This window comes from Oncorhynchus kisutch, linkage group LG20 (assembly GCF_002021735.2).
Source record: "Oncorhynchus kisutch isolate 150728-3 linkage group LG20, Okis_V2, whole genome shotgun sequence".
NCBI classification, from domain to species: domain Eukaryota; kingdom Metazoa; phylum Chordata; class Actinopteri; order Salmoniformes; family Salmonidae; genus Oncorhynchus; species Oncorhynchus kisutch.
In genome coordinates, this window is record NC_034193.2 from 24,035,671 (window position 1) to 24,268,274 (window position 232,604).

Sequence of the window (232,604 nt, forward strand, 5' to 3'; positions counted from 1 at the left end):
CCAGGTAGGCTAGTTGAGAACAAGTTCTCATTTGCAACTGCGACCTGGCCAAGATTAAAGCATAGCAGTGTGAACAGACAACACAGAGTTACACATGGAGTAAACAATTAACAAGTCAATAACACAGTAGAAAAAAACAAAAACATGTGGAACGCAAACACATTCGGACTGTTCTGATTGGTCCAAGAAACCAATGGGTTGGGCCAGAGCTTTGATACTCTGATTGGTTCGATTTATTAGAGACCATTCAATCGCTAATTCCAATGTTTTCTACAATGCCCTCATTTTGAAGTCACACAATCGACATCTAGGATGGCAGTTTCACACTGGATGTATGTAGCGATTGATAGAGGGAAAGGGAAAGGGGATATCTAGTCAGTTGCACAACTGAATGCATTCAACCTAAATTTAACCCAACCCCTCTGAATCAGAGCAGTGGAAATAAATTCAGGGTGAGCAGTCAGGCAAGACGACCGCAGGGAGGATGAGAAAAGGGAGGATGGTGGTACAAACAGAAGAGGAACTGAAAACAGAAGGTAGAGGAGAGTAGACAGTGAAACAAAAACAGTGTAACAGTATAGCTTCCATCCCTCTCCTCGCCCCTACCTGGGCTCGAACCAGGAACACATCGACAACAGCCACCCTTGAAGCATTGTTACCCATCAATCCACAAAAGCCACAGCCCTTGCAGAGCAAGGGGAACAACTACTTCAAGGTCTCAGAGCGAGTGACATCACCGATTGAAACGCTATTAGCGCACACCCCGCTAACTAGCTAGCCATCTCACATCGGTTACCTTATCTCGGGAGTTGATAAGCTTGAAGTCAACAGCTCAATGCTTGAAGCACAGCGAAGAGCTGCTGGCAAACGCACAAAAGTGCTGTTTGAATGAGTGCTTACGAGCCTGCTGCTGCCTACCAATGCTCAGTCAGACTGCTCAAATATCAAATCACAACCTGCTGCATATACCCTGCTTGCACGGAACGCAAGAAAAGTGAATCAATTTCCCTAGTTAAAATAAATTAATGTTAGCAGGCAATATTAACTAAATATGCAGGTATAAAAATATATACTTGTTTATTGATTCTAAAGAAAGGCATTGATGTTTATGGTTAGGTACACTCATTAAATCATCACCGTTTGGTGAAGTAGGCTGTGATTTGATGAGTAATTAACAGGCACCGCATTGATTATATGCAACGCAGGAGAAGCTAGATAAATTCGTAATATCATCAACCATGTGTAGTTAACTAGTGATTATGTTAAGATTGATTGTTTTTATAAGATAAGTTTAAGGCTAGCTAGCAACCTACCTTGGCGTCTTGCTGCACTCGCGTAACAGGTAGTCAGCCTGCCACGCAGTCTCCTCATGGAGTGCAATGTAATCGGCCACAATCGGTGTCCAAAAATGCCGATTACTGATTGTTATGAAAACTTTAAATCGGCCCTAATTAATCGGTCATTCCGATGAATCAGTCGACATCTACTGGAGACCAATATTCCCTCTAAGCTGCGCGCCTCCGTGGGCATGCAGTAGCTCAGAGACTGCCTCCAGCTCCACTGGGACTGCCATACAGAAGAAATATCAGCCCACGGAGAGAAGCAAGAGACTGAACTTCACTCAACTTTCTTGAGCATTGGTCACCAACCGGTCAATCATGATCGACTGGTCGATCTACAAGACATTCCTAGTCAATCGGCAAACATTTCTGTTAAACATCCAACGATAAACCCTTGTGTTCCTATATTTTTTTATTCGTCTCGGGCTGTTGCCGGTAGGTGCACCCGATTCAGCTGCTCTGCTCCCCGGGTAGGCAAAATGTTGCCATTTTCAACCATTTTATTTATCTGAAGGTACAAACTCTGCCTTCCCAGCAGGCCGGGAGAGCAAATCAAGTGCGCTATAGGCCTACTGCTGGCCAATCGGATGGCTCAGATTATCATGTCTGCAGTAAAGTAGCAGGCATAAAAGAAAGCTACAGCAAAGTTGAAACTGCGAGATTTCAAAACGTTTAAAACCATAGCTGTGTTCGAATACTCATACTTACCGCACTAACTATACTATTTGTGACATTAATTAAGTATGTAGTATGCTTATTGGCAGTGGTGGGAAAAGTACCCAATTGTCATACTTGAGTAAAAGTAAAGATACCTTAATAAAAAGTTACTCAAGTAAAAGTGAAAGTCAGTAAAAATCTAAAAGTATTTGGTTTTAAATATACTTACGTATCAAAAGTACATTAAATTGCTAACATGTATCAAAAGTAAAAATAAAAGTATAAATCATTTCAAATTTCTTATATTAAGCAAAGCCGATGGCACCAAGTTCCTGTTTTTAAAATGTACGGATAGCCAGGGGCACACTCCAACACTCAGATATTATTTATAAAAGATGCATTTGTGCTTAGTGAGTCCGCCAGACCATAGGCAGTAGGGATGACCACGTGTTCTCTTAATAAGTGCGTGAATTTCACAATTTTCCTGTTCTGCTAAGAATTCAGAATGTAACGAGTACTTTGGTTTGTCAGTTGAAAATGTATGGAGTAAAAAGTTAAATATTTTATTTCGGAATGTAGTGAAGTAAAAGACGAACGTCTATGCAACCCTTAGCCCCGCCCATGTGCATGTATGGCTTTTAAGTTTTATGTGTGCTTGTTTTTTTAAATGGTCGAATGAATAAACTAAACTAAAGCCTCCTTTGTCTCGCTCACACTCACACACACATTGACACTGACAGAGACAGCTCGAAAACTAGCTACAATAGAAAATGGAAAAGCAGAGTAAAAAACGTAAGGGGGGGCTGAAAAGTTCATAGACAAAAGAGTCAAAAGTCTTCACTCAAATGCAAGTAAATGTAAAAAACTAAACAACTTATTCGGTAGTAGTAGTACTAGTACCAGTGCTAGAGCGGCAAGAGGAAGATACCACAACCCGGTTCACGGGAAAAAGAGTAGACGTAGAGGACAGCGAAGCCAAAGATAGTGCAGCCGAAGCGGTAGATACAGTGGGGAGAACAAGTATTTGATACACTGCCGATTTAGCAGGTTTTCCTACTTACAAAGCATGTAGAGGTCTGTATTTTTTTTATCATAGGTACACTTCAACTGTGAGAGACGGAATCTAAAACAAAAATCCAGAAAAGCACATTGTATGATTTTTAAGTAATTCATTTGCATTTTATTGCATGACATTAGTATTTGATCACCTATCAACCAGTAAGAATTCCGGCTCTCACAGACCTGTTCGTTTTTCTTTAAGAAGTCCTCCTGTTCTCCACTCATTACCTGTACTAACTGCACCTGTTTGAACTCATTACCTGTATAAAAGACACCTGTACACACACTCAATAAAACAGACTCCAACCTCTCCACAATGGCCAAGACCAGAGAGCTGTGTAAGGACATCAGGGATAAAATTGTAGACCTGCACAAGGCTGGGATGGGCTACAGGACAATAGGCAAGCAGCTTGGTGAGAAGGCAACAACTGTTGGCACAATTATTAGAAAATGGAAGAAGTTCAAGATGATGGTCAATCACCCTCTGTCTGGGGCTCCATGCAAGATCTCACCTCGTGGGACATCAATGATCATGAGGAAGGTGAGGGATCAGCCCAGAACTACACGGCAGGACCTGGTCAATGACCTGAAGAGAGCTGGGACCACAGTCTCAAAGAAAACCATTAGTAACACACTACTCCGTCATGGATTAAAATCCTGCAGCACACGCAAGGTCCCCCTGCTCAAGCCAGCGCATGTCCAGGCCAGAATTGAGGTAAAGACGTACAGTAACTGGGTGTTCAAACCGGCTTGCGGAAAAACTCAAATTTGACGCCTAGCAAAGCTCTGAATGCCTAGATTTCACCGTCCTGTGGGGATTTTGTGGGAAATGGCAATCACTTGAGTATCAGTGATTTCCTGTCGTATAATTTTACTTAGCTAAAATAAGCATTTTCATTTTTTCATTTTCTAATTGCTTTTTCCTTTTTGCAGTAGACATATACAAACGTTAATTAGCTAATTTTATTTCATGTCTATACAGCCATTGGTTGCAAATAGTATACATATTGTAAAACCAATCAAGTCCTTTCCCTCTCAAATTCATATTTTGTGCGGGAGAATATGGCTACAGTGATTTGCTAGCTATGATCCTCATCGCCACGGTTCCTACCATTTCGCCTCTTACTAGACAATGCATTAAAAATCATCATTATGCCAACAGTCCGGTGAGAATGGCGAGTACAGCCATACAAAAAGACGTTGTCAAACGTTGTCATTCATTCACTTGATATGAAACAGTGGGGCTGTTGCCGTGGTTTGTCTCGTTTTTTCAAAATTGGGCCTTTAGTACAGTAGTTAATTTATATATTTGATTCATATCTAGGTTGATGATAGGTCCAGTCCAGTGTCAGTGGAAGAAAGTCAGGGAAGGCCAGGATGCCAGACCAACTTTTGACTATTTCAAGAGACCCAAGTCAGATGACCTAAAAACATTTTTTTTGTTTCCACCCTTTGTAGAAATGGTACAGAAGGTTTTCGGTTTTAAAGGCGGCACCAATTGGAAATGGCTGTCATACAATGAAGAAAGCCATGCGTTACACTGTTCAATTTGTATGGCATTTTGCGAAGCCCACCGACAGCCGTATTTTTAGGAGTGGAATGACGGGATTGGAAACATGTTCCCCAAAGGGTAGAGGAGCACGAGAAGAGCAACCTGCACAGAAGTAGTGCTGAGGCCTGCTTTTTTATGGTCCTCCAGTGCAGACATTCAAAGTCTGCTCAGTGGCAAGTCAGGTGTCTGCCCACAGAGAGCAGGTACGCAGGAGAAGGCAGGTGCTGGAACGTGTCGTAGACAGAGTGAAAGTCATTGGCAAAGAGGGGGCTCTCAATTACAGGGGGATGCAGTCTGAGGCTGCGTATACATTAGAGGACACCAGTATCCATCTCGGTCATTTCTTGGAGATGATAAAAATAATGCTGGGAAAGTATGACGTCTGCTTGAAAAAAAAACATACCTCATTAGCACACACTGTATATAGACTTTTTTTTCTATTGTGTTATTGACCGTATGTTTGTTTATTCCATGGGTAACTCTGCGTTGTTGTTTGTGTCGTACTGCTTTGCTTTATCTTGGCCAGGCCACAGTTGTAAATGAGAACTTGTTCTCAACTAGCCTACCTGGTTAAATAAAGGTGAGAAGAAAAAAAAACATCTCGCGGAATGCATTGAGAAGAGCAAGAACCTACATCAGTCTGGGGCAAGATGCAGAGGTTCTCTAATCACACTCCTCCCTCTCAAAAAAATACTGTCAACACCGTCATTCACACAATTCAGAGCATTATCCAAGAGAATATTGTCAAGTGAAATTGAGCCAGCTGGAATGCTCTCTGGTCCAGATCGACACAACGCAGGACATAACTTCTCAAGACCAGTGCTCTGTCATTGTGAGATATGTGACAGAGAGGCTTGTGGCTGTTGTGAAAAGTGTAAGGAATCCACTGGACAGTAATTTGCCCAGTTGTAGACAGACGTCGTGGATAATCTAAAATTCGACATGGAGCATCCAAAATACAGGGCAAATATAAGGGCTCCTCTACTCTGTTATCCTCAAAGTCCCCCAATCAAGTGCATTATTGGTACTATGCACATGTCCTTAATCTGGTTTTGACACAACTGAAATTGTCTTGGCAAGTGGGTCACTGTTTGCTCTCCTTGACGACATTGCTGTGTTACTCCGTGAATCATACCAAAGGATGGATGTGTGGGAGAAGAAGAGCCAGGACACGCGACGCAGACGCCTATCTTCAATCGGAGAAACACACTGGTGGGCTAAGGATAGTGCTTTGAAGAAGGTCTTTGGATCCTTTGGAAAAACCAGACCAGGGTCTCTATGTTGAAGTACTCCTCACACCATCAGCCATACAAGGACAGGCCAACATGAAGACAACTGTTCGGGTGAAGGCAAGAGGATTTACTGAAGCTCTTCTCCGGCATGAGACGATACTGACAGTGCAAATATTTCTTCTGATATTTGAGAACACGTCACCACTGTCCAAATACCTGCAGACAAGTGGGAGGGACATCCTGTCTGTCCATCGAATGCTTGTGGCTAAACAGGAAACCCTGAAAGGCACGTCAAGAGACGTTGACACCATTAAGGCAATTACAGACACAATTGTTCAGTTTGCAAATAAGAAGATCAACGAACAGGATGAGGATACAGAGTTGGAGGAGGTGGAAGCCACTCTGCCACAGAAAAGGGCAAGAAAAAGAAGGAAATAATGTCTCGAGAGATGGCTCAAGATGAAGCTTTGACAGAGGCAGAGAGTGCCTATAAAGTTCAAGTCCACATTCAAAGTATGTTTACAGTTACAGATAGTATCTACAGGCGATTTCTGTCTCATGGCACTCTATATGCTGACCTAGCCCTTCTGGACCCTAGAAACGTCTCCCAAATAACATACAATAAATAGGCCAGATTGGTGAAGTATTTACAATTTAGCAATTAACACTGGAGTGATAGATGTGCAGATGAGGATGTGCAAGTAGAAATACTAGTGTGCAAAAGAGCAGAAAACAAAAGCAAATATGGGGATGAGGTAGGTAGTTGGTCGGATGGGCTATTTACAGCTGCAGCCGTCGGTAAGCTGCTCTGATAGCTGATGCTTAGTGAGGGAGATATACAGTAAGTCTCCAACTTCAGTGATTTTTGCAATTCGTTCCAGTCATTGGCAGCAGAGAACTGGAAGGAAAGGCGGACAAAATTAGGTGTTGGCTTTGGGGATGACCAGTGAAATATACCTGCTGGAGCGCGTGCTACGTGTGGGTGTTGCTATGGTGAGCTTTACCTAGCAAAGACTTATAGATGACCTGGAGCCAGTGGGTTTGGCGACGAATATGTAGCAAGGACCAGCCAACGAGAGCATACAGGTCGCAGTGGTGGGGCTTTGGTGACAAAATGGATGGCACTGTGATAGACAGCATCTAATTTGCTGAGTAGAGTGTTGGAGGCTATTTTGTAAATTACATCGCCAAAGTCAAGGATCGGTAGGATAGTCAGTTTTACGAGGGTATGTTTGGCAGCATGAGTGAAGGAGGCTTTGTTGTGAAATAGGAAGCTGATTCTAGATTTAATTTTGGATTGGAGATGCTTAATATGAGTCTGGAAGGAGAGTTTACAGCCTAGCCAGACACCTAGGTATTTATAGTTGTCCACATATTCAAAGCCGTCCAGAATAGTGATGCTAGTCGGGCAGGCGGGTGCGGGGAGTGATCGGTTAAGAGCATGTATTTCGTTCTACTAGCATTAAGAGCAGTTGGAGGCCACGGAAGGAGTTTGTATGGCATTGAAGCTCGTTTGGAGGTTAGTTAACACAGTGTCCAAAGAATGGCCAGAAGTATACAGAATGGTGTCGTCTGCGTAGAGGTGGATCAAAGAATCACCAGCAGCAAGAGCGACATCATTGATATATACAGAGAAAACCCTGTAGAGGGCACCCCCATAGAGACTGCCAGAGGTCCGGACAACAGGCCCTCCGATGTGACACACTGAACTCTATCTGTGAAGTAGTTAGTGAACCAGGCGAGGCAGTCATTAGAGAAACCAAGGCTGTTGAGTCTGCCAATAAGAATAGGGTGATTGACAAGAGTCGAAAGTCTTGACCAGGTTGATGGAGACGGCTGCACAGTGCTGTGGATATTATAGCATCTCTTTATTACTCTAGGCTTCAGGTGAAGTAGATGAATCATGACTCATGATGGCTTGTGCTGCTCTAAATCACAGGTTACGTTCTATTTTTGGAGAGGTGTTCAACCATTGTTTTTTAGAAGGTGTACTCCCGGCAGTGTAGCCTAGTGGTTAGAGCATTGGACTAGTAACCGAAAGGTTACAAGTTCAAATCCCCAAGCTGACAAGTTACAAAATCTGTCGTTCTGCCCTTGAACAGGCAGTTAACCCACTGTTCCTAGGCCGTCATTGAAAATAAGAATTTGTTCTTAACTGACTTGCCTAGTAAAATAAAGGTAAAATAAACTCGAAGCCAGCCAGCTGACCCTGAGCAGCAGTTAGACAGTTCTGTGTCTCAGCGAGAATTGTGGGTATTTAATCATCTTTTTTTCCCCACTCTAGGCTTCAGGTGATATGAGGTAGTTCAATCATGACATATTCAGTGTGTGTTCTGTATATGTTTTATAATAATGTGCAGTGTTTGTGTGTTTGTTCTGCAGCCTTGTTAAAGTAGTACTGCAATAGTGATCAATGGTTGTGATGCAGCTAGCTGGTTGTATTAGGGGCTGGTCGTGTGTGTACGTGTGTGTACGTGCGTGCTTTAGCAGGGGGCCGTGGTGGATTATTCAGGGGCCGGTTCTGGTGGGCCGGTCTGGATTAAAGTCCAGGGCCGTTTTTTACTCCCTGTCCGTCCCTGCACAGCATTACAACACGCACTGCAGCAGTAATGAATGAGTAGCAAAGTGTATCGATAGGCTTGCGTTGTTGTTATTATTAGCAGCTTGGGTCCTTTTTAATATCGAGGCATATTTCACTTTCTCTGTTCATAGGAGTAACAACACAAATTTGTGCATGAGGCAGAAATAGTGCGGTGCGACTCGAGTTTCGCCATCAACTGGAAGACGGTGTCCCTTTTTGGTCAGTGTCAGTGGAGGAAAGGTCGAGAGGAAGGATGTTGAGAGGCGGACCCTCACTCTGCTGATCTCTCCCTCAGCTAAGACTGACCATCAGATGCAGGCACCATCAGCCCAGTAAAATAAGAAGTAAATTATTGAAATGTATGCTCTCTCAATAATACAACAATGGACCTATTACCGGTGTGATCATATAGCCAACCTCAAATGTTAACACTCTCAACGTTTCTCTTTACTATGGCAATTCGGATCGAATCAATGTAATATTAGTTACTTTCAATGCAACATACCGAAACAAAACTAATTATGCAAGAGATTTTGTTGTAGGCAGAACGCATCGGAGTATGATTTTATTGAATTGACATGTAAGACTCAGCCTGTACAACTCAGCCCGTACTTTACACAGACCGGTGTGGCATAACCAATCAGTGCTGCAGTAGGCCAATCGGCAAATAGACCATTGCCATATATGGATCTGTGCCATTTACTTGGAACTGGACTGTGTTTATAGCATGAGCGGTCGTGAGAAGATGTGCTTGTTTTCAGATCAAAGTAAAAACTGTATGTAGCCACGTGTGCACATTTATTTCATATCCTTTGCTAGGTAGTGAGTTATTAACCCAGTTATAGATAGTTTGTAGTCAGCAATAGGGAAGAGATTGCTGCCTACGAGAGCATAATATGTGCATTCCTAGACATCTTTGAAAAGCGAGTCAGGTAAAGAGCTTTTTTTTTCCTTAAAGGGGCAGTGTTGTATTTTGAGACAGGCGTGAATAAGCTAAGTAGCCAGTAGGCAGAGGGTAGCATAACTTGTCTGATTCTCTGTAATAATGCTATGGAAATAATGCATTTTGTTTTGTAAAATGGTTTCTTGCATCGAACAACACAACAAAATGTTCAGTCATCATGTCTGAAGGACAAGTGGACAATGTCAAGCCCTGCATGTTTTTTTCAAAAGTCTTATGGAATGTAGGCCTACATTGAACACCACACATTGGCTGCTAATGTAGGCTGACTGATAAAACAGCTATTTCCATGTTAAAATGTTATGGGATGCATTGTTTTTTTATGGTAGGCCACTCTGGTAGGCCCACATTATAATCAAATACTTGGCCACTGTAAAAACTGTAACATAAAGTGGGTACAAGCCTCAGTGTTCAAAGTAAACGAAGCGCTGGAAGTTGCACAGAATTTTCACAACATTCAAATGTACACTCAGCAGACATGAAATTTGCTCAGTGCCTACATTTTTGGGATGGAACATTGCTGGCGACAATTCAAATGTAACATAGAAGAGTTAGGTAGGAGCAACATCCTCACATGCAAAACAAACCCCATAATGTCCTTCCTCTCAGAATGTAACACTACACAATGCATGACTCATAAACAAAATTGGTTTTGTGGGCATAGCTTGGCCCGTTTTGCATACATCTAGAGAAGAAAATGGAGTGACAGAACAATGAGAGGGTGATAAATAATACACAACACAAAGGCTGACATAACACAAAGGGGTCCATCACAAGAGCATATTTTTGTTGGTCTACTGAAAGGTAGGTTATGTTCGAGTTTGACATTCCTGTATGTGACAGGGCCGTGTCCCAATTAGACTTTTTATACCAAGTTATTTATCAGAGGACTTTACCTCTTAAAACAAGTTGGCTACATGTAATGTTTACTTCCATCAAACATGACCATGTAATGATTTGTATTCCTGTGTTGTTGATTTCACTTGTTACAACTAAATGTTTAATGGAATCAAGGGTGCTTTTTCACAGGATTAGTCATATATTTTGGATATGATAAAAAGGTTGGATAATTGTTCAAGGAGAAGGGGCAATCAATGATTAATTTCAAGTTCTTGTCAATTACAACTTAAGTACATTCATCAATTGCTTTCCCATAAAGATAATTTACCACAAACACAAAGCTAATTTCCACCAAAATCCTTGTCCATAGACTTCCACATGGTTCCAAATACTTATCCAAAATGTCTGTGTTTTACAGGGTTATTTCTCAATGCTCCCTGGTTGTGCTCAATGCCAGTATTATCTGGTGAACCTGGAGAAGAACTGGACTAAAGCACATAGTTACTGTAAAAATAATTTCATTGACCTGGCCACAGATAGCATGGAGGAGATGCCAAGGCTAATGAACACTGTGGTCAAGCCCAGTGGAGAGTTGGATAGGACTGTATAAAGACAGTAAGATCTAGATGTGGTCAGACCAGAGTTACTCCTCCTTCAGATATTGGGAAGCATCATTTTTATTTTTTATTTGAACCTTTATTTAACTAGGCAAAGTCAGTTAAGAACTTATTCTTATTTACACCGGCCAAACCCGGACGACGCTGGGCCAATTGTGCATTGCCCATATGGGACTCCCAATCACAGTCGGTTGTGATACCGCCTGGATTCAAACTAGGGTGTCTGAAGTGACACCTCAAGCACTGAGATGCAGTGCCTTAGACCGCTGAGCCACTCAGAAGCCCAGTAACCAAACAACGATGGGGACTGTCAACTGTCGCGGCCAGAATATTTAAAATGATTAGATAGGGGTGTAATCATAAATACCTGTTCTATTGTTATAATGATGAGTTCTCTTCCACCAGATGAAAGAATCACCCCTTATCAACCAGAATCTGCAGAATCACCCCTTATCAATTATGTGATTCATTGGGATTGGGGCGGGGGGGGGGGGGGGGGGGGGGGGGGGGGTACGGTAAGATACAGATTACACAGATTAGCTTTGGAACCCCTGAAACGTTTGTTGTTTTCTCCAAGCCCATAGCAGGATGGTGTACCCGTCTGTGTTGTCTGTAGACACAGATCCAAAAAAGTGTTACAGCTCCTCCCCCCCACCCCTAAGATTCCCGTTGAGAAGAAACAGATGGATGAGATTGGAGCTGACCCCTGATTCACCTATGAACTTCAGTGATCCTGCTGTGAGGGAGGCCATCTTGAAGCAGGTGAATGTCACCGTATGTATATTGGACTTTCTCGACTGGCGCTCTCCGGTCCGGATGCAAATGAGACTTGGCTCAGACCCAGCAGCAACGGACCCTAAAGTCCACTTCCATTATTTTTCTTTACAAACATATTTCAGTTATATAATGCAGTCCTAGAGATCAATTAAGAGTAGTACTAAGAGTATATTATGCAACCCTACGATATAATATATTCAGTAAATGGCTGTCTCTGCTTTTCAGATAAAAGCCAAACTGAGAGGTCAGTGGATGTTTGACGACGTCAAACTGAGTTGGAAAGTACAGCTGAACGAATAGATTATCCACCAGAAGAGGGGAAAGCGTATATTTCCACATGCAAAGTATCTCACGATACCTTCATTTGTGAAAAGGAAACAGATGTCGAATTTAACCAGTTGTGGCCATAGCTTTGCACAACACTTTGCATAAAAGATGTAGAATTTTCCCAGTTGCGGCCATATCTTTGCACAACACATTGTATAATTCTCCAGGACATATTGGGAGAGGAAAATAAATAGAGAAAACAAGAAAACTGGGTCAGAGTTCGACACTGTCAAGTGTGTTCATCACGAGAGCATCACTATTCATCTGCACTGACAGGTAAAGTGCATTTGATTCTTATATATTGCTGAACAATTGCTGTAATTTCATCAGACATTACTACCATGTTATTCTTTCCTAAAATTGTTTACCTACATGAAATTCTAATTGAATATATGGAACCAATGGGGAGAGTCAATTCCATGAATTCGTTAAATTCATGATTTTGGTATTTCTATGACAGTATAATTTTGATATCAATGCGGATGACACCAACATCACCCAAGAGTACAGTAACCGTTTTGTTGAGGATGTTCTTTTCAAACAGGTTTCTAATCTTAAAGATTCAATTCAATATGGATCCAACAACTTTGACTTATCTCCAGTTTATATTTATATTTGCTCAGTCACTAATATAGAGTGTATCAGTTATTTTCTAAATTACTCACAATTTCAGATTTAAATTAAACTAGACCTGTAAAATGTAAATTGTCCAGTATTGACCCAGACTAAGTCCCAGGTTAAGGTTGATGATTAGGTATTGCATCATATCATGTCTTATTTTCTTTAACCGTCTTTGTGTGTGTGTGTGTGTGTGTGTGTGTGTGTGTGTGTGTGTGTGTGTGTGTGTGTGTGTGTGTGTGTGTGTGTGTGTGTGTGTGTGTGTGTGTGTGTGTGTGTGTGTGTGTGTGTGTGTGTGCGCGTGTGTGCGCGTGTGTGCATGCATGCCTGCTGTTATAGTGCCTAGTGAAGGTATTCACATGCCTTTGCTACATTCAATTACATTTCTTTTTACTGTTCTACAGAACCTACTCTGAAGTAAATAAAAAACAAAGATGTCTTGATTCCGATGGTTTTCACACCCCAGGGTGAATACTGAAGCAACTTTGGTGGCAATTACAGCTGTGAAGAATTTTGAATAATATTCCAACGTCTTTGCTCAACTTTTGGGGGCGACATAAATCCATTGTTTTTGGCAAAATTGCTCAAGATCAGTCAATTTGGTTGGGGAACATTGATGGACAGCAATATTCAAGTGTTGTCTCTCAAGTGGACTTAAGTCCAGACTGAGACTGAACCACGCAGGAACACGCAACACCTCTTCGAAAGCCATTTTGATGCGTCTTTGATTTAATAGCCTGCTGAAAAATACAACAATCCCAGTGTTAGGATTCCCTCTAAGTTTGTACCTTGTCAATGCCCCTTTCATATTTATTTTGGTCCTGAGAAAACTCCTCAGTCCTTAGCAGTGACAACAAGCATAACCATAACATGATGCTGCCACCACAATACATGTGATGGGTTTCACTCCGAGATTTTTTATTTTTTATTTTATTTTACCTTTATTTAACCAGGTAGGCAAGTTGAGAACAAGTTCTCATTTACAATTGCGACCTGCGAGATGGGTTCCCAAACCTTACGTTTTTCATTTAGGCCAAAAAGTTACATTCGTGCTATTTATTAGCAGACACTGTTTTCCAGAGCGACTCACAGGAGCAATTAGGGTTAAGTGCCTTGCTCAAGGACACAGCTACAGATTTTTCACCTAGTCGGCTCAGGGATTTGAACCAGCGACCTTTCGGTTACTGGCCCAATGCTCTTAACCTGCCGCCCCACTGCCTTGTAGTATTACTTAATGTCCTTGAGTCAAACAGGAAGGATGATTTTGATTCTTCTTCTTTTTGAACAGGCTTCCTTCTTCTTATTCTGTCATAGGGGATATTGGGGTAAATTAAGAAATGTTTAACATTCAGCATCACTCTGTCAAGGGAAAAATTGTTTTCTTTCTAACATATACTGAACAAAAATAATAAACGCAACATGCCACCTCCACATTTCTGTACTGAGTGAACTATTCCCTCTAACCTTTAAAACCACGTCTATCTTTATTTCCCAAACACAGTTCAACATAATCACAATTACTTTTTGAATCATTTTAACACAGGCTTAACACTTAACAAACACTTTGTACTTTTTGTAACACTAGACTTCTAACATGCAGTGCTGTGAAAAAGTATTCGTCCCCTTTCTGATTTTCTCTATTTCTGCTCTTTTCTGACACTGAATGTTTTCAGATCTTCAACCAAAACCTAATATTATATGAAGGGAACCTAAGTGAACAAATGAAACACAATGTTAATACTTACACTATTTCATGTATTCAATTAACAAACTTATGCAACACCCAATGCCCCTGTGTGAAAAAAGTCATTGCCACCTCACACTCAACAACTGGTTGTGTCACCTTTAGCTGCAATGACTGCAACCAAACACTTCATATGGTTGTTAATCAGTCTCACATCCCTATGGAGGAATTCTGTCCCAGTCTTCCATGCAGAACTGCTTTAACTCAGTGACATTGGTGGGTTTTCGAACATGCCTTGCCACAGCATATCAATTGGGATTAGGTCTGAACTTTGACTAGGCCACTTCAAATGTGTTGCTTTTTAACCATTTACATGTAGACTTAATTGTGTGTTTTGGATCACTGTCTTTGCTGCATGGCCCAGCTGCACTTCAGCTTCAGCTCATGGACAGTTGGCCTGACATTCTCCGTTAGAATTCTCTGATACAGAGCAGAATTCATAGTTCCTTCAATGATGGCAAGTTGTCCAGGTCCTGAGGCAGCAAAGCATCCCCAAACCATCACACTACCGCCACCATTCTTGACCGTTGGTATCAAATCAAATTGTATTAGTCACATGAGCCGAATACAACCTTACAGTGAAATGCTTACATACGAGCCCCAAACCAACAATTCAGTTTAAAAAAAATATGAATAAGAAATAAAAGTAACAAGTAATTAAAGAGCAGCAGTAAAATAACAATAACGAGACTAATATACAGGGGGTACCGGTACAGAGTCAATGTGCGGGGGCACCGGTTATTTGAGGTAATATGTACATGTAGGTAGATGACAACAACAGAGAGTAGCAGGGGTGTAAACGAGGGAGGTGGGGGGGCACAATGCAAATAGTCTGGGTGACCATTTGATCAGATGTTCAGGAGTCTAACAGCTTGGGGGTAGTAGCTGTTAAGAAGTCTCTTGGACCTAGACTTGGTGCTCCAGTACCGCTGCCGTGCGGTAGCAGAGAGAACCATCTATGACTAGGGTAGCTGGAATCTTTGACACCGCCTGGTATAGAGGTCATGGATGGCAGGAAGCTTGGCCCCAGTGATGTACTGGGCCTTACACTAAACTCTGTAGTGCCTTGCTGAGCAGCTGCCATACCAGGCAGTGATGCAACCAGTCAGGATGCTCTCAATGGTGCAGCTGTAGAACCTTTTGAGAATCTTTTCAGTCTCCTGAGGGGGAATAGGTTTTGTCGTGCCCTCTTCACGACTGTCTTGGTGTGCTTGGACCATGTGTCATCGGCAAACTTAATAATGGTGTTGGAGTCGTGCCTGGCCGTGCAGTCATGAGTGAACAGGGAATACAGGACGGGACTGAGCACGCACCCTTGAGCGGCCCCTGTGTTGAGGATCAGCGTGGCGGATGTGTTGTTACCTACCCTTAGTGTACTTTAGTGTTCTGGGGCACAGGGACTATGGTGGTCTGCTTAAAACATGTTGGTATTACAGACTAGGACAGGGAGAGGCTGAAAATGTCAGTGAAGACACTTGCCAGTTGGTCAGCGCATGTTCGCAGTACATGTCCTGGTAATCCGTCTGGCCCTACAGCCTTATGAATGTTGACCTGTTTTAAGGTCTTACTCACATCGGCTACGGAGAGCGTGATCACACAGTCTTCTGGAACAGCTGGTGCTCTCATGCATGTTTCAGTGTTATTTGCCTCGATGCGAGCATAGAAGTAGTTTAGCTTGTCTGGTAGGCTCGCGTCACTGGGCAGCTCTCGGCTGTGCTTCCCTTTGTAGTCTGTAGTAGTTTCAAGCCCTGCCACATCTGACGAGTGTCAGAGCCGGTGTAGTGTGATTTGATCTTAGTCCTGTATTGATGCTTTGCCTGTTTGATGGTTCGTCGCAGGGCACAGCGGGATTTCTTATAAGTTTCAGGGTTAGAGTCCCACTCCTTGAATATGGCAGCGCTAGCCTTTAGCTCAGTGCGGATGTTGCCTGTAATCCATGGCTTCTTCTTGTGGTATGTACGTACGGTCACTGTGGGGATGACATCATCGATGCACTTATTGATGAAGCCAATGACTGATATTGTGTACTCCTCACCGCTATCGGAGGAATCCCGGAACATATTCCTGTAGCTTAGCACCTGCTTCATCTGACAACTTTTTTATTGATCGAATCACTGGTGCTTCCTGCTTAAATTTTTGCTTGTAAGCAGTAATCAAGAGGATAGAATTATGGTCAGATTTGCCAAATGGAGGGCGAGGGAGAGCTTTGTATGCATTTCTGTGTGTGGAGTAAAGGTGTTCCAGAGTTTTTCCCTCTGGTCCGCCGCCCCTTGTCTTACCAGACGTGACTGTTCTATTCTGCCGATACAGCGTATAACCAGCAAGATGTATGTTGATAATGACGTCATTCAGCCACGACTCCGTGAAGCATAAGATATTACAGTTTTGAAGTTTAATCTTCCACATAGGTCATCGATTTTATTTCCCAAAGATCACAGGTTTGCTAGCAGAATGGAAGGAAGTGGGGGAAGTCTTCCAAATGGACAATGACCCCAAGCATACTTCCAAAGTTGTGGCAAAATGACATAAGGACAACAAAGTCAAGGTATTAGAGTGGCCATCACAAAGCCCTGACCTCAATCCCACAGAAAATGTGTGGGCAGAACTGAAAACGCGTGTGCGAGCGAGCAAGGAGGCCTACAAACCAGACTCAGTTACACCAGCACTGTCACGAGGAATGGGCCAAAATTCACCAAACTTATTGTGGGAAGCTTGTGGAAGGCTACCCGAAACGTTTGACCCAAGTTAAACAATTTAAAGGCAACGCTACCAAATACTAATTGAGTGTATGTAAACTTCTGAGCCACTGGGAATGTGATGGAAAAAATAAAAGCTGAAATAAATCACTCTCTCTAGTATTATTCTGACATTTCACATTCTTAAAATAAAGTGGTGATCCTAACTGACCTAAGACAAGGAATTGTTCCTAGGGTTAAATGTCAGGAATTGTGAAAAACTGAGTTTAAATGCATTTGCTATTTTTATTTGCTCCATGGCTCAAAGGCTGTTTGGCTCATCTCAGTCACAAGGAGGAATAAAGGAGGAATAACTTTGCAGGTGTTTCTGATTAATAAACAATGCCATGCATATATCCTTATGTACATATTCTTTATCCCCTTACACTGTGTATAAGACAGTAGTTTTTTGGAATTGTTAGTTAGATTACTTGTTCGTTATTAATGCATTGTCGGAACTAGAAGCACAAGCATTTCGCTACACTCGCATTAACATCTGCTAACCATGTGTATGTGACAAATAAAATTTGATTTGATTTGATTTGGTAACCAAGGGGCCAGGGTTCCTTTCTTGAAGCATGGTTTTGACTGCTCCTACAGTTATGCTTCAGGACTGCAGTTTAATTGACTCCCAGCCCAGATAGACAATTTCCATGTAGAGAATTTCCACATAGAGAAGTCAGATTTGAACATTCCTTATAAGACACTTCAGTCATCACCTTTGTGCACAAATCATCTATTGAATTATTCAAATAATTGTCGCTGAGGCAAAAAATTATAATTATCACTCAATAGCCAAAGATACACTACATGACCAAAAGTATATGGAGGCCTGCTTGTTGAACATCTCATTCCAAAATCATGGGCATTAATATGGAGTTGGACCCCCCTTTGCTGCTAGAATAGCTTCCACTCTTCTTGGAAAACTTTCCACTAAATGTTGAAATTGCAGCGGGGACTTGCTTCCATTCAGCCACAAGAGCATTAGTGAGGTCGGTCAATGATGTTGGCCAATTAGGCCTGGCTTGCAGTCGGCGTTCCAATTCATCCCAAAGTTCGATGGGGTTCAGGTCAGCTCTGTGCAGGCCAGTCAAGTTCTTCCACACCGCTCTCGACAAACCATTTCTGTATGGACCTCGCTTTGTGCACAGGGGAGTTGTCATGCTGAAACAGGAAAGGGCCTTCCCCAAACTGTTGCCACAAAGTTTGAACCTTTCTGGTGCAGGCCTTCCGCTAGTGACCCACCTCGACAACATCCGATGAAATTGCAGATCGCCAAATTCAAAATACAGAAATAGTCATAATAAACATTCATAAAAATACAAGTGTTATACATCGGCTTAAAGATTAACTTCTTTTTAATCCAGCAGCTTTGTCAGATTTCAAAAAGACTTACGGCGAAAGCATACCATGCGATTATCTGAGGACAGCGCCCCGCTTACAAAAGCATACAAACATTTTCCAACCAAGTAGAGGAGTCACGAAAGTCAGAAATAGCAATAAAATGAATCACTTACCTTTGAAGATCTTCATCTGGTTGCATTCACAAGAGTCCCAGCTACACAATAAATGTTTGTTTTGTTCGATAACATCCCTCTTTATATCCCAAAAACTCAGTTTGTTGGCGCGTTTTGTTCAGTAATCCACTGGCTCAAAGGTGGTCAAAACATGCAGATGAATACATCCTAATAGTACCGGTAAAGTTCGTCGAAACATGTCGAACAATGTTTATAATTAATCCTCAGGTAGTCAATTGTCTAAATAATCGATAATATTTCAACCGGACAATAGCGTATTCAATAGAAAGGAAAAACAACGAAGGGCACGCACTCGTTCACACGCGCAAACCAGCACTGCATGATTCCTCAGTCCACTGACAGAAAGGTCTCATTCTTCTTAATTTTTCAGAAAACAAGCCTGAAACAATGGCTAAAGACTGTTGACATCTAGTGAAGGCCATAGGAACTGCAATATGGGTCCCAACCCATTAGATACTCTATAGGCATTCAATTGAAAACTACCCACATCGAAAAAATCTGATTTTCGCCTGCCATATCAGTTCTGTTATACTCACAGACATGATTTTAACAGTTTTGGAAACTTTAGAGTGTTTTCTATTCACGTCTACCAATTATATGCATATCCTAGCTTCTGGGCCTGAGTAACAGGCAGTTTACTTTGGGCACGCTTCTCATCCAGACGTCAAAATACTGCCCCCAAGCCATAAGAAGTTTTAAGCACAAAATCGTCTAGAATGTCATTGTATGCTGTAGCGTTAATATTTCCCTTCACTGGAACTAAGGGGCCTAGCCCAAACCATGAAAAACAGCCCCAGACCCTTATTCCTCCTCCACCAATCTTTACAGTTAGCACTATGCATTGGGGCAGGTAGCGTTCTTCTGGCATCCGCCAAACCCAGATTCTTCCATCGGACTGCCAGGTGGTGAAGCGTGACTCATTACTCCAGAGACCAATGGCGGCAAGTTTTACAGCACTCCAGCCTATGCTTGGAATTGCGCATGGTGATCTTAGGCTTGTGTGCGGCTGCTCGGACATGGACTAACAGTTATTTTGTTGACGTTGCTTCCAGAGAAGTTTGGAACTCGGTTGTGAGTGTTACAACCGAAGACAGACAATTTGTACGTGCTAAGCACTTCAGCACTCGGCAGTCCCATTCTGTGATCTTGTGTGGCCTACCACTTTGCGGCTGATCCGTTGTTGCTCCTAGACATTTCCACTTCACAATAACAGCACTTACAGTTGACCGGGGCAGCTCTAGCAGAGCAGAAATTTGACAAACTGACTTGTTGGAAAGGTGGCATCCTATGATGGTGCCATGTTGAAAGTCACTGAGCTCTTCAGTAAGGCCATTCTACTGCCAATGTTTGTCTATGGAGATTGTATGGCTGTGTGCTCAATTTTATACATCTGTCTGCAATGGGTATGGCTGAAATAGCCGAATCCACAAATGTTTTTAATTGATTTTATTGAACCTTTATTTAACTAGGCAATTTGAAGGGGTGTCCACATACTTGTATATATATATCGTGTATGTAAATTCAACCAACCAATAGGAATATATAAACATCAAATACATATTTCTGCAGTGTCAAGTGGAAACATAACCAACACTGTTACGGCAACTGCAGGGATCTCCAGAGGGTGTTGCGGTCTGCCCAACGCATCACCGGGGGCAAGCTACCTGCCCTCCAGGACACCTACAGCACCCGATGTCACAGGAAGGCCAAAATGCTCATCAAAGGACATCAACCACCTGAGCCACTGCCTGTTCACCCCGTTATCATCCAGAAGGTCAGTACAGGTGCATCAAAGCTGGGACCGAGAGACTGAAAAACAGCTTCGATCTCAAGGCCATCAGAAGGTTAAATAGCCATCAGTAGTCACATTAGAGGCTGCTGCCCTATATACATACACTTGAAATCACTGGCCACTTTAATAATGTTTACATATTTTGCATTACTCATCTCATATGTATATAATGTATTCTATCCTATTCTACTGTATCTTAGTCTATGCCGCTCTGACATTGCTCATCCAAATATTTATATATTATTAATTCCATTCCTTTACTTTAGATTGCGTCTATTGTTAGATATTACTTGTTAGATATTACTGCACTGTTGGAGATAGAAAAACAAGCATTTTGCTACCACCACAATAACATCTGTGAAGCATGTGTATGTAACAAATACAATTTGATTTGATTTACATGGGCATTTAAGACTTTGAAAATATGAAATATGGTATGCAATCCCTTTTTATATTTAAATAAAAGGCAGTAAAACTGTGTAAAGGGAATCAAGACTTTCACAAGCAGGGCTGAGCAATTAACCAACAATGTTACTAAACAACTAATTGACAGACGTTGGTTCAAGTACTTGAATTCCATTTAGTTATTTTTGTGAGCCCAAAGCGCTGTTATTGTAGAGAAAAATCCTAATAATTTAGGAGAGAAATCAAGTCAAGAACTATGTGGGACACTAGGCTGAAGGGAGTGGTAGTTTTCATTAAACAAATATGCAACCTCGGTTAGCGCAGACACGTGGTAATTTACTACAATGACCATAATCCATTGCACCATTTTTTTATTCTCAAACATAGACAAATCAGAAAGGAAATGGCTGACCTCTCACCAAAATCTGTCCAAAATAAGCCTAATGCGCTTCTATAGGCTTATTTTGGACGTAAGCTTGTTGCCTGCCTTCCCTCCTTTGGGACAACTACTCCCATTGTTATTGTTGGGGTCGGAGACATGAGCATCTCCTCATTGTCTTTTTTTATGAAAATTCTAGAACTGTTTATTGTTCGATCTTGGCCCCTGACCACTTCCTGTTGCAATTTTTTGTTGTTTTGATTGCGTTACCACTTTGTCGCTATATTTTGCGAGTTTTCAGACCCCTCCAGCGGCTTTTATTTGCCAAAGAGTACTGCGTCAAATTTAGCCTATTTGTAAGGCTGCCCCCAGCGACTTTCCTGTTTGTGTGTGTGTGTGTGTGTGTGTGTGTGTGTGTGTGTGTGTGTGTGTGTGTGTGTGTGTGTGTGTGTGTGTGTGTGTGTGTGTGTGTGTGTGTGTGTGTGTGTGTGTGTGTGTGTGTGTGTGTGTGTGTGTGTGTGCCTGCTCGGTTGAGCTCAGCTGTGCTACTCTGCAGTCTGCTCCCTCTCCGCCTCGTATGTGCACCAAGCAACCTTAAAAGAAACTAGTCTGCACCTTATTAAACATTTTCCTTGTTGTTAAATGACACCACAGCTCTCCAAGACAAAATTAATAATTATACAAAATAGAATACCAAATTATTTGTAGTATTTTCAAAAAATGTTATCTGCCTTACTCTGTTTTTTTCTATGCTGTTTATTTAAATAGGTTGCTTTTTGTTCTACTTCAAATATGATATTTAGGTTTTGCTTTGGAGAATTTCTCATTGCATGAAAGACTGAGGTAGAGCTCTATAGAGCAAATAAATTCATTAAAAAATCCTACAATGTGATTTTCTGGAATTTTTTTTTCTCATTTTGTCTGTCATAGTTGAAGTGTACCTATGATGAAAATTACAGGCCTCATCTTTTTACGTGGGAGAACTTGCACAATTGGTGGCTGACTAAATACTTTTTGCCCCACTTTACATTTCCTTGGAAAGATAACTGCCCGGTGGTTCTCTGTCCATAGGCTATAGACTCCTCTATTTAATTACATGTGCACCTGATCTCACATGTAGACTAGAGCTATTTTCCTTTTCAATATTAGGATCTTTTTTTATTGCACATCGACTCACATTGGTTGATTTCACATTATCAATATTTCCTCCCTATAAGCTGTCTCATCGTCGTTGGTGATCAGGTCTACAGTACCACCGTCGTGTCGTCTGCAAACTTGATGGTGTTGGAGTCGAGCGCTGTCGTGGGTGAACAGGGAGTACAGGAAGAGACTAAACACGCACCCCTGAGGGGACCCCATGTTGATGGTCAGCGTGGCAGATGTGTTGTTGCTTACCCTTACCACTTTTTGTCACACCTGGACTACTGCCCAGTCAAATGATCAAAATATATAAAAATCTTTCTCATCAGTAACGTTTTTGTTTATGATTATTGTATTTATTGTTATTTTAGATTTTCTGTCTCCCTGATATCACTTTCCACCCTGTGTCATAGCTGCGGGAAGGATGTTTTAGATAGGGAGTGCTGTCAACAGGGTGAGTTTATCAGGGGGTACTGCAGCACCCCAACCTCCCGTGACTATGGCCTGTATGCAGAGGGGCATCAGAATTCAAATAAAAACATGTCTTAACCTTTTTGTAGTTAACAAATCCAATATTGAAACGTTAGAACTAGAGTAACATTAACAAGCATTGAAAAGATGAATCCATTCTTCTCGAATAAAAAAAAATCTCTCCGTTTTAGAATCACGATTGTAATGTCAGTCAGCTAATAGGCTATGCTTCAGACGGGGAGGGGCCTACACACACACACACACACACACAAACTGGCAAAGATTTTCAGCTGGCAGACAGACACTGGAATAAGTTTGACTGACAAGAGTGAGGGCTTTAAATAGGTGCTTTGTTGCATTTTTTTGTGGGACTGGAAAAAAATGCTGGAATGTAAAATAACGTCATTAACTGGTTCCCATGCTTTTAAAATGCCGGGTCCATTCATGATTCTGTTCCTCAAAAAAAATATTTTCAATTTTCGATTGTTCCCTGAACCGGTTCCAACCCCTGCTTTACAAACTCACTTCAATCTACCTTTTCCACAGCCTCAGGTCAAAGCAATTATTTCTGAAATAACTCTGTGCTTCAGTCCATGTCTTCCGCAGGTTCACCAGATGATACTGACACTGCTAATTGTTTGGACAAGGATGTTTTTGTGGAAGGAAGGATTGTGGTTGTAAAAAGTAAATGGTTTGGTTCGGTGAGATTTAGAAAAAAAAAACTCTAACCTTGTAAAAGGGCAATGAATAACTCTCCACTGAATGACTATAGAAAGTCTTCCTCCTATACACATACAGTGCCCAGTGAATAGTGCTGAGCGATTAGAGTTTCTTGAGGTTGGTTTCAGTTAGATTATCAAAATAATCACGGTTTTAGATTTTGGTATCGATCATTTACTTTAAAATTAAACACATTATGAAATATTGACATTACAATGATTTTTAGGAAATTCCAAAGACAAAAATAGTGAACATTCAATTGCCAAAACATTGAAAATATTACATTGTCTCTGTCAGGTCCACATTGGTAGAAATCAATCGAAAAATAGAATATATAATAAAATATATCAGAAATAGTCAAATATATCAGTTGTGTATATTACTTTGATTACTTTATTATTTTTCATTCCTTAAAGTACTCTTCTCATCTCTGCTCAAGCAGGTAGCAGACAGACCATCTACGTCACGTGCTCCCAATACTGTACTGTCTTTAGTCATCCTATTTACCTAGCCTGACTAAGTATGCTGCAGAGCTGTCTGACAAAATCATTTTACTAGTTCTTCCAAGTAGTGTTAGAGTTGCGTAAATTCAAATCTGGTATCAGGATAAATATAACAATGAGTCACCGATTTTATACTATGTATTTTTTATTAGCTAAGTAATAAATGGCAAATGCAACTTTCGTATATACGGGCTCACTGTAATATCACGCAGGGCAGAACAGAGAACTGACAAGATGTATGTAAAACAGTATTCTTTATACTGTGATAGACAGTTCCAACCCGTCTGTTGGCCTATCACAGTAGAGACTGGGCGTGGTTTAAACTTGCTCAGCCTATTGCAGGTGCTCAGGCGGGTCCCCGCCTCTTGGCGCTTCTGTTGATAGATGTAAATGTTGCTTGTGAAGAACATCCAGGCTCTCATGCTCCATACCGTTATCTCGCACCTGGCTCCTGTTATCTAACAAAAGACCGCTTGTTCTCGCAACACCCCGCTCTGAATGTGCTCCCCTCCCAACTAATTTGAACAGTCCCTGTCTTCATGCTTCTCTGTATTTTTCCATCATGAGAAAGTCCCATGGCCCTGATACTTTTAACAATGTTTCAAGTCAGCTATGTTGCATAACACATACATACATCCACACAAGCCAACAGCAGATAATATTCAATCATATATATGTTAATGGCTATAATGTAAAATACAGGATCCAACAGTAGATAAGGAATACTTTCACGAACTGTATGTCCCTCTTGTTGTTGTGCTGTACATTCCTCTCCCATGTGGTCTATGTGGTCTGTCCTTCTGTGTATCTAACCAACCTTAACCTGCATGAAAGTGTATCCATCCAGAGGACTGTATAGACTTCTTTGGAAAGTAAACCATAACAAAACGAATTTAGAACACGAGGCTCCACTCTTACATCCGGCTAGTTAGCCCCCTGCCCCAAGAGAACTCAACATGTGCAGGGCATGTTACAAGCAGAAAAGTAAATAAAGTCTACTTATAAAGACAGAAAACTGGGGTTACATGTAGCCTAGTCAGCGTATGGAAAAGTCAGAGGCAAGCTAGCCAGCCAGACACTTCAGAGGACGTCGGCTACTTCATTAGGTTACCTGGATAGTGGTGAGAAACAACAGGCCATACAGAGGTTTGCAGCGGACACTGTAGCCTCCATAGAAATACGAATGAATATGTCTATGGTAGCCTCTTTGTTTGACAGGCAGATGGTGGGATATCCTTTTTCACAGGGGTGTAGGAAAAATACAGTTTAAGCCAAATTGGTACATTTACCTGCTTATGATTTCTGAAATTTGATAGGCTATTTTAGTCAACCTGTCTAGTCAGTCCTGGCTTACCTGCAGCTTCTTTTCAGTCATAACTTGTTGCCCTATAAGACAAATAAATTATAATGCATAGGCTAATAAATAAATCAGCACTGAAGAACAAATGTCTTAAATCATAAATCGGTGTTCCAGTTGTGTATTTGATCTGCGAGTGTGCTAGCACCAGCCGAGCAAGCCTCCCTCTTTGGGTGCGTTCGTAAATTCACTCTGGCTATCTACTCCGATTTCAGAGCACTCTGTCTGAGTGTGCCAGAGCGCAGAATAACTGCATTTACGAACGTGCATGAATATGACCGGTGTCAGTAAATTTCGGCATAAAAACATAATTATTTATGACAACAGCACAGTCACCAACGCTCTAGATATCATGAAAACAGCCAAACCAGATCTGCTAGGGCATGTAAAATGGTCAGAGTGAGGTGTTCTCTCATTTGCTTCTTGCAGTAGCTAGCAAGCTAGCCAATGTCAGCAAATTGGCCAGGTCGCAATTGTAAATGAGAACTTGTTCTCAACTTGCCTACCTGGTTAAATAAAGGTAAAATAAATAAATAAATAAATAAAAATTAGCTTGGGTGCTTGACTGATTTTATGAACGCCCTTTGGCATTCCAGATTTAATTTCCGAACACACCCTTTAGTGTCAGTAATGTACGTTCCGAAAACGGAATATATGAGTCTAAGACGTAGTTTTCAAATATAAAGTTTGTATGTCCGAACTCAGAATCAAATATGCTTTCAAAAAATAACATGGTCGCTGTGGTAGAACGTTTAGGCACAAGCTTGATGTAGTCATTCATTGCGTGCTATAAATATGGGACCACATACCGAACTACTTTAATACACACATAAGTGAATTTGGGGGGGGGGGGGGGGGGGTCTTGGTACAAAAAGTGCTGAAATTCCTAAACGGTTCATCCCGATATGGATGAAAATACCCTCAAATTAAAGCTGACATATTGTACCTTAACGTCATAGTCATTGTTCGATTTCAAATTCAAACCTTTTGGAATATTGAGCAAAAAGAAGAAAAACTGCCCGCAAAATTACAGAGGGCACTGTACTATTCAATAGGAGGAAAGGTGTTTTTGATTGAAGAATTAAATCAAACATTTCAGAACAAAGATTTGACTACACAATAACAAGAAGGTTTAGATATTAACTTTGTGATTGTGCTTTTCATTGGGACAATTTTGTATTAACTAACTGACAACTGTAGTTACCCAGATGAAGAAATACTATAGTACACTATGGCATAAATACTGTAGTATTACTATATTTATATATTATAGTATTCACTGTCGTGTTCTTGCAGACTTTACTGTAGTATTCACTACAGTGTTTTTGAGGACATGACTGTAGTATTTACAGTACTATAGTAATTACTGTAATGGAGGAATACTATAGCGTGTAGTATAGTATTCTACAACATTCTATAGTAAGTACTTCACATGATCGAGGGACACTAGTGTGGAATACAGTATATTATAGTTTACTAATGTTTACTACAGAATTCTATAGTAAGTACTATATTATTCTATAGTAAACTGTAGTATTTTTTCACGTAGGTATCGTTCAAATCTCAAATGATTTCTAAATAAAAGCATTGGGTATCACTCAAACATTAAATGGCAAAGACGTAACCAATATTCAGCATTTGTCTGGACACTCCAATCAGATAACAGATATTAAAACCTACAGATTATTGTTCCTTGTTATGGAAGTCATTATCATAGTGTGTGTTCTCTCTTTGTGTCATAGGGTAAACAGTCTACCATCATGCAGTGGATGTTATTCCTAGTGCTGTTCTCAGGTCAGTGTCTTTATTCAATGTCTACTCACTATCATCAAGTGTGAAGCGCAAAACCAGGGGTTATGGGCAGTCAAAAAAACATTTTTTTCCTGTGTTTATTTAAATCATTGTACAACAGCTGAATGAAAGTAACACTACCAAGGTCTGACATAAATGGATCAGTGTAATTTCCTGATAGTTGCTGGTTGAAAATACAATCTACACAGGACCTTCTAAATCAGCAGGTTTTGCATGGGTGGAGTTTCGGCTTGCCTGGTGAAATCACTATTGAAATAAATGTTTTAGGTTGTAATCTTTCACATGACTGGGAATACATATATGCATCTGTTGGTCACAAATATATTTTATAAAAAAGTTAGGGGTGTGGTTAAAAAAAAAAGTCAGTATCTAGTGTGACCACCATTTGCCTCATGCAGGGTGACATCTCCTTCGAATAGAGTTGATCAGGCTGTTGATTGTGGCCTGTGGAATGTTGTCCCACTCCTCTTCAATGGCTGTGCGAAGATGCTGGATATTGGCGGGAACTGGAACACGCTGTCGTACACGTCGACCCAGAGCATCCCAAACATGCTCAATGGGTGACATGTTTGGTGAGTATGCAGGCCATGGAAGAACTGGGACATTTTCAGCTCCCAGGAATTGTCTACAGATCCTTGCATCATGGGGCCGTGCATTATCATGCTGAAACATGAGGGGATGGCGGCGGATGAATGGCACAGCAATGGGCCTCAGGATCTTGTCACGGTATCTCTGTGCATTCAAATTGCCATTGATAAAATGTAATTGTATTCATTGTCCGTAGCTTATGCCTGCCTATACCATAACCCCACTGCCACCATGGGGCACACTATTCACAACGTTGACATCAGCAAACCACTCGCCTACACAACGCTATCTGCCCGATACAGTTGAAACCGGGATTAATCCGTGAAGAGCACATTTCTCCAGCGTGCCAGTGGCCATTGAAGGTGAGCATTTGCCCACAGAATTCGGTTAACACACCGAACTGCAGTCAGGTCAAGACCCTGGTGAGGACGATGAGCACGCAGATGAGCACAGAGACATCTGTGGCATTGTGTTGTGTGACAACTGCACATTTTACAGTGGCCTTTTATTGTCCCCAGCACAAGGTGCACCTGTGTAATGATCATGCTGTTTAATCTTGATATGCCATACATGTCAGGTGGATGGATTATTTTGGCTAAGGATAAATGTTCACCAACAGATGTAAACAAATTTGTGCACAAAATTTGAGCGAAATAAGCGTTTTGTGCATATTGAACATTTCTGGGATCTTTTATTTCAGCTCATGAAACATGGGACCAACACTTTACATGTTGTGTTAATATTTCAGTTCAGTATACTTGCTTGAATTTTGGGGGGGGTTGCAAAAATGCTGTTTTTCTTTCTTTTATCATTTTTTTATGGAAAACTATTACAGTAAGGCAGTGGTGGTAAAAGTACCCAATTGTCATACTTGAGTAAAAGCAGTGGTGTAAAGTACTTAAGTAAAAATACTTTAAAGCACTGCTTAAGTCGTTTTGGGGGGTATCTGTACTTTACTATTTATATTTTTGCCAACTTTTACTTCACTTCACTACATACAGATAATAATGTACTTTTTACTCCATACATTTTCCCTGTCACCCAAAAGTACTTGTTATATTTTGACAGGAAAATTGTCAGATTCACACAGTTATCAAGAGAACATTCCGGGTCATCCCTACTGCCTCTGATCTGGTGGACTCACTAAATACAAATGCTTTGTTTGTAAATTAGTGTTGGAGTGTGCCCTTGGCAATCCGTCAATAAAAAAATATATATATATTTTGCTGTCTGGTTTGCTGAATATAAGGAATTTGAAATGGTTTGTACTTTTACTTTGGATACTTAAGTACATTTGAGCAATTCTATTTCCTTTTACTTAATACTTAAGTATATTTCAAACCAAATACTTTTAGACTTTTACTCAAGTGGTATTTTACTGGGTGACTTTCTCTTTTACTTGAGTCATTTTCTAATAAGGTATCTTTACTTTTACTCAAGCATGACAATTTAGTACTTTTTCAACCACTGAGTAAAAGTAAAGGTACCTTAATAGATTAATAGAAAATGACTCAAGTAAAAGTGAAAATCACCCAGTAAAATACTACTTGAGTAAAAGTCTAAAAGGTATTTGGTTTTAAATTTACTTAAGTATTAAAAGGAAATGTAACTGAAATTATTTATACTTTTACTTCTGATAGTTAAGTATATTTGAGCAAATTCCTTATATTAAGCAAACCAGATCTTTTCAAACTAAGCATTTGTTTTTAGTGAGTCCGCCATATCAGAGGCAGTAGGAATGACCTGGGATTTTCTCTTGATAAGTGCATGAATTTGATCATTTTCCTGTCCTGCTAGGCATTCAAAGTGTAACGAGTATTTTTGGCTACCAAGGAACATGTTTGGATTCAAAAGTACATTTTGTTTTATTTAGGAGCGTAGTGAAGTAAAAGTTATCAAAAAATAAATAGTATAGATACCCCAAAAAACTACTTAAGTAGTAGTTTAAAGTATTTTTACTTAAGTACTTTACACCACTGCAGTAAGATACTTATTTGTTACCCAGAAATGGTTTGATACCGAGATAAAAACAGCTGCCCTGGGTCTTTAAAGAGAATTGTTCAAGACAATTTGCCACCATGTGATTTCGGCTGTGGATTGTCTTGTTCAAAAAGCAGGAACCACAATTATTTTCCTATTATTTCCCTATATGAACAGAGAGGATATTTTTTCTATTCCCGAAGCCTAAAAATGTCCAGACCAGAGTAGTAACTCCCCCTGCCAGCATCACAACCAAAGTGTTAGGGGGAAACAGTGAAATGTAAAAAAAAAATTGTGAAGAAAAATCTCCTTTAAATAACATCAACCTCAGTTGCCCCTATCACTCCCATAGATGTTTAGCTAGTGGTGGATGAACTTAGCTTAAGTTTGTAGTGGCTGTTTACAGAAAACCAAACCATACGGTTTCTCCTGGCCCATAGACTCCTTTCAGGGTGAGGAACCATGGAACAATAAGTTTGCCCTTTAAAGGTCATTGTAGAATTGAAGATGAACACAGGCAGATAGTTTAGTAGACTCCAGATTTTCTTTAGTGGACTACACAAAATTGGGTAGTACAAGAACTAATGTTTCGAGAGGTTGCTTAAAAACTGCAGTCTGTGATCAGTATAAGCACAAAGATCAAAATCGCAGATTTTCTTAAATTATATATCTAGCAATGCAATGTTTATGATGTTGAAGAGATCCCATTAAAAGCAGATGGAGAGTTTTTCAGAGCACAACATTTTTTAATAGTTCAAGCAACAGAGACCATCTTCCTGAATGTTGAAAATAAAATGTGTGTCCTTGCTACAGCAGTCTTCATTTTTATTGGCAGTGGAAGCAGTAGTTATAGTTTATTTTATTCCCGTAACCATAAACTCTTAGCACCTTTTTTTCTATCTAGAACCAAAAGGGTTTCTTCTGCTGTCCCATAGGAGAACCATTTGAAGAACCAGTTTTGGTTCCAGGTATAACTCTTTCGGGTTCCATGTAGAACCCTCTGTGGAAAGGGTTCTACATGAACCCAAAAGAGTTATACCTGGAACCAAAACTGGTTCTCCTATAGGGACAGCCGCAGAACCCTTTTTTCTGTGTAGTGGTGACTGTAGAAATAGTACTATTGAGTGTAGTAGTACAGCATCAGTAATGTACTGTAATGGTAGTAGTAGTGACTTATGGAAGTAGAGGCGTTACTGACTGAAGTACAGTAATATTGACTTTCTAATGTTTTATTGAGCCCCCCCTCCAGTTCGAACAGTCGGAAGATGTGGTTTGAACAGTGGATTCACTCCACAGAAACCCCAGCGTTGAGCTGAGCACAACTGCAGATCCGAGTCACATGGCATCATTGTAAATGACATCACACTGCTTGCTTACCAAGTACCGCTTCCCCCTAATTTGGCTATTAACAAGGCTCGAACTCGGGACCTCTGCCTCGCAAACATTCGTGACCACCCTCCTGAAGCGTCTCTACCCGTTGCTATATTGATTGCGTAAGGGACGAGTGAGTTTCACAGATCCCAATCTGCTTCACATGCTTATGTAGAGGGATAAATTATGAAAAGGGTATTCTGATTTTGATTAACTTTTTTCTACTCTAGTGAAAGACTTAACAGAACCAGTAAACGGAACTATGACGGCTGCCTCTACACCTGTTATGACAACAAGAGGTAATAATGCTGCATCCCATGTGATATGATAAATAGACCTACAGTACACTACCTTATAGGGGATAGTGGGGAATTAGGATCATTACGTCAAGGAAATATAGTATTCTTTCTAACAAATATATCAACAGATACTGTGCCCTATGTAATTATAGGGAGAGTGAAGCATGTAAAAAAAAATGTTTGTCTCTATACTTCAAAACTTTGGATTTGAAATCAAACAATGATTATGATGTTAAAGTGCAGACTGTCAACTTTAATTTTGGGGTATATTCATCCTATCGGGTGAACCGTTTAGAAATGACAACACTTTTTGTACGTGGTCCCTTCATTTTAGGAGAACAAAGGTATTGGGACAAATTCACTTATATTGTAATAAAGTAGTAAAAAGTTCAGTATTTGGTCCCATATACATAGCGGTTCACACGATACGGATGAAAATACCCTCAAATTAAAGCTGAAAATCTTCACTTTAACCTCAATCATTGTTTAATTTCAAATCTAAACTTTTGGAGTATAGAGCCAAAAGAAGAAAACAATTGTTCCCTGTCCCATACCAAGTTCATATGCATGACATTTTTCTAAAATACTATGCAATTACTGACAAAATGTAATCATCATTTGTATTGGGTATGTTCAGCCTTTGGCTCAACTTGCCCTGGCCAAATGGCACAATTTACCCCAAAGCAAAACATGTATTATATTAGCCCACAGCTACAAGGATTAGGGTTGCATAGTTTCCAGATAATTTACCAAAGTTACCTGAATCTTCAGTAATATTGGTAATTAACAGAAAATCTAAGGCAATCTATCATAACTTTGGTAATTTAATTTTTTTAATGTATTCATATATAGTATTAATTTATTATATATGTGTCCACATTGTCCATGAGTTTCTAGTGGATAAACCTTATGGTTCAAGAGAAAATAGCCTAATTAACAATAAATGATTACCTAAAATTCTTGAAAGATACCAAAATTCTGGTAGTTTACTAGTCAACTTTGGAAGTTTCCAGTATTATACCCTCCCTTAGCAACCCTAACAAGGATGCACTTTCATGCTAGGCTTAGGACCTCGTATTGTAGCTTATAGAGAATCCAACTAATGTATAAAAGTCTTAAAACTATCTATTTAGGTTTTGATACACACATCATGAAACCTCAAACACAAATTCACCTGACATTGGGGAAATCTGTTTTTTGGACCAAACTTCCTACATTTTTTCATGTGGTTTCTTCCTTCACAGACTCAATGAAATGATGATGGCCTCTATCTAAATATTTGGTCACATGATTCATTTTGTGTATAGTTTCCTAGAAACAAGGGTTGGCTCAACTAACCCTTTGGCACAATTTATCCCACGCTCCCCTACTGCTTGCAGCTGAATCAGAGCCCTCTCCCCTACTTTTAGTTGGTGATGGGAAGTTTGGGTCTTTATACTGATTCTGATCTTTTAAATTCTTCAAAAGAATGAATCTATAGACTCTTTAGATTCGTTCCTTTGATTCAATAATGCCCAGAGGCCAATGCATACAGGACCTCTACCAGCGAACAATGAAAACAAAACTCAAAAGAATCATGATTCTACAAGACTCTTGTTCTCTCTGTCATTTGTGACTGAGATTAATAAAAGTGGGCTTGAAAATAATGTACATTTCGGTTTGCTAGGCATACAAATAAGATTATTTCTTGATACCTTTAAAAAAAACAAGGTTTAGTTGCAGCCGCAACCGTACTAGATTGTGAACGACTCGTCTTGGCGGATTGCAATTGCTTGGCTACCGTCGGGAGATTAGCACATTATCATTAATATTAACTGCAGCGACCCCCCGAAACAATTCGTTCTCGAGTTTGTTGAGCAGAAGCAGGCTGTGTAATGTTTGGTTCTACACAGCAGTGTTCATCGATAACCTTCATTCTCAATTCATTGAGTACATTTTTACACCATGCAATCAATTATCAGTTCAAAACTGTTTGCATTATCTATTTTCCTGTGCGCACATACTGCATGATAGACAGTTGGTGGTCGGAGCATGTCTTCGGAGCCGCCGAGGCAGAGGAGCGCATATCAATCCTGCTGAATAATATATAAACCTGCTGAAGAATATATCCATCCTGCTGAAGAATTCATTGCGGCCATCAGGTCAAATTTAACGACTAAAAGGAATGAGTTACTCGTAAAAACTAACCCTGACTCGAGTCATTAAAAAGAGTTGTGCAGTTTGAGAACAATTTGTTCTTTTTGAACGTCACTACTTTCAGTGAACGTGAAATAAACACTCCAGAAGCTAATTGGTAGACCAACAGCTTTAATAGACATTGGAATACTTACTATTCATAATGATGTACTACTTTATTTTCTATTTATAGATTGTGCAACGACACCTTTTTGTCATCAAGCAAACCATGAAGACTTTCTTCTCCTCTATTTTGACATGTACCCATCTGTCAATCTCTCGGTCTTCTCCAGAGATGCCCACCATCCGCATGGTGAACGGCAACAACCGCTGCCAGGGCCGTGTGGAGGTGTTCCATATCAATCAGTGGGGCACGGTGTGTGATGACCTTTGGGACCTTCAAGATGCCCAGGTGGTGTGTGGGCAGCTGGGCTGTGGCACCGCCATCTCAGCCAATTCGCAGGCCTACTTCGGCACCGGCTTGGACCCTATCCTCTTAGATGATGTAGACTGCAATGGAAGCGAGATAGATCTCACAAACTGCTCACACTTAGGCTGGGGAATGCACAACTGTAACCATAATGAGGACGCTGGAGTCATCTGCACGGGTAAGGGATTCGATTCTAAGGAGTTGTGTGCTTTTACTTATCAATGGGAACGTGTATAAAGATTTCGGAATTCAGATATGACGTCATTGTTTTAGCAGCGCTAACAAACCGTGCAAATACATCCGCCAAACACTGGCTTCGAGGGCATTAGCACTTTTACACAAGGGGTTACCAACATTCAAATAACGATTGACACATTTTCATTAAAAAACATTCTTTTTATTCATACTATTTCATCCTTCCACAAGATATAGTCCCGACACAAATGCTATATTGGGTGGAAACGTTATTGCTACAGCAGCTAGCCAACTACGGCTAATTTACACTCATTTCAAAAAGTGCAGCCAGAATATCAGCAAAGTAGCTACATTTGTTTAAGCTGTTTTCTAGTAACATTAATTTGGATGCATCCATAACAATGAGCTAATGAGGCGCGATTTCGCCTGGTATAGAACATGTGCTCACTCCAGGACACTGCTGTTCAGAGGAGCTACCAACCACACAGCTACAGCAAAACAATCCCTTCAAACTGAAGCTGTAAAGACTGTAAATGAGCTACGTTTCGTTTGACTTTTTTCAATAGATTTCTTTTTTAAAATACCATAAAAATGATGCAAGCTGATTCATGATTTCGACTGACTGAGAAACGCTGCCTGCCAGCAAGGTTTATACAGATATCCGCTGTTGAAAACAAAATTTCAGTCTAAAAGAAATGTGAGGTAATGTCAGTGGATTGCGCAGATGGAACAGAGTAAATAGGAATTTTGACGTCATAGATTTAGACAAAGGTACATTTGTGCAATAGACACGTGCTGGAATGCTGTTTTCACCAATCAGCATTCAGGATTAGACCCAGGCGTTGTATAATATGTCAATAAATCAGCACTTTTTTTTGTTTTTCAAAATGCTGGAGTATTTGAGATAGAATTGGGATCATGTATGATGTACTAATGATGATTTAAAAAAAGAGTAATTGAGTGCAATGTACAATAGGCGAACTTCACAAACTAGGAATTTGTGGTAAGTGATGGAGGCCACCATCTTTATGCACCTCCGCTATTGTGTGATAATGATTGTTTGTGCATGTGAAGCAACCAAGACAGACTGTAACGGGAGAGATTGCTCTAAAATTGCTGTATATTTTGATTGGTAGAATATACACTATATACACAAAAGTATGTGGACACCCCTTCAGATTAGTGGATTCGGCTATTTCATGTGGCTGAAATAGCCAAATCTACTCATTTGAAAGGGTGTCCACATACATTTTTGTATATAGTGTATGTGGACCACTCTTGCTTTGGTTACCACTGCTAAATTCAGCCTTTTCCCCAGATATAGTGTGATGTTCTACCATCTGTGCTGTCTATTGATAGAGTCCCCCACTAAGACGATACAGATGGTGAGAGTGGAGCTGACCCCTGATTCACCTACGAACTTAAGTGATCCTGCCGTGAGTGAGGCCATTTTGCAGCAGGTGAGTCTCACCCTCTACTCAACTGTATATTGGGCTTTCTCAACCGGCAGACTCCCAGGAGGAACAGACCCAAAGTCCAATGCAATTCTTTACTAACATATTTCAGTTATAAAACACAGTCATGGATATCAACTAAGAGTACATTATGGAACCCTACAATATTACAAAATATATTCAGTAAATGACTTATTTTCAGATAAAAGCCAAACTGAGAGCTCGGGGGATGTCTGACACCGTTAAACTGAGTTGGAAAGTGCAGCCCGATGAAGAAATTTTCCACAAGAAGGAGATGGGAAAGAGTCCGAAAATGAGGAGGAAGAGGTCAGAACTTTAAATACACATAGGCAAATATACAGTGTACAAACCATTAAAAACACCTTCCCAATATTAAAGGTACTATGCACTATCTTCATTGATTAAAATGTTTTTTTATTACCTATAGTAACTGCTATAATGCTTGATATTGAACGATAATGCTTCCTTTATATAACCATAAGATCATTTTTGATTTAATACAGAAAAAACTAGTTTTATTGTAAATGTGTGATATACAGTTCAATGTTTAAAGGACAAAGGACTATTTTTTTAATCTACCCTATAATGAATAACTTTAATTAGCATGGAGCCTTACTTTAAGGGAGGCAGGTAGCCTAGTGGTTAGAGCATTGGGCCAGTAACTGAAAAGGTTGGTGGATCGAATCCCCAATCTGACAAGGTAAAAATCTGAAACAGGCAGTTAACCCACTGTTCCAAGGCCGTCATTGAAAAATAAGAATGTTCTTAACTGAATTGCCTAGCTAAATAAAGGTTACATTTTTTATTTAATTACTTGAAATATGGGTATACGGTTGGAAGTCGGAAGTTTACATACACTTAGGTTGGAGTCATTAAAACTTGTTTTTCAACCACTCCACACACATTTCTTGTTAACAAACTATAGTTTTGGCAAGTCGGTTAGGACATCTACTTTGTGCGTGACAAGTCATTTTTCCAACAATTGTTTACAGACATTATTTCACTTAAAATTCACTGTATCACAATTCCAGTGGGTCAAAAGTTTACATACACCAAGTTGACTGTGCCTTTAAACAGCTTGGAAAATGATGTCGTGGCTTTAGAAGCTTCCAATAGGCTAATTGACATAATTGGAGGTGTACCTGTGGATGTACACTGCTCAAAAAAATAAAGGGAACACTAAAATAACACATCCTAGATCTGAATGAATGAAATATTCTTATTAAATCCTTTTTTCTTTACATAGTTGAATGTGCTGACAACAAAATCACACAAAAATTATCAATAGAAATCAAATTTATCAACCCATGGAGATCTGCATTTGGAGTCACACTCAAAATTTAAGTGGAAACCCACATTACAGGGCTTATCCAACTTTGATGTCCTTAAAACAAGTCAAAATGAGGCTCAGTAGTGTGTGTGTGGCCTCCACGTGCCTGTATGACCTCCCTACAACGCCTGGGCATGCTCCTGATGAGGTGGCGGATGGTCTCCTGAGGGATCTCCTCCCAGACCTGGACTAAAGCATCCGCCAACTCCTGGACAGTCTGCGGTGCAACGTGGCGTTGGTGGATGGAGCGAGACATGATGTCCCAGATGTGCTCAATTGGATTCAGGTCTGGGGAACGGGCAGGCCAGTCCATAGCATCAATGCCTTCCTATTGCAGGAACTGCTGACACACTCCAGCCACATGAGGTCTAGCATTGTCTTGAATTAGGAGAAACCCAGGGCCAACCGCACCAGCATATGGCCTCACAAGGGGTCTGAGGATCTCATCTCGGTACCTAATGGCAGTCAGGCTACCTCTGGCGAACACATGGAGGGCTGTGCGGCCCCCCCAAAGAAATGCCACCCCACACCATGACTGACCCACCGCCAAACCGGTCATGCTGGAGGATGTTGCAGGCAGCAGAACGTTCTCCACGGCGTCTCCAGACTGTCACATGTGCCCAGTGTGAACCTGCTTTCATCTGTGAAGAGCACAGGGCGCCAGTGGCGAATTTGCCAATCTTGGTGTTCTCTGGAAAATGCCAAACGTCCTGCACGGTGTTGGGCTGTAATCACAACCCCCACTTGTGGACATCGGGCCCTCATACCACCCTCATGGAGTCTGTTTCTGACCGTTTGAGCAGACACATACACATTTGTGGCCTGCTGGAGGTCATTTTGCAGGGCTCTGGCAGTGTTCCTCCTGCTCCTCCTTGCGGAGGTAGCGGGTTGTTGCCCTCCTACGGCCTCCTCCACGTCTCCTGATGTACTGGCCTGTCTCCTGGTAGCGCATCCATGCTCTGGACACTACGCTGACAGACACAGCAAACCTCCTTGCCACAGCTCGCATTGATGTGCCATCCTGGATGAGCTGCACTACCTGAGCCACTTGTGTGGGTTGTAGACTCCGTCTCATGATACCACTAGAGTGAAAGCACCGCCAGCATTCAAAAGTGACCAAAACATTAGCCAGGAAGCATAGGAACTGAGAAGTGTGGTGTGGTCACCACCTGCAGAACCACTCCTTTATTGGGGGTGTCTTGCTAATTGCCTATAATTTCCACCTGTTGTCTATTCCATTTGCACAACAGCATGTGAAATTGATTGTCAATCAGTGTTGCTTCCTAAGTGGACAGTTTGATTTCACAGAAGTGTGATTGACTTGGAGTTACATTGTGTTGTTTAAGTGTTCCCTTTATTTTTTTGAGCAGTGAATTTCAAGGCCTACCTTCAAACTCAGTGCCTCTTTGCTTGACATCATGGGAAAATCAAAAGAAATCAGCCAAGACCTCAGAATTTTTTTGTTGTTGACCTCCACAAGTCTGGTTCATCCTTGGGAGCAATTTCCAAATGCCTGAAGGTACTGCGTTCATCTGTACAAACAAGTACACAAGTGTAAACACCATGGGACCACGCAGCCGTCATACCTCTCAGGAAGGAGACGTGTTCTCCTAGAGATTAACGTACTTTGGTGCGAAAAGTGCAAATAATCCCAGAACAACAGCAAAGGACCTTGTGAAGATGCTGGAGGAAACGGGTACAAAAGTATCTATATCCACAGTAAAACAAGTCCTATATTGACATAACCTGAAAGGCTGCTCAGCAAGGAAGAAGCCACTGCTCCAAAACCTCCATAAAAAGCAAGACCGGTTTGCAACTTGGAGAAATATCCTCTGATCGGATGAAACAAAAATTGTGTTTTTGCTTTCAGCAAGCAAACTAATAAGTCACAAGTATGTCGGATAATAGCCCACTGATAGCATGACGGTTTACCCGTTTGTGTCGCCAATAGCTAAAGAGAAAGTGTTACAGCTCCTTCCCCCACTAAGACTCCTGTGGATGGGAAAGAGATTGTAATTCTCCTTGTGCATGCCTTCTCGTTTCCCATTGTCTAGGAAGTCTATTGGTGGTGGGGTAGGTTTCTCAAAAGCAACTGAAATCACAAAAACTGTCTGGATGCTTCTATAACATACCATTTACATGGAAAATAGAAATGTTACATTTTTCACACAAATCCATTAATGTTAATATGAGAGAAAAGCGCCAGATCTCAAATTAGGATTCAGCCCTTCATAAATAGCCACTAATATATATGTATATACAGCAGTGATGAACACCAATGAAATACTAATCATAACCCAATAGGAAGAGGAAGGAACACATGCATAACTGTGACAGAAACTGACACAAAAAGTGTGACTGAATCTCTTTTTAATAAAATAGAAAATTCATACGTTTTTGTTTTTCCATTACATTTAAGAAAGAAAAAAAATGCTTAAGAATATTGTGACACGCTCAGCTGTTCAGTGGTTGATCTGGAGTGAGAAAAGAGCCAGCAAACACAAGGAAAACGAGTACATACATGTATATGTACATACACATACATTATGAATGCAACAAAAAAAAATACAATTTTGTACACAAATTGTGCCACTGGTAAAATGTACTGGCCGTTGAATCATTCTATTTAAATCAGGCCGATGGACAGAAAGAGAAAGACGCACTAACGCAAATCTCCAAAAGAAATATGAAATCGGCTTGCTGAAACATAACTTAAATGTACAAAGAAAAAGCGTCATTACCCAGCAGAGGTTTACATTTGGTAGTGAAATGACTTGGTGAATTCAGAAAAGAGCCCAGCTACTGTAATACACCCACCCTAGTCATGGAAAGTAAACTGTCAAATATTTGAATATATAAAAACAACATTAGGTTCTGCCAAACAAATCCAACATTGCATGGACCGTATCATTCATATGGATACTCCGAACAAAACTAGTTTTATTTCTTAGAGGATAAGAATTCCTACTGTTAAAAGAAAGATAACAGGGGTCGAAGTGGACTTATTGCTTTTATAAATGGCTTTATAAAGGGTTAGAATCATTGGGGGAAGAGAGCAGAATAAACCTAGGTCATTTCACCACCGTGTGAAAGTAAAAAGCCTCCTGGACAGTGCAGTAACGATCGAGCAACATACACCATAATACAATCATGTGTTACTCTGCAAACCAGAGTTAAATATGAAGAAGATTTAGCTAGGAGACCCTGGTGTTTCCGGGTCCACAGAGTTTGTTTGTTTGTTTAGTTCAAAATTGTTGAATTTTCTACGAGCAGTTGCTTCACAGCCCAAAGACCGTAGCGAGAAGCAACGTCCCACTAAAAACAATACTTGCCATGATGATTCCAATTAAACTGTGCTGTGCGTTAATAGCGCCAGTCCGGTAGCGTTGCAGGACTTGCATTTCCACCCTTTTTTACATATTGACATTTTGTAACCTGAGGAGAAAACCTCTACCATCAACATGGATGAGAAAAATTGTATAAAACAAATGCCATGTTATTTGCATTGTTGTGCCTTTTGAACCAATTGGAGCAGAATTTTTTTATTTTTATCCAAAGTGAACTTTGCACTGTGTACTAGGAAACATAATATTGCAATTAAAATGACACATTGCACAAATAGTTAACTCAACTTCGAATGCCAAATGTTTTTGTTTGTATTATATATTTTCTTTTACAATGGACCATAGTCACGTCATAATGAGAGCTTATTTGAAAGGCCCTGTGTTTTGCAAAAATGTGACACGCTTGGATTTTTAGCCTTTTATTTGAAGCTTTAACATCAAACTGTCCACTTTTTCTTTTTATATATCAGATGATCCAGCATCATCCTCAGACAATAGCTTTCATTTTTGGTGCAATTCTCATTTCTGGATAAGGCTTCAAATACAGGTTCAAATCTCGCTATGACACATGAGTGCGCAAAACATAGGGCCTTATCATTTGGTCAATGTGGTTCTAACTTGTGTTCCAAAGTAATGGTCAAGGTTCGGGGCACTGCATTCAAGTAAAACATTAGAAATGCTTTAGAAGTTAGGTCCCACTTTACAATAAGTGTCCCCAATGACCATCCATGGTAGTTACATAGGCAGGTACAATGTTATTGCAGTGCAGGCCTATGTACTGTATTGTTTGAGTACTTCCAAAAGTCAGGCTTGTTTGCGGTTGTTTAAAAAAATCGTAATATTTGTAATTACACAAACGCAAATAAATTGTGGCTAAACCTCTCGTGCAAATTATTTGAGAGATACTTGTAAATACTTTGAAATTGAGAACGTCACTAACCATGTGTACCCACAGTAATTTATTACACTGTTTTTGTAAGTGCTATACTATTAGGGACACTTATTGTAAAGTTAGACCAGAAATAATATACAATCGAAAATACAAATAAAAAGGTTTAAGGATTTAACTATATATCCATATCCCTCCTTCACTATTTTATAAATTCATGATAAAAAAAAAAAAAGGTTAGGTTTTCATCCAATTTGTTTTTTTCATAGATACTGATCCTTCAATCACCTAACCCATCCACCTTAAACCACAAACACAGACTAAAAACGGCAGTCTCCCCCTATAACGCTCATTGACATCATCCCAACGTTCTTCCGACACACACCATCAAATTATCACAACCACCTTCTCTTCTCCTCTCCTCCTCCCCCCCTGGTTCTGATTCTCCTCTCCAGATCTACAGGTCCTTCTTGGTCTGGCTCTGGTCTGTTCTAGAGGGTTCTCTTTGGTCTGGGCAGAGTAGCTGAAGCATGTCCCGCAGGGCCTGCCTGATCTGACCTCCATACTTGTGGGAACTCTAAAAGAGACAGAATAAATCAGCAAGAGAAAGACTAGTCCCAAGAATTGTTTGCTTAGCCAAAATATGTATCCCGTTAATCAACCTCAAAACAAATATTCTCAATTAGCTTAGGAAATTAATAAACGAGGGCATCGTTTAGGTTTGGACATGTGGTGCGAAGATCCTCCCTGTGGACCGATCAGTGGTACTCACAGTCTGTGAGCAGGAGTGCTTGCAGGAGATGTGAAAGTTCATCATGTTCTCTCCCATGATGGTGTAGGACACCCCGTAACCATCGTCTGCCACCTAGGAAAGACAAGTACATAGTTCGCTCTCTTGAAGCACAGCTCTGCACCACAACACAGCTACAGTATACCGGTCTACATGCCTTGCGCATGGAGGCTTCTGCACAGAACACAATCTTTCTCCAAGTTGAGATGATATGCTCGTTGACAAATAATGTTCTTATGTTGGAAGCATTCTGTTATTCCACCAAGTTATGCAATTAAAAGGTGTTTGGAGACGAAGATAGAGACCGAGAGGTACTGACCGGGCCAAAGCCTCCGCCACAGGAGACGTACTCTGGGTGGTTGACCATGTCAAACAGCTCCACCTGCTGGACAGGAGTCTGACTGGTGGAGAGATGCCATGGCTCGGACAGCACCTGGAACAACACAGGCAGGGACAGTGTTGTTACTCCACTAAGCTAGACACGTCACCACAGAGATGATCAAACATGGCTGATGTTATAATTAAGTAATAAGGCTTGAGGAGGCGTGGTATATACCACGGCTAAGGGCTGTTCTTAGGCACAACGCAAACCCTGAGGTGCCTTATTGCTATTATAAAACTGGTTGGTTTCCAACATAAATATAACAGGTAACAAGTATTTTTGGGTCATACCTGTGGTATATTGTCCGTTATACACACTGCTGAAATGCTGTTTAAGCCTATCAGCATCCAGGAGCCACACTACCCGGTTTATAATACTGTACATAAAACAACGTTGTTGTAATGAAGGCGGTTGCACAAAAGGTGCAAGACGCCAAAAAAACACACCTCTTTCAGGAAGGGAGAGTCCACCCCAAGGTATTTGGAGACCACATAGAGACAGAAGAGGTGCCTGTCGATGCCGGCGCCAGTCATGGCATGTTTGTACAGGTTCTGGTGCTTCTCTGAGGCTTGGCGGAGAAGTCTCCTGCACACCTCTACCCCCTGGTGGACATTAGAGGGGGGAGAGCGAGCGGGACAGAGAGAGAAAAGGGTAAAGAGAGCGAGAGAGATGAGGGAGTGCAATAGGGTACGTTTTATGAGAAAGTATTCCGAGTAAGATCCCATGCTCCCTACCTCTCCTCCCTCCAGGGCTTTGATGAAGGCACAGCTTTCATTAGAGCAGGAGCGCACAGTCTCTGTCCGGCCCTCCCTAAACAGACGGGTCATGGAGGCCTCGTAGGTCAGACAGAACATGCCCCTGTCCTGAGAGGGGAGTGGGGGAGAAGTATGGGGTTAGAGACTGTAAGGAGGCAACAGAATTGATAATGTTTGAGCAATGATCCTGACGTTTTGGGGGGTTTTGTTTTGTGCTCATTTACTTTGGTTTACATCCAATGTTAAATTTGATTGACCGATTGTTGCTATACATTGAAGCTGTACTAAGCTACATAGTGCATGGGTCAACCCCCCCCCCACACAAAAAAGTAAACAAGTGTGTGTGTAGGTGTATAAATGTTCCTGTCTGCTTTGAGCTGTCCCCCTCACCCTGTAGTAGGCCAGCTGAAGGGCCAGCTGGATGTAGGCGTCAGGACTGATGCGGCACTTCTTGATCATGCCCTTGCCAAAGTCCCGGAAAGAGAAGACGTGGAAGTCCACATCGTCGGCCAGCGCCTGGGCCACCGCCAGAGACTGGGAGATCTGCTCCTGACACTGGGACAGAGAGAGGAGGGGAAAAGGCAACACTGGATCTTAAGACCACTGGGTGTCAAAATAAGAGTTTAGCGCATGGCCATTGAGATGTACATGTATATACACTGATGGGAAGATCACTTGTGTTCTCATTGGAATTACACATTCGTCTTATGCATGCTTGACGCATTATGAAATGAACGATTAAAAACATGGGTATTACAATGTCCAGAGAATATTCCTATAGGCAATGAGAGATTTTCAAATGAGGTGAATGGATAATTAAATGAAGAGAACAGATAACTCAAATAATAGACAGATAAATGGATGGATGAATAAATGAAAGGAAGGATGGATGGGTGGGTTCACCTCTGGGGTGATGTCCCAGCTCAGTCTCTGAGGTCGGGGTAGAGAGGCATCCACCTCTCCCTTACAATGGCCCTCTTCATTGTACCCCAGCTGGAAACTGTCTGTGGCCAACACATACTGAAAACAGACAGACAATTAGCTGAGAAAAATACATGAATTAACTTATTTACTCAGTACAGGTTATTTATATATATATCCCTTAAAATCAACTCTGGACCTCGAAGCCAGTTCCACTGCATTTTTTAAAATAGTTTCCCTCTAATCAGGGACAGATTTAGACCTGGGACACCAGGTGTGTGCAATTAATTATCAAGTAAAACAGAAAACCAGCAGGCTCTGGACCTCGTAGAGTAAGACTTGAGTACCCCTGGTATATACATTGTACATACATTTGGAATATATTTATACATACTTTTAAAAAATTAAAAAATCTTACCCTAAGAGGTCTGCTAATTTTTCTGTATATTCATATATTTATAGTTATACAGTGCCATCGGAAAGTATTCAGATCCCTTAACTTTTTCCACGTTGTCACATTACAGCCTTATTCTGAAATTGATTAAATCAAGTTTTTCCTGAGCAATCTACACACAATATCCAATAATGACAAAGCAATAACTGGTTAAACATTTTTTGCAAATGTATATATATTTTTTTAAACATACCTTATTTACTTAAGTATTCAGACCCTTTGCTATGAGACTCGACATTGACCTCAGGTGCATCCTGTTTCCATTGATCATCCTTGAGATGTTTCTACAAGTTAATTGGAGTCCACCTGTGGTAAATTCAATTGAATGAACATGATTTGGAAAGGCACACACCTGTCTAGATAAGGTCCCACAGTTGACAGTGCATGTCAGAGCAACAACAAGCCATGAGGTCGAAGGAAATGTCTGTAGAGCACCGAGACAGGATTGTGTTGAGGCACAAATCTGGTGAAGGGTACCAAAACATTTCTGCAACATTGAAGGTCCCAAGAACATCACTCTTAAATGGAAGAAGTTTGGAACCACTAAGACGCCTCCTAGAGCTGGTCGCCCTGCCAAAATGAGCAATCGGGGAAGGGCCTTGGTCAGTGAGGTGACCAAGAATTCGATGGTCACTCTGACAGAGCTCCAGAGTTCCTCTGTGGAGATGGGAGAAACATCCAAAAGGACAACCAGCACTCCACCAATCAGGTCTATATGGTAGAGCGGCAAGACGGAAGCCACTCCTCAGTAAAAGGCACATGACAGCCCGCTTGGAGTTTGCCAAAAGGCGCCTAAAGACTCTCAGACCATGAGAAACAAGATTCTCTGGTCTGATGAAACCAAGATTGAACTCTTTGGCCTGAATGCCAAGCACCATGTTTGGAGGAAACCTGGCACCATCCGCACGGTGAAGCATGGTGGTGGCGTCATCATGCTGTGAGGATGTTTTTCAGCAGCAGGGACTGGGAGACTAATCAGGTTTGAGGCAAAGAAGAACTGAGCAAAGGCACAGAGAGATCCTTGATAAAAAAAATCTGCTCCAGAGCGCTCAGGACCTCAGACTGGGTCGAAGGTTCATCTTCCAACAGGACAATGAACCTAAGCACACAACCAAGACAACGCAGGAGTGGCTTCGGGACAAGTCTCTGAATGTCCTTGAATGGTCCAGCCAGAGCCCGGACTTGAAACCGATCGAACATCTCTGGAGAGACTTTAAAATAGCTGTGCAGCAACGCTCCCCATTCAACCTGACAGAGCTTGAGAGGATCTGCAGAGAAGAATGAGAGAAACTCCCCAAATACAGGTATGACAAGCTTGTAGAGTCCCACCCAAAAAGACTCGAGGCTGTAATTGCTGCCAAAGGAGCTTCAACAAAGTACTGAGTAAAGGGTCTGAATACTAATGTAAATGTGATATTTTACTTTTTTATGTGTAATAAATTGGCAACATTTTCTAAAAACCTGTTTTTGCTTTGTCGTTATGGGGTATTTCATGTACATTGCGGACGGGAAAAAAAATATTGAATACATTTTAGAATAAGGCTATAACGTAACAAAATGTGGGGGTCTGAATACTTTCCAAAGGCACTGTATGTTATGTCTTACCTCCCATAAGTGTGCTACCACCGGTGCATCGGCCCATGAGTGCTCAGCATTCAGACCGATCTTCCCGTTTTTATAGATCACAACGGAGAATGACTTGTCAAACCACCTGGCGAAAAGAAACGACAGTGTGCACAACTTTGATAACCGGCGCCAACTCCGACAAGGGTAGAACCATGGGAGTGAATGAGGAGGATAGACCTTATTTCATTGGGGTATTAAAGGAAAAGAATGAATGAAACAGGCTGTGGCAAGTGTGCCCTCTATCCATCTCTATGGTTGGAAATAAGCTTTATTTTTTTAAAAGGTAACCATGTCGTAATGTCGTGACAACCATTAGTCTGGATGACTTACCTGTCGTAACACTTCCCGTGGAGCAGGGACTTCGCGTAACGGTCCAGACTAGCAGCTGGGTCTTCTCCCATCATGCCTTGCTTGTCATCGTCCAAGGTCACAAAGAACGCTGCTTTCTCGATGCAGTCGAGTGACCGCTTGTTCACGCCCAAGCTGAAGTATTCCTTCCTGGCCTTGGCCCAGGGAATTCTGAGAAACAAAATGTATTGCTTAGGAGGACAGGTACAGCCAGGCACAAAGACCTGAGTCATGTTCAGTAGGTGGAAAACATTTCTAGACTGAGTGAAACGGAGAGGTACTACCAGAACACAGATTTGTCATTTTCCGGTTTTGCTACGGTGTTCCCAACTGAACACAGCCCAGATATTTTCCATTGGGGATTATTTTGAGCCCCTGCTATCAATCAGATGACTGTATATTTTTACCAAAACATCCATGACTCACCTGTCTCCAGCTGTCAGGGCCCCGAGCTTCTCCTCTCCCGGGGAGGGGGGCGACGGGTCATCCAGGATCCTCTGGAGCTGCGACTCGATCTCGCGTGGTGACAGCGGCCGGCTAGACGAGTACATCCTCAGACGGAAGTAGCGCCCCCGGTGGTACACTGCCACATAGTCACTGTCCTGCCAGTGCTGCACCGTGTCTACACAACAGAAAGAGGGAGAGAGAGAGAGAAGGGAGAGAGTTAAATATGGTACAGATGCCTTGGAGCAGATGGACAGGGGCAGAGGGTACAGAAAGGGAGGGAGACTGACAGCCTACAGAGGAAGGAGAGTGACTGACTAGAAACTACAGGACCAGCTGCAGACAAGAGAGTTTTCAACATTACCACCATGTAACCATAATACAGGACCTATATTGATATCAGTAATGCCAATGTCAAAAGCGCCACTTGCCCACAGTGTTTGCTGGCTGGAAAATAAGATTGACGACATGGGGAACAAAATTGCCAGAGTAGGGGACATGTCAATATTTTATAGTCATGACAAAGCAATGATACAGGCCTCAAATGCTGGTCATTGGAGGGCGCTTACATCTGCAAGTTCTTAAAGTAGTTTCAGCTCAATAGAAAGATTTGGTTTGAGAGTGTGTATTTAGCGAAGGGAAATTAAGTGGTACCAAACCGTCCAGTAGCAAATAATTCCCACCATGAATTAAAGTCTTTAAAGTACAGTACCAGTCAAAACTTGACACACCTACTCATTCAAGGGTTTTTATTTATTTTTACTATTTTCTACATTGTAGGATAATAGTGAAGACATCAAAACTCTGAAATAACACATATGAAATCATGTAGTAATCAACAAAGTGTGAAACAAATCAAAATATAATTTAGATTTTAGATTCTTCAAAGTAGCCACCTTAATGACAAATTGCATTCTCTCAACCAGCTTCATGAGGTAGTCACCTGGAATGCATTTCAATTAACAGTTAAAAGTTTATTTGTAGAATTTCTTTCCTTCTTAATGGGTTTGTGCCAATCGGTTGTGTTGTGACAGGGTAGGGGTGGTATACAGAAGACAGCCCTATTTAGTAAAAGACAAAAGTCCATGGTCTATGATGAAACTGGCTCTCATGAAGACCGCCACAGGAAAGGAAGACCCAGAGTTACCTCTGCTGCAGAGGACAAGTTCATTAGAGTTACCCGCCTCAGCGAATCGGCAATTAACTGCACCTCAGATTGAAGCCCAAATAAATGCTTCAGAGTTCAAGTAAAAGACACATTTCAACATCAACTGAGTGAATCAGGCCTTCATGGTCGAATTGCTGCAAAGAAACCACTACTAAAGGACATCAATAATAAGAAGAGACTTGCTTGGGCCAAGAAACACAAGCAATAGACATTAGATTGGTGGAAATCTGTCCTTTGGACTGATGAGTCCAAATTTGAGATTGTTGGTTACACAGCTATGTCTTTGTGAGACGCAGAGTAGGTGAACGGATGATCTCCGCAGGAGGAGGTGTGATGGTGCTTTGCTGGTGACAATTTTAGTGATTTATTTAGAATTAAAGGCACACTTAACCAGCATGGCCACCACAGCATTCTGCAGCGATACACCAACCCATCTGGTTTGCACTTAGTGGGACTATCATTTGTTTTTCAACAGGACAATGACCTAAAATACACCTCCAGCCTATGTAACGGCTATTTGACCAAGAAGACGAGTGATGAAGTGCTGCATCAGATGACCTGGCCTCCACAATCACCCGACCTCAAACCATTTGAGATGGCTTGGGATGAGTTGGACCACAGAGTGAAGGAAAAGCAGCCAACAAGTGCTCAGCATATATGGGAACTCCTTCAAGACTGTTGGAAAAGCATTCCAGGTGACTACCTCATGAAGCTGGTTGAGAGAATGCCAAGAGTGTGCAAAGCTGTCATCAAGGCAAAGGGTGGCTACTTTGAAGAATCTAAAAATCTAAACTATATTATGATTTGTTTAACACTTTTTTGGTTACTACATGATTCCATATGTGTTATTTCATAGTTTTGATGTCTTCACTTCTATTCTACAATGTAGAAAAGAGTAAAAATAAAGAAAAACCATTGAATGAGTAGGTGTGTCCAAACTTTTGACTGGTACTGTATATCCAAGTGATTTGTTGATAACTTTTAAAATGTTTCACTACAACAAATTGGGGAGTAATTCCTAGTCAAGTGCTGCAACACCTAGTGAAGAACACTATAAAAACAGGCTATATATTGTAATTGTCAACATAAACCAAGCAGGTGGGGAATTATAAAATACTGGACCGATTTATAAAACAAAGGGCTCCTGTTTGTAATCGGGCAAGGGTGTGGTGGTCACCGTGGGGACTTTGCAGAGGGATGTCACAACACATGGGAGATACAAGGACAGGGATACTACGTGTGTCCCAAATGGCACCTTGTTCCCCGTGGACCCTGGTCAAAAGTGGCGCACTATATAGGGAAAAGGGTGCCATAGGAGACGCATCCTACATGTATTGAGGAAGTGTTAATACCTGTGATCGTCCCGGGGATTCGACAAGAGTCAAACATCCTCTCAAACTGATAGGAACAGCAAGGGACCGAAGACATCAACAACCACTGAGCGATAGAGGAACCGGGGGGAAAAAAACAAAGAAATATGGGGGAGGATAGAGGAGAGGACACAATGGGACGACAGACGAAAAAAAAAAGGGACCAAGTGAAAGGGAAAAGAGGAGGAACAGAACAGAACAGGTGGGAATAGTGAAAAGTAAAGAGGTGAACGAAAACAAATATAAAGTGGATAGATACAAGAGAAGTCCGTTAGAGGCAAGCCCTTTCCAGAGTGACGGCACAGACAACAGACTAGGAAACAGGACGGATGAGAGACAGTGAAAGATGACAGAGCAGTTGTGTGGCGGACATTTTGTGACTGTGTGAAGTACAAACACCCCTCTCTTCACGAAATGGACAGTGAGACCATACACACATTACTGCAAATGTCCAGTCAGTTATGGTACAGTATGGCAACCCTCTCCAAATAACCGTTCCTCCATGACGAAAGGGGGGCTTTAGTAAAAAAGTTTGGAAAGCACCGTCTTATTTGAATGGCTACTGATATTTACTGCACATTTGTACGGTAAAACCTATAGATCTGTGTTAATGTGTGCTTTGAACGCGAGGCATGTATTGTATTTTCCTTTGTACATATAGGTACTGTGTTCAGAAGTGTGTATTGATGTAGATGACTCTACATGTGTGTTTACCGGTCTCCTCTCCAGGAGTGCGTGTGGTGTTGAACATCCTCTCACACTGAGCTGCACACAGAGGAATGACAGTGCCTGGAACACGACTCTGGGGAGGAACAGGAGGAGAGGGAGAGAGGGGGGGAGAGCAAGAGAGAGTTCAGAGAGCGAGAGTGCAGACCAGAGAGCGGGCGGGCGAGAGTGCAGACCAGAGAGCGAGCGGGCGAGAGTGCAGACCAGAGAGCGGGCGGGCGAGAGTGCAGACCAGAGAGCGGGCAAGAGTGCAGACCAGAGAGCGAGCGGGCGAGAGTGCAGACCAGAGAGCGAGCGGGCGAGAGTGCAGACCAGAGAGCGGGCGGGCGAGAGTGCAGACCAGAGAGCGGGCGGGCGAGAGTTCAGACCAGAGAGCGGGCGGGCGAGAGTTCAGACAAGGGAGCGAGCGGGCGAGAGTTCAGACCAGGGAGCGAGCGGGCGAGAGTTCAGACCAGGGAGGGAGCGAGCGAGAGTTCAGACCAGGGAGGGAGCGAGCGTTCAGACCAGGGAGCGAGCGAGCGAGAGTTCAGACCAGGGAGCGAGCGAGCGAGAGTTCAGACCAGGGAGCGAGCGAGCGAGAGTTCAGAGCAGGGAGCGAGCGAGCGAGAGTTCAGACCAGGTAGCGAGCGAGCGAGAGTTCAGACCAGGGAGCGAGCGAGAGTTCAGACCAGGGAGCGAGCGAGCGAGAGTTCAGAGCAGGGAGCGAGCGAGCGAGAGTTCAGACCAGGGAGCGAGCGAGCGAGAGTTCAGACCAGGGAGCGAGCGAGCGAGAGTTCAGACCAGGGAGCGAGCGAGCGAGAGTTCAGACCAGGGAGCGAGCGAGTGAGAGTTCAGACCAGGGAGCGAGCGAGTGAGAGTTCAGACCAGGGAGCGAGAGAGAATTCAGACCAGGGAGCGAGAGAGTTCAGACCAGGGAGCGAGAGAGAGTTCAGACCAGAGAGTGAGCTCAGACCAGAGGGAGAAGGACAGGAAAAGAAAAGAGAGAGAAAGGCCAAGGGAAGGTACAGAGTGTGGGGGTAGGGAGGAGAGATGGGGATGGTATGAGACCATGAGAGGGAATGGGTTTCAAACAAACTGGAAAATTAAACCAAAGGACACTTCAAACCTCTACACACAGAAGGAGCTAAAAAAACTGGATGGATGGATTGATGCAGCTTACACACATGATCATGGTCAGTCCACACCAGCACACACTCAACATGTACACAGACAAACACACACAGAATGAGTTCATACTCAACACATCTCTCCTATTTCGGTACGTATTTGAAAGGAAATCGCAATAAAAACACCTCATTATGAAAACATGTCAACACCTTGGTATGGGCCCCTGCGCATATGTAAAATGAGTTCAGAGGACTTGTTGATTAGGGGTGTGCCGACATGGCCGTACTCGCATTCGTAATCTAATCCAGAAGTTGTCAGTTGATAGTCAGAACGGAAGAAACTGAAGTGTTTTAATATGCATAAATAGATGTTGGCAAAATACCTCCCTGCACGTTCTCACTGCAAAAAAAACCCTGCAGATTAGGAGCAGGTGTGCGCGTGTCCTCAAGCTTGCGGCCACTCAGTCGGAATGGGCACTAACGTTTCATATTTCCCCTACCCTTGCCCATCTGGTTAGATATTATGTACATTGATAGCTTGATAGCGAGTGTCCTTCGCCATGGGATTTATCATAGTAGCGGGCCGCAGCAATCTAAATGATCAGACCGAAAACATGCGAGGAAAAGTGATCGGGTGAAATTATGAAGCGAGTGGGCGGAGGAATACAGCTTCATTCTATCCAATCAGAGCAGCAGGATCAACATACAGCCGGCCCTTATCTTTACAGACAGGGAAACTAGCCCGTTGTTATTAAGACCACGCACGTGACTGACTCAAAGACAGTACAGTATGATTTAGAATCTCTGACTGACTGACATGAGAAATATGCTTGCGGGTACTCCAAAAACATATATATTCTGATTACGGATATTTAAAAATATATATATATATAAAAATACTTGGGATCATAATCGTAACCAGAAAATTGCCCATATCTGTTACGATACCTCTTTTGTCCGACTACTCGGCACACCCCTAGTTTTGATGTCAAATAAAGCTTTCTGATTGGTGCACCAAACGTATCGTGATCACACAGCAGCCATCGAGGCAGTACTTTCATGAATTGTACATGGTATTCACTGAACAACGCATGATGTTCAAAGGCCAATGGTATTTTCATGCATAGGGCTCAGAGTTTGTCATTGGGCATCAAAATGGATGAAAACAGACAGAAATAATGAGGGCTATCTGGACCCCCCCCCCCCCCCCCCAAAAATATATATATTAGAAAACGGTTTAAAACTTTTTTCATTGCGTGCCCTAATGAATATGGCCCAGGTTACTTCAGCCTCTATCACACGCTAATGGTGGAGGTTGACCGGTTGTTGAACTCACAGGCTTGAGCTCCTCTCTGTTGAGTTTCCTGCGGTACATGAGGAAGGCATGAAGGGTGTTGCCTGCTCTGGCAGCCTGGATGGGGGTGGGCGTCACATACAAGAAGTCCTGGGGAGAGAGAGTGTGTATGAGAGAGGGAGGAGTTGCCATTTTGACAACGCAGATCAGCATTGCTAAGTGGCAAACCAGAGAATACTATTAGTATGTGAAACGCCTTCCCCTTTTCCACGAAAGGTAGGCAATGATTTATTTGAGAGCATTTCGAGTTTATCAAGTGCTTTTGGACTGTTGGGCCGCTGTTATGCTTCCAAAATGTCACCCATAGAGAAATAGATATGTTGTTTAACCTTTCCATACGCAAGTTTCAAATATCTCTAACGGTCACCCCCAGCGCGAGTTGTTTTATGCACGTGATGTCAGAACGCACACTCTGTTCCAAAATGGGATTGTTACGCAACAGGACAGTTAACGCGCTGCCTGCTAATTATCTATAGGCTGTGTTTCAACTTGTCAATTTCTAATTATTTTCTAACAAGTTGTATTTTCTAACGACAGTTTGAATTTTGAGGGTTGTTTCGCCTCATTAATTCACATAGAAATAGCCCAGTTCAGTGTTGCAGACAATTTATGATAGAGGCTTTACGGAGCCAGACAAAACTTCCCTCGTCGAGGAGAGCCCTTCCCCATTTCTTCCGCACATCAAGTATGCAGACATTTGCGAAGTCTTGCACGAACTGGCACATTTTCTGGCTGGCGCTCGCATTGCCTCCATTGTTGTTTTCCTTGTAAATAAAAACTTTGGACATGTGTGTGTTCCTATCAAAGTAAGTGCCTTATTTTCTGTATATCATGTTGTCGTGTCTACTGTAGCATGAAGTATGTAAGTATGGAGCATAATGTTTTACAGTTTTATTCACATGTTTTCAAGTACTGGTGACAAATAATGCATTACGATAATTGCATAGATTGTAATGGACACCATTGATGTTGTACTGAAGGTAGTACTGATTATATTGAGCTAATGCCAAGCTATTTGCCAGCTATGTGTGGCGCCATGTTTGTTGACATTATACAATGCATTCTGGGTGTCACTTAAACTTCTGTCAGACCAAAGATGTTATAATGAGGTGAAGGAATGGTTCACTCATCTTTCGGGAACACTTCCGGAACTGAATGAAGGGAAGTGAATGATCGTAAACTACACACCCCTTCAACATGCATACTGCAAACAGACCAAACTCATCTAGTCTCCTCTTATCATCTTTGGTTGACGGGGAAAACAAACATGGCGGCACACACAAACTACCCATCGCCGGATTACTTTTGATTTCTAGAAAGTGTTTTACTAAAATTTTTCAATCGATGTTAAGCTCAGCCGTGATGTGATGAAGTATAAATAGTAATCGCTATTAGCTCATTCATATTGTGGTTTCCCGTCAGCTGAGAGTTCTCTAAATATGACCGCTTGTGTTACGTCAACATTTCCTCAGTTAGCGCTAGGACAAATGTAGCTTACATTTTCCAGTTTGGATGATTGTGTTATGCTGTTGCTACTTCTGTGAATGTCTGATCATTGCATCCAAAAATAAACTTGGCACATTCAGGACATAACTTTGCAAAAAATAATTCAGTGAAAAATCAGCGTGGCTAGCTCAAATGCTGACTGTTGCATCAATCGAAACGGGACGTTCTAAATAAACGTTCTAATCAAACCGGTTTGAGCGTACGATCCAGGGACCCCTGTAGAACGATCACACCCATTTGTTGGGTTGAAGGTTAAATGGACCAAACCACGGTCATCGTTCAAGTAGAATAGGGAATCGTGTTTGCTCTATTTGTTACATTTCTACCTGCAACGTTGTGAACGTTTCACCTCACTGAACACACCTCCGCTATTAGGAGACAGAACATGGGGAGTAGTCAATGATTTGTTGATACGTACCATGCCGTAGTAGTTGCTGTTGACCATGATAGGGCTCCGTCCTCTCAGGTAGATGTACTCCTCCCACCAGTCGCTCACCTAAAAGGGAACACACCCCCAGGGTCGTGTTCAGTCGACACAAAATGGACAACGGTAAGGTTGTCCCATCTGAAGTTGTCCCAATAAAAAATGGTTGTTTTCTTGATCCGTGACAAAATGTTTTGTTACAAAGTGCCCTAATGAATACACCCCATAGAAATCCTCTGTGGCACAACCACGCAACATCCTGGCCAGAGGGCCACAGCCCTCACACACCCTCAGCACATCCATTACAATGAATAATTCAAAATGGCCTGCGACAAAGATCTACATTGTTCATGAGCATTCGACTATTAAAATAGGTCATTTCTACGTGTGCATAGCGCCTTTCTTTGTCTCACCTCCTGCTCTCTTAAAGCTCATTGGAGGAGAGGATCCAAGAATCCTCCAATAAGGAAGGCCAGAGGAAGCAAGGATTTGACGGCTCGTTACATTTTTGGACACAGCCACAGCCAACATATAAGGGGTTACTTACGTAGTTGGAAGCCCAGAGGGCCTTGAGTTTGAGGTACCACTGTAGCCGGTTCCCCAGGCTGCTCTCAAACTGGGTGGCCAGCGACGCCATGCGTTCAAACTCATCAGGGGTCGTCAGCGGCCGCACCGACTCCAGATACTGCAGAGAAACAGAGAGAGAAGAACAAACACACAGAACAATATTCTATTATATACATCATTGTGCAGTAGACACAGAACATAGACACAGAACATCATTACAAAACAGAATACACAGAGGGAATCGAGCTAACGTGTGATGGAGGTACAATGGAGTGTTAGAGGTTCAGTAATACTGAGGGAGAGGTAGAGAGAGAGAGAGATGTAGAGAGAGATGTAGAGAGAAAGAGATGTAGAGAGAGAAGAGGTGTAGAGAGAGAAGAGGTGTAGAGAGAGAAGAGGTGTAGAGAGGTTTAGAGAGGTGTAGAGAGAGGTGTAGAGAGAGAGGTGTAGAGAAAGAGAGATGGCGTGAAAGCAAGCGAGCGTAAGGAGAGATGACGGCAACTTCCAACCTGCGTTTGTCTTTGTCTAGCCTCTGCAGAGTCCCCAACAACCGAAAGTTCCGGTTTTCAGGGGAAATGGAAAGAGAGCCTGTGATGCAACTTCCCGCTTTTGGACGTTAACAAAGCGACACTCCATCTTAACTCCTCCTCCACATTTACTGGATTGGTTGAACAGTGCAAAAGAGAACCTCCCCTTTTCTCCTCGTCCAGACCAGTACATAGTGGAGATCGCTTCAGGCCGTTGGGTTAGTCTTTGTCAAGCGTGAATATCTGGTGAGCGGATATGCTGCATCTTCTGGCTAAATGTATTTCCCTGTTGGGACAATAAAGATTGAATTGAAGAGCGTCTCACCCTCTTGACCGTGTCTTTGACGGCCGGCACGGGCTGGTTTGGCAGAGAGCCCTGGTAGCTGTAGAGGAGAGGCTGTCTGCCCGAGAAGATCCGCACCAGCGCCTGTAACACACAAACAAAGTCAGCCCGTGTCCCGGGTGGGGGCTAAATGCAGCTCTCCTACAACCACCTTGAAATACTACAGCTTTTAAATCTAACTAGCAGGGTGATTTCTTCCCAATCTATCCAATCACTTTTTACACTGATTGCAATGGAGGTAGAAAGATCATTTACACTACACCGTATTCTGTGCATATGACAAATTCAATGATGTAATGTTCAATTGTTGACGACTCCCCAGGAGTGGGTACGCGGCAGGAGTCTCTACAGATGCACGGTGTACACACACACACACAGGAGAAGGTAATGAACAAGGGGCGGGGGGGGATACTGACCACCCAGACTTTGGTGGTGTTGGACATCTTGCCGCGCTGCTCGAACATCCAGCGGTGGTAGGAGAGGAGCTGCTTCAGGCACATGCGCATGGTGAAGATGAGGGAGAACCAGAGCAGCGTGCTGAACAGCACCGCCGACACCACCGTCTGACACTGGGCACTCAGAGACTGACTGGGAGGGGTTCATTCCATTAGAGAATGAAAGAGTGTTAAAGGAGGGGGGGGGGAGAAAGAGAGAGAAGGATTTCAATGATTTGGTGAGAACATCTGAGAAAAGGGGGAAATATTTTACTTCAATACCCGTCTTTAAGCAATATTCGTAGACTTTGAAGACAGCGGAGTGTCTGTGCACGGTTGGTGACTGGTGCTAGCTACCTGACCGGTAGGTGCTCCTGGATCTTGGCGATGAGACCCATGGAGGGGTCAGAGCGCATGTACATGGTGGCCAGGATGGCGATGACCACAAACAGCCAGGAGGAGGGACTGGCCGGGTACACCCCCGTTATCACACCATTCTGTTGGGGAATTAGGGGGAAAAGAGATTGATCATTAAGGCACCCAACAGGAAGAAAACAAACTGAAAAGGGGAGGGACTTCATGGATAAGAAAGAAGGCTAAAAAAAACACTTGAATCATTTTGGTTTTACGTGCCCTAATAAACGGCATACGTCACCCATTCAAAACCCAATCACCTTCCCAGCCATGTCAACACGGCATATAATCCAACGAGAGTGTTGGATAATGCTCTTCACAGCTACTATCATGTACCTTGGCCTGGTTTTAAAAGCAAAAGCCCATAATCTCCCCAAGCGTATCTCCTGCACGAGTGACGGGACAGACAGAGATACAGCCAAAGTTAAGACTGGGGGAGAACAGAACAGGGATGAATGCGTCCCGGCATCGAGTTGGGACAAACACAGCGTAGGTGTGTGTTTACTAAGGAGGTCACCCGGAGGGCATGTTTACCGCAAACAGATTAGAGAAAGGTGACGCTGCTGGCTGTTCATATTCCAGCTCTCTACTGTTCAGCAGTACTGTGACGTTAAATGACACTGTTCAGCAGCACCGTGACGTTAAATGACATACTGTTCAGCAGCACCATGACATTAAATGACATACTGTTCAGCAGCACCGTGACGTTAAATGACCTACTGTTCAGCAGTACTGTGACGTTAAATGACACTGTTCAGCAGCACCGTGACGTTAAATGACATACTGTTCAGCAGCACCGTGACGTTAAATGACATACTGTTCAGCAGCACCGTGACGTTAAATGACATACTGTTCAGCAGCGCCGTGACGTTAAATGACATACTGTTCAGCAGCACCGTGACGTTAAATGACATACTGTTCAGCAGCACCGTGACGTTAAATGACATACTGTTCAGCAGCACCGTGACGTTAAATGACATACTGTTCAGCAGCACCGTGACGTTAAATGACATACTGTTCAGCAGCACTGTGACGTTAAATGACATACTGTTCAGCAGCACTGTGACGTTAAATGTCATACTGTTCAGCAGCACTGTGACGTTAAATGACACTGTTCAGCAGCACTGACGATAAATGACACTGTTCAGCAGCACTGTGACGTTGAATGACATACTGTTCAGCAGTACTGTGGCGTTAAATGACATACTGTAGAGCAGCACTGTGACGTTAAATGACATACTGTAGAGCAGCACTGTGACGTTAAATGACATACTGTTCAGCAGAGGTCAGGTTTAAGTGTGTCAGAGCAGTATGTCCCCCTCTGCTGTTTGTGCTGATATGATTATTATACACAGCTGGGGCATGTCACAGTAGATCACAGTAGAATGACGTATGGACACCGTTGTGCAGAAACCATGTGATGTAATTCTAACCGACAGAGAGAAAAGCAGACAGGGAGGCATAGAGAGGAAGACAGGGAGGCATAGAGAGGAAGACAGGGAGGCATAGAGAGGCAGACAGGGAGGCATAGAGAGGCAGACAGGGAGGCATAGAGAGGAAGACATGGAGGCATAGAGAGGAAGACAGGGAGGCATAGAGAGGAAGACAGGGAGGCATAGAGAGGAAGACAGGGAGGCATAGAGAGGAAGACAGGGAGGCATAGAGAGGAAGACAGGGAGGCATAGAGAGGAAGACAGGGAGGCATAGAGAGGAAGACAGGGAGGCATAGAGAGGAAGACAGGGAGGCATAGAGAGGAAGACAGGGAGGCATAGAGAGGAAGACAAAGACAGACCAATCTTAAGACATGCAAACAAAAGAAAAAAGGTAGTCAAGTAGCAGTGCAGTAGAACAGACAGGCTTACAGACACATAGATGGACAAGGGAGGCAGACAGACAGGTGTACAGAAATGCAATTAAGATAGACAGCGATAACCCGGAGAGATAGTCTGAGGGGATAGCCTGGGGTCTACCCTTAGCGGAGGTCAGGTCTAAGCGAGTCAGAGCAATTTGTCCCCCTTATAGACAGATAAGCAGGCGATAAAGACCAACAGCTATGACCCAGAAAGCTCGTCTAGGAGTATGTACACTCGGGCTAGCCAGAGAGACACACACACCAACGAAAGAGAAAGCCAGACAGATCAAAGACAGACAGACCAGGCCCTCAGACATGTCCAGTACCTTGAGGCGGATTAACTTCTTTTTCCAGGAGCGCAGGCCCGAGAGGTAGATCTCCGTGAGGGCCTGGTGGGACAGCTGCAGGTCGATGCCTTCCGGAGTCACCGTGAACTGGAAGGCCACCGCCTGGTGGGCTTCAGCCATGCCTAGAAAAAGGGATGGAGAGAGAGAGAGAGAGAGAATAGGGGCAGATAGAGACAGGGGGAAAAAAATATATATATATATTAAGTGACCATCTTCCATACCAACTACAACTCTTTCGCCTTAACCTACACGTGAACGCACAATTATCAATAAAACTACACCGAGTTTAAAATCGAGGAGAGGAAAAAAAATGGGTGAGTTTAGCCTGATTTGTTCACGTCGCTAAAATAGTCTACAGCAGTGGTTCTCAAACCTCTCCTCGGGGGGGGGGGGGGGGGGGGCTCCCAAACATTTCACAATGCTGATGTCGTCCTTAACTAGCTCAGCTGATCACCCGATCGAGAGCTTGATAATTAGTTGACAAGTATAAATAATCAGACGTGCTAGCTCTTAAATAGTTCAATTACATGGAATGTTACTTCGCAGCCTTATTCTAAAATTGATTTTATTTTTAAAAATCTATCAATCAATCTCCACACAATACCCCATAATGACAAAGCAAAAACAGGTTTTTAGAAATGTGTGCAAACTTAAATTTAAAAAACTAAATATTACATAAGTATTTAGGCCCTTTACTCAGTACTTTGGCAGCGATTACAACCTCGAGTCTTCTTGGGTATGACGTTACAAGCTTGGCACACTTGTATTTGGGGGGGGGTTTCTCCCATTCTTCTCTGCAGATCCTCTCAAGCTCTGTCAAGTTGGATGGGGAGCGTTGCTGCACAGCTATTTTCAGGTCTCTCCAGAGATTTTTGGGCTCTGGCTAGGCCATTCAAGGACATTCAGAGACTTGTCTCAAAGCCACTCCTGCGTTGTCTTGGCTGTCTGCTTAAGGTCATTGACCTGTTGGAAGATGAAGCTTCACCTTAGTCGGAGGTCCTGAAAGCTCTGGTGCAGGTTTTCATCACGGATCTCTCGGTGCTTTGCGCTGTTCACCTTTCCCTCGATCCAGACTACTCTTGCAGTCCCTGCTGCTGAAAAACATCCCAATAGCATGATGCTGCCACCACCATGCTTCACAGTAGGTTTCCTTAAGAAACTCAGGCCAAACAGTTCAATTCTGGTTTCATCAGACCAGAGAATCTTGTTTCTCATAGTCTGAGAGTCCTTTATGTGCCTTTTGGCAAACTCCAAGAGGGCTGTCATGTGCCTTCTCCTGAGGAGTGGCTTCCATCTGGCCACTCAACCATAAAGGCCTGATTGGTGGACTGCTGCAGAGATGGTTGTCCTTCTGGAAGGTTCTCATCTTCACAGAGGAACTCTGTTTATAAATCAGAAACACCTGCAAAGAGTTGCAACGGAGCTGAACAATATAATAGATCATCTTGGCCTACAGCAAAGATGGTGGCTAAATGAAGAGAGTTCACTCAGGCTGTTTACTGTTGAAAAACATTGTCAGTTTCAGTCTACTTAACGGGGTGGGACTCCCGTAGACACCAATGTAATAGCAGCTGGGTCTGGGTTACTTAGTTCATTGACTTTCATTAAAAACCCCCCTCGCTACCTCTTCAGTCTCTGGCTACAGCGACACTTGGCTGCCTGAGCCATGGAGCAAACTAAAATAGGGGGTGACAACTAATGTTTCTTTTTCACCTCCCCTTTATCAGTAAATTAATATAATCCATTGGATAATATGTCAAATGAAAAAAAATTGTCTGCATTAAAATGGGGCCATTTTATAAATTATAAAATTGCATTTTAGAGCCCCGCTCCCCCCAAGAAGAATGGTTTAGACCACTAAGGTTTTAGGAAAATTCGTTTTGCATGGCCCGGAGCAAAATAAACTTGCCCATTACTTCAATAGTCAGGCTACACATATATATAACCGTAGCTTATATTCCTTCTACAATATTTCTATCCTGGATTCGCAGCAGCAATTTAAATAATGCATTGATATATAGCTAGCTAGCTAAAATGATAACAGAGCGAATATAGCTATTTGATCATGTCCGTGTCCAAATATTAATGACATCTAGAATCCGACAGAGTTTCACTGGAATTATCCAAACACAGACAAACTTCAACAAATGCAGACAAACCCTCAACATGTCAACAGCTTGTATAGGCAAGATTTAGCTGAGACTCATCTCTTGACACGTATGCTGGGAGTCGTTTTCTGAAATAATTATTTTCCCCTGACTTACAGCATCTTAAAGCTGCCATATGTCACTTTTTGGGCGACCTGACCAAATTCACATAGAAATGTGAGTTATAGATATGTCATTCTAATTGAAAGTCTAAAAAGCAGTAAATCTGTTCTATATACGCTATTTCTATGCTTTCATTTTTTGCATCAATTACTTTCGGTTTTGTACACCAGCTTCAAACATCTGAACAAACAATATTGTTGGTTATTAAAAAAATATTTCACAGCAGTTTAGATGGTACAATGATTCTCTACACTGGCTTGTTTTTTCAAACTGAAATTAGGCGAACTATTTGAATTTTAGCAGCCAGGAAATGGCAGAGTGATGTCTGCAAATTGCACTTTTAACTGAAATGGTGCTCACATAACTTTCATAGCATGCTAGCTAGTTACACCAACAGTGTTATTTGTTGTTATTTCTCTGCTACACGTGGCAATTACCATAACGTTCCCACCCCCAATTCCTGAATAGGTTTTAGCAGCCTGCATCAGTCTTCAAGGTGAAACCTAAACGAGAATTTCCGGATAAGCTGCATTGTAACCTAAGGTGAGATGACACTTATGACACTTGGGGTGAGTTCCAAACGCCACCCTATTCCCTTTATAGTGCACAACTTATGAGAAGGACCCATACTCATGCACTATATAGGACAAGGGTTACACCCAATGTTCCCTCTAAGAGGCTTGCGGGTGCGCAGCTCCGCAGCTCACCAGGGACTGGCGTGCAGAAGAAAAATAAGCCCGCGCAGAGAAGCACAAGATTAAAAAGTTGAGTGAAGTTCAGAGTTTCCCCCGTTAGTTAACACTATCAACGTTTCCCTTCACTGTGGGAATTGTGATCGAATCAACGCAATATTAGGCACTTTCAATGCAACATACCGAAACAAAACTGTTGTTGTTGACAAAACGCTTCGGAGTACCATTCTATTGCATTGACAGGCACATACTCTACTCTCCGGTGCACGATAAACAAATCAGAACTGCAGTAGACCTAAATGCAAATAGACCGTTGCCATATATGGATTTGTTCTATTCACTTTGAACTGGACTGTTTTACAGCATGAGCTGTCATAGTTTTCATGCACTTGTTTTGAGATCAAAGCGAGAAATGCTTGTAGCCACGTGTGCGTGCACATGTGCACATATTCTTTGCTAGTTAGTGAGTTATTTGCCCAGTTATAGTTCATTTGTAGCCAGCAAGGTGAGCGTGATCGCTTACGACAAGAGCACAAAACCTGTACATTTCAAAGCCTGCATTGAAAAGAGAGTCAGGTAAAGAGCTTTTTGTTGTCTTAAAGGGGCAGTGCTCTATTTTGAGACCGCCTTGAAGCTAAGTAGTTAATAGGTAGAGGGTAGCATAATGTGATTCTCTGTAAGAATGGTATGGGAATAATACATTTTATTTTGTAAAGTGGTTTCCTGATTCAAACAACATTTTCAGTCACCTTGTTTGAAGGACAAGTGGATAAACAGGTTAATGTCAAGCCCTGCGTGTTTCATGGAATGTAGGCCTGAATCAACCACATATTGGCTGTTACTGTTGGCTGAATGATAGAAACCCTATTTCCATGTTAAAATCTTACGTGATTCATTTTCACCATCGTTTAAAAAAAAGAAATGCTGGGCCACTCTGGTAGGCCTACATTATGATCAATAGCCACATTAGCCTACTTGGCCACTGTAAAAACAGTCAATTAAAATCAGGTACAACCTCAGTGTTCACAGTAAACGCACTTCAAGATCTGAAATTTGTGCCAGAAAATATTAAAAGGGAACTTTGGTTCCACCTGATAATTAATTACACCCACCTGGCGTCCCAGGTTTAAATCAGTCCCTGGTTAGACCTGGGACACTCTCCAATGTAACAATTTGTTAGCTTCTGGTCATTATCACTATATCAAAATCCATTCACTAACAGCTACTACTGTACATCCCTATTTTATTGTATATTTGAGTTTGAATTAATGTGAATTGTGTGAATGCCTTGTCTATATTGTGTATGGTACATTATGTGCAGCGACCTGTGCTGTTAACAAAATCAATAATTGTCATCTTTGCTGGTTCATCAACTGAAGACCATGTTTTGATGGGCCTTCTCCACATCGACGGGGCCGCAGTAGAGGAGGTGAAAGGCTTCAAGTTCCTCAGCGTACACATCACTGACAATCTGAAATGGTCCACCCGCAGACAGTGGTGAAGAATGTGCAACAGCGCCTTTTCAACATCAGGAGGCGAAATAAATTTGGCTTGCACCTAAGACCCTCACAAATTTTACAGATGCACCATTGAGAGCATCATGTCAGGCTGTATCACCGCCTGGTACAGCAAGTGCACCACCCGCAAACCGCAGTGCTCTCCAGAGGGTGGTGTGGTCTGCACAACGCATCACTGGGGGCAAACTACCTGCCCTCCAGGTCACCTACTGCACCCGATGTCACAGGAAGGCCAAAAAGATCAAGGACCACAACCATCCAAGCCACGGTCTGTTCACCCCACTATCATCCAGAAGGAGAGTTCAGTACAGGTGCATCAAAGCTGGGAAAAACAGCTCTCAAGACTTAAATAGCCATCACTAGCCAGCTACCATCTGGTTACTCAACACTGCTGCCCTATATACATATAATCATTGGTCAGTTTAATAATATTTACATACTGGTTTTACTCATTTCTTATGTATACACTATTCTAGTCAAGACCACTCCAATATATTGCGCATACTGATTTCTCTTAACTCCATTATTTTAGACGTGTGTATTATAAAGACACTACTGCCCCGTTGGGAGCTAGGAACACAAGCATTTTACTACACCGGCAATAACATCTGCTAAATATGTGCATTTGACCAATAAACCAATTACCTAAAGTACTAATTTCACTGATAATGATCTGACTGCTATATTTTATACACAACTACATCTCATGTGGCATAGTGTAATTAATCACTTATAGTGGAGAGTAACAAAAAGACAATGGTGCAAATGGCATTTAATGTGATGACAGAACTGCAACACACAATGTACTGGTTCACTTCAAAAATAATTTATTACTGATGACAGAACAAAACACACTGGTTCACTTCAAAAAGCATTTAGATTGACTTGAAATTGTTTAAAGTTTTAGTCATATGTACAGGATACGCATGGTATACAATGAAATGCTAACTTGCAGATTCTGTCGACAATGCAACAATAAAAAGAAAATAAAAAATGGTTAGGCAATGTCTGGCTGTGAAGCCGAATCATTGATGGGCCTGTTGTAATTACACAACATTCTCCACCTCCTTGAATCCCACAGAAACTCCTGTCGGCGAGCGATATTTGCGACAAATGGTACAAACACATGAAGGGAAGACTTGGTTCCCTCGTCCCAGTCAGTCTTCCTTCAGCACCCAGTCCGACAGCAGCCTGCATAGACAGAACAAATAAGTAGCTAGAAACAAATGAATCCAATAACAAGAAACAGTTTTTTTTTTTTTTTGATCAGAGTGTAATTATAAATACAAAAGTTACCAATATATAATTTTGTTACATGTGCTAGGACAAGAAGAATATAACTTACTTGATATACACCTGTCCATTCGGTCTGGCGTGTCTGGGTTGCTTCTTCCAGTTAATTTTTGGGACATGGAATAATGTCTCTAACTCAACAGTGTAGCCTAGTGGTTAGAGCATTGGACTAGTAACCGAAAGGTTGCAAGTTCAAATCCCCGAGCTGACAAGGTACAAAATCTGTCGTTCTGCCCTTGAACAGGCAGTTAAACCCACTGTTCCTAGGCCGTCATTGAAAATAAGAACGCCCTCCCAATCAATGACAGTATGAAGTCCCACTCTGTGTCAGTTGCCATGGATTGGCATCCCCCAGTCCCTCTCAGACCTAGCCACCGCTCCAGGAAGCTAGACTACTGGTTCCGCTGATTCGGTCTCCCGAATATGGCTCGAAAAAAGAAAAAAAGTTTTCTACCTCAAAGCCCAACATGACTTATCAAAATGTTATGATGATTTACCAATAAGCAAACTAACTACTTTAGCTACTAGAGTAAGCAACAGCTGGCTGCCTCAAGGGAGTTTTGTTTACAAAAACAAAAAGTCGCACAGGAAGAAAGCACAGGCAGAATTCAAAAAGTAGTCCATAAAATGACAAAGTTGATAGAGAATATTTTTTAAATAATTAGTAAAAATGTCAGAACTATTGGTAAATGACCAACCATCCAGCTTTAAAGTCCATTTCTCTGCTCTTGAGAGGAGCTGGCTATGTGGTTACCGCTGACTACCAGAAACTGCACTATGCTAACGATAGGTTTCCTTTAACTTCATCAAAACTGCACGCAGAGACATAAATAGCATCCCTGAGTTACTCTACCTATGGGTAAGTAGGAAATTACTCCAAATCCCAAAGTTGCCTACCCATTTAATACAGGAAGTATTGCTCATCCATCACTAAAGGCAGACTGACCAGGCACCCTGTCAGACATTAAGAAACAAGGAAAGGGCTTTGCTTTGCTCTTCAAAGATGAATGCCCATCTTGAACCAGTTTAAGCAGCCTCAGCTGCTAATAGATTAATGCCCACAGATGGGTTAGGGAGGACTGTGTGGTGCAATGACTGAAGGCTGGTTCGTCCAATGGAAACACCACGCTATTTTCAGATAAGCTTGGATTGGATTAAAACAACGTCAAAATGATAGCGCCAATCCATTATGGGATATCATGTGAACGCCTGTCGCTTTGCCAACATGCTAGGTAGTGTGCGGTGTGAAAGGAAGGCCAGGAAGCAGTACAAGAGCAACAAGTCTGACACCAACAGGCTCCTGAACAGTTCCTATCCCCAAGCCATAAGACATAGCTAACAAAATGGCTACACGGATCTGCATTGACTCTTTAGTTTTGGCACTGACTTGGCACTCACTTCATTGGCTCACACACACGCACTGCTGCTACTCCATTTATCGGATACATAGTCACCTTAACCCTATACAAGCCTACCCCTACCACTCCAGTATCCCCTGCACATTGCAAATATGTGACACAGGAAACTAGGCGCAAGTAGCGCATCACTACTTCACAGGTGAGGCAATTGTACGACAACATATTTACCAGAATGCTTTTTTGGGGCATAAATGCCTTCTGGAACATGCAAACTTTCACGTAGCACACGTCGGTCTAGACACGAGCTGCTCTGTATGTGTCGGTAATCCTTTCTAAAGCAGTTGTTTGTATAAAGATATCACAAAGTACTGTGATGTCGCTACCGTTCTCCACTGTCTGGAGGACCGAGTTTTGAAATCAGTTGAACGCCCGGTGGGAGCATAGTATGACAGCTTAGGAGATGGAGAAAATGCAGGCGTTTGATTACGTAGAGGGAGTCGAAAAGAGAACAAAGGCTGTTGTATAGAACTCGTCACTGGATTTAATTTCCAAACGAAGGGCAACCATGGCATCCGTGACAGAGGGATAAGCGTTCTTGTATGCAAACGCAGGACACGCTAGATAATCTAATAATATCAACCATGTGTAGTTATCTTATAAAAAATAATCACAATCACTAGTTAAGTTTAATGCTAGCTAGCAACTTACCTTGGCTTACTGCATTTGCGTAACAGGCAGTCTCCTTGTGGAGTGCAACGAGAGAGAGGCAGGTCGTTATTGCATTGGACTAGTTAACTGTAAGGTTGCAAGATTAGATCCCCGAGCTGACAAGGTGAAAATCTGTCATTCCGCCCCTGAACAAGGCAGTTAACCCACCGTTCCTAGGCCGTCATTGAAAATAAGAATGTGTTCTTGATTTGCCTAGTTAAAAAGATTAAATAAAAAGGTGTAAAAAAAATACAATTCAGCAAAATCGGCGCCCAAAAATACAGATTTCCGATTGTTATGAAAACTTGAAATTGGCCCCAATTAAATCGGCCATTCCGATTAATCGGCCGACCACTAGTGTGAACGATACAGAATGTTGTAGACAAAGTAGGTCAACCAAAATATTCAAGGGACATTCTCAAAAGTGGGTTTACAAGTTTATCAACTTCCAAAGCAGAATTACTTTCCCATTGTTCTTCAACTGTGGTGTGCGATATGCCATTTTCTAGCGCCGAGTTTCTACTTTTTCCAATGTAAAAAAACATTTCAGATTTGCTACATAAGACCGAATCGAGCCGGTTGGTCACATATGGCATTGGCACAGACCCTGTATATAATTGCTTTCTCGTGTACTTCTTATTTCTATTGTGTGCTTTTGCTCCACAGATATTGATTACAGCATTGATGGGAAAGAGCTTGCAAGAAAGGCATTTCACTGTATTTGTGCACGTGACAAAACTTGAAACTTCTGGGGCTTCCCAAGTGGCGCAGTGGTCTAAGGCAAAACATCGCAGTGCTGGAGGTGTCTCTACAGATCCAGGTTCCATCCCGGGCTGTGTCGCAGCCGGTTGCGACCTTGACACCCATGAGGGAGAACACATTTGGCCCAGCACCGCCCAGGTTAGGGGAGTCTTTGGCCGGCTGGGATGTCCTTGTCCCATCGCGTTCAAGCGACTCATTATGGCTGCCGGGTGCATGCACGCTGACTTCAGTTGCCAGCTGTACACATTGATGCAGCTGGCTTCCGGGTTAAGCGAACAGTGTGTCAAGAAGCAGTGCGGCATGGCGGGGGGAGTGTTTCGGAGGACGCATGGGTCTCGACCGTTGCCTCTCCCGAGTCCGTAAGGGAGTTGCAGCGATGGGACAAGACTAAAGTACCAATTGGATATCACAAAATATAAATGAGTGGGCTGTCATTTGTCAAAGGCCATCTCTGTAGTGGACATTGGCTAGACTCAGACTGATGCTACAAAAGTTGATAGGGATGTTGACTGACGTGGTGGAACGAGTGTATCTTCTGAGCTGATCACCATTTTTCCACCAAAGGGATTGATTTTACTCTCCACAAATATCGATAATGGCCTAGGGAACATTGACAAACATTCCTATTGGTCACATTCAGTATCTATTAATTCTCCAAACTCACACCCCCATGCCTTTCATTCCCTCACCTCACACTACTCCCTATAGTGCACTTCTTGACCAGGGCCCATAGGACCAGGAACATTGATCAGATATGAAAAACATCCAACGTGTCTCCACCCTAAGGCAAAATGAGTAGATAAATTAAATTAGTTATAAAATTGCTCTAGGCCAGTGACAAAAAAAAAAGTCACTGGCAAAATGTGTAAAATTACAACCAACTTGCTGTTCTATAGGAGAGAGCTGGCATATGCAGCAGTGAGTGTCCATGCCAGGGACTAACAGCAGTGAATTTCAGCTCTGATCACTTCACTGCAGCCCTTTATGAGTGCCCCCCCAAAAAAACACCTTCTGTTTAGCTCAGCGCTGACTGCCAGCACACGGAGGGTTTCAACACTAGGAAATGTTGGCTCGGGCTCAATTCATCACTGATATCAGTTTGATCGCACTGAAAGCAGCAAGCATGAGACCTTAATCTATTGTGATAGCACTTTAACCTTCCATATCTTAGTCACGTTTATTCAATGAGAGATCTAAGGGACATTGTTTTATGGTTTTAATGGACAGTAGCCAACTGCTTCAGAAAGAAAAAAACATTGTCACCGGTTGTGAGAGGATAATGGATCCTGAATATGATAAACAAAATTGCAGTACGTTTCCCATTTTTAATGCAAGCGCAGTCAGTAGAAAATGTGTAACTTCGTTCTTCTACGCCATTATATCAAGAACTACTTCAAAACAGCAAAAGCGTCCCTCTTTCACTTCACCCCTCTATCCTCCAGCACAGATGGAAAACTAACAAGCAGGCAGAGTGGAACAGCAGGGAGGAGAGAGGGATGGGGGAGGGCGTGGTGTAAACTAGGTAAAAGGTGAGTGTTCCCACAGGCTAGAAAACAGTGACATAGTCAACATAGGGGACCGGAAACACACCGACTGCCAGTACAGTCATGTTTGAGCACGATTGCCCTGCCCCAACCAACCCTTCCCAGTTAGCCTGAAAGCAAAAAAACCTAACATGAACGTAGGTAAATCATTTTAGAAAGCCCAAACAAAATATATTTGTATGCTGGGCTTTAGCAGAGATTATTTTACAGTCTATGTGTCCAGGCCTCAATTGTTTGACTGCCACATTTGAGTCATTAAGTCTCGTGTTATAACTTCTAATAGTAACTGTATCCACTGAGGAACGCTGGAGCTGTGTGCCATCTAAAACGCAGGGTTGCCTGTCAGCAGGAGCCGTTTCTGATTTATTCAGAGACTCAAGGAGCGATCATCGTTAACATGGTCAATTCAAAGCATTGAATATTTACATTCATGCACTTCGAAATGAATGTTGTAACTTCATCCCGGAGGTTTTTATGCACAGGGCACTCCCACATCATGTGAAGGAATGAGTCTACCTGATTTAGAGGGCACAGTGAACAGTTGGGAGTTGGGGGCCAATTTATTCCCTTATAACTGGACAATACTTCAATGGCTAGCTCGGAATTATATTTTCCAAAACAGCGTTTGACAGCCAGAGAAATTACAGCCATTTAAAATTCTGAACTTGAACAAATAATTAACTATGACTTTCAGCAGCTTTCAGACAACATGCATTGTAACAGAAAACAACCACTGACAGTGGAACACGATACACGGGAGATAAAGGCCAACTGCGGTTCAGTCACGACGACCTAACTTCTCAAGTTCATGGGCAAGAGCCCATATAATACATACCTGGTTTGAGGAGTTAGAGAGGTTACTTTAGTCAAAATAGTCCGACTCGGGATAACCGGTACCAAGAAAGTGGCTCACCTTTTAGCCAGGTACATTCCTATAAAAAAAAAATATTTCAGAACTAACCTGCTCCTGGGCAGGCTACTCAGGGATAATTCAATTTATTCTGAATGAAGTGTCTGAGCTGCGAGTTAAGGACCAGTGAACTCAGATTCCCTCCCTTCTGCAAAGATTTCCTCAAATGAAGGGGGATGAGGCTGACGACTGCCCCAAAAAACAACTAATTCCTTTGAAAAACGGCCTACATGGCGTCGAGAAGAGTCAAACATTTATTCTAGAGTCAAAAATGTACTAAAGTCGTACAAGTTACAATTTTGCCATTTAGCAGAAGCTCTAATCCAGAGCAACTAGGGAACATTTTTAAACATGTATTTTTCCCATATATAGGACCCACTTTATGTGTTTTAATAAAATCAACTATATGCGTTGAGCTTGTTTCACTGCTTTGAGCCTTGCCCTTTGGTGGGGGCAACTCCACCACATAAACCTTAAGATAACCAGGTGGTCGTCTGCTCGTTCGTTGCCTGGTTCTCCTGGCGCTGGTTGAGGATGAAGCCTTGGTCGATGCTTTAGGCTTAGCACCTGGAGCTTTTATTCTTCCCAGGACTTTCCCCTGCATCTTTATGCTCATCTTTCCTCCCTTCCAGTGGAGACAACTCTTCCTTCTCCAATTCCCTTTCACCGTATATGGTTTCAGTCATCATCTGGGTCAAAGGACCATTGAATGATTTTTGGAATCTGTGTGTGTAGCCAGACAGGTAGGACGACTGACGGTCGTGAAGGAGGTCACAGTCAGGTGACAAAGGAGACCGAGACATAAATACATGTTTATTTCCTGGATAGTTGTGTACCGCATAACAAAGGAAACAGAATAACATGAAATTCACCAAATCAGTCCAATCATTCATTAATGTAATTAAGTAATTCAGCTCAATATGAAGGATGATTGAGTCATTTAGGATCATAAAGATTAAAATCATGATAACGCAAATAAATCGATCAGTTATCAATTATTCAATCTATAATCTCAGTTTGATCTCATGATTATCAATTTAACAAATAAATTACGTTTCATACTTCCAGGTTTATCTTCATTTGTACATATAATTTCATTACATTTTAACCATATATTAATGGCATAATTGTCCCATGATGATCTGAAGGGCCGTGATAATTGTCCATTGATATAACAGGTTTAAAGTGTGCGCTCCAAGCCACGCTCCATGTTAATAAACTACAAAACAATAACCGATTGCCCGCTCTCGAGCTCAACAGATAGTTCAGATGAAAAATAATAGATTTGGTGGACTTAGGTTGATTTGTGGTTGCACACAATGTCAGGATTGGACGGAGCTGGGGGAGAGAAAGCAGCTAGGTCGGCTGGTGGCGATTACCTCCTTTTAATGAGTTGAGATCTGTTGGACATTTCCACCCAACATAATTAAGCGCTCCCACCCAGATGTGCAAGTGGCCATGAATTAAAAAGGGCGAGTCCACCAACTCCATGGTCCGTTTCCACTGCGAGACTAAAAAAATAAAATATTGGTCGACCAAATCGGGGTCAGCCCTAAGAGCGACAAACAATTCATCTTAAAATGGCTACAGTGCTTTCAGAAAGTTCACACCCCATGACTTGTTGCTAATTTTGTTGTTACAGCCTGTATTTAAAAACCGATGAAATCTAGATTTTTTTTTTTTTCAGCTTTACATTTCAAAAATGTAAAGCTGAAATGCCTCGAGTCAATAAGTATTCATCCCCTTTGTTATGGCAAGCCTAAATAAGTTCAGGAGTAAACATTTGCTTAACAAGTCACATAATAAGTTGCATGGACTCACTGTGTGCAATAGTGTACCCCACACCTAATTATCTGCAAAGTCCCAATCGAGCAGTGATTTTCAAAGAGTTAGGGTTTCAGGCTTTTTCAGAAGATGGGCGGGGACTCCGCTGTCCTGACTTTAGGGGGACGCTTGTTCCACCATTCGGGTGTCAGGACAGAGAAGACCTTTGACGGAGCTGAGCGGGAGCTGCCCTCCTGTAGGGGTGGGAGGGACAAGAGGTGGCAGAACGGAGTGCTCGGGTTGGGATGTAGGGTTTGAGCATAGCCTGAAGGTAAGTAGGGGCAGTTCCCGTTGCTCCTCGGTAGGCAAGCGCCAGGGTCTTGGAGATGATGCGAGCATCAACTGGAAGCCAGTGGAGTGTGCGGCGGAGCGGAGTGACGTGGGAGAACGTAGGAATTTTACAAGATGCAACTCAACATTAGGAAGGTGTAACGAATGCTTAGTATACTCAATGTATATTCCCAAATATTTTAATTTCTGCACGCCCTGTGTGCACTGAACTGACATGCATGATTGTTGATGACACGCAGATGTTCAGGTGAACGGAATTAAAATAGTCTATAATGCTCACCATAGCAGCGGTTAACTCAGAGGTGTGTAGCCTACTGTAGCTGCTGGCAAAGTTATTTAAAGCCTATCCTTTATCAAGCAGGATGTAACTTTCCAAAGCTACTATTTCTGCCAGTTTCGACCTCTGTAAATAAAGTGACGGGATCCGATTACATTGTTACCACGTTTATTTCCCTACTCCTTCAATTGCGCGCGCGGCATCCTTTTATAAAATGCAGTTTTACGACCAGCATTTCACGCGGAGCTCTTAAAGGGACAGTGTCATCTATGAAGGGAAATGAAAGCTTTGTAATAGAAACAAATTCATTGAGTGAATAATATACGATTTATAAGAACAATCAGGATGTTGTGTCCAATGGGGTAAATGCAGATGGGCAAACCATGCTTCAGCCCATGTACATTTTATAGCCACTATGATTCATCAGTTGGGCTACAGCTGATCGCTAATAGAACATCTGATCATATAGACCATGCATAGGCTAAAAAAGTTAAAATACCTCTAACATCCTTTAAACCAATGTTACTGGGCCCCATTTCTGGAGGTAATTTTAATACATTTGGGGTAAGAATGACCTTAAAATAAAAAATATTCACCAGAAGTGAGCTTCTTAGTCCTATATAAAAGAGGACCCCAGACCTAAGCAATGGGACTGGAATTGGTCAAACTTGCAGTTTAATGTGAGGTACAAAATGAGCCAATTTCCCTAAAAGCATGATGGTAATGACTTTTACATAAAAAAGGTGGAGGTTAACTTGGCCCCAGACAAGTTAGTCATGGATTTTTGGGGGGCTTTAACCTCTGCTCATTACCACTAGACAAAATGCTGATAAGCACTGTATCTGTATTGGGTGGGAATGACAATGAAAGATGAAATGTGCATTGTTATATTAGCAGAACACTGCTATGATATTATGCAAAAAGTGGTTTATTCTACATAGATCTGTTACTATTACTTGAAAGTTCAGAATAAGTGTTATAATAACTATCGACATAAATTCAGCAATTGCATTCGTCTCACATTACTCTGTAGGCTACTGACTTATTCAAAGGCTCCTCCGACATCTCATCACTCACTCGCAGTTATTGAACTCAACCTGTGGGAGATTTGTTTAAGATTGAGTGGGGGGGGGGGGGGGCTCCCGAGTGACGCAGAGGTCTAAGGCACTTCATCGCAGTGTTGAAGCGTCACTACAGCCTGCGGTTTGATCCCAGGCTGTGTATTTACCGGCCTTGACCAGGAGTCCCATAGGGGCGGCGCACAATTGTCCTAGCATCGTCTGGGTTAGGGGCGGGTTTGGGGGGGCTTTGACTGGGCCATCCTGCTCTAGAAACTCCTTGTGGTGGGCCGGGCGCCTGCAGTCTGACTTTGGTCGTCAGTTGAGCAGTTTTTCCTCCGACATAATACAAATTAATAAAAGATTCAGTGGGGGGAACAAACTGTGTCAAAGGTTCTAACAGATGAGCGTCTTGGTGGTGGCAAGGACACCCACAAATCAAACCACACCCCTCAAGCCAACTCACACCTTGTGTCGGTCATGGCCGCCAGCATTTCTTGAGGAGCAAGCCAAAATAACGAGGCCATATCAGCAGGTGCAGTTAATTAACCTTCAAATATTTGATTAATCAAACGTTATAATGGGAAGAATAGTCATGTTAAAATACCTATCACGTAACCTAACACATCTAGTAATGATGGCATGCATTTGAAACGCACAGTAAAACTTTCGTATGACTTAATAAAATAATTGTGGGAAAACACCAGAGCAGCATTTCTTTCTGTTCCCAATGAGGAAGAAAAGAACAATCAGGGGCGGTTCTCTTCTACACTGCTGTTCAACCAATTCAGTAAATGTGGATGAGTACAGTCAAAAACATGATTTTTCTGTGTTTTATACATTTCCACACTGAGGTTGGAATAAAATTGTGAAAATGATGAAAATTCCCTTTTATTGTAAGAGCTGTTTGAAGAGTTTTGGTGGGATGGAGTTTAGGCCTGCCTTGCGACATCACCAAGCAGTAAATGAGTTAATAGACCAATAATTGTTATTAGGAGCCCCATTAGCCAACAACTTGTCTTACTGGGGTATGACAAAGAAAAACACATTCCAGAGAAGAGTTTACAATTGACATACATTTAAAAACATTAACATGTGCTGGCGCATCGATCAGTTACACTAACACGTCAGTACATACACACAAGTAGGTAAGAGAGTTCCAAACCTCTTTGCCAATAAAAGCTAGTTTTCCCAGCCTGGTCTCAGACTAGCTGTAACATAGTAAATGTAAATCAGAGACCCAGAAATTATATGATATGTTACATTTGGTTGCATAAGACAGAAGGCACAAATGAAAGTAGGGTGGACGGGTGTTCGAATTTCATCAAGGACAACTTTAGCAGCTACTTACTAGCCTACTTTTTAAGCTACTTTGCGATGACAGCATGTTAGCCAACCCTTCCCCTTTAACCTACATGACCAAATGTATGTGGACACCTGCTTGTCAAACATCTCATTCCAAAATCAAGGGCATTAATATGGAGCTGGTCCCGCCTTTGCTGCTATAACAGCCTCCACTATTCTAGGAAGGCTTTCCACTAGATGTTGGAACATTGCTGTGGGGACTTGCTTCCATTCAGCCACAAGAGCATTAGTGAGGTTGGGCTATTAGGCCTGGCTCGCAGTCAGTGTTCCAAATTCATCCCGAAGGTATTCGATGGAGTTGATTTAAGTCAGGGCTCTGTGCAGGCCAGTCAAGTTCTCCCACACGATCAACATTTCTGTATGGACCTCGCTTTGTGCACGGGGGCGTTGTCATGCAGAAACAGGAAAATGCCTTCCCCAAACATTTGCCATGAAATTGGAAGCAAAGAATCATCTAGAATATAATTGTTTTCTGTAAGCTTTAATATTTCCCTTCACTGGAACTAAAGGGGCCCAAACCATGAAAACAGCCCCAGAACAATATTTCTCCTGCACCAAACTTTACAGTTTGCACTATGCATCTGAGCAGGTAGGGTTCTCGTGGCACCCGCCAAACCCAGAATCATCCGTCGGATTGCCAGATGGTGAAGCGTGATTCATCACACCAGAGAACGCGTTTCCACTGCTCCAGAGTCCAACGGCGACGAACTTGACCACTCCAGCCAACGCTTGGCATTGTGCATGGCATGGCATCTTAGGAGTGTGTGCGGCTGCTCGGACATGGAAACCCATTTCATTACGCTCCCGACGGAACAGTTCTTGTGCCGACACTGCTTACAGTGTATATAGCCTTGCGAAAAAGAAAAAAAAAAGAAGAAAAAAATTCGCACACTACGCGCTTCAGCACCTGGCAGTCACGTTCTGTGAACTCGTGTGGCCTACCACGTCGTGGCAGAGCTGTTGTTGCTCCTAGACGGTTCCACTTCACAACAGCACTTACATTTGACAAACTGACTGGTTGGAAAGGTGGCATCCTATGACGGTGCCCCTGAGCTCTTCAGTAAGGCTATTCTACTGCCAAATGTTTGTTTATGGAGATTGTGTGTATCTCCTAACCCTTAGCCTAGCTAATGTTAGCCACAACAAATTGGAATTCTTAACATATCATACATTGAACTAATTCTTAACATATTGAAATTCATAACACTGTACAAATTGCAATTTGTAACATGTCATACGAACTGCAATTCCTAAAATATCATACGAACTTGGATGGAAATCCACAAATGAATACATAACATATGGTAATTGAGTATCCTGGATTTACATTTACTATGTTGTCTACCCCGGAGTCCAGGTTGGGGTTCCCCTCCCCACTGAGACCACTCCCAGGAAGTCCTATTCTTGCTTGAGAAATGTCTCTTTCCTATGAAACCACTTACTATTTTAATTGAAAACATATCACAGTACGGTGCTTAATTGTTCCCCAGAAATGTATTGATATCGAGAGAAAGAAAAAACGGCTGCATTGAAGTCCAACAGTGGCGGCAGGTAGACGAGCAATAGCCTCTGTCGTAGTATGTATGAAGCCTGCTGAGCCGGAATGTGAAGCTAACTGAAGCTGGCTAGCTTTAGAAAACCCTGATCGTAGTATACCCCATCCGCAACATTAGTTATTTGGCTAAATGCCAGATCTAACGTTACGGTAACTAAAGCATTCAAGGAACTCAATTTACATTGCAGAGTGACCTACAGTTATGCAAATCATTATTAGGATGGTGAAAGTAGCAATCCAACCAGATTTACCGTAATCAAGCCGAACCACTAGTTTGCTAGCTAACAGGGCTACTAGCAAGTTAGCGCATTTATGGATGCTACTTTTACATACTAGCACGCGCTTGTTCGTCGTGAGCGAAAAACGGAAACACTGACACGCATCATTTACATGTATTTTTTCCAGAATGACTTGGCTAGAGTGGCTAAATAGCTAACGCCGAATAACACGTATTGTTAGCTAACAGAAATTAGCCATTAACCTACAAATTAATAAACTGCAAAACTGCAGTCAGTAAAGGCATAGCCTTTTAAAAGACACATTGAACTCCTTGTATATCATAACTAAACCAAACTTAGCTGACTTTGTTAATTGTCATGGACTCCAAAAATAGCCGAGTTTAGCCAGAGCATCATCTCTGGTTTAAGGTTTGACTGGCTAACGTTAGCAATTGCTTTCTAATTCATGTTAGCGTTGGCTGACAGAGCTACCCCCCTGCCCATTATACGCGTGGATCTCCGAACTGTGTAACATATGTAATGTATGACAAAAAAAAAAAATCAAATGTAAAGGCATTTCGTTAGCATACCTGGAATCTGAGGAAGACGAAAATTCGAGAACTCCGCCGGCACCTGTAGTGACGTCGATACCTTCTTTGATGAGATCTAACAGCGGTTGGCATCCAAAAAATGTTGCAAACGTCGAGACCTTCTCCAATACCCTCCTCTTCTCTGCTCGCATCCAAGTAGTTAACTACCTTCCTTCTCTACTAGTATTCTTCCAGCAACACAAATGATGGCGTCACTTCGTATGGTAATGAAGATACCTTCAAAATAAAAGCCCGCATTTCAAACCATTGCTATATGGATAAGAAATTCAAATTATATTGAATTTCAATCACAGGAGGTTGGTGGCATCTTAATTAGGGAGGACGGGCTCGTGGTAATGGCTGGAGTGAAATTAGTGGAATGGTAGCAAATACTTAAACACATGCTTTCCATGTGTTTGATGCCATTCCATTCGCTCCATTCCAGCCATTATTATAAGCCGTCTTCCCCTCAGCAGCCTCCACTGATTTTAATCAATGGCCACTTTTGTTGTGCCAACAAGAAAATACAATTAGTAATTCATGAAAACAAATACAAAATATTTGTTAAGTCCAATTCTGAAAAAAATACAATGTTGACACAGACATGTTGAGAAGATTGGGCTGTAGTAGAGAGAACATTTTTCTACCTATCTCAGCTCAAGTTGGGTGGAATATACTCTGTACGGTCCCTACTCACCAAATACAGTCAGTTTTGGAGGGGGACTGTGTCGTAGATACCCATCAGCGATTCGTTCTCCACCCCCCTCTATAGCCCCAAATGCAATACACTGTAATTGACTGTACACGGGATATACACTGAGTATACAAAACATTAAGCTGTTCCTAATATTTGGTGTGCTCACTGTATATGTTGGCTTGTAAAAATATAACTTTTATACCCGTCTCTGCTAAAGTGAAGTAGAAAATACTCAGGAAAACCTGACTGTTTTCTAAAATGTGGGCACCGATGAGAAGATTCAAATATGTTTTGTTTTGGAGGTGAACTGTGTCACACGTCCTGCTACTGGCATTTCACTCCGCACCCTCCATAGCCCCAAATGCAATACACTGGTATAGACTGTTCATGGGATATATATTGGCTTGTAGAGACAACTTTTTTTTTATCTGTCTCAGCTAAAGTGGGGTGGAAAATACTCAGTAGGGTCTCTACGAGCCAAATATGGTTCGTTTTGGAGGGCCACTGTGTTGTTCACAATGAGCAGCACTTCATTCTCCACCCCCTCTATAGCTCCCAATGCAATACACTGTAATATACTGTACATGGGATACATATTGGCTTGTAGAGAGAACTTGTATACTTGTCTCAGCTGAAGGGGTGGGAAATACTCAGTAAGGTCTCTACTAAACAAATTAGTTTTGGAGGGGTACTGTGTCCTACATATCCAGCAACACAGGTTTAAATGATCTGGTCCTGAAATCAATACACACTCAACAACAACAACAAAATAAATGTAAAAAGTATCAAAATGAAATCTAATTTATTTACAAGTTCAATTTAATCAATATTAACCAGGCTATTGGGACACATTATAATCACACTTTCTGAACAGCAATGAAAACAAATATTTGTAGATATGTGCCTCTTATCTATCAAGGTTTGCAGTATACAGTAAAGGCCTATTACCTATTTAATTATTTAAATAACAGAGACAAGATTATTTACAAGCTATATCAAATCAAATCAAATGTATTTATATAGCCCTTCGTACATCAGCTGATATCTCAATGTAATGTACAGAAACCCAGCCTAAAACCCCAAACAGCAAGCAATGCAGGTGTAGAAGCACGGTGGCTAGGAAAAACTCCCTAGAAAGGCCAAAACCTAGGAAGAAACCTAGAGAGGAACCAGGCTATGTGGGGTGGCCAGTCCTCTTCTGGCTGTGCCGGGTGGAGATTATAACAGAACATGGCCAAGATGTTCAAATGTTCATAAATGACCAGCATGGTCCAATAATAATAAGGCAGAACAGTTGAAACGGGAGCAGCAGCACGGCCAGGTGGACTGGGGACAGCAAGGAGTCATCATGTCAGGTAGTCCTGAGGCATGGTCCTAGGGCTCAGGTCCTCCGAGAGAGAGAAAGAAAGAGAGAAAGAGAGAATTAGAGAGAGCACACTTAAATTCACATAGGACACCGAATAGGACAGGAGAAGTACTCCAGATATAACAAACTGACCCTAGCCCCCCGACACATAAACTACTGCAGCATAGGAGGCTGAGACAGGAGGGGTCAGGAGACACTGAGGCCCCATCCGAGGACACCCCCAGACAGGGCCAAACAGGAAGGATATAACCCCACCCACTTTGCCAAAGCACAGCCCCCACACCACTAGAGGGATATCTTCAACCACCAACTTACCATCCCGAGACAAGGCCGAGTATAGCCCACAAAGATCTCCGCCACGGCACAACCCAAGGGGGGGGCGCCAACCCAGACAGGAAGATCACATCAGTGACTCAACCCACTCAAGTGACGCACCCCTCCTAGGGACGGTATGAAAGAGCCCCTGTAATAGGGTTAGAGGCAGAGAATCCCAGTGGAAAGAGGGGAACCAGCCAGGCAGAGACAGCAAGGGCGGTTCGTTGCTCCAGAGCCTTTCCGTTCACCTTCCCACTCCTGGGCCAGACTACACTCAATCATATGACCCACTGAAGAGATGAGTCTTCAGTAAAGACTTAAAGGTTGAGACCGAGTTTGCGTCTCTTACATGGTTAGGCAGACCATTCCATAAAAATGGAGCTCTATAGGAGAAAGCCCTGCCTCCAGCTGTTTGCTTAGAAATTCTAGGGACAATTAGGAGGCCTGCGTCTTGTGACCGTAGCGTACGTGTAGGTATGTACGGCAGGAACAAATCAGAGAGATAGGTAGGAGCAAGCCCATGTAATGCTTTGTAGGTTAGCAGTAGAACCTTGAAATCGGCCTTTGCCTTGACAGGAAGCCAGTGTAGGGAGGCTAGCACTGGAGTAATATGATCACATTTTTTGGTTCTAGTCAGGATTCTAGCAGCCGTATTTAGCACTAACTGAAGTTTATTTAGTGCTTTATCCGGGTAGCCGGAAAGTAGAGCATTGCAGTAGTCTAACCTAGAAGTGACAAAAGCATGGATACATTTTTTCTGCATAATTTTGGGACAGAAAGTTTCTGATTTTTGCAATGTTACGTAGATGGAAAATAGCTGTCCTTGAAATGGTCTTGATATGTTCTTCAAAAGAGAGATCAGGGTCCAGAGTAACGCCGAGATCCTTCACAGTTTTATTTGAGACGACTGTACAACCATTAAGATTAATTGTCAGATTCAACAGAAGATCTCTTTGTTTCTTGGGACCTAGAACAAGCATCTCTGTTTTGTCCGAGTTTAAAAGTAGAAAGTTTGCAGCCATCCACTTCCTTATATCTGAAACACATGCTTCTAGCGAGGGCAATTTTGGGGCTTCACCATGTTTAATTGAAATGTACAGCTTTGTGTCATCCGCATAGCAGTGAAAGTTAACATTATGTTTTCGAATGACATCCCCAAGAGGTAAAATATATAGTGAAAACAATAGTGGTCCTAAAACGGAACCTTGAGGAACACCGAAATTTACAGTTGATTTGTCAGAGGACAAACCATTCAAAGAGACAAACTGATATCTTTCCGACAGATAAGATCTAAACCAGGCCAGAACTGGGTTTCCAATCTCTCCTATATGGTCATGATTATCGATTAAAGTCAGCAAAGTCACTTTTTGTAGAGTTTACACTGTATTACAAGAGACAACAAGGCTACAAAGCTAACAGTACAGTTTAATTGAGCTTTCAGAAGAGCAACTGAGAACATTATTTACAAGTTATAGGCCTCTGTGTTGCTTTTCTATCAAGGTTAGCAGTGTACTGTAAAGTCCTATCAACCATGTTTTCAAAACCAATAACAGAGACAAGATTGAAAGATAAATCAACACGTCCATGTATTATCTATCACGCTCAGCAAAGGCATTTTTCTGGAGAGTTTTAAATGGATCACGTAGTCATTTCCTGTCTGACAGCTGATGTAAAACATACTCTCGCATGCCATTGTATTCACATTGCCCTATAATAAGACTGCTTTAGAGAATAAGCACACGTTAACACCACAGCTACTACCACCTGACTGTTGTCTAAAATGTGGGCACCGATGAGAAGATTCAGAGTTTGTCACATCCATCACAAGTCCATGCTTTGCCAGATACTGTAATGCCAGGTATTGGAAGTGGAAGTCGTGTATCCTTTAATTCTCTTTCACACTGACTTAAGGAATCCATCATTTTAAGATTGAATGCAATGCAATTACTGCTACTAACTATATATTGCATATCTATGGCTATAACTGTCCGGTGTGACTTTAAGTGGGGGGGGGGGGGGGGGGGGGGGGGAGTGAAAAGCCAGCAGCAAGCCGTGCAACAAAGTACCCCTCAAAAACTGCACATATTTAGTTAGTAGAGACCCTACTGAGTCTTTCCCACCCCACTTTAGCTGAGACAGGTAGAAACGTTCTCTCTACAAGTCAATATGTATCCCATATACTGTCTATTGCATTGCAGTGAATTTAGTGGGTGGAGTAAGGAGTCATCAGTACTCTGTATAAAACCCGCTGCCTAGCACAAGAGACCCATTTAAGTTGTGCAGACTCTATTGAGTAATTCCAACAACATACTGTATATTTGTATTTTATTAAAATGGCATTTCTTTAAATATAGCCAACACAATAGCTTTCAAAATACATTTTTCAAATGTGGCTGTAAATAATAGTGCAAAAATAAAAGCGATATTCCCAAAGTTAAGCCTGTCTTTGTAGGGGAACACAATATCTTACATTACTCATATCACATTTATATACTGTATTTTATCTATTGCACCTTGCCTATGCCGCTCGGACATCGCTCATCCATATACTTGCATGTACATATTCTCATTCACCCCTTTAGATTTGTGTGTATTAGGTAGTTGTTGGGGAATTGTTAGATTACTTGTTAGATATTCCTGCACTGTTGGAACTAGAAGCTCAAGCATTTCGCTACACTCGCATTAACATCTGCTAACCATGTGTATGTGACAAATAAAATTAGATTTTGACTCTTGTAAATCAGCGATCGTGCTGCCAGCATAATATTCTGTTGCTAGGAGAACAGTCATTCTTTCACTAATGGGCTGCTGTGTAGACTGCAATGATATTTTTGCAGCCCACTAAAAGGCGTACTCAGGACCACCTACAATAATGGGGGAAATGCCCATTTTGCCCATGGTTCAATGATTAAAGGGTAGGTAGCATAAATGTAACTGCACATGTAACATATGGATTTGCATTAGTGCACACATCAAAAGTCCCAATGAAAAGACACACCCCACTTTTCAGTTTTTCTAGAAATGACATAAAACTGATCAGAATTCCATAGAATGCAGAAAAAAATGCAATGTGTGACATAATATGGAGGATTTAGCGAGCCAGCCTATTTCCTAATGTAAACTTAAATGTATAACTTCAAATTAAACCAAATCGTTTGCACTCATGACTCCTGCTTTCAATGACATTTTCTGCCAATTTACAAGCAAATACTTTATACATTTTTTTGTTACAAATCAGCTTGCAAGGTTGCTAGCCAACTAGCCTGCTAACATTACGTTAGCACTGCATGAATCAGCCAGTTGCTATCAACACCTAGCTTACAGCTACACTAAAGTAAACCAAAGTTTTGGAAATACATAGCTAAAGTTGGTTATTTAAGCCTGCTAGCTAGCTAACTAGCCACCACGGTTGACATAGCTAAGTAGTAAACCAGAGAACAACACCAACTAGTCTAGCACAGGCAGGAACCCAGAGAACACAACAACAAGAAATCCAGCAGATATAACATAGAGAGAGCAAAGACTTACCGATTGACGGCTGAGTTAGCTACCAAAGAAGAGCCAACGAGAGAGGCGCTTCTGAGAGAGGCCATTTCACCGGCTGAGGGAGAGTCAACTAATCCAATGGCGATATAGGGAGGCAAATCCAAAGTAGATGGATTCCAGAGGAAGCATTGGGCACAGGAGACAGAATATTCAACAAAATGGCGATCAGAGGAAGGCTGCAGGCAGATGGAAATGATCCCATCAGCTCAGTCAGTCAGATACTGTACTAAACCAAGGATGAAAAACTCTGAGAGCCTACCTCATGGAGAACAGGTTGAAAAGTTGACCAAACAAATTGGAAGACAAAAAAACACTGAAGAACAGACAAGGTACTTTTGAGCCAGATGCAAGCCTGCCAGTGCAGGAGAATTCAGAGGTGCCTGGAGTAGCAGAGCAGGATCATGCGGCCCACACTTGTGGGCATTCTGATTGGTTGTTTACATTACAACTTCTCATAATTGGTGGATTGTAGCTCACCCCTGCCAACACTCAGGCTGCATGGCTAGTGGCTAACGTTAGCCATCTCAAGCTAGCTAGCGCAGAGTAAATTCTCCATGTGAAGTTGATAAATAGTGCATTGTAGGTAGTTTAGAAGGTGTCTGGAAATAAGTTCATAAATAAAAAATAACTGTTTGTAGTTATAGGTAACCAGATGGTGGACTACAACTAAGTTAATAAGTCTTTGACCGCACTGTGTTGTTACTTTGGTGAGTAAAAACTCATGACTCCTATGACTCGATGTATTACAAATTAATTTTGGAACATCTAGCTGGAAACCCAAAGGACACAACAGACACACTATTTTAGAGTTTATTATTATAATCATAACAATAAGGTGGATGTCTCTTTATTTTGACCATCAATTCAACCATAATTGTTTCATGTTTTTTTTATATCACAGGCAATAGTTATAATAGTGCACTTTTATATTTAAATTATGATACAGACATTTCTTTTTTAACACCTTATTCTACTGACCCTTAGGAATGGACAATAGTTTACAATCTTAGCTAGAGTAAGGATGATGAATATAATGATCTTGGTGATGATGATGATGATGATGAAAATGACAGTGAACAATCATAAAGGTGAATAGCGACAGTGACGCCCCCGACGTGTACAGCGTGGTGTCTCTCGAAGTCAAGTGGTCCGCACAACGATGGCTGGAACTGGTGATGACAGACGCATCAGGTCAAGGGGAAAAGCATAAAGAAAGACATGGGAGCAGTATGAGCGTTTGATGTTGTCGGAGGAAAGGTGTACGATGGTGGTTTGCTCGTGTCTGCCAATGAATGTGGACAGTTTAGCTTGCTAGAGCAATGTGCTCATTGCTGGCTCAGTCACTTTATACAGAATGCTTAAAGAGAGTCCCTCTCACCCCTTTGCCTGTAACCTGGTCACAGGTGGTGCAACAGATCTGAAATATAAACCCATGACTCAGTCATTGACTCAACTCTTACAATCCAATAATCAGAACTGGGTCGTATTCATTAGTGCCCACCGTAGCGAAACACGTTGCAAACAAAAAACAGTGTATCTCATTGGACAACTTCATGTAGTCCCTCCCTGTCTCAGTCCGTTTGCTTCCGTTTCGTTCCCAGTGAATTCGACCCCGAACAGAACATAAAATATATAAACAAATTCATACAATAGAAACTAAAACACTAACATTTAGACAGAATGCTGGGAAGGAATGTAAATGTTGTAAGTTCATGATCCAAAAACAAAATGAGTGTCCTGGGAAAGAGAAAGAAATCAAATAAAAAAATAATGTTGACAAGAAAAACATTATATCCCTAGCTCCTGATATATTTCTGTTGGTGCAAGATACATTTCCCACATAAATAAATAATATATCAATAAATACATTAACAGTAAATAAATAAGTAAATAAATACAGAAATACATAAACAAGGAAATGGAAAATCGCAAAACGTTCTGCATCTGTTGCATATTGTGCAGTAAGGAAGACTGGCTGGTAATGTGTCTAGTTTCTATCACATAATACTGTTGTAATACATGATCGTCAAAACAGCTACGTCTGCTTGTAGAGCGGTGATATAAGGTGACGCCGCGGGTGCAGAGGATGGATCACTTGGCTCATTGGTGATGGCAGAAGGGCTATCATTTGTTTGCCTTTTTTTGAAGTCTTTCGATAACAAGGAGTAATACGTCAGCATTTTGAGTACAGCTTTATGAGAATGTCCATCGATCAATGCGTGTTGAAATCTATGTTTGGAGTCAATATGTGAATAGGGTGGTGATATGAGACAAGCTCAGATGGAGTTTGTCCAATCCATAGGTCTGGAATTCTCTCCTCATTGAGTCAGGGACAGATAGTGGAAGTCCAACCCATGTAACTATTTGCCCATGTTTTTTTTCTTCTTCAATATATTTTCATATTTCTCTTCAAATCAAAAATATTTTTCTTCAGAGCAAAGGTTTCCCGACGACGCTTACATCCTGGTTACATTGTATTTGTCTCTGAGTAAAAAGAAAATACAACAAAAAATGTTTTCTAATACATCAATGGTGACTTCGTTCCGACTTCCGTTCGAATTCCCATCAGCGTGGGTTCCACATTCAGATACTGGAGCAGATATGTCGAGGATGTCAAATCTTCCTGTTGTCGTTCCCTCTCCTGTATCTCCGCTGATAGCGCCAACCTCAAAATCAATAACTACATCATCTTAACTAAACCTAAATAAAAAATATTTTTCACATTCACTTAGTTAGCTTAATTTGCATTTCTTTACCGCAAAAGAAGAGGATGTTGAAAATGCCTTTTTAAATTTTTTTTTTTAAAGGACCTCATTTCTCCCTTTTAAAAACATGATCTGAAGGTGTTGTCGCCAAAGTCATTCATTGATCTGGCAGCCGGTTCTAACTTCTGGAATGGGTGGTCTGTGATAATAAGGAAGAGGGTTCTCTACGTGTCTCCATCACCTTTCATTGTCTTTTGAGTAAATGTACGTACAATGTTGGGCACATCAAGGTATTCATCGGGTATCCTTTTCAGTTATGCTGCTGTGGGGTAGAGGTACGGGAAGGGGGCGTTGTGTATTCTTGAGAACCATCACAGGATTGTTGAAACCCGTTCTTAACGTTTTGCTTGAGTTATTGCAAAGGAATGAATATGCTAGCAGATCTTATAATCCAAATCAAACACCCTTTATCGTAATGACTGGCTAATTGGCATGCAAATTAGCGCTTCTTCAAAGTTCCTAGTTTGACCTGTGCTGTGTCTGGCTCATCTATTGTATCCGCTTTGGGAAAATGTTTTAGTTTTATTACTGGTTTGAATGGGATCCCTGCTTGATTCAGTGAATCAACATGAATGTATATTTTAACACAGGTGAAAAGCAGAAAATAATATCAGCTTGTGTTCAGGCTTAAAGCATCTTGTTGAGACATCTTCTGGGGGTTGAATGGGAGATACTGTATACCTCAGGGTTTGTGAAGGGTTTGGGTTTCGTCTGATGACAATTTGTCTTGTTTTTTTCACCAATGGAGTCTGGACACCTACTACCCGACTGGTCTCTCTCTCTCTCTCCGATTTAGGGTTGGGACTGTGTTCCATTGGAGGACAGTAGTCGGGTCCTCTCCTTCCCGGAGCCTCGGCGTTGCAGGACCCCCCCACTGCCTCCGATGCCGCCTCCGATACCTCCTCCGTCCCCTCGCTCGCCCCATTCGCACCGGTCGCCCCCGCCCTCGGAGCGCCGGGAGTTCTGGCGGGTGGGGGTACCGTGGGGCCGACTGTTCTTCTCGTCTGGGAAGGGGTCTGTAGAGGGAGAGAATACAGTGACTCCATTCACGTAGGTGAAACCAGCGTGTGTAAGAATGTGGGGTAAACACTATAATAATCTTCACAAATAATGAATCAACTATTAATAGTGTGCATACTATTAATACATTCGTATTTCATTATTTGTAAACATATACAAACATTTATAAGAATTTCAATCATTTCAATCATTTCCAACGCAAATGATGGATTATTCATTTAAGTTATCATGACGTGAACCTGGATGTGGGAAAATGGTGTGTGAGGTTGGTGTGTGTGAGTAACAGAGAGTGTGAGAGTGTGTGTGTGACTCACCAGAGACCCCCATGGGCTGATCGTGGGAGCTGAGAAGCTGGGCCTGAATGGTCTCCACCACTCGTTTGAACCTGCGACTAGGACCTGCGAACACACACGCACGCATGCACGCACACACGCACGCACGCACGCAGACACATAAAGGCATTGAGAAGATGCAAGCTTTTACCAGCACTAAAGATGCACACACCTGCACCGCACACACCCACCCACCCACCCACACACACACACACACACACACACAGTTCTCCCTTCCACCATAACAAACCTGCCCTACTTTAATTCATTTGCATGAACTGTAACAATCCAATCCACCATATAAACCAGATGCTGTAAATCACCAACTGACAGCGTTCGAATGAACACCGGTCCTTCCCATTCCAAGCTCCACTTGCCTGATATGAGGCTGAACGTCACGCTGTAGATGCCCGCCTCTCTCTTGCCCTCCCGCTCGGCTTTCTCCCTCTCCCGCTCCCTCTCTCCCTCGGAGAAGGCAATGTCCACCTGGAACTTCACAGGCTTCTGGAAGACGGAGGGGCCGCCGGAGGTCTTATACTCGGCTCTGAAGCTGGTCTGGGAGATGACGCTGTGGCTGAGAGAGGGGATCTGGGCCGGGGGTTGGATAGGGTAAGTAAAGGGAGAGATAAATATGTGGGGTAATGAAAAGAAAGGAGATGTGGGTAGAGAAAGTAAAAGAGGGGGAGACAGATAAAGAGGGTCAAGGGTCAATGTGAGATTGGGGTATTGGAGAGAATGATAGAGAGAGAGTTGAACTCTTCCATTTGAGCCACATCGACACATTTGTCTGTCAATAAAGCGGATTATAGTGAAAATATAAAGGCTCACAAGATGAATTCCTAACACTTAAAAAACATGACCATATTACTAGGACTGAAGTGTGATTTTTTTTTAAACTAAAAAAACAAGCTAGAATGTAGGCCTTTCTCAAGACAAGTCTCGGACATTGTTAACTCAGGATGTTCAGCGCAGAGTCAGATACTCACAGAGAGGAAGGCGTGGACGATGTCTGCCTTGACAGAGCTCAGCGGCTTGTCTCTGATCACCACGAAGATCTGCTCCTCCTTCTCCAGGCTGATGAAGTTCCCAAACCACGACTTCTTAGCCAGCCTGAGGGAGCATGACGCACATACACAGACGGACAAACAGACAGACGGAGACGGACAAACAGACAGATACAGACGGACAAACAGACAGACACAGACACACAAAGAAAAGGTTGTGGCGAGGTCAAATGAGTTGGTCCTCGACGCAGGGCATCTGGGAGGCATGTTCATGAGTGTGTGTGTGTGTGTGTGTAATGACTTACTCAGGGCTGGACTCTGGGGTCAGGCTGGACATGTCCTCTAATGTGGGTACTGAGAAAACAAGACATTTGTTCCATGTAGCTCTGTATTGTAATTTGCTAAAACTCCATTTAAATTGTTTACAATCTATTGCTATGTAGTTACCTTGCATCTTACGGCGGTGGAAGCGGGGTGAGCCCAGCAAGTTGTTCTTGAACGAGTTAAGACGGGTCCTCCAGTGGGCAGAGCTGCTAGCCGCCATGCCGCCACTCCCTCCGGGGCTGGAGGGCGGAGTCAGGGACAGGGAGCCCACCCCTCCGCCTCCCTCCGCCCGTGAGGAGGAGGACGAGGAGGAGTTGGAGGGAGGGGTGGAGGAGGAGGGGTGGTGGGGGTGGTGGACGGGGGTGCCCATGGGGGTGGGCAGCGGCGAGCCCTGGGGGGTGACCTGCGACACAGAGTGGGTAGAGTTGGGGTAGAAGCTCTTAGTGACCGACTTGAGCACGGAGGGCGAGGGGAAGAAGAAGAAGCGGGGGATGGGTGAGAGGAGGGGGGAGGGCGAGCGGGAGGGTGAGTTGTGGATGGGGAGAGACTTGATGGGCTGGAGGTGGGGCCGATTGGTGGCGGGACCGCCCTTGGTGGTGGTGGGCAGGGTCTGGGTTTTGGGGTTCTGGGCCGCTTTGGGTTTGTCGTGGGCTCGGGCCGACCGAGGCGTGGTGGCACTTCCTGGTTTGGATGGGTCCTTAGTGTGAGCGGTGGTGGAAGTGACGTCTGATTGGCTGAACGTGAAGACAGGGCTCTGATAGGACTGGGGGGGGATGGAAAAGAAGAAGAGAAAGAGAGGGATGGGAAAATGGAAAAAGAGGGATGGAAATGAGTGTTATGGGTTATGACAAAGGAGTGCTTCTTGAATGATGGTGAAGAAACTGCACTGATGGTGTGAGCTATTTGTATAACTGAATGTAAAATCATTAGTTCTGACCCTGCATTCAACCATTTATGTTCCAACCTCACTCTTCTTTTTTAAAATCACTTTCAGCTAACACTTTAGATAACACAGCACGCAAAAATCCCTCCATGTCAGAAATAGTATGGAAGACAAAAACTACAAAATGGCGCAAGCAATACATTATGACTCTGTTTCTGCTTTTGCTGATCCGGAAAATAATAATTAAACTAGTATGTTGACATTTTCACGGTTACAGTTATATCAGTTATATCTTTAATTTATGCAACCCAAAACATGTTTTATCTTTACTTTATGTGCTGTGTTGCTTTACAAAATATGCACGTTTTTAAAGTTGTGCCATATATTCTCGAAAGTGTGGATGTGGAGAAAGAAGAAGAAGAAGAGAAATGCCAAAGAAACTCCAAATGAGTGAGAGTTATTCTGATAGTGTGGTATGACATGTAAAATGGCTCGGAATGACCAAGGAGCTTGAGTGAGTTAGAGGAAGCGTTATGGCAACATTAGCGCAATGTTAAAGCAATGTGAAAATGGTCAATAAATCTTTGAACGTTGCAAAAAAAGACAACCATTATCTGACATATACAGTTCAGGGTCAACGTTGTATACTTTATCATTTCAGAGAGGATGTTAAAAGTGTTGGCCAACAAGCCTCTTACCCTGGGACTGCTGAGAGGGCTGGAGGAGAGGCCGGTGGACGCACCACTGACTGATCGAGACCTGTAGAGGGGTCACAAGAGGTCATCATTTTAAAGGTCGTTATCATAAAGGTGAAGAGAACAAAAAATATGTCACCCTCAAGTAAAATGTGACAAATAAAATGACATTACAGCCTTAATTCTAAAATTGATCATCATATAACATCAATATTCTAAAAGTGATCATCAATCTAAACAAACTACCCCATAATGACAAAGCAAAAACAGGTTTTTAGAAATGTTTGCTAATTTATTAAAAGGAAAAAACAGAAATACCTTTATTTACACAAGTATTCAGACCCTTTGTTATGAGACTCGAAATTGAGCTCAGGTGCTTCTTGTTTCCATTGATTATCCTTGAGAGGTTTCTACAACTTGATTGGAGTCCACCTGTGGTAAATTCAATTGATTGGACATTATTTGGAAAGGCACACAGCTCTCAATATAAGGTCCCACAGTTGACAGTGTATATCACAGCAAAAAACAAGTCATGAGTTTGAAGGAATTGTCCGTAGAGCTCCAAGACAGGGTTGTGTCAAGGCACAGATCTGAGGAAGGGTACCAAAACATTTCTGCTGCATTGAAGGTCCCCAAAAACACAGTGGCCATCATTCTTAAATGGAAAAAGTTTGGAACCACCAAAACTCTTCCTAGAGCTGGCCGCCCGGCCAAACTGAGCAATCGGGAAAGAAGGGCCATGGTCAGGGAGGTGACCAAGAAGCCAATGGTCACTCTGACAAGAGCTCCAGAGTTACTTTCCAGAAGGACAACCATCTCTGCAGCACTCCACCAATAGGCCTTGATGATAGAGTGGCCAGACGGAAGCCACTCCTCAGTAAAAGGCACATGACAGCCCGCTTGGTGTTTGCCAAAAGGCACTTAAAGGAGTCAGACCATGTGAAACAAGATTCTCAGGTCTGATGAAACCAAGATTGAACTCTTTGGCCTGAATGCCAAGCGTCACGTCTGAAGGAAAACTGGCAACATCCCTACGGTGAAGCATGGTGGTGGCAGCATCATACTGTTTTTCAGCGGCAGGGACTTGGAGACTAGTCAGGATCGAGGGAAAGATGAACAGAGCAAAGTACAGAGAGATCCTTGATGAAAACCTGCTCCAGGGTGCTCAGGACCTCAGACTGGGGTGAAGGTTCACCTGCCAACAGGACAACGATCGTAAGCACACAGCCAAGACAACGTAGGAGTGGCATCCGGACACATCTCTGAATGTCCTTGAGTGGCCCAGCCAGACCCGGACTTAAACCCGATCGAACAACTCTGAAAATAGCTGGGCAGCGACGCTCCCCATCCAGCCTGACAGAGCATGAGAGGATCTGCAGAGAAGAATGGGAAAACTCCCCAAATACAGGTGTGCCAAGTTTGTAGCATTATTACACAAGAAGACTTGAGTCTATAATCGGTGCTTAAGGTGCTTCAACAAAGTACTGAGTAAAGGGTCTGAATACTTATGTAAATGTATATTTCAGTTTTGTATTTTTAATACATTTGCAAACATTTCTAAAAACCTGTTTTTTGCTTTGTCATTATGGGGTATTGTGTGTAGATTGATGAGGAAAAAATATAATTTAATCAATTTTAGAATAAGGCTGTAACGTAACAAAATGTGGAAAAAGTCAAGGGGTCTGAATACTTTCTGAATGCACTTGATGTGGCTAGCAAAATGTTTTTGGCCAGTAAGAATGTAATATGTGTGTATGCGTGTGTGTGTGTGTGTGTGTGTGTGTGTGCGCGCGCCTGTCTGTCTTTGTGAGTGTGTGCCTGCATTTGCCTTTTTTGTGTGTGTTTTTGCGGACCGTGTGTGTGACACCCCTCCAGTACCTCTGGCTGTGTGCGGCCGTGTCTAGGGCCCTGCGGGTCGGTGTGGGAGACCCCTGCTCGGTCACACTCAACACCTCTAGGCTCTTCCTCTCCGGGCGGCAGCGGCCATGACGCGTCAGCATGGGAGAGTCCACTCGCTTACGAGGGGGGTCCGCTGAGGGACACCAGGGTGGAGTTAGTCCATTACGCAGTAAGAGCCACCCCAAACCCCCCAACCCCCAATCAGAACATACAATGTATATAGTAAGGCTATCACAACTACTAAAATATCCCGACACACACACACAGGCAGCCCCTACACACACCTAACCTCCCCTCTAAACACACACACAGATACACAACCCAAACACACACACACAACACACCTTTCCCCAAACACACTTCTATCCCACACTCATATGCATCAGTGTCCAGATTCGAACAGCAAAATGAGGAATTAGGTTTAAAAGGTGGGTCCGTGGAGAAGCAGGAGTGAGGTGCACACCGGGACACAGAGACAGAGGAGCAGGAGGAAGACTGCGGACCAGACAGGGACGGAGTCAAGTCAGTGCGGTTAGTGGCTCGCTCCTGACACCTAGGGACTCACCTACGTCATTTCGGGGCGGCAAATCCTCATCCTCGTAACTGGGGTAACGCTCTTTCCTGTCCAACAGGAGATAATAGATCATCTTCTCCTGGTTGTCTCTGGGGGACGGAGAGAGAGAGGCAGGGATGGAGGGAGGGAGAGAGAGAGGGAGGGAGAGACGGAGGGAGGGAGGCAGGGAGGGAGGGAGGAAGAGACGGGGGGAGGGAGGGAGGCCTTTAAAGAGAGTTGAATCTTGAGATACGCACTTGGACTTTCTCGTAAATCGCAAAACGAAAGGCAAGGGGAGATTTGTGTAGAAAGATTTAAATTCAGGAATACAATTTGGAGGAAGGTAGCAAGACGAGAGACAGGTTTGAACACAAGAAGAAAGAAGACACAAAAGGTGGACATGGGCCCAGCTAGACAAAACAACAAAAGAAAGAGACAGATGACAAAGAGAGAAATGTGAGAGAAGACACACACACAGAGACACACACACACACAAACAGACACACGTACTCTTCACACTGCAGGTCACGGGTGAGTTTCCCGCGGTCTCTGAAGCAGCCCAGAGAGTGCATGCTGTCCAGCACGTCCGGGTCCAATTCGGTCAGCGACAAGATACGCCCCACACACACCCGCCTGGGAGCGGGCTGCTCAGGACAAGGCTCGTTACGACCCGACCTGAGACACACGCGCGCGCAGACAAACAGATACACGCACCACACACAAAGACACACATCCCCATGTTAGTGACCCAAAACACTGGGCCCCATACACAATGTTTGGCATCAACTTCAAATTCCCAATTCATCCCTATTTATAATTCAAAGGCAGACCAAACTAATCCATACTTACTGATACCAGGTGTGCTTCTGGATGGCCTCTAGCTGGAAGGGCGAGAGGGCAGATGGAATGATTAGTACAGTCTGTTCAAAGACACAGATGGCTGCTAGCGCAAGGTGTAAACAATTCCTGCTGGGCCTGACTTTTGAAATTTGAAAGAGATTCTCTCATCACTTTTGGCTACATTTTAGGTATCTCAATCTCATCCCCACCTTCGTACCGTGAGTCTCTTGTCGGGGGGTTAACCTCTCCCTCCCTGACTCCTTCCCCCAATACCGCTCAGCCTGCCTATCCTCCTCTCTTGTACCGTGAGTCTCTTGTCAGGGGGTTAACCTCTCCCTCCCTGCCTCCTTCTCCCACTACCGCTCAGCCTGCCTATCCTCCTCTCTCGTACCGTAAGTCTCATGTCGGGGGGTTAACCTCTCCCTCCCTGCCTCCTTCTCCCACTACCGCTCAGCCTGCCTATCCTCCTCTCTCGTACCGTGAGCCTCTTGTCAGGGGGTTAACCTCTCCCTCCCTGCCTCCTTCTCCCACTACCGCTCAGCCTGCCTATCCTCCTCTCTCGTACCGTGAGTCTCTTGTCGGGGGGTTAACCTCTCCCTCCCTGCCTCCTTCTCCCACTACCGCTCAGCCTGCCTATCCTCCTCTCTCGTACCGTGAGCCTCTTGTCGGGGTCGACCTCAATCATGCCTTTGAGCAGGGCCTGGCAGTCCGGGGGAATGAAGTGGGGCATGTGGAACACCCCACTCTTCACCTTCTCAAGGAGCTGACGCAGGTTGTCATGGTCAAATGGTAGGGCCCCCTACGGAGGAGAGGACAGGGGAACAGGGACGTTACTGTTAAATAGGCCTTTTTTTACAAGGAATGGGAGGCGTGACTGCACATACAAACACATGTTGGGCTGGTTATCCAGGCACAGATTAAACCTAGTCTTGGACAAAGAAGCACCTTCAATGGAGAATCTCCATTGAACATACTTTTTAGTCTAGGGCTAGGCTTCATTTGTGCCAGTTATTTTGGGTCACAAGGTTATAACCCAATTCCACAAATACTCAATTCCAAATGGACCCCTAGCCCCTCCTCTCGATCTGAAAGGATCGGGTCGGTGTAAGACGTAAGCAAAGAGGGCAAACGGGACACTTTCTCACCACCAGCAGAGCAAAGAGGATGACTCCGCAGCTCCACACATCTGCCCGACGACCATCATACTTCTCTCCCTGATAGAGAGAAAGAGAGAGAACGAAGGAGAGTGAAAGAGAGAGATGTGTACTATGCAACATGTACCCCTCCCTACATACACATGTTGGTATCAGCAAACTCTTACCTTAAATACTTACATTTCTTATGTCTTATCAATCATTACATTTCTATATCTCACTTGGTTGGGTGATCTTAGACACTTAAAATAACGAAAAGGGAAGACGAGCCGGAAACCTACCCGGATCACTTCTGGACAGGCATAGTGTGGGGATCTGAAATGGATAGAAGTGAGGCCTTGAGAAGATGCGAGCTTTCACCAGCACATACGACACACACACACACACATGTACTGCACGCACACACACACACACACACAAACACATGTATTGCACACACACACACACACACACACACATGTATTGCACGCACACACACACACATGTACTGCACACACACGCACACACATGCACACACACAAACACATGTACTGCACTCACACACACACACACGCACACACAAACACACACACCTGCATGCACACACAGCATACTCACCCACAACTGGTCTCCAGCAGGCTGTCCCCCACCTGTAGGGAGGCCATGCCGAAGTCTGCGATGCGGATGTTGTTCTTCTCATCCAGGAGCAGATTCTCCGGCTTCAGGTCTCTGTGACTGTGTGACGGCGCGAATAGAGCAGCGTAGAGTTGAGTGCGATAGGATAGGACGGAATAGAAGTCATTTATTAGTGAGACCTTAAATCATCTACTGGAAGTGAGCAATAAAACACTGAGCGAGTAAAATAAGAATAGATTCAAATAAAATGGCATTATTAGTGAGATATTGACGGAGGGCGTGAATAGATGGGAATTACTCATAAGGAAGCATAAAAACAATGAGACCAGACCAGACCATTTGATTGAGCCTGGAGAGCAAGTTGGGCAGGGTTTTCACTTTTGGGACTAATCAAGTTTTTCCATTGCACCAGGCAAGCTCAATTAGGCGTTGCTAAATTATACATTTATTTTATTATTTTCAATGCTAATTTTTTTTTTTAAGTGAGCAGTCCCAATCATTTCATATTTGTTGTGCCTTTATTGAACGATAGGACAGTAGAGGAAAGACATGAAAGTTAGTAGAGGCTCTAACTGCTGGACGACACAAGCCACTCACACACACACACACACACACACAATAGGTTTTGTACATGAATAAAGTCGTTTACCAGATAGAGTGACTGTGACAGAAGTCCAGGGCCGATATGATTTGTCGGAAGAACTTCCTGGCCTCTTTAGGTGTCAGTCTGCCCTTCTTCACCAGATAGTCAAATAACTCCCCACCGGACACATGCTCCAACACCAGGTACCTACAGAGAGGGAGGGAGGGTGATAGATAGAGGGCATGAGAAAGGGGTGAGGGAGGTAACTCATTTATAGGGATAAAGGTTGGGGAGACATTGAGGGAGAGAGAGACAGAGAGAGAGACAGAGAGAGAGACAGAGAGAGAGAGAAAGGGGGGAGAGAGAGAGAGAGAGAGAGAAGTTGAGCAAGAATTCAAAGAGGGTTGAATCCTAATTTGAGGACAGGCTTGTGTAATTTGGATATTTGCGAACAACATGCATTGAAGTCAATGGGAGATCTGATGGCAGAAATCTGCAGACTTCAAGAGAGAGAGACGAAGCAGATTAATACAGTCCTTTGATTAATATTTACACATGACACCCACGGGTCTAGAGCCACAGGGCACAGGCAGAGCCGAGGGGCGCACCTGAATGTACAATGAATGAACTCACAGGTATTTGTTATTCTCGTAAACGTCATGCAGCTTCAACACATGCGGATGCTCAATTAGCTTCAGGATGGCAATCTCCCTCTCCACCTTGACAGAGACATGGGGGGTTAGAAAGAGAGATGGGGGAGAGGGGGAGGGAGAGAGAGAGAAAGTGAGAGAGGGGGATATAGGGAGGGAGAGAAGAGATGGGGATAGAAAGAGAGAGGGGGGAAGAAAGAGCAATATAAAATTGTAATTTGAGAGGAATTTACATTCCAGTGTTCACTCTTAATGCATACCTGATGAAATATGTCTTGTTGAAGAGCCTTTGCATGCATGTAATTTCATTACTATTCCTAACAGTAATTACTATGTATATTGCATATATATATATATATATATATATATATATATATATATTTACGTTTTTGGGGGGGAATTGTACACAATTGCAGCTAAAAGCTGAATTGCAGCACACATACGCCTACGTAAGTAAGTAAATACAACAAAATACATTATTAGCGATTCATTTTAAGGTCAACCCTGTTACATGAAGTGACGTTTTAATATGGTTAAACTAATCCTTTCTAAATATATTTTTCAAAAGAGACATTGAGCGTCTAATGGTCAAATAATTGTGTAAAAGCAGGTGAACTACTTTTACGGTGGGAAACTGAGCTGGTCGAGCATAACACGTCAACCCTGTTACCCATAGATGGAAAGGCTAGAAATGTTTAAACAATTGATATTTTTTGTGAAGTTTGCATTCAATTGCCCCTCCCTGTTACACACACAAGCTTCCATTCCCCCTGTCACAAGAGGATATATAGTGGGGCAAAAAAGTATTTAGTCAGCCACCAATTGTGCAAGTTCTCCCACTTAAAAAGATGAGAGAGGCCTATAATTTTCATCATAGGTACACTTCAACTATGACAGACAAAATGAGAAAAAAAATCCAGAAAATCACATTGTAGGATTTTTTATGAATTTATTTGCAAATTATGGTGGAAAATAAGTATTTGGTCAATAACAAAAGTTTATCTCAATACTTTGTTATATAGCCTTTGTTGGCAATGACAGAGGTCAAACGTTTTCTGTAAGTCTTCACAAGGTTTTCATACACTGTTGCTGGTATTTTGGCCCATTCCTCCATGCACATCTCCTCTAGAGCAGTGATGTTTTGGGGCTGTTGCTGGGCAACACGGACTTTCAACTCCCTCCAAAGATTTTCTATGGGGTTGAGATCTGGAGACTGGCTAGGCCACTCCAGGACTTTGAAATGCTTCTTACGAAGCCACTCCTTCGTTGCCCGGGCGGTGTGTTTGGGATCATTGTCATGCTGAAAGACCCAGCCACGTTTCATCTTCAATGCCCTTGCTGATGGAAGGAGGTTTTCACTCAAAATCTCACGATACATGGCCCCATTCATTCTTTCCTTTACACGGATCAGTCGTCCTGGTCCCTTTGCAGAAAAAAATCCCCAAAGCATGATGTTTCCACCCCCATGCTTCACAGTAGGTATGGTGTTCTTTGGATGCAACTCAGCATTCTTTGTCCTCCAAACACGACGAGTTGAGTTTTTACCAAAAAGTTATATTTTGGTTTCATCTGACCATATGACATTCTCCCAATCTTCTTCTGGATCATCCAAATGCTCTCTAGCAAACTTCAGACGGGCCTGGACATGTACTGCCTTAAGCAGGGGGACACGTCTGGCACTGCAGGATTTGAGTCCCTGGCGGCGTAGTGTGTTACTGATAGTAGGCTTTGTTACTTTGGTCCCAGCTCTCTGCAGGTCATTCATTAGGTTCCCCCGTGTGGTTCTGGGATTTTTGCTCACCGTTCTTGTGATCATTTTGACCCCACGGGGTGAGATCTTGCGTGGAGCCCCAGATCGAGGGAGATTATCAGTGGTCTTGTATGTCTTCCATTTCCTAATAATTGCTCCCACAGTTGATTTCTTCAAACCAAACTGCTTACCTATTGCAGATTCAGTCTTCCCAGCCTGGTGCAGGTCTACAATTTTGTTTCTGGTGTCCTTTGACAGCTCTTTGGTCATGGTCATAGTGGAGTTTGGAGTGTGACTGTTTGAGGTTGTGGACAGGTGTCTTTTGTACTGATAACAACTTCAAACAGGTACCATTAATACAGGTAACGAGTGGAGGACAGAGGAGCCTCTTAAAGAAGAAGTTACAGGTCTGTGAGAGACAGAAATCTTGCTTGTTTGTAGGTGACCAAATACTTATTTTCCACCATAATTAGCAAATTAATTAATTAAAAATCCTACAATGTGATTTTCTGGATGTTCTTTCTCATTTTGTCTGTCATAGTTGAAGTGTACCTATGATAAAAATTACAGGCCTCTCTCATCTTTTTAAGTGGGAGAACTTGCACAATTGGTGGCTGACTAAATACTTTTTTGCCCCACTGTATGGTTGATTTAAGAGGAAGTCGTCAACCCTGTTACGGTCAACCTTGTTACTTTATTTGGCACTTACTATTGTCCATTTTTTATTTAACCTCTTGATGGGAAAAAAGTGTTTTATTATTAAGTTGAACATGTGCTCTTTACGACAATGTTAAAATTAAGTGAAATAAAACATATTATTGGAAGACCCAACTACTGCAAACAGCCAGCTAATCGTAATGTTGTCCATTTTTAGAAAAGTAGTCATCATACTGGGATATTCTTATTCGCGTTATCATTATCTTACCTTCATCAGAACCGACTCGGACAGTTTCTCCCTGTTGACTATTTTGATGGCTATCTTCTGTCCCGTAATGCAGTGAACTCCAAGCTTCACCAGGCCTGAGAGAGCGAGTCACATGCTCACCATACACTGGCCAACATAAGGGTATTACGCATTCTTAACACATTCACAAAACACATACATGACTCCCATCTATCTGTCCATCAATCCACCCATCCACTGCAACCACTCGCCCGTCCATCCATCCCTCCATCCCATAATAAACACACTATTATTTTTCACGAAGATGAAGAAGGGGGAAAAAAAGCAGTGAAATTCAAAACTCACCTGTCTGGCCCTTCCCCAGTGTTTTTTCCAGTCGATATGGCCCAACATATTGAGCTGACTGACTTAGTGACAGTTCCTTACTCATACTGCTCTAACTATTGGCTACGACTTACAACGGCTAATGGTGATAACTAGCTCTATAGTTAGGAGGATTTCATGAATTATCGCCCTCGAATACAAAAAAAAGGAAGCCTGGATAACAATGGTAATGGTTAGGAAAAAATATTGCAACGCTGCTTTGAGATAGACTGAAGTTGTATATAGGTCTATATTCAGAGCTAAAGACCGGACAAGTCCTGAATTAAGAATTGTGGTTTTACTTCTTTCTGGGTCGGTGGTTCTGGACTCATGTATTTTTGCTTTCATTCGATATAGACAAGTATTATACTGAAAAGAGTAAATGGATTGCTATGACACACATATCATGTTATGTATGCACTAGCCTAAACTCAAAATAGCGACAACTATCATGATAACAAGTATGACAAGATTGATAACATGGTAGGCCTATGTGTTACAGTTCTCAGATTTGAAATAGCTTTGCTTTTGATACATTGGTCAATCAACAGAGATCAGTACCAATATCTTATCTGTTTGACAGCACCAACCGTCAATAGATATTTATCAACATTAGTTTTGACTGCACCATTCTTTTTCTATCTGCAACCTGATCACAAACAGGTTACTATCATTGGGATGCTACATCAATTCATTCAAACAACGTATCGCAACACAAAAACGTCCTTATAGTTCAATGCAGACAGATGTAAATGGTATTCACTGTGGCAGGCCTATATCACAGGTGGAGCCGCATGTTATCTTCGAGTTATTAGCCACACAAGTGCGTCCATACACTGTGGTTAGCCTAGCCTACGTTTATCCACGTCTTTTAAGCGTCTGTCAAAATCGGATCATTTTGAAGTTTCTTTGTAACGCGAAATGATATGTTTCGTCCAACAGCCACATCGTTGCGATTTTTTTAGAGGAAAGATGCGTCCCTTGCAAAACAACCATCTTTACCGTATCACCCTCCCCCTCCCTCTCGCTCTAGCCCTGCCAGTAGGCTAAGCGTATCACAGCATCTTCTCTCTCTCCTTTTGGCGTGTCCTCCCTCGCCGGTTCCAATTTCATGAAATCAACGATTTGCTAGTGAGAAATAAATATCTGCATATGTATTCACACTATACTAGACAGGCACGTTTTCATATAATTGCACACATTGCGTGAGAGGGCCTCCCCGTTTACAGTCCTTTGCTTTTTCTTGCCGTAAATCGATATTTTCTCTCGTCTTCCTTCGCCTCATTCGCATCAGCATCCGGGTCCCACTCCCTCTCCATCCCTATTTCTACCCCTCCCTTTTGATCTTCCTCAAATACGCTTGTCTCTCTGCATTCACCTCAGATACATCGCATATGCGGCACTGCTGTTGCAAGCAGAAGCACATTTTGTTTTGAATTATGGAATAAGTTCTTACCAGGATGAATCTAACTTTTATAAAGAATATATATTTTTTGCAATACGTTTGGCCCACCTTTTGCACTGGGCAAAGTTGGTATTAAGCAGCCTAAAAATTAACCCTGGCCGGCCTACCTGACCATTCGAAAGTCAGTGATGTAAAATGATAGTCTGCCTGTTTTTTTGGTTGATTTCTAAATTAGAATGACAGCTAGGTTTAGTAAGGTACACGCTACGTTTACTGTAGCCTAGGCCTTTTTTTTTGTTAAACAGAAATTCTGTCAAATGGCTATAGCCTACACATTGGCCTGTGATTCGAATTTAGTCGCAAATAGCCTACTACAACAATAGCTGTATGGACAATTACAATGTTTTATTGCATGTCGAACACAAATTCAGAATATTATTCATTTTAAAAGGTAATCATGTAATTCCATTGCTAAACAAATATAATAGGTCTACAGGATTTATTTGAGCCGCTAGTGAGCGCTATGGATCCTCACTATCATCTGGAATTAAAGATCCCAGTCAGTAATACACTTGTGTCCCCCGACGACCGGTTGGTACATACAACAACCGCCATTCAGGCTGTATAGCCGTCGGGTGCCTCCTTTACACGATTTAATGGCTCGTCGGTGGGGGGTGGGGGGCAACATGCGTGCTGTCTTAATAAAACAACATTTTCTGCCACCATGCATTCAACCAGGGGTAAACAATATACTCAATGTGCAACATCCGAAAATGGTGGTGTAAAATGTTGTTTTATTAAAGACAGTATGCATATTTATTTTCCACAGAGGTGACATTGAATCGAGTTAAGGAGGAAACCAACGCCTTTGTAGCCTGAATGGAGGATGTAACAACTGGTTGCCTCATTGAACAGCAGCTAAAATTGCCTGGCGTTTCACAATATTTAAAAAAATAAATTAGCAGGGAAAACAGTTTGGAATGCAAATGACTGCTGCTGAAAAGAGAAGGCTCTAATCTATCTGTATTTAGGTTACACAAATATTTGATCAACTCCCACCCAGCACCCCTTAACTCTAAACATATATATATTTATTTTTTATTTAACTAGGAAAGTCAGTTAAGAACAACTTCTTATTTACAATAACAGCCAGGAACAGTGGGTTAACTGCCTTGTTCAGGGGCAGAACGACAGATTTTTGCCTTTCTGCTCAGGGATTTGATCTAGCAACCTTTTGGTTACTGGCAAAACACTCTAACCACTAGGCTACCTGCCACCCCAAATCTTCACTAGGCCTTCCTGCAGCTATGCCTATACTGTTTTTCAATAATCCTATATCTGGATAATATGGGTTTAGGATAGGCCTATCACAACATTCCATTTTATGTAGAAAACAAGTGCCATGACCCCACAGATTTTTTTGTATAAATACTCCAGAGTAGAGAATAATGGTATATCCAGAGACCAGAAAGCTAAACAGATAAATACATTTTTGATTTGCAAGAGGGCGGCGGGGCACCGCTAGTAATTTATAAATGCCTCATGAGCTTAGTCCAACTGCTGTACCTCATCAAAAACCCAAATATAGTCCTATGTTTGTTGTATTCCTTTGTTTGTACACCATCAATCAGGCAAAGCGTCAAAACAGGGCTAAGATTGAATCCTACCACATTGGCTCTGACGCTTGTCAGATGTGTCAGGGCTTGCAAACTATTACGGACTACAAAGGGAAACCCAGCCACGAGCTGCCCAGTGACGCAAGCCTACTAGATGGGCTATATGCCTTTTATGCTTGCTTTGAGGCAAACTACACTGAAGCATGCATGAGAGCACCAGCTGTTCTGGACGACTTCGCACACCACCCCAACAGATCCACAGATGATGCAATCTCAATCGAACTCCACACTGCCCTTTCCCACCTGGACAAAAGGAACACCTATAGTTGAAGTCGGAAGTTTACATACAACGCAGCCAAATACATTTAAACTCAGTTTTTCACAATTCCTGACATTTAATCCTAGTAACAATTCCCTGTCTTAGATCAGTGAGTATCACCACTTTATTTTAAGAATGCGAACTGTAAGAATAATAGTAGAGAATAATATTTATTTCAGCTTTTATTTCTTTCATCACATTCCCAGTAGGGCAGAAGTTTACATACACTCAATTCGTATTTGGTAGCATTGCCTTTAAATTGTTTAACTTGGGTCAAATTTTTCAGGAAGCCTTCCACAAGCTTCCCACAATAAGTTGGTTGAATTTTGGCCCATACCTCCTGACAGTCAGGTGTGTAGGCTTCCTTGCTCGCACACTCTTTTTCAGTTCTGCCCACAAATGTTCTATAGAATTGAGGTCAGGGCTTTGTGATGGCCACTCCAATACCTTGACTTTGTTGTCCTTAAGCCATTTTGCCACAACTTATATTGAAATATATACAGCTTCTAAAGCCATGACATCATTTTCTGGAATTTTCCAAGCTGTTTAAAAGCACAGTCAACTTGTGTATGTAAACTTCTGACCCACTGGAATTGTGATACAGTGAATTATAAGTGAAATAATCTGTCTGTAAACAATTGTTGTAAACATTACGTGTGTCATGCACAAAGTAGATGTCCTAACCGACTTGCCAAAACTATAATTTGTTAACAAGAAATTTGTGGAGTGGTTGAAAAACGAGTTTTAATGAATCCAACCTAAGTGTATGTAAACTTACGACTTCAACTATATGTGGGAGTGCTGTTCATTGACTACAGCTCAGTGTTCAACACCATAGTGGCCACAAAGGCAAAGGAGATGATTGTAGACTATAGGAAAAGGAGGGCCGAACACACCCCCATTCACATCGACAGGTCTGTAGTGGAGTGGGTCGAGAGTTTCAAGTTCCTTGGTGTCCACATCACCAACAAACTATTATGTTCCAAACACACAAAGAAGTTGTGAAAAGGGCACGACAATGCCTTTTCCCCCTCAGGAGACTGAAAAGACTTGGCATGGGTCCCCAGATTCTCAAAAAGTTCTACAGCTGCACCATCAAGCATCCTGACTGGTTGCATCACCGCCTGGAATGGCAACTGCTCTGCATTTGACCATAAGGCGCTACAAGAGGGTAGTGCGTACGGCCCAGTACATCACTGGGGCCAAGCTTCCTGCCATCCATGACCTATATACTAGGCGGTGTCAGAGGAAGGCCCAAAAAATTGTCAGACTCCAGTCACCCAAGTCATAAACTGTTATCTCTGCTACCGCACAGCAAGCGGTACCGGAGTGCCAAGTCTAGGTTCAAAAGGCTCTTCTTAGGGCTAGGCCCCTTTTTTTTCTCAATTTCTGACTGATGTGCCCAAAGTAAACTGCCTGTTCCTCAGGCCCTGAAGCCAGGATATGTGTATAATTGGTACCATTGGAAAGAAAACACGTAAGTTTGCATAAATGTTAAAATAATGTAGGAGACTATAACACAATAGATATGGTAGGAGAAAATTCAAAGAAAAACCAACCAGATTTTTTTGAGAGAGACCATGGCCTTACAACGCAAAGTATAGGGGCATACTGAATTCTAGCTCCCAGGGTGCAATTCCTATGGCTTCCACAGGGTGTCAGCAGTCTATATTAATTTTGTAACTCCCAAAACAAATAAGAAATATCAGTTTTAGTACAGGGACACAGTCTTGGAAAGTTTTATGTGGGGTGCCGTCCTCAAACAATCGCATGGCATGTTTTCGCTGTAATAGCTACTGTAAATCAGACAGTGCAGTTAGATTAGCAATAATTTAAGCTTTCAGCCGATATAAGACACTTGTATGTACCTAAATGTTTCATATCCATCATTGTTATGATTATTTATTTGAATTGCGTGCCCTCCAGTTTCACCGGAAGTTGTCCCGCTAGCAGGATGCCTAGCCCTGAGAAGTTTTAACAGCTTCTACCCCGAAGCCATAAGACTGCTGAACAATTAATCAAATGCTGCTACTAAACAGCTGTTACTTGCTGTTTATTATCTATGCATAGTCTCTATTCTCCTACCTACATGTACAAATTTCCTCGACTAACCTGTACCCCCGCACATTGACTCTGTACCGGTACCCCCTTGTGAATAGTCTCATTATTGTTATTTTATTGTGTTACTTTTTGTTAATTTAGTAAATCTTTTCTTAATTCTAATTTCTTAAAACTCAGTGTTGTTTGTAAGTAAGCTTTTCACGGTAAAGTCTACACCTGTTGTATTCGGTGCATGTGACAAATACAATTAGATTTGATATGAATGTAATTTTATACAAGCTCTGTATAACATGGTTAAAAATATACTTTTGATATCATGGATGGTCATTCCTTGCATCCATAGCTCTGTCTATGAATTTGAGAGTGGTTAATTTCTTTAGCCCCATCCCTCAGCTTTTTACCAAAACAGCGGCAGGGTGAAAGCTTAGTTACTGTTTGAACTGCAGATTTCTCCTTTAACATTACTGAAGTGGAATAAAGATTTTCTAAACAATATTTATCTGAAAGTATCTACAGTATGTTGTATGAACAGCTGAACATCTGTAGCATTTTCATTTCCAATTTTGAGTTGCTTTGTGCTGCTTTCAGACGATTGATGAATGTCATGAGCCAACTGAGGAGCCAAGATCTACTGGTGACCTTCAGCAACAGGTAAACTGATGTTATGTTTTATGATTGGATTCAACATATGCCAGGGGGTTACTGTAACATAACATTGATTTGTAAACCTAACGTGGTGAAACCTCCTGGACCAAAATGTAATGTCAGTATTGAGCCACAGGCCAAAAAGACTCCCAAAAAATCTGTTGATCAATATATACACTACCGTTCAAAGTTTTGGGGTCACTTAGAAATGTCCTTGTTTTTTAAAGAACAGCTCATTTGTTGTCCATTAAAATAACATCAAATTGATCAAAAATACAGTGTAGACATTGTTAAAGTTGTAAATGACTATTGTAGCTGGAAATGGCAGATTTTTTATGGAATGTCTACATAGGTGTACAAAGGCCCATTATCAGCAACCATCACTCCTCTGTTCCAATGGCACGTTGTGTTAGCTAATCCAAGTTGATCATTTTAAAAAGCTAATTGATGATTAGAAACCCCTTTTGCAATTATGTTAGCACAGCTGAAAACTGTTGTACTGATTAAATAAGCAATAAAACTGTCCTTCTTTAGACTAGTTGAGTATCTGGAGCATCAGCATTTGTGGGTTCGATTACAGGCTCAAAATTGCCAGAAACAAATAACTTTCTTCTGAAACTCGTCAGTCTATTCTTGTTCTGAGAAATGAAGGCTATTCCATGCAAGAAATTGTCAAGAAACTGAAGACCTCGTACAACGCTGTGTACTACTCCCTTCACAGAACAGCACAAACTGTCTCTAACCAGAATAGAAAGAGGAGTGGGAAGCCTCGGTGCACAACTGAGCAAGAGGACGAGTACATTAGAGTGTCTAGTTTGAGAAACAGATGCCCCACAAGTCCTCAACTGGCAGTTTCATGAAATAGTACCCGCAAAACACCAGTCTCAACGTCAACAGTGAACAGGCAACTCTGGGATGCTGGCCTTCTAGGCAGAGTTGCAAAGAAAAAGCCACATCTCAGACTGGCCAATAAAAATAAAAGATGGGCAAAAGAACACAGACACTGGATAGAAGAAGATTGGTCTGTCCATAACACTTTTTTCCAATCTAAGTTTGAGGTGTTCGGATCACAAAGAAGAACATTCGTGAGACGCAGAAAAAAATGAAAAGATGACGGAGGAGTGCTTGATGCCATCTCTTAAGCATGGTGGAGGCAATGTGATGGTCTGGGGGTGCTTTGGTGGTTGTAAAGTGGGAGATTCGTACAAGGTAAAGGGATCTTGAAGAAGGAAGGCTATCACTCCATTTTGCAACGCCATACCATACCCTGTGAACGGCCCAAATGGAGCCAATTTCTTCCTCCAACAGAACAATGACCCAATGCACAGCTCCAAACTATGCAAGAACTATTTAGGGATGAAGCAGTCCGCTGGTATTCTGTCTATAATGGAGTGGCCAGCACAGTCACCGGATCTCAACCCAATCGATCTGTTGTGGGAGCAGCTTGACCGTATGGTACTATAAGAATATTTTGAAGATAAATACACAACGCAGAGACAGAGTACGAGAGGTCAAGAGGACGAAAAGTCAATATAATTAACGATCAATGGAAATAGTTTTTTCTGTAACAGGGAATTATTTATCAACGGGTCAGAGACATGGGAGGAATTTGTCTATACAGTGAGCCTGAAATAGGATACTTGTTATTTGGCCATTGGCCCAGTTGTACCGCAATGACTTCTAATTGGTCAACCACAGGCTAGGGCTGGGTTATAAAACTAGATCCTGTCCCTTCGTTCTTGGGAGATAATCACAGGGGAGAACCACAGGAGAGAATCGCTGGAGTGCATCACTGACGACAGGGGATAATGACTATCTACTTCCAAGCACGATTTGTCCTATTTGAATAAACCTATTTTCCTCCCCCTGATTTGCTTTGGGGTCTGTGTTATTAAAGAATAATGTCAACTGCTAACAGTATGTAAGAAGTGCCCATCAAGCCACTCCAACTTGTGGGAGGTGCTTCAGGAAGCATGGGGTGAAATCTCTTCAGATTACCTCCACAAATTGACAACTAGAATGCTAAAGGTCTGCAAGGCTGTAATTGCTGTAATTGCTGCAAATGGAGGATTTTTGACGAAAGCAAAGTTTGAAGGACACAATTATTATTTAAATAAAAAATCATTATTTATAACCTTGTCAACGTCTTGACTATATTTCCTATTCATTTTGCAACTCATTTCTTGTATGTTTTCATGGAAAACAAGGACATTTCTCAGTGACCCCAAACTTTTGAACATTAGTGTAGGCTAATATCATCCTGGAAGCCTCTGGCAGGCCAAACTAAATGTTTTGGGTGGCCCTCGAACCCTGTTATAAATGTTTCAATCCAGGAGCAGAGAAAACTCAGCCCCCTCAACCACCAGGAACTTGTGGACCAAGGCCAGGGGGGAGTTGCCAAGGGTGATGGAGGATTAGAGAGAGCCTGGAGGTCCAGGGGAGAACCATGGAGGAAAAGGTAGATGGAGTTGGTCAACATGGTCCAGGTGATGATTGAGCACTGCAGGGAGATGAAGGAGAATATGGTGGAGCTGTGGGCAACCATGGAGCAGTAGAGAGTGGAGAAGTGCTCCCAACAGCTCACTGTAAGTTCATGGTTGGGGGTGTGGAGTACGTGGACTGTGGTGAGCATGTCTCTGCCATTGCTGTAATGTAATGTCCTTTATCAGTATGTTTCCGTTGAATTCCTAATCCTTCAGTATCAAAGTTTTTGTATTATAATGGACAACAACGTGTCTCTCCAATCATGTAGAACCTCAACAAAGTCCCTGCTGAGCCTCACAGAAAGACAGAAGTTAGGCTCACCTCTTCTGGGCCTCCTTCTGGGCCTCCTTTGTCATCAAGGACTCTGTTTTGTTATTTATATTAAAACAGTATAGTAGTAGGCTATGTATTTATTGTCCTGCATGTCCGTTACGAACATCCAAGGTGGGACTGTAGCCTATATTTCCCCCTTTCCAGAATAGGCCAACTAATCTACCAGCTCACGTTTGTTGCCTATGTTTTAAACCTAGTGCTTACTTGATTCATTATGAGCCTTGCCTTATTTGACAGCATTGTTTGGAAGGATTTAATTGTTAGTGGGGAAAACAGGGCAGCGGGCCTTGAGATATGCAGATGTTGATATGTGAGTGTACACCTCCAACAACCTCCAGCCATATAGTTGGAGATTTTTTAACCAAAAGCATTATGATGCAGCTATTATGATGCAGCCATTATGATGCATTTTCATGACATTACATAATGGCGTGGAAGCAGATACAATTATGTGTAATGAAGTAATTAAAAAAAGATATATCACAAAGATATTTTCAGCCCGTGTGAGCCCAACGGTCAACATTTGGGGGTCTGGCTCATGGACTAATTTGACAGTTTCTAAATTGGCCTACAGATGTGTGCATCATATGCATTGTGACAGCACATATCCCAGGGACACCGGACACTCCCAAACACACAACAAATAGAAAATTAACAAAAATGCAAAACACACCAAAATATACAGGTACAGTAACTGCCAAAATAAAGGAAACACTTGAGTAAATGAGGGATACAAAGTATATTGAAATCAGGTGCTTCCACAAAGGTGTTGGTCCTGAGTTAATTAAGCAATTAACGTCCCATTCTTAGGGTCATGTATAAAAATGTCCAACGGCCTATTATTTTGGCTACCATGGCTGGAAGAGGAGATCTTAGTGACTTTGAAAGAGGGGTCTCAAAGGAGCTTAGGGGGCTTGTACACTTATGGGAGATTCTAAAGCAGTGCCTGAGACAGCGTTTTACACCACCATCAACAAAACACCAAATGGTGGGACTTCTCGTGGAAGAATGGCGTCACATCCCTCCATTAGAGTTCCAGACTCTTGTAGAATCTATGCCAAGGTGACTTTAAGAGGGTTGAGGTCAATTCCATTTCAATTCCAGTCAATTCAGGAAGTGCACTGAAATTCTGATTTGAATTCCCATTCTCTTCAGTGCTTTTTAAAGAGTAAAATTTGGTTTACTTTATTTACTGGAATTTAAATGGAATTGACCCCAACCCTGGCATTGAAGGTGTTCGTTCTGGTGGCCCAATTAAAAGGTTATGTTTGTGTTTCCTCCTTCTACACAATTGTAGAAGGAGATCCCACCACAGTTGTGGCTTACTGTATTATGATATACATTTTGTGTGAAGTATCAGGTAAACCACAATCATGGAGTCTATCACGTATACTCCCTCGCCCGGCGCTCAAAGTCACCAAGCTACTCATTATTACACACACCTGTCACCATCGTTACGCGCACCAGCGCCTCATCAGACTCACCTGGACTCCATCACCTGCCTGATTACTTTCCCTATATAAGTCACTCTCTTTGTTTTTTTTCTCTAGGCATTGTTTCTATTTCAGTGTTCATGTCTGTATGCTACCTGTGTTTCGGCTATGTTTATGTATTAAATACACTCCTTGAACTTGCTTCCCGACTCCCAGCTTACACGTTACAGAATAACGCCTCACCAAAAGGAAGCATCAGGGAGTGTTGAATTTTTGGGGGGTTAGTGTAGGCAATTTCGAGTCCGGGTGTCGCTCGCTATTGGGGGTGCCTCAGCCGGCTCGTCAGGCTGCCGTGCCTCAGCAGAAGAGACCGGCCTGGTCCTCAGGGGGTACTGTCACGTATACTCCCTGTCTGGCGCTCAAGGTCACCAGGCTGCTCATTATTACGCACACCTGTCACCATCGTTACGTGCACTAGCACCTCATCAGACTCACCTGGACGCCATCACCTGCCTGGTTACCTTCCCTATATATGTCACTCCCTTCGGTTCTTTCCCTAGGTGTTGTTTCTATTCCAGTGTTCATGTCTGTATGCTACACGTGTTTCTTGTTTTTGTTCCGTGTTAATTTATTAATTAAAATACACTCCCTGAACTTGCTTCCCGACTCCTAGCGTACACGTTACAGGAGTCAACAATTATCCCTCACCATTAAGTGAATAATGACATTCTCCCCCTTGTTTTCTTAGTCTAATAGCTTAGAGGGGTCTCGGCTGATCAAAGGGCTCGATGCCATTGACTAAAAGAAAGAGTGAAGGATGAGACAAATGGCACTGTGACTGGGTGAAGGAAGAGATGGCAACTAAGGACAAAGACATTGAAATGAAGGGGGCGGAAAAATAAAGTGAACAAGAGGTGAGATATCGAGAAGAGTCATTTAATTGTTGTGGCAGAATTATTTGGTTTCTTAGCGCATGACTTTATGCAGTAGCAGGTAGAGTACACTAGTCCATGTTCTGTTGGGGACTTGAGGCAGTGAGATTGAGAAATGTACCATTTGTCATTTAGACTTTTGGCACTATGTTGACACCGGTGGCAGTGAGAGTAATTGCATGCTTGCACCGAATGCGCCAAAGCTCGTTGCATGCTTCTCCGTCAGTGGTTTGCCCATATATTATAACCAAATGTGGTTATTAACCCATGGAGCTCTTCATGCCTTGGAAGCAGTGAGGGAGTAGCTCTTTATGAACTGATTACTTTATTACTAACTAGGAGCATGGTGTAACAGGCAGTCAGCTGCACTCGACGTGTGCATCGGGGTACATTCCAATACTCGAACAATGGTACCGAACGGTACTCCAGTGCTACATCACCTGGTGGTGTGTATGTGTAATGACGTTAATACCACATTACCACATTCCACCCCTCTTAAGATTTCATTATACACTGGGTGGTTTGAGGCCTGACAGCCGTGGTACATCTGAGCGTATACCACGGGTATACGTTTTACCAGCGTAACTAGAGCAGTAAAAATCAATGTTTTGTCATACCCGTGGTATACGCTCAGATATACCACGGGTATGACAAAACATTTATTTTTACTGCTCTAGTTACGCTGGTAAAACGTTTATAATGTCAAGGCACCTCAGGGGTTTGTGGTATATGGCCAATATAACATTTATTTTTACTGCTCTAGTTACGCTGGTAAAACGTTTATAATGTCAATGTCAATACATGTACAACACAAGACATTCCCTATACTCCTCTATTGTGTTAAGGAAGTAATTATTAAATACAGTTACTTTAACAGAAACATCATTTTCAACGGTGGAAAAGCCACCAGCTGGTTCTGAGCTGGGTTCAGAGTATCTGACTCTGGGTTTTTCTCTTGGTCAACTTTTTCCTCTGTTACAGTCTCTGTCTGTGGAACGTGCACCACAGAAGCACTTGGATAGCTAGAGAACAGCCTGTCCTTCGCCATCACAACTGGTAACTCACTTGTTGTTCCATAACGTCTGGCAAGAATCTGATCAACATATCTCCCAACATTACCTTGTAGGAAACAGGACCAGTCACTGAGTCTATGAATCCAGGAAGCCATTTTGGCCCGTGACTGAAATTTCCGGTAAGGACAGGGTCCCCCTTTCCAAAACTTCGGCCCTTGGCATGTTTGTCACGGTTCTCTTTCTGTTTGTTTTGTTTGCGTTCAACTTTCCTTTTCAGGTCTGGATAGAATAGGTCCAGTGTGGAGCGTAGTCTACGACCTAATAACAACTCAGCCGGAGAAAGTCCTGTTGTGGATTTGAGGTGTTATTCTGTAGCTGAACAGAACACATGACACTTTTGCTGATATGCTCCCTTCTGCACCTTTCATCATTTCTTCGAATGTCTCTACTGCGCATTCCACCAGTCCATTTGAAGATGGATGATGTGGAGCAGATGTCACATGCCCGATACCGTTGTTTCTGAAGAATTCTTGTGTCTCTGTACTCACGAAACAGGTCGCATTGTCGCTCCACGCCATCTCAGGTATCCCTTGGTTGTTAAAGCTTGGTCGTAGCCCGTCTATAGAAGTGGATGAAGCAGAACTAACAGGACACACATCCATCCATTTGGAATGTGCATCAATGATTATCAGTAATATCTTCCCCACTAATGGCCGTGCGTAATCTATGTGCAATATTCTCCAAGTTTTCTCTGTAAACTCCCTAGGGTGGAGTGGAGCTGCTACTGGTGCCTTTGTGTTCCTGACACGTGTTACATGTCTTGACTAGATTCTCTATCTCCTTATCTAGTTTTGGCCACCATAAGTAACTCCTAGCCAACGCTTTCATACATGAGACCCTAGGGTGACCCTGTAGCTGCTGTAGGATAGCCTGACAATCACTGGTGCTCCCCACAAAACGCAACTATCCTGTATGCTCAACTTTGTTTTCCTGACATTGGTTTTCCTGACACTGGTGTGAATTCAGTCCCTTCTGTTTGTTGTGGCCATCCCCTTACCACATGTTCTCTAACTCTAAACAGTATAGCCTCTTTTTACCTGTCCAGGATGTCACTTACTCTGCAGTGACGAGTGCTGTGTCTGTGCCACGGACATCAGCACTCTGTCCTCTTGAGCTGTTTATAATGGTCATGTATGGCAGTGGAAGACGGCTCAAGGCATCTGCATTCCCATGGTACTTTCCTGCTCTGAAAACGAGGCCATGCTCGTAAGCCCTCCACGTCACTGTTCACCTCTGGATTCTCACTGACAACATCTGTGGAACTGCGTTCATTTCATTGAAAAGAGACAGTTAAGGTTTATAATCTGCACGTACGGTAAACCTCCTGACATATATGTATTTGTGGAACCTCTGAACCCCAAACATTACTGCTAACCCCTCTTTGTCTAATTGGGAATAGTTATTTTCTGCTGGGTGAAGAGTTCTCGACATCAACCCTATTGGTCTCTCAGTTCCGTCCTGCATACGGTATGACAGATCTGCCCCTACCCCGTAGGGTGACGCATCACACAAGAGTATCGAAGTGAATCAACACAACCGATGACTGCATCAGTTTCTTTGATTCTACAAATAAATTCCTCCCTGCTCTATCCCCGCTGCCACTTTGTCTCTTTACGCAGCAGTGATGAGGTGCTAACACTTGACACGTTTGGCAAGAACCTGTTATAATAGTTTATCAGTCCCAGGTAAGGTTTTAACCTCAGTCCCATTTTTAGAAGCAGGTGCGTTCTGGATTGCTTGTACCTCGTCAATGAGCGGATGGACACCCATGGCGTCCACTCTGTGTCCTAGGAACACTGCCACGTTCCCCATGATGGTACACTTCCTACGCTTGAGACGCCAGGCCCGCACTCTCCAATCTCTGTAGTGCCTCTGTCATCGTGCTCAGATGCTCCTGGTTATTCCTCCCCGTCACCAGGATGTCATCAAAGGAAATGGGAACATATGGAATCCCTTGAAGTAGGCCCTCAATGGTCCTCTGAAAAAAAGCAGGATTGCTGGAGACACCAAAAGGTCAACGTTTATACAGAAACAACCCCTCGTGTGTTTACTGTACAATACATCTTAGATTCCTCATCCAGAGTGACCTGTTGATAACTTTGTGAACTTCTGTCCACCAGCCAGATTTGCAAATAGATCATCTGTTTCTGGAACTGGATACTGCTCTGACGAGGATAGTCTGTTAACAGTCAGTTTGTAATGCCCACAGATTCTCACAAAATTGTTAGGTTTCAAAACAGGCACTATGGGAGCTGCCCATTCTGAGAATTTGACTGGTTTCGATAATGTCCTCTTTCAAGAGACGGTGAATCTCTGCCTCTTCTTTTGACTTCATGGCATAAGGTACATGTGTTGGTTTGTAAGACCTTGGTTTGTCCTTCGTGTCAACATAGATTTTAACTGGGGAGACGTTCAATGTTCCAGGTTCCTCTTTGAACGCATTCTCATGCTTTGTCAACACCTCTTCCAGTCCACTGTTGACCCTCATCAATCTGATTTACTGTTCCCCAGTCTGCTTTCATTTATTTTATCCAGCCCTGACGTAGCAGCTTGGGTCCGGTGCCTGATACGACTACTACAGGTAGCTGAGTCACTGTGTCTCTGTGCTGCACAGTTACATTAGCTGCCCCTATTGGGTCTAGCCTCTCACCTGTGTACGTTTTGAGATGCACAGAACAAGTCATTAAGTCTGGAACTTCTGCACTGTCCCACAACTCTGTTGATTATGGTTACACTGCACCCTGTATCCACATCAAACTCGCCACTTTTGGTATGTTATCTGACATGCTGTACATTGTAAACGTATCCTCTTCTTCCTCTTCCTCTTCTACCTCTTTGTTTTGTTCAGCTTCCCCACTGGTGTGATGTGTCTCATACATTTTTTTTTGCTCCTTTTTCATTGATTTAGCTTCCCTCCCCCTTTTTGTCTGGATCTTTCTGCAGGGGATTTAACCCTACAGGGCTCGTTTTATATGTTCTTGTTTGCCACACGTATGGCACTTTTCATCCTGAAAACAGCACTCACTTGCCATGTGATCACCTTGACATCTGCAACATTCTTTCACGTACTCACCTCGTGCTGGTTTCGCTCTCTGACGTATGCCTAGCTTGTGCACACTTCCCTGGCATGTCCCTTGTTTCCAAGTCACATTAGCCCTGTCCACACATTTTCCCTGGGATTTCTTTGACATCCTTGTTGGCAGTGTCCATTGCTTGAGCAAGGAACAATGCTAAATCAAAAGTATGTCCAGTCTCAGATAATAACTTCAGTTGGAGCCAGTCATTATTTAAAAAGACACATTGTACTCTTACAGACAAATAAACATGCCGTAGCCGAGGCACTTCCATATGTCTGAAAAGGTTATTAGTTAGATGTCAGATTGTGCAGTTAAGACTGTCAATTTGTTACAGGCGTCTTGATTTAACTTAGATTAATTTGGACTATTTTGAGGAAGTGTATACTGGGTATGTTGTTGCTAAGGCGTCTCAAGACAGACAGTAATATTGATGCTTTTTTTTCAGTTTTTCAGCAAAGGTCTTTTAAAGGAGTATGCCAGGCACAGAGATTCGCTTAGCCTCTGCTAGGAGCAAACCGAACCTAGTATGCGTGCGCCTTTAATCTCATGCGCCATACTCTAGAAGCGTGCTAGACAAACAGGGCTGTCCAATGAGTAGATTGGAACATGACGGAAGCTGAGGTTTTGTTTGAAACTGCTGGTGAGTCGGGTGAAGCTAATAGCACAGAAAGTGAGAACGAGTGGGTTACAGTGGCGAAGAAAAAGGGGAAACAGGAGAAGAAAAGCTGTGGTGGAAAACTACTAGACTAGCAAGGTGCCTATCAAGGGGTTATTTCTGGGGTGGCTCAAGAAATAAAGTCAGAGGATATTACTGAAGGCATCGATGGAGTGGTTGGTGCACGTCGACTGACCTGTATGTTGGACGGAGAAAATGAATTAACTTCATCCATGCTACTGTTGATGGAGAGTCTCTCACCTTCTCATATAAAGTTAGGATTCATGAGATACCCTGTGAGAGCTTTCGTGCACAAGCCCCTTCAGTGTCATAAATGCAAAAGATTTGGCCATGTGTGAAGTGTGTGCAGAGGGGAAGAGTATCGTACGCCAGATGAAGTGATATGCTGCAACTGTGGAGGTGAACATGCGACTGAATTCCTGGAGTGCCCTGTTCGCGTGAAGAAGAATGAGGTGGCAAGGTGTGTCCAGCGTGTCTCCTATCTGGAGGTGGTGAGAAGATGGGAAGGAACGAGTGGTGATGAAGAAACAATGGTAGTACAGCCACCATGACCAGTGAAGGTTTCTCAACAACCGAGGACAGCCTATAGGGAGGAGGTCAGAGACCTGACCGTGTGGTGCAAGGACAACAACCTCTCTCTCAACGTGATCAAGACAAAGGAGATGATTGTGGACTACAGGAAAAGGAGGACAGAGCGCGCCCCAATTCTCATCGACGGGGCTGTAGTGGAGCAGGTTGAGAGCTTCAAGTTCCTTGGCATTCACATCACCAACAAACTAACATGGTCCAAGCACATCAAGACAGTCGTGAAGAGGGCACGACAAAACCTATTCCCCCTCAGGAGGAAAAGATTTGGCATTGGTCCTCAAATTCTCAAAAGGTTTTACTGCTGCACCATCGAGAGCATCCTGACAGGTTGCATCACTGCCTGGTACAGCAACTGCTCAGCCTCCGACCACAAGGCACGGCAGAGGGTAGTGAGTATAGCCCAGTACATCACCGGGGCCAAGCTTCTTGCCATCCAGGACCTCTATACCAGGCGGTGTCAGAGGAAGGCCATAAAAATTGTCAACGACTCCAGCACGGCAAAGTCTAGGTCCAAGAGGCTTCTAAACAGGTTCTACCCCCACACCATAAGACTCATGTACAACTAATCAAATGGCTCCCTAGACTATTTGCACCCCCCCTACACTGCTGCTACTCTCTGTTATTATCTATGCATAGCCACTTTAATAACCCAACCTGCATGTACATAATTACCTCAATTACCTCAACACCGGTGCCCTGCACATCGACTCTGAACCGGTATCCCTGTATATAGCGCCGCTATTATTATTTACGGCTGCTCCTTAATTATTTGTTTTTCTTATCTCTTACTTTTTTTTGTTTTGTATTTTCTTAAGAATGCATTGTTGGTTAAGTGCTTGTAAGAAAGCATTTCACTGTTTCACCTGTTGTATTCGGCGCATGTGACAAATAAAGTTTGTCACATGGATTTATTATTTGAACGGTCGTCGAACTCGGAATTCCAAGTCGGAAAAAAATTCGGAAAAAAATGTAACCTAGTTTTTTTTTCGAGTTCCGGTTGTTTTGAATGCACCACTAGGGCTCCGACTTCTCTGACCTAAAGATGACTGACGTCACGACCTGACATCGTTTTTTTCCCCGAGTTCCTAGTTGTCTTGAAAGCGCTATACCGCTTGCCATCAACTACGCATGTCCATTCTGGAGTGTTTGTTTACTTGCGTTGTATGTGCGTGCGACTGCTTCCCCAGGCTTTTGCATAACATTGTTTTAAGGTTTAAACCTTATTCTGCCGATATGGCAGCCACAGCACCGAACCCGGAGGATTCGAACAGAAGCAGCGGCAGTGGAACCAGCCCACCCACTGTACTCGCGGGGGATGGGGATTCAGAGGAGGCCGAAGATTTTACATCTTCAACCCACTGCTCAGAGCTGTCTCGTCGGCAGAATGAGCAGAGGAAGACCGGGTTGTTCTGCGATGTGACGTTGGCCTTCAGTAGCGGGGCAGCCAGCGAAAGGGTCCAAAGTTGCGAGTTCACGGCCCACCGTTCGGTTCTGGCTGCATCTACGGACTATTTCACACCTCTACTGGGGGGGCAATTTTCTGAGTCGCTGTCCGGGCGGGTGGATATGAAAGAATGGAGTTCTGAAACGGGGCCCGACCCAGAGACAGTGGAAAGCGTCATACAATTCATGTACACTGGTGAAATACGAGTGAGCACCGCCAACGTTCACGAAGTATTGGAGCTAGCTGACAGGTAATACAGATTGCACTAGTTATCCATCTATCGGGTAGCACTAACTTACTGTTTGTATAGCTAAAAGTAGTCGCCAAAATAGGCAACCGCCATTTGTTATTGGTGGTTTACTGTAAACACACAGTTTTCCTATTACAGTGAATGCCTAAAGCCGTCCTTTCATTGTTGTTCAATTTGTGCCCTAACAAGCGAACATAGCTAGATATTTTATTTTCACATTGAGCCAATTGTCAAAGCCGGAAAAGACACTTGCCCCAACCCCCTTTCAAATGTATTGGGTGCAATGAAGGCTGCGTTGCAGGTGCAGGATTGGCTCACCAAACAGAACAGAACAAACGTTGGTTTGGGGAAAATTCTAGTTTCTAAGCTTTGGCAATTCCAATGCTCTATTATAGATCTATATCTAGGCTATTATTTAAATTAAAAAAATGTATAACCACTACCAGATCCATATATACATTGATATGGCTCTAACTACTACTGGTAGTCTGAGTGCTATATTGATAAAGGTTGAATAAATGTGATGCTTCATTAGTACATTGACTGTTTCAGGTTCCTGCTGGTGCAGCTGAAAGACTTTTGCGGTGAGTTCCTGAAAAAGAAGCTGAGCCTGGCTAACTGCGTAGCGGTGCACAGCCTGGCCCACATGTACACGCTGGACCAGCTTGCCCTGCGTGCTGCTGACATGATCAGGCGCAACTTCCACAAGGTCATCCAGGACGAAGAATTCTACACGCTCCCCTTCCACCTGGTGCGGGACTGGCTGTCCGACGCCGAGATCACCGTGGACTCGGAGGAGGTGCTCTTCGACGCTATCGTCAAATGGGTACAGCGCAACGCTGAGGAGCGTGAGAAGCACTTTGAGGAGCTGTTTCGTCTCCTCCGGCTTCCCCAGATCATGCCCACCTACCTGACCCAGGTGGTCAAGAAGGAGTCCCTGGTGGCCAACAACGCCGCCTGCCTGCAGCTGGTGTCTGAGGCCGTGGAGGGCCACGCCATTCGCTTTGAGAACCTCAAGTCAGTCGACCTAGAGTTCTGGGCGTCACACATGGCAGCCTTCCAGCCGCGCTTCGGGCAGAACATGGACGTGATCATGGTGGTGGGCGGGGTGTCTGAGGGCGGCGACTACCTGAGTGAGTGCGTGGGCTACTTTGTGTACGAGGACCGCTGGGTCAACTTGCCCCACATCCACAACCACCTGGATGGCCACGCCATCGCCACCACGGACTCCCACGTTTACGTAGCAGGCTCCATGGAACCGGGCTTCGCCAAGACCGTGGAGCGCTACAACCCCAACCGCAACACCTGGGAACAGGTGAGTAACCTGACCACGCGCAAGCACTCCTTCGGCCTCACCTGCATCAAGAACATCCTGTACAGCATCGGCGGCCACGGCAACTTCAGCCCGGGCTTCAAGGACGTGAGCGTGTACGAGCCCGAGCAGGACAAGTGGCACAACCTTGAGTCGGCGCCCAAGATCCTGCGCGACGTGAAGGCGGTGAGCGTGGAGGATCGCTATGTATATGTGACGGCGCGCACGCCCGTGGACACGGACAACGAGGACGGGCTAAAGACTGTGACCACACGCTACGACACCGAGAGCCACCAGTGGCAGGAGGTGGACTCCCTGCCGCTCATTGACAACTACTGTGTGTTCCAGATGGCGGTGGCGCCCACCAACTTCTACCACACTGCCTCCTGCTGCCCCAAGAGCTATGCCGTGCAGGACGAGACCGCAAAGCAGAAGATCAGTGCTCGCATCTCGGACGACATCCTGGAGAGCCTGCCGCCTGAGGTCACCAGCATCGAGGGCACTGCCATCTGCTACCTGGGCGAGGACGTGTTTGTGATCGGCGGCTGGAAGAACAGCGACGACGTGGACAAGCAGTACCGCAAGGAGGCCTACCGCTACTGCGGCGAGCGGAAGCGCTGGATGCTGCTGCCGCCCATGCCCCAGCCGCGCTGCCGCGCCACCGCCTGCCACGTACGCATCCCCTACCGCTTCCTGTACGGCTGCCAGCGCTACCCTATGCCACAGAACCTGGCGCGGCAGCGGGACCGCATGCAGCAGATGCAGCAGCTCCACCGCCGCACCCTCACCCTGCGCAGGCAGCTGCAGTCGCAGATCGAGTGCTGAACTCCATTCCGTCCTCCCACGAGCGGCAGCATTTTCAGTGTCCGATTCCCATTCTCCTTTCAGTACTGTCCCTCCTGTCTAATATGCAGTTCGTTGATATTGCCACGCTTTTTTTCGGGGTTGCTTTTCATTTTTTGGGCTCAGGTTTGTCGATGAGAGAAAGTGTCTGTGGCAGTTGTATGTGACAATTGGCATTGAATAAACGTATGAATAGACAATGGAATGATACGCCATGTAAAAAGGACATTATTTATGTATGCTTTTGGCCTTACTTAAATATGCCTTCTCTTAATCCTCTCTTAATATATGCTTTAGAGAAGCGTTTCCCAAACTTGGTCCCAATGAACCCAAAGTGTGCACATTTTGGTTTTTGCCCTCAAATAATCGAAGCTTGAGGATGAGTTGATTATTTGAATCGGTTGTGTAGTGCAGTGGAGGCTGCTGAGGGGAGGACGGCTCATAATAATGGCTGGAGCGGCGCGATGGAATAAGCATCAAACACCTGGAAAACTTGTTTGAGTTATTTGATACCATTCCACTAATTTCACTCCAACCTTTACCACAAGCTGGTCCTCCCCAATTAAAGTGCCAACAACCTCCTGTGGTGTAGTACAAAATGTGCACCTGAGGACCGAGTTTGTGCAAACACTGCTTTAAAGTCTAGACGCAGCAATGCTCTAGTGTCAGCCTGTTAGTACTATCATGCCAACTCAGTTGCTGTCAATGCCTGACGAGTTGATCTGGGACCAGGCTAGCAATGCTCCATTCTAGCTTGTAAATGGGAGTTCCTGTCCAACTACATTAGACGCATGTCAGATCTTACAACCCCTGATTAGGTATTTAACACATCTGCTAACCACATCACATGCTATAGCAATCTGATGCCCGACTGCACAGTCGATGACGTGGCACGGAACTATTGGTTGATGCAATGCAACACTTACGCTTGTAGTCGGCCAGGAACTCGACCTTAGACTGACATTCCATTTGACACTGTGATGGTTCCCATGACCACCTTTTATGTGCTGGCTTTAGTGAGATGCTACGGCCCACACAAAGGGGAAGGTTTTTAAAGACTTGCTTTAATGTACATCTATTGAGTGCATTGTATAGACAGGCTACCCCTTTCAGTTTTAGGCTACTCCTTTCGCTTGCTTCATTACAATCTTCGGCCTGTTTCTTCCATGGCTTTGTTTTGCACTAGATATATGTGTTACGATAGCTCAATGTGTTCTGTACCATTTGAATGTTGGAAAGAGACTCGTAACACCAGATTTGTTTGTGTTGTTTAAATATGCACTGTAAATAATAGGAGAGGAACAAAAAAGCACTTCATTTTGGAAAGTCTCAATCTATTTTTGACCGGTTGGATCTGGTTTTGTTTTTTTGTTTTCTTTGTCAAAAGAGAGCTATAAAATTATAGGTGGAGCAGAATAATGATTTTAAGGGAACAAGTGTCCTCTGTAACTTGGGCCAAATGATATCTACAGTAACTTAACGTTAACGTTTTCCCGGGAGTCGTTGAGAGCACTCCTTTCTCCATTCCATTCAATTGTGACATTCCTAAAGCACGGCTAATTGCACTTGAGTAAGCCTATCGACTTTGCCCGCTTATAAAAGTGGTCAACTGAACTGCCCTACCAAGCAACAAGGCAGTAACTGCTCATAGCGTGGAACTGAGGAAAAAAATGGCTTTTATTTACCTTAGTTTCACAGTAACCTTATGCAGTTACTGCTAACATGACCCCCACTTTCTCCAGAGCACAATGCAAAAGAGGCAGGATACTTGTCCACATAATTAAGCATGTATTTAATGTAGCAAAAATGACTAACTCGTTTTCAACCAAATGAGCAGTTACTGCCTTTTTGCTTGGTAGGGCAGTGAAGACCTTACGCTACAATTTCACTTTATAATTCCCCCAATGCCAAAGCGTAACCTGGAAGTAATTCTATTTAGAAATAATGAACTCCACTACCTCACAGGAAGGCAGATTATAGCTACTGGGGTAACATACCTACCCCACTTGCACAGGAAAGTTTAACGACACACTCAGGTGGTCTTCAATGAAATGTCTGTCAGTCATTATTTGGCTCGTTCGTTAACCTGAAACCAAGGTCAAAGACTTTATTAGCATTCCATTGTGCTTACAATACCGACGTGTGTGAAATGTTCTCCAAGCCATGATGTTATCTGGCGGTTTAATAACTTTTTTTTTTTCTGGAAACTTGTCTGGAAATGGGAAAAGCTGTAATGATGTATTTACTCACTCAGTGCATTGTGAACGTTTTCAGGTAAATGTGTGTATTTTCCTGCTGTGTGTTTTATATTGTCAAAGACTTAACCTTTTAAGGTCATTGTGGCCGGAGGCACATTGTGTTACGTAGTGACTTACATTCCTCAACACCATTTTTATTCACAGTACCTCACAATCGTGTTTCAGGTAAAACAATCCAGAGTTCTGTTGATTCAGATCATCATTATGTTCTACCATGTACATTCATAAAGGCACTCCATGGATAGTTAGATTCAGAGTAGTATACTATGTCGGTGTTGATTTTGTAAATGTCTCCAGTTGGGATGTTTTTTGATTTGATACTGAAAGTCCTTTATTATGGTGAAAGCAGTGAATCTCCCACCAGTTGTTATTCCTCTTCCATAAATGCAGAGGGAATCTGAGCTTGTGTGTTATTGTAGGTGTCCAGAACCCATATTCCTTCTGGTCTCATTCTTGTACAGTAATTTGAAGTTGTAAAGGACAGATTTTGCTTTGTGTGTATTCGCTTTAAAATGCAGAACGAGCTCTAAGAATACCGCCATTTGCAAAAAAAAAAAAAAAGATATTTCATATAATTAGGCGGCCTATATCTGTTGTCTGTGAAGATGCTGAATATGTTTTATTTTGGTATGTCAGATGTATAATGCAAACAATCAGCTAAAATGTTTTACTCCAAACAGTTATCTTAATATATTTATTTCCTAAGCAAAATATCCTCTCTTTTTTTCTAGTCTTTGAGTGGGGAATGGGAAGGATGTACTTGTCTATAGGTTTGAGGCCAGCCTGGTCTTGGAAGGTGTGTTCCATTCGTCAGAGAGCAACATTGGGGAGTCGCGGGGGGCAGCATACTGTGCCACGTTAGGCAGGCCGGGCACGACGCAACAACCGAGGGCACTGCGGAAAGTGGGCATGTCGTGGGCGTCATACCACTCGTCTGTCTTCCCGTCGTAGCACTCCACGTTGTAGGTGGTGTTGAAACCATTGAAGCCGCCCACCACGAAGAGCAGGTCATCCACCACGGCGATGCCAAAGTTGCTGCGCGGGTTGAACATGGTGGGCAAGGCGCGCCAGGTGTTGTCCAGTGGGTTGTAGACCGCTGCGGTCTTCAGACGGTTGGCGCCGTCAAAGCCTCCGACCTAGGGTAGAACAATCTTGTGAGTCTGAGGCTAATTGGATTTCAAATGTTGTGAGAAAGAAACAGAAGCCAGAGGCAATTCATCTGTATGTTTAATTAGCCACATATACATTTACATTCATTTTCATGTAAAGAAAAGTTTCATGAAAGAACAGCTGCTTATATTCAAGTTGTACCGTCAACATGTAACTTGCTTGACAGCCTGAGACTATTGAGCTAATTGACGTCTCCATCTATTCCAGACTGGTAGTTTTACACAGCAATCAATCTCACTGAGGAGTCGAGCACCATTGTCTCATAAGGCCATCTCAGTGCTCCAGGTAGTTACTGCAATTTGTTTTAATACTCAATTCTGAATATCTCCCACTGAATTGTACCATGAGTAAAGCGCCTGCACACCCCTGGACTTGTCCTGAGACAAGTGTTTTGAATGTACAGACCAAAACACATTATAAAAGTGTTAGTCCTCCAGACATGACTACTTAGTTTGTTCCGACTAGAAGTGCTGCTCGGACTCATGTTGTGTGTGTAACTTACTGCATAGAGGTGCTCCTTGTATGCAATGACGCCGACCCCACTGCGGCGGCGACTCATAGGGGCAATCGGGGTCCATTGGTTAGTCTTGGGACAGTAGCTCTCTGCATTGAACAAGCACTCGGTCCCATTGAAGCCTCCACAGACGTACACCTGAACGCCAGAGAACCCCACAGGATTGACACACCGCAACTGTTATTTTATTTTTTTTACTTGTAAGGTGCAATCTAGTAGTCTAGTTTGCCATTTACTGTTTTCGGGTTTAATACCAATTACTCTTTCGTACTGCCACACGAGTATTGGCAGGCATCAATTAAACTATTCCCCTTCAACTTCTGCCTACCTTGCCATGCAGTGTGGTGGCACTGGCATCGCTCCTCTTCTCGTGCATCGGTGCTACCAGGGTCCACTGGTTTGTCTCAGGCTCGTACCGCTCCACACTTGTAAGACGCCCGTAGCCATCGAAACCGCCTATGGCATAAATGCAGCCGTCCAACACTGTCACGCTGACGTAGCAGCGCCGCGAGTGCATGGGTGCAACTTGGTGCCAGGTGCACGTGATGGGGTTGAACTTGCGGACGCTGTTGAAGTATTCCACGCTGTCAAAGCCGCCTAAGCAGTAGACGAAGCCGTTGAGGTACGCAGCACCGTGGTAAGCCCGTGGGCTCTCTTCCTGCGCTATGGTCGCCCAACGGTCGGCCCTCGTGTCGTATGCTTCGATGACATTGGTCGGGTTGCCTCCACTCCAGCCGCCGATAGCTAGTAGGATGGCGTAGGGCAGGCGAGGTCGCCTCAGCGGATTACTGGAAATGGAGGGGCCGTGCATGTTGAGTTCGTATATGGCCTTTAAGGCGTTGAGGATGATGGGTTTGCATTCATCGCTGCCCTTCACCAGGGAGTTGTTCCTCACATGGTTTATGAAGTAGTCAGCATTCATCAAAGCCATTCGCACCTAGATGGACAGAATTAAATGTAAGGGATTTCATACAGTTGAAAAACACTCAAAGCAAATCAGAGGTATGGAAGACTAAGCAAACACGCTTCTTGTCTAACATAATGTGGCACATATTATGAAACCAATTTTCACTTGGTTGTTATTAGCTCCATAGGTGCCCAGTATGAGAACAGAAAAGTAGGCCTTTGATCAGTGACCATTTTATAAGTGGACCGTCACCTTTGGCAGTAGCACAGAGATCCAGTGCCTGCGGCTGGCAGGAGTGTGGGCGATCCAGCGCAGGATGGCCTCAAACACAGTGTTCTCCTGCCTCACGTTCAGGTCGTCCTTCTTGATGAGGTCGAGGAGTTGGGCCAGAGACAGCTCCAGGAACTCCTGGGAGCAGCAGACTATTTCCTCAAAGTGGTGCAGGATGAAGAACAGTGCTCGGCGCTGCAGCTCCGGGCAGGAGTAGAAGTCGGCAAACTTGCAGATGCCAATGCAGTTTTCCAGACACAGCTGGGTCTCCAGGAAGTGGCAGCAGGCCTGCACGATGCCCAGGATGGAGAACTGGTCTGCTGCCTCTAGGAGCAACTCCACGTTGTCCGCCGTGACCGGGACGGTCCGGGTGTAGGCGTACTCGATGAGCATCCTCATTATCTCAGGAGATACACCTGGGATGGTGTACATACGTTTCTCGCAGGGGTTCCAGCCACTGGTGAACAGAGCACTGCAGAGGGAAAAAGGCAAAACATTGACAACTCACTGAGGGACAGTTTCACACATCACAGACCCAGAATAAGGAAACCAATTCTCAAAAAATTTAACTGTCCAGAGTTGGATACAATGTATCTGGCCTATGAAACACTTTTGATTAAGCATTAAGCATAGTCCAGAAATAATTGAAGATGTGTCTATGAAGACAAATTAGGATTAATCTGAATTAAATGTATTTACAGAAGGCGGCTCAATCGTGTTGGGAAACTGGGCTAGTGTTGGTACACTCTCTTGGGCATGGATTGAGGCAAAAGTCTCCATTCTCCATCTATGTCAATTCATATTTAGAATGTTGAAGTTATTTTTGTTTTCATGTTTATGGTACAATCACCACAGACAAGTCTCTCACCGAAAATACGAGCTGCATCCACACAGGATAGTCTTGTGGGCACTGAACTCAACTCCCTCGACTTTGATGACCACATCGCAGAGTTTCTCTTCCAGGCGTAGCTCATTGAAAATGTTGCAGGCCATGGCACTGGTAGTCTTCTCCTTTTGAAATTTGGTTAAGGTTCTAGACTCTTGCCCGTCTTCAGCAGACTTTTTAGTTTGTGAAATGTTTGATGTGATAGAGAGAGAACTTTGCTTTCCATTCTTGTTGAGTTCTAGAACATCCATACATTGATATATCACAATGGCATTTCTTCCACTTCTCTGTTGATACAAAGCAATCAATTTACCATGGTAACGTGATCCAATAATGAAATTATCTAAAACAAAAAAGTTAAGAGCCCCAAAATATAAAATGTACAATAAAAATGTTTTAAATTGTAATTATTGTTAACTTAAAACTGACATTCTATATTTAAAAAATAAAATATGTCAAAACAGATTACATTTTTGGGGTATATTCTGAATTATTCTGGAATTTGCTTCAGTTTTCAGGTGACATCCATTTGCTCAACTCCCGCCGATATCGAGCTACTTTTTTTGAATCAACGTATGGGAACCACTGTTTACGTTAGTCTGTTTCAGAGGGAGGACTGCAGGTGCAACAAGATTTTGACATGTCAAGAAATCTAGCTGGCAAGCTAGCTAGCTAACAGTATTATTTTTCTGATTAGTTGTAGCATTTACTCAAACCAACCTTTCACTGATGTATTGCAAATACGTATGTTTGTTGCTCACTGCACACCAGTTTGTCTAGTTAGCTAGCAAGCGTCTGAAATGGTAAGTGTCTCGGCCTGTTCAATATCTAACGTAGCTAGATAGATAGCATTGCCATTGGCTATTCCTATGCACTGCTGGCAAGATTGCACAACAAAAAACAAGGGACACAAGAGTTCTAATGTCTTACCGAGAGAAACATCTCGTTGGTTTGCGTTATTTTGGATAGCAGTGCAAGGTAACCAGACACTTTGCTAGGTTAGCTACGGTTGTTTACTATATTGTTTTGAATTGGAATGATGAGCACAACGTAATAATGCCATATTTACCAAGGAAGGGTGTTAAAAAGTGAGGGAAATATAATTTATTGCAAACATATTGAAATGATTAAAAAAATGTTCTCAAACTACAGAGAACACACATAGCTAGTTATTATATCTAGCTAGCTATGTACATGCCTATAGTCATGTTATTACTGACAGAAGTAATTGACATTATCTCAATTCATATTGGCAAATGTTTGTTTTGTATTGGGGCACAGAGTAGTCATTCTACTCAGGGTATCTTGAGTAGAATGACTGTTAAACGGTAACTCCACCACGTTTCAACCTCATTTTCATTATCTCCAGAACATTGTCAGGGTCAACATATGTGAAAACGGTACATTTCTACGTTTTGTAGAAAGATATATAAAGTTTAAAATGTAACAAAATATATTTTTTAAAGTAAGCATTTCACTGTTAGTCTAGTTTTAAAACAGTGATTTTCAAACTGAGATTCGCGGAGACGTGCGGAGCAAGATAATACCATCCCTTGGGATAGAAACCCGGTGCAGGTTTGAAAATCATTAAAAAAAACTTTTAATCCTACCCTTTATCACAGAGAATCATAATCATTATTTTTTAACCTTATCTTTTTAAACACAGATCATAGAAACACATTGTTTTCACATATGTAGACACTGGTTTGGTGCTGGAGCTGATGAATGAGGTTGAAAAGTGCCGGAAATGCTCTTTTAATATAAATTGGATAAGCTAAGCATTGTTTTTTCCCGCTCTGCCTTGAGGCATCAGTGACTGGATGACGATGTCTCCTGTTCCATGAATTCCATTAATTAGCTAATACCTCTCTCCCTGGTTCTTTGCTCAGATATACCACATCCCCTGGATATATTTGCCAGTAAGGACTGTCCTAGCAATCTGGCACCAGCTGACAAAGTCTGAGGTCAGACAGCTTTCTGTTCTATTGTTGTCCACTGCTCTCCTCTTTACCCATGCCTAGTACAATTTATTAATCCAAATCCATCTCTGCTATTCAGTAACTGCATGCATTTTGTCTGACAGTCTCTCCTTTGTAAATACAAATGCATCTAAACTGTTCGAATTCCACATGATTTGTAGCCTATTAGAATGCACTGTATTTGGTGATTTGGGAAACGCATGTCGTTGGAGCATGTGTCGATACTGATAGGATCGAAAGAAAGGTAGTCATGCACTTGGATCAGCTTCCTCAATTGAAATCAGGCCTTAATATTTGAATTATTTCACAATACTTGACGACGTATCAGCTGCTAGAGAGATATTACCCCGTCTGCAAATATTGAGGTGGCTTATTCTAATGCTTACCCTATAAAAATGTACTAAATCACCGATTTGGCACATCATTGCACACATGTTAGGCTACACATCATTAAATATATTGAGATTACAGACAGTAGCCTACAAGTAGCTAAATATAACTACATTTATTGAACATGAAATATGATTGAAATAGGCCTATATTTTATTGCAGTCATCTCGGTTTTAATTTTAATACATAAAATAATATAGTTGTTTGTATCAATTGCAAAGACATTATTTTTTATTTCTAGTCAACTTTGTTCTGAAGTTGTCTGCGGTCACGGAGATCTTTTGTGTATAAAGTGACACGGGAGGGCAAAAAAAGTGTCGAAAGATGCACTTAGCTATTCTACGAGTGGTCAGATGCAGGTTTTAGATTACAAGTGCAACGTTAATAACGATGGTTTTGGGAAACAGCTTAGAGATTTAACAATGCTCCTATGAGGTTCAAATGGTGAACTTAGCCTTATAATAAGTTAATAACTGCAAACTGTGTGGATTTGGAAGAATTGTATCCTACCCTCCTATTTTGCTCTTTAAGTCAACCTAGGCTGTGTAGTAGCTTTGTAATAGTAAAAAGAGGTATTTGTGTGTAGTCTAGTATTACTAACTTGGAAGAAATCGGCTACATTTTAAGAAATGCAGGCTTCGTAGTTGACTAGTAAATTAAAGCAATTAGCTCAGCATGCAGAGTGATGCATGATACATAAGGTGTTAACCTGGTGGCGGGAGTAGTATCTCAAAACTAACCACAGTGTATTCAAGTAGGCCTATGTGGGTTAGCGTTGTCCCCTGTTTTCTACATTTGTCCTTTTGCGCCCCCTACTGTTTAATAGCACCAATAGCACGTGTGGGATTTGTATTATTATTTTGGATTCAGACCCTACTAAAGATATGTGTGTGAGATTTCGGGAGGTTGAAATACGGGCTTTTTAATTCAGAAATAGCCTCGTACAAATTGTTTGCGATTTAATACAGCCGCATTCATCTTATTGTCCATACTGAACACATTTCACTAATCCATTCATTCCAATTGAATAGTGTTGATTTGCCCTGTTGATTTACTTCTGGCCAGTGATTGATTTACTTCCGGACGATTTGTTTTAAGCTTCATCATAGGAATGTTTTGGTACTGTAGTAAATGCATTACTTTATTCATGAATTAGCAGTGTAGAGCCTTGTAGTATAATCTACTGACTCTAGTCCCCCCACCCCTCTGTCCCTTGGCCCTTCCTTCCTCAACCCCTACATGGAATGGTCCCCACTGGTACAGGTATTCAACGCCTGTATTCTCCTTGTTCCCCAGATCCCAGAGCTGGCCAAGGCCTCTGTGCTAATGAGGGACCGCAGCAGAGTGGAGGAGACCATACAGGCCATGCAACGAGCCGGGCCAGATGCCCTCCAGGTAACCACTGGCCAGAAGTACTGTATACAGGGTCAAAGGTCACTTAGACCTAGCCAAAAAAAGCACACTGCAATAGCTCCCCACAAGAGTGTTTGTGTGTATGAGTAGAAATTTAGCAAACACTTCTGAGTACCGTCCGTGACGATAGGGGAGGGGTCGCACTCACACAATAACAGAGGGGGCAGAATACTGTGGCCCTGACGGCACAGCATAATCATAATGGTCTGACTGCACCGAGGTGCCGGGGAAGAATGGTCTCCACGGTGGACCAGCGTGTGTGTGTGTTGTGGGGAAAGGGGGGTATCCGAGCTCCATCAGCCAGGACTAGACATTGGCTTATCAAGTCTTTCCATCCCTGCTCAATTTTGGTGCGCCTCGCAAAAAGCTACAATGGTATACGCATTTAGATAGCAAGTCTAGTCTTTGAGCTGGGCTCGGGGATGGAAAAACTGTTCAAATAAAAAAAGTGTTGTCACATGCTTTGTATACGACAGGTGTAGACTAACAGCGGAATGGTTACTTATGCACCCTTTCCAACAATGCAGAGAGAGAAAAAAGAAATAGTAAAAAGAATAGCAAGGAATAAGTACACAATGAGTAACGATAACTTGGCTATATACACGGGGTACCAGTACCAAGTCTATGTGCATGGGTACGAGGTAATTGAGGTAGATATGTAGGTAGGGATAAAGTGACTAGGCAACGGGGGAGATAATAAATCAAATCAAAGTTCATTTGTCATGTGCGCCGAATACAACAGGTAGACCTTACAGTGAAATGCTTACTTACAGGCCCTAACCAACAGTGCAAATTATAAGTAAAAAATAGGTATTACGTGAACAATCGATAAGTAAAGAAATAAAAACAACAGTAAATAGACAGTGAAAAATTACAGTAGCGAGGCTATATACAGGCACCGGTTAGTCGGGCTAATTGAGGTAGTATGTACATGTAGATATGGTTAAACTGACTGCATATATGATAAACAGAGAGTAGCAGTAGCGTAAAAGAGGGGGTGGTGGGTGGCGGGACACAATGCAGATAGTCCGGGTTAGCCAATGTGCGGGCGCACCGGTTAGTCGGGCTAATTGAGGTAGTATGTACATGAATGTATAGTTAAAGTGACTGCATATATGATTAACAGAGTAGCAGCAGTGTGATAAACAGTAACAGCAGCGTATGTGATCAGTCAAAAGAGTTGTTAAAAGGGTCAATGCAGATATTCCGGTTAACTATTTAGCAGTCTTATAGCTTCGGGGTTTAGAAGCTGTTCAGGGTCTTGTTGGTTCCAGATCTGGTGCATCGGTACTGCTTGCCATGCCGTAGCAGAGAGAGCAGTCTATGACTTGTGTAGCTGGAGTCTTTAACAATTTTTAGGGCCTTCCTCTGACACTGCCTGGTATCAAGGTCCTGGATAGCAGGGAGCTCGGCCCCAGTGATGTACTGGGTCATACGCATTACCCTCTGTAGCGCCTTGCGGTCGGATGCCAAGCAGTTTCCATACCAAGCGGTGATGCAGTCACGGAGATGGGCTAAATACTGTACACTGCAATAAGGTCAGCAAAAACCAAACCATGAGGTCGAAGGAATTGTCCGTAGAGCTCCGAGACAGGATTGTGTTGAGGCACAGATCTGAGGAAGGGTACCATAAATCTGCAGCATTGAAGGTCCCCAAGGACACAGTGGCCTCCATCATTCTTAAATGGAAGAAGTTTGGAACCACCAAGACTCTTCCGAGAGCTCGCTGCCCAGCCAAACTGAGCAATCGGGGGAGAAGGAACTTGGTCAGGGAGGTAACCAAGAGCCCGATTGCCACTCTGACAGAGCTCCAGAGTTCCTCTGTGGAGATGGGAGAACCTTCCAGAAGAACAACCATCTCTGCAGCACTCCACCAATAGGCCTTTATGGTAGAGTGACCAGACGGAAGCCACTCCTCAGTAAAATACACATGACAGCTCGCTTGGAGTTTGCCAAAAGGCACCTAAAGACTCTCAGACAATGAGAAACAAGATTCTCTGGTCTGATGAAACCAAGATTGAACTCTTTGGCCTGAATGCCAAGTGTCACTGTGACGTAGAAGTCCGTCACTGGCCGCGGGCAGCATTTGGTTCTTTAACGCACACACATATTCATCACTCCTCCCTGCGCCATTATACCATAAGTTAACAATGTGGGTCGACACACAATTTAACTTCTGTCTTGGTGCATGCATTTCACACTTGTCAATGTTCATATTTGAGAGATACAATAATTATTATACTTATCAATGTTGTGGATGAGCGCATTGTTTGTTTGTTCTGTTCCTCTCTCTCCATCTCTGTAGCTTCTGGGTATGCTGGAAAAGGACCCGAGCTAAGGGAATTGGGTTGGCTTTATAGTGCCTGTCCCAAATGGCTCATTAATGCATATGGGCATATTGAAAGATATTGTCAGTAGTGATGTAAAGTTGTAAATGTTATGTTGTGATATTGTTTAAAACCGTGTTGCAATGTATATCCTTTAGTATGTTTAGTTCATGGAAAATGTAGGTTTGTATTGTTAATTGATTAATTAATTAGGGTTAATTGTTCTGAGGGGAGGGGCTAGCCCTACAAAAGGAGCCTCTCTCCAGTCTCTAAGGGGGATTTTTTGGATTGAGCTGTGGATGGGGCAGCATTGTTGTTAAGCTGTCCCATAAGGTAGACGTTGATGGCAGTACTGTTGTTTTCTGTTCCGGAATCACTTGTAAATAAACACCTTTGCACAGAAGAACTTTTGCGGTTCCGCCATCTTTTTATTTTTATAGAGGTTAGGATATCCAGTTTAGCCATCTGGCCTACTCTACGTGACATATGGTGGCAGTGGTGGGATGGCGTACCGCAAATCAGTGAATTCCAACAAGAGAGGTAAAGGAATGCGTACAGGATTGCGTTCTCAGCAACAGCATCAACTGTCAGAAAAGGTACCTGAAGTTGAACCGGGGTGGAATACCATGGAATCGTCTGGTGAAGAAGAGGTCAAGTATGAGAAACTAGGAGCCCGACCGCGGGGCCAAAGACAACCAGAACTGGGTGAGCTGCTGACTGAAGGAGCAGTTGGGGGACCAGAACCACACCCAACCATGGTAACCCTTTTTCAGCAACTTTTCACCTGCCTTGAGAGGAGGGACGAAGACCTCAAGCAGGAGTTACGTGGCCTACACCAATCTATCCTCACAGCTCCCCACCAGGCGGAACTCGTCAGTGAGAGCCCAAGATTGGGTCTTCCAACACCAGGACGACAAAGGCTCGATGCAGCAGGGACTTCAACTCCACAGCAGGCACCCCAAGCAGTAATGAGGCCAGCACCAGGAGACCAGTCCAGCAGTGTTAACGTCCATCTTCCAGCATTCCTGAGGAAGGAGCCAAAGATGCCCTCATACCAGCAGGGGGAGGACATTGAAAACTACCTGCTGAGGTTTGAGCGCATGGCTAAGACGTGGCAGTGGCCTGAGGTAGAGTGGGCCTGCAGGCTTGTCCCATTGCTCACGGGCAAGGCCTTAGAGGCTTACACAGCAATGGATGAGGGGCTGGCCAATGTCTACAAGGGCTTGAAGGAAGCGCTGCTGGTGAAGTTTGACATCTCACCGGAAACCTACCGTCAACGCTTCAGAGCTGCATCAACGCCATCGGGTGAGTCGCCGACAGAGACGTACCACCGCCTCAAGGGTCTCTACCGACGATGGGTTCGACCGGGGGAGAAGACACAGGACGAAATCGGGGAGGTCATCATCCTCGAGCAACTTCTACAAGTTCTACCACACGACATTCGAACCTGGGTCCGAGAGCACGAGCCCAAGGACGGGCTTATGGCGGCCAAGCTTGCACTGCAGTATCTTAATGCACGTAAAGGGGGCCCACCACAACCTGCAGCACCCGCTCCAAGGAGTCTCAGAGACACAAGGGACATCAGAAACGCCAGAGATGGTGGAGGTAACTCTGGGGGTTATGTGTCTGGGAGGGAGGTAAGGGATCATGCAGTTCGCTCTGATGGGAGGGGTCTGACCTGTTTTTACTGCCGGCAGCAGGGGCACAAAGCTTCAATGTGTCCGCTACGTAAATCCAAGCTCTCAGGTTACTGTTATGTACCCAGAGAGGGGGATGGTGTTCAGAATAGACAGACTCGGGAAGGGTCATGCTTGGTACCTGTAAAAGTGAATGGTAAAAGTCTTACTGCAATGATTGACACCGGCAGTTCCCTGTCATTGATCAGAAAAGGTAATGTACCTGTTAATGACATTGATTATGGTCATCAGACACTGATCCAATGTGTCCATGGTGACCAGTCACAGCAGCCCACAGCTGAGCTCACAGTTGAGATTCAGGGTCAGAAATACCTCCTCAAAGTTGGGGTAATGGAGAAGCTACCTTTTGAGATGATTTTGGGGAGGGATGTGCCTGTACTCTCTGATCTGTTGGGAAGTGTGGGGGGTCAGCTATATGAGCAGTCAGTTTGCCAGTCTGATGTTCAGATGGCATGTTCAGTTGTCACTCGTGCCCAGGCCAAAGCTGGTTTACAACCTCTGCCTGACTTGTGTGATAGTCTGTGCGAGGGGGGAACCAAAGGGCCCAGAAAGTCACGCCGCCAGCGGCGTCTTGAGAAGTATGTGGGAACCCCTGTACCTGTTGCTGATGTGTCTGGGTTAGAGGTGCAATGGGATGTTCCACAAAATTTTGCTACACTGCAGAATTCTGACGCAACCTTGAAATGTTTGTTTGACAAGGCCTTAGCTGGGGACAGTCAATCTTCATGTGGGGGGATTTACACAGTAGACAACCACATACTCTACCTTGGGTCAGAGGCAGATAGCAGGAAGTTGGTGGTGCCATCTACCTGTAGACCACTTGTTCTCAACCTTGCACATACAGTTCCATGGGCAGGCCATCTAGGGCAACATAAGACCTATCTTAGGCTAGGCTCCCGTTTCTTTTGGCCCTCCATGTATACTGATGTACAAAAATACTGCAAATCATGCCCCACGTGCCAGAAAACCAGTGCTGTCCGTAGGTCTGAACGGGCTCCTCTATGTTCACTGCCAGTTATCTCTACCCCATTCAAGAGAATTGCAATGGACATTGTTGGACCCTTGGAGAAGAGTAGTGCAGGTTACAAGTATATATTGGTGATCTGTGACTATGCCACCCGGTTCCCAGAAGCCTTCCCACTCCGTTCCATAACCACTCCAAAGATAATCAGTGCTCTTGTTCAGCTCTTCTCTCGTGTAGGAATCCCAGATGAAATCCTGACGGACCAAGGGACAAACTTCACCTCGCGACTGATGGTTCAACTCCACCGACAGCTGGGCATTAAAGGCTTGAGGACTACTCCCTACCATCCCCAAACGGATGGGCTCGTAGAGAGATTCAATCAAACGCTCAAGAACATGCTGAGGAAGTTTGTGGCTGACACTGGTAAAGACTGGGATAAGTGGTTACCCTTTCTGCTTTTTGCTTACAGGGAGGTGCCTCAGGCATCGACAGGTTTCTCGCCATTCGAACTCCTCTATGGATGGCCAGTGCAAGGACCACTGGACCTGCTGAAGAAGTGCTGGGAAGGTTCCCCAGTAGCTACCTCAGGACAGGGGATTGTCCAGTATGTCCTCCAGATGCGAGACAGGTTGGAACGGTACCGAGAGGAAGCTAGAGCAAACCTTCAGCAAGCCCAGAAGGCCCAGAAGAGAGGCTATGACCAGCACGCTCGCCACAGAGAGTTTGAGCCAGGACAGAAAGTCCTGCTCCTCCTTCCCTCATCTACCAGCAAGCTCCTTGCGCAATGGCAAGGACCGTACCTAATCGGGAGGAAGATGGGCCCAGTGACCTACGAGGTGCTGCACCCGGACAAGGGTAAGAAGAAGCAAACCTACCACGTGAACCTTCTCAAGGCCTGGGAGGAGAAAGAGGAACTCTCCAAAGGAAAGTCCTTTCTGGTCCGCAGAGTAGAAGAGGATGAGTCGGATGGGGTCACAGAGGCATGGAAAGAACGAGCAGAAGTCATACTGGCTCACCTGGAAGAAGACAAGCAAGATGAGCTGAAGCAGCTGTTTGGCAAGTATCCGGCCCTCTTCAGTCAGAGACCAGGAAGAACCAAAGTCCTGGAACACGTCATTCGTTTGAAACCTGGCCAGAACCCTGTCCGCCAGCATCCTTACCGTGTGCCTGAGAGGCTGGTGGTAGCCCTCAAGGAAGAGGTCCACACCATGATAGAGATGGATATTGTCGAGCCATCTTCAAGTGAATGGAGCAGCCCTATTGTCATTGTCCCAAAGAAGGATGGCTCTTTGCGCGTCTGCATGGACTTCCGTAAGGTGAATGCCATCTCCCAGTTTGATGCCTATCCCATGCCCCGCATTGATGAGTTACTGGAGAGAATAGGTAGAGCTCATTACATCACCACATTGGATCTCTGCAAAGGGTACTGGCAGGTGCCCCTGGATGAACAATCCAAGGCCTACACTGCATTCCGGACGCCAATGGGCCTGTTCCAGTTCAAGGTCATGCCGTTTGGCCTTCATGGGGCCCCTGCGACTTTCCAGAGGCTGATGGACAAGGTCCTCCAGGACTGTGACAATTACTGTGCTGCTTACTTGGACGACGTGGTGATCTACAGCCACTCCTGGGAGGAGCACATACAGCATCTTAGCAGCGTCCTGGGGAAGATCCATGAAGCAGGCCTCACGCTTAACCTCCTGAAGTGTGAGTGGGCGAAACAGGAGACAAAGTACCTGGGTTACCAGCTGGGTAAGGGTGAAGTTCGGCCTCAGGTGGAGAAAGTGGAGTCCATCAGGAATAGCCCTCAACCCAGAACCAAGACACAGGTGAAGTCCTTCCTAGGTCTGGCAGGGTGGTACCGGAGATTCATTCCACAGTTTTCGACCATCGCTGTCCCTCTGACCAACCTCACTTCGAAGGGGGCCAGCAACCCTGTGAAGTGGACTGAGGAGTGTGAGGAAGCCTTCATGACACTGAAAAAACGACTGTGCTCATTCCCTGTTCTCCAGACCCCTGATTTTAAGAAGAGATTTCTCGTGCAGGTGGACGCTTCGGCTGTAGGAATTGGAGCTGTACTGGCCCAAGGGGAGCCAAGAGAAGAGCTTCCTGTGCTGTACCTGAGTCGGAAGCTGTTGCCCAGGGAAACCAGGTATTCTACAATCGAAAAGGAGTGCCTGGCTATAAAGTGGGCCCTAGATAGCCTCCGTTACTACCTTCTTGGGAGGGAATTTGACCTGCACACGGACCACAGAGCACTGACCTGGATCCAGACCATGAAGGACCGGAATTCTCGTGTGACCAGGTGGTATCTGGAGCTCCAGCCCTTCAGGTTCTGTGTCCGTCACAAGGCAGGAAAAGAGAACGTTACTGCGGACTACCTATCAAGGCTCCCGAACATGGTCGCTTCAGGAGAGGAGGAAGGTAATGTGACGTAGAAGTCCGTCACTGGCCGCGGGCAGCATTTGGTTCTTTAACGCACACACATATTCATCACTCCTCCCTGCGCCATTATACCATAAGTTAACAATGTGGGTCGACACACAATTTAACTTCTGTCTTGGTGCATGCATTTCACACTTGTCAATGTTCATATTTGAGAGATACAATAATTATTATACTTATCAATGTTGTGGATGAGCGCATTGTTTGTTTGTTCTGTTCCTCTCTCTCCATCTCTGTAGCTTCTGGGTATGCTGGAAAAGGACCCGAGCTAAGGGAATTGGGTTGGCTTTATAGTGCCTGTCCCAAATGGCTCATTAATGCATATGGGCATATTGAAAGATATTGTCAGTAGTGATGTAAAGTTGTAAATGTTATGTTGTGATATTGTTTAAAACCGTGTTGCAATGTATATCCTTTAGTATGTTTAGTTCATGGAAAATGTAGGTTTGTATTGTTAATTGATTAATTAATTAGGGTTAATTGTTCTGAGGGGAGGGGCTAGCCCTACAAAAGGAGCCTCTCTCCAGTCTCTAAGGGGGATTTTTTGGATTGAGCTGTGGATGGGGCAGCATTGTTGTTAAGCTGTCCCATAAGGTAGACGTTGATGGCAGTACTGTTGTTTTCTGTTCCGGAATCACTTGTAAATAAACACCTTTGCACAGAAGAACTTTTGCGGTTCCGCCATCTTTTTATTTTTATAGAGGTTAGGATATCCAGTTTAGCCATCTGGCCTACTCTACGTGACAGTCACGTTTGGAGGAAACCTGGCACCATCCCTACGGTGACGCATGGTGGTTGCAGCATCATGATGTGGGGATGTTTTTCAGCGGCAGGGACTGGGAGACTAGTCAGGATCGAGGAAAAGATTAACGGAGCAAAGTACAGAGAGATCCTTGATTAAAAACTGATTCAGAGTGCTCAGGACCTCAGATTTGGTCAAATAAAATTTGATTTGATTTGAGGTTCACCTTCTAACAGGACAACAACCATAAGCACATCAGCCAAGACAACGCAGGAGTGGCTTCGGGACAAGTCACTGAATGTCCTTGAGTGGCCCAGCCAGAGCTCGGACTTGAACCTGATCAAACATTTTTGGAGAGACCTGAAAATAGCTCTGTAGCAACACTCCCCAACCAACCTCACAGAGCTTGAGAGGATTTGCATAGAAGAATGGGAGAAATTCCCCAAATACAGATGTGCCAAGCTTGTAGCATTATACCCAAGAAGACTCAATGCTGTAATTGCTGCCAAAGGTGCTTCAACAAAGTACTGAGTAAAGGGTCTGAAAACGTATGTAAATGTGATATTTCACATTCATAAATTAGCAACAAAAAAAACGGTTTGTCATTATGGGGTATTGTGTGTATATTGAGGGGGGGGGGGGTGATTTAATCAATCAAGGATTTAACATAACAAAATGTGGATAAGGTCCAAGAGGCTTCTAAACAGCTTCTACCCTCCAAGACATAAGACTCCTGAACATCTAGTCAAATGGCTACCCATGACTATAAGCACCCTCCCGTCTCCACACCACGACGACTCTCTGTCGTCATCTATGCACAGTCACTTTAATTTCACTCTACCTACATGTACATACTACCTCAACTAATCGGCACATTGACTCTGTACCGGCACCCCCCTGTATATATTGTTATTTTTTACTGCCGCTCTTTTATTTCTTGTTAATTTATGTCTTATTCTTATCTGTATTTTTTTGAAACTGCACTGTTGGTTAGGGGCCCGTAAGTAAGCATTTCACTGTAAGGTCTATCTATACCTGTTGTATTCGGCACATGTGACTAATAAAATTTGATTTGAAAAAGTAAAGGGGTCTGAATACTTTCCGAAGGCACTGTATAAATGGCAAATTGTCGGATACACAAAAAGATAGACTGATCTCCCTGCTACTGAAGCAGGAGCCAGAGGGCCAATACAAAGACGCCGTCTATAAAAATAAAATGAAAGTAGGGAGGCCCCTCACCATTAAATGTAGCGACACAAAAAATATTGGCTAAATGTATTGCTCATAGAATTCTTACAAGGAAGATATATGGGAGACAACATTAGATACCTCCTAGAAATAATGAAAACTATTAGAATGCAGGGAAACCAAGCGTAGAATTTATAGTAGGTTTTGAGAGAACATTTGATTCTCTACGTCTAGAATCTGTTTAAGTGCCTGGATTTGATACATTTTGGAGAATCTCTCATAAGATTGGTAAAAGTCATGTACAACAATCCTTTATGTAAAATAATAAGTAACGATTCATTCTCTGAGAACTTTGAATTGTCAAGAGATGTAAAATAAGGTTGCCCTCTGTCACCATACCTACTTATTATGGCCATTGAACGGCTAGCTATAAAAATCAGATCTAATGATAACATTAAGGGGTAAAAATGGATGGATTAGAGACAGAAGTATCCATGTACGCCGATGATTCAAGTTCTCTTGAGGACCCGGATACTTTCTCTAGTCTAAAACCCAACTATGATAAGTGTACTGTTAATGGATTGGGTCTCTAAAAGATAGACTTTAAATGACCATGTTGTCTGCCGATTTAAATGGTGAAGTCGACGTGCTTGGTGTACATATCCCGGAAAAGTTGAGCGATCTTGCAATCATTACCTTTGATAGAAAACTTAGCAAAATAGATCATGTTGAAACTATGGAGAGGGGAAACGCCTATCCATTCACGGGAACATTACCCTGTTTAATTCACTAGTGATATCGCACTTTACATATTTATTAATGTCTCTACCGACTCCTGAATAATCGTTTTTCAAATCATGCGGGAATTTTTCCCCCCCACTTTATTTGGAATGGCAAACCAGATAAAGTTAAACGAGCATATTTATATAACGGACATTCATTTGGAGGGTTAAAACTATTAAATAATAAGGCATTAAACCTCTGTCTTAAAATGTTGGTACAATGGAGGCTTTATCTAAATCCCAACTGGGGTCGATCCTATGTTTTAAGAGGGATGTCTGCCTTTTTACACATTAAATCGGTGGATTGACAATGGCAGATCTAATATTACAGCAAATTATATGGCTAAACTCTAATGTACTGACAGAATATTTTTTGGGGGGAAAAATGTACAGAAGGATATATTTTTATTTATTTAACTAGGCAAGTCATTAAGAACAAATTGTTATTTACAATGATGGCCTAGGAACAGTGGGTTAACTGCCTTGTTCAGGGGCAGAACAGATTTTTACCTTGTCAGCTCTCTAACCACTAGGCGCCCCCCATTAATGAAGGATATTTTAAACAAGGATGGTAAAATGATGTCACACAAGCAACTAACAACAGTGTATGGAGGTGTATGCTCAATACAAAATTATAACCAACTCAGAGCGGCTCTGACACAAAATTGGAAGAGACCATAACTTAAAGAAGAAACTAAATAATTAGCCTCTGCCACCTCTTAAAAATCTTAAATGGCTTAAAATTAGTATAAATCAAATGTACCAGTTCCACTTAAAGTCAAAAGGTTTGACAGCAATACCATATAACGTTCAAGTCAGTTCGGAACAGGTCTTTGAGGTCCCAATACCATGGCATCGGATTTCTGAACTGATATATTAAACAACAATTGACACATCAATCAATCCGTTTCAATTTAAGCTGTTATGTGAAATAAATCAAATCAAATCAAATCAAATTTATTTATATAGCCCTTCGTACATCAGCTGATATCTCAAAGTGCTGTACAGAAACCCAGCCTAAAACCCCAAACAGCAAGCAATGCAGGTGGAGAAGCACGGTGGCTAGGAAAAACTCCCTAGAAAGGCCAATACCTAGGAAGAAACCTAGAGAGGAACCAGGCTATGTGGGGTGGCCAGTCCTCTTCTGGCTGTGCCGGGTGGAGATTATAACAGAACATGGTCAAGATGTTCAATGTTCATAAATGACCAGCATGGTCGAATAATAATAAGGCAGAACAGTTGAAACTAGAGCAGCAGCACAGTCAGGTGGAAGTTGAAACTGGAGCAGCAGCATGGCCAGGTAGACTGGGGACAGCAAGGAGTCATCATGTCAGGTAGTCCTGGGGCATGGTCCTAGGGCTCAGGTCAGTTGAAACTGGAACAGCAGCATGGCCAGGTGGACTGGGGACAGCAAGGAGTCATCATGTCAGGTAGTCCTGGGGCATGGTCCTAGGGCTCAGGTCCTCCGAGAGAGAGAAAGAAAGAGAAGGAGAGAATTAGAGAACGCACACTTAGATTCACACAGGACACCGAATAGGACAGGAGAAGTACTCCAGATATAACAAACTGACCCCAGCCCCCCGACACATAAACTACTGCAGCATAAATACTGGAGGCTGAGACAGGAGGGGTCAGGAGACACTGTGGCCCCATCCGAGGACACCCCCGGACAGGGCCAAACAGGAAGGATATAACCCCACCCACTTTGCCAAAGCACAGCCCCCACACCACTAGAGGGATATCTTCAACCACCAACCTACCATCCTGAGACAAGGCTGAGTATAGCCCACAAAGATCTCCGCCACGGCACAACCCAAATACTTGCTACAAACACAATGCTCAATATATGGGGCATTTTAACAGTCAGCGTAGTGCAGACTCTGCCACAAGGAAACATAATCAATAGAGCATTTTCTCTGGTACTGTCCTTTGGTGGCTCGCTTAAGGAGTCAGGTCCAGGAATGGTTGTTATGTCATAATAGAGTTCTGATGGACCTGCAAACTGTATTGATAGGGAATCTGAAAAACTACGATCAGTCAATGGGAAATTATACTTGGTTAAAGTATATATTTTTAGGGCAACATCGGTAGAAATGTTACAAATAGGGAGGTTCAGGACCCTCGTAAAACATCAAAGTAAAATGGAGGGATGTATTGCAAAAGGAAATAGCAAAATGGCGTTATACTGGGAAAGCTGGGTTAATCTGGACATCGGAAGGTTGGAGTTAAGATCAGAATGAATAGTGGATTGGCTGCTGTGGGTGACAATCCAGCACTTGCAGAAAAAGTTGAGAATATATGCATGATTGCCTGTACCTTACATGTGAAAATAGCTGTAAGTAGCAGTAGAAGTATTGTTGTCCGTTAGTTTACTCCAATCAGGGGAGGAAGGGTTGTGGGGTTATAAATACATTTAAAAAACAAGGGGGATTATAAATTATGCAAACAATTCAATTGATAGAACCCACAATCCACCCTGCAATATTAAAGCTGATCTATAATAATAATAATTCAGTGAATGTGTATGAGTGGAAAGGACTCGCTTCTTAGCAATGCCTGGTATCTACAGGTGATCTCGGACTTTGACATGACCCTCAGCAGATTTGCCCACAACGGGAAGAGGTGCCCCACCACTCACAGTGAGTACACAGGTCCCCATCACCAAGACTTGGGTCATGTTCATTAGGCAGCAAGGGAAGAAAACCAAGGGTCCTAGATTTGTCCAATAAGAAACAAATTTTCCTTTTTCCTTACAAAACGTTTTCTGTTGCGTGCCATAATGAACACTACCCTGGATCCCGTTATAACAAGTGATTACAAAAGTAGTTATTTTGAAGTGCAATTAGATATTGTCCCTTACCATTTTCTTTCCTGCTGTTTAAGATATACTGGATAACGACTTGCTCATCAATGACACCTGTAAGAAAATGGTAAGTACAATCACAAAACCAGGAGAGGACTCAGAGAAAGTTAATGTACTGCGTTCCTCTGATGAGACAGTAGGAAAAAGTCAATTCTCTATTGAGATATTTTGTTGTGTGTCTCTCGCACGCTTTTCCCTTCCATGTAGATTAGGGAGTTGTTGAATACCTACTACCCTATTGAGATCGACGCAACTCGCACCGTTGAGGAGAAGCTTCCTCACATGGTGGAGTGGTTAGTGGCTGGCAGACTGGCAGTATCCACCTCACACTACACCTAAACATATTCAGCCTCTCTTTCTGGTTTCATGCCAAATAGTGTGTACCGTACAGTTGAATCTAATTTCCATTTTTCATGTGTATGTTAGGTCTCTAAGTGGTCATTTAAGTGGAACACTAACTCAGTATCCTGAGTTTTTCATTGCAGGTGGACCAGTGTCCATGAGCTGCTGATCCAACAGAAGATCAGGAGGGACCTGCTGGCTCAGGCAGTGAAGCAGTCCAGTGCCATGCTCAGGTCAGATCACTGTAGGACTCTGAACACTCCAGGGTGAAGTATTTATTGGTCCCCATTAGCTGCTGCCAAGGCAGTTATACAATTTTATAAACATTACAACAGATTTCACAACACATGAAATGTGTCCCCTCAGGCCACTACTCTACTACCACATATTTACAACACAAAATCCATGTGCACGTGTGTGTATATTGCGTATGTTATGATATGTGTGTGTCTCCACAGTCCTCGCTGTTCCATAAGGTGTATTTTCTACTTTAAAAAATAAAATAAAAATGGTATCTAATTTTACTGCTTGCATAAGTTACTTGATGTGGAATAGGGTTCTATGTAGTACTGTGCTCCTCCTGTAGTCTGTTCTGGACCTGGGGACTTTGACAAGACCACTGGTGCCATGTCTTGTGGGGTATAAATGGTTGTCCGAGCTATGTGCTAGTAGTTTAAACAGACAGCTAGGTGCATTCAGAATGTCAATACCGCTCACAAAATACAAGTAGTGATGAAGTCATTCTCTCCACTACTTTGAGCCAGAAGATATTGACATGCATATTATTCATGTTAGATCTCTGTGTACATTTAAGGGCCAGCCGTGCTGCCCTGTTCTGGAACAATTGTACACTGAACAAAAATATAAACGTAAAGTGCTGGTCCCGTGTTTCATGACCTGAAAGATCCCAGAAATGTTCCATACACAAAAAGCTTATTTCTCTAAAATGTTGTGCACAAATTTGTTTAAATCCCTGTTAGTGAGCATTTCTCCTTTGCCAAAATAATCCATCCACTTGACAGGTGTAATCAAGAAACTGATTAAATGGAATGATCATTACACAGGTGAACCTTGTACTGGAGACAATAAAAGGTCACTCTAAAATATGCAGTTTTCTCACACAACACAATGCCACAGATGTCTCAAGTTTTGAGGAAGCGTGCAAGCTGATTGCCTGGGTCCCCAGTGGGTGGGCCTATGCCCAGTCATGTGAAATCTATAGAATCAGGACTTTATTTATTACAATTGACTGATTTCCATACATTAACTGTAACTCGTTGTTGATTGTTGAGTTTATATTTTTGGTCAGTTTACTTTTCCTGAATCCCTCTTTGTGGCACAAGACCACACGACTGGACAGTATTCCAGGTGCGACAAAACTAGGGTCTGTAGGACCTGCCTTGTTGATAGCGTTGTTAAGAAGGCAGAGTATTGCTTTATTATGGACATACCTCACTCCATCTTAGCTACTGTTGCATCAATGTGTGTTGACCATGACCGTTTACAATCCAGGGTTACACCAAGCAGTTTAGTCTCCTCAACTTGCTCAATTTCCATATGATGTATTACAAGATGTAGTTGAGGTTTAGTGAATGATTTGTCCCAAATACAATACTTAATTTTTTTTTATTATTCAGGACTAACTTATGTCTTGCCACCCATTCTGAAACTGACTGTAGCTCTTAAGTGTTGCAGTGATTTCACTTTCTGTGGTATCTGACGTGTATAATGTTGACTCATCAGCATACATAGACACACAGGCTTTACTCAGAGCTAGTGACAGGTCATTAGTAAAGGTTGAAAAAAGTAAGGGGCCCAGACAGCTGCCCTGGGGAATGACGGACTCATGTTGGGGAGGCTTCCATTAAAGAACACCCTCTGTGTTCTGTTAGACAGGTAACTGTTGATCCACCACACATGTTTTTCCAGCAGCAGATTATAATCGATAATGTCAAAAGCTGCACTGAAGTCAAACAAAACAGCTTCCGCAATCCTTTTATCAATTTCTCTCAGCCAATCATCAGTCATTTGTGTAAGTGCTGTACATGTTGAATGTCCTCCCTATAAGCTTGCTGAGAATCTGTTGTTCATTTGTTTACTGTGAAATGGCATTGTATCTGGTCAAACACATTTTCTTCCAAAATATTGACTAAGGGTTGAAGTCTCCCCTAGGTACAGGGATCAGCTTCCTCTCCCCCAATCCTAACCTTAAACATAAGTTGGGAAAATGCTGACCAAATGTCAGCGTCAAGGAGCAACTTCACTCTACTCCCAACACACCCACACTATGCTCAGTATTAAAAGCGATAGTTCACCATTTTGAAGTTTAAAGAGCGACTGCCATTAAAAAGCAACAAATCGAAGCAACCGTCACCCTATTAAAGAAGCCAGGTAAGGACCCACTAGACTGTGGTTCCCATAGACCAGTACATTTACTAAATTGTGACTCTAAAATCCTTACTAAGATTTTAACAAAAATAGTTGGAGGTAGTAACACAATTCATTAATCCAGATCAAACCGGGTTCATTAAAGGACGTTGCTCAACGTCGAATATAAGACGACATCTGAATATGATCAATTACTCTAAAACCCAACTCAAACAAGCAGTTATACTATCTCGAGATGCAGAAAAGGCATTTCACCACGTTGACTGGGTCTTTCTTTCAGCAACGTTAAAGAAGTTTGGTTATGGGGAGCGCTTTAAAAAAAAAAATGGATAGAGTTGACATATTCAAGTCCAAAATCATCTGCTAGAACTACAATGAGCAAATCGTCAAGGAGATGCTATTTGAAGTGCCATAAACATTCATGGTTTGCAGGTGGGGCCAAATGAACACAAGATATCTCTATATGCAGACAATGTCATCCCGTACAGAAGAGGCTGAGACGACAATTCCAAATATATTCAAATGAACAGGTGAATAATAGTTCTACATCAGGCTGTAAAATGATTGTTGGGTAAAACTATTGCTATGGTGACATTCGGTGATGCACCCTCAAGTATCAAAGACAAGCATGCATTACTTGTGTTAATATTACGTCAGACTTTGGGAAACTATATGCTTTGAGCTAACCCCGTGTGATTTAGTAAAATCACTGAAGATCAAGACCGTTGGATGCCTCTCCCTATATCTCTAGCAGGTTGGGTTGTTTCAGTGAAAATGAACGTCTTACCAAGAACGCTTTATCTGTTTTCAATGCTTCCTGTAAAAACCTTTACTCGCCTAAATGCAGCAATAGGCACATTTTTATGGTAAAATAAGAAGGCTCGTATTAGTTATAAAAAAACGACAGCAGTTCAAAGAATTGGGTAGGCTTGGCCTCCCTATCCTTAAATCATATAACTGGGCGGCGCAACTTAATCACAAAGCATCATGGGATTCAACAACCAAAAGGATTTGTCATGGCTTGAAATGAGAGTCAATATTATGATATGTCTTCTCTTTATAGCAGCCCCTATTTCTATTGACAGTTATTACTCTTACATTGAGGGAGGTTCAACGCCAATATAAACTGAGTAATGCCATGTCTAGACACTCGCCTATATTCCACAACCCAGCCTTTTCTTCCTGTTACTATGTCCCAAGGATTTAGGGAATGGGAAGAGGGCTTTGTAGAGTCTCAACTATTAAAAGGATTACTTTATCAAGGGGAAAACATTGGAACTGTTTCAAATTATTATCACAAGATCCTTAACATGCTTATATTATCTTTAGATTATTTTAGGAACTCGTGGCAGGTGGAAATACAGGTCCAGATATCAGAGGAGAGTTGGGGGAATATGGAAAACGCTATATAAAGCCACAACATGTAACCGAACAAGGGAGTTTCAATTCCAAGTACTAGATCGTTTTTTAAAGCCCTGATAAACTTAATACAATGAAAAAAGGATTGTTTTGGAGACAGTGTGGACAAATAGGTACTTGATCACATATATTTTGGCAATGTCTGAAAATCAAGTATTTTTGGTCTGAAATTCTCCATGTTATACAGGACATCACAGCTATTATTATTCAACCAGACCCATATCATCTCCTCCTAGGTATTGTTCCTGTGGATACACTCCAGTCCTCTCCAGTTCAATTGATCGAATGTTTTAGCAGCAGCAAGGAAATGTGTGAAAAAATGAACTTACACCCTCAAAAGATATGTGGTTAGGTCTATGTGGGGAACTTGCTGACATGGAGAGAATTCCATCAATCTTGGAACAGAGACAGCATAGGTATGAATGTGTCTGGTCAGAGTTCCTGACATATCGTACTGGTCTTATTCTGTCGCATCTGGTGGCTTTTTGTGGCTTAATCCAAAATTGTATTCTTATTCAGACACTTGAAGTATTTGCTCTATATAGCTCTATATAACAAGTGAATGTAATTGTGTTCTTGAATAAAAAATGCAACATCCCTTTGAAAACAGCCTATATAAGTCAAACAGTTTTTCTAGTGTCAGAATTGACTACAAAGTGTAAATAGGATCATTTTGGTCATAAAGTCAATCTTGTCTGAAACGGATTTTGGAACAGTCGGCCGTCACAATGGGTTTAACGAAGGTTGGGGTTTTGATTTGATAACATCCATTTGCCCACTAACATGGGGTGAACAGCGGCAGTGATTTCTCTCTATCCGATACATAGACAGTGAGACAGACCTGCCCAGCAGTTTCGAATTTGTTTACATAAGACAACACATCACTGCCGTGTCTCATGGTGGACGAATATCAGTAACCAAACACACCTACAAGACTGAAATCTAGTTTTTCTAATGAGCAACAGAAAAGCACATGCAAATCGGCGTGTTCAGTGGCTCATTAACCTTATATTCCATTTACCTACGGGAGGTGTTGATTGTTTTAAGTCAATTAGCTGGTTATTTAGCTGGATCCAACATCTTCGTGTTAGCATTTTTAGTGCTAATAGAAATGCTAGTGGAAACGGATTGTCTTTATCCTTATCGGTTACATCAGTGGTGGTTGGGTAAATAAGGCAGGAAAATGGGATACTGATGAAGAGGAGAATTAGCAATGATGATATTTCCCTGTCTCTGTAGGGAGGGCTACAAGGTGTTCTTCGACCGGCTGCAGGAGCAGCAGGTTCCTCTGTTGATCTTCTCGGCTGGCTTGGGGGACATCCTGGAGGAAGTGATCAGGCAGAACCACGTCTTCCACCCCAACGTCCACGTCATCTCCAACTACATGGACTTTGACCAGAGCGTACGTTTCTTTCTTTACTGTTTGGTTCATTTTGAAACCAGTCTAGCATCGAGTCTAATTATGTGTAGTATGATGTGTGCCTAATGCAGCGTTTCCCAAACTTCCCAAGGGTGGGCAAGTTTTGGATTTTGCCCTCGCACTACAGAGCTGATTCAAATAAACTCATCAAGCTTTGATTATTTGAGAAAGCTGTGTAGTGCAAGGGCAAAACCCAAAATGTGCACACCTTGGGGTCCCCAGGACCGAGTTTGGGAAACGCTGGCCTAATGCCAATATGGAACTGCTAAAGTGATAGTTCACACACATTACAAAATGGCATATGTCCTAAAAGCAGTCTATGGACAGGGAGCTACAGCAATCCACACTTTGGTTTTGTTTACCTAATCACTTTAACCAATTTATAGCATTTTTGGCCTTTAACCAATGCAAGTACACGTTATGCCCAAATTCACAAAATGTCTCATGTTTTTTCCCCCCAAGCTCAGCAATCCGTTGACCACTAGTGCGACCCATGTCTTCCTGCAGGGTGTACTGCGGGCGTTCAAAGGCCAGTTGATCCACACGTTCAACAAGAGAGAGGGCGCTCTGCTCCACGCGGCCCACTTCAGGGAGCTCAAAGAGCGGCCCAACGTGCTACTGCTAGGGGACTCTCTGGGAGACCTCACCATGGCCGATGGGGTGGCCCACACTCAGCACGCCCTCACCATAGGCTTCCTCAATGACCAGGTGGGTGTTGTATTTGTCTTTGTGTTGCCTTTTGCAAACCTGGAAGTGGTGAGGATTTAAAGGAAGTCCGTTTTGTATAGGAACTTTGAAAGGACATACCGTTGACTTCCGATAAATGTTGTACATTTCTCAGAAGTACACTGTACTAAACTTCATGAAATATTCCTTCAATCTGTTAGTGCTGCTCACCTGTATTCCTAACCGTGTATGTAAGGTGTTGAAGCATTGTGTTAGCTGGATACTAGGGCGTCAGGTTGAAGCCGTCTAGGTGAAAAAAAATCTCTGTGCCCTTGAGCAAGGCACTTAACCCTAATTGCTCCTGTAAGTCACTCTGGATGAGACTATAATGTAAAAATGGACTGACTGTTGTTCCGTTTGGTCAGGTGGAGGAGAGGAAAGAGTCATACGTCAACTCATACGACATCGTCCTGGTCAAGGATGAAACCATGGACGTCCCCAACGCCATCCTCAACTACATCACCACTGCGCCGGCCAAGTGAACCACCGTGATTGGCCCGTGGAACGAATCACGGGTCCGGTTACTTCCCGTTTGCACAGGCGCCAGGACTCAACCGCCACGATGGACGACATCACAAAGAGAGGAAGTTGACCCTTTTTTGACCTTTACAAAGCTGCATGCACCACAATAATCCTCAGGCACCTTCAAACCAATTCAACACCTCAGTGACATTATTTTAAATGAAACCACCTTGTTTCACGTGTGGGGTTGGTGCTGCAAATCCCATCCACTGAAGCCCCTCGATTCTGTTAACCTAATGTTTGTACCGATTTACTGTATGTTTCTATGGTGTCTCTACTCTAAGGACGAGCAGCTCCTTCCATTTGGAGAAGTGGTTGATTTTGTAACTAAGTTAAAGGCCAGTATTCTGATTGCGCTTTGTCGGCTATGCGCCTTTTAAAGGTGAATGCCGTCTCCACGCTGTAATGGGAGAATGTTATGACGTTATTCACTTTATTTTCCAAGGCGCAGGGCTGTGTAACGAGCATCCACTGTATCGCCCAGTAAGTATTCTAACATGAGAGAGTTGATCAGTGATAGTGTGTGTGTGTGTGTATATATGAGACTAGTCTTAATCTAAATGTATATCTATACCCATCCTCTAATTTGTGAGGCGCAATTATTTTGTGATTGTCAAGTGTGGATGCTGCCCTATGCACATTTGACCAAATGTAGTATATAAATGTATTTATTTGGTTGAACAAGGACTGTAACAGATGAAATGGTTACCTCACGAGTCACTCTGTGGGAGTTCAGTAGAACATTGTCAGTGGCAAATGCTTATGCTGCTAGAAAAGCTTTCCTTGGCAATTAAAGGGATAGTTCACCTAAATGTAATATGGTCATGCAAATTATGACATTTGGGAAAAATGTCCCTTTTTTTTTTTTTACAGAGGTATTGGTTTCCTTGTAGGCAGATACTTTCAAACTGGATGTCTATATAAGCTGAGGTTTCCCGGCATCCTAAAACAATAGTGCTTTAACTATTATTCACATTTCAAATGTATGTCATTGAACACTTGTCTTTTGACCTAACAAAGGGTGAAGACAGTTGTGAACAAAACAAGATCTGTTATTTTGTGTTTTTTTTATCTACATTTTAAATACTTTCCAATACTGCCACCTAGCGGGCATTTTCAAAGGTATCCCTGCATGTAGTTTGTAACATTTGATTAGTCTCTGACAATCACATCCTGCAAAAAAAAGAGATGTTTATTTTTCTAAAAATGGTTTTATTGGTGTAAACATCAGATCAGGAACATATGGTGCTGGTTTTGGTAGGTTGATTTGTCAACGCGTAATTCGTTTTTTTTCTTCTCTTCACATCCCTTTATCAAACATGACCAAATCATGCAACACAAATATTATTCTTGTAAGACTCTTTACCCACCATCTAAAATGTATGACACCTGTTAAGGAATCACTGTATAAAAAAGGGTCTCTCTTGGAATATTTTAAGGTGTGTGTGTGGTCCATCCCTGAGAGAGAGAGAGGCTGTGGTCCAATTCTCGAATATTCGAGTAGATCTACCCTTGTCACCGAACTGTGCACTTGTTCACTCCAATCCAATGCTTTATATTATAAATCCACGAGGTGGAGTGAACGAGTGCACACTTCGGGGCGAAGGCGGAGAACTGGAACTAGTGTGTGTGCGTGCGTTAGATGCAGACTGACTGATCTACAAATCCCTTTGTATCCTAAATAATTACTCATTATTATTTGTAGATCAGTCAGTTTGCTCAGTCGGTGACCAATTGCTGCACAAAATGTATGTCCTTGAACACGACCAACGTGTGCACTCTCCTCATCACAACTCCTCGTGCATCCTCTCTTTGTCCTCCTCCACCTTCAATTTGAGCTCCTCGGCGACGATGACCCCATCCTTGTTGCGGTCCTGGTTCCTGAACATGTCAGCAATGATCTCTTCAGGGTCCACCCCCGGCTTCATACGACCTTTGCCCTCCGCCACCTGCAGCATGATGAACTCTCCAAACTGGATGAAGCGAGAGAGAGAGAGAAACGAGAGCGTTGTGTAGAGGAGTAGCAGCCATGTTTAGTGTGAGTCATGACAAATGACCGCTTGACCGTTGTTTTACATGAACATGTCTGCAGAAGCCCTTTGGTTTGGCTAATTAGGTAGCTAAATAGCATATGAGATCCCAATCAAATATGGTAATCCTCAAAAGGGTGGGTTTTCGTGTACAGTCAACTCCTAATTAATGCAACCACTTGGGACTAGTGTGACACCGTGCAGGTGGGCAGTAAACCAGCGGTCCAGAGTATGCAGTTACCAAGAGCTATAAAACGAATGTCATTGAATTGGGACTGAAAAAATATATTGCACTTAAATGGAGTAGACGGTACTTTATAACTCCCATCAATATTATTGATGGTCTGATCCATCCATTTTCTACTAGTCTATTCCAGCTGTGCGGTAGATGGCATACCTCCTCTATGGGCACCTCTCCGTTCTGGTTTATGTCCATGGCCTGGAAGAGCTCCAGCGGGGCGTCCTCCACCCACACAAACAGGTAGCCCTCCGGCACGCCCTTCTGCAAGTCCATCAGCTCCAGCTCAAAGTGAAGCACTGCACTGCCGGGCACACCAGTGGCTGGGAGGAGAGGAGGAGAGGCAGTGAGTGAGTGTGAAAGAGCAACACCGGTATGTGTACCTGCGTAATACTTTATTGTAGCCCTCCTTTACGTATGCATTCTTAAAGCCTTTATAATAGCTACATAAAACATAACATCTGTCGGTTCTCTAATGTCAATGCAGCTGTTAGAGGCTTTATGAATACATAAGTGGGGCTACAGTAAATTATGACCTGCACCTGAAATGCCTTTATGCATAAGTGTCTCACTAGTGCAGACATGAGTGAACATGGTGTCACTTTGAAATGGAACGGAATCAAACACATGTAACCCAGGTGTAGACTAATAATGAAATGCTTACTTACGTGCACTTCCCGAACCATGCAGACACAAAAATAATAGAAAAAAACTATTTTACATACACTGAGGTTGGAGTCCTTAAAACTTGTTTTTCAACCACTCCACAAATTTCTTGTTAACAAACTATAGTTTTGTCAAGTCGGTTAGGACATCTACTTTGCGCATAACACAAGTAAATATTCCAACAATTGTTTACAGACAGATTATTTCCCTTATAATTCACTGTATCAGATTTCCAGTGGGTCAGAAGTTTACATACGCTAAGTTGACTGTGCCTTTAAACAGCTTGGAAAATTCCAGAAAATGATTTCAGGGCTTTAGAAGCTTCTGATAGGCTAATTAACATAATTTGAGTCATTTGGAGGTGTACCTATGGATATATTTCAAGGCCTACCATCAAACTCAGTGCCTCTTTGCTTGACATCATGGGAAAATCAAAAGAAATCAGCCAATACCTCAGAAAGAAAATTGTAGACTGGTTCATCTTTGGGAGCAATTTCCAAATGCCTGAAGGTACCACGTTCATCTGTACAAACAATAGTATGCAAGTATAAACACTATGGGACCACGCAGCCGTCATACCGCCCAGGAAGGAGACGCGTTCTGTCTCCTAGAGATGAATGTACTTTGGTGTGAAAAATGCAAATCAGTCCCAGAACAACAGCAAAGGACCTTGTGAAGATGTTGGAGGAAACGGGTACAAAGTCTCAATATCCACAGTAAAGCGAGTCCTATATCGACATAACCTGAAAGGCCGCTCAGCAAGGAAGAAGCCACTGCTCCAAAGCCGCCATAAAAAAGCCAGTCTACGGTTTGCAACTGCACATGGGGACAAAGATCGTACTTATTGAAGAAATATCCTCTGGTCTGATGAAACAAAAATAGAACTGTTTGGCCATAATGACTATCGTTATGTTTGGAGGAAAAAGGGGGAGGCTTGCAATCCGAAGAGCACCATCTTAACCATGAAGCACGGGGGTGGCAGCATCATGTTGTGGGGGTGCTTTGCTGCAGGAGGGACTGGTGCACTTCACAAAATAGATGGCATCATGAGTTAGGTAAATGATGTGGATATATTGAAGCAACATGTCAAGACATCAGTCAGGAAGATAAAGCTTGGTCGCAAATGGGTCTTCCAAATGGACAATGACCCCAAGCATACTAACAAAGTTGTGGCAAAATGTCCTAAGGACAACAAAGTCAAGGTAATGGAGTGGCCATCACAAAGCCCTGACCTCAATCCTATAGAAACTTTGTGGGCAGAACTGAAAAAGTGTGTGCGAGCGAGCAAGGAGGCCTACAAACCTGACTCAGTTACACCAGCTCTGTCAGGAGGAATGGGCCAAAATTCACACAACTTATTGTGGGAAGCTTGTGGAAGGCTAGCCGAAACGTTTGACCCAAGTTAAACAATGCTACCAAATACTAATTGAGTGTATGTAAACTTCTGACCCACTGGGAATGTGATGAAAGAAATAAAAGCTGAAATAAATCCTCAACTATTATTCTGACATTTCACATTCTTAAAATAAATTGGTGATCCTAACTGACCTAAAACAGGGAATTTTTACTAGGATTAAATGTCAGGAATTGTGAAAAACTGAGTTTAAATGTATTTGGCTAAGGTGTATGTAAACTTCCGACTTCAACTGTATGTGTTTGTGCTATTATACTCCAGCTGGTGCATTCTTAGTTGAGGGAGCGTATTGTTTGTGTTTTATTGTGGCCCTGTCCTCCCCTGATGGCCCATGGGGAACGTCTTTCTTACCCCCTTTCTCTCCGTGGCCCAGGTGGGGGGGGATGATGACAGTCCTCCTCTCACCCACACACATGCCCCTCAGACCCTCATCCAGACCATCAATCACTTTGTCCGCCCCCAGCACCGTGTCCTGCAGGTTGTCATAGTCACTCCTGAGCACAAGGGACATAAACACAGGTAAGGGAACGTAAAAACAACATATGGAGCATGTCTGTCAACTGCATAGTCTTCCATCTGTATTTTCTTTCCAACAACGGTTGTTTTAGAGATAAGATATCATCAAAATGAAGTACACAACAAATGACTTAGACCGTCAATACAAAAGGACACATGAGGGTTTCAATCGGTTTTCTTCCGTTTGGTGCCTAATGAAAACGACCCTGGTCAATGTACTCACGAGGAGAAGAGCCGTGTGCCGTCCAGCAGAGAGCAGTTGTAGTGGTAGTGGATTAGATCGTCCACATCGCTGGTCAGGTTACACACCTCAGGCTTGTGAGTCACATGAACCTCCACAGAGTCCTTGGGGTTGTGGAAGTCAATGACATGGATGTCGAAGACCAGCACGGCCGAGCCTGGTATATCCTTACCTGGTACGGCAAGACGGAGAGGTCAAACTGGGTTTCAGTCAGTAATATAAACTAAACTGTAGAATAATGTATTGTTAAATGCGATATATAATGTTGTGTCTAAATTACAGCAAGCTATTGGGCTATCTCTTACATTTTAGACTAAATGAATCATATTTATACAGGTATGGCCTTAATAATTATACATAATCATACAATTAAGGTGTATTCTTCCAACACAAATAGGATTTAAAAAGGCCCAAGGCAGCCATTTTTATATCAATATCAAATCATTTCTGGGTAACAATGAACCTTACTTTAACAGTTTCCAATAAAATGTACAGAAATAGCTTTTTTAGCAAAAAAACTACTTCTCAAACAACAATTATGCTAGGACTGACAGAGTGGTCTAAGTGGGAAGGGAAAACTAGCAGTTATTGGTCTATTAACTCATTTACTGCCTGGTGATGTCACCAGGGAAGCCGAAACTCCCGCCCATGTAAACCTGGCGATTAGAAGGTCCTGTCTAGATTGTATTTTCAACCAGGAAATAACAATGATCATATTTAATCACACTTTTACAGTCTTTAGTTTCATCAGCTGTTGTACAATATGATACAAAACACCGGGAATAACAGTTTTGACTGCATTGGGCCTTAACCATGTAAATCATTCAAATGAGAGAGCTTACAACCCTGACCACTAACTACCAATAAAAGCTAACTACTTAACTAACCTACTGTAACTACCAATAAAAGCTAACTAACTAACCTACTGTAACTACCAATAAAAGCTAACTAACTAACCTACTGTAACTACCAATAAAAGATAGCTAACTAACCTACTGTAACTACCAATAATAAATGCCCCTCTATCTGCCCTGGACTAAGCCACACCTGCTCCCTGCTCTCCATAGGCCATGTGGGGGGGCAGGGTGACCCTCCTCCTCTCCCCGATGCACACCCCCTGCAAGCCCTTGTCCATGCCAGAGATCACGTAGCCCATCCCAATGTAGGTGTTGTACGTGTTGTTCCGCTGGTAGCTGTAGAGAGAGGAAGGATTCGATATGACAAGCAATGACAGACATTGTCAAACAGGAATCATTCAAGAAGTATTTTCAGTCTTTCATTATGCCATTTTAGGCTACTGAGACGCAGCCTATGACAACTGGACATTGCTCACCTGGTGTCAAAGGTGACCCCGTTGAGGAAGGTTCCATTGTAGTGGTAGCGCATGTAGTCCCCGGCCACAGACTTGCGCGCGCACACCTCGGGCACCACCTGGTTCTCCACGGTGATGTCATCCTTGGGGTTGTGTAGGTCAGCCAGGAGGACATTAAACACCAGGGTGGCCTGGGACGGGATCTCTTTACCTGAAGGAGATCGAAGAAGTCAGTCAAAAAAGGCTGTACAGAGAAGCAGTATGTCTGTCTGATCGTCTAAAGAGGGATCCATGCTGGTTGACGGCTGCAAATGCACCAAACAATGAAACGGCACTGAACATGCAGAAATGGTAATGGTGCCTTTCCAATTCCACTTACCCCCACACCAGGGTGTCACCAGCGTTTAATGTTAACGTTAGCTCTAGTGTTCTTGTGTTTCCATCAAGAGTGTGAAACTAACATTAACAACACTATAAGGATGTGGTAGAAAATGAAACAGATTTTTACAAGAACCAATATCACTCCCTAGAAACACAACCTCGCACAGCTTTTCAAAATTCAACGCTAAATTGGCCCGCATAGAAACCATAAATGACTTGGTAACAGGAAATACATTTATTTTCACGGCAGAATTAAAAAGTCATTTTGGACTGACCAATGTAGATAGTTTCAAATACAAGCAACTTAAAAGTTACATATCACGAAATTATGATTGGAAATCTTTTGGACATCAGAGTAACCTTGAGGGAATCTTATTTTGAGTCAGAAAAGTACATTCAAATGTAAGAAAGATCTACAAAACCTTGCAGAGAGCATATCCAACTGACAATCTCTTAGAATAAAAAAAGCGCCTGTTCAACCTCAGGAGACTGTGGCTTGTCACCTAAAACCCTCACTAACTTTTACAGGTGCTCAATCGAGAGCATCCTGTCGGACTGCACTGCCCACAACCGCAGGGCTCTCCAGAGGGTGGTGCGGTCTGCACAACGCATCACCAGGGGCAAACTACCTGCTCTCCAGGACACCTATCTACACCAACACACAACACCGGATGTCACAGGAAGGCAAAAAAGATCATCAAGGACAATAACCACCCAAGCCCCTGCCTGTTCAAACCGCTTCCATCCATAAGGCGAGGTCAGTACAGGTGCATCAAAGCTGGGACCGAGAGACTGTTAAATAGCCACCACTAGCACAGAAAGGCAGCTGACTTGATATCATTGGCCACTTTAATAAATGGAACACTAGTCACTTTTATGATGCCACTTTAAGAATGTTTACATTTCTCGCAATACTTATATGTATATACTGTATCCTACACTATCTATTGCATCTTAGCCGCTCTGTCACTGCTCATCCTTATCTTTTATATATTCTTATCCCATTCCTTTAATATATTGTGTATATTAGGTTTTGTTGTGGAATTGTTAGATACTGCTGCACTGTCAGATCTAGAAGCATAAGCATTTCGCTACACTCGCAATAACATCTGCTAACCATGTGCATGTGACCAATCAAATTTGATTTGATTTGTGGAAAAGAAAAATATAAAACTAACAAAATTATGTACGCTTAATCCAGTATATAGAATGTATTATACAAGAGACAAAATTCACAAATTCTACAGCACAACGGCAGAGTCATGTCTCAAGTGTAAAACTAATAACGACTCAATCATCCATGCTTTTAGGGAATGCTATGAACTTTGGAAGTTGTGGGTGGAGCTAGAAAGTTGTCTGTCAGAAGTATTACAATATAAACTTACTTTTAATCCATCTGTCTGCATATTTCAAGACATATGGGGCTGTAATGAGATACCCAAATGGGCTGGATGGTTCTTTTCTCATCACTCATTTTGAAAAAATAGACACTAAAAACTTGGGGCGGCCGAGTGGTTAGAGCGTTGGACTAGTAACCGAAAGGTTGCAAGATCAAATCCCCGAGCTGACAAGGTAACAATCTGTCATTCTGCCCCTGAACAAGGCAGTTAATCCACTGTTCCTAGGCTGTCATTGAAAATAAGAATTTGTTCTTAACTGACTTGCCTAGTTGAATAAAAATAATCAATCAGCCATCATTGACACAATGGAAAAAAATCAAATGAATCATTATTTAAATATTGAAATAGCATGGGCAACTGAGAAAAACGAATTGGTACAATTTAAGACCAAGTGGCAAGCAATAATGCAGGTCGGGCAGATAAGATGTCGTCATTGTTTGTATGTAAATTATTGTTGGTATGTATAAGTTTGTTTCTGTAATGCAAAGGAGAGAGAAAAAAGGACCACTTATGAAATAATTTACATAAATTACACCTTTTTAATTGGCATAAATCAATATAGTGTCTTTAAACATTTTTTTAAAGACACTATAGATTTGTGGCGAACATTCAAGTCTGTTGCTTTGTGAGAAGGTGTACAAGTTCACATTGTTATGTAAATGACAGCTGAAAAGTAACCAGGGCCTTGCCTTGGCTCCAAGCTAAGGCAAGGCCCTGGGTAAAACACTGGGGTAAATCCTCATTGGAAATGCAGCATAAATGCATTCCAACAGAGCTTACATAGAAGCGGTCTGTCTGGACTTTGGATACATATAGACTGGGTGTTATTAAAATACACCAACCAGATCAATCAAACAGGTGGCAAATACAACATACACACAGATGGGAGGGATCACTCAATCTGACTGCTGTTTACAGACTGTTTTTCAGTCTATTTATGTGGACCTATAGGTAGAGATGTCAATGCTGATTAAAACAGGTCGAGGAATCAATTAAACCCTTCAACACAATCTATTTTTTGTAATGATTTCTTACCCGTTTGGAAAAACGGGTCGTAAATTTAACCAGGGTCATATTCATTTGTGGCCTTGTGGTTAGTGTCCGCCCTGAGATTGGAAGGTTGGCATTCGATCGTCCGAGTCATACGAAATACAAAAAATTGCACATGCGATTGACTAGCGTCCCGTCCAAGGGGTGTACTATACATCAAGCTTCCTCACCCAACAAAAACAGGAGATAGGCTCCTGCTCCTATGAGGTGATCCGCCCTTGGCTCGTGCAAGGCTACTTACTTTACGTTCATCAGGACACACCGTATTCAAACGGTTTGCAACAGCAAACGAAAACTAGCATTTCTTATTGGACAAGTCCAGGTAGTTCCTCCCCATTTAAGACTCTCCCGCTTTCTTCCGTTCGCTGCCTAATGAATATGACCCGTGTAAAAAGAAAACATGAATAATCTCACAACCCTCCCACCTCTCGCATAACTGTATCCCCTCCTTCCATTCTTGTACTTACCAGATCCTTTCTCTCCATAGGCCAGGAAGGGTGGAATAATTATGTTTCTGGTCTCCCCCACACACATGCCCAGTATGCCCTCGTCCATGCCTTTGATCAGCCAGCCCTCCCCCACCAGGCTGTCGTGGGTTTGCCCCTTGTTGTAGCTACGTAGGGCTCACACAAGCGCAAAGTCAAACACACACATCCTCCTCCTCCTTCTCTTAACACACACCTGGATAACACAGTACAGACACACACACACAGACAGGACTGTTATTTGGACGAAGTTCATTCAGTTGACTTCAGGGTTGTGTGATATTCGGAACCATTCATCTTCATGATTTGCCTGGAAACCTGACGTTGAATTGCATATAATTCTAAATAGGCTGAAATGACTGTTTGAAATCAGGAACATTTCCACTCATGACCTCTACGAGCAAGAATGTTAAATAAAATGGTATTTTAGCGTACTTTACCAGTTGTCCGTGCGATTGGTTATTTTGGAGCTGGGACTCAGACAATATATCCCCAGGAAAGTATAATTACATCAACTTGTCAAAGCGCTGGTAGTGCGCTCAGATTTATATCACTTGAAGGATGCGCAGACCCTTGTAAACATGTGCATGAGCTCGGAAGGTGTGCATGTGTCTCGTGCATATATTTTTATCTCGTGAGCATGCTTCAGGTGATGGAAATCTGTACGCGCTTTGACAAGTTAATGTAGTTATACTTCCCTGTGGCTATATTGTTTCACATTCCTACCGCTGAAAGGACCAACCGCACGGACAAAGTACATTCAAATGACCTTGTAGAGGATGTGAGAGGTAACTTTCCTGATTCAAACGCTCATTTCTGCCCAACGTAGAATTCAATGCATTTCAGCGTCGGGTTTCCAGGCAACATCATGATGTGAAATAAATCCCAGCTTCGATAGCAGCAAATCATTGGTAGTCATTTAGTCGCTTGTTGTCAGCTTCAGCAGTGGCCAAATGTGACACTGTCGAATGTAGCAACACTTCATTTGAAGGGTATCGACAAAAGGACAACCACAAGTTGTAGGTTTCATTATGTCACAGTATCAAACGTCAACATAATTGCACTGTACAGTCTAGCTTTTTTCACATTTTGCCGCCTTATAATAACATCAACAACATCAATCCTACAGATCATGTATGACATTCCTGGGAGTGTGTAAACTTAAATTTTGTATTACCATATAATTTGTGTATGTTCTCTATAGTTATGTACTTAAATGTATCAATTTACCAATTTTGCACATTTGGGCAGACTTGATGCAAAATATTGTCCAGTATTGCAATGCTTCACTGGATCGAACTGTACATTGCGCACACACACACACACACACACACACACACACACACACACACACACACACACACACACACACACACACACACACACACACACACACACACTGCTGCCATCTAGTGGCCAAAATCTAAATGGCACCTAAACACAATTTTATATTATGGACTTTCTCTTGCATTTCAAAGAGGATTAAAAAAAAATGAAAATGCAGGTTTTTTTGTTTGTATTATCTTTTACCAGATCCACCTACTCCACATTTTCAAAGTGGAAGACAGTTATAGAACATTTGATAAAATTAAGAAAAAATGTATAAAAGTTCAATATCATAATTGGATAAGTCTCCACCCCCCAGAGTTAATACTTGGTGAAGGCACATTTGGCAACCATTATTTGGAATAGGGATGTACCAACTTTGCACAACTCTTAGGGGCAACATGCAGTTAAAGTCAGAAGTTTACATACACCTTAGCCAAATACATTTAAACTCAGTTTTTCACAATTCCTGACAATTAATCCTAGTAAATAAATTCCCTGTCTTAGGTCAGTTAGGATCACCACTTTATTTTAAGAATGTGAAATGTCAGAAAAATAGTTGAGAATTATTTATTTCAGCTTTTATTTCTTTCATCACATTCCCAGTGGGTCAGAAGTTAACATACACTCAATTAGTATTTGGTAGCATTGCCTTTAAATTGTTTAACCTGGGTCAAACAAGGTAGCCTGCCACAAGCTTCCCACAATAAGTTGGGTGAATTTGGCCCATTCCTCCTGACAGAGCTGGTGTAACCGAGTCAGGTTTGTAGGCCTCCTGGCTCGCACACGCTTTTTCAGTTCTGCCACAAATTTTCTAGAGGATTGAGGTCAGGGCTTTGTGATGGCCACTCCAATACCTTGACTTTGTAGTCTTTAAACCATTTTGCCACAACTTTGGAAGTATGCTTGGGGTCATTGTCCATTTGGAAGACCCATTTGCAACCAAGCTTTAACTTCCTGACTGATGTCTTGAGATGTTGCTTCAATATATCCTACCTCATGATGCCATCTATTTTGTGAAGTGCACCAGTCTCTCCTGCAGCAAAGCACCTCCACAACATGATGCTGCCACCACCGTGCTTCATGGTTGGAATGGTGTTCTTCGGCTTGCAAGCCTCCCCCTTTTTCCTCCAAACATAACGATGGTCATTATGGCCAAACAGTTCTATTTTTGTTTCATCAGACTAGAGGACATTTCTCTAAAAAGTATGATCTTTGTCCCCATGTACAGTTGCAAACTGTTGTCTGGCTTTTTTATGGCGGTTTTGGAGCAGTGGTTTCTTCCTCGCTGAGCGGCCTTTCAGGTTATGTTGATTTAGGACTCGTTTTACTGTGGATATAGATACTTTTGTACCGGATTCCTCTAGCATCTTCACAAGATCCTTTGCTGTTGTTCTGGGATTGATTTGCACTTTTCACACCAAAGTACGTTCATCTCTAGGAGACAGAACACGTCTCCTTCCTGAGCGGTATGACGGCTGCGTGGTCCCATGATGTTTATACTGCGTACTATTGTTTGTACAAATGAATGTGGTATATTCAGGCGTTTGGAAATTGCTCCCCAAGGATGAACCAGACTTGTGGAGGTCTACAATTATTTTCTGAGGTCTTGGCTGATTTCTTTAGATTTTCCCATGATGTCAAGCAAAGAGGCACTAAGTTTGAAGGTAGGCCTTGAAATACATCTACATTTACACCCCCAATTGACTCAAATTATGTCAATTAGCCTATCAGAAGCTTCTAAAGCCATGACATCATTTTCTGGAATTTTCCAAGCTGTTTAAAGTCAGTCAATTGAGTGTATGTAAACTTCTGACCCACTGGAATTGTGATACACTGAATTATAAGTTAAATAATCTGTCTGAAAACAATTGTTGGAAAAATTACTTGCGTCATGCACAAAGTAATAGGTCCTAACTGACTTGCCCAAACTATAGTTTGTTAACAAGAAATTTGTGGAGTAGTTGAAAAACAAGTTAATGACTCCAACCTATGTGTATGTAAACTTCCGACTTCAACTGTATATCAATTGTTTCTGTCAAAATTCAGGCTGTAACAAAATGTGGAAAAAATCAAGGGGTGTGAAAACCTTCTGAAGGCACTTCTGTCGGTCTACGTAAAACATCCTATGTCAACTTGTGGTTGTTGACATGTGTTATGTATGGCTTATGGATGAGTTATGAAGTCCTTATGTCTGTACCCTTTAAATAAGATGTCACCCTGATTTCACAATGCATTTATTCATAAAATAAATACAATGGTTCAAAATTCAGCCCACACTACCACTGGGTCCCTTAGCATCTGTCCACCCAGACCCTCATGCTTTCACTCCCTGTCCAGGAGTGGACTCACCTGGAGTCGAATGGTGTCCCATCCAGAAGGGTACCATTGAAATGGTATCGCACAAAGTCTGTGCGCTTCACAGAGCGTTTGCAGTCCCGGGGACTGCTGACGGTTTCAGTCACAACCAGGTCAGCCTTGTTCCACATGTCCAACAGCATCAAGTCAAACACCAGTGTGCTGTCGGGAGGGACCACATCACCTGACAGTGGATAAGTAGTAAAAGTACGATAATACATTCAAATAGACAATTAGATTTTAAAAAGTCCAAATGTTTATATGCCTTTTAGATGCATAAATATGTTTTGAATGTCTATTGACTTATTTTTTATATATTTTTTGATAATGCCTCAATATGAGGGTGCTGTAATTGTCTACCAGTGAATTTAATATTGTAACATTACTTGTCCTTGTTATAGCGATTTGAAAGGCCATATAATGTTAAATCAAGTTATTTATTTTCCTATATGGCAATACAATGGCTAATAACTCAAGTTCATTATCAGACATTAGGCACTAAGCCATTAGAAGCAGTTCATAAACACTTATGACAAGTATATACCAATTTTGTAAAACTGAAATCACCAAATTCCACTGTGGTGGCCATTTTAGCTCTCTTTCTGTTGAATTAAGGCCATTACAGGGTAAAGTAAACGATATAACTCGGTGTAGAGTACCTGCTCCAAGGCTGCCATAGGCAAGGTGTGGGGGCACGGTGACTTTTCTCTTCTCGTTGACGCACATGCCCAGGATCCCTTTGTCGATGCCAGCGATGAGCCGGCCCTGGCCTGTCTGTCCTACTGACGCAGCTCCCCTCTCATAGCTGAGCAGGCCAGGACATGAAAGGATGACAGAGTTAGACAGCAAATAGTAGACCTATGCAGAAAGAATAGGGCAGTAGGCTATTTCTTGGCATTCATTTGTAATGAAGTTGATGCATTAAAATAATTGCTATTCCTTTTGCGAATGAGTACCTTAGTTCATTCAACTGCGTTTAGTTTGTAACCATTTCAAAAGATGGCCGTGATTGCGTTCCATTCTGCAAAGCCTGTAGCCTACCTATGCTATACGAAAGGCAAACTGCAGTCAAATAATTTCCATGTTTTGCATATAATTATTTAGCTTTATTGCATACATAATATGTACGATACACAATAGCCGGATACATAATAACATAATTGTCTTTATTTTAGGATAGATGGCTACAAAGTAATGCACGCATTTATGGAACCAGGACTGTAGAATATACTAGACTACAGATGATTATAATAACCCACTGTGTGCCACACAATTTCTGCAAAAGAATGGCTACATCAACTAAATTTAACGGACATCAACACATTATTATTCAGAGTTTAAAAATCTTGACAAAGACGATTACTATTTGTATCTTACCTCGAATCAAATGTTTTTCCATCTTGGAATGTCACATTGTAGTGATACCGAACATAATCCCCACTTTTTACTTCTCTGGGACAAAGTATTGGTATCGAATATCTGTCCACGACTACATCTCCAATCGTGGGATTGCATCCAACGTACGTACACGCCTTCAGCAGTAAAAGTAAAAGACTGCTTGCAAACATTATAAATAAAAACGAATCCTGATTTTAACTCGATAGAAAAGTATTAAACTATTTGTATAAGTAATTTATAGGCCTGCGTCAGTCTTGAAACACACTCATTCACTCGTTTCTACACTACACTAAACCCTGTATACGGAGTTGCACAGGATTTTTCCTAAAGAAGAGGGGGGCGGGGGGGCTTCTCTCCCTCTTGGCAAGGAATGTTGTAAACGTGGACAGTCTCCAGTTTGCAGTGGGGTTGCTCAGACTCAGCGCGTAGATGAGCAGCGGCCGTTCTATGACTGGCTTCACTGTCAGTGGTCCTATAGGTCTCTCCTATGCAAACAATCAATGCCAAACTCATGTGCAATGAGCATTGTCAGAGCATGTGGCTCGAAGCATAAAGACATTTTGAAAGTTATTGGCTAGGGAGAGGCTGTAACGACACTCCTGACCAGTGAAACAAATGACCAAAATCGAATGTTTAACCAATTCTGAAATTATATATAGTTTTTCAGGTCAGGAGTGTTCATATAGACTTTTCCTATAGGGTATAGGGTTATGCTACCATTTTTTATTTAACCTTTATTTAATTAGGCAACTAACAATTGCAGTGATTCATTGAGGGGGAATAGCCAGGTCCTGAACCAGCTATTCTACAGTCAAGGTAAGTGCACTACCTCCGAAAGCCATTCAGACCTCTTGGTAGAAGCAATGGTATGCTTAAAGATAGATTGAGTTTAATTACTAAACAGATAGGTATACATCCTATTTAATCCATCTACTGTCACGCAACAAGCTGATCTCATGCTAAATTATCTCCAGTGGCCCAGTAGCCTGAAGAGACCCTCTTTCACATTCATCTAATGGAATTGTAAACTAGGCTACATGTATTTTTACGCACGTGGAACGCGTTTTAAATGAACAACTAAACGTGTTCCGATATGACTGCTGGAGGTTATGACAGCTAGAAATCCGAGACCACGGGCTACAACTGTCCAACTCGTGAATTCCCCAAGACCCCTAAACGGTTTGCCGGCCCACCTCTCCCTGAAAGTAAATGGAAAAACACAGTCCCGTTTTATTGGCCAGAGACAAATGCGCAACTTGGATGAATGCATTTATCATGGTCGCCAATCTCCAACGCGTAAAAGGAATTATTTTCTCAATCTCTTTGTGTTTTATTGCCACTGTAGTGGTCGCGCAGTATGACAACTACAACTTTAGACATTTCCCACAAGAGGAGCTCATGCCAATCGAGTCTGCGTATGCACAAGGCTTGGACAATTATGCCTCAGAAAATTGGACGGACTGTATCAAATTCATTGAATTAAGTTTACGCCTGCATCGACTTCTGAAAGACAGCGTGACATACTGCATACGAAACTGTAATGCCAGTCATGTACAGCTACAGGAGCCTGTCATGGCAAGCAGCACCGGGGATATGCAGATCTTCTGGCGCATTTTGATGCGAGCATCATGCCTGAAAAAGTGCAGGATGCACTTCCCTGCGCTCTCGCTCCCTTACCCTAGAAAAGAGGTCATGGATGATTTCGATAATAGATCGCCCTACCGTTACATGTACTTTGCTTATGTCCAGGTAAGTCACATTTTGGACTCAGAAATACATATTTATGCTATTTTCACAACCAGAATTATGAGCGCAGTAGCAGGCGGTGGCGCAAAATGCCTGAGTTTTGATGAATAAACAAATTGATGGCGTGTTGAGGCTTAACCCCTCATTGGCCAATCATAATGTGCCCCATGGGTAAATATGTGTTTGCCTCAAGTTGTGTATATGGTATTTTATGCATTGCACTGTCATCAACTCCTACTAGTCCATTATAACCTAATTTGTTAAATAGTTTACAGAAACAAGAATGGGAAATGTCCACTCACCATTACTACTTCCAAATATAGAGTATATCGCTATAACAGTATATCGCTGTATACATCAATGATGTCGCTCATGCTGCTGGTGATTCTCTGATCCACCTCTACGCAGACGACACCATTCTGTATACTTCTGGCCCTTCTTTGGACACTGTGTGTTAACAAACCTCCAGTCGAGCTTCAATGCCATACAACACTCCTTCCGTGGTCTCCAACTGCTCTTAAATGCAAGTAAAACTAAATGCAGGCTCTTCAACCGATCGCTGCCCACACCCGCCCACCCGTCTAGCATCACTACTCTAGACGGTTCTGACTTAGAGTATGTGGACAACTACAAATACCTAGGTGCCTGGTTAGACTGTAAACTCTCTTTCCAGACTCATATTTTTTATTTCACCTTTATTTAACCAGGTAGGCCAGTTGAGGACAAGTTCTCATTTACAACTGCGACCAGTCCAAAATAAAGCAAAGCAGTGCGACAAAAACAACAGAGTTATACATGGGATAAACAAACGCACATTAAGCATCTCCAATTCAAAATTAAATCTACAATCCTCTTCCTATTTCGCAACAAAGCATCCTTCACTCATGCTGCCAAACATACCCTCGTAAAACTGACTATCCTACCGATCCTTGACTTTGGCGATGTCATTTACAAAATAGCCTCCAACACTCTACTCAGCAAATTGGATGCAGTCTATCACAGTGCCATCCGTTTTGTCACCAAAGCCCCATATACTACCCACCACTGCGACCGGTATGCTCTCGTTGGCTGGACCCCACTACATATTCGTAGCCAAAGCCACTGGCTCCAGGTCATCTATAAGTCTTTGCTAGGTAAAGCCCCACCTTATCTCAGCCTACTGGTCACCATAGCACCACAAACGTAGCACGCGCTCCAGCAGGTATATTTCACTGGTCATCCCCAAAGCCAACTCCTCGTTTGGCTGCCTTTCCTTCCTGTTCTCTGCTGCCAATGATTGGAACGAATTTCAAAAATCACTGAAGCTGGAGTCTTATCTCTACTTGCACATTCATCTTCTGCACATATATCACTCCAGTGTTTAATTGCAATTATTTCGCCACTAAGGCCTATTTATTGCCTTACCTCCCTAATCTTACTACGTTTGCACACACTGTATATAGATTTTTCTATTGTGTTATTGACTGTACGTTTGTTTATCCCATGTGTAACTCAGAGTTGTTTGTGTCGCATTGCTTTGCTTTATCTTGGCCAGGTCGCAGTTGTAAATGAGAACTTCTTCTCAACTGGCCTACCTGGTAACATAAAGGTGAAATAAAAAATAACCTACTATCGGTGTTGATAAGGTCAGTAGTGACTTTGCCACATGAAAAGGTAAACAAACAAACAGGCAAATATAGGCTACAAGTGGATTCATCACCCCAGAAAGCCAGCTGAATTCCCGCGATTTGACAGTTAGGTCCAATAGAGGAAAGTGGAAGATCATTTTTTTTGACAAAATCAATGCCATAACCAATTGCATTACTGCTAAGACCAGTTTTTGGTCGGTCTTAAATATCCTCTCTTGGCTGACTGAAATTGACATAATGGCGCACGTTTATAAGGACACACCAAAAATAATTCCACCCCTTCCACCTCAGCGCAAGCGAGCTAATGCTAGGAAGGTAAAATTACAAACCTGGCGAAAGGGCTGGAAAATGCCAATGCACCAGTTTTTACATGACGAAAGTCAAACGAACGTGCGTTTCACACTTGCACCTGCTTACCGCAAGCATAAAATAGAACCGGTTGTGTTAACCACGATTAATCTGCAGGAAAATTGCAGTGCATTCGGAAAGTATTCAGACCCCTTCCCTTTATTCACATTCTGTACATTACAGCCTTATTATAACATTGATTAAATTAACATCTACACAAAATACCCCATAATGACAAAGCGAAAACAGGTTTTTAGAAATGTTTGCAAATGTATAAAAACATTTAAATAATACCTTATTTACATAAGTATTCAGATCCTTTGCTATGAGCCTCGAAATTGAGCTTTCCATTGATCATCATTGAGAAGTTTCGAAAACTTGATTGCATTCCACCTGTGGTAAATTCAATTGATTGGACATGATTTGGAAAGGCGCACACCTGTCTATATAAGGTCCCACAATTGATAGTGCATGTCAGAGCAAATAACCAAGCAATGAGGTCGAAGGAATTGTCCTTAGCTCTGAGACAGGATTGTGTCAAGGCACAGATCTGGAGAAGCGTACCAAAACATTTCTGCAGCATTGAAGGTCCCCAAGAACACAGTGGCCTCCGTCATTTTTAAATGGAAGAAGTTTGGAACCACCAAGACTCTTCCTAGAGCTCGCTGCCCAACCAACCTGAGCAATCGGGAGAGAAAGGTGACCAAGAACCCGATGGTCAGTCTGACTGAGCTCCAGAGTTCCTCTGTGGAGATGGGAGAACAACCATCTGTGCAGCACTCCACCAATCAGGCCTTTATGGTAGACTGGCCAGACGGAAGCTACTGATCAGTAAAAGGCACATGAAAGCCCGCTTGGAGTTTGCCAAAAGGCACCCAAAGGACTTTCAGACCATGAGAAACAAGATTCTCTGGTCTGATGAAACCAAGATTGAACTCTTTGGCCTGAATGCCAAGCATCACATCTGGAGGAAACCAGGCACCGCTCATCACCTGGCCAATACCATCACTACGGTGAAGCATGGTGGTGACAGCATCATGCTGTGGGGATGTTTTTCAGCGGCAGGGACTGAAAGACTAGTCAGGATCGAGGGGAAGATGAATGGAGCAAAGTACAGCGAAATCATTGATGAAAACCTACTCCAGAGCCCCCAGGGCCTCAGACTGGGGTGAAGGTTCCTTCCAACACAATGACCCTAAGCACACAGACAAGTCAACACAGGAGTGGCTTCGGGACAAGTCTTTGAATGTCCTTGAGTGGCCCAGCCAGAACCTGGACTTGAACCCGATCAAACTTCTCTGGAGATATCTGAAAATAGTTGTGCAGCGACACTCCAACCTGATAGAGTTTTAGAAGATCTGCAGAGAAGAATGGAAGAAACTTCTCAAACACAGATGTGCCAAGGTTGTAATATTATCTAATCCGTTTGCCCTCAAAGTTGTGATATTTCAGAAATAAACCATCCTTGCTGCCATATCAATAGTCTCAAGCAGTGGTCGCCAACAAGTCCTTCGAGGCATTCCTAGTCAATCACCAAACATTTCTGTAGAAAGGCCAACGACAAAAGCATAAAGGCTTGCTGCTCCTTTTTTTGTGTTGTGTAGTTGCTGGGAGGTGCACTCGATTCAGAAGCCCTGCGCAGGCAATGCGTTTCCATTTGGTATTTTCAGACAAACTCCACCTACCCCCACTGAATGAGTAGCCAAGTGTATCAATAGCCCTGTGTTTTTTGAATTATTATTATTAGCAACTTGTCATGTCTATTTTATATTGAGGTATTTCACTTTCTCTGGACATAGGAACAACATGACTTTGTGCCTGAGTCGGATGCAGTGCGACTCGAGTTTCCCCCTCTCTGGTCAGTCTCACCTGAGAGGAAAGAGAGTGCAGGGGCCGTGAGAGGCGGACCCTCTGATGCCCTCTCCCTGCCTCCTCTGAGACTAATGACGTGTTCAAAACAACTGGTAACTTGGAAATCTCCGACTTCAGTGCGTTCAAGACAACTGGGAACTCAGAGGGAAAAAAAAAACAGATCCGACTGGGAAAAATCGTTTTGAACAGTCATCCAACTCTGAAACTTTACTGCACAAACCTCATTCCTACAGAACTGTTTTTGTTCTTAAAGACCCAGGCTCAAGTGTACCTAGATTGATGGATGTTTTACAAACATTTGGAACATATTCAGGGTATGTGCTTAACGTACACAAGATCCAAGCCCTAGTATATAAATCTACCCCACAGGAAGAGCTGAAGAGTAGGTATAACTTCCACTGGACCTCTTCATCCATTAAATCTCTCGGAGTATATCTACCAAAAGATACACACAAACTTTATTGCATGAATTACGATCACATTAACAAGAAAATACACTGCTCAAAAAAATAAAGGGAACACTAAAATAACACATCCTAGATCTGAATGAATGAAATATTCTTATTAAATACTTTTTTCTTTACATAGTTGAATGTGCTGACAACAAAATCACTCAAATGATCAATGGAAATCAAATTTATCAACCCATGGAGGTCTGGATTTGGAGTCACACTCAAAATTAAAGTGGAAAACCACACTACAGGCTGATCCAACTTTGATGTAATGTCCTTAAAACAAGTCAAAATTAGGCTCAGTAGTGTGTGTGGCCTCCACGTGCCTGTATGACCTCCCTACAACGCCTGGGCATGCTCCTGATGAGGTGGCGGATGGTCTCCTGAGGGATCTCCTCCCAGACCTGGACTAAAGCATCCGCCAACTCCTGGACAGTCCGTTGGTGGATCGAGCGAGACATGATGTCCCAGATGTGCTCAATTGGATTCAGGTCTGGGGAACGGTCAGTCCGTAGCATCAATGCCTTCCTCTTGCAGGAACTGCTGACACACTCCAGCCACATGAGGTCTAGCATTGTCTTGCATTAGGAGGAACCTAGGGCCAACCGCACCAGCATATGGTCTCACAAGGGGTCTGAGGATCTCATCTCGGTACCTAATGGCAGTCAGGCTACCTCTGGCGAGCACACGGAAGGCTGTGCGGCCCCCCAAAGAAATGCCACCCCACACCATGACTGACTCGCCACCAAACCGGTCATGCTGGAGGATGTTACAGGCAGCAGAACGCCCATAGAAATCCCACCTAAACAGTTTAGGGAACGGGATAAATGGATATCAAGGTTAATCTGGAACAGTAAGAGACCAAGAATTAGATATGCAACATTACAATTACCAAAAAACTGTGGGGGTATGGCCTTACTAAACCTAAAATATTATTTTTGTGTCAGCCCAATTGAGACCTCTGGTGTGTTGGTGCAATTCAGAATATGAATCCAAATGGAAAGACATTGAGACTACTTTGACAGAGATACCCATACAGTCAGTTTTGGGAAATAAGGACATGATAAAATAAATATACAATAGACAAAAATCAGTGGATTCATTTCTCTCTGAAGACATGGTTTAGGGTAGTTAAGCAAAATAATTTAGACAGAGAGATCAAACTGCTGAGTTGGCCCGCATACGACCCCAGCAACACAGGAAAGCAGATTTAAACAATGGACGCAGAAAGGCATCACATCATTCAGTACAATTATAAGGAATGGGGACCTAGATAACTTCCAGGACCTAAGTAAAAAACATGGCATGGATTTTTACAGATACCTACAAGTTCGACAGTATTTCTTAAGGGAGATAAAAATGATTGACCCTCGAGCACCTCAACAATTAATCCAAGTATTCACTAACACATACAACTTGGGGGGGTAACAAAAAACCTATTTCAAATCTCTACTTGGGTATTCAATCCTCTAAGAAACATTCTACAAACTATATTAAAAAGAAATGGGAGGAGGAACTTAATATTGAAATAACTGATGAAACATGGTTGAATATATTAGAGACTCAACAAAGCTCCACCAACTCAGGGTCATGGAGAGAATTCTGATACGTTTCTTCATAACACCTAAACTGAAATTAAAACAGTCTGGCTCCCTACACCTTGATGGAGAGAATGCTGTCTATTGAGGGTGGATCACTCTCATATCTTTTGGACTTGCCCCGCAATCAACACTTACTGGGGAGAAATAAGATCTAACATTGGAAAAATAATGGGATGTGACATAGAACAAACATTCATTTCTTTGTACATGGGTGAAATACCTGGTAACTTACACAATAGAGAAAAGTACCTCTTGAAGGTCCTACTGGCAGCCAGTAAAAAGGCTAACACTAGGAAATGGCTACAAAAAGACCCTCCCACTGTGACACAATGGATAGACATTGTAGAAGAAATACACCACATGGAGCATGACCTTTGCTTTAAGAACTCAAGAAGTGAGAGGTCAAGAATACTGGGGAAAATGGGTTTCGTACTTGGAAAAAGGTCTAATTCAAAGATGTCAATGTAACTAATATGATGAAGGTATAATGTGCACTGTAACTGACAGATCTTTTGTTGTTCTTTTACTTTATTTGTACTTTGTGTTCCTCAAAAACAAACTATTACATTTTTTTTTAAATAACTGTTTTTATTAGGTTAATGTCCATTTTTGAAGTCGTGTTTAAAAAAAAGAGCGGTAGATCTCAGCATGCTTTTTGACTTGCGAAAGTGATCTTGACTCAGAAAAGGCTGGTGACCACTGGTCTCAAGCAAAAGTACTAGACAGCTCAAAGTAGCCCAAAGTCCTGCCACACACCACATCAGTTCCAATTATGGAAAAGACACAAAGAGAGGAAACCGCTTTGAACAATTGAGATTCCCCTGTCGACATACAGTATCTGTCCCACTGCAGTTAGAATACTTATCAAATTGTATTTTCCTCCCTTTCTTGAAGTAATCATTGATCTGACATGACTGGATTGATGCTAGCAAGCGTTCTAATCTACAGCATTGCTATCACCAATTGTCTTAATGTTAGATCAGTGATAACTTGGATGAAGGAAGGACGCATTTTCGGAGTATTCCAACAGGGCCTTCACCACTTGGCCTGTGTTATGTTTCTCCCAGACGGATGACCTCCAGAAGGCGTTGGCGTCAGCCCACACCTATCTACAGAGAAACCCAGAGGACCCGGTCATGACACGGCACATGAACCAATACAAAAGAGAGTTTGACTTGGAGGGCGCGCTCATTGACCATGAGGAACACCCCTATGAGGTGAGCATAAAGGAGTGGTGGGAAAAGGTACTACAAAATCCACTACAATCTGACCCCAACCTAATATCAATCCACAATACCCCGTCACTACAGGTTCACTAATATTCACAATACCCCGTCACTACAGGTTCACTAATATTCACATTACTCTGTCACTCGGGGTGGGGGGTTGGGATCAATTCCATGTAATTGCAAATTTCAGTGTTCTTCCAGAATTAACTCAAATGAAATTAAACTGACCCCCAACCCCTGACATCCACACGACCTTGTCACCCCCAAGGTTAGCTTCCTGAAAGCGGTCACCTTGTTCAACTCTGAGGACTTCAGCAGCAGTATCAGTCACATGGAGCAGGCCCTCAGCCAGTACCTCCAGCAGTACAGCCTGTGTCAGGCCATGTGCCACGGGGCCTGCGACGCCGACCTCCCCCAAACTAAAGACCTGTACCCCACACTGGCAGGTAGGCTACTGCTGCCTCACTAAGACCCAAAAACACTGACGGCAGACCCGGGTAAAACCAGGGTTCCTTAGAAGAATGTGCAATATACATGTTTGATAAAAAAATTTAAAAAATGAAATAGTGAGAAGCTGAGTGTTTTCCAAAACAAAGTCTGGGCAAAACAAAGTTGCAATCTTAGAATCTGGAAATGGAAGAAAAGCTCTTTTTAAAAAAGGGGGCAATTGGTACATCGATTTTTGGACTTTTAAATTAATGATATATGCCTATTGATTCTTGAAGAATATAACTTCAAAATTCCTCTTGTCGTACCCCACCAGAATCCAACATATTAGCCTGTAACGCTCCATTGTTTGTATACAATGTAATTGAAAACAAAACACTGTATAGCTTCAAAACATGGTTAGACGTATCATTTTGATATCATGGATGGTCAGTCCTTGCATCCATAGCTCGGTCTATAAATGTGAGAGTGGTTTTTAAGTTAAGGTGCCAGAGATGGTGGTCTCTCAGGGAGGTCAAGGTCAAAGGTTGCTTATATTTGGCAGTCAGGGGTGGCTACACAGACCCAGATTATATAAACCCATGAGTAGCCTCAATTCTGGTTGAATTAGTTATGTACCATGACTTTGAATGACTATTAGGACTCAACTCATTTTTTTGCCACCTTCTTTCACAGATGCCTATGTTGACGCACTGAGATGCGAGGTGAAGTGTGAGGAAAACCTGATGCCAAATGTTGGTGGCTACTTTGTGGAGAAATTCATCGCCACTATGTATCACTACCTGCAATTTGCTTATTATAAGTGTAAGTACCAACCATAGTCATATAATGTAGATATTATCCACCATCTTACTTTGATTAACAATAATGTCAAGCCTATGTATCAGGACTAAACAAAAGAGTCCAAATAAAAAGGACAAGTTATTCTTCTCCTCTCAATACAGTAAATGATGCCCGCAGTGCGGCCCCCTGTGCGTCCAGCTACGTGCTCTTTGACCCCGAGGACAAGGTCATGAGGCAGAATATGTTATACTACCAGTCTTACAGAGAGCAGTGGGGCCTGGATGACCACAGCTTCACACCCAGAGTGGTGAGAGAATGGCTCTATTCCTCTTTTCAACTTTCCTCACATCCTCTCACCTCTTTCTTTAAACCCATTGGAAAAAGAAGTCGGAAGGGAGCGACAAAGGACCTACTATGGCTGAAAAAGAGGCGAGGAGATAGATTGCGAGGAATCACTGTAAAGGCCAATTGAAATAGACAGCCAATGCATCCTTCCTGTTAGCCTTCATTGGAGGTATATATGTGGATAAATGAAAGCAAGGTTCTCTTCTATTAAACTGCTTTCACTAATCCAGCCTTCTCAACTATGGGATTTTGCACTTGTTTTCTTACAACCTGTAGTGCTCCTCCTAGGCTTCCCCAAAACCAAAGGTGGGAGTAAATGAGTGCACACTTCGGGGAGAAATGGAATTGGACTAGTAACTTCAGAGACAGGAAGGAAATACATAGGCAGCTAGGGATTGATTTGGAATTAGGCCTTCCGCTGCTCAGTCTCCGACCTAGCACGGCCCTGTAATAGGAATCCTAGACTTGGACAATCCCTTGCTCTGTTCAAAATCACCATGGTGATCTAGGAATGCAAATGCTCAGCGCAGGCCTCCACTCTGTACATAAGCGCAGAAACACCGTTTGCCTCGACTCAGGCATTATGGGAAAAATATCAAATCACAAGGATGTGAAATAATTCAGTCTGCAGATACTTCCATTTTGTGTTTTGTTATACTTAACTTTTTTTTTAGGGCAGTGATTCATTGAAAAATGCAAGGAATTGAGTCTGACAAGGTTTATGAAAAGGTAAAACTCGACTTGCAGTTCGTGTCCAAAGTGAAAGAATAATTTGGCTCCGTTTCAACAGGAAGCATTGAGGTACTACAACCATACCACCTTGCTGAAACAGATGCTGGCATTTGCAGAGAACTACTTGCAGTCTGATGAGGTAGGATAATGCAGTTTAAGGTAATTAAAGGGGAACTTCAATGAGAAGTCGTCATTTCATATGGTGCCTGTAACGCTATAACATAAGATGATCCGTTCTTTAAATGTCTGGCACGGAGTCGTTAGGGTTGTAGGCACAACATGGCGTTTTGAATTTCCCTTTAAAAAGGTTGTCGATAACCCTTACGATTGATGACACAGACCTTGACTCACAGTATCAGTTGTGTGTGGACCTTGTTTTTACAGGACTTTTTGGGTCCAGAAGAAGCTGCCATGGAGGACTCCTCTGATGTTGAGTTTGAAGGGCTTGGAGACTATCAGGAATCAATCCTGGCTAGATGGTCACAACCCAAAGCTAAAGGGGACGTTGGTGATTCCTAAGGGTTTGTTCTTGACTAATGATGAATAAAAACAGAAAGACAATGCGTTTTCACACTTCCAATTTTTATTTCTCTTCACTCTCTTCCCCCAATTTCTCATCGTTAAAATGTTATCACCTGTTCCTATTAGGTCTTAAAAAAAACATATGAAGTCAATAATCGATATCTGTTCCAGAATTGTAATTCAAATATACAGTTGCAGGGAGGTCAAAATAAATAAATAAAAGCTCCAGAATTTGCACACATCACACATTGAAAAAAGGATAAGTCGAACTCAAGTCCTAAACAGTAAACCAAAAGTAAATAACCTCAAAGCGATGCTATTCTATATAAATGCAATACGTATCCTGGAATCACTAGGCCGGGAAGCAATGCACAGTTAATTATACACAAAATGTACACATTTTCACTGTTGGGTTCCAAGTCTGCTATTTAAAGATATTGCAGGTTATCTAAGTACACTGGTATTTGATAGGTCAGTCCAATACAAATGGTTTTATGAATACCTCTGCATATATTGTACAAATACACATGGATTATGTTTGTATGTACAGCCAATGCTATTCCACTCATACAAAGGCTGTTAAGTGCTCCACTCAGGAGGGTTGGTAAGTCTGCCAAGACTGTGTGGGGGTCAAATGAAAAACTAGAAATTAGACTAAAGAGATCAAACATTTGGATGACAGAGGGCCATTTGGCTATTATCTCTTGATTAAGGTCTACCACATCGCCTGTATTAAATCTGTCTCCACATTTCTGGTCAACCCGAAACTACCTTTTTGTCAACTCCAAAGCAGTCTTTTGGTCAATTCCTAAACGGTCTATTAAATTCAAGAATTTCCGATAACACAGTGCTCAGTGTATTAATGGTCCCAAAACAACAAACTAATCATCATATTTGATCACTTACAAAATATAGTTTCGACAAAGCTCCACTAAATCTTCATAGCTAGTCTATCAAACAGCATTAACGGACAGTAGCCTGAGAAAAAGGGTCATTGTGTGTCAGTGTAAAGATAGAAAATAAATGAGGAGTGATTTTTATTTCCGTTCTATATCCCTATCCTGTTTACACATTACATGCTTTTAGGGATGTACGGTTACCAAGCAACACTAGTGTGAACAAGTGCCCTGAATAGGAACAGGGCAAAATATGTGAACTGGTAAGCCTATTTGTTGACGTCCGTCGTCATTATATCACAATTTCCCAATTACCCATTGGCTCGACCACATACTGTATCATTTTAACTGTAAAGCCAGACTTAACCTGGAAGGCTTTGTGTGACTAGTAGGAATCTTACATAGGGGATAACTTTAATATCAACCGGCATTCTCTTATTTCTACAAAAAAAAAGGGCATATTGAGTATCCTGTTGAACTGAGAAAAGGTTCACTGGCCTCCAAGGCAGATCTTAAAGAGGCCGTGTCGGGATGAACAAGGCACACGAAAGGCCAGCAGCAAATGAGGCCAGAACCAGACATGTCAACAGTTACTCTTTCAGGCAAGGAGGATCGATATTAAAAGATGTCGTCTGTTCCTAACCCGCTAGGTGTTTTCATCGACAGTGGCATTGTAAATGGTCCCCGGTTCAACTTTTAAAAAGGCTATTTTGTCATCTTACCCATGGAATGTAAAATACCTACATTAAAACAAACGACACGATAGCCTATTAAACAACCGCGAATTTGAACAGCCAGCCTACATTAAACATATAAAATAACAAAAAGGCAAGAGGAAGATCCCGAGAACAGGGTCAGGCTTAAATTTTCATTCAGCGAACTCCCCGAATTCAGTCACTGGCAACTATACAATAACATACGACAAGAGACGCCTCCACAAAAACACCAACAGGCCACGGTATTAAAAAAATGTTAAAAGGTCATACACATTGTTTTATACACCGGAAGTATTTACATTCAAGTCTAAAAGCGAACAATTGTTTGCGATATCCTATGAGTCGAACAACAAGAGTAAATGGACTGTGATGGTAAGCTTCCTGAAATGTCCATTCCTGACTAACATTTTTGAATACACATAGAGATACAGATTAAATAAGAGTTCAAGTATACTTGATGCTACTTTAGGCTGGCAGTGTAACTTTAAACATGACCAGAACCTGTAATGGAGAGGTAGGTCTGTGTTTGGTGACACGCAGAATACACTCGGAACCTAAAACAATAGTCATTAGTTACTGAGAGGGAGGAGCGAGACAGCGGCACACGCAAGCTACCACTGTTTTTCTTACTCAAGCTCATCTGTCTTTGAAAGTAGTCAACGGATTCTAGGTGAAGGCAAATTTCACTAAAATTGGGTGTACTGTCCCTTTAATCAAAGGGCCGCTTGATTTGACTTTGTAAGTATTTAATTGAATGACAGTCTGTCAATGTAAATACAAATACCATTGTAATGAAGCGCAAATATATAAACTTCTTGCTTATACGGAATCTCCCATTGATGCAAGATACTGAAAAAGAGGAACGATTGGAGTCCACAAACATGTGCTTTCATTTGAGCAGCTACGACTATGTCCCAGCTGTCGAAAACATCTGAGCGCCTAGAATATACATGATGTACTAAAAGCACCCATATTCAGCATACATGTATGTATTCACACTCAATCTCTATATGGATTACATATTATACAAGTACAATACACATTTGACGTCTGGATGTGTATGTGCAATAGACTATTTCATCTAGCTAGCCGTCTCCGTGCAAAACGTACACTTGATATCGAGACAGAGATTGCGACAAGCATTCGCCCACTCGCAAGGTTGAGCTACACATTCATACGTTTATGCATATTATGTTAGATTGGATAACTGATTAACGCTAGATTACTGTTTGATACTGAAGAGCAACAATCTAGAAGAATATAAATGATGGTTATGTTGGTATGTTAATAGAAATGCCTAGCTAAGCAGAGTACGCAATTAACCCAATCATGCCGTCATGTCTAATGGAAAAAAGAGCTACGATAACTGTCTTTGGAGACGAGACGTATTGTATGACCTACACAGCGGACAAAACTGTTTTGTTTTCAGTTCAGGTTGTTTTCATTTCTGTTCGGGTTGGAATGACATAATTTCAACCAGTTTTGCCCGCTGGGTCCCATATGTTGTTATTATTATTATTTGACCATACATCCTACATGGTTGTCGTAGGCTGTATGGTATTTGTCAGCTTGTTGAACGACCCCACGAGTAAATTGCAACTAGAGATAGAAGCTTACGAGCAGCCCTACATAGGATATCAGATTCATCCTTCCACCCTCATCGCAGTAAATATTTTTTTAAAGAGCCACAGTCCAGTAGAAAAGTCTAAATGGCAGGAAAGACTAAGTCAAAATTGATATAACTTCAGTACAAGCACTTGTATGGAGAGTATACATGTCCTGGACAGCTTGGTCTAACATCCTCATAGAAAAAAAAAGCCATGGGGACAAACATACATTTCGGATATGACACACACAACATGGTGATAAAACACAAGTGTATCTATTTCTATGTGACACAATGTGGGGCCCTTGTCGGTCAAGGTTTCGGGGAATGTATTTCAGGTTAAACCTTTACCGAAGGCAAAAAGGTGAGACGTCTGTGGCTGGAAGATTGACAGGAAATACAGAAAATGGAAAAGGAAAGGAACCGTGACAGGGAGAATTGTGAGAGTTGTAGTTGAAGAGAACGGAAGACACCTTTGGATTTCTCTCCTCAAAGTGGATAGGACACAGGGCAAGGAAGACAGGACAGCAAATGGACAGATGCTTTCATCCCCCTCCAGATCTAGAAAGAGAAAAAGAGGAGGGGAAGAGAAAGCGAGGGAGAAGGAAAGGAAAAGAGTTTGAGAAGTTAAAAGCAACGGAATACACCACAGTGTAAGAAGGCCTATACGCTGTGTCAAAGAGAGGGCCCACTGCCCATAGGGCTACTACCAGGCGATCCATCGGCTTAATGCTTGTAATTATTTGTGTGATGTACTATTGACAACCGACACTCTCACTTCAAAAATACTTGTTCAGCTTTTATTTGCCTCATCTGATTGGGTATCCAGAACAGCCAATCGAAGTCAACCATACAGAGCCAGTGTGGGCTGACACGACAGTGTGATATGTGGCTGTGGGACGCAAAACGCAAACCGCCTATACAGATAGTGGCTAAACACTATAGACCGGTTTGCCAGACCCAGATTAAGCCTAGTACTCGATTTAAAAAATCTCCATTGAAAGTGCATTTTAGTCCAGGACTAGGCCTTAACCTGTATCTGGTAAAACTGTCCATATGAATGGTAGTGAAGTCCATTGGGAGGAGCACAGTGAGATAGTGGTATTATATAGTATACATATGTAAGAAACTAGGGTGTGAAATGGGATTTAACAGGCGTGGATAGGGTACTAGGACATGGAAAGTACATTTTTATATTGAATTGTAATACAAAAATGAAGCAAACTTTACAAACTAGCACCCAGGATTTGGGTACTAGGATAAGAGACTAGAGATAGTGGGACTAGCCTAATTGAAATGGGTTAGGATAGAGATAGCAGGATAGGTGCCTATGTGGACGAGGGACTATAGGATTCGGGACTAGGGTGAACGAAACATGGGAGGTCATTTGGGATGAGTTCCCATCAGACCATAGCCTGTTGGGCGGGGTCATACCTTCCTCTTCGGATGTTCCTGTATCCATGGCAACACAGAGAGAGAGAGAGAGAGAGAGAGAACATTTACCTTTTGGCTATAGGTCATATTGTAGTGATATGAACACATGCAGTCCCTGCTTTGCTAGAAACTTAGCGCAAGAACAGACAGGCAAAGAATCAGGATTCTAATGACAACAGTACAGGACTGCCATAACCTACCATTTGAGAAAATCACTTGCATAGCATAGTATGCTAGCATAGCTTACAAGCATGTCAACCTTATAGCATACAATTGCATAAGCATAGCACACACATTCATTGAGAAAGCAATATGAAAGCATCCAATTCAGCCATATGGAGCAGGATTGGCCACTACAGACAGGAAAATGTAGGTCAGAGGTCAAGGTAAATTAGCATTCACTGGGCATTGCATGTGTTGTAAGGTAAAGTAAGCATCCAGTGTCCACCTACAGTATGTGCAGGAATTGAGTAACGAGTGAAGCATACAGTATGCATTGAGACCTTTTGACATGCATTCATTTCGTACGATGTAGGCATAAATGCAGGCACCTACACGGTAGCATGCATGAGCATTTTGGGTTAAAATAAGCATTTGATGGGCGCTTGCGGGAACGCGTGTCCGCTGTTAGAAGCACACAGGAATGTAAACACTCAGAGGCATTCCAGATAGAACTCTTACTTAAATCCCCATCCGGTCCCCCCTAGGACTATAGCTGCCAACAGAATTGCCCCTGCGATGGAGCCTATGATGATATTGGTGCCACTGGGACCTGCGTAGAGGGAGGGGGGGAGAGGGTGGGTTAAAAGAGGGGGAGGACCAACAACAACAAAAAGAAGACCACCCAGCAGACTTCAGAGAACCAGAAGAAAGGCCATACACCTTCTGAACAGTTGGAGAGAAGATGTTGTTGTTAGAGAGCCGGGAGAAAGAGATGGAGAAGAGGACAACGTGTTCAACCCTTTTCTGTCTTATGTGCATGTCTCAGGACCAAACTACAAGGAAATAACTGATGCTGTTTCGAGGTGGGGAATTTCTCTCGGCAAAACACACAAACTGAACGGTGCTGCGTTTTTTTAATCCATTATAAACACAGGAGTATTTAGTAGTTTCACAGTGGCTTCAAAGTATTCACACCTCTTGACTTTTTCAACATTTTGTTCTGTTACAGCCTGAATTAAAAATGTATTCAATTTAGTTTTTTTGTCACTGGCCAACAAACAATAATAACCCGTAATTTGGAAGTGGAATTATGTTTTTCAAAATATTTACAAATTAATAAAAAAATTACGAAAAGCTGAAATATCATTCAACCCCTTTGTTATGGCAAGCCTAAATATGTTCAGGAGGAAAAATGTGTTAAACAAGTCACATAATAGGTTGCATGGACTCACTCTGTGTGCGCAATAATAGTGTTTAACATGATTTTTAATGACTACTTCCTCTCTGTATCCCACACATACAATTATCTGTAAGGTCCCTCAGTCGAGCAGTGAATTTCAAACACAGATTCAACCACAAAGACCAGAGATGTTTTCCCATGCCTCACAAATGGCATCTATTGGTAAAAAGGGTTAAAAAATTAAAAATCAGACATTGAATATCCCTTTGAGCATATTGAAGTTATTAATTACACTTTGGATGGTGTATCAATACACCCAGTCATTTCCAAGGTACAGCCGTGCTTCCTAACTAAGTTGCTGGAGAGGAAGGAAACCGGTCAGGGATTTCACAATGTGTCCAATGGTGACTTTAAAACAGTTAAGAGTTTAATGGCTTTGATAGGAAAAAACTGAGGCAATTCATCTGATCACTCTTCATAACATTCTGGAGTATATGCAAATTGCCATCATACAAACTGAGGCAGCAGACTTTGTGAAAATGTATATTTGTGTCATTCTCAAAACTTTTGGCCACGACTGTAGTTACTCCACATTACTATTCTAAATGACATAGTGAAAAGAAGGAAGCCTGTACAAATTACAAATATTCCAACATGCCTTCTGTTTGCAACAAGGCACTAAAGTAATACTGCCAAAAATGTGGCAAAGCAATTACATTTTTGTCCTGAATACAAAGTATTATGTTTGGGGCAAATCCAATACAACACATTACTGAGTACCACTCTCCATATGATCAAGTAAAGTGGTTGCTGCATCATGTTATGGGTATGCTTGTAATTGTTAAGGACTGGGGAGTTTTTCAGGATAAAAAACAAACTGAATAGAGTTAAGCAGAGGCAAAAATCATAGAGGAAAACCTGGTTCAGTCTGCTTTACACCAGACACTGGGAAATGCATTCATCTTTCGCAGGACCATAACCTAAACATGAGGCCAAATCTACACTGGAGTTATTTACCTAGAAGACAGTGAATGTTCCTGAGTGGCCGAGTTACAGTTTTGACTTAAATCTACTTGAAAATCTATGACCAGATCTACAAATGGTTGTCTAACAATGATCAACAACCAATTTGACAGCGCATGAAGAATTTTGAAAATAATAAATGGGCAAATGTTGCACAATCCATGTTGTAAGCTCTCAAAAAGAGACTTGCCCAGAAAGACTCACAGTTGTAATCGCTACCAAAAGGTGCTCCTACAAAGTATTGACTCAGGGGTGTGAATACTTAATGTATGTTAATTTGATATTTCTGAATTTAATTTTCAATACATTTGCTAACATTTCTAACATATTTTAACTTTGTCGTTATAAGGTACTGTAGATGAGAAGATGATGATAGATGAGAAGGCAAAATAATGTAATTCATTTCGAATTCAGGCTGTAATGTAAAACATGAAATAGGTCAAGGGGTATGACTTTCTGAAGACACTGTATATCAATATTTGTGTATCGATTCTGACTATCAGTTAAAGTCAGTTTGCAAGTCGGATGATTTTTGGTTTATTTTCCTTGTGCTGAAGGATATGAGCTAAGTGGCCAGCTGGATAGCAGGTTTTGTAAGCATCCTGTCCATTTCAGGACTTTTAAATCAATATTTATGTCCCAATCATATACAGACAGGCGGGTGGACCTTACATACGAGCACCGGGTTGAGACTACATGAATGCACCCGTCATCAGCTCAAGCAATCAAATAGAAATAAAATCTCATTGAGACAGTGGTAAGTGTGGCATGTAAACACCTATTACTTCATTTCTGCATAAATCATCTCCACCCAGCAAAAGAGGGCTTTTAAAATGTTAGTTTCAGATTGGAAGGGATTTCTGCATTTTATTCCATTCTTCGTGGTTCATTAAATTTGATTTTCCTTTTAGCAATTTTGAATAAAAATGTTGTCACAAATATCTATTCTGTGTCCAATGTATAGGTACTGGAGTCCAACTATACATTCATCTACTCTCTCTCAAATATACACTGCTCAAAAAAAATAAAGGGAACACTTAAACAACACAATGTAACTCCAAGTCAATCACACTTCTGTGAAATCAAACTGTCCACTTAGGAAGCAACACTGATTGACAATACATTTCACATACTGTTGTGCAAATGGAATAGACAACAGGTGGAAATTATAGGCAATTAGCAAGACACCCCAATAAAGGAGTGGTTCTGCAGGTGGGGACCACAGACCACTTCTCAGTTCCTATGCTTCCTGGCTGATGTTTTGGTCACTTTTGAATGCTGTCGGTGCTTTCACTCTAGTGGTAGCATGAGGCGGAGTCTACAACCCACACAAGTGGCTCAGGTAGTGCAGCTCATCCAGGATGGCACATCAATGCGAGATGTGGCAAGAAGGTTTGCTGTGTGTGTCAGCGTAGTGTCCAGAGCATGGAGGCGCTACCAGGTGACAGGCCAGTACATCAGGAGACGTGGAGGAGGCCGTAGGAGGGCAACAACCCAGCAGCAGGACCGCTACCTCCGCCTTTGTGCAAGGAGGAGCACTGCCAGAGCCCTGCAAAATGACCTCCAGCAGGCCACAAATGTGCATGTGTCTGCTCAAACGGTCAGAAACCGACTCCATGAGGGTGGTATGAGGGCCCGACGTCCACAGGTGGGGGTCGTGCTTACAGCCCAACACCGTGCAGGACGTTTGGCATTTGCCAGAGAACACCAAGATTGGCAAATTCGCCACTGGCGCCCTGTGCTCTTCACAGATGAAAGCAGGTTCACACTGAGCACATGTGACAGACGTGTCTGGAGAAGCTGTGGAGAACGTTCTGCTGCCTGCAACATCCTCCAGCATGACAGGTTTGGCGGTGGGTCAGTCATGGTGTGGGGTGGCATTTCTTTGGGGGGCCGCACAGCCCTCCATGTTCTCGTCAGAGGTAGCCTGACTGCCATTAGGTACCGAGATGAGATCCTCAGACCCCTTGTGAGACCATATGCTGGTTCGGTTGGCCCTGGGTTCCTCCTAATGCAAGACAATGCTAGACCTCATGTCACTGGAGTGTGTCAGCAGTTCCTGCAAGAGGAAGGCATTGATGCTACGGACTGGCCCGCCCGTTCCCCAAACCTGAATCCAATTGAGCACATCTGGGACATCATGTCTCGCTCCATCCACCAACACCACGTTGCACCACAGACTGTCCAGGAGTTGGCGGATGCTTTAGTCCAGATCTGGGAGGAGATCCCTCAGGAGACCATCCGCCACTTCATCAGGAACATGCCCAGGCGTTGTAGGGAGGTCATACAGGCACGTGGAGGCCACACACACTACTGAGCCTCATTTTGACTTGTTTTAAGGACATTACAGCCTGTAGTGTGGTTTTCCACTTTAATTTTGAGTGTGACTCCAAATCCAGACCTTCATGGGTTGATAAATTTGATTTCCATTGATCATTTTTGTGTGATTTTGATGTCAGCACATTCAACTATGTAAAGAAAAAATGATTTAATATTTCATTCATTCAGATCTAGGATGTGTTATTTTAGTGTTCCCTTTATTTTTTTTGAGCAGTGTATATATTTTAACAACAACAATTTAAATTGCACTCACATATAACCGTCATGTTGTCAGTGACTTATTTTCTATCTAAATTATACATCAAAATGCTTGATCAAATGGGTATGTATGGAAGACGTCAAAGTTTGTCAAAGGGGATGGGCCCATAGTAAAATGTTCAGCTCTGATTTTACTGCCTTGTCTATCAAACTGTCTGCTTCTTGTTTCATTTGTTGAAAGTGGAATTGAAAAGGTCATTTGCAATTCCAGTCGAGCTAATTAAAATCCACTCTCAATGTCATTTAATTTCTTTATTTAATTGCTCCTCCTTTTCAAATGTTGAGCTAACATTTTTCAATTGCATCAGTCAGAGAAGGAAACAATGTCTTGATCCCAAAACCTCACTGGGGCTTCTAGAATTGTCCAATAAACAAAACATGCTCATTCCAAATGTGTATCTACTGTCCTTCCCACTGTACTGCACCAATTTCATTTGTGTGTTTCATAAAGGGACTTCTGCATGATTTCTCAATGCCAAAGTCCTTTTCTTGAGGTTGCCAGTGCTCGTGCTCATTTTCCAGCACTTCTCAAGGTAGTTCTCCATGTTATCCAAATTGAAAACGTTCATTGAGGCCTGCACTAGAATAATAGAACAGTCACTATTCATTTGCATTGGTAAACTGTTATTGCTAAACATCATTCTTAAACACCCCTCTGTGTTCTTCAGTAATCATAAAGAAAGAAATGATAATCCCCACCTCATGGACATTGAGACATTCTCAGGGATGTTTTGAGACATAGTACACTAATGTAGGGAGATAGTATACTAATGTAGGGAGTGGCAAGGTACGAACCCTTATATTTCTCAGGGCCCTCTGGAGGGGTGGGGTCAGGGATTGGGTCATAGACGCTGCAGTCTTTCCCAGTGTAGTCCGTGTCACAAATACATCTCACCTCATTACTGCAGGTCTGGGGAGACAGAGGGGGTGGGGGGGGGGGGGTCGATAGCAATTAACAACACAATCTAGCAGCATTTCAAAACCACAAGAACATGACTTCATCAACAATCAATGAATTCATTGTGTGAATTAACATGAATAGCATTATCAGAACAGTTAAGGAGTTACATATCATGAACAACAACCAATATTAGTAGTATCGATCGAGATACAAATCCTACACTCAACCCAAACAACTCTGAATTCAGGTTTGTGTGTTTTAGTAGGGCACACCATAGCATAATGTTTAAAGTACAGACAGTCCCTCTATTTTATTTTGCTTGGTGACTGATGAATACGACCCAGATCAACACATTGTTAATCCAAACCTCCCCAAGTGATGCGACAACATGTCGGGCCAACTCACCCCATGGTGGGAGCAGATGCTGGATCCGGGGCAGGTGCTGAGGTTGAAGGTGGGCACGGGGAGGCAGCGGCGGTCCAGGCACATCATGTTGGGACCGCAGGGCGTCCCGTCCTCCACATAGCCCAGGTCTGAGCCATCCTCCAGCACCGCGTGGCCGCCACTGAACCAACACAGGACCAGGTGGTTAGAATGGGCCACTAACTGAACAACGCTCATCATATTGGTATGTCCAGTGCTCGACTTGGGATGAAAGAAGTTGACTTGGGATGAAAGAAGTTGACTTGGGATGAAAGAGGTGGAGGAGCTGTCTTTCTCCACGTCGGTCCATCAGACTATGCCCACCGAAATTCGCAAATTACATTTTGCTATAGAGATCTCTGATTATTCACTGTTACAGGTTCATACACCTTTTCCATGAGTTCTCCATGACTTTCAACCAAATTTGTATTACCGTTATTATAGCCTACATGTAAAAGTAAGCTTCTTTTTTTTTACACTGGCAGGCTGCGTGTCTGATCCCACGTAGGCCTTCCATCTCCTGCTGTTGTGCCATTGATCAAGGCACTTAAACACCCTGTTGAGCAGCTGATGTTTAGGTTACAATGTGGTTAGACAAGATCTTGAACAAAAGCCCTTAAGCTATCCTGGAGGATGGTTGCTACCCTTCATATAAAATACCGCAACATTACAACCAAATACTTTGGTCTTTATAAAAAAGGATTCCCTAATTGCAATGAATCCGGTATCAAACGGAAAAGGTAGGCTACTTCAAAGTAAGATAGGCTATCTAACTAGATGTGTTTATATATAAGGCTCAAATATTCATGTTTCAGGGGAGATCTGTGCACAGCAAGTTATTTGTCAATTGGGCTATTGGAATATTTGTAATGTTGCCGCAATTACATCGCTGCCTACTGTTTAACTGAGGGGAATTCTATAGAGCCGGTGGAAAGGCGACAACCACATTAATGCTTAGTTAGAGATAATTAACTCGCGAGATAATCTGTTGTCTGTAGTCTGTCATTATTTTATACCTGCTGCTGAAAGGTCGCGCTCTCGCTCTTCCGGCAACGGCCCACTCGCACTGGCACACGCAGACAGCCACTGAAGTCATTCCAATGATGACTGATACGTAAAAGTGTGCATTCATGAATTACATTAACAAAAAATAGGAAACTAATTTCCATTACCTTACAAACCCTAATTTGACAATTTGGAAGAGTGCGTCATGTTGCATTTAGGTTGGCACAATCTCGAACGGTCTACTGTCACGCACAGATTGACAGACTAGCCGCAAACCAGTTATCAGGAAATTAATGCCCGCTCACTATCGCTATTCAATGCAGATCCCGCTTTGATCTACATTTTTTTGCCTCAGTGTGTGAATCTAGTCCGACGATAGGCTACTTTGTTTTATAGAGAAACTGGTGCGTAACTCACCAGAAATGAGAGGTGCTGATACTGCGCTCTTGACAGCTACGGCCCAAATAAAAGCACTGGCATCATATTATACTTTAAGAATATTTATGTATCACATATTTATACTTCAAAAATATTAAAACTAGGGCATTTTGAAATATAAAAGTAACTTTGCAAGCAATCAGTGTACGAGAACATCATGTGAATTAACACAACTGCAAGAAATCCTTACTGTTGCAGGAGTGTAAAAATGTTTAAGCACACATATGCACACACACGGTAAGGTTACTCGAACAACAGTCCATCAAACCTATTTGATCACTGTGGCAGATAGCGAGGTGTCTGTTTAACTCACATCCTTTCCTTCCTTACAGGATCAGTTGACCTCGCTCTTTCTCTCCTTTATCACTCTTCCTCTTCTCCCCTTCTCACTTTCACCTCAACCTCATTCCTCTGTCACTTACACTTGTTTTTGCTCTCCTCCTTTCACACTCTCTCACTTTTTCTCTCTCTCTCCCTCTCTCTCTCTCTCTCTCTTTCGGGCTCACCGGCAGTCCAGGTATCTGTTCTGGTGGTAGATGGTTAGGCTAGTGAGGTCCCCCTGCAGATCTCCAAACCTCGGCTTAGCAGACATGTTAGTACACAGCAGGAACCCACAGAGCACATCCCTGAGAGGGGGAGGACACAAAGATACAGAGGGAGGGAGAGAAAGAGAGCGGAAGAAGAAGAGAAAGCGAGATAGAGGGGCAGGGAGTAGAGAGTGAGTGAGAGGAGAGGAGAGGAAGCGAGAGAGAGAGAAGTTTCTGCCCAGGACAATGTGTCAAACATGGCGTGTGCTTTGAGAGTGAGGTACACGGTGTACATAAGAAAGTGTGAGGTTTAAAGAGGTCTGTGGTCACTCACTGTTTGTTGCACTGCACCCAGCCCTGGCCACTGGCGTCACGGCCACAGTTGCCCTTCTCTGTGCCCTCGGAGTTCAGCTTTTCATAGCAGAAACGGTCGGCTGAGTCTGAAACACACGCAAAAGCACACACACACATTTTGCAGCACCATGTTATTTCACTTCGCTATACTTTATTGCAGTACTTAACTGATGGCAATGTCATGGCATCATCATCATAAATGTGTGGTGTGAATTATAACATGACAACTGCGAGTATTTCAGGACCTATAATATAAATGAGTGTGGACATATAAATTGCACTGCCATGCAATTCCTGACAAATCCAGCAGAGGGCAGTAACATTAAAAGTAGAAAAGCAGCCCAAGTTGAGATTTCTGTATGGAGGTGAATATTTAATTTTATTGTATTTAAAAATATATGTATAATATTCAACCTTTATTTAACTAGGCAAGTCAGTTAAGAACAAATTATTATTTTACAATGACGGCCGACACCGGCCAAACCCGGACAATGCTGGGCCAATTGTGCGCCGCCCAATGGGACTCCCAAACACGGCCGTTTGTGATACAGCCTGGATGGTCATTTCCATTGTTAGAGCGGTCAGACCAGTATATCGTCAGTATATAGATAATCTTTGTTATTACTCACTGTGGCCCCAGAGACCTCTGCACTGTCCATCTCTGGTCTTACAGCGACCTCCGAAACAACGACCCTGGGAGAGAGAGAAGAAGAGAGAAATCGAGAGAGAGTATTATATGTATTAGAGGTACAGTATTATTTGTATATCTACAAAAAAAAAAGAGACAGATCCAGACAAAAATGTGGTCATAAAAGCCTTTATGTTGGATTCAGTTACCTGGCCAGCTTCACACATGTAACCATCCAGTTTGTGGACATTATGAGGACACTGCAGAAGAGGAACAACAGAGTGTATAAATTAGCCTCGTTGACCCAGCAAGGAGCAGCCTACCACCAAGATGGCCCCCGACAGAGATGGTCGCCCTGCTTCGAGTCCTTAGGAAACTATGCCGTATTTTTTTGTTTTTTTAGGTATTATTTCTTACATTGTTACCCAAGGAAATCTTAAGCTTTACTACATACAGCCGGGAATAACTATTGAATATAAGAGCGACGGCAACTTGCCAACATTACGACCAGGAATACGACTTTCCCGAAGCAGATCCTCTATTTGGACCACCACCCAGGACAATGGATCTAAATCACAGAAGCCGACCCAAAACAACAGCGCTGCAGAAGGGGCAAACGGAGCGGCGTATACTACTCGCCAATGTCCAGTCGCTTAACAACAAGATAGACGAAATTTGAGCAAGGGTTACCTTCCAGAGAATCATCAGAGACTAACATTCTCTGTTTCAAGGAAACGTGGCTCTCTCGGGAGATGTTGTCGGAATCGGTTCAGCCAGTGGCCTTCTCCATGCATCGAGCCGACAGAGATAAACACCTCTCTGGGAAGAGGAAGGGCGCGCGTGTATGCTATATGATTAACGACTCATGGTGTTATCATAACAACATACAGGAACTCAAGTCCGTCTGCTCACCCGACCTAGAATTCCTGCCATATTACCTCCCAAGAGGTAATACATTCCCCCTCAAGCAGACACCAAGAGAGCCATCCGGTAACTTCATTGGACTCTATGTAAACTGGAAACCATATATCCTGAGGCTGCATTTATTGTAGCTGGGGATTTTAACAAAGCAAATTTAAGAACAAGGCTGACTAAATTATATCAGCATATTGATTGCAGTACTCGCGGGGGTAATACACTCGATCACTGCTACTTTAACTTCCGCGATGCATACAGAGCCCTCCCCTGCCCTCGGGCAAATCCGACCACGACGCCATCATACCGGCCACCCTAGACCCACTTCAGTTTACATACCGCTCCAACAGGTCCACAGACGATGCAATCGGCATCACACTGCACACTGTCCTATCCCATCTGGACAAGAGGAATACCTTTGTAAGAATGCTGTTCATTGACTACAGCTCAGCATTCAACACCATAGTACTCTCCAAGCTCATCATCAAGCTGGAGGCACTGGGTCTCAACCACACCCTGTGCAATTGGGTCCTGGACTTTGACTGGCTGCCCCCAGGTGGTTAAGGTAGGCATCTCCACTTCGCTGACCCTCAACACTGGGGCCCCACAAGGGTGCGTGCTCAGCCCCCTCCTGTAGTCCCTGTTCAGCCACAACTGCGTGGCCATGCACGTCTCCAACTCAATCATCAAGTTGGCAGATGACAACAGTAGTGGGCTTGATTGCCAACAACAATGAGACCGCCTACAGGGAGGAGGTGAGGGCACTCGGAGTGTGGTGTCAGGAAAACAACCTCTCACTCAATGTCAACAAAACAAAGGACATGATCGTGGACTTCAGGAAACAGCAGAGGGAGCACCCTCCTATCCACATCGAAGGGACAGCAGTGGAGAAGGTGGAAAGTTTGAAGTTCATCGGCCTACACATCACAGACAAACTGAAATGGTCCACCCACATAGACAGTGTGGTCCACCCACATAGACATAACAGCGCCTCTTCAACCTCAGGAGGCTGAAGAAATGTGGCTCAGGAGGCTGAAACCCTGACAAACTCCTACAAATCGGGCTGTATCACAGCCTGATACGGCAACTGCACCGCAAGGCTCTCCAGAGGGTGGTGCGGTCTGCACCAATGCATCACCGGGGGGAACCTACCTGCCATCCAGGACACCTAAAGCACCCGATGTCACAGGAAGGCCAAAAAGATCATCAAGGACAACAACCACCTGAGCCACTGCCTGTTCACACCGATACCATCCAGAAGGCGAGGTCAGTACAGGTGCATCAAAGCCTGAACCGAGAGACTGAAAAACAGCTTCTATCTCAAGGCCATCTGACTGTTAAACAGCAATCACTAACTCAGAGAGGCTGCTGCCTACATTGACACCCAATCACTGGCCACTTTAATAAATGGATCACTAGTCACTTTAAACAATACCACTAAATAATGCCACTTTAATAATGTTTCCATCTTACATTACTCATATCATATGTATATACTGTATATTATACCAGCCATCGCTCATCCATATACAGTGGGGCAAAAAGTATTTAGTCAGCCACCAATTGTGCAAGTTCTCCCATTTAAAAATATGAGAGAGGCCTGTAATTTGCATCATAGGTACACTTCAACTATGACAGACAAAATGAGAAAACAAAATCGAAAAATCACATTGTAGGATTTTTCATGAATTTATTTGCAAATTATGGTGGAAAATAAGTATTTGGTCAATAACAAAAGTTTATCTCAATACTTTGTTATATACCCTTTGTTGGCAATGACAGAGGTCAAACGTTTTCACAAGGTTTTCACACACTGTTGCTGGTATTTTGGCCCATTCCACCATGCACATCTCCTCTAGAGCAGTGATGTTTTGGGGCTGTTGCTGGGCAACACGGACTTTCAACTCCCTCCAAAGATTTTCTATGGGGTTGAGATCTGGAGACTGGCTAGGCCACTCCAGGACCTTGAAATGTTTCTTACGAAGCCACTCCTTCGTTGCCCGGGCGGTGTGTTTGGGATCATTGTCATGCTGAAAGACCCAGCCACGTTTCATCTTCAATGCCCTTGCTGATGGAAGGAGGTTTTCATTCAAAATCTCACGATACATGGCCCCATTCATTCTTTGCTTTACACGGATCAGTCGTCCTGGTCCCTTTGCAGAAAAACAGCCCCAAAGCATGATGTTTTCTCCCCCATGCTTCACAGTAGGTATGGTGTTCTTTGGATGCAACTCAGCATTCTTTGTCCTCCAAACACGACAAGTTGAGTTTTTACCAAAAAGTTCTATTTTGGTTTCATCTGACCATATGACATTCTCCCAATCTTCTTCTGGAACATCCAAATGCTCTCCAGCAAACTTCAGACCGGCCTGGACATGTACTGGCTTAAGCAGGGGGACACGTCTGGCACTGCAGGATTTGAGTCCCTGGCGGCGTAGTGTGTTACTGATGGTAGGCTTTGTTACTTTGGTCCCAGCTCTCTGCAGGTCATTCACTAGGTCTCCCCGTGTGGTTCTGGGATTTTTGCTCACCGTTCTTGTGATCATTTTGACCCCACGTGGAGCCCCAGATCGAGGGAGATTATCAGTGGTCTTGTATGTCTTCCATTTCCTAATAATTGTTCCCACAGTTGATTTCTTCAAACCAAGCTGCTTACCTATTGCAGATTCAGTCTTCCCAGCCTGGTGCAGGTCTACAATTTTATTTCTGGTGTCCTTTGACAGCTTGGCCATAGTGGAGTTTGGAGTGTGACTGTTTGAGGTTGTGGACAGGTGTCTTTTATACTGATAACAAGTTCAAACAGGTGCCATTAATACAGCTAACGAGTGGAGGACAGAGGAGCCTCTTAAAGAAGAAGTTACAGGTCTGTGAGAGCCAGAAATCTTGCTTATTTGTAGGTGACCAAATACTTATTTTCCACCACAATTTATAAATAAATTCATAAAAAATCCTACAATGTGATTTTCTGGAATTTTTTTCTCATTTTGTCTGTCATAGTTGAAGTCCACCGATGATTGAAATTACAGGCCTCTCTCATCTTTTTAAGTGGGAGAACTTGCACAATTGGTGGCTGACTAAATACTTTTTTGCCCAACTGTATTTATATGTACACATTCTCATTCACCCCTTTAGATTTGTGTGCATTTGGTAGTTGTTGGGGAATTGTTAGATTACTTGTTAGACATTACTGCACTGTCGGCAACTAGAAGCATTTCGCTACACTAGCATTAACATCTGCTAACCATGTGTATGTGACCAATACCATTTGATTTGAAAAGGATATACTTGCACATCTAGTAAGTACAAAAGTTCCCACACTAAGAGCTTACTTTTTATAGGGGTTATTGCAAAACTGTAAACTTTGCAACCAAGCAGTGTGTGGGATTGTACAGTATATTCACGTTGGCTTTGCGCTGCGAGTAAAATAGTAGTGTACAAAATGAGGGTTTCCTGAACACTGACTTAGCGTATTAGCCGTCTCACCTGGCTGGAGTCTCCGGGACACGTCTCCGGGACGTCACAGTCGTTGGTCACTTCGCGACACGTCACCCCCCTGAGCTCGTACTGTCACACAAAGTCATCACTATTTTCACAGCACCGATTTCATTGTATAGGCGACGGTAATTATACATGAAAACTACAACTGCATAGAATAACGTAAAACTTCAGTCAGAAATGCCAATCAAACTGTGGCTGATATCAGTTAAAGTTAAAAAATAATAATAATAATAATAATAATAAGTTAACAAGACAGTCATCCTAGTGGTAGACACATGTACAAGTGTAATGCTGGTGTATTTAAGAGTAAGTACTCACCCTGCAACCTCTACAGCAGAGGCCAGTGCTGCACATGGCGTCGTGGGTCAAGGTGCACTTCTTACAGCAGGCTCCTCCGCTCCGCGCACACTCCTGCAACCATACCACACACTCTTGTAGCAACACACAATATTAAACGCAGAGGCTAAAGGCGTCGCCATGCTTCCCATTCAAAACAGTTCGGAACAGTTTGTGCATATATTATGATGATTTAAAAAATATATATATATATTGTCTTCAGCAATGGTTTTTCAGGCTGTTCATGTACACAAAAAAATTATTGAATTTCGGTCACAGAAGTCTATACCCCTTTGTTGGTCATTGGTCAACAGTAGGGATTCTTTAATGAAGTGTGATGTAATTCTACGATAGACGACTTGGTTTCATGCACATTTTTTCACTTGAGATATACTGCACCAAACACCTTAGTTGGATGTAAAATTGCACGACTAAGATCTCCTCAGAAAAACTACAAAACGAATGACAGATTTCTTGAGTTATCTTAGATTATTTCGGACTATTTTGAGGAAGTGTATACTGGCTTCGGCATCTCAAAAAACAAACAGTACTATTGCAGATTTTTTTATTGTTTTTCAAGCAAAAGTGTTATTTTTTTATTCCCCCCGCTTGTCTCATCGCTGCAACTCCCTGACAGGCTCGGGAGCCGAAGGTCGCGTCATGCGTCTTCCGAAAAATTACCCGCCTCTTAACACTCGCCCGCTTAACCCGGAAGCCAGCCGCACCAATGTGTCGGAGGAAACACTGTTCACCTGACGACCTCAGTCAGTCAGCCTGCAGGCGGGAGGCCCAAGCGAAGGTCTTTTAAGGGAGTACGCAAGCACGCTCGTTCAGTTCGCCTAACCGATTTCGGCTAGGCGCCACCCGACCCGAAGCACTCAGAAGGGTTTTTATTGTAGGACTCACCACATGGGATCCACAATCACACTCCTCCCCCACCTCCACAAAGCCATTGCCACACTCTGGAGAGTCCAGCAGCTACAAGGAACACAACAGGGGGGACAGGAGTCAACACGAGTTTGAATGTTTTCTGGCATTCCCCAGAATGGAACTTCCTCCACCACCACCTTCCCTGCACCATTTCCAACCAACTGCAGCCAGAGCTTACCTTGCTGGGCTTATTGAAGAGGCAGCTGCCCCCACCCTGCTGGAGAAAGCGAAGGTACTCATCCACACTGCAGCGTGAGAACTTCCTAGGAAGATAGTAGCCGGTGTCCTCCATGATGCAGCCCAGCCATGGGTCGGGACACCTGCAGTCCCCTATAGGGCCAGAGAATCAAGGACATGTCACATGACTGGGGACAAGACCAGGGTCTTCTTACTTGCTGTTACACACTTTGCGACAACTGTTGATGTAAAAGAAAGGGCTTAATAACTAACATTTGATTGAATTTGAAAAGAAGCTGCTATGCGGTTTACATTGCGCCAGGTTGAGTTGCGTCCTATTTTCTGTGACAGTGTGTACAGAAGTTATTGAAGTGGATGAATGCAGGTCTTACCAGCCGTAGGGCGCTCCTTGTTCCACATCATGCCAATGTTCTGCCCCAGGCTCTGACACAACGTGATGGCCATGGGACCCACGTTGCCGTACTAAAACACACACATGCAAGACAAGTGAGAAAACGCACACACAAGCAGTATATTTAGCTTCTTCCAAACAGGCGGTTTCACTCGGCTACGCCTCAGGAGTCTTGTACTCCAAATTGGAATAGCCCTGCCCTAATAGGCTTCTTTTGTGGAGTTGGGCGAGTCAATGACTGTAAAAACAAAAAAGGCCTGACCTCGTTGACTCCTCCTCCCCGCGTGAGGGAACAGATACCCCCAATGTAGGCTGTGCCACTGCGGCTACTCTGGAAGGTCCTCCCCCTACAGGACACACAGGGATTAACAGGAGCTATCATCAAGTTTTAATGTACGGTGCACAAGAAAAGTGAAATGCCTTTGCCAGCTCTAAACCCAAGAACACAGTAATGATTAGCAATGTAGTACTAAAAATAACATAAGGTAGAACAAAAACACACAAGAAATAAAAATAACAAATAAGAAGAACATAAGTAACAATCTATATACAGGATCAGTCCCAATACCATATTTACAATGTGCAGGGGATACTGTATAGGTGTACATGTCACGTGTACTAAGACGGGTGTAATAACATCAGTGGTGGAAAAAGTACTCAATTGTCATACTTGAGTAGAAGTAAAGATGCCTTAACAGAAAATGACTCAAGTAAATGTTACCCAGTAAAATACTACTTGAGTAAAAGTATCTGGTTTAAAAATGTCCTTAAGTACAGTGGTAGAAAAAGTACTAAATTGTCATACTTGAGAAAGAGTACAAAGTAAAAGTAAATGCTATACATCAAATTCCTTATATTAAGCAAACTAGATGGCAAAAAATATAAATAGTAAAGTAAAGTAAAGTACAGATACCCCAAAACACTACTCGAGTAGTACTTAAAAGTATTTTTACTTAAGTACTTTACACCACTGAATAACATGCTTATAACAGTTGCTTTGGACATTCCCCCTGTCCACTTACGTCAGGCAGTATCAAGCACCGAATGAAATAGAAGTCTAGAATGGACATTGGTATTCCATCAATATGACTATTGTGTGTATTATATTGTGTCTGTATGGTTTCAAGTGTTATGAGGGGAGAACCCACGAGAAGAGGTGTGTGGCATCGCTGAGCTCTTTGATGCTCTCCTTCCTGTACTTCATGAAGTCCCTCAGGGTCAGCAAGGGGTCATTGCCCACGGACACCATGTTCTGGGATGACCACGTCTCCATGGCGACCAGCACGATCCGCGTGTTGAGCTGGTCCTTGTAGATCTGAGGTCAAAGAGTCACGATGACAATGAGCAACTAAGTCAACCATTGCCAGAACAACTATTCATGTAATCTTGGCACCCAGAACTAAAATCAGCTACTCGGTTTTGGTCAACATTTGAATGTTAAGGTTGCCACAAGAGATTACTAAACATGATTTACTTCACTAACACTATGATGTAATGAACAGTAGTTCATTTGAAAGAAATTTCACAACTACGCAACTTTAACTGATTATGATGTATATTAGATAGATGATCAACACAACTGATATAAACCTGACGATCAATACGGACAGTAACATCTTAGAGTAAACAAGGAAACATAAAAGTGGAAAAGTGGATATGGAGTGTGTGTGTGTTAGCGGTTGACACGGGAGTGCCATTTTTTTCCTGTACTGTCCTGATCCAACAACAATTCTATAACCCTGACATGTCCTCCTAAAAAAAGTCTGTTTAAAATTATTCCTGTACTGCCCGTTCCTGTGAGGACTGTCGATCCTGTCCCAAACTTGACATTAGGATTTCATTCCCATTCCTGAGGAAGTCCTGCAGAACCTGCATGAACCCGAGGTAATGTCAACCTCTAGTGTGTGTGTCTGCATGTGTGCAGAGGCAGACGGCTCTCACCGCGTCTGCCATATTGACGACCGCTTTGGCAAAGTTCCTCGTCTGCGACGCCGACCGACGCAGCTGCACAAACTACAGCACAGGGCAGAGGGAAGGACCAAGAGCAGAGATATCCATATTGACCAATTACAATAAATAAACCAACAAAACCTCAAATATTTGATTACGTAGGACAGTGATCCTTATCCCTGCTCGTGGATAGTGTCGTGGAACTATTGAATCAAATTTTTCTCAGATACCAGAGCTTGTGAATTCAAATAGAGTTTATTACAAAAAGTAGCAAAGCCGAGCAACTCCATGGAAGAACTGACTCTCCATTCTTAGTACTTTGCTTTAATACAGTCTTACCCTTACATAACATAGTCACCCCACTTCTATGTAAGTGATTGATACCTTCTAGCCTTGGCCACCATAATCTTGTGTCCTTTCTTATTGGCACAGACATTAGGGCATACCGTTGAAGTCGGAAGTTTACATACACCTTAGCCAAATGCATTTAAACTCAAGTTTTTCACAATCTAATCCTAGGAAACATTCCCTGTCTTAGGTCAGTTAGGATCACCTCTTTATTTTAAGAATGTGAAAATGTCAGAATAATTAGTAGAGAGAATGATTTATTTCAGCTTTTATTTTTTTCATCACATTCCCAGTGGGTCAGAAATTGACATACACTCAATTAGTATTTGGTAGCATTATCTTTAAATTGTTTAACTTGGGTCAAACGTTTCAGGTAGCCTTCCACAAGTTTCCCACAATAAGTTGGGTGAATTTTGGCCCATTCCTCCTGACAGAGCTGGTGTAACTGAGTCAGGTTTGTAGGCCTCCTTGCTTGCACACATTTTCTATAGGATTGAGGTCAGGGCTTTGTGATGGCCACTCCAATACCTTGACTTTGTTGTCCTTAAGCCATTTTGCCACAACTTTGGAAGTATGCTTAGGTTCATTGTCCATTTTGAAGACCCATTTGCGACCAAGCTTTAACTTCCTGACTGATGTCTTGAGATGTTGCTTCAATATATCCACATAATTTTCCTCCCTCAGGATGCCATCTACAACATGATGCTGCCACCCCCATGCTTCACAGTTGGGATGGTGTTCTTCGGCTTGCAAGCCTCCCCCTTTTCTTCCAAACATAATGATGGTCATTATGGCCAAACAGTTCTATTTTTGTTTCATCAGACCAGTGGACATTTCTCCAAAAAGTACGATCTTTGTCCCCATGTGCAGCTGCAAACCGTAGTCTGGCTTTTTTATGGGGGTTTTGGAGCAGTGGCTTCTTCCTTGCTGAGCGGCCTTTCAGGTTATGTCGATATAGGACTCGTTTTACTGTGGATATAGATACTTTTGTACCTGTTTCCGCTAGTATCTTCACAAGGTAAGGACCTTGCTGTTGTTCTGGGATTGATAAGCACTTTTCGCACCAAAGTACGTTCATCTCTAGGAGACAGAACGCGTCTCCTTCCTGAGCGATATGAAGGCTGTGTGGTCCCATGGTGTTTATACTTCCGTACTATTGTTTGTACAGATGAACGTGGTACCTTCAGGCGTTTGGAAATTGCTCCCAAGGATGAACCAGACTTGGGAGGGCTACAATAATGGTCTTGGCTGATTTCTTTTGATTTTCCCATGATGTCAAGCAAAGAGGCATTGAGTTTGAAGGTAGGCCTTGAAATGCATACACAGGTACACCTCCAATTGACTCAAATTATGTCAATTAGCCTATCAGAAGCTTCTAATGCCATGACATCATTTTTCAAGCTGTTTACAGGCACAGTCAACTTAGTGTATGTAAACTTCTGACCCACTGGAATTGTGATACAGTGAATTATAAGGGAAATAATCTGTCTGTAAACAATTGTTGGAAAAATGACTTGTGTCATGCACTAAGTAGATATCCTAACTGACTTGCCAAAACTATAGTTTGTTAACAAGAAATGTGTGCAGTGGTTGAAAAACAAGTTTTAATGACTCCAACCTAAGTGTATGTAAACTCCCGACTTCAACTGTAGATTCTATTGGTGGCGTGACACACAGACATGCACACTCCTACTGCAGGTCTAATAGTGCCTATAACTGATTAGCTAATGTTCCTGTTGTTGTCTATGTACGATGAACCCATGAGCATGTCCAGTAGCCTTTAGAAGATCAGATATGGCCCAGACCAGTCACGTCTTGTTGGTCTACCTTCCCTCATCCACATGGATTCTGCTTACATTCTGTTTTTTACATGTCTAATGGCTAACTCGATGTCGATCCAGCTTTATACACTCACATGGGCTCAGCCTTCATTGTGCTAACATGTCCATTTTTTTAAATTTATATCGATTCTTCTTTCTACTTCAAATAGAGAACCGTATAGGTAGTGAAAAATCACCAGATGGCTGGAAATTCTCTAACAATAGCCGCTACAGGTTTTTTGCTCAACAGTGACACACCTGATTCAGATCATCATTAGTTGAATCAGGTGTGATTAAAAAAACTGCAGTCGTGCTGCTGATCACTGATGTGGGGCTTGTCAGTGCACTCTATGACAACATGAACCGAGTAAGTTGTGGCCATTCGATTAACTTTTCGATTTCCAATAAAAATAGAATGATGTACATTGCCTTCAGAAAGTATTCACATCCCCCTCGACTTTTTCCACATTTTGCTGTGTTACAAAGTGGGATTAAAATTGATTTCAATGTCATTTTTTTTTGTCAATGATAAACACACACAATACTGTGTCAAAGTGGAAGAAACATACTAACATTTGTAAAAATGTATGGAAAATAAAACACCCCGAGTCAGTTGGCAGTAATTACAGCTGTGAGTCTTTCTGGGTAAGACTCTAAGAGATTTCCACACATGGATTGTGCAACATTTGCCCATTACTCTTTTCAACATTTTTCAAGCTCTGTCAAATTGGTTGGTGATCATTACTAGACAACCATTTTCAGGTTTTGCCATAGATTTTAAATCAAATTTTAGTCAAAACTGTAACCAGGCCACTCAGAAACATTCACTGTCTTCTTGGTAAGCAACTCCAGTGTAGATTTGGTCTTGTGTTTTAGGTTTTCTGTCCTGCTGAAAAGGTGAATTCTTCTCCCAGTGTTTGGTGAAAAGCAGACAACTAGGTTTTCCGCTCAGATTTTTCCTGTGCTTAGCTCCAATCCGTTCATTTTTTTATATCCTGAAAAACGCCCCAGTCCTTAACGATTAGCATCCCATAACATGATGCAACCACCACTACCACTTGGGGCGACAGGGTAGCCTAGTGGTTAGAGCGTTTGACTAGTAACCACTTTGTATTCAGGCCAAAAAGTGAACTGCTTTGTAATTTTTTTGGGCAGTATTACTTTAGTGCCTTGTTGCATGTTTTGGAATATTTTTATTCTGTACAGGCTTCCTTCTTTTTACTATGTCACTTAGGATAGTACTGTGAAGTAACTACAAAGATGATCCATCTTCAGTTTCCTCCCATCACAGCCATTAAAGTCTGTAACAGTTTTAAAGTCACCATTGGCCTCATGGTGAAATCCCTGAGCGGTTTCCTTCCTCTCCGGCAACTGAGTTAGAAAGGACGCCTGTATCTTTGTAGTGACTGGGTGTATTGATACACCTTCCAAGGTGTAATTAATAACTTCACCATGCTCAAAGTGATATTCAATGTCTGTTAGTTTTTTTACCCACCTATCAAAAAATGCATGTTAAACACTATTATTGTACACGAGTGAGTCTATGCAAGTTATTCTGTGACTTTTCAGCACATTTTTACTCCTTATCTTATTTAGAATTGCCATAAGAAAGGAGTTGAATACTTATTGACTCAAAACATTTCAGCTTAAAAAAAAAAATATATATTTTCACTTTAACATTATGGGGTATTGTTTGTAGATCAGTGAAACAATCTCAATTTGATCCATTTTAAATTCAGTCTGGTGTGAAAACATTCTGAAGGTACTCTTTATGCCTAGCCCACCGTTCATTCTGAAAGTATTCAGACCCTTTTTTCACATTTTGTTACATTACAGCCTTATTCTAAAACGTATTAAATTGTTTTTTTCCCCACCTTCAATCTACACACAATACCATATAAATGAGGTATTTCTGTTTTTTACTTTTAATACATTTGCTAACATTTCTAAAAACCTGTTATTGCTTTGTCATTATGGGGTATTGTGTGTAGATTGATGAGGATTTTTTATTTTATTTTTATCCTTCCTGTAATGTAACAAAATGTGGAAAAAGTCAAGGGGTCTGAATACTTTCCAAAGGCACTGTATGTCGACGTGAACGTACCAGGTCATGATCGTTCACCACCATCAGCTCGATGTACTTGGTCTCAGTCTGGACTGTGCGTTGACCTCGTCTGACCTGTGGGGTGGGGGGGCAAGAGAAAGCGCTGCTTCACTTCAGTCTGGTACAACTTAAATGGCACACTATGGGCCCTGGGGCCCGGTTTCCCAATAGCGATGGAACTTATGAGGCATATGAGTGTTTTAACGAAGCATCTTTCCTACAACGGCCGAAGATGTAAAACGCCACGCAGAGAAAACCGTCTTCAAGTGCGTTGTTGGAGCATTTGTCAATACTGATAGGATCGAAAGAAAGGGAAGCGCTGCTCTTGGATCAGCTTTCTCCATTCAAAACGTACCTTAACACTATAATTATTTCACAACACTGACAAAAGTTCAGCTTCTAGAGAGATATTACAACCTATGATATTACCAACAATTTGGGACATCATTGCGCACGTTAGACTACACATCATGAAATATGTTGAGACACATCACAGACAGCAGCCTCCAAAGTAGCTAAATAGAACAAATCAAAGTTTATATTTGTCACGTGCGCCGAATACAACAGGTGTAGTAGACCTTACAGTGAAATGCTTACTTACAGGCTCTAACCAATAGTGTGAATAAAAAGGTGTGTGTGTAGGTAGGTAAATAAAGAAATAAAACAACAGTAAAAAGATATTTGAAAATAACAGTAGCAAGGCTATATACAGACACCGGTTAGTCAGGCTTATTGAGGTAGTATGTACATGTAGGTATGGTTAAAGTGACTATGCATATATGATGAACATAGAGTAGCAGTAGCGTAAAAAGAGGGGTTGGCGGGTGGTGGGACACAATGCAGATAGCCCGCTTAGACAATGTGGGGGAGCACTGGTTGGTCGGACCAATTGAGGTAGTATGTACATGAATGTATAGTTAAAAGTGACTATGCATATATGATAAACAGAGAGTAGCAGCAGTGTAAAAGAGGGGTTGGGGGGAACACAATGCAAATAGTCTGGGTAATAATTTGGTTACCTGTTCAGGAGTCTTATGGCTTGGGGGTATAAACTGTTGAGAAGTCTTTTGTCCTAGACTTGGCACTCCGGTACCATTTGCCATGTGGTAGTAGAGAGAACAGTCTATGACTGGGGTGGCTGGGGTCTTTGACTATTGTGACGACCCTCCCACTCTGTCTGCCGTATTCTGTCTTTGTTCTTGTTTCCTTATTAGGATGCCGGTGGGTGGAGTTGGGAGGGTCGTCAGCTTCATGGGAAACACCTGGGCCATGTGTCTCCCAGGATAAATAGACCTCTTCCACATTCATGGAAGAGACTCTCTCCATGCAGACACCTTTGTAGATTGTGTTGTGGTTCTTGGTGGCCTTTTGTTTGTTTGCTTTGGCACCTTTCAACACCCTGCATTATCACATTCATGCATGCAAAACACTCACTTACACTACTGATTACTGATTACACACACCATTGTATATTTTCCTTAGTTGCTTTAGTTAATAAATATATATTTTGTTACTCCTTATCTCCACGTTGTCTCCCTTTGTTACGGGCTTTGAGCCGGTTCGTGACACTATTTTTAGGGCCTTCCTCTGACACCGCCTGGTGTAGAGGTCCTGGATGGCAGGCAGCTTTACCCCAGTGATGTACTGGGCCGTACACATTACCCTCTGAAGGGCCTTGCGGTCGGAGGCCGAGCAATTGCCGTACCAGGCAGTGATGCAACCGGTCAGGATGCTCTCAATGTTGCAGCTGTGGAACCTTTTGAGGATCTCAGGACCCATGCCAAATCTTTTTCGTTTTCTGAGGGGGAATAGGCTTTGTCGTGCCCTCGTCACAACTGTCTTGGTGTGTTTGGACCATTCTAGTTTGTTGTTGATGTGGACACCAAGGAACTTGAAGCTCTCAACCTGCTCCACTACAGCCCGGTCGATGAGAATGGGGGGGTGCTCGGTGCTCCTTTTCCTGTAGTCCACAATCATCTCCTTAGTCTTGGTTACGTTGAGGGATAGGTTGTTATTCTGGCACCACCCGGCCAGGTCTCTGACCTCCTCCCTATAGGCTGTCTCTTCGTTGTCGGTGAACAGACCTACCACTGTTGTGTCGTCTGCAAACTTAATGATGGTGTTGAAGTCGTGCCTGACCATGCAATCGTGGGTGAACAGGGAGTACAGGAGGGAACTGAGCACGCACCCCTGGGGAGCTACAGTGTTGAGGAACAGCGTGGCAGATGTGTTGTTACCTACCCTTACCACCTGGGGGCGGCCCGTCAGGAAGTCCAGGATCCAGTTGCAGAGGGAGGTGTTTAGTCCCAGGTTCCTTAGCTTAGTGATGAGCTTTGAGGGCACTATGGTGTTGAACGCTGAGCTGTAGTCAATGAATAACATTCTCACGTAGGTGTTCCTTTTGTCCAGGTGGGAAAGGGCAGTGTGGAGTGCAATAGAGATTACATCATCTGTGGATCTGTTTGGGCGGTATGCAAATTGGAGTGGGTCTAGGGTTTCTGGGATAATGGTGTTGGTTTGAACGGACGTGAGTGCTACGGGTCTGTAGTCATTTAGTCAGGTTGCCTTTGTGTTCTTGGGAACAGGGGCTATGGTGGTCTGCTTGAAACATGTTGGTATTACAGACTCAATCAGGGACATGTTGAAAATGTCAGTGAAGACACCTGCCAGTTGGTTAGCACATGCCCGGAGCACACGTCCTGGTAATCAGTCTGGCCCCGTAGCCTTGTGTATGTTGACCTGTTTAAAGGTCTTACGTCGGCTACGGAGAGCGTGATCACACAGTCGTCCGGAACAGCTGATGCTCTCATGCATGCCTCAGTGTTACTTGCCTCGAAGCGAGCATAGAAGTGATTTAGCTTGTCTGGTAGGCTCGTGTCACTGGGCAGCTCACGGCTGTGCTTCCCTTTGTAGTCTGTAATAGTTTGCAAGCCCATAAGACGAGCGTCGGAGCCGGTGTAGTATGATTCAATCTTAGCCCTGTATTGACGCTTTGCCTGTTTGATGGTTCGTTGCAGGGCATATTGGGATTTCTTGTAAGCTTCCGGGTTAGAGTCCCGCACTCTTAAAGCGGCAGCTCTACCCTTAGCTCAGTGCGAATGTTGCCTGTAATCCATGGTTTCTGGTTGGGGTATGTACATACAGTCACTGTGGGGACGACGTCCTTGATGCACTTATTGATTGTAAGTGAAGCCAGTGACTGATGTGGTGTATTCCTCAATGTCATCGGAAGAATCCCGGAACATGTTCCAGTCTGTGATAACAAAACAGTCCTGTAGTTTAGCATCTGCTTCATCTGACCACTTTTTTATAGACAGTCACTGGTGCTTCCTGCTTTAATTTTTGCTTGTAAGCAGGAATCAGGAGGATAGAGTTGGGGTCGGATTTACCAAATGGAGGGCGAGGGAGAGCTTTGTACGTGTCTCTGTGTGTGGAGTACAGATGATCTACAATTTTTTTTCCCTCTAGTTGCACATTTAACATGTTGATAGAGATTTGGTAGAACTGATTTAAGTTTCCCTGCATTAAAGTCTCCGGCCACTAGGAGCGCCGCCTCTGGGTGAGTGGTTTCCTGTTTGCTTATTTCCTTATACAGCTGACTGAGTGTGGTCTTAGTGCCAGCATCTGTTTGTGGTGGTAAATAAACAGCCACGAAAAGTATAGCTGAGAACTCTCTAGGCAAGTAGTGTGGACTGCAATTTATCACAATATACTCTACTTCAAGCGAGCAAAATCTAGAGACTTCCTCAGATTTTGTGCACCAGCTGTTGTTTACAAATATGCACAGACCGCCCCCCCCCTCGTCTTACCGGAGTGTGCTGTTCTATCCTGCCGGTGCAGCATATATACCGCTAGCTGAATACCCATGATTCAGCCACGATTCCGTGAAAAAGTATTTGATGTCCCGTTGGTAGGATATTCGTGATCGTACCTTGTCTAATTTATTGTCCAATGATTGCACGTTGGCGAGTAATATTGACGGTAACGATAGCTTTCCTACGCCACCTTCTGCGGGTCCTGACGAGGCATCCGCTCGTCGTCCTCTGTACCTGCGTCGCTTCCTCTTGCGAATAACTGGCATGTCGGCCCTGCCGGGTGTTTGGAGAACATCATGCTGTTGTTTGTTGTTGAAAAAATCTTTTATACTTTATTATATATTTATACTTCATTGCAGTCATCGTGGTTTTCATTGGGAGCATCTTTTTATATGTCAACTGCAAAGACAATGGCAACGTTTATTTTGTAGCCAGCGTCGTTCTGAAGCCGTCGGTGGTCACAGAGAGACCGACAATCCAAGTGATCTCCCCGGTGTAAAGTGACACGGGAGGGGGAAAAAAAACAGCGTCTTCCGACGCACTTAGCTGTTCTTGCGAGTGGTCTGAGGCAGGCGTTAGATGATGAGTGTTTTCAAGTTCAACGTTAACAAGATGGTCTCGGGATTTAACCATGCTCCTACGAAGTTTCTAAAGATGGACCTAGCCTTAACATTCTTTTCAGAAACCGGGCCCTGGTCACTGTATATGGAATAAAGTACCATTTCAGATGCAACCGTATTCACCTCAGTTGAGAACACATACCCTTACTAACCATACTGGAATGTACTGCAGCTACTGCAGATGAAACTCTATAGCCCAAGTTCTTGTCCTTGAGAAGGGCAGCCACACTTTGACTTCAGCCTCGATTCATCTGCTATTAAATCGCTGTGTCTGAAAGTGATATAACGGTGGCTGGCTCTGGTTACTCAGGCATTCTACTCTTGCTACACATCAGCCAATACGCAAGGGATATTTGTGAGCACATAAAGATAATAAATTGATTGTGTTCCGTGTGAGATTAAATGTGTTGCATTGTAAAACATTGACTGTGTTGTTTCATTGTGTCGTGTTACATTATTGGCTTGTTCTCAGTTTTAGTTAGTGTCTCTGCAAGCAGTGTGTATTTGGCAACACTGTAGCTTTGTGTGTGTGGCAACCGTGGGTGTTTACAGGTGTGTGTGTGTGTGTGTGTGTATATGTGTTCGCACATGCATGAGTGTATGTGTGTGCCAGCTTATCAGGACATCAGTTCCTCACCTGTCTCTTTGAACGGCTCAACCCTTCCTCTGTGAAGATGGGCTCCTCCGGCTCCGACAAGATACCATCATCACCAGCAGGGTCACTGTCATTTACAGAGTTCCCTTCAGTGTCACTGCTGTTCAATGAGCAACCTGTGAAGGAGGGGAAAAAGAGAAAGGGAGGGGGAAAATGGGTAGGAGTGCGGAAGGGGAGAGAGAAGAGGATGAGAGGAGAGAGAACAGGGTAGGAGGGAGAAGAGGTGATATGAGCAGTGCACACCCACCAGTCCCTTCTCTCAATGAAGCCATGTCCATTTTTGTCAAATGATCCACAGAGGAAATCAATATCCTGCAGACAGTGTGGTGGAGGGAGGCCGGGTGGAAAGGTGAGTGAAGCAGGGGAGCTTATGGCAGAGCAAAAACTAACACAGACGGAAAAAACTGAGTATTTTAAGGCTTTAGAACTGGAGACAAGAGGAAAGGAGGCGGCGAGGAGAAAACTCAAATTTAGACTATTGAGATGCACCCCCAAAAAGACACAGGCAAAAGATAGGGGATGACGGACACAGAGGAGAGATGGGTTATTAAAGGTCAGCTAAAGGTTTTTACCTGGACATTGTAGTGACAGTAGCAGGTCCAGGTCAGCCATTCGATACACCACGTGATCATTCTGCTTCTACAGTAGTACACACAGAGCCACAACAGAGTTAGAACCAATTATAGTTGTAAATACAGAAAAGGTTAGCACCCACCATTCTTATGACATATTGGTTGACAATGGTGAAGTGCTATAACTGTTATTGACTGATCATCTCCCCCCCTCTTTTTGCCACCCTGTCCAGCACTCGAGACCGCCGAGTGCCGAGGCCCGTACAAATAGTCTGTCTTCAGTTACGACACTCGCAACCGAGATCCAAACTGCCTCTGGAAGCAACGTCAGCACAAGAATTGTTCGTCGGGCGCTTCATGAAATGGGTTTCCATGTCCGAGCAAGCGGACACAAGCCTAAGATCACCATGCTCAATGTTAAGTGTCGGTTGGATTGGTGTAAAGCTCGTCGCCGTTGGACTCTGGAGCAGCGGAAAAGCCTTCTCTCACGCTTCACCATTTGGCAGTCCGAGAGACTAATCGCTACCTGACCCAATGCATAGTGCCAACTGTAAAGTTTGGTGGAGGAGGAATAATGGTCTGGGGCTGATTTTCATGGTTCGGGCTAGGCCTCTTAGTTCCAGTGAAGGGAAAAATGTTCACGCAACAGCATACAATGCCATGTTAGACGATTCTGTGCTTCCAACTTTGTGGTAACAGTTTAGGGAAGTCCCTTTCTTGTTTCAGCATGACAAAGCCCCCGTGCACCAAGCGAGGTCCATACAGAAATGGTTTGTCGAGATCAGTGTGGAAGAACTTGACTGGCCCTGACCTCAACCCCAATCGAAAACCTTTGGGATGAATTGGAACGCCGACTGCGAGCCAGGCCTCATCGCCCAACATCAGACCTCACTAATGCTCTTGTGGCTGAATGGAAGTCCCCGCAGCAATGTCTAGTGGAAAGCCTACCCAGAAGAGTGGAGGCTGATATAGCAGCAAACGGGGGACCAACTCCATATTAATGCCCATGATTTCAGAATGAGGCGGTCGACAAGCAGGTGTCCACATACATTCGGTCACATAGCGCATACGTAATAAAGAGAGCAAAGCGCCATAATGCATAATTGATCCATTGCTGGGCTTTCAGGACGGCATCATCGAGCATTTCATGGCTGCATGGAGAGTCTAACTTGAGCAGAGGAGCTGAATACTTCATGAAAATGACCCATCTGGGGAAAAGGGGGTGGGGGGGGCCATCTGATATTCAGGAGGGAGAGGCCACATCGATCTATCGTTCCAGTCCATGTAATGGAGCTGTGTACCGTACCTCGATTGCCTGTCGTCCTAATGGAATAGCCTTCAGCCTCTTCTATCCTACCCCTCGCTTTTCTCTCCTTTTCTTCCACACTCACTTTTCCTCTCTCCTCTCACTCTGTTTCGCAGCCGAAACGGATCTCTCAAAAGGAGAGGTCCACAATGTTGTGGAGTCTGGGAAAAAGCCCTAATATCACGTTGGTGGACATATTATATCATCCTATACTGGTGCTGCTTGCCCCTAACATCCAAGGCTGGGAGTGAACGTATTTTCCCCCACTACTCACATTTGAACTAAATGGCTCTGGGATGAACTATACACACACAGTGTATAATCATGTCAGAGCCAAGTGTATGGCTTATTTGTCTACAGACATCAAGGATGGTGTCCTCTGTGGGGTTTCGTAATGTATGGCTGGGACCAGAACCGTATACTGTATGGGTATATATACAATGGCTTTGGCTTGGATGGCAAACAGGGGGTTATAGTTCATCCTGAATAGAAGGAGACAGATGGGACAGAGGTTAAAGCGATAGATTCAAAGACCGCCAACGAGTCCACACCGAATGGTCTTGGAGATACACGGGAAGAAATCAAATAAAAAGAAAAATAGATTCAGCTGTCAATTCCATCAAGCCCACATTGTGTCCTTCACTTTTACACAGCAACTCGTTTTTTCCCCCCATGGACAAACATAATCAGAACGTTCTTTTGGGGGGGGGGGTAGTTGAAAAGTCCACGAGCCCTTCCAAACTTACTATATGCTTCCAGATTTCAGAATAAGACGTGCGCGTGCAGGCAGTAGCTTGTAAAGGACGACACCTGCACAAACATTGCTATGGTGCATTTTATTGAATTCCTGTCTTAGTATAGTTAATTAGTTCTCTCTCTCTCTCACACACACCATGGGACTGTGTATCAATGCAATACTTTTGGCACTGCACAGCACAGATGGAGTATCGCTGTCTGTGCTGCCAGTGAGTGAGAGAGGGAGAGAGAAAGAGGTAAACAACGGAGAGGGAAAGAGAGTTGAAAGAGTCCGATGCAGCGAGAGAGAGAGAGAGAAAGAACACGCGGTCTCTCTACTGAGCAGTGGGCTGGAGCCACTTCCGAGACGAATCCACCGGCAGCTCCCCATTTTTCATCTAAGGGTATCCCACCCCTCCATCCTCTTCCCTTATTCATACTCACCTCCCCACCGGTATTGAGAACAGGCTCGATCCCATAGGAAAAGTTCCCATCGGAAAACATCCCACTGGAGAGAGAGAGAGAAAGCAAGAGTGAGGCTAGTAGAATTTGTAGTAACAAATGGGAACTCTGGTAGGGTTTGCAGATAGAGACAAAACAGTGAGGCATGGAATGGGCAGAGGGTGGGTATAGCCTCGACTCACCGTAATCCATGGCAGGTAGAGAGAGCAACCCACGAGCCTGGTACCCCCCTCAGTCGCCCGTGGTAGTAACAGTGTTCCCCTCCCTGTAAACACACAACCATTCACTCAGTATTAATTCTACTTTGCCCTCCCAAGTTAAAGAAACAAAAGGCACAAGTCGATGAAATAGAGTGAGCTAACCAACGACGAAAATGCAATCAACACCACTTATTAAGTGTGAAGCAACACCCCCCAAGAGTGGGTCTGAATGAGCTGCTTGGTCAACAAAGCTGTATCAGTAACTACTATAAATCAGAGGAGAGAACCTACACCTACAGTGGCTAATGATGCGTGAAGGACAGCAGAGACTATATTTCATCACCAGACCAGTGTGGTTGAGAATCAGATGTGTGTGTGTGTGTGTGTGTGTGTGTGTGTGTGTGTGTGTGTGTGTGTGTGTGTGTGTGTGTGTGTGTGTGTGTGTGTGTGTGTGTGTGTGTGTGTATTAGACTAGGAAAACATCAGTGTCGGTCGGTCTGTCTGTGCGTGTGTGTGGTGTGTGTGTGTGTGTATTAGAATAGGAAAACATCCGTGTCCGTCTGTGCGTGTGTGTTCGTGTCACTCAGACAGTGTAATGAACACCAATAAGTTATGCACCACTGTCATCTGAGCCCACTGTCGTCTCACACGCTAAACAACAGAAGAAAAGCTGCATTCAAGTGAAGCCAACTATAACTATTTAGACCGTTCAAGCAACAACCCGGGGCTAGTGTTTTTTTCCCGCTTGGTCAAACTTTACTCCAACTGTATCCAACCAACCAGACAGACAGGCCGCTGTAGTCTCAATAGACTACAGCGGCCTCCTCTCCTCTGCTCTTTCCTTAACCTGCACTGGTCTGAAACACACAAGCAACATGGTCGATCCCTTTCCAGCAACATGCACCCGTCCAGTTCTTTTTCCAGAATGAAGGCAGGATTTTATATGAGCTAGCCATAATGACCCTTAGTGTAGCTTAGCTTAATTTATCTCTTGTCGTGGCTTAGCGTGCGAGCTAGCCATAATGAACCTTAGCTTAGCTTAATTTCTCTCCTGTAGCGGTTTAGCGTGCGAGCAGTAAAAACCTGAAGCATTCAGTGGGGGCTTCCACTCACCACCAAATATGGTGATGATATGAGGTTCTGCGTGTGTGCGTGCGCAGGCAGAAGATGGCGCAAGATGGAACTGAGCCAACATTCCGCAAATTTTCTCACAGATGAAACTTTTGATCTAAATACAGTTTTCTTTTCCCAAAACTAAAATCAGTTATGAACAGAGAGCAATAAGATTTGCAGATTTGACCCTTTAAAAGTTTTTAAACACGGGCTTTGTTTAGAGGTATCGCAATGGAAGTTCGAGTTCTTGGCTTGCACATGCGCACTTCAGAGAGTAGGCATTCACTGACAGGAATGAGCAAATACATGATAAAATGCACAAATAGGATCACGTTAGCTCTTGCTTGGCTCTGCCCATGTTGTTCCTTGTCCTGCCAACCGTGCTTCTATGGTTTCCACTGTAAAAAGGACCATATGTCCCATCTTGGCTTAGTTAAAAGTATCATTGGTAGCGGTTTAGCATGAGCTAGCCATAATAAACTCTAGCTTAGCGTTAGCTTAATTTCTCCTGTGTCTTTAGTGGGTGAGACCCTGGGGCCATTCAATACCAATTAGAAAGGAAGCCTTAGTCAGAGCACTTAGCACGGGACTGAGATAAATAAACAAATAAATAAAAAAAAGGGCAGGATTACAAGGGTAAGTGGAGGAAATCAGATTGTCTCACACTCTGCCGCGGCCATTAGTGAACGAGGTGGATTGAGTGTCCTTCCAGAGGAGGAGAGGCTGGACACATCCACGCATACGCACACACACACTTTCAGAGGAGAGGCAGGATGAAGGGGGGGGATCATTCAAGTCATTCAGGTATAATGGACTACTGAGATGCTATTCAAGAAATAATCTGTTTCGTCTAACATGCAGGAATGCATATTTCAACATGACTCAATACTTTGATGTGCAACCTAATCCAGTGATTGTCACAAATGTTGGTTTGACAAGTAGGCCATTGTTGTTATATTTTACTGTCGAAAATAAGGCTTCAGAATGATATTTCAAATTTTCTCGTACACTTATATCATAGGCTAATTCATTTGGGGCTAATTCACCACTTGAGGAAGAGGAAAACACAACACACATCGTCTAGATCACCAACTCTAAATATAATACCCACTGCTAGTAGCCATGTACAAATCAGTAAATGTCCTAATAAAAAATGGAACTGTATCTCAAAGCCATATCAAATATCTTGTTTGTAAAATAGTTGCTACTGAGCTCAATATTGAGAAATAAATATTTTACCTACAAACATGGAATTGTTTGTAGGTAAAACGCAATTGCATTTTGAAATGTTTTACAATCAAAACGCATTTCTTTCTCCGCGGAGAGGAGAGTGGCTCGCTAATGACATCAGCAGGCCCACCGAAACATGCACATCAGCAGGCCCACCGAAACAGGCACATCAGCAGGCCCACCGAAACAGGCACATCAGCAGGTCCACTGAAACAGGCACATCAGCAGGCCCACCGAAACAGGCACATCAGCAGGTCCACTGAAACAGGCACATCAGCAGGCCCACCGAAACAGGCACATCAGCAGGCCCACCGAAACAGGCACAGCAGCAGGGCAGACACTTAAAATACAGGAATCATGAGGATAACGCACTTTACTGTTTGACCAAATCATGATTTTAGCAGCCCCAAAAATGGAAGGTTTGAGTGAGGTGACCATGTAAAAGGTGCAGCTCGCACCGATACAACCAGCTAAAATGTTTACCCGCACAGCCAAGCCAAATAGTCGCAAAATGTAACTAAAAAGTCAGTCTGGAACCCTGAGGAGAGGGTGACTCTGCGGAGGACACGCTCAGTAGAAATGCACACTCACTCATTTAATAGTTTTTCTTTATTTATTATTTAACTAGGCAAGTCAGTTAAGAACAAATTCTTATTTACAATGACCGACTACCTCGGCCAAACCCTAACGACACTGGGCAAAATGTGCGCTGCCCTATGGGACTCCCAATCACGGCCGGTTGTGATACAGCCTGGAACTTCTTGTTCTAGAGCCTGCGATGCACATGCCATTGCATGATCAACGAGGTGGAAATGTAGCTAATATCTGAATGGAGGGCAACTCAGCAGCACTGCTGACTTTGCAGAACAGCTTGTTTGTTCATGAACAGAAGAGAGGAGGGGACACCCCATTAAGGGAGGAGTTGAATGAGATGCCACACCTATGAAGGATGCTAATTAGTACTGACAAACTAGAATAAAACAGCCCTGTTTTGTTACATCCCTATCAAATACTGCTACCAAGTCTCAACTAAGGGAGAGAGGTGGCCAAAATAGGAGGGGAAAGTGCCAATTCCAAGATGGCAGAAAGCTACTCAAGTGTTTCTCAAACTGTTTTTATTTACCATCACACTCGAGGACAAAACGACAGGACAAACGGAGAAATTAAGATTAGACCAAATAAGAACTAAACAAGTACATGGCGTTGCACTATCTAGCCGCAAATAATTTCTCGGTTAAGTCCATCTAGGGCACCTTAAAAGGGGTTAGACAGTGACCTTGCAAAACGACCGGCGTAATTGCATCTCTCCAATTTCATTAAACTTCCGCACCGCAGTACTAGCTATTCATGTCTCCAGGAACAAGACACCTCTCAGTCCTCCAAAGACGTCCTCTGACACACACACACACACACAGGCGTAATAATACAGTATAAGCATAGTTATAGACACACATAAAGACTGGTATAGGCTCATAATTCCATATACCAATAGTCGTAATGCATTATAAGTATAATCATAATCACTTATAATGTACAGTGACATAATGCTTCATAATTGCACTTTCTACTCAAGGGTCATACAGCATTATAATGACAATCAGTGTGATGCATTTATAAAGTCTATGCCAATGAGCAGCACATCATTAGTCCTGCGTCATAATCTTTGCTATGGTGTGTTATAGCACACTTATAAGCCATTATTAAGTCATCTCTGAATGCTTTAGGTGTGCGCTTGATGATCATACTAGACACTCATCAGCCAACCTTCATGTCTACACCCTAGTGGATGGACGGATGGACGAAAACAAGTTCTACCATGTTTTGAGACGGCCTCCCTTCGTCGTCAAAGTGCCGCTCCACATAATCCGAAGACAGGAGATTGCTGGGGGGAAAAAATGAGAGAGGGAGCGAGAGAGACAGAGAGACAGAGACAGAGACAGAGAGACAGAGAGAGAGAGAGAGAGAGCAATGACATTTCCCATACAGGCATAATCATTACAAGAGACAAGCGCATACAAAACATATTTGTTAAAAGCACTATACAAATCCAATTGGCTTGATGGAGGCATTGAGTAGAAAGGGGTGGTGGAAGGATGGGCCCAGTTATCTCTACGCCATGTGAAGACGCTTTGAGAGCTAGTGAGGAGCGCTACATGACCACAATCCATTAGAATAATGTGTCCAATGTGTTGGTGAGGAGGAGGAGGAGAGTGTATGCCGTGATTTAGCTTTAGTCTATGAGCCTCAAAATGTTACCATCTACAATGTTTTAGACATTCCATTCTAGTGAAGAAACCCTAGATGGATTGTAACGGGGTTGAGGTAAATCCCTTTTTTTTTTTTTTCAGCCAAATCCACAGAGGAGACATTGGGCAATGTTTTTATTTAATAATTGAATGAAAAATGTCCTGAATAGAAAGCTGAATTGAACACAATCCTGTATTGTATAGAATGCTAGTGATGGTCAGAGCAGTGTGTCAACTCACTGGTTCAGCTCCAAGTCCAGGATGAAAGACTTGCCAAAGGCTTCCACCAGGAAACTGCTCTGGGCTAGATGGACAGGCTGAGAGAGAGAGGGAGGGAGAAAAATTAGAGGTGTGTGAGTGTGTATGTGAGAGAGTGAGAGTGAGAGTGAGAGTGGGGTGAGAGTGAGAGTGAGAGTGAGAGAGAGAGAGAGAGAGAGAGAGAGAGAGAGAGAGAAAAGCACAATAGGGAGAGAAAATCAGTGGTGGAAAAAGTACTCAATTGTCATACTTGAGTAAAAGTAAAGACACCTAAATAGAAAATGACTCAAGTAAAAGTCATCCAGTAAAATACTACACTTGAGTAAAAGTATTTGGTTTTAAATATACTTAAGTATGAAAAGTAAATGGAATTGCTCGAATATACAAACCAGACACCACCATTTTTTTATTGATGTTTTATTACTGATAGCCAGGGGCACACTCCAACATAATTTACAGGCAACGCATTTGTGTTTAGTGAGTCCGCCAAATCAGAGACAGTAGGGATGACCTCTTGATAAGTGCGTCAATTGGACCATTTTCTTGTCAAAATGTAATGAGTATTTTTGGGTGTCAGCGAAAGTGAATGGAGTAAAAAAGTACATTATTTAGGAATGTAGTGAAGTAAAAAAGTACATTATTTAGGAATGTAGTGAAGTAAAAAAGTACATTATTTAGGAATGTAGTGAAGTAAAAAAGTACATTATTTAGGAATGTAGTGAAGTAAAAAAGTACATTATTTAGGAATGTAGTGAAGTAAAAAAGTACATTATTTAGGAATGTAGTGAAGTAAAAAAGTACATTATTTAGGAATGTAGTGAAGTAAAAAAGTACATTATTTAGGAATGTAGTGAAGTAAAAAAGTACATTATTTAGGAATGTAGTGAAGTAAAAAAGTACATTATTTAGGAATGTAGTGAAGTAAAAAAGTACATTATTTAGGAATGTAGTGAAGTAAAAAAGTACATTATTTAGGAATGTAGTGAAGTAAAAAAGTACATTATTTAGGAATGTAGTGAAGTAAAAAGTACATTATTTAGGAATGTAGTGAAGTAAAAAAGTTGGCAAACATAAATAATAAAGTACAGATGCCTCCAAAAACTTAAGTAATACTTTAAAGTATTTTTTACTTAAGTACTTTACACCACTGGAGAAAATGCAGGTACACTTAGGGTGTAAGGACAGGACTGAGGCAAGGCTGGCCAAGGTTATTAAAAGGTACAGTGCATTCAGAAAGTATTCACACCCATTGGCTTTTTCCACATTTTGCTGTGTTACAAAGTGGGGTTCAAATTGATTTAATTGTACTTTTTTTTACAAGAATCTACACAAAAAACTCTAATGTCAAAGTGGAAGAAAAATGCTAACGTGTAAAAATAAATAAAACACTAACATATCTTGTTTACATAAATATTCAACCCCGTGAGGCAATGCATGTTAGAATCACCTTTGGCAGCGATTACAGCTGAGTCTGGGTAAGCCTCTAAGTGCTTTCCACACCTGGATTGTGCAACATTTTCCCCCATTACTCTTTTCAAAATTCTTCAAGCTCTGTCAAATTGGTTGATCATTGCTCGACAACCATTTTCAGGTCTTGCCATAGATTTTCAAGCAGATTTAAGTCAAAATTGTAACTCAGCCATTCAGGAACATTCACTGTCCTTTTGGTAAGCAACTCCAGTGTAGATTTGTCCTTGTGTTTCAGGTTACTGTCCTGCTGAACAGTGAATTAATCTCCCAGTGTCTGGTGGAAAGCAGATTGAACTAAGTATTCCTCTAGGATTTTGGCTGCCTCCATTCTTTTTGCTTTTTCCCCCCCCCTGAAAAAACTCCAGAATCTTTAACGATTACAAGCATAAACACAACATGATGCAGCCACCACCATGCTTGAAAATATTGAGAGTGGTACTCAGCAATGTGCTGTATTGGATTTGCTTCAAACATAACACTTTGTATTCAGGACAAAAAAGTGAATTGCTTTGCCACATTTTTGGCAGTATTACTTTAGCGCCTTGTTGCAAACAGAATGCATGTTTTGGAATATTTGTATTCTGTACTGGCTTCCTTCTTTTCACTCTGTCAATTGGAATAGTATTGTGGAGTAGCTACAATGTTGTTGATCCATCCTCAGTTCTCATATCACAGCCATTAAACTCTGTAACTGTTTTAAAGTCACCATTGGTCTCACGGTGAAATCCCTGAGCAGTTTCCTTCCTCTCTGGCAACTGAGTTAGAAAAGACGCCTGTATATTTGTAGTGACTGGGTGTATTGATAAACCATCCAAAGTGTAGTTAATAACTTCAACATGCTCAAAGGGATATTCAATGTCTGCAATTTCTTACCACTAGCTATCAGTCTTTGCGAGTAACTGGAACACCTTCCTGGTCTTTGTAATTCACTGTCGACTGAGGGCCCTTACAGATAATTGTATGTGTAGTGTACCGAGATGTGCTAATCATTCAAAAATCACATTAAAACACTATTATTGCACACAGTGAGTCCAAGCAACTTATTAAGTGACTTGTTAAGCAAATGTTTTACTCCCAAACATATTTAGGATTACCATAACAAAGTGGATGAATACTTATTGGACTGAAGACATTTCAGCTTTTCATTTTTTATTAATTTGTAAAAATTTCGAAAAACATCATTCCACTGACATTATGTGTAGGCCAGTGACAAAAAAACAAACAATTTAATAAATGTTTTATCCAGGCTGTAACAAACTAAAAATGTAGAAAATGTCAAGCAGTGTGAATAGTTTCTGAATAATCATCACTCATTCACATTCCATTAGATGACAAGATGCAGAATCTGTCATGCCACAAGTCATTCATTGTCTTAAACAAATGATTCAGTACCTCATTTTTTGGCAAAAATGTACCTCTGTGGAGGGTTGAGAGAAAGCGAGAGAGCGCAAAAGAAAGGAAGAGAAAGAAAGAGTGCAACACAGTGAGAAAGATGGACAGAGAGCAAAAAATAAAAAGGAATAGAAGGACAGAGTACCATCAAAGCCACAATAACACTGTCAGATAAAGATTGATGTCCCAACTCCCAACCCTGTTCCAGGTAGTGAGAGAAAAACAGCTTTACCTATCAATACCACTGTCTACCCAGGTGTCTCCAATCCTTTTCTAGCATGAGAGCTACTTAAAAAAAAAAAAACACGTAGCTCCCGACTCATTTTTTTCTTGCTTTCAGATAGACACATTCTTCTCATCTCCCCTGCAATTATTCCCCGGGTCCTTAGTGTACAAGAGAAAGTAGTGCACTATGCTTTCTGTCAATATACCTAGTTAAAAAAATAGTTAATAAACAACTAAGTGGGACCATATAAAATCTGTGATTTTTTTTCTCCCAAATTTCGTTTTATATATTCCCCAATTATATTTTCTCGGGTTTTAGGTTTATTTACAATTGTTAATTGAGAAACAATGAAATTGGATGTTCTGAGTGATATGTCAATGCTTGAATTACATCAGAAGACCTTATGGTTTTTGTTTTGGGGAAAAACGAACAAAATGTTGATTTTGAGAGTAATTCCCCTTCAATTGCACATCTGGCCCTTTAATTGCGCATCTAGCGAGCGAGGAACGTGCAATCTTATGTTCCGGTCTAGCGATGGTTCTTTACTGCTGCTGCTCATTTCATGGCAAACTTTGAAAATAACTAATAATAGATACAAATGATATTCATGATATACTTCTGCCAGACAAGCCTTTTTTGCAGTTAACATTTAATTGAGAAGATTTTGGGGAAAGTATTTCTGTCAACCCACGAGACCGTTATCACATCAACTGGCTGGCTACACACGGAGTGATAAACAAACGCGCGCACCACACAGAAACACCGGGGAAATATTGCTGGAAATGAACTGGCAGATATTTTGTTTTTAAGCAAATAGTGGCTTACTATGGGTGGGATAATGTCAATGTTGCGTTGATCAGATAGTAGCTGGGAGCTTGCGGTGTCGGATACTTGTGAGATGTATTTATGACAGTTTGCGATGCAACACTTAAATAGCATGTTCTTTAATTAAGAATTGTTTGGCAAGCTACTCATAGGTGGGCTGCGAGCTACTGGTAGCTTGCGAGGACCTACTGTGCGGGAGGCTGCTGCTGGTGAGAGTGTGTGTGCCTACCTGGTGGAAAGCGTTAGAAATAGGAGGCGTTAGAAATAAGTTCAATTTACAGCGGCAGTGGGGCACTGCCAAACCTAGACAGCCTAATCAAGACGGGCTTGTATCTCAACCCAGTTTGTGACAGTCCACTTAGTCGAGAGCCTTGCTACCTGAATATTAATGGCTGCAGAGGTGCTGACACAAAGACTTTCTGTCTAATAACTCCAGCGAGTCGTTTTGCTGTACTGTATCTGACCTTAACGGTCTTCTCTGTAAAAAGTTAAAAAGACAGTTGCTATTTATCTAGCTAAGGAATGAAACGGTAGGAGGAGATTATTATTATTATTTTTTATTTTTTACATTGAGCCTGTTACTCAATTATCATTCCTATTTGCCATTAACTTGTAGGGAATGGGCATAAGTTATCCGAAATACTGTACCAGCTTTAGGGCAAGCAGACTTTAGTATAATTATAAAGCGATTTGGACGATTTGGAGTAGGGAGTGCTGATCTAGGATCAGTTTTTCCTACTAGATAATATTGAAAATGATTACATGGAAAGGGGGGGGATCGTAGCTCAGCAATTTGACCGAGGTAAAAGAGGGCCTCATACATAAACACTGCAAAGGCAGAGTTTCAGGAAGGTCGTCTGGGTTACACACGAGCGCTGGGCAGCCCGGTGGTGGAGGGCACTCAAGGTTGCCTCAAAACGGTGAATCTTCCTGCCTCGCTGAATGATTGGCAGATAGTATTGATAGAGCGGGTAATGGGAGAGACCAGGTAAAGGTGTAGAAAGGTGATAGGGGGCGCAGACAGGCGGGAGAGGGAGGGAGGCCCACGGGTGGCTGCCATGGGGTATCAGGTGGGGTCAGATGAATCAGCACCATGGAAAGAGTGTGTGTGGAGGACAGGGGTACTAGCTATCGATGTCCAAAACTGACTAGAATTGAAATGACTGACAGTTAACTCCCTCCTGGGAAAAAGGTATTTTAATTTCCTTTAATGATTGGTGGTGACAACAGCTATGACCTTTTGACCAAGCAGGCTGGGGCGGTTGGGGTCAATGTCAGCTCAGCTCTAGTTAGTTTTGGACAGTCAGGGCACAATTATGGGCAATTATATACAGTACCAGTCAAACGTTTGGCTACACCTACTCATCAACTTTATTTTAATACTATTTTCTACATTGTAGAATAATATTGAAGACATCAAAACTATGAAATAACACATGGAATCATGTAGTAAACAAACAAAAAAGTGTTAAACAAACCAAAAATATATTTTATATTTGCGATTCTTCAAAGTATCCACCCTTTGCCTCAATGACAGCTTTGCACACTAGACCGGTGGAAATCTGTCCTTTGGTCTGATGAGTCCACATTTGAGATTATTGGTTCCAACCACCGTATCTTTGTGAGACACAGAGTAGGTGAACATATGATCTCCACACGTGTGGTTCCCACCGTGAAGCATGGAGGAGGAGGTGTGATGGTGCTTTGCTGGTGACACTGTCAGTGATTTATTTAGAATTTAAGGCACACTTAACCAGCATGGCTACCACAGCATTCTGCAGCAATACGCCATCCCATCTGGTTGGCGCTTAGTGGAACTATCATTTGTTTTCCAAAAGGACAATGACCCAAAACACACCTCCAGGCTGTGTAAGGGCTATTTGACCAAGGAGAGTGGTGGAGTGCAGCATCAGATGACCTGGCCTCCACAATCACCCAACTTCAACTTGAGAAGGTTTGGGATGAGTTGTATCGCAGAGTGAAAGAAAAGCAGCCAACAAGTGCTCAGCATATGTGGGAACTCCTTCAAGAGTTGGAAAAGCATTCTAGGTGAAGCTGATTGAGGGTGGCTACTTTGAAGAAACTCAAATATAACCCATATTTTGATTTGTTTTACACTCTTTTGGATACTATATGATTCCATGTGTTATTTCATAGTTTTGATGTCTTCACTATTATTCTACAATGTAGAAAATAGTCAAAAGAAAAGAAAAACCCTTGAATGAGTAGGTATGACCAAACTTTTGACTGGTACTGTATATACATTTTAAGCTTTATTTGACCAGGCGAGTCAATTAAGAACAAATTATTATTTACAGTGAAGGCCTGGCCAGTGAAGACTCATGGTCAGAACTTCTGAAATTAGCACTTTTCGGGGCATCGATAGGGCAAGGAGTATCATGCCACCTGCCTCTGTTTAAACCAGGGGTGAGAAACATCAATCCACATTTGTAAGCTTTCAAATGGCAACTAATACAGATCTACCAACCAAAGTAGATTAACGTTAAAAGCATCTTGTACTACGTAACCATCCAAGATGGGAACACCTGACAATACTATATCAAGCCATTGACCTTACATTAGCTTCTTTGAAAATACACCAGGCCATAAAAGTGGCAATAAAGGCTAACCTGACTAGCATTATGTCACACAAGACAAGTCTCCTCTTAGAGTGGCTTCTTTAGTAGCTATTAACTATAGTAGCCAAATAGCCTGGTCCCAGATCTGTTTGTGCCATCTTGCCAACTATACAGCACAAGCAGATCTCGGGCTAGGTTAAACTATTAATACGAGTCTTATCAGTCGTGGTCCAGCACTGTGACACACTAATAGACTAATATCTTTCCATTCCGTCTCCCTCTTCTACATCAAATGTGATTTTAATCATTGATGAGAGAATTATTCTGCCTGGCATTGACTAATGAAGGAGGTCTAAGACCAAGTCGGCAAAAAATGTGATTATTTCATCTCATTTAGCATCTTTCATTGATTAGATCTTATTTGCTCCATTTTGCATTTAAGAGGAAGCCACACATAGCTCCCTTCTTTAAAGCAACATATATTCTCCCCATAACTGTAAATAACCTAACCGATATCACATTTCAGTACATACTCAACGTCTGCAGAACAATGCCTACATTCTACTGCTCAGAAGATAAAGCCTCTTAATAGTTATATCTCCACTGCAGCTCCGCATAATGTTCTGCATCCCAAATGACACCCAGTTCCCAGGGGTGATTCTCACAAAACTGGCACTTGACAAAACAGAAACACATTTTCCACCATAATTCCTATTGGACCACTAAAATTAGGATCTGCAGTTATGTATTTCAAAATGATTGTTATGTATATTGATCAGATATTATGCATTTATCCACAACTACAGTACCAATGCAAAAATTCTCAATACCCTAACAGTTTTCAAAGTCCCGAAAAATAACGAAACTATTTCTAAATTATTATTTTTTACATTGCTCACTGAATGAAAAGGCCTGAGTTAAAATATAATTGTTTTCAGTTGTTTAAATTAGTTTATTTTGTCATTTCTCATTAACACAATATTTTCAGAATCTTGTATTTTGTCTTTATATTATTCAGACCCCTTGACTTTTTCCACACTTTGTTACTTTACAGCCTTATTATAACATTTTTGTAAATGTATAAAAAAAAAAAAACTGAAATATCACATTTGCATAAGTATTCAGACCCTTCACTCAGTACTTTGTTGAAGCACCTTTGGCAGCGATTACAGCCTCAAGACTTCTTGGGTATGACGCTACAAGCTTGGCACACCTGTATTTGGAGAGTTTCTCCCATTCTTCTCTGCAGATCCTCTCAAGCTGTCAGGTTGGATGGGGAGCGCCACTGCACAGCTATTTTTAGGTCTCTCCAGAGATGTTCGATCGGGTTCAGGTCCGGACTCTGGCTGGGCCATTCAAGGACATTGAGACTTGTCCCGAAGCCACTCCTGCTTTGTCTCGGCTGTGTGCTTAGGGTCGTTGTCCTGTTGGAAGATAAACCTTCACCCCGGTCTGAGTTCCTGAGGGATCTGGAACAGGTTTTCATCAATGGCCTCTCTGTACTTTGCTCCATTCATCTTTCCCCTCGATCCTGACTAGTCTCCCTGTCCACGCTGCTGAAACACAGCCAGATTCTGCCACCACCATGGTTCACTGTAGGGATGGTGCAAGGTTTCCTCGAGATGTGACTCTTGGCATTCAAGCCAAAGAGTTCAATTTTGGATTCATCAGACCAGATAATCTTATTTCTCAGGGTCTGAGAGTCCTTAAGGTGCCTTTTGGAAAACTCCATGCGGGCTGTCATGTACATTTTACCAGTGGTGGAAAAAGTACCCAATTGTCATCCTTGAGTAAAACTAAAGATACCTAAATAGAAAATGACTCAAGTAAAAGTTAAAGTCACCCAGTGAAATACTATTTGAGTAAAAGTATTTGGTTTAAATATATTTAAGTATCAAAAGTAAATGTAATTGCTAAAATATACTTAAGTATCAAAAATACAAGTAAAATTATAAATAATTTAAAATTCCTTACAAAAAGCAAACAAGATGGCTTAATTTTCTTGTTTATTTATTTACTAATAGCTAGGGGCATGCTCCAACACTCAGACATCATTCACCAACGAAGCATGTGTTTAGTGAGTCTGCCAGATCAGGGGCAGTAGAGATGACCAGGGATGTCCTCTTGATAAGTGTATGAATTAGGCAATTTTCCTGTCCTGCTAAGCATTCGAAATGTAACAAGTACTTTTGGGTGTCAGAGAAAATGTATGGAGTAAAAAGTACATTATTTTCATTAGGAATGTAGTTAAGTAAAAGTACAAGTTGTCAAAAATATAAATATATTTTTTTTTTTTAATGCCGTAAGTAGTACTTTCAAGTATTTTTACTTAAGTACTTTACATCACTGCATTTTACTGAGGAGTGGCATCCGTCTGGCCACTCTACCGTAAAAGGCCTAATTGGTGGAGGATTGCAGAGATGGCTGTTCTTCTGGAAGGTTCTCCCATCTCCACAGAGGAACTCTGGAGCTCTGTCAGAGTGACCATCGTGTTCTTGGTCACCTCCTAGACCAATTTCTCAGTTTGGCTGGGCGGCCAGCTCTTGGAAGAGTCTTGGTGGTTCCAAACTTCTTCCATTTAAGAATTATGGAGGCCACTGTGTTCTTGGGGACCTTCAATGTTGCCGACATTTTTTGGTACCCTTCCCCAGACCTGTGCCTCGACACAATCCTGTCTCGGAGCTCTATGGACAATTCCTTTGACGTCATGGCTTGGTTTTTGCTCTGACATGCACTGTCAACTGTGGGACCTTATATAGACAGGTGTGTGCCTTTCCAAATCATGTCCAATCAATTGTGGTAAATTCATGTGGACTCCAATCAAATTGTAGAAACATCTCAAGGATGATCAATGGAAACATGATGCACCTGAGCTCAATTCCGAGTCTCATAGCAAAGGGTCTAAATACTTATGTAAATAAGGTATTTTGTTTGTTTATTTGTAATACATTTGCAAAAATGTCTAAAAACCTGTTTTCACTTTGTCATGATGGGGTATTGGATTGATGAGGATTTAAATGTATTTAATCCATTTTAGAATAAGGCTGTAATGTAACAACATGTGGAAAAAGTGAAGGGGTCTGAATAGTTTCCGAATGCACTGTACATGTTATTTTTATGTACACATATTTGGATAAAGAACAAAAGATTAAGCCAAAATTACTATAGCATACATTTTATATTTCCTAATAACTCTTCGCAGTGCTAGAAGAGTCACTACAGACCCGGGTTCGATCCCAGGCTGTTTCGCAGACCTGGACACCCATGAGGCGACGCACAAATGGCCCAGTGTCGTCCGGGTTAGGGGAGGGTTTGGCCGGCCGAGATGTCCTTGTCCCACCGTGCTCTAGCGACTCCTTTTGGCGGGGCCGGGCGCATACACGTTGACTTCGGTCGCCAGCTTAACGGCGTTTCCTCCAACACATTGATGCGGCTGGCTTCCGGGTTAAGCGAGTAGTGTGTCAAGAAGCAGTGCGGCTTGGCGGGACCGTGTTTTGGAGGACGCATGGCTCTCGACTTTCGGCCCCGTATGGGAGTTGCCGCGATAGGACAAAACTGTAATTATCAATTGTATATCACGATATTGGGGAGAAAAAGGGGTAAAAACGTACAATAAATAAATAAAATTCTAAATATGTGGGATATGGACCAAAAACGGTCAAACAACAGTATAGGTAAGCGCTAAAACAGGTACACATGTCAAAATGGGGGATATCCTTCTTTAGGTGGCAGGGTTGCTATTTGCTCAAACACAAACTCCAGATTGTGGCTTTAAGTAAATTAAATGGGGTTTATACACCCATATTTCTTGACAACCCCTACTGATGTTACGCCCAAAAAATATAAAAACAATAAAATTAATACAATGTAGACATGATCCTAGTAGATAATTTAAGTTACCAACACAGCACACCCATTGATTATACATTAGAATTAGCTTATTATCATCACCAAAATGAAGTTTCTCCTTACTGAAATTGACCCAAAAAATCTGTGGTAATGAGAAATGTGTTTCGGTAATGAGAGGCCCTTAGTTGAATCTGCAAGTAATAGGAGACAGTCATTATGAGTCAGGAAACAATTGACCACATCACTAAAGCCCATTCATGCCTCCATGTTGGAAAGGTAATGGCTCCGGTAGATTTTCCCAATTTCAGCTTTTTAGTCATTTTGGTAAAAGAAAAGAAACCTTTATTTAACTAGGCAAGTCAGTTAAGAACAAATTCTTATTTTCAATGACGGCCTAGGAACAGTGGGTTAACTGCCTTGCATTTAACCCACTTGAGAAGGTCAAGAAGTGTCGTAAAGGGGGTGTTTGAGAATAAGATCCTCATTCTGAAGGCAAATAAGTGAATAAATAAATGAACTTGTGCTCATCTAAGGACTACTCTAGATCATGCATCATGGGGATTACAACTTTATTTAATTTCGGGGGGTAGTTCTTACTTCAGCTTGAAAAAGTATGTATTTAAAAAAAACTTAAATAGGACCTGGTGCCATAAAATAGGTGTCTTAGACTTCAGAAGGATAGAAAACAATGATGCATCTGCAACAATCAACTAACTCAATTTGCTATTGCCATGGTTAAAACTGGTCTCATGAGAATCGCCCATCCCTATGCATCCAAATGACAATTTTGGACATGCCCCAAGTGTCTATAGGAATAAGTCGTAAAGCTAGGTCATAAAGCTGTACCTAAGGGGTTAATTTAGGATTTTATAGGTGGTGAGGCAATAGAGATAATAGAGATAGCGTTTTCTATGAATTTGAGGAAGAGTTTCCCTTCAGCTACATTAGTGAGATTTGGTGGAGAGAGGGCAGGAACACTCACATCTATGTCCAATATAGTTCTTGTTCATGTGCAGTCAAAACAGGGATACAGAAGATGAATGGGATATTTAAGCACCCAAAAAGTTGGATCTGACAGTGACCACCTTTCAGCAATGTCCATTAGGCCTGAATGGAAGTAGCTTGACATTGCTAGTTCTGTAGCCTACCGGTCTGTGCAAATATTGATAATGACTAGGAAAATTGTGTTCTCTTGTGTGTCACCTAGAGACAAAATATAGGACTCACCTGTGCTCCCTCGGTGTGGTTCTTGACTCGAGTGTCCAGATGGAGGTGAACCAACTCTCCCTCCGAGTCGATCTGTTGCAGGAGCCGCTTAGGCTGAGTGACTTCTTCCACAGCAGGTCCCCGGTCCCCCTGCTCCTCCGAAGGCTGCCATTCCCACGTCTCTCCGTCTCCTCTATTGCTTACCGAGCTGCTCCAGCCTTCATCCGAGCGGTTAAGGGGAAGAGAAGCAGGGTGATCAATCAATAGGACTTTTGTTATCGTGAATGATGAAATGTCTGCACTGACAGCGGGCGACAACCAGCGATTGGCACACTGTTATCGCCGGGATTGACTATTGTGATGGTGGTGTTGTGGATGTCTGCTGCAGTCTCCCATGGACGCGATTTACTGCGTAGGCTGCCACTACAGAACCTTGGAGCACAGCTCCGAATCCATCCCCATCTCGAAGGCGGCAGGCGCGCGTTACGAGGGAAATTGTTAATACAGCTAATCTTACCACGTAGTTCTCAAGACAGGGAGTCTGCAAAATGGGACTTAAATAGCTTGGAAAATCTCAAAATAACCCGTTAATAATGAAGGGAAAGTTATAGGTCTACGTATAGCGTTAAGGGTTACATTTGCGGGAAGAAAGCGCGGCTTTAACCCCCCCCAGTCTCTTACCTGTCACCGCAAACCGCGCACTCACTGCAGCGAACACCAGGCATCGCACCGCCAGCATGATGCTCACATAGTCCCCGGGATTTGCATGGAGCAACACCGTTGAATAAAATAAATAAATATACAAATTGGTGGACCAACTGCAGGTGACAATTACAGAGAGCCGCGGGGGACCCCTTTAATTAACGATGTACCCACATCACGACCAAGAACGGGTTCTCTACCTAGAAAAAATATATTCTGACAAGGTTATTCATCCTCCAACAAAAGGCTAAGAAAAACCGTAATAAAATATGGATCAAACGTGTATCACTACTGGCAAAGACTACAGGCGAATACTAGTACCTATTGGGAGTGACGCTGAGCGGTTAAATGTGATCATTCTTCCTTGGCTCGGAGTTGCTGGAAAAAAAAGTGAACTGGAGCGATTGCGAGCGAGGGGCGTCGAATCCGCGTTGACTAGAACACGTGGGACTCAGTGCTCCCTCCCTCATCTATTGTTGCATATTTCTGTCAGGTAGCACGGTCTCTTTTTTCAAAAAACGCAAACTGCAGATTCAGTGGCAACATTAATGTCAGGCAGCTGTATTCAGCACACTGTAAGTATCATTGTACTAAGGAAAGTAATATAGGTGTGAGTGCAGTTTGACACCGATCTATGCATTGGCGGAAAGCGCCATGTACTGAAATGGTCTGACGAGCCCCATAGACACTGTTCTGCATTTAAGGACTAGGTTGCATTGAACAGCGGTCTAGTACTGAAATGGACAAACCCCTAGATTGCATATAGGGATACCTGTATGGGCAGACAAGACATGATAACAGCGGCAGCATAGGCAGATGACATTTCCCTACAACATATCATCGTAGTGTAGTAAAAAAATAAATATATATATTTTTGCAGTAAGCATACTTACCCCAACTTCATCAAAATAAATGAAAATTCACATTAATGCAGTAAACTGTTCACCTGTTCACTCAGTTAAACATTCTACATCCTAATAATGGAATAGACAAGGTTAGGTATCAGATTTGTCTGCGTCAACTGTATGAGGAGGGGTTGACGTAGCGGTGAGCTAAAAAGGATGCATCGACCGACCCATCGCTGCCCTTCACCAAGCCGAGTCTACACTCAGCACTTAAGATCCATCTCCTCAGAGTCCTTCTCCCTTGCCCTACAAGCCCGCAGTCAGCATAAAAGACCTGCAATAGGTAGAGCACAATACTAGAAACTCATTAACAGTTGAAGTCGGAAGTTTACATAGACTTGGAGTCATTCAAACTCGTTTTTCAACCACTCCACACATTTGTTAACAAACTATGGTTTTGGCAAGTCGGTTAGGACATCTACTTTGTGCATGACAAGTCATTTTTCCAACAATTGTTTACAGACAGATTATTTCACTGTATCTCAATTCCAGTGGGTCAGAAGTTTACATACACTAAATTGACTGTGCCTTTAAACAGCTTGGAAAATGCCAGAAAATTGTGTCATGGTTTAGAAGCTTCTGATAGGGTAATTGACATAATTTGAGTCAATTGGAGGTGTACCTGTGGATGTATTTCAAGGCCTACCTTCAAACTCAGTGCCTCTTTGCTTGACATCATGGGAAAATCAAAGGAAATCAGCCAAGACCTCAGAAAAAAAATCTGGTTTTAAGCCAAGTCTGGTTCATCCTCAGGAGCAATTTCAAAATGCCTGAAGGTACCACGTTCATCTGTACAAACAATAGTACGCAAGTACAAACACCATGGGACCACGCAGCAGTCATACCACTCAGGAAGGACATGCGTTCTGTCTCCAAGAGATGAATGTACTCTGGTGCAAAAAGTGAAAATCCATCCCAGAACAGCACCAAAGGACCTTATGAATATGCTGGAGGAAACAGGTACAAAAGTATCTCTATCCAAGGTAAAACAAGTCCTATATCAACATAACCTGAAAGGCCGCTCAGCAAGGAAGAAACCACTGCTCCAAAACTGCCATAAAAAAAGCCAGACTATGGTTTGCAACTGCACATGGGGACATAGATCATACTTTTTGGAGAAATGTCCTCTGGTCTGATGAAACAAGAATAGAACTGTTTGGCCATAATGACCATCGTTATGTTTGGAGGAAAAAGGGGGAGGCTTGCAAGCCGAAGAACAGCATCCCAATCGTGAAACACGGGGGTGGCAGCATTATGTTGTGGGGGTGCTTTGCTACAGAAGGGACTGGTGCCCTTCACAAAATAGATGGCTTCATGAGGCAGGAAAATTATGTGGATATATTGATGCAACATCTCAAGACATCAGTCAGGAAGTTAAAGCTTGGTCGCAAATGGGTCTCCCAAATGGACAATGACCCCAAGCATACTTCCAAAGTTGTGGCAAAATGGCTTAAGGACAACAAAGTCAAGGTATTGGAGTGGCCATCACAAAGCCCTGATCTCAATCCTATAGAAAATGTGTGGGCAGAACTGAAAAAGCGTGTGCGAGCAAGGAGGTCTGCAAAAATGACTCAGTTACACCAGCTCTGTCAGGAGGAATGGGCCAAAATTCACCAAACTTATTGTGGGAAGCTTGTGGAAGGCTACCCGAAACATTTGACCCAAGTTAAACAATTTAAAGGCAATGCTACCAAATACTAATTGAGTGTATGTAAACTTCTGACCCACTTGTAATGTGAAGAAATAAAAGCTGAAATAAATCACTCTACTATTATTCTGACATTTCACATTCTTAAAATAAAGTGGTGATACTAACTGACCTAAGACAGGGAATTTTTACTAGGATTAAATGTCAGGAATTGTGAAAAACTGAGTTTAAATGTATTTGGCTAAGGTGTATGTAAACTTTCGACTTCAACTGTATATGGTCTACTTTATCAATTCATATTGGGTTTAGGAAGTACAGTCCACAACATATGCTGTAACCGGCTGTAAACCTCTTGATCAAGAAGTGTACTTATTGTGTATGACTGAGTTAGAATCCTTGTCTCCTGCACACAAGACTGTGTAAGCCCGTTGAGTGAAAGTGGGGCTGCGTGATAGTATTTATGTATGGATTTTCACTATACCGTCTAAAATGATACGTTGATAGAGTACTACATAAACTAGTTCTACAAATTGGACGATATTGCTTTCAGTTCGGTCCTAGTTTGGTTGAGTACAAAACAATCAGAATGGAGAAAGCCCATTAAAACGACATAGAATTCATTTGTTGCCATCCTAGTGTCACTCCCATCATAGAACATATTTCAACTTTTATTATTCCTAAAAATATAACAGTCAAATTAATTCTACCATGCAGTCAAAAATGAGAATTGTTGGCCATATCCAGGATTAAGCCTCCAAGGTATTACCTAGGGAAGCTAACACAAGTCTTCAAGTCTCAGGCAAGGTTATTCAGAATGTGATTCACTGAACAACCTGTTCCTCGCAGAGACCCACAGCACCAATGTGACTAACTGGTTTCAAACCTGGGTCTTCTGCGTATCAAAATACTTTGTTAGCTCCCCAAGCAGACAAATTGTTGTGGCACACAGGAGACCCAGGTTTGACCCATTGACATATGGTTTGAATCTAGTCACTCACGTAAACAAAGCCGGTCTAAAAGTATACTATAGCAAATATATAGAACCAGTCAAAAATGTGGACACACGTACTAATTTCAGGGTTTTTCTTTATTTCTACATTGTAGAATAATACTGAAGAAATCAAAACTATGAAATTAGACATATTACACATATCTACAATACATAAAATATATTTTGATTCTTCAATCTTTGCACACTCTTGGAATTCTCTCAACCAGCTTCCTGAAGTAGTCAACTGGAATGCATTTCAATTAACAGGTGTGCCTTGTTAAAAGTACATTTGTGGAATTTCTTTCCTTCTTAATGTGTTTGAGCCAAATCAATTGTGTTGTGACAAGGTAGGGATGGTATACATAAGCTAGCCCTATTTGGTAAAAGACCAAATCCATATTATGGCAAGAACAGCTCAAATAAGCAAAGAGAAACGACAGTCCATCATTACTTCAAGACATGAAGGTCAGTCAATACTGAAAAGTTAAAGAACGTTGAAAGTTTCTTCAAGTGCAGTCGCAAAAAAACCTCAAGCGTTGTGCTGAAACTGGCTCTCATGAGGACCGCAACAGGAAAGGAAGACCCAGAGTTACCTCTGGTGCAGAGGATAAGCTCATTAGAGTTACCAGCCTCAGAAATTGCAGCCCAAATATATGCTTCAGCATTCAAGACACATCTCAACATCAACTGTTTAGAGGACACTGTCTGAAATCAGGCCTTCATGGTCGAATTGCTGCAAAAAAAAACACCACTAAAGACCACCATAATAATCAGAGACTTGCTTGGGCCAAGAAACACGAACAATGGACATTAGACCAGTGGAAATCTGTCCTTGGTCTGATGAGTACAAATGTGACATTTTTGGTTCCAACCGCAATGTCTTTGTGAGGCGCAGAGTAGGTGAACGGATGATCTCTGCACTTGTGATTCCCACTGTGAAGTATGGAAGAGGTGGTGTGATGGTGACACTGATTTATTTAGAATTCAAGGCACACTAAACCAGCATGGCTACCACA

At 42.7% G+C, this 232,604-nt stretch overlaps 9 protein-coding genes across 11 annotated transcripts; 4 read left to right on the plus strand and 5 right to left on the minus strand.

Moving 5' to 3' along the window:
• The first annotated feature begins 20,307 nt into the window (after nucleotides 1-20,307).
• On the plus strand, nucleotides 20,308-36,063 carry LOC109865950 (scavenger receptor cysteine-rich domain-containing group B protein). The gene is made up of 6 exons (XM_031800041.1): nucleotides 20,308-20,352; nucleotides 27,088-27,139; nucleotides 31,327-31,395; nucleotides 33,864-34,178; nucleotides 35,555-35,655; nucleotides 35,852-36,063. The coding sequence occupies exons 2-6, from the start codon at nucleotides 27,106-27,108 to the stop codon at nucleotides 35,987-35,989; spliced, it is 657 nt and encodes a 218-aa protein (XP_031655901.1). The 5' UTR covers nucleotides 20,308-20,352; nucleotides 27,088-27,105; the 3' UTR covers nucleotides 35,990-36,063.
• A 3,290-nt stretch (nucleotides 36,064-39,353) lies between these two features.
• On the minus strand, nucleotides 39,354-77,550 carry LOC109865510 (carnitine O-palmitoyltransferase 1, liver isoform). Of its 2 annotated transcripts, none has more exons than XM_031799073.1 (19): nucleotides 77,325-77,550; nucleotides 59,072-59,214; nucleotides 56,836-56,975; nucleotides 56,461-56,632; nucleotides 56,027-56,128; nucleotides 55,155-55,292; nucleotides 54,602-54,679; nucleotides 52,660-52,767; nucleotides 49,474-49,558; nucleotides 46,936-47,131; nucleotides 46,492-46,680; nucleotides 46,141-46,246; nucleotides 44,064-44,180; nucleotides 43,551-43,715; nucleotides 43,140-43,268; nucleotides 42,852-43,007; nucleotides 42,343-42,456; nucleotides 42,006-42,098; nucleotides 39,354-41,810 (listed from the first exon to the last, which is right to left on the minus strand). In XM_031799073.1, exons 2-19 carry the CDS (start codon nucleotides 59,210-59,212, stop codon nucleotides 41,691-41,693), a joined length of 2,349 nt encoding a protein of 782 aa, XP_031654933.1. In that variant the 5' UTR covers nucleotides 59,213-59,214; nucleotides 77,325-77,550; the 3' UTR covers nucleotides 39,354-41,690. The 2 variants fall into 2 exon arrangements, with proteins under 2 accessions (XP_031654933.1, XP_031654932.1); XM_031799072.1 differs by lacking the exon at nucleotides 49,474-49,558 and adding an exon at nucleotides 50,206-50,293 and having other exon boundaries at nucleotides 77,325-77,512.
• Nucleotides 77,551-84,044: 6,494 nt separating this feature from the next.
• On the minus strand, nucleotides 84,045-100,875 carry LOC109865511 (serine/threonine-protein kinase BRSK2). Its single transcript, XM_020453755.2, has 19 exons — nucleotides 99,565-100,875; nucleotides 99,241-99,335; nucleotides 96,549-96,634; nucleotides 95,982-96,122; nucleotides 95,315-95,431; nucleotides 94,999-95,032; nucleotides 94,709-94,777; nucleotides 94,216-94,362; nucleotides 93,573-93,604; nucleotides 93,234-93,398; nucleotides 92,736-92,833; nucleotides 92,150-92,303; nucleotides 90,275-90,335; nucleotides 88,817-89,096; nucleotides 88,675-88,723; nucleotides 88,352-88,475; nucleotides 87,743-87,953; nucleotides 87,348-87,431; nucleotides 84,045-87,029 (listed from the first exon to the last, which is right to left on the minus strand). Exons 1-19 carry the CDS (start codon nucleotides 99,647-99,649, stop codon nucleotides 86,806-86,808), a joined length of 2,256 nt encoding a protein of 751 aa, XP_020309344.1. The 5' UTR covers nucleotides 99,650-100,875; the 3' UTR covers nucleotides 84,045-86,805.
• A 16,420-nt stretch (nucleotides 100,876-117,295) lies between these two features.
• Nucleotides 117,296-123,036, plus strand: klhl11 (kelch-like family member 11). Its single transcript, XM_020453756.2, has 2 exons — nucleotides 117,296-117,918; nucleotides 118,471-123,036. Exons 1-2 carry the CDS (start codon nucleotides 117,353-117,355, stop codon nucleotides 120,053-120,055), a joined length of 2,151 nt encoding a protein of 716 aa, XP_020309345.1. The 5' UTR covers nucleotides 117,296-117,352; the 3' UTR covers nucleotides 120,056-123,036.
• Nucleotides 123,037-123,079: 43 nt separating this feature from the next.
• On the minus strand, nucleotides 123,080-126,376 carry LOC109865514 (kelch-like protein 10). Its single transcript, XM_020453757.2, has 5 exons — nucleotides 126,061-126,376; nucleotides 125,175-125,664; nucleotides 124,344-124,952; nucleotides 124,004-124,153; nucleotides 123,080-123,467 (listed from the first exon to the last, which is right to left on the minus strand). The coding sequence occupies exons 1-5, from the start codon at nucleotides 126,327-126,329 to the stop codon at nucleotides 123,096-123,098; spliced, it is 1,890 nt and encodes a 629-aa protein (XP_020309346.1). The 5' UTR covers nucleotides 126,330-126,376; the 3' UTR covers nucleotides 123,080-123,095.
• Nucleotides 126,377-126,611: 235 nt separating this feature from the next.
• LOC109865516 (7-methylguanosine phosphate-specific 5'-nucleotidase) lies at nucleotides 126,612-151,117 on the plus strand. The gene is made up of 10 exons (XM_020453760.2): nucleotides 126,612-126,881; nucleotides 127,968-128,042; nucleotides 129,744-129,842; nucleotides 142,572-142,641; nucleotides 142,886-142,932; nucleotides 143,073-143,158; nucleotides 143,351-143,440; nucleotides 148,254-148,416; nucleotides 148,942-149,142; nucleotides 149,526-151,117. The coding sequence occupies exons 1-10, from the start codon at nucleotides 126,879-126,881 to the stop codon at nucleotides 149,640-149,642; spliced, it is 951 nt and encodes a 316-aa protein (XP_020309349.1). The 5' UTR covers nucleotides 126,612-126,878; the 3' UTR covers nucleotides 149,643-151,117.
• fkbp10b (FKBP prolyl isomerase 10b) lies at nucleotides 150,874-164,844 on the minus strand. Its single transcript, XM_020453758.2, has 10 exons — nucleotides 164,477-164,844; nucleotides 163,759-163,904; nucleotides 163,094-163,283; nucleotides 159,398-159,543; nucleotides 156,121-156,310; nucleotides 155,835-155,980; nucleotides 154,770-154,959; nucleotides 154,382-154,524; nucleotides 152,110-152,273; nucleotides 150,874-151,655 (listed from the first exon to the last, which is right to left on the minus strand). Exons 1-10 carry the CDS (start codon nucleotides 164,665-164,667, stop codon nucleotides 151,470-151,472), a joined length of 1,692 nt encoding a protein of 563 aa, XP_020309347.1. The 5' UTR covers nucleotides 164,668-164,844; the 3' UTR covers nucleotides 150,874-151,469.
• Nucleotides 164,845-165,698: 854 nt separating this feature from the next.
• LOC109865163 (cartilage-associated protein) lies at nucleotides 165,699-176,243 on the plus strand. Its single transcript, XM_020453270.2, has 7 exons — nucleotides 165,699-166,246; nucleotides 173,212-173,361; nucleotides 173,642-173,819; nucleotides 174,496-174,624; nucleotides 174,765-174,910; nucleotides 175,739-175,819; nucleotides 176,065-176,243. Exons 1-7 carry the CDS (start codon nucleotides 165,707-165,709, stop codon nucleotides 176,197-176,199), a joined length of 1,359 nt encoding a protein of 452 aa, XP_020308859.2. The 5' UTR covers nucleotides 165,699-165,706; the 3' UTR covers nucleotides 176,200-176,243.
• Nucleotides 176,244-228,417, minus strand: adam11 (ADAM metallopeptidase domain 11). Of its 2 annotated transcripts, XM_020454342.2 has the most exons (26): nucleotides 228,024-228,417; nucleotides 227,364-227,560; nucleotides 215,778-215,854; nucleotides 215,107-215,173; nucleotides 210,931-211,013; nucleotides 210,731-210,794; nucleotides 208,246-208,312; nucleotides 207,656-207,789; nucleotides 202,584-202,658; nucleotides 198,303-198,374; nucleotides 197,510-197,676; nucleotides 196,624-196,708; nucleotides 196,342-196,432; nucleotides 195,951-196,102; nucleotides 195,749-195,820; nucleotides 194,825-194,917; nucleotides 194,492-194,572; nucleotides 190,303-190,353; nucleotides 190,095-190,158; nucleotides 189,446-189,551; nucleotides 189,091-189,210; nucleotides 187,124-187,283; nucleotides 186,613-186,727; nucleotides 181,536-181,626; nucleotides 180,855-180,872; nucleotides 176,244-179,981 (listed from the first exon to the last, which is right to left on the minus strand). In XM_020454342.2, the coding sequence occupies exons 1-26, from the start codon at nucleotides 228,079-228,081 to the stop codon at nucleotides 179,966-179,968; spliced, it is 2,376 nt and encodes a 791-aa protein (XP_020309931.1). In that variant the 5' UTR covers nucleotides 228,082-228,417; the 3' UTR covers nucleotides 176,244-179,965. The 2 variants fall into 2 exon arrangements, with proteins under 2 accessions (XP_020309931.1, XP_031655685.1); XM_031799825.1 differs by lacking the exon at nucleotides 176,244-179,981 and having other exon boundaries at nucleotides 180,207-180,872.
• Between the last annotated feature and the right edge of the window lie 4,187 nt (nucleotides 228,418-232,604).

Bases quoted from the DNA above. Each gene is read 5' to 3' on its own strand.
- LOC109865950 (XM_031800041.1), top strand. From the start codon at position 27,106: ATGCAGTGGATGTTATTCCTAGTGCTGTTCTCAG. The intron at 27,140-31,326 runs GTCAGTGTCTTT...TTTCTACTCTAG, and splicing joins ATTCCTAGTGCTGTTCTCAG to TGAAAGACTTAACAGAACCA. The intron at 35,656-35,851 runs GTGAGTCTCACC...ACTTATTTTCAG, and splicing joins GTGAGGCCATTTTGCAGCAG to ATAAAAGCCAAACTGAGAGC.
- LOC109865510 (XM_031799072.1), bottom strand. From the start codon at position 59,212: ATGGCTGAAGCCCACCAGGCGGTGGCCTTCCAGTTCACGGTGACTCCG. The intron at 56,633-56,835 runs GTAGCTAGCACC...AACCCCTCCCAG, and splicing joins CAGGAGCACCTACCGGTCAG to TCAGTCTCTGAGTGCCCAGT. The intron at 55,293-56,026 runs GTGAGACGCTCT...GTTTCTCTGCAG, and splicing joins TCAAAGACACGGTCAAGAGG to TATCTGGAGTCGGTGCGGCC.
- LOC109865511 (XM_020453755.2), bottom strand. From the start codon at position 99,649: ATGAGTAAGGAACTGTCACTAAGTCAGTCAGCTCAATATGTTGGGCCA. The intron at 93,399-93,572 runs GTAAGTATGGAT...CGTGTGTCTCAG, and splicing joins CAGAAGCACACCTGGTATCA to GTCGGGTCGTAACGAGCCTT. The intron at 90,336-92,149 runs GTACTGGAGGGG...ACCCCTCTACAG, and splicing joins ACGGCCGCACACAGCCAGAG to GTCTCGATCAGTCAGTGGTG.
- klhl11 (XM_020453756.2), top strand. From the start codon at position 117,353: ATGTCCATTCTGGAGTGTTTGTTTACTTGCGTTGTATGTGCGTGCGAC. The intron at 117,919-118,470 runs GTAATACAGATT...TGACTGTTTCAG, and splicing joins GTATTGGAGCTAGCTGACAG to GTTCCTGCTGGTGCAGCTGA.
- LOC109865514 (XM_020453757.2), bottom strand. From the start codon at position 126,329: ATGGATGTTCTAGAACTCAACAAGAATGGAAAGCAAAGTTCTCTCTCT. The intron at 125,665-126,060 runs GTGAGAGACTTG...TTCCCTCTGCAG, and splicing joins GGATGCAGCTCGTATTTTCG to TGCTCTGTTCACCAGTGGCT. The intron at 124,953-125,174 runs GTGACGGTCCAC...CTGTCCATCTAG, and splicing joins TCTCTGTGCTACTGCCAAAG to GTGCGAATGGCTTTGATGAA.
- LOC109865516 (XM_020453760.2), top strand. The intron at 142,933-143,072 runs GTAAGTACAATC...CCTTCCATGTAG, and splicing joins ATGACACCTGTAAGAAAATG to ATTAGGGAGTTGTTGAATAC. The intron at 143,441-148,253 runs GTCAGATCACTG...CTGTCTCTGTAG, and splicing joins CAGTCCAGTGCCATGCTCAG to GGAGGGCTACAAGGTGTTCT.
- fkbp10b (XM_020453758.2), bottom strand. From the start codon at position 164,667: ATGTTTGCAAGCAGTCTTTTACTTTTACTGCTGAAGGCGTGTACGTAC. The intron at 163,284-163,758 runs GTACTCTACACC...ATCCACTGTCAG, and splicing joins CTATGGCAGCCTTGGAGCAG to GTGATGTGGTCCCTCCCGAC. The intron at 151,656-152,109 runs GTATGCCATCTA...CGCTTCATCCAG, and splicing joins GAGAGGTGCCCATAGAGGAG to TTTGGAGAGTTCATCATGCT.
- LOC109865163 (XM_020453270.2), top strand. From the start codon at position 165,707: ATGGAAAAACACAGTCCCGTTTTATTGGCCAGAGACAAATGCGCAACT. The intron at 166,247-173,211 runs GTAAGTCACATT...TGTTTCTCCCAG, and splicing joins TGTACTTTGCTTATGTCCAG to ACGGATGACCTCCAGAAGGC. The intron at 173,362-173,641 runs GTGAGCATAAAG...GTCACCCCCAAG, and splicing joins ATGAGGAACACCCCTATGAG to GTTAGCTTCCTGAAAGCGGT.
- adam11 (XM_031799825.1), bottom strand. From the start codon at position 228,081: ATGCTGGCGGTGCGATGCCTGGTGTTCGCTGCAGTGAGTGCGCGGTTT. The intron at 210,795-210,930 runs GTGAGTCGAGGC...CTCTCTCTCCAG, and splicing joins TCTACCTGCCATGGATTACG to TGGGATGTTTTCCGATGGGA. The intron at 180,873-181,535 runs GTAAGAGTTCTA...CCATGGATACAG, and splicing joins GGGACCGGATGGGGATTTAA to GAACATCCGAAGAGGAAGGT.